Here is a 245,854-nt window from a genome sequence, read left to right as displayed (position 1 = left end):
AGGAGAATATTTTATTGGGGAAGATATGGCCAAGGGGGACACTGAGAGGGAGTTTGAGCACTCAGCAGATGAGGCACTTCATTGTCTCACTAGGAACATTTATTAAGGTAAGATTAAAAAAAAATTCCCTGCTTGAGCAAAAGCCTCTTCCCAAGTCTCCCCTCCTCCAAAGGAGTTGGAAAAAAAAAAAAATCAGCTCTCCTCCCTTTTGCAGCCAGCCTTCCTCACACATGAGCAATGCCTGGTTTCTGCTGGATATTCCCTCCTGACAGGATCTTCTGCTACCACAGGTATGATCTGTTGGTACAAATTACCTGAGTGGGTGGCAGATTCTTGACTAGACAAAAGGCCAGCCAAGGAATAAAAGGTTCCTTTCTTTCACAAGGAGCTGGGAGGATGCACGGGATACTTTGATATTGTGCTTCATGTAACAGCAAAAGCACAAGGAAATAATCCCTTGCCTTATCTGATAGTCTCATTTATTGATTCCAGGCAGGATTATTGAGGGGGAAAGGAAGGGGAAGAAGGAGACAGAAAAAGGAGGCTGGGAAACTGAGGAAGTGGAGTCACCTCTTTCCAAGAGCTTCCCAAGCTATGAGTTGTGTCCCTGCTCTGTAATCTTCTGTCCTCCTTCCCCCAGCCTGCACTAGTAATTATTTCAATACCCACACACTGTCATCAAATACAACTCCCAAGAGCACACTTCAGAACTTTGTTTGCCAAATGTTTGGCCACGTTAGGGTGGAAATTATTCCAGATAAATACATTCAGCACTTTATGAGCTAAAAATGGCACATTTGTTAGCACACAAATAACATATGGCATTAGCAAATGAAATTTAATACTGTAACAGCTGAAATCACAAGTGGGTCTTACCCACCTTAACCTGAAATGCTTAGTGGGAGGAGTAAAGCAAAAAATCCATGTACACTTCCCTCCATCACCTACTGGTTGGAGCACTGTCCAAAATTCCTTCTTGTACTCTAACACAAGACTTACTTGCTTTTCTCTAAAAGTAGAACACGTCAATGGCCACGCCAGGCTGGGTCAAATGTCCATATGGACAAGTCCTCTGTATCCCACAGTGGCCACAAGTGAAAGCTCAAGGAAGAAGAGCTCAAGCAGTGGCCAGTTCAATTTATCAATGTGTGTTTTACTCATCTCAAAATTAGAATCAGCATTACTGTATGAAGTTTTCAAATGGAACACTGAATTCTTGCATTGGACAGTGGGCTCAGGCAAGTGTTGGGATTTTTGGGGCTGTCCTGTGCAGGGCCAGGAGCTGGACTCAATGATCCTTGTGTGACTCACCCAGCTCAGGATATTCTATGGTTCTGTGATTCTGCATTTTTGGGCTAAATGTTATAAAGTGTCTGAATTTCTGTCAGCAGGGAGAGTCATTGCAAACAACTGACTGCAAATCAGTGAGTGAATGAGAGTGGATTTCCACAAAAGTGCACTTAATTAATCTGCTAATTACATCTTGTTTTCAACTATGAAAATACATTTTAGCACACGTGTAATATATACACCGTCTAAAAGAAAAGTAGTTCCAAGCAGTAGCAGACCTAACCTCAGGGAAATCTTTGCTGAGGGAAAGATTCCTTTCATTTTTTACTGCATTTCAGCATAATGGTTTTGCTGGAGTCTTATCCTGCAATCCTCCTACCTGTTCCTCAGAAACAATGTGTGTGATTAGGAGCTATTGGGACATGTAAAGAGCACTGCACTGCTTGTTTTTACCTCCTGTTACTTCATTAAACCCTGGTTCAAGCTGGGGGAAGGCCTCCTGTTTGGGGAGTTGGTTCTCTCTGCTATTTTGGCAGCATGTCTTGTTTTCCCAGAATGTGCTTAGCTGCAGTGGCACCGAGGGAAGGAGTGTGACACTGTCCCGAGCAAGACTGGTTTTCTCAGGTCACCAGCCAGCCTGAGCACTGTGCACTGTCCTGGTGTGAAGGACAGGTGTCTGTCAATAAAGGCAGAAGCTTCTCTTTGAAATGGAGAAACCCCCTCCCCCCTAATTACTATTATAATTTTGAAATTAAGGGTTTCTCAGGCAAAGAGATGGGAATTAGGAATAACAGTTCTTTACTAGGAAAATTAAAATAGCAATGCAATATTACACAGAACAATCCCAGCCCTGCCAGAGTCAGAATCCAAGCTGGCACAGTCAGTCAGTCAGGGTGGTGGCACAGTCCCATTCCATGGTGCTGCATCCTCCTGCAGGGGCAGATGTGGCTCAGCTGGAGCAGTGCTCCTGGAGAAGGGGCAGTTTCCTCTGAAGCTCCAGGGATGATGTGCAAGGGTCTGGTTTTCCTCTGGAATCCAGTGGAAAGAAGGTGCCTTGGTGTCCAAATCTCAGTTTTTCTCTGGGTGGGAAAGGCTTGGCTCCTGCCCTGGCTGGAGCATCTCCCAGTGGGATGATGGAATTTTATCAGCCATGCACTGGGACTCAGTGGCCATGAACAGGAGATATCTCCTGGAGGGAGGATGGGCTGTGGGAAGATAAAGATGATTGCCCAGCTGGTTTAAAGATGGCCCATGAGCAGAGAATGTGTGCCAGGAGATCAGGGGCACTGCCCACCCAGTTCAGCAGATGGGGACAGAATACACATTGCTGGGCACATCCTGTATTACAACCCATGACAAACACGGGCTGGAATATCACCCAGCAAGTGCCATTCACCTCATTGGTGCTGCAATAGGCACTCGGGGCTTCAGACCTTGGAACCAAACCGAGGAGATGCTCCAGGTCCCGAAGAGAAACCGAGTGGGAATAACAATAAATGGCTCCAGGAGCGGCTCTGCTCACCAAGGCCGGGGCTGCAGTCGTGGGATGGGGAATCAAAGCACGGGAATTTCCCGGAGGAGGAGGAGGAAAAGGAGCTCCTGCCAAGCGGAGCAAAGGCAACGAGGGATCTGGGAAAGCAAGCAGCGCGGAGCGGAGTTTGCTGGAGGCAATTTTTAAGTGCCCGTTCTGCTAAAGTGCCTCCAGCACAGCCCTGGGGAGCACGAAAATAACAAGGCAATTATGTCCTCAGATCCCTGCGATGCTGTTAGAGCTCAGCCCGGGATGTTTTGCCGTGCACTCCATCACAACAGTCACTCCCTTTGCTTTCTAAAAGGCTGTAGAGAGGAGTATTCCGACAAATTAATTAGGATGCCTTCGCCCCTGGTGGGGGGAAAGAGTTTACAGCGGGGATTTGGAATCTGTTTCTTCTCCTGGCCCCCGGGCAGGGAGAGCTGAGGTAAAGGATGATGCTCACTCACAGCCTGCAGCTGTAAGGCTCTGCTAAGGAAGAGCAGCCTGCCTGCTGGGAAGGCTCGGGATGAATTCTAGATGGAGGATTTCCATTTAAAAATAAAAAAATCCATTGCTGAGTTGACATTATTTTGCCCTGCTTCAACGACAGCTCCCCAGTGTAAGCCTGCACAAAGACAAACCTGCCACTCAAACTCAGCGGGGTTGAGACTTTCTTGTCTCAAACCTCATCCAAAAAGCCCTGAAATTAGTGAGGAAACTTGGAAATGTAGTTTGGATCAGGCTCACTCCCAGCCTTCCGTTATCTCACTTGTAATTTATCACCGAAATGGCTGTACTTCTCCCCAGGGAGAATTTCTAGTATTTAAACAGCTACTACCCTGCATAATTTCTTCCTGTTTTCATAAGAGCAAGAGGAACTGAGAACATTATGCTAAATGCCTCAAGAGTCCAAAGAATTGAGATTTTCATGGAATTTTCTGAATTTATTATCACTGTGAGAGATGTGGCTGGAAACAAGCCCAAGGTTAAAAAGTTCAAATTATTGTTTTCCTTTTTTCTTTTTTTAATGACTCTGGAAATGATCTTGACTTCAGTTGATTCCAGCTCTATTTGCACTTTAAAGCATCTCAGGAAGATATTAAAAATATATAAGTCTCACTTATTTATAGAACTCCTTCATAGCTGGGCGACTATTGACTTGACAAATCCATTCGACCTAAAATATGACTAAGAAGTGTATTTGTGGTTTGTTTATTAGTTGAGAAGTCCGTCCTGGGCTAATCTGTTTTCTGGCTGTACTCTCCCAGCAGGCTGATGGAAAAAAAAAAGACCCAAAGAAGGAAACGGATTCTTAACAGCGATCCTGAAAACTGCTTTATTCTCAGGGCAGTTTTGCATGGCATTAGCAACTAAAAGGCACCACTTCAGCCTGGCACTTAAGCTATTTGCTTAATCAGGGCCTGAAAGCTGAGAAGAAGGAGGAGGAATAGCATGGGTGTTATTCCCACAGAATTTCTTGGAGCATTAAATGGCTATTAGCTGATGGGACAAGATTTTTCTGTATGAAGTTGCAGTGGGTGAAATTCGGGGGTTTTTTTTAATGAGGTAATTCAAAACTGGCAAAGGAATTGCAGCCATCAAATCCCTGCCTGGAGCAGGGAGGGTAGAGGTAAGATACAAAACTCAGTTCTGAAATGGAATAAAGTTTCTTAGCTGGCATTTGGTAAATGTACACCTCAGCTTAGCAAAGAAAGTTTGGGGAAAAATTTTCCTACCCTGAAAGATTTCTAAAACTACTGAAATTTCCAGAAAAAAACATCAGGAAGGCAGAGAATGCAGCTCAGCCCACGCTGTGACACACCCCCGGATCAACTCTGGATGTAACACTTTGCACAGTGTTTTTAACTCAATACTCCTGTCGATAATTCATCACACGCACCTTTGTCACATCAATGACTTAGAGATCTTTCAAGAGCTCAAACGATCCTTCTGTGCCTCATTCCCTGCATTACTACAAGGCAATTGCCTGTAAATGTGTTCTCTGGCAGCCATCAGTGGATCATTGACCTTGCCAGGATGGCCACACCATCAATACACATCTGAACTAGAGACGAGAACAACTTGGTATCATTTCATGTCATGGACAAAATCCTAGAATCATTTAGGTTGGAAAACACCTCTAAGATCATCAAGTCAAATTATTGCCCCTCCAGTGCCATATTCACCACTAAACCAAGTCCCTGAGGCTCGTGTCAGTGCAAAATCAGAGACCTCAAAGATCCTCAGAGGTTTGCAAAGTGCCTGAGCACAGAAGCATCTCCCAGTGAGCATCTGGATCCCAACACAGAAAAATAAAAAACGAGGCACAGAGATGCAGCCACAAATGGTGTGACAGGAAGTGAGGAAAAATGGAGTGATTGAGATTTCAGCAATCCAGGCACATCCTTCCTGCTGGGAGCTGTTCACAGGAGAGCAGAGATCACCAGCAGCCATCCCATGGCACAAATGACACTGTCCCACAGCCCGGCCTTGGGTGAGTCTGCATGTTCATCTTGCTGCTGCAGATGTAACCCCAGAGTGACAATTACTGGAGTTTGGCAAGGGGAGGATCACTCCACATTCCTTGTCTTTCTCCTTTTCCTGAGGAGCTGCTGTTGCCCACAGTCATGAGGCCAGCTGGACCTCTGGCTTTTCCCACTGTGGCTGTTCTCAAATCTCTCCCCCAGGGATGTGTGAATGTGGCTGTGAGTTTCTATCTGTCACAGCATCTGGGCCACAGGGAAAATCAACTCTGCCCTCATTGCCAGGGCAAAGCCTCCACAGCCAGTTATTCCTCACCTCCTCCTTCTCCCTCTCAGAAAAAAAAAAAAAAAAAGAAAAGAACTTTGTTTACAATTGCAACATCAGAGTGAAATAAAATAAGGGGTCCTTTGACCTGCTTTTCAAGGTTTTGGATAAAGAAATTTTGAAGCTTTTCCTCCATAGCACTGAGCACTTGAAAACATGATCCTTCAGAGAACGAAGGGCCATAATTCTATATTATCATCTGCCTGCTGGAGCCATGGCTGTCAGCCAGACAGCAAATGTCACACAACTCATTGAGAGGCTGCAAGGATTACAACACCATGCTGGGAGCCACGCTCTGGGATGGGGCATGTGGAGCAAAGGGGAAGGGCAAGAAGGGGTCAGAAGGAGGAATCAGAAGGAATTTTGGACATCAGAAGGAATTGCTTCATGGAAAGGGTGGGTAAACATTGGAAAGGGCTGCCCAGGGAAATGAAGAAGTGACTGTCCCTCAAGGTGTTCAAAGAATGACTGGAGGTGGCATTCAGTGGTCTGGTTGACAGGGTGGTGACAGTCACAGGTTGGACTCAATGATCTTGGAGGTCTTTTTCAACATAAATGATTCTGTGATTCCATGGCAGAGAGCAGTGACAGAGGTTTGGGTCACTCCAGGAAACTGTGGTTCTCAATTTGGGGCTGAGGACAACGTGAGGAATTTCCTACTTCTTATTCACTAAAAAAAAAAAGAAGAAAGAAAGGTGAAGAGAGCTCTGTTTTCTGCTGCCAGACATAATCACTAACTCCAAAACCTGAAAACAAACTCACACAGTAACTTGACACATGATCAAGGCTTTACATCCTCCCCACTGTGGGAAGAAAATGTACCCAAAAAATTCACTCGTTGTCACAGAAAGCTCATGTGTTAGTACCAAAGTGACTGCCAGAGTGTCTTTAATGACAGTTCACCTGCTCATAATTTCACAACAAGCAGACAGCTATGCTTCCTTTCCAGTTCAATCCAGTTTATCTCCTCTCCTCAATAGGGTGAATTTGCCATCCCCATGCACTTTGAACCAGTTTTATGATTTTATCTTCATGGCAACAAGCCTCTGCTTTGAGGAAGAGCACTTATTAACTAGAGACAGCGTCGTTTTCAAAGTGATTTATTTTATGAGAGTTTTGAAATAAATGATCAGTCAGTGATTGGCCACAGGGGAAAAGCATATAAAAGCTTACCACATGCATTGAACATACCATCTGGTATCCTTTAAAATCTAGCTTCAGGGTGGCTCAGCTAATTCTTCAGAGCACTTGATGTTCACAGAGCATGAATTGAAAAGTGAGTGACATCGCCCTGTAAGAATCAACACTGGAACTGAAGATTAATATCTTATATCTCACTGTTCCAGCTCATCAGCAAGAGATTGGCATTTCCTTAATGAAAGCTGACGTTACATTCCAGAATTCTCAACTTTTATTTTCAGGTTGGATAGCAAAGTGAAGCCTCCACTGTGTGCTGTTCCTCCTGACTGGCTGATGTAAAAGGGAGGTACAACAAAGATATTGTTATTGTTCCTTTGAATTTACTGTTCATGGCATGAACAGCCCTCTGGGTGTGATAAAGTTCCCTGCCTCTGATGCCTGTCACAACTCAAGATCTGTGTTATTGTCCCTGAAAAGTACTGAATCAGACAATTTAAGTATTGTCTGTTGGTCTTTTACCCCAAAACAAAGGCTGAGGCAGGCAATTATGCCCAATTTTGTCACTGAAAGACAAGAGAGATGCTGAAACCGGAGGGAGTTCAGCAGGGGCCACTGGCACAGTTGGGGGGCCAGAGAATGAAGAAAGGCAGTGGAAATTGTATTTTGGAGCTGGGAGAGAGGGTAGGAAGGAGCTCACAGCAGCCTCCAGCCATCCAGGCGGGTGGTACTGAGTGGGCAGAGGTACCTGGCAGCAGGACAAGCCACAAGTACAGCAAGGGAAAGTCTGACAGGATGCAGGGAATAATGGCAGCACTCACAGGGGCTGTTTTTAGGGATGGAACATCCAGAGAGGTTGAGCAATCTCTGACTTTGGAGACACTCAGAACTCATGCAGGCAAAGTTCACAGCTATCCTTGTTTTGAGACAGAGGTTAGACCAGAGCTTCCTTCCAACCCAAATATTTACATGAAACTGAGCTAAAAACAGAGTGGCCAACACTTGAAGCACACGGAGCAATGCAGAACTACCCTCACATTATTACACCAAACAGCCTTTCTAAATAATTTAAATTCACAGTTTCATCCCAACATTTATTTCATTCCACAATTTAGTGTGCAAAGTAACATCTTCCAATAGGATGTGGCCAGGGGTTGGTTTTAGCCCCTCCCAAGACCTATTCCTGGTACTAAAATGAATTAATTGAATGTAAATTTGGGCACAGGCTGCCCAAAGAAGCTGTGGCTGCCTCATTCCTGGAAATGCTCCAGCCCAGGTTGGATGGGGTTTGGAGCAACCTGGGACAGTGAAAGGTGTCCTTGGACAAGATGGGCTTTAAGGTCTCTTCCAATCCAAACCATCCTGGGATTCATCTCACAGCCTTCAGCATATACACATACCCAGCTGAAGAACTGCATTTGCCCAAGGGAGGGGGAAAAAGTTCAAAAATTCATCATCCTTTTGTGCTTCTGCATATTGTGTGATTGGAGAGGTTGGTTGAGATTATTGATTAAAAGTGCTGTTGCAATCCCCATCTGACACTTAAAGTGAGACATCACCATCATTGTCAGCTGCATGTTTGCTCATTAATTAGGGTTTCTAACTACCAGGAAGAAAGCTCAGGCTCTGGGGACTCCTGCTGTCACCACTGGCAGCCCAGGACACGGCAGCAGCCGCCCACAGAGCTGCCCTTTCAAGCATGGAAAAGCAAAGGTGCCCTGAGCACAGCTGGAAGGAGGAGTGATTGCATTCTGATTTGCTCATTTCTCCCAAGGAGGCCCTGCCAAAAAGTGCTGCTCCTACAGAAATTCCCAGTGATCACTGAATTCAGAAAGGCAATTGTGAAAGAGCTGTGAAGTCAGCCTGAATTTTCCATGGCTTTTATTTAGATTCAGGGGGCAGGTTGTCACGTTCTTATGGGATGGGGTCTATAGCAAATGCCCATTTAGTTTTGGTAGTGATTATTTAAGAAAATTAGTCGGTAAAAACATTGTAGTTTCATGCCTGTTACAGCTACCATAGAATTTCAGAATGGTTTGGATTGGAAGGGACCTTACAGACCACCCTGTTCCATCCCCTGCCATGGGCAGGGACACCTTCCACTATCTCAGGGTTCTTCAAGCCCTGCCCAACCTGGCCTGGGACAGTTCAACAGATCCAGGGGCAGCCACAGCTTCTCTGTGCAACCTGTGCAGGGCCTCCCCACCCTCAGAATCAGGAATTCTTTCCCACTATCCCATCCATCCCTGTCCTCTGGCAGTGTCCCATTCCCTGTGTCCTGTCACCCTCGTCCCCAGTCCCTCTCCAGTTCTCTGGAGCCCCTTTTAGCACTGGAAGGGGCTCTGAGCTCTCCCTGGAGCATTTTCTCCTCCAGCTGAACACCCCCAGCTCTCCCAGTCTGGCTCCAGCCCTTGCAGCATCTCCTGGATTTCCTCTGAACTTCTGATTTTGGGGGCCCCAGAGCTGTACACAAGTGGGCTCCCAGTAAAATGGAGCAGAGGGGCAGACTCCCCCCTCTCCCTGCTGTTCACACTCCTGCTCCTGCCACTGAATGTTCCTCCTCACTTCAACAACGACCTTGAAAAGCACAAATAGATGCTCATTCCCCAGGGAAGGGTGCCAGCACCATGTGCTGGGCAGGGGCCGTGCCCACGATTCTGCTGAGCTGAACGGAATGATCCGGGCAGGGGAAGGCTGGGGATTAGTGCCATAGCTGGGAAGGGCAGGGCAGGGAACCCCCCTGGGGCTGGGGACACCCAGGGCAAAGGGAAAACGCACATTTCAACTTTGGGCTTTGTTACGTGTGTGATACGTGCTAATTAAATTGTAACGATAGTAGCAAAATTGTTGCTGTGTGAGCAATAGAGAAATTGCGTTTAATTGTTATAAAGGAAAAAGGGATAAAGGGAATGGTTAAACAGCAGATGGAATCATCCTCCAGATGTTTGTGAGGAAGGGTATAACTCTAAGAACAGCATCTTGAAATTGGTTTTCAACCTTGAACTGGGCCAAACTGGGATGATTCCAAAGCATTGGACACTGGACTGTTGTGGGAACATGTATTTAATTTTATAACTCTAAGCTCAGTGCAGCTCTGCTACCTGCAAGGTCACACAGTGAGCACTGAGGAAAACCCAAAGCCTTCATTGGAAACAAGACCCCAAAAGGAGGAGAGACCCCGACCACTGGTGAAACATGAAATACAACACAGTGACAGAGATTTTAGCCACAGAAACGAGGAGGAACTTTCTAGAAGATTCTTATTAATATGTATTAGTAAACAGGATATGAGTGAGATTTTTAGCTTGACTGATTTGGCACGTACAGGAGAATCCCTTGCTTATGCTTTATTCAACCAAACCATACCACTATCATACTTAAATTGCTGCTAAATTTTATATTTACTCACACTTATGTAACTCCTATATTTTGATTGCATTTATTTATATACGATTGCTGCTATTAATAAATCACTGCTAAATTTAACCTTGTTGTTTCAATTAGACAAATTGAACATGTCCAAATAGCCATTTATAACAGCTTGAAACGCGAAAATTGAATGGTTTGGGGTAACTTAAAATGAAATTGTGGTGGGTTTTGTGCAAGATGAGGTGATGGTGGGTGATGGCCCCAGGGCTGAGGGGGAGTTTGGACAAGGCTCAGATGGAATTGTTGGAGCTGTCAGGATTGACTTCAGACCTTCCTATTGCAAGAAAAGAAAATCAGAACTGGGTTTTCAGCAGCCATATAGATCCATGAGAAGCAGCTGTTGATATGATTATTAATTACACTGTTTATGTGAGTGTTAATTACACTGTTAAACACGACAGGATTTGTGCAGCTTCTGCTGAAGTGCCTGTGCAGGCAGCTGTAGGTCCAAACAAATCAATGTTCTTGTTTCATTTAACTGGAACCACCAGTGACAATTCACCTTGTACATAGAAATAACATTTTAATTTCTTAGTAGTTAAATTGGTTTTGTATTTTTTTTTTAATACACGGCGAATATGTCGACTTTTTCCCGTTGACTGGACAGAGATGAAAGCACTTTGCTGGTTCCAGCTGCTGGTGCAGATTTTGATTCACGGAAGAGGGGGGGCGATAAATCAAGGCAGCAGTTTGTGTTTTATTTAACGAAAGCGGTGAGAACGGCGGTGAAACGCTGTTTGACAGCAGCTCCGGGACATGGCGGGGCCGCTCCCCTCACGGGGGCGTCACGTGACCGCGGGAGCCGCGCCCGGCGTCACGTGACTCCAGCCAGCCAGCGCTGCTGGGATGGGCGGGGCTTGTGACGCACAATTATGGGCGGGGATACGAACAGGGCGTGGTCAGAAATGGGTGCGGCCTGTGACGCGCCGCGCGCCCGTAAAGAGGCGTGGCCACACCGCGGGTGGGCGGTACCGGTGACGCAGCGGCCGTGCAGGGGCGTGGCCCAGCGCGCGCCTCTCCGGTGTGGCGGGGTGGGCGTGGCCGCGGTGACGCCGTTCCGGTTCCGGTGCCCGTCGCGGTGGCGGTGCAGCTGCGGCCGCCGCGTCCCTCCGGGCCTGCGCCGCCTCCCCCCGCACAGGTACCGCCCGCGGCCCCGCCGCCAGCACGGGGAGCGCGGGAGGGCGGGGGGGCAGCGGCCGCGGAGCCGCGCCCGGCGCATCCCGGAGGTGCCGCCCCGCCTGCGGGGGGCGGGCGGTGCTGCTCCCTGCACAGCGCCGGGGGTCGCTCGTGGCGGGGCCTGGGGACTCCCTAGCGCTGTCTTGGCTGGGTTAAACATTTATTCGGCTTTTTTTTTTTTTTTTTTGGTGTTGTGTGGTGGTAGTTTATTAATGAGCGCATCAATGAGCGTGGATTGCATATAAGTGATTTTCATTTAAAGCTTCCTCGTTGAAGAAGGGCTCGGGAAAGCCAGTTTTTCAGAGTTGATGAGAAGTTGGTTTATCAATTTTTAACGTGTTTAAGGCAGCTGGCTTTGTGGTATCAGTGCTGCCCGCCTAGCAGGATTTGGTTTTGATGGAAAACTTGTTTCCAGGTGAATTCCACAGCAAATGCTCATCTCGTGGTACTCAGCGTTATCGCCAGTGAAGTAAGAACAAAAGTAGCTGCTTTGTCTTTTGGAATCCAAAATGACACGCCCTGAAACTGCCCTTCCCGGGACCTGTGGAGATCAGGGCTGAAGGAAAAAATTGTGGCGAATGTCAGGCCAGTCCTGAAAAGCATTTTGGATATTCTTGAGGCTTGAGTTCATTCAAATGCATTTTATCAGGGCCATGTGTGAATCCTGAAAAGCTTTTCCTGGGAAAGGTGTCTGGGTTGGTGTCAGAGGTGGGGTTTGATCTTTTATTTGGGGATGACACACCAAAAACCTGCGAAGCTGTTTGATGGTCACTCCTCGCAGTGGATGGTTTTTTTTTCATCCAAAACAATTGCAGTAATTAAGCTGATAATGCCTGAGAGGAGAGCAGAGGCTGCCCAGGAAAGCTGTGACTGCTCCATCCCTGGAAGTGTTCCAGGCCAGGCTGGATGGGCTTGGAGCAGCCTGGGATAGTGGAAAGTGTCCCTGCACATGGTAAGGGGTGAAATGAGATGGGCTTTAAGGTCCCTTTCTACCCAAACCATTCTGGGATTCTGTAGCTCTCAGGATAATTTAGAAGCATCTCTAAAAGATCAGTTTGAATCATTCCAAGCTGCTGGACTAATTGATCTTTTACAGGATTCCCAGGGCTGGCTGGTGTGGACAGGAGAGATCTGTGGCAGGGGAGATTGTGTTGTGCCCTGACTTTGTGTCACAGCTGGCACACAAACAAGGCACCTCCTTGTGCCCTGTGCCTGCTGGGGTGGGGACAGACGGGCTGGGTTTGGGGAGCAGGTGAAGGGATCAGCCCTGGCCCTGCTGGGGAGGCAGCTGTGGAACTCAATGGCCTGATGAGGGTGAAGAGCTGGCACAGAATCCAGATCCTTCTGCCTTTGTGTTTTACAGGTCTTGGAAACTGCCAGGACCTCTGTTTTTTTAGAAGAATTATTTTCTTTTGGTAGTTGACAATTTATGACAAATGCCACATTTGGGCATCCATCTTAATGACATCCTGAAAAATCTGAAAACTGACTTTGTCATTTTTTCATTTATAACAGACAGGGAAAGGGGCAGAAATATCCCCAAACCTCTGATAGCCACTGATGACAGAGCTGTTGGTTTCATTTGTCAATTGACTTTATTCTCCCAATGGATAGATACCCAGGGCACACCAAATTATTTTATGGTATCTGAGCACTGGGGAGGCTTTAAAGATGGGGAAAGGGCCAGAGGAGGTTTCCTGTGAGCAAAGGCTGAGAGTTTTGGGATGGTTCATCTTGGGGAAGAGAAGACTTTGGGGTGATCTCATTGTGGCCTTCCAGTACCTGAAGAGAGTCTGCAAGAAAATTGGAGAGGGGCTGCTTAAAAGAGCATGGAGTGACAGGACAAGGGGGAATGGCTTCCCACTGGATGGGATACTGGGGGGGATGGGATACTGGGAAGGAATTCTTCCCTGTGAAGTGCCTTGGGTGCTCAGAGAATCTGTGGCTGGAAGAGAATGGGGCTTGGAACAACCTGGTCTAGTGCAGGAACATGTCCCTGCCCATAGCAAGGAGTGGGACAAGATGAGCTTTAAAGTCCCTTCCAACCCAAACCATTCTGGGATTCTTTAAAGGCTCTGAAGTGTTGATATTTAACGCCCGAATCTGCAGAAATTTGCATATTTTAGAAAACATTTAGAAGCCGTCAAAGCCTTGGTGTCTCTTCCATTTTCTCCGTGTGCTATGTTGGGTAGTTACACTTATGTGGGCAGAAATCCTGTTGTGGATGAGGTTGTGCTGGTAGGAATTAGTCATGTTAGAGTGACAAAGGAACCTCTCTGCCGAGGCAGCCGTGCCACCCTGTGGAAATGCAGCACAGCCTGTTGCATAGCCAGAAAACCTTTTTCTGTGTCTGAAAAAATGATCTTGGAGACAGGAACTAAATCTGGCACATCAAGTGTTGGAAAAATGTCATACAACTCCAAAAAAAAAAAAAGAAGTAGGAAAGCAGTTGATGCTTCGTTTTGGGGTAAGGAAGAAAAAATGCTTTGGACAGCTCTTGCTAAAGAGGGTCTGTAAGGATTGCTGGTGGATAAAAGCCAGGAAAGGCCAAAGCATGGGGAAAATTGCTACTACATGATAGTTTCAGTGAGATGGATGGAATCCAGGAGGGTTTGGAGCTGGTTTGTTGTGGAAGCTGCTCAGTGGGATGGATTTAGCACGGCACACGCAGCACTGAGCTCTGAGTCTCCCCTTGGCTGTGAAGGCTGCTGGAAGCAAGGACTGTCCTGCCAGAGCTGTGCTGCAATCGTGCTTCCCAACCTTGCTCATCTCACCTGCCTGCTGGTGGATTTTGGGAGCAGCTCATGGATATCCAGGAGGCCTGAAGGTTTTGCAGGGTATCATTTCTGGGCAGGTGCAGTGAAGTCCTTCCTGCCTCTCATGGCTCTTCAGGATAAAGGGTGAGAGGGATGCAGATCCTCACAGCCTATTTTTTTTCTTTTTAGGCATTGATTATCTCTCTCCTCTGGCCCTTGGTGTGCTGCAGGGTGGCTGAGAGGTGATGCCCTGCCCAGCAGAGCTGGAGCTGGCAGCTCTGGGCTTCTGGAAAGGCAGAGATGTTTCCAGGGGCGTTGGCCTTGGGAAAACAAAGGCAATCTTATCTTACAGCACAGTGGATGCAAGCAGGACTTCACTTTGAGTGCTGCCAGCTCTCTTGTGTTTCTGCTCCCTGCCAAATGGCTTGAACTGAACCCTCCTTCCATTTGTTCTTTCTTCATCCCAACTGCAGGGAAGATAATTTGGGGTAGAGTTGAAAAGTGTCTGTGACATGGGTGGGTTTCTCTCTGCTGATATCAGTGCACCAGCACAAGAGATAATTGGTTAATTCAGGAGCCCATTGGTTAAATCTGGTGATTCTAAAAATCCCATCGAGCCACCATACAGTGTGGGGTTTTTTTCTAAAATCTTGAGCCCATGTGTCACCAGAAGGGACTTTAAAATTTAGTTACTTGGAGATCTTCTGTCTGACACTGTCTCTGAGTTTAATTAGTGAGCATGTGAACGCCTTGGGCAATAATTGTAATAATATAATTGATATTCCTGTAAGGTTTTGACTGGAATTCTTTAACTAGTGTTGAACAGCCTGAATGGAATATAGATTGCAGGTTTAAGTACAGATGAGTTCATATGTTGTCTGAGTGTTAAGGGTAATTTCAGTTTCTTTTTTATGAAATGAAGGTGGCAGTACCCAGATTAAATGTCTGTTTAAAAAACATCCCTGAAATAGGCCATCCTGTCTGCAAGAGGATCCTTGACATGCTTGGCATGGGCTCAGTTATCCCAAATGTTGCCAACAAATGTTACTCTTGTCTGCTTGCCAAAGTAAAAAAACCACTAAATCTCATTATAAGCTATGCTTAACTACTTTTTTTTTTTCTTTTTTTTTCATAAATCATGCAGCAGAATTGTTCCCTTCATTTTCATGGTACAGAAATATTTGGGAATTATCTGCTAACAAATATTGGGGATATTGATATTTGGGGAGCACTCCTGTTTTAACAGTGTTCACCCACTGCTTAACTTGAATTTACTCCTCTCTGTCACTTTTGTGACAGATCACAGGATTTTCTTCTGAGTTCTCTTTTAGTTTCATTTCTTCTCTTCCTTCTCTCCCTCGCAGCAAATGTTCCAACTTCTTCTGTGGACTTTTTTTCAATCTGTTATAGATCTGGTTTTCACTTGGTCCATCTGCTTAAAGAAATGAGGATTCTCTTTACCTGTTTTGGTGCTGTTTTTTTAATAACCTGATTATGATGAATATTATTACTATCTGTGCAGTTATGTATATTTTTTTTACTTGTCTGTATATTAATGATGGTTTTCCTTTTATTTTTTGGGTTATATTAAATAGCTTCTCTGCCCATGGAGGTGAATTGAACTACAGTACCACCAAAAAGCACCTGCCAACTTATTGAGTGTGGTTAATTGCAAAAATGAATGACTTCTTAGCAGAAGAGGTATTTCTTGAAGAGAAACTGAGTTTCTGGTAGATATGTCTCAGACAGCTGAGCTGTTAATAACAAGAGCAGAAACCACTTCCCTGATGTAGTTCAGTTGGTTTCTCAGTTTTAAACAAATAGTTCTTGGTCTGAACATGTGAGACAAAGAGTCCTTGCTTGAAAGAATTACTGCTGTTACAAATTAATGCTGGAGTTTTAACAAACCTTTGTATTCATGCAATTAGGCACTGAATTCCATCAACTTTGTTGATACATATTTCTTAAAAGGTTTGTTTAAACTATTAGGTGATTCTTGAAAGGTTTATTTAAATTACAGGCTATTTCTTGAAAGGTTTATTTAAATTACAAGTTATTTCTTGAATGGGTTATTTAAATTATTAGGTGTAACTTGAAAAGTTCACTGTGTTTCCACAGAGGTCTGGGTTGTTCCATGTGGTCATAAATAATTTGGGAAATGAGATGAGCAGTGTCTTGTTGATACAAAGCAATTCAGGAAAGTAAGGATTAGGTAATAAATTGGCAGAAATAATTCAATGGCAATAAATCTGCTGTGATTCAGAGTAGATAAATGTAGAGTGGTGCATATAATTTCACATATAAAATGCTGGGCTGATCCTTGACACTGAGGAGTGAATTATTGCCACAGAAGTGTCAGTTCCATAGGGATCTAAAAGCAGCTGAAAAATTAAGAAGTATTAGGAAGGAAATAGAAGACAAACCAGAGCATAATTATGATACTGTATAAATCAATGGTTATCCCACATCTTCAATCCTCTGTGGTTCTTTCTTGTCATTCATACCAGAAGATACAAAAGACTTGGAAAAGCCTTAAATTGAAGCAGGGAGAATAATCAAAGGTAGAAAGAGCTGCTGCACAAGGGTCAGGGGAGCTCAGCCTGGAGAAAGGAAAGCTGAAAGAAAATGGTACAAATCTGTAGGATCATGATCAGCACGGGCAGGGTGGATAAGAATAGACTTGCTGATTTCCTCAGCTGCAAGAATGGAGGTGCAACAAGTGAAACTAGTAAAATCCAGGTTTAGAACAAAAAAAGGAGGAGGCTTTTGTGCAACAAATAGCAGCCTGTGGAGTTCCTTGCCAGTGGGTGTTGTAGGAACAGCTCTGAAGTGGGCAAATGAGACATCCCCTCTTCTAAGTGAGGAAACTGGATATGTTTATAAAAAAGGAATTATTGGAGGGTTATTGCTCCATGGAAGTTGCCTACAGCTTAGGGAGTGTGTGAGCTGGGAATCATTGGAGTGTTGGGGTGAGTGTGGTTCCTGTTGTTGTTCTTCCCTACTGGTCATTGTTAAGATAAAATGGGATGCTGAGCTAAATGGCCCCTTGGCTGGTCCAGACCTGTCCTGACATCAGGAGATTGTGTAGACAGCAACAAACTTACAGTTTCAGAGAAGACATTATAAATAATATAATGTAAATAATGTGGATATATATTAATCTTGGGGAGTTTATAAACCTATTTGATCTGGGCTTTCTGTACAGACCTCCATCCCTGAGACCATTCTCTGTCTTGGAAATCAGTTCTTCACCATCAGCAAGGGAAATACAAGGATTGAGTATTGTGGGAACCAACTTTGCAGTTGTGTTTGTACTTCCTCTTACATTCCTTTCTGGCTCTTACATTCTCCCCTAAAACTTTCTGGCTGCTCTTGCTTATCTTTTTAACAGTTCCTCACTTCTGGTTATTTGTTAATATGGCTCATTGGTCACCATTTTTTAGTGTTTTTTTGGAAGTGTGGAGATGTTGGAAGTTGGATATGTATTAGTGGCACCTCTGTAGTCAATTGCTGCAGTTGGTGAATATAAATAAGAGCATCCTCTGCCCTTGGTGTTATTATTTATTCTGAAATAACTGGAGGATAAACCATCAGCAAGCTATAGTTCTTTTATTTTTGGCAATAAAATCTGTGTGGGGATTCCAGCTCTGAGATCCCAATATCAGAAGGACATGGACCTGTTGGGACAAGTCCAGAGGAGGCTGTGAAGATGCTCCAAGGGCTGGATTTCCTCTGCTCTGGAGCCAGACTGGGAGAGCTGGGAATGTTCACCTGGAGAGGAGAAGGATCCAGGGAGAGCTCAGAGCCCTGCAGAGCCTAAAGGGATCCAGGAGAGCTGGAGAGGGACTGGGGACAAGGGATGGAGGGACAGGACACAGGGAATGGGACACTGCCAGAGGGATGGATGGGATAGTGGGATGGAATTCTTCACTGTGAGGGTGGGGATGCCCTGGCACAGGGTGCCCAGAGCAGCTGTGGCTGCCCCTGGATCCCTGGCAGTGTCCAAGGCCAGGCTGGATGGGCTTGCAGCAGCCTGGAAGGTGTCCCTGTCCACATCAGGGGTTTGATCTTTAATGTCCCTTCCAACCCAAACCATTTCATGATTCCCTGATTTAATAGTGTTTTTGTTTAGAGGCATTGACTTCAACCACAAGAATCCTGCTATACCTTTTCCAAATCCAATTTCCAAGTTTAGAAAACACCTGGAATCATTCCCAGGCATCCCTGTCTGGGCAGGCTCCATATGCTCCATATGAATGCTTAAAATATTTTTTCCAATTGCAATGTGACCCATTTACATCCTGTGTCACACCTGTCTGAGAGGAGGCAGGTGGGGGCTCAGGACTTTCCTTTTCATGGGAACTTTCTCCAGAGAAAGATGTTTGGGTCTCTCTGTGAGCACAGGGAGGCAGCTGGGACAGCAATAAATCCAGGGCTAAAACACAAAGAGTAAATTTATTCCCATTATCTCACTAAGTGGGGATCCCCAAAGCAACACCTGGCTCAGGTGTCCCAGCAGCCACGGGCACTGATCACCCTGATCTGTGCTCCAGCACCTGCTGTGCTCCACGTGAGACAAATGTAGATGTCTCATGAAGTCTTGCTTAAAAATACCTTTATTATTTTCAACAAATTTCACTTTATCTTACCTTACTTTTCAGCACAATGTCTGGAACTGATGATTTTTCGGTAAGTAACAGTTTTTCTTTCCTGAAGATCAGCCAGTTGTGTTGATTATTCCAAAAGCTGACATAGTTTTTTGAAGGAAAAGAGGGAGCTGACAGCTGAGAGATTTCCTCTGTGTCGCAGTCGTGGTGTTTTCCTTCTGGGTAGATGTAGCAATCTCTGGACTAAACATCGGGTGCCTCGTGGGTTCTCTGCTGTGACTTTAACAAAGTTAAAGCTGTGCTTTGATGGCATCAGGACAGTTGTAATGGAAATGCAGGGAAATGTTTGCAGGTTGGTGCTGCAGTTGCCTGTTGTTCTGTGTGCCGGGTCGCCTTTTATCTCTGCGGCCTGTCACAATGCCTGTGCTGCCTTAATGATAGGAGCTGCACAAAAATGAATGTAATCATCTGTGCAGCCCCCCAGAGCTCTGCTCCTGCTGCTGGGATGTGCCCACGTGCTGGGGGAATGTCTGCAGCCGGGCGTGCTCCCTTCTCACCGCCCCTTTGTCTTTCAGTTGGCAGATGCTTTACCAGACCAATCGCCTGCTAAAACCTCCAAAGTGAGCAGCAGCAAGCCTGGCCAGCAGCCCGGGCAGCCTCCGCAGGGCTGGCCGGCTTCCAACCCTTGGAATAACCCCAGCGCCCCCCCTATGACTCCAACGGGACTGCCACCAAACACCTCGGCTTCCAGCGTGCCCTTCGGACCGCCTCCCACGGGAATGTATCCTTCAATGCCCCCGGGACCGCCTGCTCCATTTCCTCCTCCTCCTACTGGACCCTCCTGCCCTCCTCCTGGTGGTCCATATCCACCCCCAACTGTGCCGGGTCCTGTCCCTCCAGGGCAGTATCCTCCTCCAAATATGCCCTTTCCAGAGCTTCCACGACCTTACGGAGGTCCAACAGAGCCAGCTGCGCCTCCTGCTCCTGTTGGGCCATGGGGATCCATGCCCTCTGGAGCATGGGGACCAACAATGGGAGGGCAGTATCCTGCTCCCAGCATGCCATATCCACCCCCAGGGCCATATTCTGCTCCTACCCAGACTCCGGGGGCTGCGCCGACGGTGCCGTGGGGTTCGGTGCCGCCCGGAACGTGGGGACCGTCACCGCCCGGCCCATTCCCTCCACCCACAGGATCATACCCAGCTCCAGGACTATATCCTACACCCCCTAATCCTTTTCAAGTGCCATCTGGTCCTGCTGGTGCTCCATCAATGCCTGGTGGTCCCCATGTGAGTATTTCATTTTGGTCTCGAATGACTCTAAAGGGTTTGACTTTTAAAGTGGGGAAATTCAGTAGTAAAACCTGTTAGTGCAGGTGAGGAGTTTTAGCACACCTGGTTTATTCCTCTAGTCAGTGGGATAACAGCAACTTGTTAAATATTAAATATACTAGGAGAGAAAATAGAAATGGAAATATACACCAGGAAATATACACTGGAAATATACACTAGAAATATTTACTGGAAATATACACTATAAATATACACTGTTAAATATACACTAGAAAATATACACCAGAAATATACACTGGTAAATATACACTAGAAATATACACTGGTAAATATACTCTAGAAAATATACACTGGAAATATATACTAGAAAATATACAATGGTAAATATACACTAGAATGGCTAAATTATGTTAAATTGGTGCATGTTTCCTGTTACAGAGGTCTTCCACTCCTTGGAAAGACTCTAAAAGCCAAAAACAGGGGCAAGGCATTGTAATAATTCTGAAAAAGAAAATATTGTAATTTTTTTAATCTAGAGAGATTGCTGATAGAGCAATAGGGAGGGAATAACAAAATATAAGGGTGAATTTGTGATTAGTTAACAATATTTGTAACTGTGAATGAACTGTGTGAGAAGCCTGTACTGACCATAACTTCTTGTCTCTTGCAGCCTTACCGCTGAATACATTCTGGGCAACAAAATACTGTAGTTTTCCACCTTCATCCACTACTTACAGAGATTTTTACAGTTTTTGTTTCAGTAATGTATGGGGCTATGAAGAATATTGCCTCTTGTATGTGCATTTGAGGTATGAAGGAGCAGTTTACATCAATTTACCTTGCTCATGTGCTGGCATAATTATTTGGTTTAATCAAGTGAAATACAAAGAGAAGAAATCAACTAACACACCTGTGGTTCTTATGTTGGCAAGCATTCCTTGGAAAAACAGGAGTTGCCATGTAAGGATTATAAAGAATCAGGCCCATGGAATTAAAGCAAAGTTAATTCTTAAATTTCCATTAATGCTTTAAGTCTCGTTGCCAGACTCCTGCTGGTCATTGAACAGATGGATAGTCATATTTTGTCTATTTTCAGGTTATTCTAAAAAGTCAATAGAGAAAGTGTTTCAACATTTTAGTCAAGAAACCTAATTTTTGAACGTGCTACAGTAATTCAAACTAACAAGACAGAGCATGTGAACTGGAAGGTTTTCTCAGCATTTTGTACATACTCAAACCAATTGCTCGGTCTGGGACTACAGAGGAGAAGAGCCACGTTTGGAAGCCTTGGTGTGACTTGTCAGCACACTGTTGGTGTTCACAAACAGGCATTCCTGTGCAAGTGAAATAACCTGGATGTGCAGTTAACTTTGAATCAGCAAAATGTGAGTTTTATGCATGCCAATGAGGACATCCTGTTGCCAGTTCTCATTCTGTGGTGGTTGGAAGTTTGGCTTGGTCTGTGTAAAGAGAAACTGATCCCCACGTAGGTACTTCCCTATTTCTGACCTGGGTTCTAGTCATTTCAAATTTGACTTGGCTGCTGGGTTGTGTAAACCTGGCAGACTTTTTCAGAGTCCCTGGAAACTGAACTTGAGCTTAAACCCCACCCTGAGCATTCCCTTCCCAGCAGTTTTTGGCACAGCAGTGTCAGGACAGAGATCCTCTGCGCCGTTGGGTGCCAGGGGGTCTCATTTGCTGTCCCTGTGCCCAGCTGGGTGTCTGCATACCTCACAGAGCAGGTGGAATTTGGGAGAAATTGAATGTCAGGAAGCCTGTGCACTGCTGTGCAGCTGCCTCTCCCAGGGGCACTGCCCTGAGTTTTCGTGTTCTTGCCGTGATTGTGCCAAGCACATCGAGGGTTTGCCGAGGCACAGCCAATCTCTTGGTGGTACTTCATGGCCTGCACTTGGACCACAGACAGCTTGTTTCCTCCCCAGCTGGGGATCTCCTAGCTTAGTAGAATTAGGAACAGATTTTGCTTCACATGGTAGCTCATTAGGGAGTCTTTGTATCATGGAACTGTGAACACGAGTTAATTCTCTTCCAGTACCTTTGTGGCTTCCTGCATGCGTGTGATGGATGCTCCAAAAGCACATGGGGTGACCTGGTGGTGATGATCCTTGGTAGTCATGGCCTTTATGGCAAAGTCCTACAGCATTTTTGCAGGAGAAAGCCAGCTGAGCTGTGGCTGCTTTAATCCAACATCATGAAAGCTGATAGCAAAAGAATGTCTATTTTTTTGTTTTAGGAAGACAGTACTGGAGCTGAACAAAAATACTTTAACATTTCAACTTAAACCCCAGCAACTTAACCCTTGGAATAAGAACCAAAAGTGCAAGTCTTCACTAACCTTAAAAAAAAAAACCCCAGTTGCCCCCTAAGCAAACTTGGCAAGACTAATTAAAAATTAACATAAGCAACATTGACTGCATTTGTTCAAGTGCTTTTTTGATACCTGCAGCCTTAGACTGTAAATCATTGTAATGAAAAAACATTTATTCCAAATGAATGGATCATGCAGTAGCAGCACTCCAGTTGGAATTGCACTGGCCATATGTCTCTGCAGGGAATGGGAAGAGGTAGGAAAGGATAAAGCAAAAGTAGCAAGTAATGATTTTTGGAAAGGGGTTTTGTAAAAGTAACTAGACTTCTAGGTTCTTCCTGAAATAGGCAGGATTTATTACTGGAACATTTAGGCTAAAATTCAATATATATGGGATGTTTTTCAATGTATATTCGTATTTCTTGAGGTCATGAAAACTGTTTCATAACCCCTTTGTTTTTGTGAGCAGAGTTCTTTGCATAGCAGTGAAAAGGGTATTCCTGTTAATCTATTGTGTAAAAACTCAAGGTGTCACTATATACCGTGTAGTAACTTTATCACATGTTATGTCAAGTGTGAGCAACTTCTGGCCTGAAGCTTTTGCAATGGAATTTGTACATTTCTATGCATCATTTTGAGTTCAATTGCTGAGGAGTTCGTTTTGACTTGTGCTTTGAGGTTGACATACTGCATTTGTTTACAATACAAATTATAAGCAATCACATCTTTAAAGTATAGATTATCACCTGCTGCTGTATTTTCTTTAGATGAAACAAATATTGCTGTATGATAGTGAGAAGCTATAAATACAGGATTTGATATTTTTTTGAAAATGCTGTCACTTTTGTATAAGATTAGACATTAAACGTATTTTCAAGACTGTTGTGTTCACTGTTTTTCAATTCCTGCTTTTGACATGCCTGTGTAGACTTTTTGCCTTGAATGAATAGTAAAAATAGGACATCCTTGATTTGCAAAGCCTGAATATAAAATCAGAATTACTTGACTTCTGTGAGTGTTTTTCCTCTTCCTTTTGTGATATTTGCAGCCTGTACATAAGGGATATTAAATGTGGATGCAACCATGGCTCTGGTGTAGCATGTCAGCCCCAGGTGTTCACAAATTCCTTGGTATTTAGGAGAGAAAATATCTGGTCTTGCTTGCTCCAGAGGAGGGATGGGACTGATTTTTACCTGTGAAGAGTTGAGTTTTCCCTGCCTCTGAACAATTCCTGTGCTAGATTGACACACATGGATGTGGTAAGTGACCCCCAAACCACTCTTCTTACACACTTCCCAGGAGTTTGGTGGGATAAAGTGGATTACAGAAACTCCAGGGCTTGGCATCAATTTGAACTACTAAATTTGGGCATCACTTGTGGCTACATTTCCATGTATTGGCTTGCAGAGCAGTTCACACTGAGCTGGCCAATGCTGCTGCCTTGGTTCACACCTTCACCCTCCAGGGAAGGTAAAAACAGCAGCAGTGAACAGCAAAGACTAGAAACAAAAATATTTATCCACTTTAAGGCTTGAGAAAAGCTCTTTTTAGGCCATAGTCCAAAAATAATCCTACATCTGTTAATAGCACAGTGCAGTGTGTGGGCAGTGCTTTATCCTGGCTGCTCAGCTGTGACATTGTCCCTTCCTCTGGATTTCTCAAATGAATTCTGTCTGCAGCTCCTGTGCATCAGCAAAGACTCAGCCATACAGATCCAATTAGGTTAATTGCTGCCCTGCAGACCCAGAAAAACTTCAGTTGAATGTTTTTAAGGGACCAAGTCCTAGAGCTGGAAAGGGGCTCAGCCTGGAGAAAAGGAGGCTCAGGGGGAACCTTGGGCTCTGCACAACTCCCTGGGTGCAGCCAGGGGGGGCCAGGCTCTGCTCCCAGGGGACAAGAGACAGGATGAGAGGGAATTACTTTAAACTACACCAGGAGAGGTTTAGATTGGATGTTAATGAAAATTTCATCCTGCAAAGAATGGTCCAGCCCTGGCACAGCTGCCCAGAGCAGTGGTGGTGTCTCCATCCCTGGAGGGATTTAAAAGCCATGAGGATGTGGCACTTGGGGACAGGGACAGTGGTGGCCTTGGCAGGGCTGGGGAATGGTTGGACTTGATCTTGGAAGTTTTCTCCAACCTAAAGGCTTCAGTGGTTCTAAGTGATCTATGTAATTCTTATGGGAGGAGTAAAAGCAGTTCAGGGGTTGCAGAGGGGTCAGTGCACAGTTCATCCCCCTCTGGATGTGTCAGTTTGCTCCACTCCTGTGGAGGCAGGTGCCCAAACTCCTGTGGGTGAGTCCAGGTCCATTGCTGTGCCCAGACATGGATTCACTGCCCAGCCAGGCCAAACTGACCCAAAGGAGGGATGGTGATTCCAGAGTGTTGGGGTTGGAAGGAGCCTTAAAAACCATCTCATTCCACCCCCTGCTGTGGCAGGGACCCCTTCCACCTTGATGGGAAGGGTGTCCTGAGCCTCTGCAGTGAGAGCCCTTTGGAATCTGTGGCAGGATGAAACATCCCATGCATATTTTTATTAACACTGCCTGCCCTGTTTCTGAGTTTAAGCTCAGAATCCCAGTTGTTAGAGGGCAATTCCATACACACCAAACAGCCATAGTTCCCCAGGCAGAGTGTCACACAGGTACCAGCTTTCACACAAAGCTTCCAATCAACTCATCCACACAGCAGGAATCACTCCCAGTGTCTCCCTTGGGATCTGCTTATCCCAGAGACAGCAGGAGGATCCCCAGCAGTGCCCTGGGTGGGTGTTGGAGGTGTTTGTGCCGTGCAGGGGGTGAGCTCTGCACCTGCAGCCCATCCCTGGCACCCAAGGCTGTGCTCTGGGGAGGGATCCTGGCTCCACTCGTGGGATTCTCCCCTATTCCATTTACTGCTGGCCCTGGTTTCCCATTTCCAAGGTTGGTGTAGTGGGATGAGCTACTATTCACTTCTCTGCTCTCACAGGTCTGTGGAATGAGTTAACTAAAAGTGCCAGCTGATAACAGTGAGAGTGTTATTCTGGTCACTGTTGCCTGCAGAATCTCAGGTTTGTTGGAAGCAGGGTGCCCAGAGAAGCTGTGGCTGCCCCATCTCTGGAATTATCCAAGGCCAGGCTGGATGGGGCTTGGAGCACCCTGGTCTGGTGGAAGGTGTCCCTGCCCATGGCAGGAATGGAATTGGATCATCTTTAAGGTCTCTTCCACCCAAACCATTCTGGGGTGGTGTGATACTCTGTTTCAGACACCCCCAGGTTGGTCAGGTTGTCCTGTGTGGTGACAATGGGATTTTGTATCCCCCGAGCAGCAGATGAGGAGCTGTGATGAAGTTACAAGTTACACCCAGGTGAGTGACCAGGGGTTGTCAGTGCAGCAGCAGCAGCAGCTCTGCTCCCTGTCATCCCTTTCCAAAGTGAACCCTCCCTGTTAAATGAGGGACAGATAAAATCACAGTGCTGTGTTCCTGTCCTCTTCCCAACTTTCTCATGACAGGACAGGGAAGGGCTGTGTTGAGCAGCCCTTGGCACACCTCTGGTTTCATTCCAGGTCCTCCTGCTGTCTCTGCAAGATCTTACCTACTCTTTCACACTCATGTTCTTGTGATTAGAGGAGGGAATTCCTGTAGCAATTAACCCCTAAACTCCTGCATCAGCTCAGTTTTATTCCAGGTGAGAACTAAGAACCTGCCAGTGTCCCTTCCCACTGGAATCACACATCACTCTCAAGAAAGTAGTGCTGGTTTATGGCTGATCAAAAGCAAATATGGAATTTATCCCTTCTTGAAATAAATTCAGAAGATGACAAAAGTCTGGATTTCATTTGTGAATTCCTGGCTTGGCATGAATGGGGCATGAAGCTGTGCCAGGGGAGGTTTAGGTTGGATATAAGGAAAGGTTCTTCCCCCAGAGGGTGCTGGCACTGCCCAGGCTCCCCAGGGAATGGGCACAGCCCCAAACCTGCCAGGAGAGTTTGATAACACTCCCAGGGATGCTCAGGGTGGGATTTTGGGGTGTCTGGGCAGGAACAGGGGCTGGGCTCTGATCCTTGTGGGTCCCTTCCAGCTCAGGATGTTCTGTGGCACCTCTGGCTCATGAATGCAGTGTAGTTCTGGGGTAGATCCGTGGTGAGAGCCCCAGAAGTGTGTGCTGACCAGGATACTCCCCTTTTCTGAGCTGTTAAAGGGTAATGAAAAGTAACTGTGCTCTGCTGCCTTTTCAAATAAATGTGCTTAATTGGCATGATGTGAACATTTAACATCACTGTTCTTTGTGTGACAGAAATGGTTCAGAGGGGTGCTTCCCTCCAGGTACAGGCAACACCCTCCAGCAAAGAGAATGTGACAGAATATCTCAGTTTAAATTCATTTACAGTGGGGGAAATTAATGCTTTAATACCCTGGTGCTGCTCTCACTGCTCTGTAAAGCCAGGGTTTGCTGGCACTCCTCAAGGAGACAGAGTTGTTTATCTTGAAAGTTTTTAATTCAGGCACTTCAAAGTCTCATCAGCTTCCATGCCAGACTTTCATTTCTGCATTTCTGCCTGGATTCTGTCCTGTTTTCCCCTCAGAAAGCAACACCACATAAACCTGGGATGCTGGGGTGGTCACATTCGTGGCTCTGTGCTGCCACTGTCACCATCCTTGCCTTGATGCTGCTCTCCTGGGGTTCTGCCCTGGCTGTCAGAGTAGGGAGCTGCTAAGAGGAGAGTGGGAGTGCAGCGACATCAAGCAAAAACTGCTCTGAGTGGGTAAAAAAAGAATAAATAAAAATATCAGGTGTTGGAAAAATGAGTTTTTGAGTGCTGTGTAAAAGCCAAGCACGATGTGGTTGCTCTGGGCTCTGCTCTGGTGCTGGAGCTGCCCCTTCACCACCCTGCTCGTCAGCAGAGGGCTCTGCTGCTGCTCCCCTCGCCCTGAAAAGCCTCTGGCACAGGCAGCTGTGTCTGCTATTGATTATTTTAACACTGAACTTGATAAAAATCGGGGGAAACAGCATTTTAGTGGCATATGGTGCTGCTGGGGGAGGTTGTTATAGCCTGCACCTTAGCACTGCCTGAGCTGTGGCTGCTGCAGGAAAAACACAAACACAGATTTAAATCTGAGCCCTGCTCAGTGTAAGGATTCACAGCAGAATGAATTTCTGTGCTCTGCAAAAATCCAGTGCAGAAAGAAGGAAAGGGACTCCTCCAAAGCTCTTCCCTTTCCCTCCCCTCTGACTTCCTGAGATATGACAAAAACCACACATCGAAGTTGGATTTGATGATCCTAAAGGTGTTTCCCAACCTCAAAGATTCAATGATTGCTGTGTAGTAAAGTTGTTTTAAACTCTTCAGAGTGGTTGGTACTGAGGCTTTCTGCTGGGTGATACTGAGCAGTTCTGCCTTTCTTTGCCCTTCATGTTTTTCCAACCCCCTGTGCTGAGTGTGGTGTCACACAGGGATTTTATTCCAGAGACAAGGGGGGCTCTCCCTGCCCTCAGTGAGGGTTGCCATGAACGGATTCAATCCCTTCCTTCAGCACAGCACTGTTCCTCTCAGCTTTTTAGGTTGGAGCAGTTCCTGGAGGGGTTGGCTGGGCAAGCCAGAGGGTGGAAAAGCAAGAAAAACACCAAAGTGTTGGATTTTGATGGCAATGAGCCATGGGGGTCTTTGGCCCCATCTGCACCAGCATTTGGGGTCACTGCAGGCATTTCTCCTGCAGTTATTTAATAGTATTTGCATGAAGGATGCTCCTGGCACCAGGCTGCAGAGGAGGCTGGAATTTCTCTGAAGTTCAAAGCCAGGGGGAGTTTGAGGACTTTCATAAAATCTGCTACAAGACTCATTTAATGCTTGAAAAGCAACATGCTCAGATCTGAATGTCAGGCTCAGAGTGCTTCTCTTTTCCTCATCTTAAATAACATAAAAGCTCCAAACCTTAGCAGGGTTCTGCTCATCTACAGCCTCAGCAGGAGGGGACTGGGTGAGCTGCACATTTGTGTTTTCCAGGCGGAGAAGCTCCAAAGGCAAGAATTCTGCTTTGGTGCTTTATAAAAAGAATAAAAGGAAGATCAGGAGAGCAAGTCCTGACCTGCTGGTGCACGAGGGTTGATGTGAGCAGCAGGGGTGGTGCTCCTTACCACTGATTTTCCTTTCTTTGCTGGAGTTGCTGAAGTTCTCAACCTTCCTCTCGTGGAGTTTTTTACCCCCAGTGCTGGGGCAAAGTGATGTTGGGGAGGGGGAGATGGTGATGCAGCCAAGGAATGAACCAAGCCCCCAAAAGGGCTGCCTGAGGAGGAGGAGGAGGAGGAGGACAGGGGCTCTTCAGCCCCTGCTCTTACAGGAGATTGCTCAAGTCTGGCTGGTCACAGAGGAGATTCCTGCTCCCTGATTTTGCTGTCATGCCCTTTTCTATCGCTGAGGTGACTCAGCCCCTGGAATGTGGGGCTGGAATTGCTGTGACACCCCAGGGTGTCACCCCAGGGCTCCTCAATCCTCATCCCCAGCTCTGAGGAAGGAGGGGATGCTGTCCCAGCTCCCCAGGGAGGCTGCACAGGGAGGAAGGATTTCAGAGGTGGCTGAATTTAGCACTTTGGGATGGTGCCAAGCACGGCCCCCGTGGCAGATCTGCAGCCCAAACCCAAACATTGCACACTGTGGGTGCTGCCAGTCCCACACAGAAATCACAAGGCAGGGAAACATGTGGGTTGTTCTGCTCTGGGAAGGGGAGAGGATCTCTCCTGCCATGGATCTTCTTGCCCTCTGGATTGATTTCCTCCACATTAATTTACCATCAGGAAAAGAGGAGCAGTTTTCTGTTCATTATTTCCTATTGAGCAGTTTGAAATTACTGTTTTAAAGAGATTAATTATCTTTTGCAACGGGGTGTTTTTCCACAACCCTGTTCCAGCTGCAGTGCAGAACATCAACCTCCCCCAGCCAGACCCAGCCTCTGGTAGACATCACCTGGCTCTTGCCATTGGGAAAATGCTGGGAATTCTAAAATTGGGAAAATGAATCGTGCTTAGAATGTTTGGCTGCAATGAAGGGCAAGTTAAGAGCACATCCCCAAGAAAGGGGGGTGGTCTCATGGCTGATCCACCTCCCTGGATCCTCCATCTCCCATCCCCTGGCTTTGCAATTTGGGAATTTCAATCACCCATGGCACCCAGGAGGGTTTTGTTTGACATTGAGGGTTCTCTAAAGCAAACAAGATACTTGGGAGTGCTTAAAAAAAATTTCAAACCCACAGAAAACATTGATTTTTTTGGGGGCATGACCAATTCTTTACCCACTTTGGAAGAGCCAGGGTTGCACCACAAAGCTGTGAGTGAGGAGATCTGTGTCTTCCATCTCCCTCAAAGTCGGGGGCTCTGCTGGCTCCTGGCAATAAACCAACATTTCCCTTCCCTGCATCCCAGGAGGCAAAATTGTGAAGCTCAGTGGCCACACCTCGGTGTGCTGTGAGTCACCCTGGGCTGAGTCATGAGCAGCATCCCGGCTCTGTGTGCAAAGGGCTCCAGCAGCCACCCCGGGATGCTGAATCATGGAATCACAGAATGCTTTGGGCTGGAAGGGACCTTAAAGATCATTTCATGGCCAGGGACACCTTCCACCAGGTCATGTTGCTCCAAACCCGACCTCACTCATCGTCCTTGCTGCAGCTTGGTTTATTGAAATGCAGGAGTTAGTTAGAGATGGTTTTGATTTCTGTATTCACTGACTTTTGGTCAAATATTTTTATTTAACATCATGTGTCTGTTGCATAACTAGAAGTACAAACCTTGTGGCATTGGAACAGGAATAAAACAAATCAAAAACCAAAAAGCCATGCAAACCTTTCTGGTTATTTGAAACCTCTGAGTAAAAATTCCTGGAAATAGCAATACAGGTTTTCCATGGAAATCTTTCTTCCCAAAGGTTTGTTGAGGGAATCTTAGGGAAAAAGGGAAAAACCTGTGCACTAAGGGATTCCTACAGCCTTGTTTGTGTTACAGGCTCAGGAAGCTCCAGCTCCTCATGCCATGGATGAATCCTCTCCAGGTCCCTTTGCCCTAAAACACCTCCAAAGATATTTCAGTGTCTGTTTACCGTGGGTTGGGTGCTGTGAGAGGCAAGTGAAGCAGCACTCCCTAATTAAGTGCATTTCTGATGCACTAATATTATTTATATATATTGCTTAATACATATTAAGCATAATAAACATATTTCCCTGAAATACTTAATATCCACCCACTCCCATGGGCATCCCTGGCATTTTTACACGCTTGAGTTTGGTCTGAATCCCTGACAAGTATTTCATGAAGCTGGAGGGTGTTAAAATCCAGGCTGGAGCCCCAGTGGAGTGGAGACTGCCCTCTTTTAAGCCAGGTCTTTTAGATAAACAAAGTTGAACCAGAGGAATTTATACTAAAATTAATCAGAGTTAAAATCAACATATTTTTGCCTCTTTTTATTATTTTTATATCAGCTGCAGTATCAGCTGAGCCCTTGAGCTGGGCTGCTGCCTAAAAGAAGCAGTTTCTACATTCTATATTCTACATTCTACACTGGTGTAATGGCACCAGTTAGAGGGTGCATCCCTTCATAACATTTGCTCAGCCCTGAATTGGACAGGGAGGTGAATTAGGTGTTTTTTGTGGGTGGCTTCCAACTGAAATCTCCTCTTCTGTTTGATCCTAATCTATCCCAGCCTCTTCCATTCCATTCCATTCCATTCCATTCCATTCCATTCCATTCCATTCCATTCCATTCCATTCCATTCCATTCCATTCCATTCCATCCCAATTCCCATTCCAATTCCAATTCCCTTAATTTTTTTTCCTTCCCTTCCCCTTCTCCCAGCAGATCAGGATTTCAGCACAAATCCACCTTGTTCTTTTCCACTGCTTTGAGCCGTGGGGCCCATGGAGCAAACCAGAGATGATTCACCCTCAACCTCAAATAAAATCGGGTTTGTTGAAATCCCAGCTGCCTCCAGCAGCCTCCCAGAGCCCGTTCCCTGCCGGCCTCGCTGCACGGGGGGAAAAGCAAAGCTCCTTTTCGGCTTTTATTTTCTCCGTGGAGAAGGAGAAAATGTTCAGAATTTAAAACCCAATTGGGTGTTTCACCGAGCTGCACTAAAGCTGAGGGGATGGAGCCGTGAGACACGCGGGCAAATATCTGGCAAGGAGAACATCTGGCAAGGAGAACATCTGGCAAGGAGAACATCTGGCAAGGAGAACATCTGGCAGGGACTCCAGGTGGGCAGGGAAACGGGAACCTCCGTGCGAGGGAGTCACAAACAGCGAGAAAAACCAAATTATTGTCAGTTAACACCCCCCGCTGGTGATGTCAGCGCTGGAGAGGGGAAGCACAGCGCTGTTCAGGCTGTCCCGGGTGTCCCGGTGCCGCCCCGGTGCCGCCCCGGTGCCGCCCCGGTGCCGCCCCGGCCCGGGCGGGTCCCGCTGCGCAGCGCAGAGCCGGACCCGCTCGCAGGTGAGGGGATGCGGCTCCCGGGGGATCCCGGGGGATCCGGGGTAAAAAGGGACAAAAATCCTGGGGAAGGGAGGGTTTGGGGTGCCAGCGGGACAAGCGAGAGCTGCCGGGGCGCTGCGGTTTGGGGCGCACGGAAAATCCCCGCTGGTTTAGGGGTAATGGTGGGATGGGGGCTGTGAGGAGATCCAGGGTGTTTGCAGCCCCAAAATCCTTGTGGGGTGGGGATGGGAGTGGGAACACCCAGGGGGACACCCAGGAATAGCATCCAAGGAGAGAGAAATGGTGTTTCTTTCCCAAACAGAAGTTGGTAATTTTTTTTCCCCACTTGGTGTGAACATAGGGGATGTTTGGGGTCAGCTATGGGATGTTCCCTGCAGCTGATCCTCTGCCGGGGCAGGGGGAGCTGAAGCGAATTCGAGCTCAGCTGCTCAAATGCTGATGGAAATCAGAGCTCAAATGAGGATGAGGAGGGGCTGAAGGAGCTGGAAGGGGGCTCAGCCTGGAGAAAAGGGGCTCGGGAGAATCTTCTGGCTCTGCAGAACTCCCTGACAGGAGGGTGGATCTGGGAGGGATTCAGGTTCTCAGGAACAAGAGACAGGATGACAGGAACTGGCCTCGTGTTGCACTAGAGGAGCAATTAGAGGAGGTTTAACGGGATAACAGGGAAAATTTCTTGATGGAAAGGTTTGTCCAGCCCTGGCACAGTTGCTCAGGGCAGTGGTGGAGTCCCCATCCTTGGGTGGATGTGGCACTTGGGGACACAGTGCTGGGGGAATGGCTGGACTTGATGGTCTCAGAGAGCTTTTCCAGCCTCAGTGATGCTGTGATTCTCTGCAATTCATCACTGGGGCACTGCTGAGGAAGGTGGGAGAAACACCTTCCCTTTCCATGGCTGGGGAATAACCCAGAGGGGCATTTCCAGAGAGCTGCAGTGACAGAGAGAAGGTGACACTGGACTGCACCCTTTGGTGCCAGAGGATTAGTGGGATTGGGGGATTTTGGTTACAGACTCCAAAGTGTCCAGAGCTGTCCCCAGACCTGTCCCTGGGGAGACACAAGGCTCTGGCCAAAGGGAACAAAACTGCAGCTCCCTGAGGTATTCCAGGGGAACAGGGGGATCATGCAGGACCCCTCAGATGGAATAAACCTGACCAGGCTGCATCCAGCTCTGTGTGCACCCCTGGCTTCATCTGCCTGATGGCAAACCCAAGGGCTCTAGAAAGAACCCAGAGGGCAAATAAAAACTGTGGGAGGTATGGGCTGCTGGAAAGGCTCCTTAAAAACCCCATGGGCTCAGGAGAATTTTGCAGGGAGAGGAATGATTTGTGAATTGTGAAACTTGGGAGTTTGTCATTCCCGAGGCAGGGCAGCCACACCTCCTGCTTTGTGCATCCGAATGTTTCTTTCAAAGAGAATTTGCTTTCTCTGCTTTAAATTTGGAATTTTCCTTTTCTTTCCCTGGCTCTCCCTTTTTCCTTCTCTTATGAATGTCCCTTTGATGGGAGGAAGCCAGCTCGGGCTATTCCTGTGCACAGGCAGGTGTGTGTTCGGCCAGCCCGTGGTGTGGACTTGCAAACTTGCAAAGCAAAAACTTGCAAAGCAGCTTTTATCTGCTGGCCCGGGGCCGCTGTGTCCCTCCCACGCCGGAACGGGACAATTACGGAGGAGGAAGGGGACCTGCCACCCTCCTGTCCCCATCCCATGTTCCCGGTGTGCCGTGCTGGATTTGCAGCTCCCGCATCCCCCGGGCATCCCGTTTGGGGTTTTTTTATGGAAATGCTTTCCCGGATGGTGCCTCAGGGCTGGGGGAGGGAATAACACTGGAGTGTTGTGAGCTCAGTGCTGGATTTCGTGCGGAGGTGTCGGGCTGGATTCACCCCGAGCTCTCAGCAGTGACTCCCGTTTATCCCGCAGGTCTTGGACCAGGATTTGTTCTTTGGCACTGAGCTGTGGGCTCTGCTGGGCAGGTACGTGATGGGAGCTCAGCAATTCCCATCAATTGCCTCTCTAAACTGTAACTCCCCTCAAAAAAATCTCCTTTTTGCATGGTGCAGGTTAAATTGACACTTCCCTTTTTACTTTCTTAGGAAAAATGTCAGACGGTTTCTCTGTAAGTATGAATTTCTTTAAAAAACATGGGGGCTGTGACTGTGACCTTTGGCTGGGATGGGAGGGAGCACATCCTTGCAAACCTGTGTAAACCCCCAAACCCTCTCCAGTCAGGATTTCTGAGAGTTGAGCTCCTGCCCTCAGCCATGCTGCAGGCTGCCAGAGATGGACTTTGGAGAGCCCAGTGTGGCCCCAGGAGGAATCTCCCCCAGCTGACCCTTGTCCTCTCCTCTGTCCCCAGTTATCTGATGCCTTGGCCAACAGCAACAACCCAGCCCCTTGTGCCCCCCCAGCCCAGGGCTGGCCCTCCTGGGGCAACCAACCTGCAGCTCCTGGGGCATTCCCAGGGTATCCTGGAGCACCTGGAGCTTATCCAGGAGCACCTGGAGCCTATCCTGGAGCACCTGGAGCCTACCCTGGAGCACCTGGAGGATACCCTGGAGCACCTGGAGGATACCCTGGAGCACCTGGAGCTTATCCTGGAGGACCAGCAGGACCTGGAGCGTATCCAGGAGCACCTGGAGCATTCCCTGGAGCACCAGGAGCAACAGGGCCGTTTCCTGCCCCAGGACAACCATCCAACCATCCTGGATTTGGGCCTTCTGCTCCTCAGGGAGGACCAACTCCTCCTCAGGGAGGACCAACTGCTCCCCAGGGAGGACCAGGTGCTCCTCACGGAGGACCAGCTCCTCAAGGAGGACCAACTCCTCCAATGGTAATGGCTCTGTCATCATGGGGGTTTTGGCTGATTGTGCTTGGCCACGGGAGGAGCCTGGGCTGGCTGTCCCCAGGGGGTGGCACTGGGTTTTGACATGATTTTTTGCTGACACCAAGTCCCTGTTGTCCCCCAGAAAGTCCCCTTTGAGCTGCCCCTGCAGGCAGGACTCGTCCCTCGGCTGCTCATCACCATCACTGGGACTGTGAACCCCAACCCTGACAGGTACTGGGGTGTCCAGCTCTGAGGGTGGGGGGGCTTCCATGGGGCACTGCTGGGTGGAGCAGGGGGGCTGCAACTTGCTTTCCATTCCTGAATAACACCTGCTTGGTGTAACATCAAATATTACACTAAATAAAGGTGTAAACGTGCTGCTGTTGCCCAGCAGGGTCTGTGGGGTTTTCTTTCTGCTATTTTTAAGAAGCCCTGTAACAGAGTCCAGGGCTTTTATGGCAAAATCAAATCATTCCATTATTGTTTTTGCAGGTTTTCACTGGATTTCAAGCGAGGGAATGATGTTGCCTTTCACTTCAACCCCCGCTTCAAGGAAGACCACCACAAGAAAGTCATTGTCTGCAATTCCAAATTCCAAGAGAACTGGGGGAAGGAGGAGAGGACAGCTCCCAGGTTCCCATTTGAAGCTGGAAAACCCTTCAAGGTACCAGAAAAATCCCATCCCAGCTCAGTCTCAGTGCACCAAAAGCACTGAGAGGGTTTGGGCAACAACACCTGTGTAAGGACATGGATGTTTTTGCACAGGAATCAGCTCCCAGGGGAGTTTCTGGGGCAGCCACCCCATGTGCCACCCCCACAGCACCTTCCCAGCTCTTCTGACCCCCTCCTGCAGCTCCAGCTGCCCAGGGCATAACTTCCCCCTCCTGGTATCCCCAAGGATTATGAAACCCTCCTTATTTACACTGTTGTTCTGCACAGTGGTTGGGCAGGTTTCTGTAACGTGTTTTCCCTGCTGGCAGCTCTTCAGGAGGTGATTTTTCCTACACAGGAGGTTCACACTGTGGAGTCTTGCTTTGAGGGACTGGCACAGGGATGAGGAGGCAGAAACTGGGCTAGAATATGAAGGGAGAGCAGAGTTTTGGGAAGGCAAAGGTCACAGGTGTTGCAGCTGCTCCTCCTCATGTCCTGGCAGCAGTCTCCAGCCAGCACCAGCCTGCTCCAGTGTGTGGCTTAAAACTTCTTCTAGAACAAATCCAGCTGGGTTTTGGGTGTGATTTAGGGTTTTTATTTCAGCTCCAGATCCTTTGTGAGGCAGATCACTTCAAGGTGGCAGTGAATGATGCTCACCTGCTGCAGTACAACCACCGTGAGAAGAAGCTGAACGAGGTGACCAAGCTCTGCATTGGGGGGGACATCACCCTCACCAGTGTAGTGCCCACCATGATTTAACTGGGAACTCTGGGCAAACCCTCTGCTCTTTTATGGTATGACACAAGTGCCTTCTCACCACATCACTGTGAGGTAATAAAACATTTAATCTGTAAAATTTGGTTTTAGTTGTATCTTGAAAGACAACACCCTCTGGGCAAGCTGAGTTTTGATTTGGAAGGAGCTGGGTTTCTGCTGGATTCCTGATTCCCCAGCAACAAAGAGTTTGATTTCTGTGGGGAGGAACTTGGGAAAGCAGCCTGTGGTATTCTGTCCCTGTGAACAAGGGCAGCAATCCTCCAGGAAGCACAGGGAAAAGCTGACAGCCTCTGAGCCTGACCAGGATGAGGTATTTCAGGAGAGGGTTCAGAGCTGGGGAAGCCATCCCTGTCCTTCCTTTGTGCCTAGTGTATCCCAGGAACATTCCCCAGCCCAGGGAGATCCCATCCCTACTCCACAGGACAGGTCACAAGCCTTGTGCTGCTCTCCCCACTCAGCACCTCGTGTGAGTCAGGACTGGTTTCAAGGGTGGGGAGGTTTATTGGCAAGTTCACCCTGTGAGTCAGGCTGGTAAAAAAAGAAAACAGAAGTATGTTCCCTTTGCTGTGAGTCACTGCAGTCTTGTCTGGAAAACAAGAAGAGTGCAACAGCCACCACTGAAGTTTCCAAAGCTTTCTCTGACGTGGCTGATGCTGTTTTATAACAGTGACTCCTTTATACTTTGAGTGCCAAGTTAGAAGCAGAGTCCTTAAAATTTCCAGCAGATGCAGCAATTTAGAGCAGCACACTGCTACCAACAGCATGGAGAAGCTGTGGCTACCCCCTCCCTGAAGTGTTTCAAACCAGGGTGAATGGGGCTTGGAGCAATCTGGTCTGTGGAAAGTGTCCCTGCTTTGAGCTCCCTCCCAAGCCAAACCATTCCTCAGCAGGAAAGTCATTAAAAGATACCTGAAAGGGCCCCTAGAACTGGAGATCAGTAATGAAGAAAATGGATTCCAGCACACACCAGCTTCCTCTCTTTATTCAGTGTAATCAGTACACAGCTTCCAGTTTAAAACTTAACCCAGACAAGCTCCCCTGCAGTGGCAGCAACACTTTCTGCTGAGGGACTGAAATGTTTGCTTGGTTTGGGATCAAGGCTGGTGGAAGGATGTGTGTGTTACACTCAGGTCACCAGTACAGGAAGAAGCCCAGTAAAGTATTTGTTAAAAATATAACAACTGGTGGTACTGTAATGCTACTCCTCAATTCCAGAGTCTATAGAACTGGAATGTTCCTTATACACAAATATATTACAGTCTGGATGGGGAATGCACTAGGAACAAGATGAGAGAAGAGACTGAGTATAAACATGTCAAAAACCAGTAGAAAACATGGGTCCTTAAGATACTCAATAGAAAACTGCATCCTTAAAGGAAATAATATCAATGCTTATTTCAATATACCACAAAGAAAAGGTATTATCTGACTTAGCAATGCTTGTTCTGAGTTGATTTCTGGCATTACCAACCCAGTGGTTGTCAAATACCAGGAAAGCTTTCCCAGGAAAGAATTGCATGCATCCAGCACTGCCCTAGCTGGGGCTGAGGCAGGTGTTAACACAGCAGGCACTGCAGCCTGAGGTGCAGAGGTGCCCCCAGAGCATGGCAGTGTTCTGGGGAGGGAACAGGCTGGGGCTCACCCCAGAAGGTGCCCTCCCAGCAGAAACAGGGAACAGGCACAGCTGGTGGGGTGGCACCTTGGAACAACAATAAGCCATTAAGTCAGTCAGCTCAGGGTAGAAAAGTTTAAAGGTCAGCTTTACAACCTGGAGGAGACAGGAAATACATGAAATGATACCAACATAAAAATGCTTCAGGCTGTAGTCAGAACTAGTCAGGATTTACAGCCAGAGGATGCAGCAGAACACAGGCCACTACTGATGTACAGAAGAGCTTGGTGCATCACAACTGCACCATAAAATGATACAAACCCCATTATCAGATCCATTCCACAGGCACTCTTCCTCTCTCCACACAGTTCCAGGGTAGCAGGTTGTGTTCCAGATACCCTCTGTGGGCTTCCCATTCATAGAATTTACATGCTTTGCATTTAAAGTCACTTTTCATTGATCCCCAGAGGGGCCAACAGGAGAAAACACGATGAGGTCACTGAATACTTCAGCTGCTGCAAACTTCTGGGCTTTGGTCCTGACAGGAGTGAAGGGAAGCTCAGCATTCAGCATTGGCTGTGGGAGGAGCCAGGGTGCAGAGTCAGTGATTGAGGAACACTTAAACCACAGAGCACTGGAAGGACTCTGATGTCCCCAAGAGTAATTTTGCAAGCTTATTTCCCAGGCATAAAATAAAAAGTGATTACACATGGTCTATATTGAAGACAGACATTCCTTACTGAAGTCAGTAATCCATATTTTAAAGAGGATTTTTCACAAGAAATCATACACTCAAATTCTACTAATTCTATTAAGTATGAAAGCTTTTGCACACCAGCTTTTCTTTGCTGAATGTTACTTCCAGCCCTAAATACTAAGGTGATAAAAAAAGATAAAAAAATTTAGGAAGAAAAAAAAAGGCTGTTAGAGAATATCTACAAGGACATTTGTAAGAAACACAATTTAAAGGCTCAATCTGATAAGAATCAGACATTGTCCTGCTACAAATGTCTTGATTCATCCTACACTCATCATGTGCAATAAGGAACACCAGTGTGAGCCCAAGCAAGGAGACAGCTGGAATGTGGTTTGTATTTTAAAGTTATGTCAATTGGCTTGATAAAATCTTTCAGAGTTTAATTTTCTTTGTGCAATAACTGAGTCTGCAGCAAAGGTGAACAGTCCTGCAACATGCAGCTTGTCTTAGTCAAATAAACTTGAAGGTCAGCTTACCATATCAAGAGGATTTTGGTCACTGAGAGTCAAATCACTGCATGAAACATCTGAAAAATAAGTATATGATTAAAAAGAAAGTTAGTCTGGTGTTGCCAATTCTGAAAAAACAGTATTGTTTTCTGTCTTTATTAAAAGAGAAATCCAAACTCTAAACTGTATTTATTTCTTTATATTAGCTTTCCCCTTCACATATCACTCAGAAACTACAGAGAAATCCAGTTTGCTCAAGTGCAATGTGAATTTAAATCACACCAGCTACAGGAGGCTTTTCTGACAGCACACACAATCCAAGCTGACTTTGATTTCAAAGAGCAACATTTAGATTTTCATAAATCCTTACAATAACCAGAAAGCCCCAGCAATGCCACCCAAACTGCAGCATGCAGCTCTGAGATCAGCACCTGTCTGATGCATCTGTGGCTCTCCAAACTCAGCAAAGTTTGTCTCCTTCTCTGGGCTGCACATGATGATGTCTTGCTCTTGTTCTGCAGCAGACAGTTCCATCTCTTCCATGCCATCCATGGCTTTTGATTCACTGCTAGAATTTTCCAGAACCTGAAAAACAGGGATTTTCACTGTTCCCAGCCATTCCCTTGTTATGTCAGGCCAAGTCCAGACATCCAACCTACAGTTTTTATGGACAGTTCAGGAGAGATGGAATTTTAACTCCAAGCACTGTACAAGGCACAGGTTTAGGGTTTAAGGCTGTGACTCATATCCCAAACACCCTTCAAAACCTGGAAATAAATCCCTCTGGCAGTATAAAAGAAGTTCTTCCACAGGAAAGGAAGTTTTGAACTTCAAGTCTTATCTGTTGACTTTTCCTCAGAAAAACCTATCAGCAACACTGAAAGGTTTCCCCAGAGAGTGAAATCACCAAAAAGTGATTTCTCACTTTGATAGAGAAAGGATGAAGTAAAAGGCATAAGCAACCAGGATTTTTAAAATATATATGTAGAAGGATGGAAGAGAAAATGACCACTGCCATCATGCACACTTCCAAGCAGTAACACAAAATTTAAGGACTCCATTTCCAATTAAAATTCTAAAGTATGTTTGACTCAAAAAGCATAGACTTTCACTGATAGCACAGTGTCATCTAAATTAGAGGCCACATTCCTGCTTTTTAAAGGCTACTCAAACACAAGCAATGTCACCAAGTCTTCAGACATTTCAGGGCATGGATTTCTGACACTTGGATTAGTTCTTGCTGTTCCTTTAAGGAGATTAAGAGCCCACCCAATGCTCTGCTGTGGAGTTTGCTCTGAGGACTGAGTGCTGTTGTTTTTAGTCAGGGACCATCAATGCACAAGCATTTTAAAAATCCCCACCAGAAAACAGGAGGTGGTGAACTCCTAGGAACACTGCTTGTCCAAGTGACAAATATCCTCCTGGAGCAGCCAGAACCTCCAAAATGCAGCTCTAAAAGCAAGACAAGGCCCCACCTTTATCCACCCAGAGGTAAAAAAGCACTGCCCTGAGCAATACACAAGATTTCTAAGTGATCAGAAGTCCAAGTGTTTAGAGTAACCAAAAGAATTTTTCCTCTACTACTAAAACAGAGTATTTAAAGCACATCTAAGAACAATGCATGACTTACCTTATTTCCCTCTGCTGTGTCAGCAACCAGACACCTTTCTTCTTCAACCACAGAAATACTGCAAGAGAACACAAAACATTTTCATTCTTCTCAATCATCTTCATCAGTCACCTTCAAACATCTTCTGACTTGTCCAACTAATCTTACAATTTGTTCTGCAGTTTTGCTGCCTTGGCTGGCACAGGTGAGCTACATCAAACTTCCTGGGCAAAGCAACTTCTACCCCAGCAGCAAAATTACATTTGGGCAAAGCTCTTAATATTTGCTTAAGGGAAGGAAAAGTCACAAGTACTTTGCAAATTTTATCACTGCCAAATTGAAAGGCAACATTTAATAGGTTTTAAGATCATGTCTTTCAGTTCCAACTCTAAAATGATTTGTACAAGGTTAATTAAAGTTGATTAAACACACCTACCTCTGTTCAAGACCATCAGGGAGTTTATCCAATGGGGGAGATTTTTCAGTGGGAAGTTGGTCCATTTTCAAACTCTGTGCTGGGTGGAAGCCTTTGAGGCCTGATGGGGTTTGTTTTGCAGGTGCATCCTCAGGGTCACAGAGAGGAGAAGGAACATTCAAAGACAAAGATCTAACAGATGATCTGGGATTTGCCAGTTTTGAAGGGGTCCTTGGAAGAAAACCTGGAAAATGTGTTTAATGTTTCACTCCTACAGCAGTTTCCAGAAGCTGCAATGAACTGATCATTATGATTCTAAGCAGGCACACAATTGTTTTCTGCTTGCTGAATCATCTTATACAAATATTAGATGAAAATCTTATATACACTTGCAAAGAGAAATTGAAATTATTAACTTCCATCTTTCAAATTAGGCAATTTTAATAGAGTTTAAAAGACAGAGATTCAGAACTGATGCTTATAACATTCTATGCTGGAGTTGGCTTAAACCCAGTGTTGCTCAAAGCTTTTCAGGAGTTCCCCCCTCCTAACAAGAGGCACATGAAAAAAATTGTGAGTTTTGTGATGAGAAGAGAGATCTGGGCCCAAAAAAAGGGAATTTAAAATCAAATTATGAACTAGAGATGTGAGAGAAGCAGAAGTACTACAAATACTGACTGCACATAGATGTCAATAAGATAAGATACTGAAAATAAAATTATATTCTGAGCACCCATTAAAGAACCTGAACTATTAAACAGCTTTTATAGCAGACTGGATTATGTTACAATCTTGTTAACCATGAACACAGATCATGGGTAGACTTTATTTGCAGCTTTGAAGACAGCACTGAAAGAGGTTTAGTTAAAAAAAAAACCAAAAACAAAAAACAACAACTCCTGTCCTACAATTAGAGGATGTGAGCTGGCATTGACTTTGATGAAGAGGCTCATCAGCTGAATCTGGGAATGCTTGGATTAGAATTTCATTATTAAATTTATGCTGGAAAAACATGAAGCAGCTATTTCACCTCTAAGCAGGGATTTCATGCTGCCATAGCCACTCAAATCAGCACATTCATGTACAGCAGTTTACTGGGGAGCCCTGATGGAATCAGTCACTGGTTGAAACAGTACAAACAGCACAACTGAAACGGATTAAACTGTCTCCAGTGCTCTCAGGACACTGAAATCACCATTAAGCTTCACCTACCTGAAAAGTTTTTCACAGGGCTTTCAATCCTGAAAAACCCTGCATCAAACACCACTTTGTCAGCCTCTGGCAGGCTGTCCTGCAGTGTCCCCTCAGCAGCTTGGCCCTGTCTCAGCCTGTCCCTCATGGCTGCTTTCACTGAGGCCAGGCGGCTCCGGGCAGCACTTCTGGCAGCTGCCTCCAGCCTGGGCCTGGCCAATCCACTGGGAACTGCCTTCCTCTGCAATGGAAAAAGCTGGTCACACCTGGGAATTCTGCATTGGAGCACTTACACACAAAGCTCTGCACAGGTGCTGCTGCCACAGCCACAGCAAGAGCCAAAGGAGGCTCAGGGGGGACCCTGTGGCTCTGCACAAGTCCCTGGCAGGAAGGTGCAGCCAGGTGGGATTCAGGTTCTGCTCCCAGGGAACAGGATGAGAGAAACTGCACTTAATTGGCACCAGAGGAGGTTTGGAATGGATATCAGCAAGAATATCTTCACTGAGAAAGTTGTCCAGCCCTGGCAATCTTGGAGTCTCCATCACTGTAAGGATTTAAAAGCTGTGTGGATTTGGCACTTGGGGACAGTGGTGGCATTGCCAGTGCTGGGGGAGTTGGACTTCATGACTTTTCCAATTTCTACAATTTTCTGCATCAAGGCCTCTCCTCATCCCCAGCATCTCTGGGGGATGAGATCCAGGTGTTAAGGTAAGTCTGTGATGAGAAGATTTTTTCTCAAGTGAATTTGCAGTTCAAAAATCCTCAATACAACTTTTTTTTTTTTTTTTCCCTAATAAATTCAATAAGATTTTGGAAGCCCTGGGATGCAGGGACTCCTAGTGGCAGGGACAGTGTAAACACAGGAGAGACTCCTGGCTGCCAGTGAAGTTCTCTCTTAGCATTCAGTTTTCCAAGGAAGTTTTGGTTTGTACCACCTGTAGGGTTCTGGCATTTCTGGGCAGCTCCCACAGACCACATTCCCTGTTTTCCCATGCCTGGAGTTTCTTATCCACCCTCATCTCAATGTTGTGATTAGTTAAGCAGTCTCAAGGAACTGCACAGAGTTTAAGCAATGCAAATACAACTTGATACTCAGAAGCAATTATATATTTCAAACCAAAGAGAGATAAAACTCACATTACAGCTTATTTTGCAATAAGTACTAACTTATTTTGGAGAGTATCAGATCCATTTGTGCTTAGAGAAGCAGCAGTTTAAAGCCACCCATAGAGTTGGCTTAATAGGAGATCATTGTAATTGAGCACTCCCTGCCCAAAATTGGCAGTCATTCCCAAATTCCTGTGTGGTTCACTTTCCTGTTAAGGCAGTGGCCCAGATAAATTACATCTGAGGGGTAAGTTTATATCCTAAATTTAAGAGATTTGTCTCACTAGCACAGAATCCAATGACTCCAAAAAAGTTACTATTCATTCTTAGTTCTAATTTTACCAGTCAAGAGAGGCAACTAGGACTAAACTCACCAAATAATTCAAGTGCACATGGGAGAGGTGAGGGAGAAGGGTGCACCTTGAGAGGAATTTAACTTAATATTCAATATATCTAAAGAAGCCATACAAGATGTGCTTTAGGGGCTATTCATACCTTGACAACTGCTTTGCTTGGGACATCAAGAGGTTGCCACTCATTGTCTTGAAGCTTCTTTAGATTATCAAATTTTTTATTCACATCTTCAATCTGTTGGTCACATTTAAGGAAAGCAAAAGAATATATTGTAAAATAACCTTTATTGAAACAAGCAGAATCTTCCACCCTGCAGGAAGCCTCTCTCAAATACCTCTGAAGAAGCAAATCAAACTCTTATGCTCTCTGCAGAGAAGTGAAAACTTATGGCTAGGACCATAACAAATTCATCTTTGTATTTTATTTAACTACTTACAAACTCCTTTGTTGAGTGCTAATTTGCAAGTACTGTTGAAAGCCTAATAATTCAGATTATATTTCATTCTGAAACTAAATAAAGCATCAACAGAGGAAAAGACATGAAGGTTTTCTACCACCTAAGCTCAGCCCTAAATAGAATTATTGTAGTTTCTACATTATTCTCACACTGAAGCATGGAACTCCTACTTTTCAGGTGAGCTTCAGGAATCTTCAAAAAAATGAGAGGTAGACATTGTGACTATACCCTCACTCAAAAACAGAGTAAGGTTAGGCCAAATATATTCATTCCAGAAACAGACAAGATACACAGGCCACAAGAAGACACAACAGAAGAACTGGTCCATGAATTATAAATCACAGCATCCCAACTGCAACTATTCACTGTCACAAAGTGTTAAAACAAGGACCTGCCTTTTTTACATTAAAGATAAAAAATAGAACCTGAATATATTAAAAAAAAAAAAATTTGGTTCATAAATAACTCCACCAATTTTATCCTACTATATTAACATGCAAGTCCATACCTGGAAATTAACCATATCCCAAAATCCATCCAGGTCTGTACAGGTTGTTTCTTTTTCACCTCGTTGAAATTCACAGTTATCCACCAGTCCTTCAAACTGTTTGAACCTTTCTCCTATGAGCAGCCTTGTCTGACCAACTGTGCTGCGAATCAGGTCTTTAGCTGGTAGAAACAAGAAAAAAAATACAGGATATCTTGGATAAATAAGTGTTTGAGGAGTCTGGAATTTGTTGTCCCATCTACTGCAAACCTGCAGTTCAATCTAGATGAAGCTTTCCTGTCCACTGAAACACTCTGAAGTTGCTTCTTTCAAAAAAGATTAAAGATAAGCATTGCTGGAGTCATCTATATTTTCCCAGATAAGGGCACTTATTCCACATTAAAAACTAAAATTATTTCTAAGAATCAGCTAGGATAAAGCTCACACATTTAAATACACTCCAGACTGATGTCAGAACAGCTATTTCAATCTGCACTTTGTTCATTTTATCAATCACCATCACTGAAAGTGCTACAGAGATTTTAGGAATAGGAGACTTTTTGTATCTTGAGGCAGGATACACCTCTAAAATTCCTCTGCAGATTTTTTTTTTTTTTTGCTATTTTGCAAACAGCAGATACATGTCCTTCTCTCTGTCCCATTCAGTTCCTATAACCCCCCTCCTAGTGCCTATTGCAGCTCTTTCTTACCATCCTCTGGAATGTCCAGCTCAAGGTTTCCTTCCCACTGCAGGCACTGAGACAGCAGCCTCTCTGTCTCAGTCCGAAGAACATTTCTGAAAATACAGGGAGAGAGAATAAAACAAGGATTTGGAGAAGTTCCTGACTTGTGGCTTGTAATGGTTACTATCTTTTTGCTCTCAGAGAAGGCACAGTCTTTGAGCTGAAGATTAGATTGTTTTCTTTTTGCTGAGTGGCTCATGCTTTCAAGCTCATGATCCTTAGGACAAGGTGCTAGACTCTAGAATTTTACATTCTTTCCTTGCACTTAAGGTACAAAGAGGAAGAGAGGAATGTCTGCCTGCTCAGGTCACAGCTGACAGACACCAATCACCATAAAATCAGGCTGATCTTTAGAAGAAGTCTCATTATTCATATTAAGAGCCTTCAAATGGACATCAAGGCAGTGAAACAAGTGAATCCAAACCTGAAATAGGGCACATCATGCTCTTGCTCTCTTGTATCATCTGATTTCACTGCAAGTGCTGTTGAGACAGGACTTGTTTTGTTTAATCTCTGAGTGGAAGTTCTCTCATCTGATTCACTTGCTGAAAAACATGAAAGAAATTTGTTCAGAATCTAGTTATAATTAATTAAAAGCATTAGAATAAATAAAATGTCAACTTCCTACCTCCTCCTTTCAAACTTGTGGTCATTTGCTGTTCCTGAATGCCTTCAACACAAGGTGGAGTTTGAGTTTTTAAATTAGGCTTTTGTGCTTTAGTTTCACTGGATTTTTCAAATATTTTGCTGCAAACAAATCAAAGTACATTTAGTTAAGATACATTGAGAAAGTGACATCAAATATGGCAAATTTCAAAGAAATGCACAGTTTAGAAGGCAAACCTCCAGACAACACTACAGAGCTCAAATAAATAAATAAATCTGTGCAGACAGATACAGGGCAGAGTCCTTGACAGCTGCTCCTCAAGCATGGATAGAATTATGGATTCTATCCACATCTGCTGTTGTGTTAAATCCACATCTAAGCAATGATAGAAATCATGAGGATCAGGTGTTATAACACCACAACACTTTGTTACAAAGTGAATCTTTCTATAGAAAAACTGTTTTTTGTACCCCCACAGAGAGGTTCACTTGTATTCAAGGCCCCATCAGAAGGAAGAATCTTACACTGGAGATTTTGAAAAATTCCAGACAGCACTGGGTGTCAAAAAAGCATTTGCCCTTGAAGGAGACATGGGAGTCACAGTGTAGGTTGCCAATCCACTCAGAGGCTGAAACACAAAGTTTTGAGGTGCAAAGGAGCGTGTTCTGGGTCTTCTGGGAGAAAAATTGTTGTTTTCCACTGAGGTTTGCTCTTGCTGAAGTTCTACTGGCACTGAGTGTTTGGAATCAGTGACTTCAAAACTTTTCACCCCTGGAGCCTCTCCAGCATTTGTCTCCACTTCATGTTTAGAAGAAATAATCTGTAACAGCATGGATAGACAAATCAAATCATCACATCAATCATGTGTTTTACAATAGACAAGGGCTGAATTATGAATGTCTGAAAGCCACCAGGAAGGGAACAGTTTAAGGTAAATCAGCTCCTAAAACAGCACACCTGGACAGAAGTGATGAGTTACCAACAAATCCAACCATTTTTGACACCTGAAAATTATTTTAGAAACAGAAGTGACACTTCACTACAAAGAATGCAACAATCCACTCCAGGAGATAAAGCAGAACACCTCACCTACCAAAACAATAATCAAAATTGCCAAATGTTTGCTCCCATTTCTAGGAAACAAAACTTTAAGGTGATGAAGTGCTCAAGAGCAGAAGTACTGGCTGCAAATTCAACTAGGCCTGTTGAATAATCATGGTTTATGCACATAATCCAACCCAAAGACTGAAAACAAACTGGAATAAAAAGGCTGATAAGTGAGGAATGCAACCCAAGACAAGTGCAGTTAGCACTTACCACAGAATGCCATTAAAAGTGGAGAGAAAACCTATACAATAATTCACATTCTTCTGAGATGAGTGACCAGATAGTCACACAGAACACATTTCTGGGATACCCAATTGAGATTCTTAGCTCAAGCCAGCCAGAAAAACTCTGGGTGTTTTTCATCTTCAATCCACTGAAAGTCTTGTTATACTTCAGTCACCTCTGCTAGGAATGTAAACCTTGAATTTTGCTTTTAGCCAACCTTTTCAAATGAGCTGCCTGTGGTTACTGCAAGAGTTTACCTGGCAGGGACTCCTGCCTGTGAAGAGGTGCTTGTCCAAGGAAGATACAAGTGCTCTTACCTCCTGTTTGGCTATGATTGCACAATCTCAAACACACTAAAGCACAGCTGCAGTTACAAGAGCAAGGTGGAGATGGCAGGTGTGAGAGGGAAGAGTGGAGGAAAAGAAGGAAAAAAAAAAAATCACAGACAGCTCTTGCACAGAATTGTCTGCAGATGAATAAAAATTCTGGAAGTGATGACACCAAGAAGCACAATGACTGCCCTCAGCTGTAAATCATGCAGAGAATAGTATTCTATCTTGTAGAGAAAAGCATTTCCAGCTTTAATTTTTTGGTGGATCAAAACTTAACAATGTGTTTATTTCTTAGCTTCTAGAATCTCATATTGTTACCTGAGCAGGAAAAGGATCCATTCAGAATACACTTCAAAAAGGAATGAACTGCACAAAATTGATTAAACCAGCAAAACAATCTTTTTTCTTTTTGACTGAAGAAATTAGAAATTATGGGGCTGTCCTGTGAAGGGCCAGAAGCTGGATTGGGATAATCCCTGTGGGTCTCTTCCAAGTCACAGTATTCTGTGATTCTATATGAGCACTAAATTTAATCTGAATTTTTATAATATGGCAGTATAAATACATACAACTCCTTCCCAAATTCTGGCTTATTAGTGAAATTACTACTTTTATGCTTGAGCACTTCAGTTACAATGACAGTTATTGGCTCTTAAATCAGTTTTACTGCTTTTCCATTTCAACTGTGACATGACCTACCTCTATGGGATCAGGTTTGACAGCTTTCTTCTGCTTTCCTACGTTTGCTGTCTTTCTCTGTGACTGGTTACCTACAAAAAGAGACACTCCCAGAGGTCAAAAAGGCATCTGATTAATGTAATCTTTCACCAAAACACTGCCATAAAAATCCAGTTGCTAAAGACAGGGAGACTAAAGACTGTTTTTCTTGGGTGGGAGGTGGCTGGAGAGAAGAAACAGTATTGCAAAAGTTCATTCAAAAGAAAACCAGGCCTAGGATTTAACAGCCTAGTAAAAGATGTATCACAAAGAAAACAGATTCATTAAATCATCAATCTTTAGATGTCATTTAGTAAAAAAAAAAAAAAGAAAAAAGTCACCTTATTTCCTAAAAGGTTGGAGAGAGAGTGACAAGCCAATTTGAATTTAGATTTTTAATTTCTATATGGCACAGGAATTCTGTTGGTGCATTGAATTCTAGTAAACAGGCAAACAAAGAAATTCCTAACCTGAAGAACAAAGACATCCAGAGATGTTCCTGCTCACATATTTAATAATTATACAACCACTTTGAAATGCCAATCTTTACCAGTTGTGGCTTTGTTCTTTGAGTTTGCAATTACCATGTGGACATGGAAGCTCCACACAGATGGATTGTGTGGGAAACTGTCCAGTGTTGGTTTCAACATGCTGATGTAGATATTGCACCAGAGCTCCAGACAAAAGTCTGAGTGATCCATTTCTTTTCTTAGATGATAATTTGGCATGACTTAAATGCAGTCTAAGGTACAGCTGAGCTGCACAAGTCTGCCTCACTTACCAGCAGTGGCAGCAGTTGGTTTCAGCACCTGCCTGGCTGCAGAGGCAGCTGCTCTGGTGACTCTCATATTTGGGGCTGGTTGGGCTGCAGTTGGCAACACTGCAAAACAGATTAATCCCAGAGATTCCAAGTTCAAAAGGAGATGCACTCAGGTAATAACAAAGTTTACATTTTGTAGAAATCAGAAAAATACACCAGAATGAACAGGGTTGGGTGGTTTTGGTCAGTCCAGTGCACAGCTTGACCTTGGCATCCAGCAATGCACTCAGGGATCCTGACTGGAGGTGCTTTTACTGTCCAGGTCCATCAAGGTCCCAGTGTGCTTGATGCCATGCACAAAGCTTAAGGAATGCTTCCCACTGCTCCCTGCAGTCAGAATCAAGGCCCTCCCTGGTCTGCAGATCAAGTTTTTTTAGAGTAACATCTTTGCCATGGTTATTTGCACAGCTGGAAGCTTAAGCAAACCACTGATGTAACAAAGGGATGCCCTGGCCATTATATGAAAGATTCCCAAAGTCAGAAATTAATGCAATCTAACAAAGTACTCTTAAGACTAATTGGTTCTGAAATATTTTATCAAACATGACAAGTTCATGCACCATATTAATGTATCTTAATAATTTTCATCTCTGTATTTTAGCACTGCTTCTAATAGGTTTTTAAAATGACAGCATTTTCCTGCACAGACAAATTTCATGGGAGTTCTTTCACTCCCTGCCTGTCTGAAATCCCCACTTGGTTACTGTTAATGCTACTCCTGTCTTTAATGTCAAGCTGTGATTCTGTAGAAGCTAGAATGAAAAGCTGGGAAAAAATTACTATGTAAATAACTACAACACTGGATTTATCAGAGATTCACATCCCAAACATTTTTATATTGGTGTTTCACAGAATCACAATGGTTTGCATTAACATCAACATTCCACATGACTTTGTTGTATCTACTTAAGGATATCACTGAGCTATGAGGAAATTTCTGATCCAATATATTCTAACCCCTTAAAGATGGAAGAGGTTGTTTTTTATTTAATTGCTGTTTTCTTAAGAAATACCTGTAATTGTGGTACAGAAAGTGACAGACACTGGAGGCACTTGCTCCTTTCTAATAGAGCAGTCACTATCTGTGATGTTCTTCTTGAGGCAAACTGAAATCTCTGCACAGATCCAGGAGCTGAGGTATCTGGCACTTGTGCACTTTGCTTGCTGACCTGTTACTTTGCCCTCTCCCAGGGGGAATAATCAGTAACCAGGACTGTGAGGATCATGCATTCCATTTCCCCCAGAAATGTGACCCCTAGAGCCACACACTTGATCATCTCCCAGCTGCTGACCTTGGTAGGAATGGCCATCTTAAAAATCTCCTTTATTCTTACACACAAAAATGTACTTTGGATCTTTCCCCCAAAACCCCCCAACCTTCAGGTTCAGCTGTGTTTCCATACCTTTCTCTTTTTCAGCCACTTTGACTGTGCTCATCTGTTTACGTCCTGCCTGTGTAGAGCGCACACTCTGCACATGGGCACTGACCTACAAGAAAAAAAAAAACACATTATTTTCATAAAATATCAGATTTCCAGAAATCCAGCAGCCCAGTTTCTTTCCTCATCTATCTATCCTAGATTACAGTAAAGGAAAAAGTCAAGTAATTTGGCACAGGGGGCTTTAAAATAGGGAGATATTAAGAATACCTTAAAATAGATCAATTTAGGGATATGTTATTGCACATTATCCAAATAGCTAATAAATTGTCAGAAAAAGAAGGAAGAAAAATATTTAAAGAACAATTTAAGTATCTTGAAAAACTTGATTGAAAAACAGAACTGGAAAACCTGAGCTCTTTTCTGCTTGTAGTGATCTAATCAAATTTGTAAAGATACTACCCTGAGTATGAAATTGTATCCTTTTCTCTACATTTATTCACTCAAGTTAAAAAAAAAAAAATATATATATATATGAAAAATAAAAAAACAAACCGTAGAAGACTTAGATGCAGTTGGTATCAGAGTTGGTATCATGGATTTTCCCTCTTGGATCTTGGCTTTTGATCGAGTAATCCTTCCAGAGAAAGCAGGAGCTGCCTGGAAACATCCCCAAGGAAATGAGAGTTAATAAACTCCTTTTTCCCCTTGTCCCTGAGAGACTGAGCAAGAAGCATAAATGTGAAAAATAACATGTCTGTGCAAAATGGCTCAAGTGTGCAATATGGAAAACTTTCAAAGCTGAGTTGACTAAATATGAACAAGTTACTAGTTCTAAAATAACACAGCTCATTCATCTCTGGATGAATCATTCCAGTTTTTGAACTGAACATAGTCACAAATACAGAAATTCATGTCTGATTAGTACTATTTCCAGCTTTGTTTGAAAAAGAGAGCGAACCAAATTACTCCCTCATTGTTCCTTATCATAACAAAGATCAAGAAAGCATTTACAAAATAACACACCCACCTTGTACACAAACAGCAATTTAAATGGCACACACAGATGCAATTAATCCAGATATGAAATATTACCCTGCTTACCTTCTCTCTTGGCTTTGCTACTGCTGGTTCCTCAGCAGCAAGACCAAGAAAGCCAGGTGCAGCTGGTCTGTACAGCCCAACCTTGAAGACTCCTTTCTTGGCTTTCTCCCTCTGCTCCTGCAGCTTACGAAGCTCCTTTTCCTCCTTGTAGCGCTGCAGCATCTGCCTGCGCTCCTCCATCCTCTGGGTGGCTGCACTGGGGGCTTGTTCTGCAGCACACAGGGAAGACAGACATGTCACAAAATCATGAGGATGTTTTTGAGTCAAGGAGAAGTCAGAAATTTCCAAGAAACTTTCCCAAGCTGGAAGAGGAATGTAAGTCAAACAGCGGAACTGATTGGAATCTCTAAATTGTTTTCATCCTTCCCATTAAAAGGGAATTCTGTGTTAAATTTCAACATACAAATAGATTTCCCCAAATATCCACCTGAGGATTACTATAAATTCACTCCCATTTCACAGGCTTGCAAGGTTACTGGTATGAAAATTAACATTTCATCTTCTGATTTGGTTTATTTGCAACAGTTTCTCAAACACTTGCAGAGTCATTGAAAACTGAGCTTTAGGTCAGGTTTAGATATCAAAGTCTGACTTAGGCTGAGAATAAATGAGGCAGAAGTTGTATGAAAGAACTAAACCTTAAGATGATGCCAAACTTGAATTATGTCTACCTGAAAAATTAATATCCACTTCTAGTTGAAATTTAAGATAAAAAATTAAATTTCATATTTGATATTATTTCATAGACTGCACTCCAATAATCTTTAAAAAATTACTATCCTCCAATAAACTTCTGCTATCAAAATACTAAAGGTGAAAGTATTTCTAAAAATACTGTTAACATTTTCAAATATTAACTTAATTTCTTAGACCACAGGCATCCAGGAGAGCCAGGGAGCAGAATTCAGCATATATGCAGGCCCCATTTTCTGAGAGGAAAATGAGCTGCCAAAAACTAGCCATTTTCCAAATAAAATCCTACAATGCATTTTCCCATTAATTATTTTATATGTAACATAAAATTACCCATTGCTAAGCAGATTTTAAGCACATGACAGGCATCAGATGATATTTTAGATTGGAGTTTTTAACAAAGGACAATGCAACCATAAAGGCACTTCTTATTGAATATTAATAACAAAAAGTATTCTTCCTTTAGCTGCTGCACACAAAGACCAAAGCTTCATTCATACCACTGGAGCAGTGAGGAGGGTATAGCTACATTAAGATTTTATTGTCTTAATTGTAACACCTGGAAAAGCTGATAGGCTTTTAAATCTTTTTTTGTCAAATTAGAATGTTGACTACTATGTGGTTTCTGTGACAATGCTACTTAACCTACTTAAAAATTTCGGCATCGAAAAAAAATTTCGACATTGAAAAAAACAGCAAGTTTTTACTTACTCTGTTTCACACTGCTGTTCCCTTGAGAGCACAATTCCTTGTGCTCAGGGATTCCCCTCTCCTTGGAGAGCTGAACATTGACATCTGCCAGGCCAAACTGGCGGCCCTTTTCAAAGAGCTTGTGCCTGTTCTCCTTCTGAAGGATGGATTTCCTGCGGGCAACCTTGGTCCTGAGGGCTTCTGTACTCAACTGCTTCTTGTACCGACTGGCAAACTGGGAGGTTGCAGCCATCCTGATCACCTTGGACAACAAGCACAGTGATCAGGAAAACTCTCATGGTTTGGTTTTCATCTTTGTTAATGTTATGAGTAAAGCTTTGAAGTCTTTTTGTATGTGACCAGAGAAAACTCCAATGACAATTTCAGCAATGACTTTTTCAGCAATTTCTCGTTATTATTATTCATACCGGGGACCAGTTTGGTTGTTGAGTGGTTCCAAAATCTGACACAGAATTAGGATCCCATGCCTGGGATTGGCTGGACTGCTTTGTCCACAGCTGCTTTCCACATTAAGGAGATGAGCAAGTAAATGACAAGGCTGCAGGACAATACTTGGAAGCAACATTCCATTTAGATTAGACCTTCTGATAGCAAGGAATTTTGTCATGCAGCAGAGTAGTTGGAACCAGGATGTTTCCAGGATGCAACTGCAATACAATAGTGTTTATTTCAAGCAGCATTTTTCCCACCTTTTTTAACCTGAGGAAGCCTTAAACCAATTGTCAATTATTTTGCACTTGCTGTGCTAACTGCACCTAAAGGGGCTCCAGGAGAGGTGGAGAGGGACATTTTACAAGGGATGGAAGAAAAGGACAAGGAGGAAGGGATGTAAATAGACAGAGGGCAGGATTAGATGGAATATTGGGAAGAAATTCTTCTCTGTGAGGGTGGGGATGCACTGGCACAGGTTGGCCCATCCCTGGCAGTGTTCCAGGCCAGGCTGGACAGGGCTTGGAGCACCCTGGGATAGTGGAAGGTGTCCCTGCCCATGGCAGGGGGTGGAATGAAATGAGCTTTAAGGTCCCTTCCAGCCCAAACCATTCTGGGATTCTGTTATCCCCTGCATCCCCTGAAACTTGTCTTGTCCAGGGTTTTTCACATATCTCATCTTCCACCACTAACAGGATACAGCTTTACAGTAAGCAGGGTGACAGAGCTAAACTAAACACCCAACAGTTATTAATTCATTGGTAATTTAGTAATTTATTGAGGTTCTTAATTCAGGACAGCATGCTCTGATCAAACTGAAGGAACCATCAGTGAGCTGAACTGAAAAGCCTTAATAATAGATGCACAGGATTTCTTAAAGTCCATCCCCTTCCCATCTATGTGTTACCAAAAGCCAAAAACTCAACCAGCACCCTAGCTGGAAAACCCAAATGTTAGAAGGAAAAAAAGCAGTGAAATAGAAATAAATTAAATATACTTATGGGAAAAGCAGTCCAGGAGAGCTGTTGGAAGAAGGAATACAGCCCAAGCCTGTTCAGATGCCAGCAGTGCTGGCAGTGGCAGCTCCCTGTTTCCCACTCCATGGAAGTGTTCATGGAGGGAGGAACTTGCACAGCACCAACAGCACCTGCACAACCTCCTGGAATTGCTTAGAACAGATACTGGAAAGAAAATGAAATTGGTGCATTTATCCCCCCCCCGCCTTTTTTTTTTTTTCCTGATATGTTCAGTGCTGCAGGAAAGAAAAAATGGTCAGTGGAATTTAGAAAGCAAAAGGGAATAAAAATCAAAACTCAATTCAGGGACTGGATCTGCTCCACACAATCCTGAAGAAAGTGTTTCATGCTAGCACCACCTGATGTGTGAGTATCTTGAGCTTCACACTGCATCTTGCATTCCAAGCTTTCAGAAATTGATTAAAAATGTCAGATAATGATGAGTGCAAACAACTCCACTGCAGCTCATAGGTCATATTTGCCCTGGCTTACATTTAAGTGATTAAGGGAGGTTAATTCATGAGCATCTCCATATTTGAACTGATCCTGCTAGTAATTACAGAATTAGTCATTACAGACCTGTTAGTAATTACATGGCATTACAGAAAGCTATAAAGAAAACAGTGGGAATACATCTCTACTATCTGTGCCCTAAAAGCAGCAGGCTTTTGAGCACAGTGGATGAGAAATATTCCTCAATGCAGCAGTTTAGTTTCTACAGCCACTATTTTTTAGGACAAGGTTCCTAAATTTACCTTTAGACATGTTCTTTAAGTTCAGCAAGGTTACCAGCGATATTTATGGGCTCATTAAAAATGAATATCATGCTCAATATCCCAAAGATGTGTTTAGAAGAAAAATACCTGTCTCTTCTTCCTCCCAATTTATTGTTCCCGTGGAGTATCTTGCCCAAACAGGAGCCTAGAAGATTAATTGATATTTAAATTGGCATAAACTATTAGCAAGAAAAAGACAGAATTGCTTACACAAAAGATTTGTGACTGGCTAACATATAGTACCAAAAATTAAAGCTGAACATTTATTTTGATGCATAACAGTGAGGGAAAAGAGACATTTTTGACCAGCAACACCCTAAGAACAAAAGGGCAATGAGAGCATGAAAACTTCTAGCCTGAATAGTGAGAAAACAGAGCAGGAAGAGCAAATATCGCTGCGTTTAAAGCGAGTACAGGCTGAGCCAAACCTGGACTCAGCGGTTCCCAGAGGCCCCTCAGCCCCTTCCCCGCCAGCGCCTCCTGCTGCTCCCATCCCAACTCACAGAAGCACCGCTGTCAGCCCACCGCCAGCGAGACCCGCCCGCCAGGCCCCCTCACGGAGCACACTGCCGGGGAGCCAAGGTCCCTCCGACCCCTCAAACGCCGCCCGGGGCCCCCGATCCCCCCGGGCCCGCCATTACCGGCCCCGGCTCCGCGCGCCCGCAGTGCCCTCCGCGCGCCGCCCCGCCTCGCTTTCAAATCTCACCCGCCAACGCTCATTGGCCAAGCCCGCAGCGCCGGCTCCCATTGGCCTCACCCGCGGCCGGTGATTGGCAGCGCAGGAAACGCACAGCGGGTTGCTGATTGGTAGCCCGATGGCCATCCTTAATTTCTATTGGCTGTTCGATGCATTTCCCCGCCCATGCGTGCCGCTCATTGGCTGGTGGGGTGAGGGAGGTGGAGCCGCTGAGGGCGCGGGGGCGAGGCCTGCACGGGGGGTCCCGCGCGGTGTGGGGGCGCTAAGATGGCGGCGGGGGTCTCCTGGTGCTGGTTTGGTGTTGCAAAGCCCTCACTCCCAACGGGAGTCAGGGACAGTAGTGAGTTCTCGCACCACCCACAGAATCCCAGAACGGACAAGGCTGGAAGGGACGCCAGTGGTTCATCTGGTCCAACCTTCCGGCTGAGGCAGGGACGTCCCAGAGCACAGGGCACAGGATTATGTCCAAACAGCTCTGGAATATCCCGAGTGAGGGAGACTCTACACCTTCTCCGGGCAATCTGCCTCCCCTGCACCACTCCAGGAGCTCCGTGTCCCTCCTGAACCGAGGAGCACACAAGGTGTGTGTGTCCACACTTTAATACCGGCATTGTGCCATTCGTGAGGAGCCTCACCCGGGTCTCCACAGGTCTGAAAGGGCCATAAACACATTATTAAAGTGTTTTTTATTTACGACCCTTTTTTTCCTGCCATACCCGCATCGCACCAGCCCCGCGGTTTGCACGCGGTTTTTTAACACCATTCTCAGCTACTGGAGAGCTCTGTATTTCTTTATCAGTAGTAACCTGGGAAATTCAAATGCTAATGGGGAAATCATCCGCTTGGTGGCACTGCAAAAATGGGGACGGAGTTTAGAGGAAAAAAAAAAAAAAGTGGAAACGAGAAACTGCTGAGCAGCAGGAGCGGTGGTCAGCGGCAGGACAGCCCTGCCCTTCCAGCAGCCTGAAAATGCGGGATCCCCTCTGGCGTTACACAAATATATCAGTTATTTAGTATATAAATACGATTTTAAGACAGTAATAAATGGATTAAGCACCACAGTAAGAGCACAGAGCTGTTCTCCACGGCAAAGATCAGAGTGAGTTCCCAGAGCAGTCCGAGAAGAGTCACCCCCTGTTTCTGCACAAAGGTTACAGCAAAGGTCACAAATATTGACCATCCAGCCTAATCCTACGGTCATTTATTTGCTAGAGGTAATAAAAGACCAGCATGGAGGTTATTGAGTGCTGCCAAAGTGGTGGTTTGAAAAAGATCCAATTAAACAGAACCACAGGAGCTCAGATCTGTGGAGTGTAGAGTCCGATCCGATGCAGTCCTCGGTGCTTGCTGATTTTTCTTTCTCCACTTTTTCTCTTTTGACAGTGGAATTTGAGGACATTCAGCAATTCTACCTTGTATAGTCCAATGATGTCAGCCATGCTGAAACACAAGTTTTAGGGAGAAAGTGAGTATAGGACTGTCATCATTTCAACCAAAAATCGGGTTTTTTTCTTACTGCATACCTGAATATGCTGAAACAATATTTATTTGCTCCTTGGAGCATCTGGACTGGCACCTTTGCTCATTTCCACCCTTGTGGGTGTCGATACAGAATTTAGGAAGTTTTGCTACAGCCTGTGTTTAATCTCAGGAGCTCAAGTAACAGCAGGAGTGATAACACAGCCATGAGTCCTTGAGGAAGCCTAGTACCTGCCCTGGGTGTGCTGTGCACCTACAGGTGTCACCTGAGCCAGGTAGGTTACAGCCAGAATGGGTTTCCTTAACGTGCTGCAGAGACACCTTCCACTGACAATATTTAGGTCACCACAAGGGCCTCAGTGTGTTTGAATAATGCCAGGATTTTAAAGTGTTGCAATGTCACTTCAGATAAAACACACTGATCAGGTGTTTTCCAGCCACATTCCTGATTGCTACTGGTTTTATTGTGCTAAGAGAAATATTGTGTTAAGAGGAATAAACATATTGCCATTTAATTAAAATAAACAAGGGATATGAATTTCTAAATTCATTATCCTGTGCAGATATTAGCCAAGCCTGAAAAGGTAAACTCCTTATTCTTATACAGACCTGATGATTTTATGATAATATCCCATTTTAGCCATAGAGCTTTGAGAACCAATTTGAATTTCTTTATTTCTTGGCAATATAAATGTCATTACCCTGTACATTTTGTACTGAGGAGCTCATTATGTGGCAATCTGCTAACTTGCTCTTTCTGCTCTTCATTCCTTCACATGGAATGCTGTTCTTTGTGAAGGTGATTCTCCCCACCCCTGCACAAATGAAGAACAATATGGAGTATAGGGAAATTCATCCTCAAATTTAGCCCTGAATAATTTTCTGATCATGCTTTTGGTGAAAGTACAGGTAAATAGAATTATAGAGCTGTACTCCACAGCCACTTGCATGCAGTCACAGAAAATCTTCTGTAGGCAAAATATGACACTGCAGAGGGCACAGGTTGCCAAATGCAATTGATAACCTCACAATCAAGTATTGAACAGCAAATTCATTATGATGCATTGGCTGCTGTTCCCACTTCTGCTCAGGCTTTTCATCTGAAGTGGTTGCTAGTTTAAAAACCAGAACAAGTTCTAGGAGCTGAAAATAGAAGTGAAATTCCTGTCTTTGAGCAGCTAGGGAACACAGTTAAGCCTCTTGCTCTGTTCTGTGAGGTTTATTTTGCTCTGCAGCCCATTTTTTTACCAGGAATGGGTGGAAGCCACCCCCCAGTGGCTCAGCCTCTGACCTGGGAGGAGGGCCTGGTCCAAGCAGGTAGAGAGAGATGTTTGAGCTCTCACCTGGGAGAGCCTGGACAGTGTCTTCCCTTTCCTGGGTGTTTAACCACCACTCAGATCAGCACATACAACAAATAACATCAAATGCAACCTTGACACCCACGGTGCTAAACAGAAATTGTTATTGCTCCAATCCTTCAAAGAGCACAGATTCCTAAACCCCAATGTGTGGGCCTGGGATCCTGAGCTGATGGAAACACCTGCACTGGCTGTACAAAGGGACTTTAATCCAGCCTTTATTTGATGTTTCCTTCTCCCTGGTCTCTGCTCCCAGGTGGGAGTTTCCACTTGCCCTTGGGAAGTCTCTCTCTGGGCTATAAATAGAAGGATGAGGTACCTGACTCTGGAGATTCTGTTGCACTCTGGCAGCTGATACCCAAAAGCTGGATGTTGTAGCACATTTATAAGCTCCTGGCTTTCACAAAAATGCAAACTAGCAATGTCAGCATGCAAAGTGCAGTTGGGAACACAGCCTGAGTGGTTTTATCTCAGCATATCTGTACATCCTCTGTTATTTTGGGGTGTTTACACCTAATGTTCCCTGCTGCTACAGATTTCACTCACAAATCTGCTCCAGCACTGCAGGTGAAATCGTCCTCAGCTGGCTTCTTTCTTCAAAGCCCAAGGCCACATTCTTAAGGATATCACACTTCCTTCCAGACTCAACCCTTCTTACTTTTCTTCCATGGAAAAGAGGGGAGTGGGAATTAACCCCAGAAGAAATGCTGGATTCAACCATAAGCCAACCATAAGCTGAGTTGAGACCAGACCTTTTCTTGTTTGCAGAGACTTTGAGTGGGTTGCTTTGGGGAAATTGTGTTTTTATCCCCTTGAGCAAAAGCAGATGAAGAAACCACTCAATGGGGTGGGATTAAATGAAGTCTCAGCAGCTGGTAGTAGGTTTCTGAGTTAGCCAAGACCATTACATTTTCCTCTGGAATGAGCATCCTTGCACCTACTTGCACAATATTTTCAGATTTTTTTGTTTGGTTGGTTGTTGGTTTTTTTTTTTTTTTTTTTTAATTTTGGCCGAAAACCTGTATCTTTTTTTGGCATGTGCCTCCGTTGTGTCTCCATTGCCCAAGAGCAGAACACCTCCTGTGGAAACTGCATGGAACTGCTGGAGTTGTGTTTCTTGGTTAAAATTAATACAGCCAGTAAGGGACAGTTTCTTCTCTTGGTTTAGGGAGTAGGACACAAAGCTGTGAGGAATATGACTACTAATTAAGATGGAAACAATAATAGAGCTGTAAGGATTTGGTAATCCTCTTTGCTCTGACAGAGTTAAACTTCTCCAGGTCTCTGATAAGATAGGACTGGTTTTCTTTATCTATTGTTTTTCTAATGTTCAAGGCTACTGAAATGCAGAAAGGGCCAGATGGCCATTTAAGCTAAACAATGTGCAAAATCTTTCTTATATTATCACTAAATGCCCCGAGGGTGTGGGAGGAGAAAGGTTGTTTAATCATTAGAAGTCACTTAGCAGCAAATGGCAGTTCATTGTCTTTATCAATTTACAACAAGAGATTGGGGCCATATCTTTGTGGGGCCTTTTTCTAATATGACAGGGCACATATTTCATTCCCCTTTAGGTCAGCTGGGCATATCTTGCATCTCACTGCATGTCACTAAACTGTGGGGCTGTGCTAGTAAACAGGGTTTTTTCCATATGCATTTGGTCCTATACCAAAATACAGGTTTTTTTTCCCCCTGGAACACAGGAAACTACTGTGTCAGCAGCAGCAGCTAAATCCCGTTGTTGTTCTGTGGTTTGTTACAGCTCAGAGGAGAAAGTACTGGAGGGGTGAGAACAGTGTAGGGTGTTTCTGTCCTGATCTAATATTTGACCTTCAGCAATTCAACTTACCTCTATCTTCCCTCCCTACCATCGATTTGTATATAGCAGCCATAATCAACAGGGATTTTCAAGGACTTTGGGAGGTTCATCTCAGCTATCTGAGCCACCGTGTAAATGTGATGTGGGTAATTGGCTAACTGGCTGTGCCCCCCGCCAGCACTGTCATGGTGTGTGTGCTGACACACTCACGCTGCTTTTGGCATTGACAACAGTCTCCAGGGTCTCCTCTCAGTAGTGTACAGAGTTAAGTAGTGCTGCCTCCCGGTCAGGGAATTACAGAGTCAGAGAATATCCTGAGTGGAAAGGAACCTGCAAGGTTCACCCAGTCCAGCTCCTGGCCCTGCACGGACACCCCAGCGATCCCCCCGTGCCTGAGAGCGCTTCCAAACGCTTCTCGAGCTCTGGCACCCTGGGAGCTGTGACCATTCCCTGGGGAGCCTGGGCAGTGCCCAGCACCCTCTGGGGGAAGAACATTTCCTGATACCCAACCTAAACAACCTCGGAACAGCTTCCTGCTGTTCCTGGGTGGGAAGAAACCAGGCCTTTTCAGTTTGCTGCCTGCTTCCTTCTAAGTGCAAACGATTTGCCAAAATCTTTTAAGGGGAAGGGAAGCTCCTTCTTGTAGAAACCCTTTTGTGTTCAAACTGCCATCTGATGCCACCACTTAATTCCCCTTTTCCCAATGCCTTCCCTTTGTGTTTCTCTCTTGTTCTCAATACCTTTGGTTTCGGGGGATTTCTCCAGTGCCCTTCTCTTTCTCCCTGCAGGCTGAGACTTCCTGAGCACTAGCACAGAGAAGATGGCTGGGGTGACACTTGTGTGACAAACCACTGCTGTGGATACATCTGCAGCAGGAACAGCAGCTCATGTTTTCCTCTGCCAAGGACAGATGACAGCAAAGGGTATTTAGTGATTGTGCTGGCGAGGAAACGTTGGCACAACAAGCTGGCAAGGTTCCAGCAGGTAGGACACTCCCAGTGACCTCCCTGCAGCTCTTTTGGAATGGACTGCCCAGGGAGATGGTGGAGTCACCATCCCTGCAGGTATTTAAGGAAAAATTAGACGTGGCACTCAGTGCCATAATCTGGTTGACAAGGTGATGTTCAGTCATGGGTTGGACTCGATGATCTCAGAGGTGGTTTCCAGCCTAATTGATTCTGTGATTCTTCTGGCTCTGCAGTCGGGAGTTCGGTAGGTTTCAAAGCCGGGAGGTTTATCGAACGACTTCTTGGCCTCCCCTAGAGGACCTTACAGATTTTAAGCCCGTTATCACCAGACTAAATCCACCGATAAGATGCCTGTGCCCCGCAGCGGGCTGGGAACTGGCACCCCCGTGGCTTCCAGTGCCACGTTGGTCGCTAACCCTCGTCGGTGAGCTGCAAGCCCGGCACACCGAGGAGAGCGGGGTCGCCAGCGCCGGGGGCTGCCTCGCAACTCGCTGGCCTCCAACAGGCACTTGCGAGGAGCCCGGGAAGCGCCCCGAGCCGAGCCCCCGGTGCCTGGCGCGGCGGGGCGGCCGGTGCCTGGCGCGGCGCGGGGGCGGCTCCGCGTCCCGCCCCGCTCCGCCCCGGATTGGCGCGGCCGCCCGGCTCCTCCCGCCGCCGCCGGGCGCAGGGGGGATCCGGCCGAGCCGAGCCGAGCCGAGCCTGGCGGCTCCGCCACGGCCCGTCCTCCGGCCCCGCTCCAGGTAGGTCCCGCGGGCGCGGCAGGGCCGGGTGGGCGCTGGGTTCGGCGCGGTGCGGGCAGGTGGGCGGCGAGCGGCCAGCGGGGCCCGCCCGCAGCGCCCGCGCTCCGCCGGCCATGGCGGCTGCGGGGCCGCCGAGGGGCCGCTGCCTCCCGCAGGACGGGGCCGCGCCGAGGGCACCGCGCTCCGCTTGCCTTTATTTTATCCTCTCGCTTTATTCAGTCCTCGCTGCCCCCCCCCCAGCGCCCGCTCCCGGCCTCCCGGGCCAGGTTTGCGGTGCTCCCTCCCCGGCTGCGCTGCCGCCGCTCTCCCTGCCGGCGGTTCGGGCAGCGGCAGCCCGGGAGCGGTGCCGTGCCCCCCGCGCCGTGCGGGGCGCGGAGCATCCCCGCTCCCGCGGTTGCGTAACGCGCCCGTCCCACGCGTGCCTGGAGATACCGACCCCCCCTGCTTTCTGCGGGTCAGCCTTTTCGCCGACCTTCTTTGAAAAGCAAACCCCCTCCCAAACCGCGTGTTTTTTTCCCCCAAAATTTTGGTCTCCTGAGTTGCGGTCACTTCCTGGTCATGTTTTTTTTCTGCACGGCTTTCCCCGTGGTTCATACATCGATCTGCCGCCCTTCAGAACGGAGGGGTTGTGAACTCGCTAAACATAAACAGTGATCCGAAAAGAGCTTTAATGGTTATTAGATATAGCGATAATTCTTGAATAACGCCTTCACATGGGGATGGCGTAAGAACCTAAGGAAAGGTTAAGAGTACAATTACAGTGGAAGTGATTTCTTCTCGGAATTACTTCCTCCAAGGCCTTACTCGAAACAATAAGCGTAGCTTTTAATTTCTTCAGTAAACCGAGATTATTGAATTGTGCCATGCGGCTCCCAGTTGGAAAAAATCTGCTTGGATCAGCCGGACAAGTGGGTCTAATACTGGTCCTGCGATGTGCTTCGTACAACGCCCATCAGCCGCGTGTGTCTCTGCTGTGTTTTTAAATACCCGGCTTGGATGGGGCTGTGAAGCTCAGCCCCAGCAGCCCGGAGCTGTTGTGGGCTGTAAAAACCCGTGTAGAACTCCAGGGCTGGCCCTGCCCTGCTGGGCGCTGTCCTGGCCGTGCCACCAGGTTTGGTGGCTGGAGATATCCAGGGGAGCCGTGAACAGGCGAACGTGCGGCGCAGGCTCCAGCCGAGAGTCTTAATGAGTGTTTGCGTAGTGCTTCGTGTTTTCTCGGATGAAAGGTTTTACATAATTGGCCATTATAATTGTCTGTCACCCCTAGAGAGGAGCCAAAAAAACCTCCTAAAAAACAAGCGTGGATGTAGGTAGTTGTCTTAAAAATCTACAGAGCCTGTGGGTTGTGAATGCTGATACTGCTCGATGTGGAGACAGCAAAATGACTGAGTGAAAAAAAAGAATTAATGTAATTCTGTCCTCCTTTCGAGCCATTTGATCAGCATCATTGGGACAAACGACATCCTGCTTGTTCTTTGCTACCCAGAAGAATTCTTAGTGTGACTCTGGTTCTACCGGTGTTAATGTTGGGTTTTTATTTTTTTTTCCCCCCTTGAAATCTTAACTGGAAGCCTTTTACAGTGTTTTGATTCCTTTTTAATAAATGGCTAATCCCTTGCTGCAGGGGATGGGAGTGTTTTGAACGCAGCATTTTTGGGTCCTGAGGGGAGGGGGAAGGGAGCGCCTTGTGCTGCTTTCCAGCCGCCTTCCCCCAGCCGGAGTGAAAGGGCCTTATTGACTGATTTTGAAGGTAACCTGCCCAATTCTCCTCTTACATGCTGAAACCCATAAATTTGCTGTAGCACAGAGCCTTTGAGGGGAAGAAATGGAATGTCAAGGAGCCTGGGCTTCATCACGAGCAGCCTGGTAACAAAGGCACTGTCTGTTAATTGCATCGTGCTTATCAAAATCTCCCCTCCTAATGACAAAGTAACAATTTAATAGGTGTGAAAAAGTTGTGGGATTTGATTTAATACTACTGTCTTAAAATCATCCTGCATGCTCAGTATGACTAAGTTGTCGCTTTCATATTTAATTGGGGAGCAAGCAGAGGCTGAGGAGAAAGCTGGGGTTGTTTCACTTGCACTAAATGCTCCTTAAAATCTTTTCTCCATTTGGAGAAGGATTGTGAGTGGCTTGTTAAGTGCTAAGCAGCAGCTGAGTGACTTAAAGGTTATAAAACATCTTCCTGTGTCTCTTAAATTTGGAAGTTCATTTTGAAGCTTGTGCTGCGGGTGTTTATCACAGCGTTCCAGGCTGGTCTGCAGCTCCTATGGCAGGCAGGACTGTGGTTTTGGGCTGTGGAGGTGCCAGGTTAGGTTTGGGTGATGTGAAGGTGGGCACTGTGTGATGGATTCAGGGGAATAACACTCCCTGAGGTTCCAGGTGTCAACTCCATCACGATGTGCTATTTTCACTTCTCGGTGCCCTGTAGCATAACCAAACCAGCATTTTGGTACAATCCTCACACAGAGGTTGTTGTATTCCCAGCAGACAGGGCATATTTCAATATTCCTGTTGCAGGTTTGATACCAGGTCTCAGAGAAGAGAGCAGCTTTTCTTGGACCTGATGGTTGAGCCTATAAAGAAAACTCAGGACTGATCCTAAACCTATCATGGAAGATAATATAGACTTGGAAGCATCTTTCTTGCCTTTGTCTGCTGGGATTTTTTTGTCTCTTGTGGATTATTTGGTCATTGGATTTATCACTGAATGTTCCTATCCATAGATTTGAGCTTTTGAAGGAAATACTGGTTTAGGGCAAGTTATGGGTTAGTGATCCTCTTCCCAGCTCTGTAAGCTCTGCAGGAAGGAGGGCACAGGAATGCTGCTTTGGTATGTCTGGCTGCTCCATTTTTATTTGTACCATATTTTACTGACTTTGTTTTCTAAGCTATTTTGATTCTATTAACTTATTAAACTTAGAGTCTATTAAAGTCAGTGTGACAGTCTTTCTTTAATGTAGGAATGTTGTCCTTTTTTCACCCCTAGAATATGAAACAGTAATTGTCCATAGTTCAGATTCTGCCTGCAATTGTGGGATTTGTGTTTGGAATTCACACTGTAGTTGTGGATTTAGTGTTTACTCCCCAAATAACTATTTTTTTTTTCCTTGTTGTGGAAGGGAATATCTGCTGTATCACTTGCTAATCCTGCTGTTGCAGTTTTATGCCCAGAGCATAACTGGAGCTGTATTTACCACTACAGGCATGGTGGTTGGTTTATTTAACTATTTTGAGTATCAAACACAAAGAAGTTGCTGCAGGATGAGCATCAATGGTACCATGACCTGGCTCTCCAAATTTGGGTGTCTGCAGCGTCATTGCAATGGGTGTCAGGGAGAGATGGATTAAATTTAGCTCGGGTGTGCCCCAACATGTTGCAGCTGCTCCTCCTGTTGCAGTACAGGGCTAATAGGAATGTTTACATAGATCACCTTCCTACACATCCCAGGTTCAACCACCTCTTTGGTAGCAAGTTGCTGCTGGGCAGCCACATGACTGCTTAAAGCTGTTTGGAGAGTAGAAATACACTACAGAGGGACGCATAAGTGGCTGTTAATGAAGTGCCATCTTTAAAATTAAAAAAAAAAAAATAGAAATGGCTGACTGGTATCTTGGGGTGCAGAAAATAGTGCTGGGTGGTTTTTTTCTGTATGATTAAAAAATAATCCTGCTTTAGAAGCTGCTCTGTCTGCAGTTCTCAGTGAAGTGATGGCATTTGGGTAGCAGGGAGGCAGAAATCCTGCCAGTTAAAATCTTGCTGTCCTAAAGTGCCATTCTGTGCAGTGCTTGGAAGCTGATATACAGTGTTCTTCTGCCTTGCAGCAAAACAACTAGTGATTAAAAATTCAGTAGATGCTGTGGTTCACTTAACTACTTGTTCTTGCATCATTCAGGTCATATCACACAATTAATGTTGCTAATGTTCAATCTAGGTTTTTTTTTTTGCTCTAAGAATGGAAATTATCTGAACTACCATGGGATTTACAGAACTGTTTTGGCAGGAATTGGGCTATGCAAAGTAAGTTATTCAGGACTGTTTTTGCCCTTCCCCTAACTTGGAGAATCTTCTTTTGATTTCAGAAATATTATTTGTTCATGCCAGACAGGGCTGTAATTTCTGCAGCTTTTCTGACTTTAAAAATCAAAGTGTTTTCTTTTGATTGCTTTGAGATAAATGAGACTCCCTAGATGAGAAGGAAGAGGGGGAGAGCACCATAGGTGTAAGTGCTTGCTTTCTTACTTAAACTCTGTGTTTCATTTGGCCACAGAAGTATTTTTGTAAGAGAATTCTCATTTTGTTGCGGGCAGGATTTCTACTGCTTTCAGTACATCCACTTTTAACTTGCACAGTTTTGGTTAATAGTATTCAATCCAGGGTGTCACTTACTTGACTTTGAAATTAGCAATAAACTTCACCTTCCCCTCCCTATGTTTGTTTAATTATGTAAGTTTTGGGTTCTAGAAATCCTTTCTGGGCTGCCTGAAAGTAATATTCATGTAGGAAGAGACTTGGAGTTTGTTTTTACTTCTTTTACCAGTTTTCTGCTTGGAAGCTGATGTTTAGGAAGAGGCTTATCCACTCTCTGTGGTCAGTGCAGTAACTTGGTTTTGGTTGCCCTCCCTGCACCTTCTCTGCTGCACTGGGAGATGCCCCTGGGTGGTGCCCCCTAAACTGGATGGGTGTGTTGATATGAGCCTTCATGGCTTGTGCTGTGCTAAGATAAAAATGCAGCTTGAAAACAGAAAAATTGCTGGGTCTTTCAGTGTCTTTGAGAGGAACTTGCAGTGGTGGGGCAGCTCTGGGCTGCAGAGCTTGAGAAATTAAATTGGGGATATGAAACACAGGTGGAGTATTTTGGTCAAGGGCACACACAGGGTTCAGCCCTTGCTGGAGAGCTGCAGGCTGAGGGGGAGGTTGTGTCTTTTTAAGTGTGAAGTAAGGGGCAAATCCATACTAAGGATAGAAAAGGTGAATTTGTATCACACAGTGTATGATGGGTATAACTATGAGCCAGGTTTTGGAGATGCAGTGAGCAAACCCAGGAGCCTTTGCTGACACATGTTGTTTGGACTTGCAGTTTGGGTGACTTTTTGTGATCTGTCAATTAGCACATCAAGAGGATGTATTTTTAGTCAAGGCAGACATTTTTATTTGGAAAAACCTGTTTGGACTATTAACTCTAAATGTACTTTGAGAGAACTTGTCTCAAGCAAGTTGTCAGCAATCAGTTTGAAAAATGAAGTCTTAAATATGTAAACCCTCCCCCAGCCTCTTCAGTGTCCTGTTCAGAATGATGGAAGAGAAGGATTCAGGCTGGTTTTTGCATATTCCTGCTTCCATGAATGCACATATCCAATGTGCTGTACTTGCAGAATTGATATGCAGGATAATATGTTTAATCTTCAAATTGCAAAAAAATAGCTTCACACATAGCTAATTCCATCTGCTGGAGAAATAAGAGTGAGGCTAACTTCATCACTTATTTGGGACCTGCTTTATGCTGTGCTAATTACTATGTATGAACTTTGCAAATTTGCATAATATTTTGGCAAACCTAAGTGGCAGCCATTTAATTTAGAATTTTTATTAACTTTAAACATCCCTAGCAACTCCTAAGCTACTTGTGGTTCATTTTGTGGTTTTGGTGTTTTACAGGGTTTGATTTTGAAAGCTTCAGTAGCTTCTTTTTTCTTTTCCTTGCAATGACTTTATATAAGCAACAGCAGCTTGCTGTCGTTTCCAGTAACTTTCAACCTGCAGTGTGACACAGAATTCCTTCTGTCATTCAGATAAGAAAAGTGTTGAAGCTAAGTTCTTGTAAAAAAAAATTCTAAAAAAGTAAAATTAGAAGGTAGGTTTGGTTGCTCTTCTACAGTGTGAGAAGAACACTTGAAATATTTTAAGAGTAGATGCATTTCCAAAAGTAACCTTGGGGAAACTGGGGCATGTCAAGTCTGGTCCTAATTCTGGTAAAAGCTGGTCTTATGATGTGAATTTTTAAGCTCCAAACAGTTTGGATGTAAATTAATCGTTGCAGATAGCTACTAAATGTTCTTTCTTACTCAAAGGCTGTATTTTGACACATTTTCAGCTTCCCAAGGTGTCTAGCCATACCTTTTCCACTTGGTTTGCTTTTGTTTTTGTGTCCTGCACCTTTCACTGATTTTGCTGGTTGGTAGTCAGTGGAGGCAGATAATCTGTAAAATACTGAAGCAGTTGGAATTTTATAGCAAAAAATACTGTCTGCTTTATTGGAATGCTGTCATTTGGAGTCAGCTGTTACATGCTGATTTTCTTTTGGAGGCAATAGACTGGATTAATTTTAAAATTTGAGTTATTCATGCCCACTTTCTGTCTCAGTACCATCAGAAACTTCCTGTGTTGCTTTATGCAGTTGCACTCCTGAGTCTTTGTCCCTCTTTTCTCATCCCTCTTGCTCCATTGGCCACTTAAAAATGCAGTTTTTTCCTTGAGATGAACAGGGTTATATTGCCAGACTCTAATTCCTCTCTAATTGGCAGAAAGCCAAGCATAAAATCTTCTTCATAAGTCACCCTAGAGGTTTCTTTGTATGTACTATTATTTTCTTTGCGTGCTAACATTACTGAAAATACTTTTTCTTTTTTTCTTTTTTCCCTCCCCCCAAGTCTAGACCAGGCATAATTATGTTCGTGTGTATGTGTAGGCTTGGGTGTTGCCCAGCGAGCAATTTGAACTCCTTGGGCAGTTTAAGACCAAAATTTTTTGTAGCATCAAAGGCAGCACTATCCCTTCTGCATCTAGGGAGGTGAAGTAATTTTCTGGTGTATCTGAACTTCAAAGACAAGCTCGTGGCTTGTGCCTGTGGTCTGGCTTTCTGAGATGTGTCATACTGCAGGCTATATTTTAAAAAAAAAGAGTTTGGACCCTGGGTTCAAGCAGGACTTGTACATCAGTGATAGTGGCTCCTGTTGGATTGTGGATTATGTTCATGTGCTTCCAGTTCTTTTTTCATTTATGGAACTCTTCATTGAGGTTTTTGTTCTGAGCCTCACCTTTATTACAAAGTCTAAAAATCCTTTCCATCATGAAGCCTTTGCTCTTATGTTGGGCCTCTTAATGTTTTTATGTCTTCAGAGCTCTTGTGCTTCTTCCCACCCTGACTCTTGAAGTTGAGACAAGCTCCCTATAAATGTACATGCAAAACTGACTCTTTTTTTCTCCTGCTAAAAGGCAGCTCTTGCTTTGCCATGACTTTTGCTGTGTGATTTTTTTCCTATTAATTTCCCTTCCTGACCTCCTGTCCTGGTGCTGGGGAGAGCAATGAGGGCATGCAAGGCATGGAACCTTGAGACAAATCTCAGACACCTGGTAAGGAAATTCTAAAAAAAACCCCCACCCTTAAGGAAATCTCATTGCCTGAAAATGGGTTTATACACCTCAATTTAACCATGAGGGCACCTGCCAGCAGGTGTGGCACAGACTGCTTTTTTTTTTGTATTTTTTCCACTTAATTTCCTCTCTTAAAAAAGGATGACAATCTACCATTTTTTAAAAATGAGGTAACTTTATCTTAATAAAACAGATGAATGAAGTGATGCAAAGAGTGCTTGTTTTTGTGGCTAAAATCTCTGTGTATCTGCTGCTGCTTCTGAAACTGGGGCTGTGGGAGGATTACTGATACCAACGAATCCATCTTCCATGGTGTTAAGAAAAAAAAAAAAATCCCTGTACTTCTCTTAAAATGGTTTTTTTTAGATGCAGTAGGACTGCAGATGTAGTCATATTAAAATATGAATCAACTCACTTCGAGTTGGTCTCGCAGCAGAAGGAGTTGGAGACGTGACTTTGGTACAAGTTCCTGGGAATTCTCTTTTTAGTGCAGCTTTGGAGCCTGTGCTGTGGATGGGAGCCCAGAGCAGTCTGAGTCATGCTTCCTCCATGGAGAGGACATGGGATGCCACCAGCAGTGGACTAAACCAGTTTTCCTAATGATTGCTTTGTTCAGCTTTAGCTACTTATGGGGTTGTTAAGATGGTGTCAGCTGATGTGTCAGCTGGAGGCCATGGGGTAAATTGTAGGATAAAGAGCAGTAGTTTACATGCCTTTGTAGCAAATGTCTCTGCACCCTCTTCTTGCCTTAAAAGGCTTTTTTGTTGTTGTTTTTTAGGCCTTTTTCCTTGTTTGGATCAGTAGATGTATGGAGCAAGGAAAGGGTTTTGTATGGATTTTGTGAGGTTCACACTGCTTCATCCCTGACCTGAGTCCAACAAAGTGAAGGCACCAATGCAGGGATGGCACAGGCAGAACTTAGGAAAATGTCGAGAAACAATTAGAATGAAAATTCACTCAATTGAGTGAATTCACTGAGTGAAAATTGTTGCATCTCTAGTGGACCTATACAGAACAAGTTTGTTGATGTTGCTTTAATGTTGTCTGTAAGGTTATTTTAATTGAATATTTATATTTTTACTTTATTTTAAGGTTTTGGGGGATTATCCCCTAGGTCTCCCCTGTGCTCCTTGGGTCACAGATAGTGATTTTACTGGGATACATGTAAGGCAAAGGCTGCTGAGAGAAGCCTTGTCTTTAATTAGACCAACGGGTATCACTGGGGTGGAGGGGAAGAGATGAGTGAGCTTTTGAGCCTGAATAAATGTCAGATTGTATTTTCTCAGAGTTGCAGTTTGGAATCAGGGATTCACTGAGTTTCATTTAGCTGTGGGCTGTCTGGGGCCTTTTTGCATCTTCCATCTCTTAGCTGCAGTTATGGCAAAGCTGCATATACCACTTTACAGACACAGCTCTTTAGGGGAAGGAAGAGTAAATGACCCAGGTAAAATGAGCCAGGCTGGAGTCAGTAAAACTACCCAGAGTGCCAGTAAGTGATACCTGTGTCCTGAGTTTAATACATTCCCTTCCCAGTGGTCATTCCCAGGAGGATCACTGAGGGATGCTTTAACCTAAAGCTACTAGGAACAGCAGTGCTTTTTTTTTTTTTTTTTTTATCTCCCCTCTCAAAAGTGGTTTGCTTTTACTAAAATAACTAAATGCAGGCATGTTAAGCTTAATATATATGTGTGTGGGTACCTGAGAAAGCATCCCATTAGGTAACCCTGTAACTTTCTCCTGGGGAGATGCTGAGAATATCACCTTTGCTGCCAGTCAGGGCCAAGCCAGGCTTGTTAGCAGCTTGTAAGTGACAGCCCTACTTTGCTTTGTGGGTATTTTAAGTGATGAGGGTAGCAGAGCTCTAGGGAGAGGTGATAACGTCTGTGCTGGTTTTCTTCTTGATAGGGGGGTGGCGGAGGAGGAGGAGATAGGACTAATTGCATACCTTCCAATTCCAGTTACTTCATTACAGAATAATCATCGGAGCAGCCCTGCAATCTGCTCTGATAGCAGATAAGTGGCGTGGCTCACAGCACTTCAATCTAAACAAAACTTAAGTGCTTTTTCCTTTTTCCCTGGAGTGAAACTGTAATTTCGTTATGTGAATGTTAGCCAGGACAAAGTTGTTTTTGCAGCTGTCATGATGATTCTCTGGGCTTTGTGTTAGAGGTATGTCCCCAGTGTATGTAGCAAAAATATCCTAAAATACTGCATTCCCTTACCTGGAAGCTTCAGTTGAAGGCTCTCCAAATGTTTGCCAGGTGAAGATCTGTTTAGCTTTGACGTTAGATGTCTCAGAGGATTTAGATATAAACCAGTGAAGGTTTGGATTATATTCCTTTCCATAGCAATACATGTTAATTAGCTTTTCTGTCTGCATTAGGCCCTGAAATAGTCAAGTGAAAGAGCCTGAGCACATCTCTGCTGCTTCAGAATACAAGTCCCTGTGGTGAGGGTGGTCACGTTGAAGCATTGCCTTATTTTGGTTTTCTGGTGTAGAAATGGTGTTAAATGCAACCCCTGTGATGCAAAAGAGAGTTATCAGGCAGAGCTTGGGAGGGAGATTTTGCCTTTCTTTGAGATGGGGTAAAAGTGAATTTGTACTCCAGGCTGAACCTTGGGAAATCATAAGATCCCAGAATGTTTAGGTTGGGAGGGACCTTCAATCCCCATCTCGTTCCAGCCCCCTCCCATGGGCAGGGTCACCTTTCACTATCCCAAGTTGCTCCATATCTCTTCCAAGCTGTCTTTGGGCACTTCCAGGGATCTGGGGGCAGCCACAGCTTCTCTGGACACCCTAAAATACCTGGAACTGCTGCTGATGACTTTAAGGTACCAATTTAAGGTCACAAGAGCACCCCAGACAAGTGCCTGGACTTTGCACAGTGCAGTACTGGCCAAACCTTAAACTCTTTTCAGGCTCATTTTTTCTGGACTGCCACAGAACCATTAAATCTGATCCATTCCTAAAAAGACAGCTGACTGTGCAATCTGAGCCACATAAAATTCTTTGTCTCTGCTTTGGACTTGAATGGAAAAGTAGTTTGTTTTGCCATTAAATTGACCTCAACTGTCGCTGCCCCAGAGGGGGTCTGTTCTTGCAGGCTCTGCTTGGCTGGGAGGCAGAGTGTGCTTGGCTCTCCCTGTGTTTTGCTGCAAGCCTGCTAACTCACTCCAGGACAAGGGGAGGATGGTAATGCTGTAAGGCAGGTATTTGTTAGCAGGTTAAATGTTTTGGGAAAGAAGATGTAATATGCTTTGTAAAAATTAATAGTATTGTAAGTTCAGGCTTGGTTGTGTTGGTTGTAGCTTGGTTAATAGGGTTGGTGGGAATAAACAAGGTGAACTGATGTGAATTTCAAATGAACAAAGAGTACAAGGCCCCCTTAACTGAGGCTTACATTTTTAGGGGGAAAAGCCCAAACACTTTGCAAACCAACCTGTGCATTGTGTACTGGATTGAATCCATGCTTTGATAACAGCAGTGTGACTTATTTAATGAGATCAACTGCATCACGTTCTATTTTAAGAAAGGGATATCTTCTTTTTTAAAAAGAGATATTTATTTATTCATATTGGGGAAAAATACATTTTTCCTGAGTCTGTAGTTGATCAGACTCCTACATCCCTTTCCAGCCAGTGATGTTGCAGGGACAGGAGGCTGGAAGGTTGGATTGGGTATTGCCTAGATAAAAATGAGGAGTGTTTGAGGTGTCCAAACTTCAAGCCTGGAGTGTTACCTGGCAGGGCTGCTGACCCCCACCTGCTGGGGATGTTGACTCAGTGCTCTTTGCTCATGGTTTGTTCAGGAGAAGGTTTTAGGATGTGAATCTCATGTGGGAGCACAGGTGCCACGTTGCCTTTTTAAGAGGTTGGGCGGCTTGACTTTGTAGGGAAAAGAAGCCAAAAAATGGGCTGTGATATTTTTCATGCTGGCCAAGCTGCTCCAAAGATAATCCAGGTGGAAAGGGACACACCTATCACAGGAGGTTCAGCTGGGTAGTCAGGAAGCATCAGCAAAGCACAGCTCCTTCCTTTGGGTGGCCAAAGTTCCTCCACCTGTAAACACCATCACATACACCCACCCTTGGCTCTTCTCTGGCTTCTGTTTGCCTTTTAATGGTCACAGAATGCCTTGGTGCTTCCTTCCTGTCTTCCTGGTGTTTGGCTCTGGGGTTTGATGGTCCCTCTGATGTTGGAATCAGTGCATGGGAGCAGGTGGGTGCTTGGTGAATGTCCATGGGATTACACTGGTGTGTTTATGACCTGGGATGGCTGCACTGGGACTTCTCACATGCTTCCATACCCAGTACTTATTTACCATCCATCTTCACTGCAGAAAATGAATTGAAGGCAAATTGTTACTGGAGACTTTTCTAGGGAAATAGTTTTTAACGAGTACCTGAAGGGCCACAATTCTATGGATTTTGTGTAGTGTCATGTAGCTGTGAGCAGGTTTTTCTTATTGCAGAAGCTGGATTGATTCCTTGGGCTGGATAGCATCTGATTTTTATATGAGGGAGGGGAAAAAGCTGTCTGACTTTAATCTGAATTTACTAGGTACTTAATAAGAAAGACCTCTGCCCTGAGTGGCTTGCTCAGCCTATGTTATGTTGCAGCAGCTCCATGGAGATGAAGCCTGCTGGCTTTATTTTGCTCTGAAATCCATTTGGCTCAAAGTTACTTCCAGAATCTCATCATCCTCCCTGGTACTTCAGACTTGTGGCTGGATAACCTGCTGAGTGTTAAGGGTTGTGGCAAAGCCTGGATGCTTTGGTGGCTGGGAGGTGACACCGGCATGTGGAACTTGTCCTTCAGGTGACAGGCAGAGGCACATTTTTGAGAGCTGTATGCTTCTGCCTGTCTCATCCCTTTATAATCTGCAATTAATATTTAAAGGTAGAGGGATTGAAGCTGTTTTCTGTGTAGTTGTGGTCCAGGGGAGCAGTTGGTTGTCCTGGTGTTTGGCCCTGGAGCTGCCTTGGTGGCCGATTGCGTAAGCGAGCGAGTGAAGGTATTTGCAGCAGTCACTTGGAAACTGGAGTAATTCAAATCTCAATCAAGCTCAGGCTCAAACAGGTTGTGGAATTTATTTATACAACACCGGTGGGGTGTGTGACGCTGCAGAGCCAAACAAACAGTGGCTCTCAGCCCCGAGGCTTGTGCTGGGTATTAGATAAGGGATGGGGTAATTACAGCCAGGGACATGGGTGGAGGGATTAGAAATGGGTGAGGGCTACATCCGTGTGGAGAACGCAAATTGTGCCTCGTTAATGGCACTGTTAAGAAACTCTGGGTGCGTCTGGGGTTGTGGGAAGGCTGGAGGTCAGCTCTGCAGAAGGAAGTGTTGACTGAGCTGTTGGAGACGCGTGGATGAATAAGGGAAAGCGGAAGGAGGCAAAATGAAACCGGGGAGGGGCTGGGTTACACTGAGTGCAGCAGCACTGGCACTCCAGGGGCTTGAGGAGTCTGGGTGTAGAGCAGCCACTGAGAATCCACACCCAGATCCCAAAACATGTGTGCCTGATGGAAGCAGAGGAGCAGGTAAAGAAAGGGGCCCACTGTGGTTTCTGGGCGCTTTGCGGTCCCTCCTCTCTGCTATCTCTGCTCCCTGGGCTGCTCTCGTGGTGCCAAATTGGCTTCTGCCCAGCCACCTGTAGTTTTGCTGGGCTGTTTTTGGGGTGTATTCCATCAGTCAGCAATGAAGACCTTGAATTGGTGGTTCTCCATGTCAGCAATGCATGGGCTGTTTCCATGTGCCCTTTGCTCTGGCCAAACGGGATCTTTCAGGTTTTAGAGCTGAGTAGTGGGTTGTTAACACCGTTACTGTGTCACTAATTTCCTTTTTCCTTCCCTTTTGCTCTTCAGAAATGCCATTCTCGTGAGTGTGCAAGGAACCTACAGAACTGTAATGTCTAACCCTACATGGAATAGCAACTCTTGGCAGGTACCAGCCTTTTTTAAACTACATGGCTTTGTTACAGTTTGGGTTAATGCTGTGCTGATCTTTGCTTCAAAGCTTGAAATTGAAGAACTGTGTCTTATGTAATGCTGTCCCATAGAAAGGGCTGACAGTGCAGTGATCCTCCAGTCTCTGATTTCCAGAAAAACTGGGTGCAACCCAACACTTGGTTTGGGGTGCTGAAGGGCCATCCCTGTTTCTGTGTGGATGGTGTCTTTAGGTAGCTCTGGTGTTGCCTTAGGAACAGATGGTGGTTTCTATTCAGAGACCTGAACTAAGCTTTCTTCATACTTGGTGGCCATCCTTAAAAACATATTGTCCTTCTTTTTAGTGATGCATGATGGTTTGTCTGTTTCTTCAATTCATTGACCTTCTGGATTGTCTTTCTTGAGGCTTCTAGGCATATTTATGAAGAATATTATGATGAAGTGCAGTTACACTTTAACATTTAGATGGAAATGTCTTGGCTGTTCATGCTGCATTAACCAGCTCTCAGGCGTTGGCTTGTTCCGCTGTCTGATCCCGCAGTGATGCCATAATACTGAATTTTGGACTGCCCTGTGCATTGCCATGGCAACAGACTGATGTCACACGCTCAAGGACATGACTTCAGTGCACGATCATGCAGAGGCACAATCAGATTTTGTGGAGGAGAAAGCTGACTAATGCACATCTCAAAAGCAAACAAGGGGAATGCAGGTTACAGCTGACCAACCAAGGTGCCTCACTGAGAAAATTCCCCATTTAGAGGAGGGGCTGATCCTGTCTCTAAGACAGGAACAATTGTCCTGATGAGCTTCTCTTCACCATGGAGAAGCAGATGAATTGCAGGTCTCCTTTATCTTTAAAACAGGTGGTGGAACAGATCATTGTTGCTGTGGTGGGGAAATGATTTCTGCTTTCAGAGTTTTGAGCGGACGCTGCTTTGTTTTAATTTTAAAGAACCTCTCAGTGGTCTTGTAAGCACCCTGAGAACACTTTAACTTGCTTAATGTTGTTCAAACAGTTTAATTGGTTTTCCAAAGCTTTTATTTTATCCGTACCATTGGAAGGTGAAAGGGGAACTCTGCATCTGCATTATGATCACATTTTCCTATATCCTATTAGCAGATTCCAAGATTGTTTAATGTGATCTCCACCCATTTCATTTGGCTGCAACCTTTGCTCCCATGAAAACAAGGCTGATTGTTCTGAATTGCTGTGTGTATGTGCTTTGGCACGGCATGAAGGTACCTATAATAACACAACCATTGTCTGGAAAAAAAGGCAGTTTGCAGTAATAACTACAAATAAAAGGGTGCAGTCCAGGGGCAAGACAGATAATGGTCATTTTCCCACCCATTGCACAGGGCAGATTCTCAAACATGGTCACCCCTCAGCATGACAGGGCTGTGGGCTTTAGCCTGGGATGTGAATATTGGGAATAAGGGGCTGAAATATTTGCACGTTGTTCCAAGTTTCTCTTTCCTGGCCGTGGTTCCACTGCTCATATCTACGGATGGGGAGACTGAATGACTTTTGCACAATGCAGTGTTTTATTTGCATGCTGTGAGCAGTTTAACAAGTGTGTGTGTGTGCTAAATGAAGCATTCCCACTTTCAGTGAGCAGCTGACGCACCCTTAAAAAAAAAAAAAATTAAAAAAAGTTCCTTTAGGTTGAACAGTGGGGTTTTGAGGGGTGACATTGTGCTGTGTGCTCGAGCGGATGGTGGGTTGTGCCAAGCCTGAATGTTAACTAGAAATGCTGTGAGATGCAGCAAATAACCAAGTCACACTCCTTGGTGCTAAAGTAATTTTTGCTCATCTCTGCACTTCATGGCATAAAAGCTGTTACAGTGCAAGATTTGAAAGTAACATAATTGTTTTAAATGCACAGTGTCACAGGAATTGAGGATATTTAACAGAAACTGGCATTTCTTGCAGCAGTTTGGTTGCCTCCCAGGACAGGAAACTGTAGAGTGTTAAAAAAGAGTCAGGGAAGGAGTTTAACAACCCTCTCTGTAAATCATGATGCTTGAATTCAGACCCTGGCCTTGAGCTGAAAGGACTGGAAGCTCTGCAAGACCCAGTGATTCAAGCTGCTCTGCAGAGAACAAGAAGACAATGGGGATGGACTATCAAGAAGGCAGGCTTGCTGAAAAGAGAGGCTTTGTGATATAGTCAAGGGGAAGGAAGTCTGGAGAACTCAGAAAAGGAACAGATGTTTTTGGTGGTGGGGAAAAACTTAACTATCCCTTTAGTTTGCTCTTGCAGCAGAGCCAGCAGGAGGAACTTGATACCAAACAAAAGTAGGCACACCCAGGATTTAGCAGAGGGATCCTGGAAAGCTGAAAATCTGTGCTTTGGTGCTTTTCTGTTTGACAAATACTTTATACAGTGGCATCTGGCAGATATAATGGGATATGTGTGTGCAGAGGTGTGTGTAAAACAGCTCCAAGGTGTCGATGCTTCTCTTTATCAGCAATAAAAGAATTATTGATATATGAAGTGATACTCAAAGTGGGGAGCCAAGAGAGATGCTGTTCCCTGAGAAGGAAATAATGACAGAAGATACATTAAAAAAGAGGGTGAGGTTTTTTTTATAGGGTGTGTTTATGGATGGTGATGACTTGAAGTGTGATAGAACAGTTTGTTGATCCTGTATATCAAAGTACTGGTGGCAATGATTTTTCAAGCTGTTGAAACTTGCATCCACAAAAAAAAAATATATATATCTATTTTGTTCTTTCTAATAGGTTAATCCACTTAATTGCCTGTGAAATCAACCTGGGGGAATTTTCCCATCTGTAGGTGATGCACAACCTCTTTGCTGTCTACTTGGCAACTGTACCTTCAGATAATTAAAAGCTGTTTTTTAAATCCACTTTTCTTTCAACTCTTGTTTTTCTGCATCTTGCTACTTCTCTGAGAGCTGTCAGTCACTCTTCTGGCCAAGGTGTAAAAACCAAGATAATGTGTTTTTAGGAAAGGAAAACTGCAGATGATCTTTTGAGTTTAATTTAAAAAACAAGCATAAAACCAACAAAACTAGGTGAATGTGAGGAGCTTTTTAGCATGCATGTCACTGCTGCATTTCTAAAAATGCAGTCCAGTGTGGAAAACTTTGACTTTCAGAGCTCTGGTGCCACTTGCCTCTCTAAAATCAATAACCAAGGCTCCATGGTTGGCTTGGGAAGCAGTTGCAGTTACCCAGAAATGGCAGGAGTTGTTCAGCACAGGGATCCTCTGGTTTCAGCACATACTTTCATTGCTCTGTAGTGTTTTGAGAGGCAGAAGGGTGGGATGGAGCTCCAGTGAATTTCCAGATTCCTAACAGTGTGAGGGACTGTTTTTAATAGTGATGATAAAAACAGCTATTCCCAGTTGGAGATTTAGTCAGTGGTATAATTATCAGAGCTATGAAATAGTGCAGGGATGGAAAAAACTAAGGCTTGAAACTTCTTTTCTTGAGGGAGCTGTTTGAAATTATTTCCTGCAAGCTCATAGAGAATTGGTGAGAGATATCAAATGGTGAGGGCTCAAGATTGGTGATTGCTTTGGAAATTCAGTATTTGGGCTGGCAAGCTGCAGCTGGCTTTTGGGAGAGAATTGGTTGTTGAAAGCCAGGGTGGTGAGTGGGAGCTCTGCAGTGGCACATTTGGTTGGTAAAGTGAGATTTCCACAACAGGGTCACAGTCCCCAGCTCCAAAGCTGCCTCACTTAAACCATCCCTCCCAAACCACAATTGTGGGCTCCTTATTTTCTGCTTCACTTCTTAGTGATTTGGTGGGGTTTATTCATATTTTCTCCATTTTGTCCAAGAGGGGGAAACTCTAAGAAGAAAATATTGTTTGTGCTAGAGGGAGCAGTGGGAATATTGGGTTAGAGAGCAATGCAGGTATTTTTTCCTTTTCTCTCTTGATTATTAAACTATTTTTTGGACCTGTTAGAGCGGGTCTAGAGGAGTGCAGACCACAAAGATGCTCTGGGAACTGGAGCACCTCTGCCCTGGGGCCAGGCTGGGAGAGCTGGGAGAGTTCACCTGGAGAAGAGAAGGCTCTGGGGAGACCTTGGAGCCCCTCCAGTGCTTAAAGGGACTTGGGAAAAAGTGGGAGTGTGACTTTTTACATGAGCAGGTAAGGATGGGACAAAGGAGAACAGTTTTAAAATAAAAGAGGAGTGATTTGGATTAGATATTGGGAAGCAATTCTTCCTTGTGGGGATGATGAGGCCCTGGCACAGAGAAGCTGTGGCTGCCCCATCTCTGAAAGTGTCCCAGGCCAGGTTGGATGGGGCTTGGAGCACCCTGGGATAGTGGAAGGTGGCTCTGCCCATGGCAGGGCATTAGAGCAGAGTGATCTTTAAGGTCCCTTCCAACCCAAACCATTCTATGATTTTATATTTTCTATGTTTTTTCATAAAAAAAAAGTTTTAAGTCCTGTTAAACAAACCTGAATCTCATGTTTTTAGTGGACTTTAGAGAAGTTCATCCTTTCACAATGGTTATTAATAGAAATAATTGCACCAGAATTATTTCTGGTGTCCTCTTATAGGTCTGTGCCACTGATATTTGAAGAGGAAATGTGAAAAGGGAAAGACAGAAGCAGAAGTTGTCACAGTTCATAAGTGTGCAAAAGTTGTCTTTTACTGAAATTTCAGTTCTATTTTGGGGCCTTTCTTTTTTTCCCTAAGAATGAATTACAGTGGAATTTGTGCTATGCTTAGGATTTCTGAAATTTTAATTGTGTCAGTTGCTAGGTGTATTGACTACAAAGCTCTGAAAATATCAAACTATTTTTTACTCCAGTAATTTTTGAGTTATAAATGGCAAAGAAATCCTTTAAAATAGAGCTAAAAAAAGATTAAAGATCTGTGGAATTGGTAGGTTTCCAGATTAGTTTAGATTTTAAACAGTCCTTTGAAACAATCATGCAATAAGATACTGTATTTAATATTGGTCTCTTCTGGAGTTTACCAGTCCAAACCCCTGAGTTTCTCTGAAGCTGGGTTGGTTCAGCAGATGTTTTGTGTATAACATTCTCTTGAGGATTTCTATAAACCCAGGTGCTACTTTGTCTGGGAAGGATTTGTAATGTGTCCTCTTGGCTGCCTTGTGTCTTGTGAGCCCTTTGGCCATGACGTGTCACAAGTCTGTGCTTTGGCTGTTCAAAGTCCTTTCTGGTCCCTTGAAATGGGTTCTGTGCTTTTTTACAAGCTGCAAAGCAGTTTAGGGTAGGAAATACCCAGATGCTGCTTTTTCATCTGTGTTTGTGTGAGCCCAGCCCTGCTCACCAGTGCCCTGCTGTGTCTGTGCTTGGGTGAGCTCTGCAGGTGCCTGTTTCTGCCTGATGGATATCAGGGGTCCATTGGATCACAGCTCTTGTGAGTCTTGTCTGCCTTGCTGTGCTGTTCCTCTGTCCCTGGTGAGGATTCCAGCTTTGTGTTGCTGGCTGTGGCACCCTGGTGTCCTGTTTCTTTCCCTTTCCTTGCATGACTTCATGCTGCTGGAGCTGTAGGAGTGAAGCTCATTCCTGGCAGCCCCAACCATGTCAGAGAGTCCCTCCCAAAGAGACCTGGTGGCAACAGAGCTCAGGAAGCCTCTGGTTGTAAAGAGTGGCTGCTCTCTGTCCAGGAAACTGGGGCTGGGTCATCTCTCCAGAAGGTGTGTCCCCATCCAGGAGCTGTGTCACCAGGTCCAGGAGTTGTATGAGAACACAGGTGCAGGTGCAAGGAGCTGCTGCTGGGTCAGGGCAGTCCCAGGTGTGAGTCCAGACTGGGACAAGGAGTGATTGAGGACAGCCCAGGACTTGGATGGGTGAAGAGAAGAGTGTGAGCCTGCCATGTGTGCTCCCAGTCCAGAGGGATCACTGAGTCCAGGGCTGCTTCCAGGCAGGAATGGGCAGCAGGTCAGGGGGTGTCATTCTCTCCCCACAGGGTGCCCAGAGAAGCTTCCCCATCCTTGGAAGTGTCCCAGACCAGGTTGGATGGGGCTTGGAGCAACCTGGGATAGTAGAAGGTGTTCCTGCCCATGACTGGGGGTTGAAACTTGATGGATTTTGAAGTTTCTTCCAACCTGAACTTTCAAGGGCCCTATGAAATAGGGTTCTATTAAATAGGATGTTTTCAGAGAGCTCAGAAGTCTGAATTCCCCCCTCCATCAGGGGTCCCAGTGAGATCTGCACCACGTCTCACAAGAAGTCAGAAGTGAATAAAAGAGAGATTGGGAAGTGATCACTCTCCATACAAGGAGGAATATTCCTGTCCCTCCTGAAGACTTGACATTAATAATAAGCTGTGAGTGATTGTGGTGGGTGACTCCCTGCTGCAGGGGACAGACACATCCATCTGCCCACCTCACAGACTGTCCAGAGGAGGTTGTTGCCTGCCAGGACCTGGACTTGGAGATGTCACATAAGGACTGCCAAGAGAACTTAAAGGTCAAGATAAAGTTCATGTGATTACTGATTACTGCTGTGACAAAACAAAAAAAGCATCATTTATTGATGGCTAGAGTAGTAAAATAATAGTAAGAAACAAGCATAAAAACAATCTTCTCTCTCTATTTTTATTGTGGGGTGTGACCTGCCCTGCCATGGAGCTCCCCTTATCCTTCCCTGGCCTTTGTGGGGTTTTTCCTCAGCATCTCTCTGTCATGTGTTCTTCCCCTTTCATAAATGTTTCTTCAGTGGTGCCAACTGCTTCAGTGCTGGGCTCAGCCACATCCTGTGGTGGGACAGGAGGAGCTGGCTGGAAAGGGCCTGGAGTAGCCCTGACCTCCAGTAGAAGCTCTGTTAGAACCTGACACTAATTAGTGATTTATATATATTTTTTTTGTCTTAGATTGTAACCTGTTCTTTAGGAGCTTTGTGCTTTATTTTATAAGACACAGCTGGAAAGCCCAGTGAATCCAAAGCTTGTTCAGAGGGTGTGGGTTCTGGTGTGTCTTGTTTGTGGGTGGGTGGGTTGTTTTTAGATATTCTTAGGGAATCTGCTCTGGTGGAAGTTTGCAGATGCAATGAAGCACTTTGTTCCAAAATGTGCTGTGAAAAATAGTTTGAACATCTTTCTGCATGAAATCTGTCCTGAAGTTGGGTATACTTGGATAGCTCTTTCCCTAAGTGCAGAGCACTTATTTTTTAGTAAACTGCTGACCTATAAATTTGAGATTTGAGTTCAGCATTTTTGCATTGTCCTTGTCAGGTGGAAGATAGTTCTCTGTGAAAGTGTGACATTGAGGCACCAGCAGTGGCCTACTTTAAACAAAAGTTTGAAAAGATTTAAGGTTTTGTGACAATTCATGGGACATACTAAAAATAGTTGGAAAATGCTCTTATGTGACAACAGAGTGGGTTCAGGAATATGATAGAAAAAACTTGAACATTTTGAATGACAGAAATCATGGAATCTTAGGAAGGGACCTTAAAGATCATCTCATCCCAACCTCCTGCTGTGTGCAAGAACTTCTCCCACTAGACCAGGTTGCTTGAGGCCTTATCCAGCCTATCCAAATATTTGCAAATAGTGGCACAGTTACTTCTAAAACTCTTTTTTTGGTAGTTTTACTTAACCTAGTGTTCGTACTGCTGAGCAAGGCTTGCTGAATTTGCATTTGGAGACTATTAGGAGCAATCTGGACACTTTAGAGATGCCCAATGGATATTGGAACCTCTCAGCCCTACAGTGGACTGGCAGAATAAATCCATGTGGATGAAACTGTGTTGTTTTGCTTGGAGTCTTTTTTTATGCCTGTGTGGGTTTGGTTTGCTTTGGGTTTTTGGGGATTCTTTTGTTCCTCTGTCTCTGCTGAAAAGGTATCCACAGTGGTATAGGGCAGAGAAATGCACAAAATAACCTTTTGATTAAAGGGTAGGATTCCACAGAAGTAAATAAAAATGAATTACCCCTTGTTCTGCTAAACTGTGTAGATCTGGACATGTGATCAGGGAATATGGGGTGGTCTCAGAAAGGAGAATTGGCAACCCAAGGGCTGGTCCAAACCAGTTAGAGCCCTAGAAACCTGTTAAGGCCATATTTCATTCAGTGAATTGAGTTTTAAAGCTGATGAGATTAGTGCTTCAGGTTGGGTCACCTGCTGTGGGGGTTTCCTCATTAGCAGAGTTCTAAAGAAGGAACTGTGTTTATTTATTTGCTGGATATTTAGAAGTCTGCTGTAGGTTTGTTCTGCTGCTTTAGAAGCCATTTCATACCCCATGGAGAGATGTGCAGGAGCAATTATATCTGTGCATTTTGTGCCATGGTGCAGGGGGGCTTCTTCCCTCTCTAGTGTCTTGCATGAGATTTTTGATTTTCTGGTGACTTTTTACTTTGCTGTTATTTACCAATCAAAAGGCCAGAGCCTTGCTGGAGTACACAGATGCAGAGATACCCAAAGATACACTTGCAGTCAGAGTTTTGCAACTGAGTTTATTTCTGTTGTGTTACAAGATCTGCCAGGAAACAGGAGAATCAAACTTCTAGAATTAAAATGGATCCTTATCTCCTGCTGCTGGATTGCTAACAAACTGTTCCTGGTGAACTGGTGAGGAATTTCTGTCAGGCAGGGCATGTGATGGTCACTTTATGAGCTGTCACAGCAAAAACAGATCCACCCTCTGTGTGCCAAAGTGAGTCAAGGGCACCAGGATCCCTGCTACCACAGGCAAAACAGGGTGATGAAATGAGTGTTGGCAATCCTAATCTGCCATGTCAGGGTTGTAATAATACTAGTAATGATGAGAATAATAATCAGGATCTTTTTTAGTAAGCTTATCAAAAAAGATGGGATTCTTCTTGCTGGCTTCTCTAAAGTGGGGCAGGTTGGCTCTCCTGGTGCTCAGGCTGATCTTTCATAGAGGCAGTCTGGGTTTCTGCCTCTGGTGGTTGTCCTGAAACTCCCTTTCCACGTCAGTTCTGCATCTTGCAGTCCTTTGTAGCCATCTCTGCATCCAGCAAGACCTCATCCTCACAAAACCAGGGCACGACGTCTCCAGAGCTCTGGGAGTGCTGCTCTACTATATTTGGAACCAGCTCTATTGCTTCTATAATAGGAAGGCTTCTGGAAGCTTTCTCCTTCCTCTCTCCCCAAGAAAGTAGCCTTTCAGCTGAGCTTTCATTAATTCCCAATCTGCATGGCAAAACAGATGTAGTTTTATAGGCTAAATAATTCAGATGTGGCTCGTGGGTCATGTGGCCTCAAGTGTGGTGTGTTCAGGGAGGATTTTTGCCTGTGCCCTGTGAGCTGGCACAGCCCCACTCACAGGGGCTCTGCTACTCCCAGTTTGTCATTCAGGGCATGTGGCAGTGCCAAGGGGTGCCAAGGCAGCTTTCTAGAAATCAGAGTGATGTGTGAGCCCCGTGTGTTTGTCACCAGAGCTGCAGCAGCACTGCCCACTGAGGGATTTACTGGTTTTGTTTTCCTCTTGGATCAAGCAGAACAAATTTAATGAGCCAGTTCTTAACTTCTTCCCAGCTGAGCAGCAAGTGATGTCCTTGCCCAAATTGTGCAAGGCAGCTGAAACCTTTCAGGAATAGTTGAACAAGGGAAACACTTGTAATATTATTTTTCCCAATACTCATGCAGGGCTAAGAGGGTGCAGCAGAGCTTGTCTTTTATTTTCTTTTTTCCTTCTGAGATTTTCCTTTTGAGGGGACAACTTAGTCCTTCCAACACTTACCCCACCTAGAGAGATAGCATGTAAACCACAAATGTGGAGCCTTTCATTCTTTATTGACATGAGCTTGGAAAGAAAACAGGTTCTCCCTGTAGTGCTTCATTGGAATAAGCATTTCACATGCTTATCAGTACAGCAAGTAGTGCTGTTTGACAGCAGTGAGGAGTCAAATGTTGCCTTGGAGCCCTACATGCTCATTTCCCTGCTTCTGAAACACTCTGCATTTTGCCCACTGTGCATTCAGGAGTGTTTCTTTCCACTGAAAGGAGCTAAAATCCATTTTCCAGCATGATTCCAGGTGTGGATTGGAGATGGCTGGGTCTAGTCTGAGTTTTGGAGAACCTTGTCCTGCTGGGCTTTGTGAGTTCCTGCCAAGTTAGGGGTGAGTGGGTTCAGGGAGCTGACCACTTTGGGTTAATTCTGTCCTTGTCCAGCTCCTTGAGCAGCTTCAGGTGACAAATCAGACAGGGAGGCAGTGCTGATAAAGGGCAAGGTGTGAAGGACTAAACAGACCCAGCTCCTGGAATCTTGCCTCATAAGAGAGATGCTCCAGACCCCTCTTCATCTTTGTGGCCTCTGCTGAGTCTGCTTACATGGGAATCTTCAGTTTTCATGTAAATTGCTCAGTCTGGTGTGATCCAGGGATGGGAGCTTGGAGGAGCTTTGAGAAGGAAGGGCTGGAGTGAATTTGGTGGGGAAATGGGCAGAGGGTGATGGTAACCAGGTCCTGCTGCTTTGCCATCTCTAGTTCCTGGTGCCTAGCAGAAGTTCCATCAGCTGGTTTGGTGTGGGAGTAAACACATTAATTCACATTAATTCCAGCTGGAGGCCCTGGGGCAGTTTCATTGCCTTTAGATCAGATAATACCAGATCTGATTGACCATCAGACAGAGGGCAAGCTGAGCACACAAGGTTTCACAAGGCAAATGATGCCTGTGATGGCTCCTTTAGGGTTAAAAGGCAGTTCTTTAGGTGTTTTAAACACTGAAGGACAGTTAAAAAGAAATGGTTGTGTTCCTGTAGGTGTCTGAGGGCCTGGTGTGTCAATTACTTCATGTCAGACCTAGCCTGGGAGCTGCTGTGGATCATTCCCAGTAGGAGTGTTGGGATGAGGAAAGATTTTGTGCCAAAGCCTCTTGCTTAGGAGAATCTGGTGCTGTTAAAGGTGTCCTGAGGGGTGTTTGGGGAAGGAAGGAGAGGTGGCTTGGCTGGAGGATGGCAGAATTGTGTGTCTGATGAATTACTCTTTTGGAGACAAGGATCATTTAACAACCTAAACTTGAGCTCCATGGTGGCAGAATGGACATGGAACCTGGTTCTTGCAAGAAAAAAAATACTTGGACTAATGGACTTTTTCTGCCTTAATGACTGTTCTTGGTATTAACTCCTCTTGAGTTTTGCTCTGAAACATTTGCTGCTGCTTCTTTCTGCATCCTGAGTGTGCTGATGCTCTTTGCCCAGCTGATCCAGAGTGACATCCCTGTGGAGCATCCCAAAGCTTCCCCTGCATGGAGGTGGGGTGGTCAAATGTGTTTTTACACATGTTTTTCACCAACAGGGTGATTGTTGCTCAGTCCCAAGGCCGTGGCCTCTTTTCAAGAAAGTAAATTTTCTGGGAGGATGTGCCCACCCTTTGAACTGGTTTGTTGATCAGTTACTGTTGCTACAGCTAAAACACACTTGCACTTATCAAAATATCAAAAGCTGTAGTGAATTGCTACATGGGGAGACCTTGACTGCAGCCTGGTTGAGTTGATACTTTGTTTTCCTAAGCTGCAGCAGTTTCAAACCTGGTGATAAGACGGGGAATTTTGTGGGACGGTTCCCTGAGCTGCTGTCCGCGGCTGAGAGGATGTGATGCTTTCTGCTGCCAAAACCCGAGTCCTTCCCACGTCTTGTGCAGAAAGGCATATGTTTGGGGGTGGTTTCAGAGAGGGAGAAGAGCACGATTAGGGTTTTAACTTCCTCTTCTGTTTTGTTTCTCTGTGCATCTGTATTTCAGTTTTTCGGGCTGTACCCGACTCTGTGCAAAACTTAAATCGGCTGCAGCTCCTTCTGCTAAGGATCAGCCTTGGTACAGAAACAGTGGTAGTTAAAAGGCAGTAAGTATATCTGCTAGCTTAAATGCTGTTCTTTTTTTTTTTTTTTTTTTCCCTTTTCCTTTTTTTTTAATCCACAAGCACAGCTTTTTACTCCTCACACAGTAGGAATTTGTCAGGAGCTTGCTGGCATTAATAGTCTATTTCAGCTCTTTTCTATAGCCCAGCAGCTACAGAGGGGGGAAAAAGCATGCTTTGTATGGAGCTGTGGTTGGGTCTGTGCTGCAGTGCCCATCAGAACTTGGCTGTGTCTATTTTGTCAGCTTTTGCTTCCCTCTAGTAGTTGCTGGTCTCTTCCTAAACTCCTGAAATCCCACCATACAATGCCTATGCTTGGATCAGGGTTCTGGCTGCTCCTGACCTGAACCACTTCTCTTGATGGATTTGCTTCTCAAGCTCTTTACTGCAAACAAGATATCTTTGGGTTTTAATTCTTTGTCTGGCTTTTTATCTTTTAATTCTTAATTGGTCTCCAGAGAAATGGGACTAGGATAAAACATGTGGTATTCTTGACCAGGGATCCATGGAGAGGATTTAAGCTATTGGAAAAGTGAGTGGCATTCTTGAAATGGTGTGGTTGAGTTTATTTGGGTGTGGATATAATCATGTTTCTGTGATACAGTTCCTGCTGAGTTTGAAATGCTAGTGTTAGTAAAGCCAGAAGGAGAGCCAGACAAAAGCTTGGAGAAAAGTCAGAATTTCAGTGCCTCTTAGTGATGGTTCATGGGAAAGTTATGATTTTTGTGTTTGATTTTCCTAAAGCACCCGGTGTATTCTTTTTCTTCTCTGTGAATTACTGTTTGTGAATATATATCTTTACAGCATGAGAACATCAGAAACAGCTGGGTTTGTGCCTAGGTTTCACTCATAGAGGTAGGTCCTTGTTAGAGATTCTGGATAGTCTTATGAAAATGGTGTTTAACTACAAAGCTCCAATTTCTACTGTTGCTGATCATGGCAGCCTAATTCCTGGTCATCCTGAATCCCTGGAGCAGAGGACATGCTCTCCTCCTGCTCTGCCACTGCCACACCTCCATCTCCTCCACCCCACACATTTCTTAGCCTTGTGTAGAGCTCAGTAGAGATTTCTTCATGAAGACTGGAATTGGAATGTGTTTATATAATATTTTATATATTATTTTAGGCTCCTGCTACTCAAATGTAGGCAAATGCTTAACCTCTTATTTGCCATCATTAGGCAAACCATGGAATTGCTGTAGCAGACATCAAGTCAGGTGGATCTATACCAGCTTCTGGTTTTTTTCCTGTCTGGAAGGTTCATCCTTCATCATTTTCCTGGCAAGTGTGGCTACCCAAGAGCAGGTTTTCCAGGCCAGGAGTGTTCAGTGGGAGCACTGATTGTGAACCACACTGGTCAAACAGTGCTGAGCTAGGCATAGAGGGGATTCTTGTGTTGGGAAGGGAGTAATGTGAGAGGGTCAATCCCTGCAGAAGCAGGGATAGGGCAGCAGTAGGAGCACTGGGCAGAGCTGCTGAAAAGGAGAGTAACCTGCTGCAGTAAATCACAGCTCCCTGGGGACAAGGTTCCATAGTTAGCATCCTCAAATGGCATTCCTTTATTACGGCATCATTGTGCACAGTCCTCTAGAGAGGAAGCAAATGGTCTCTAAAACAATCTGCTGGCAGCTCAGGCTGGAGTATTTGAGGTTTTCCAGGGCTCTTTTGCTGTGTCACTCTTCCCTTTAATGTTCCAGCTTGAAGGTTGTTGTTATTTCTCCATCAAAGTGCGTTAAAGCGCCGGTAAGAGTGTCTGCTCCAAGGACAAGGTGGAGAAGGCAGCAGCCCAGGGAGAGAGAACAAGAGATACTGCAGAACAGCTTTGTTTTGGTGTAATCTGTCTTATCTGCATGTAATGCAAAAACAGGGCAGTTTTCACAAGACCTGGAGGCTGTGTGGTGACATGTTTTCTGTCCTTTTATAAAATCCACCACGTTATTTTGATTAGAGCGCTAACGTAACTCCTGGCAGCCTCAAATCTCACTGCTAGCAGCTACTTCCCTCCAAATCCTGATGTGGTGCTAACAAGCAGAGAGATCTTGGGCGTCCTGTTTACATGGAGCTGGGAAGACAGCGTGTTCCGTGGGAGGTGCCAAGGTAGCACTGCAGTTGGATATAAGGTGAAAAACCTCTCTGTGTGCAGACAGGCCATGGTGGGTCTGTTCATTTGTGTTTGGTGGTGTTCAGGAACTCCAGCTGCAATATTGGCATGATGATGTTAAGTTCTTTTATATCCGAGTATCTTTTATATCTATGCATGCATAGCATGTTTGGGTTTGTTTATATTTATATATTTAGCTATTCTCTTTCATGGGAAGGTCCATGTCCTGATCACCTGTGCTGGTGATCTTCTCACGTAGCTCTCTGTTTGTTTTTTTAGGTGGCAGAGACACGGTGAAGCTGAGTGTGGGGCAGGCAGAGCTGATGGGGGAGCCTGGGGTGTAGCCCAGGATGGACTGGCTGTGACGACGTGCCTTAGCTGGAGAGAGGGTGTTACCATGAAGAGTTCCTGCAGAGCTGGCCTCCACAGGGAACCACTCAATTCCACATCCTCCACCTTCCATCAAGTCAAACGGTATGAACACACTGCTCTGCCTGCAGTGGGGATTCAGCACTGATTTCAGCCTTCTCCTTGTCCTCTCCTATTGTCTTGTGCTGTCACTCAAGTGTTTGCTCTAAATTCTGACTTTTGGGTAGCGTTTAAGCGAAACATTGTAATGGCTTAAGGGCAGAAATGTTCTCTGACGTTTTTATTTGATAATGACAACTACAGACTCACTGCAGCTGGTAGTGTGCTTGCAGAAGTCCTTGGGTTTTCTAGCAACAGCTGTAAATCAGTTTGGGAAACATGACTTTGAAGTAAAGCTTAATTGGCGAAAGGCTCATCAGAGTAGGCTTTAAAACATGCAGGCAGCTTAAAGCAAGTGGAAATGCTGGCAGTCATTATTGTGGTTTGTCTTACTATGGACTAAGTAATTAGATTAGTTTAAGCTCAGATTTTGCATTGCTCACTCTCTTATTAAGGAGAAATGCACGATTGATTTCAAACACTTGTGCTTATGTGACAATTAAGTGAATGCCTCTCACTGTGTCTCCTTATAGGAACACGGTGCAGAACAGTTTGTCCTCATGCAAATGCAAGGACATGCCAGTTTGCTGGAGTTCAAACTACTTCAAAATATATGTGTATTCTTTTTTTAAAAATTCTTATTCTGAAACCAAGGCTCTTAAACTTCCTCAGTCTGGAGGAAGAGTGCCAGCTTTTTGGTTTCCAAAGGCTGTGTGGGTTTAAAGCAAACTTTTAACCTTTGTTCCTTGTGGTTGTGCAGACAGCATATACTTGCTATGTTAGTCTCATGGTAATTTAGTGCTGGAAAAGACTTCCTGGGTCACCCAGCTCCTTGCTTTCCCAAGCAGGATCTCACAATCCCTTCTGTGAACTTAGTCCAGCCTAAAAACATTTACATCTTTTCTTACATCTTGTCTTCTCTCCTCCTGTAGATTGAGCCATTACTGAGGATGACAGATCTTGCTGTGCAATTAGGAACCTTCTTTTCATTCCCAGGCTGAACATTCATGACAGTTTATAGACTCATTTGAGTTTCTGTTCCTTTATTTTCCTTCTGCCTAAGGACTGCTGCTTATTTTCAGTGGTTTACCTCTTCTTCTGCATTCTGTAAAATGGAGTTTTAACCTTTATGTGTGGTTTTGCCAAGTGACCCAAGTGTTCTCTAGTAGCATTCTTCAACTGCTGCTGTTCTCCTTGTGATGCCCCTCACAGAATATTCTCACTCCTGGCTAGAAGTGTGTGCTGTGCTCTGGAGCTGCTCTGGCTGAAGCATCACCTCCACCTCTGTCACAGCATCACCTCCACTTCCCTATTTCATGGATATTTCTATGGTGGCCAGTTCTCCTCAGTTACTTTCATAATTTATTGGTGTTCCTCTTGCTGGTGCATCACTGCCTGCATTTCAAAATCTTCCTCAGTTTCTGTTACTTGGAGCTTTGTGCCTCTGCTGTTTTGGAACTGCCACTATTTCTGTGGGTGCAGAATTAGTGCTGAGGTCATTCCTAACAAAATCAGATGTTCCCAGGGCTGATTCTTGAGGCATGTCTTTGGTTTCCAGGCTGGTATTTTCTTATTCAGCATCACCTGGGGCTGTCTGCTGCTAAGCCAGCTTCTTTGTCTGTTTTTCCATTTCTCTGCCAATCTGTCTTAACCAGTAAATCTCTTTGTGCTCTCTGAAGTCCATGTGAGGAAGATATAGTAGATTGGTCTAAAAAGATGGCTTTTTTTTGAGAACCTTGAGGTTAGTCTGGCATATTGAACTATTCCCTCTTCCCCCTTTTTCTCTGTGTCACATTAATCCTCTTTGCTTGCAAAGCACCTTTATATTGGAGTCAGAATATGAGCCCTGTAGAGGCTGCAATCATTCTCCTTCTCTTTCTCCCCTGCAGTGCCCCCTCCAATGTGCCACATGTTTATTATCTCCTATTGTTGCCTTTCAAGAGGTTTATAAATCCTGTTTCTTGGCCTGCAGTGCATGAGCCTATCTGGTTTGGATTCTCAAACTGGGATGAGCCAATCCTCACAATTTTTATGAAGCTCTCTAATCCTCTTCCTGCCAATGCTCTTGTTCACATTAATGCCTGGGCTTTTGCCCTCATCATCACCCTTACCTCCCCTTTTTAAAAATGGTGCAAAGTCAAATTTGGGTATTTTGTGTTGTGCTCTTGATATCTGCCCTGCCCTTGCTTGCAGCCCTGTTTCTCTTTTCTCTCACAAATTTAAAAAACCTTTCACATTTTCTTTGTTGTTAAATATCTCTGCAGTGACTTAACATTGTACCAGTTCTCATGTTTATTCCTGGACTTTTTGATCTCTAAGATAGAAGTTTCCAAGTGATGTGACCTGAAACTTGTGTCTGCTTCTGGTATCCTTCACAAAGAAGGATCACATCCAGTTGGAGTTGCTTTAGATCTTGTTTGGGATGTGTTCTTAATAATGAAAACACCACCTGACTCCTGGAGAATGCTGTGTGCAGTGAAATCCTCCCCAGCACAGCTGACTTCAGGACCCAGTTTCTTTCAGTCTTGATTTTCAAAAGGGCAACCTGATAACTTGCCTTCAGCTCTACTTTTTGCTTGGTTTTTCTTTTGGATGCTGAGTCTGTTGCTGATCTTGTGGTCCAAGGTTAATTTCTGCAACCTTTCATGTGTTCTCATTATGTATGCACAAAAATGAAGTTTATAAATAGCATCACTCTGTGTTGGTTCATTAACACAGGAAATTTGTTGCACTCTGATATGAAGAAAGGTCTTGCTCCTCTTTCACTTTATAAATCAGGAAACAAATTAATAAAAAGAAAACATTTCCAGAAGGACATTTGTCACTTACCTGTGCTGCTCTGGGCACCTTTCAGCAGGAGCCCTCTGAAACCAGCAGTTTTTGTATTGTTCCTCTGTGATTTCTCCTCATCCTATGTCCCCTCACGTGTGCCATCCCATCATTTCTGAGCTACACATTTCTGGAGCAGCTGATAATTTGAATTCCAGTTGATTTTGTTCCCTTCTGCTTTGTCATCCCTGTGTCATGTCTGGATGGTTGGGAAGCAGGGTTGTGAGTTTCCTGAGCTCAGCACAGAATTGCTGCTGCAGCTCCCCCCATCCATGGTGAGTGCTTTTATACAAAAGCCTGACAAATCAGTGGCACTTATTTTATACAAGATTTAGGAAGTGGCCAAGGCAGCTGTGCTTTACTGAAGGGTGTGTGTGTGTTTAGTGTAAAACATGTTCAAAACATTGATGGGTGGGAGCCCTCAAAGTGGAGTGGTCTGTGTTGGGTTTGGGGGTGCATTCTGTCACCAAAACCTCTGTGTGCTGCAGATGATGAGCTTGGTGGGATGGATTTTCTGGCTGTGCTGTGTGCAGCTGTATTTGGGTGTTGTCTCCCCCAGAGTCAGGTTATCTGAGCACCTGACACAGGTGAACAAGCTGGGGAGGGACCCAGCATTAGGAGTTGGGTTCTCACATAGCTTTGAGCTCCTCAGCTCTGCTGGGCCAGCTCTGCCCCCTGGTTTTGGCATTCTGCCACTTGCCCCAGGCTGGCCAGTGGAGCAGAGAGTTCTCCTTCAGCAGCCACATGCCTTCTGTTTGCCTTCAAACCCCACTCTAATCCTTGCTGGCTCTCCCTTTGCTGCAAGAGGCATTTTGGAGGTGTTGGGAGGTGGGTCAGGAGCAGTTGCTGCTCCAAGGGGAATGGGTTTTCAGGAAATCAGATGCTTCCACAGCTGCCAGAGTCAAACCCACCCCTGCTCTGGAGCTTCCCAGCCCTCCTTTCTCTGAGCTTGGACCCTTGCCATGCTCCAGAACAAACTCCATGAGCAGCAGAGCTCCTTCCATCCTGGGACTTTCCCTCCCAGGCAGAATCCATGGAATGCCTTTGAAGCAGCTCTCTGTCTGCTTTGCCTTGCCCTGGCAGTGCAGAGGGGATGGAAATGGTACTGCAGATGGAGCCCAAAGGACCCACCAAGCCCTTCCAGAAATAACAAGTGGTTGACTGTGGTTAACTCCCACTCAGTGCTCAGTCCTTGCTAATTGTCAGTGTCCTTTATGGAGGAAAACTATGGACAGAGAAATGGGATTCCAGGGAAGAGGAATGCTTTGCCAGAGGTGTGGGGTTTTTATTGATTTTGTTTTTGTTGATTTTTTTTCCCTTCCTTTTTTTTTTTTTTTTTTTTCTTTCTTTTTGGCTTCTGCCTTGTATTAGTATGTCCTGAGGGGTTTTTCAGAGTTGTAGTTGGCACTGGGTGTGCAGTCAGCAACGTGAGGAGCTTTTGTTGACTGGAGTTGGTGTTTACAAGGAGAAATCCATAGGAAACTTGGGGGTTTTGATGGAAATTTTCACCCTCATAAAACCTACCAGTGCTTTGCCCAGAAAACTTGCAGTGTGAATATGCTATTTGTGAAGATCAGGCTTTTTTGTTATTATTGTTCTTGCTGGCCAGAGGAAATCTTTTGGCTTCACAGGGCATCATCAGAATCCCTGAGCTGGGAGCTGCAAGGGGAATTAAGGCTGGCTGTGGACCTTACAAAGGAATTGTGAAAACTGAGTCTTTTCTAACAGTTCTTCCTCCAACTCTGGAGTTTCCACTAAAGCAGATATATTATTGTTTTAGGCTGCTGTGATTTAGAACATACATAAATACAAAAGGATGCTGGAAGATTCTGGCCAGCTTGGCAAGTAGAATCATGGAATGATTTGGGTTGGAAAAGACCTCAAAGACCATTTCATTCCAACCCATTGCCATGGGCAGGGACATCTCCCACTAGACCAGGTTGCTCCAAGCCCCATCCAGCCTGGATTTGGACATTTTCAGGGATGAGGAGTCCACCAATGGGTTATGGGTCTTCCCTTGGGTGGGGAGAGGAGATGTGTGGGTGTCTGAGCTCATAAAAAGGAATATATTTCTGTATCAACAATGTGTAGTAACCAACTTGATAAAACTGCAGTGGAAACAAGCTGTAGTTAGGACTTGTAAAAACAGCAGTGTCATTCCAGCAGTGCAAGTATCCTGTTTTTCAGACATGGCTGATTAGAAATAGAAAAACTGGCCCCTTTATTTCATCAGCTTAAGGATGGAATAACAGTATAAAGGCAGCACTGCTCGTTGTGCTGATCACTCCTGGCAGAATTCTCTCTTATCAGCAATTTAAAACTGCACATTTGGGATTGAAAACCTTTTATGTTTGCTCCTGTGGACTTCTGAAGAGTCGTTGTCTCTAAAGATAAAATTAGAGAGCTTGATAACTTAAAGGGTGGAGGAAAGCAAACAGAGTTATTCTGGAATGAAGTGTCATAGGGAATATGTGACTTCACCTTTTAACAACTATTTTTGGTGGTTTTAAATATTTAAAAGCTTACCTGCAGCTGCCACAGCTCTCTGCTTGCCAGCACTGAGAAACAGGGGAGTCTGTGGGTGGGCACTGGGCTCTGGTTCATCTTCAAAGCAATTTTTGCTGGGAAGCCTTGTTCTAATTGTAGGAGCTGGAGATGAAATGTGCTGCTGATGTGCAGGGGAGAAGCTGTGATTGCCTGAAAGTTCATTCTCCATGTCCACAGCAAAGGGCTTGTGAGGTGGGGGCTGTTTTTTTCCAAGTGACACTTTCAGGTGAGGCACATTGCTAAGGTGGCTTTTAAAATGAAAGTTCTCTTCCCTGCTGCTGGAAAACTCTGAGGCAGGTGGCAGCTGGTCTTGTGGAGTTTGCAGTGCTCTTTAGAGCTGTCTGAAGTTATTAGATGAAGGTTTTCTTTAAATCCAGATCCATTAAAACATGTGCAATGAACTGAATGCTGAATTCAAATGAGGCAATTACTCTGGCAGTAAAACTTCTGACTAAGGCATAATTTAGTTATGTAAATTATAACTTTTCAACCTTAAATGGTATTGTTGGCTTAGCCAGGGACTAACTGAAACATAGGAAATATAACCTTAAACAAGAAATGTGTAATAGGTGAGGCAGAACTTTACCCTTTGTCTTTCTCCATAGACCAGATATAGCTGGGAGCAGCTGAACCACCTGTGCTGGCTGAACATGTCCCCTGAGTCTGTTGGGGAAACCAGTTTAGTTCTGTTTTTATTCATATAATACCTGGTCTCACCTCCCTTTGCAGCTTCTCTTAATGAAGGGTGTTGAGCTGATTGTCCTGCTGGATTCCTGAAAACTGCTTGAAGAAAGGCTTTTAAAAACAAGCTCAGCTCATCTTTCAAACACCTTGGCATGAAAACTCATGAATGAAATTTGATCTTCTGCTCCTGGCTCAGGAGATTTCAGCATGCAAAGTCGTGTTTTAATTGTATTCACCTCTTCTCCCCAGGGCACAGTGGTGAGCAGCCACCAGAGCTTTTTGTCTCTAGTCTGGGAAATGTCCTTCTGGAAGGGAAGGGAGGGGAAGGCTGCAGGCACTGTTCTCTGCAGCAGTTTGCTGCAGTGCTTCACCTGCTGCTCTTCTGGGCTGGGCTTTGGCCAGGTCACATCAGTGGCCTGACCCTGCTTCACTGTGAAGCACAACCAGAATGAGGCAGCCCCTGGGAAAAATGAGGCCAAAGCAAATTCCAGCAGCTTAAATTTCCCATTCTTCTCTCCATGCATCTATTTCAACGCCCCAAAGTTCTATTTTTATGAGATTATTTTAGTTTTTAGCATCCTGAGGAGGCAAACAAAGTAGCTCAGTTGCATTTTGCAGAGGAGACTAAACTGGGAGGTGACCCAATTCCAACGAGCTGGAATTAGCACAGGAGGGGAGAGAATGAACCCAGGGGCTGGGTAGGTGTGTCTGCAGCACTGGGATCTCTTACCCCACAGGCTCTAGGTGAGATGCAGGTGGTTTGGGCATTGTTTTGGGCCAGGTGATGGTCTCCCTAAAAAATCCAGAGAGAAGGAACATGGCATCTGCATTTCCAGCAGCTGCTTTCTGGCCTTCAAAGCCCTGCTTGGACCAAAGAGGTGTAGAAAGGTGAACTAAGCCCTTCTTCTTGATGTACCTCCCCAAAATCTCTGTGCCTGCCTCCCTTCTTGTCACTAGGGCCAGAAGGAGGAACCAAACCTCAGGGAAAGCAGTGGCTGGGCAGCACAGCTGCTTCTAATCCTGGAGGCTTCCTCTGCTTGGACAACATCACTTATAAATTTGTTGGACTTTATAGACCAATGAATTTTAGTTAAAAGCTGGTTTTAGGCTAGAAACCTACAAAGTTGCCATACTTAACTCTTGGTGTTGGCTCTCAAGGGAAACATTCAGTGCCTGGATGTGTCTGTGTCAGCTCATGATGAACCTGCTGCTCTTCAACTTTCAAGCACAGATCATCCCTGAAGAGGAGGCCTTTGAGTGCAACAACTCAAAAGATCACCATGGAAACATAATCTATAGTTAGTTCTGTAATGTGCTTGTGTGCTACTGCTGGGAGAAGAGCCTGGAGTCTCCTGGTGGTTGCATCCTGTGTGGCAGTGCCTGGGCTCTGGCATTCCTGAGCTTTGAGTGGAAGGTGGCTGTGGAGGTGTGACAGGACCAGACAGGAGTCTGGAGCTGCTGCTGCAGTGTCACCAGCATCCAAGGGGTCCTTCACAGCCCTGGAGTTCCTGACTGTAAAATCCCATCCTTGAGAGTGAGTGTCCTCAGCTGGATGTCATGCTGCTGTCACTGTGGGGGGAGCATCTGATGTATAACATCAGGACCCTTATGGAAAAGTCACCAAATTTGCCATTATCAATGTGCTAAAGGAAAAGTTGACTTGCCCAGAGAAGCTGTGGCTGCTTCATCCCTGGAAGTGTCCAAGGATGGCTTGGATGGGGCTTGGAGCAACCTGAGGTAGTGGAATGTGTCATGCCCATGGAAGGGAGTGGAGCAAAATGAGCTTTAAGGTCCCTTCCAGCCTGAACCACTGTGTGATTGTGGGTGATACTAGGAGATGAGATATCCCCTGGGATCTCTGATGTAATTACTCTTGCTAATTTCCCTTTTGAGCTTTAACCACATTTTATCTACTGAAAAGAGTGTGTGTGGTAGCTGATGTGCAGATAAAGGTGTGACCCATGTGTGCCTTACAGCTGGATTAAGGAATGAACAGGCACAAGGATGGCTCTAGCTCAAGAATGAGCCACCAGCTATGTTTTCACAACTGACACAACTTAAACTGCAGGATTTCTCCTTGCAGCTGCTGAGAACAGATTTCTCTAATGTGAAGTTCTCTCCTACTGCAGGAAGTTCTTCAGGGGGGTGGATGTTGCAGCCTTGGTGGCTCTTTTCCTTTCTCATGTGGTTCCTCTTGAGGTGTGGGCTGGTGCCTGCTCTGGGCCACCTTCTCTAATTGCAGACTTTTGCAACTATAACTTCTTCCCTCTCTGTTTTCCCAGGGTTTCTGGTATGCACTTAAAGCCATATCTCAAGTTACAGAAGAAAGAGCGATCCCCAGAACTAAGCCAGGATTCCCTGCGAGGCCACCAGGGACCAGCACAAGGAGAAAAATACACCAACTGCACCAAACTGAGCGTTTTCCCAAAACCCTCCCTCGTGACTCCATCTCAGAAGCTGCTGGGGATTATTTATCCAAATACTATGTGCAATATGAACGGGAAGGGCCCAGCGGACTCTCCAAGTGCAAGGGAAAAGAAGAACTCCCTGTCTGCCACCATCCACCAGGGAGAGGAAGGAGAGGGGCCGCTGGATGTCTGGGCTGTGGTGAAACCTGGCAACACCAAGGAGAAAATCGCCTTCTTCGCAGCCCAGCAGTGCGGCAGCACCGCCCGCACGGGCTCCATGAAAATCAAGAGCACGTGGGACATCGACGGGAGAACGGCCAAGCGCAGGAAAAAATCGGTGGATCTTAAAAAAGCCAAGATTCAGCTGGAGAGGATGAGGGAGGCGAGCGGCAGGTGCCCGCAGCCGGAGCCGTTCGCCTGCGGCGTCGAGCACTGCTCGGTGCACCTGGGCGACGGCGACGGCGCCTTCCCGGGCCGCTCGCTGTCCGTCATCCAGATGGTGGCTTTCCTGGAGCAGCGGGCCAGCGCCCTGCTGGTGGACTGTGCCAAGCCCTGCACGGGCTCCGGCGCCGGCAGGCTGAGCGGCCAGGCCCAGCCCAGGGCGGGCTGCGAGCCCTGCGAGGGCGAGGCGCCGGCAGAGCCGGTGCGCGTGCTGGACATGGTGGCCAGGCTGGAGTCGGAGTGCCTGCGGCGGCAGGGCGAGCCCCAGGGCGGCCTGTCCCGCAGCAACAGCTTCCGCAGGAACGTGGGCAGGGTGCTCCTGGCCAGCGGCACCCAGCCCGAGGCGCGGCTGGGGAAGGGGGGCCCGCCCCGGGGGGACGGCCTGGGGGAGGCGGGGGCGGCGGGGGCCGGGTTCGGAGGCCGCTGTGCCCCTCTGGGGGACTCCGAGCTCTGGGATGGCGGCGCCTCTGCCCCGCAGCCCTTTCCCTCGGGGCTGGACGCCCGGGTGGGGAATGTGAATTCGGGACTTGCCCACGCGGTGTTGGCCATGACAGCTGGCAGGAATGACACCGAAACGAGGATTGAGCCTCCCAGGGCTCTGCTGTCCCCGTGTCCTGCCGCTGCCACGCTGCCACCTGATCCCTTGCAGAGCAAGAACGCGACTGTTGATTGTACGTCGAAAGAGCCTGTGATTTTCCCAAAGCATCCTGCTAGGAAAGAGCCCTTATGCATCAGTATATCAGTGACCAAGACAGAGGAGGGGTGCAGGAAGGAGAAGCTCTCCAGTTCAGGTGAGGATTCTCTCCCTGGGAGGCTGTTTTTCCTCCAGGGCGAGCAGGCTGCTGCTCACGAGCAACAGCCACGGCAGGAGAGCACCCAGGAGAAGGCAGGGGCAGTAGCCCAAAACGAGGATGAGGATGCTCTGGCATCTGGTAGATTGTGTGTCAGAAGCAGTGTCCCTACAGAGCCATCGGCCCCTTCTGTCCCTCCCACAGAAGGGGCTTTGCAAGTACTTGATCCCTCCTGCCTAAAGCGGCAGGTTTCGCATGACTTTCTGGAGACCAGGTTTAAAATCCAGCAGCTTTTGGAGCCTCAGCAGTACATGGCCTTCCTGCCTCACCACATCATCGTGAAGATCTTCGGTTTGCTTCCCACCAGGAGCCTGGTGGCCCTAAAATGCACTTGCTACTACTTCAAGTTCATCATTGAGTACTACAACATCAGGCCGGCGGATTCGCGCTGGGTGCGCGACCCTCGCTACCGGGAGGATCCCTGCAAGCAGTGCAAGAAGAAATACGTGAAAGGGGACGTGTCCCTGTGCAGGTGGCACCCCAAGCCCTACTGCCAGGCTCTGCCCTACGGGCCTGGCTACTGGATGTGCTGCCACCGCTCCCAGAAGGGCATCCCTGGCTGTAAGCTGGGTCTCCACGACAATCACTGGGTCCCTGCCTGCCACAGCTTTAACCGTGCGATCCACAAGAAAACCCGAGGAGCAGGAGCAGAGGTGGAAGAGGAATATTAGTGCACAAACACTTTCCTGCAAGATTGTTTGGGGGTAGGAGGAGGAGGAGGAGATTCTCATGCCTTGTGCTGTTTACAGTGTACATAATGATCGTGATTTTTTTTTTTTTTCCCCCCCACAGGGCTATGAAACTGCACATACTCAAACACAAGAGCCTTTACCTTTTAGATGAAAAGAGAGCTTTTAGTCCATCTCTGTAAATAACACTATAAAAACTAATTGTACATACAGAGTCTACAGCTGGCTGAACAAGGTAACCCCTACAATGCAGCTCTCCCAGTGTTGCGGCTATAGGTGTGTGTGTTTTTAAGTGTCTTGTTTCAAAATCTGTATATCCTGTATAATATATGAATGTTTCTGAGAAGAAACTCTAAATAGGTAAAGGTAAACTTGTTTAAAGCTGCAGACGACTTAACTGGACAACCTGAAACTTTAGGCTATAGAACAAATCCATTATAGTAGTGTGGCAGTGGATTAAAAAAAAAAAAAAAAAAGAGAGAGAAGAATATTATTGTATAGTCAGAATATAAAAAAAAGTTCTTGTCTACCTTACCCATGTTGTCTGGTTGGGTTTTTTTTTTTTACATAAATAAAATGTGCATTCTAGATCTGCCTTACCAGACTTTCTCTTGTAAGACTTTTGCCCCAAAATAAAAATGCTGTAAAACACGTGGCAGAAACTTGGTGCTGTGCTGTAGTTCAGATGTGCAATGTGCTTTCTCTAGCAAACCTGTCCTGCTACTAACAAAGAAACAAAACCCCCCCCAAATCTTTAGTGCTTTGGGAACTCCCTGCTGTAACATTCACAGATTGCAGCTTTTCCTTCCTGTCAGCCCTTTGATCAGGAATTCTGGTGCTAGGTGTGTAAAGCTTGCAAGAACCAGGCACTTTCTGCTCCTCCTGCTTCTTGGCTCTTGTTCCCTGGATGCTCCTGGAGGACAGAGTGTGGCTCCAGCAGGATCTCTGTGGAGTTGCTTTGGATCTGTGATGTGCTGCAAGCTTTTCTATCTGCTCTCTATGGAATTTTTCCCTTGCAAGAAGAATCCTTGCAGTGCTCTGCTGCCTCTCCTCCCAGTGCTGTGGCTCTGTGCTTCCCAGGGGACTTGCAGAGGTTTGTGTTGGATGAACAGTGACTGCTCACACTCAGAACAGGAGCAGAGCATCCTTGGAGCCAGATCTCAGCCTCCTGTTAGATCCCTTGGAAGGTGGATGGTTTGGAAGCCAGGGAATGGACCCTGGCCAGCAGAGAGTGCCAGCTGTGCCTTTGCCCTGGCCATGTCCCTCCTCTCCTCATTTGCTGCTGTTGCTGTTCCTGCTCAGGACATGGATGGACTCCTGGCTCTCACCATTCCAGCTGGAGCATCCAAAATCTCTGACCTGGTGCAAGAAGAGCTGGTGCCACCTTCCCCTGGGGCTCAGCTCAGGCTCTCCCCTGCCCTGCAGACCCCAAGGAGCTGCTGGAAAGGGCAGGGATGGGGTGGATCTGCACCTGGCTCATCCTGTTCTCTATCCTTTGGTGCTGGAGCAGCAAGGTGTGGAAAACTGCTGGCTCTGGGGACCAGGCTGAGCCACCCACCTCCACCTGCCCTGGGCTCACGGTGACTCACCTGCTTTTGGAGCATCAGGAGGAGAAAAGAGGATTTGAAGGTGGATACTTTTGTTCTGTAACAGTGGGAGAAGGAAAATCGAGCCCTTGCAGCCTGGAATGTGGGTTTGGTGAGCTCAGGCTTTTCAGGGAGGTTTAAAGGATGTGCTGGTTTTATATTTTGCCTTCACCTGCTCCTGCCACCCCTCCCAGAGCTGCTCAGCCTCCCTGCACTGCAGACATGATGACAACCTGGAGGAATGAAATTAGGAATCTAAAAAAAAGGGTGTGGCCACCTTGTAATCAGCTGGGAAGAGGGAGAGGAAAAGCAGGATCCCTCCTTCATCCCTGATTTCATCCTCTAAGGGGTGCAGGCTTCACCCAAACTTCCATCTGCTCCCTGGGCCAGCAGCAGAACAACCTCCAGGTTGTTGTTTTGCCACAACCATCAGCATCAAAGGCCTTCAGCTTATTTTTGATTAGGGGAAAAGGGAAAGAAGCTGCTTTCCTGCCCCCCCCCCCACCCAAGACTCTGGAAAACTTGAGGCTGAGAGCAGCAAGGAAAGTCCCTGCAAGGAATGGAGTGGAAGAGGAAAATATTTTGTAATTAGATAAGAGGCCAGTGAGGTCATTTTATTTGGAACAGGGTGTGAGATCTTGGTCACTTTGTTGAACAAGAAGAAAAATGAGGATAAAACAATATCATGAGGCTGTTTTGTTCTTGGAGCAGGTAAACCCAAAGGACAACTTGCTGTCTCCCTTACCCCATCCCTGCCCTCCCCTCAGGCTGCCTGGGGAGCATGGGCTGTTTATACATCATTTATTACCTTGTCTGCCAGAACTGTCCCTCCTGCACAGCATTGCTGTTAAAAATCGTTTCACAGAGCAAGCTTTTGCATCCAGAAGTGGGTTGGTTCTGAGCTGCCTGCAGGCTTTTTTTTCCACTGTAACATTGTAAAATGCAGATTTCTGTTTCCTTAAGGGATGATTCAGGGAGAAGCCAAGGTCTGATGAATGTTAGGGTTTTTGGGGTTTTTTCCTAAGAAGCAATTAAAAAAAAAAATAAATCCAGTGTTAGATTTACAAAGTTCAGTGTTTAGAACTGAGGATGAAGGACTGCACCATGTGCTTGACTTCCTTGCCTGGGAGCATTTGGAGTGTCTGGACTGAATTTCCAGATAGGCCTGTGAAGAAGTTGTAATAACATTTCCATTGTCCATAAGCTTCCAGTTTTCATCAATCTCTGGGGCTCTCCTGGTATGGACAGCACTGAGAAAGCTGCCTGTGGCTGAGCCTTGTGGTTGGGCTCTTGCTCCATCCTGGCTCTTCCTGCAGCAGCTTTTCCCTTTGCTGGGCCCTGTTCCCTGTGGAAAAATCCTGGGATGCTGCAGCAGAGTTCAGTTCCTTGTGTTGGACCCAGGTCCTTCCCTGCAGCATCTGCCCCGTGCCAGCCCCTGGAGCTGTCAGTAGGGCCATGGAAAAGCTCCAAGGGCTGGAATTCCTCTGCTCTGGAGCCAGGCTGGGAGAGCTGGGGGTGCTCACCTGGAGAGGAGAAGGATCCAGGCAGAGCTCAGAGCCCTGCAGAGCCTAAAGGGATCCAGGAGAGCTGGAGAGGGACTGGGGACAAGGGATGGAGGGACAGACACAGGGAATGGCTTCCCACTGATAGGGTTAGATGGGATATTGGGAAAACATCCTTCCCTGGGAGGGTGTGAGGCCCTGGCACAGGGTGCCCAGAGAAGCTGTGGCTGTCCCTGGATCCCTGGAAGTGCCCAAGGCCAGGCTGGACAGGGCTTGGAGCAGCCTGGGACAGTGGAAGGTGTCCCTGCCATGGCAGGGGTGGAATGAAATGATCTTTAAGGTCTCTCCCAACCCAAACCATTCTGGGATCTCACACCTGCACAAAACTCTGCTGACAGATCCAGGCTGTCTCGACTCCCCCTTCTTGCAGGGTGGAAATGGTGCTGAAGCCTCACCTGAGGCAGTTTCTCCTCCCCACCTGCCTTTGGCTGGTCAGGCAGTGCTGCTGCAGGGACAGCTGAGGGCATGACCAGGCTGCTCTCCTGCCACAGAGCAGAATGGGCACAGGACAGAAGCTGCTGCTGCTGGTCCTGCTCTAGCAGAGGTGGCCTGAGTGTTCTGAGTGCAGGAGCTGAGCTCAGCCCAGACTTGGCTTTGCCCCTGGCCATGAACTGCCCCAGCTGCTGCTGCTGCTCCACTCCTGGGTGCCCAACAGCCAGGAATTGCAGGGCCAACACTCCTCCCCATCCAGTGTCACAAAAAATGGAGGGGAAGGGATTGTTTCTCCTCCCTCATCCAGCAGAGCCTGCTCAGCCCTTTCCCATCCCTGCCACTCTGACATGCTTCACTTTAATAACTCCATCCTTCAACAAACACCTTCTTGCACCCTGAGCTTGCACCAAGGAGCCTTTGCATGCAGAAGGAATTCAGCCCCTGCAGAAACTTCCCCCAGCACAGGCTCAGCCAAGAGGTTTACATGTACAGAGGGATGTGTGTGTGTGTGTGTGTGCTGTGCAGGACTCCACCCCCTGCTCCCATGGAGATACAGTTATTTTTTGTAAGAGTATTTTTTTAGAATGGGTATTGCTTATTCCACCGCTGTACAACTGATTGCACTGTAACAGCTCTGGTCCCTGTGATGCTTTGAAGGCTGGAAATTCTTGTGTACTTTGCCCAGCACGGTGAAAAACAAACCACACAGAAGTAACAGTCATAAATATACAACTTTAAAAAAATTACTGTTAAAGATTTATTGCAATAATACAATAAAATTTAGAAGAAAAAAAAAAAAAAAACAAAAGGAAAAAACAAAACAAAACAAAACCATTTGTGTTTAGTTACATCTTAAGTCTGGAAGTTGCAAGAGAGGGGCCACGAGTTTCCCCAGGTGAAAAATCCACCCTGGGTGTCCCACCTGAGACCCTGCACTGGCACCTGATTTTCAGCACAGGGCTGGGCCCCCGAAATCAGGCTCTTCCTTGGCAGCCCAAATTGGCCACCCCAGGTCACTGGTCATGACCAGAACCCAAACTGAACTTCCTGTGTTCATGCTACACAAAATGTTCTGTAAACTCTCAGCTGGCTGCCTTCAAATATCTATAATTACAGATATTCCTGCCCTCCCTCCCTCCCCCACCCCCCCAAAACAACCTGGGAAACAAATCCTGCTGATTGCACTCAAGGTTTGGACACAAACAATTCTCCCTCAGCTACACATGTGCAAAACACTTAAAAAAACCACCACAACCTTGTGTTCTGTTATAAAAAAAAAGGTTCCATGAAAAGCCCCACCCCAACACATTTGAACACCCTCAGGGTGCCCTTGTGCACTCTCAGAGTATGACAGGGCTGCAAATAAATTATTTTGGAAAACATGGATAGGAAGTATATGGCTTAGAAAAGTTATTGTGTTGGATTTTCTTTCCCTAAGTTCAGTGACAGTGCACGAAGCTGAGTCATGGCCTGACCTTCTGGGGCTCAAAGCACAAAGGCAGCAATGAAGAAGGGACTGAAATGCCTATTAAAAAACAACCAAAAAAAGGTATTTAGATGGTGGGGTCCAGTGCAAAATCCACAGGGAAGCAGAAGGGCTGGGCTGGGAGCCCAGTTTCCAATACTGGCGTGTGCTGGTTGCTCAGAGCTGTGAGTGCTAAAGTGCTGTGAGCCAGCAGAGCCCAAAGCCCCAGGCTGGGCTGAGCCTGGCAGCAGGGCTGGGGACACTGACACTGCTGCCAGCCCCCACCAGCTCAGCAGCCAGGGCCTGGGCTGTTCTAAAACAAACCCAACTCTCAGAGCAGAGGAGCGAGGGAGCTGTTGTCTGACAACGTGCACAATTGGGGTCTTTGGTTTAAAAAAAAAAAAGAAAAAAAATAATTAGAAGAAACTACTGACAAGAGGTGCCCAAGCTCAGGGCTAAAGAGAAGCAGCTGCCGTGGAGGGGTGGGTGGCACAATGCTCAGCCAGGCCCTGGGCATGGGGCACACGGGTGACACTGCCACACCTGGCTTCCCACCCCTCTGGGTGGGGACAGCCTGGAGAGGAACAGAGAAATCCACCACAAAACACCCCCTGAGGTGGCTGGGAAAGCCAGGCCTGGGGCTGGGGTGGGGCAGGGATGTGGCCTCTGTCACCACATCCTCCTTAGGAGCTGTGTCCCCACAAGCTGCAGGGCAGGGGCAGAAATCCTCCCTCCTGGAGGGAGGGCAGGAGGCTCCTGCCTTGGCTGCCCTGTGCAGGAACTGCCCCAGCTCTCAGTGTAAACGTTGGAAGCTCTCTGAGCAAACCACCCATGGGTGCCCCATCCTGCAAGGCAGAGGAAGAGGAGGAGCTCTTGCTCACCAGGTCACTCACACCCACCTCCTGGGGTTCCACCAGCCAGCTGTGCCAGGGAAACCAAACCAACTTCTTGGCAGTCAGTAAACAACAAACCCCACCATGAACATACAAGAAAATAGGGTTAAAAACACATGTAGTGTGGAGAGCATGTGACTTCACCAGACTGGCTTGAAATGAGGTTTTTCTAATGCTAAAATGTGGCAACATGGTGTGGTAACCGATGGATATTATTGCAACAATGCAATTCTGTATCAGCATCGAATGTGGGCCTAGCAAGAGAACTTCCAGTGTTTCTTTGGTGTATGGTATTAAGAGTACAGAGCCTGTGTGCCTCAGCACAACACAAAACTTCTACACCTACCAGTGGAAACAGCATGAAACAAGCCAGTTTTCTATGGCAAAACTGGGTAAAGGTTCACAACCAAATCTAAACCGAGAGCAATTTGCTGTGTGAATTCCCTGTCCATGCTGATCATTTGTATTAAAAATATGGCAACAGAGATTAGAAAACATGTTAAAAATGCATAATTTTCATGTCCTGAATGAAAAAAATTTAGAAATACGCATTTTTGCATTATGCAAGACAGATTTAAAACACACACGCACACACACAAAAGAAAACCCTGTAAGGAGTTAAGAAAGTGGGAACTGCATTTGCACCACTGTCCAGACCGTGCCCTGAGCAGCCTTCCCTGCGCTCTCCCAGATCCAAAGATTCCAAAATCTGCTCCTGCAGAAAGCAGAGCTGGAGGTTGCTGGGTCCTTCAGCAATCCTGGATGCAGACAGAGCCAAGACACGAAGCGCCCTCGCGGGATCCGTCGGAGCGCGGAGCTCATTTACAAAACGGGGCCGTCGCTGTCAGCTGGGGGAAATAAAAAGGTTTTCTCTGGTTTACAAAACACAAGTCTGACCTTTCCTTTGTTCCAGGCACTACTTAACTGGACAGGTGAGGGTTGGCTAGAGCGGGGCCGGGCGGCGCTAGCGGTGCCCGGTGTAGGCTTTGAGCCACGAGGTGACGGAGGCGGCGGCCGACGAGATCATCCCGCCCGCGCTGCTGCTGCTGGCGATGGGCTGGGACACCTGGCTGCTCTGGCTCTGCAGCATCTCCACCTGCTGCGAGGGGATGTCACAGAACCTGGGGCTGGGCAGGTTCTCCCAGTCCGTGCCCAGGTCCGTCTCCTCGTCGCTGACGCGCTCGTCGCCGCTCTCGTCCGTCTCGCCTGCCGCGCTGGGCTCCACGAACTCCATGGAATCCTCCAGGTCGGCGCTGATCTCGAAGGGACCCGACCTGTGCGTGGGGACACGGTGCCATTGTCACCCCCTGTGCCCTCCCAGCCCTGCCCTCGTCATTGTGGAGCCCTGTCCGTGCAGAATTGGTAACATCTGAGGCTGAGTTATAGCAGGTTTTAGGGCCAATGCATCCAACAGATCCACTTCGTATCACACGGGGCTTTGCAATTCATGGATTATCAATGGATATGTGGCAATGGGGACCTGGGGGCCCAACCTGCCCTGTCAGGGGTTTATTTGCACAGCTCTAAAAACTTTATTCAGTTTGGTAGAAGTGCCTCTGTGGCTAGTCTAGCTCTACAGGGAGCTGAAAAAGTCACATGGCAGAGGGAGCTTTGTGTCACCACAGATGTAACACAAACACTTGGCAGAGGGAGGGACAGTGTTCCAGACCATGGAGCAGGAACAGTGGGATAGAGAAACACACACAACAGGGAAAGCTACTGGTGATAACTCAGGGCTCCACTGGTGGGAATCTTGGCTTGATGTGGAGCAGCTTTAATTAACACCAGGCCAGGAGAGCTCAGCTCTGTCAGGCTGTACCCTGCAACTCACAGGTCTGGCACAACTCACCAGTGGAGACTCCCCACTCTGCCCTGAGCCACACCTCAACCTCCTTCTCACTCTGAGGTTGGCCAGACACTGGAACAGGCTGCTCAGAGAGGCTGAGGGGTCTCCCCTGGGGACACTCCAAACCCAGCCACACAGAATCATGGAGTGGGTCAGACTGGAGCTCATCTGTTCCAATCTCCCTGCTCCAGCTGGGTCAGCACATGGCACAGGATTGTGTCCAGATGGCTCTGGAATATCCCAGTGAGGGAGACTCCACACCCTCTCTGCTCTCAGGGCTCAGTCACTGCACAGGGAAGTTCTTCCTCATGTTCAGGTGGGCATCAGTTCCTGCTCATTCCTTTGGTGCCATTGCTGGGCCCCAGAGCAGAGCCTGGTCAATCTCTGAGCCCTCCCTGCAGACAGGGGCACACAGGGCTGGGGGCTCCTCTCAGCTGAGCAGCCCCAGCTCCCTCAGCCCTTCCTGGGCAGGGAGATGCTGCAGCTGTGGGCACTGGCTCTGCTCTGATCCATGGGCTGGATCTCCATGCAGGGTCCCACTTGTGCTGTGACTCAGAGTTCCCTGCTGCCACTGCCTGGTGGGAGAAGTGATTGCATCCTGCCCAGTCCCACTGCTCTGGGCTGCCTGGATTCCATGGAAAAAGGCAGATTCCCCACAGCAAGCAGCACCCCTGACACAGTTCACTCCCAGCCACAAAACTGCCCCATGAACATGAGCAAGAATTTGATGGAATCTTTTAGGCTGGAAAAAACCCCCAAAATCACTGAGTCCAACCATTAAACACAGTAACCAGTTAACACAGGCAAGAGTTTATCCAGCCTTAGTGGGAGAAGGAGTTTAAAGCAATGATTTGTCATGGGAAATATTAATCCAGATAATTAAAGGTTGGTAAAATCATAAGCACATGAAGACAGCAGCATATAAAGGAGATTGTCAGGCAACCACAGGCTTAGGTATCTAAAGGAAAACAAAGAGAGCTGCTTGCTGCAAACTTTGCAGCCAGCTGAGAAATTAAAGGCAAACACTCCTCTTTCATAATCTGAAAAGAAATGGGAGTGCTGCCTCCTGGCAAAGCCTTTTGCTTAACAAGGGAACACAAGGAGGAGTCATCAGGGTTGAGGCCAGAAGGGACCATTAGATCATCCCCAGTGACCTCCTCTCTAACAAAGGCCACTGCTCCCACCCCTGCTCCCTGTCCTGAGCCAGCAGCTCCTGCCTGATGACAGCATCCATTCCACAAACTCAGCCAGCCTGCAGAGGATGACAGGAGGAAACAGAATCCCCACCTTCATTCCTGTGGGTAATTAATGCCTCTGCTAAGTGCATGTGCCTCATTTCAACCAGCTCAGACTCTCTGCTCCCAGTGGTGTCTGTAAAGCTGTTCAGCAGCCTGGTGGGTATTTTATCCAACTCTCCTGTAACTTTCTTTTACTCTCTGGATCCAGCAGATGCATGTGGAGCTCTGTGATACCTGCACAGTGCCCACTGCAGCCCCTGGACCTTTTAGAGCAGCTGCTTTTCTTTGAGGACACAGCTCTCCATCCTCTGGGTTATTTCCAGCACTTTATTTTCAGGCAGGCAGCAAGCATAGATTTTTTTTTCCTAAATGTTTTACAAAGATATGGCTCCCCATGTCTCTGGGCTGAATCAGTAGGGATATATGCAGAGAACACAAGGAAGTGGGAACAGGCAGCTCCTCTTAGTGGCACTGCAGGTTTTTGAATAAAACCAGATCCATACAAGAGAACAAAGCAGAAAAGTAGATTTCAGAACATTACTGTGTTTAAGGGGGGAATAAAACACCAGGCACATCAAACAAATATTTGCAGACTGTCTTGGGCACAAGTGACTTGTGTGTGGATTATCCCAATGGGGAAATCAGTGTCATTTGCTTTCTTATATTTAACTTGTAAAAAAACAAATAAATTATTAAAGCTGGTACATACAAGCCAGAACTGATGTTCTTTTCATCATGTTCTAAGCTAAGAGAACATTTGTCTTTAATCTTAATTTACATATAAATGAGTATTATTTAAAGGGTCAACTTTGGTCTAGGCAGTTCATTGACTGGAAGTATTTTGGGAAAGGTTTGCCTGGGATTCTTTTCAGGGTTTGTGTTACTGGATGCTCTGAGGTATTTGCATGTTGGCAAAGTGTGGGCAGGTTCACACTTGGAGCATGGCAAAGCTGCCTGGCATTTGTGCTGCTGCTCCCTGCAGGGAAGGAGTTCCTGCTCCTGGGTGTAGGGGAAATAAGTCCATCATCAGCTGCAAAGCCTCCAGCTGAGCCTGTCACAGGCACAAAGCACAGCAAACACACGTCTGTGAAATTTAATTCCCTGCTCAGGAGCCCCTTTTTCTGTCCAGTCTTTCCTCCTCCTGAAATTACCCTGATTTCTGTGCTGAGGACTGATCTATAGGCACAACAGAAGGGAATTTCCCCCATAAGTAACAAGGCAAAGGCATAAATTCCAAAGGGATTCAGCCACAGGAGAGTTCATATTTTGCTTTTCTTACCTGCCCAAGTTCTCAGTGTCTGGGCTGACCAGGTACATGAGGTTCCTGAGGGTATGCAGGGGGTGCAACAGATCTAAATTTACATGCTGACATGGGGAAGGGAAAAGAAAAACAAACATGATCAGGTCCTGAAGGAAACCAGCAGGCACAGCTGATATTTAAAAATCTATTTAAAGATATCAAATGTGCATCCCCCCCTACCTGAGAGAAGCAGAGGTGAAGGATATTAGCATTCAGCTTCTTCACTGCCCGTGTGAACCTGTGTCTGCTGAGATTCTCTCCACAGAATTCACTGTTCAAACACCACACACACAAAAATACACAAAAAGCAAAATGCTGTGAAAATACACTCACTGGAAGCATCAGCATTCCATGCCCTGGCTTCCTAACAAATCCTAGAGTAAAAAATCCTCGCAGTGAGCACTTGTTCAAAGTCTACAGACAGTTTTAGAGCACTCAGGAGATTAATTTTAAACCTAGCAGGGCTGTGAGCATTTTATCAACAAGCTCTGCTTGCCCTGGCCTCACCAGTTTCCACAGGACAGGTGGTGTGAACTGTAGGGAACTCAGATCCACCAGAGCCAAACTGTTTCAGATTTCCTTTAAAATCTTGCATCCCTGTTCCCAACCTTTTCTTCTTGGAGGGTTGAACACCCAAACAAAATCAAAAAACCACAAAATGGTTTGGGTTGGAAGGGACCTTCAAGATCATCTGGTTCCAACCCCCCAGCCATGGGGTGGGAAAAAGCTGAAACCCTACACAACTTTTGTGCCCTCACTTTGACAACCACTATTCTAAAACACTTTAAAGAATCTCAGCAGCATATTTGGGACCCTTTAGAGCCTGACCAGGCCTGCAGCTCCTTCTGTCTGCTCCACACAGACACCAAAATCCTAACAGTGCTCTTCATCCCAAATGGGGTTCATGCAGTGCACTCCTAGGTGTGTTCCATCCCACTGGGAATTCCTCTGCTGCCATGCCACATTACAGCACTTTTCCTACAGCACAGCAGGCAGCAGAGCTGTTCAAGAGCTGCTGGGATCTTGTGGAGCACAGTGGGTTCCAGTAAAATGAAGAGTGCCATCCATGCACTGCCATATTTCATCTCACAGTTAAGAATGTTGAATATCTCAATTGAGAGCTGTTATTTTCAACTGTGATGGTTGAAACTTTTACTTTCTCACAGGAAGTAAAAAAGGAGGGAGGGACTGTGGTCCCTGTTAACTGTGGTCTAAAATCCTGCTAGCCCTCCCCTCAAAAATCCATGAGCCACCTATGTTATCAAAAGCTGTTCCAGGTCATGACTTTGTTCCTCAAACCAAACTGATCTAAGGTCACTGATTCCCCTGCTGTGTTTTTTTGACTTGCCTGTTGCAGAGCTTCTTGGGAAGATTTACATCAAGTATGAGAGACAAAGTGTTAACAAGCTGAGTTGCATAGCACAATGCAGCACTGATGGTATGAGCAGGGTTATTATGTTCCATATCTGAAAGAAATAAAAACAACATGAAATCTTTGTTTTAAATGAAGCCTTGGTGGGTGTGTTAATATGTTCCTGGAATATGTCATTTCTAAATATGAAGAACAGCCTGAATCTAGCAATCATTTCCAGTGAAATCTGTCAGAAGTTGGAAGAAAATAGTAATTCTTGGAATTCCTGTTAAGATGATGACATGTGAACTGTGTCAAAACTGTGAATAATTAACATTGTCTACTTCACTGTGCTGTGTATCCCAGTGAGCATTTCATGCAAAGGAAGATTTCAGCAGACTAATCATAAAATCACAGAATAGTTTGGGTTGGAAGGGACCTTAAAGACTACCTAGTTCCAACTGGGCAAGGAATCTTCTTGTGAAATCCCTATTTTGGTATTTATTTCTGGCATGGAGTGAGAATAAATGGCCCAGGTCTGCTGGCACTGTGTTGGGTTGATGTGGCCATTAGTGTGTATTCTGTCCCCATCTGCTGACCTGGCTGGGGCAGTGCCCCTGATCTCCTGGCACATATTCTCTGCTCATGGGCCATCTTTAAACCAGCTGGGCAATCATCTTTATCTTCCCACAGCCCATCCTCCCTCCAGGAGATATCTCCTGTTCATGGCCACTGAGTCCCAGGGCATGGCTGATAAAATTCCATCATCCCACTGGGAGATGCTCCAGCCAGGGCAGGAGCCAAGCCTTTCCTACCCAGAGAAAAACTGAGATTTGGACACCAAGGCACCTTCTTTCCACTGGATTCCAGAGGAAAACCAGAGCCTTGCACATCATCCCTGGAGCTTCAGAGGAAACTGCACCTTCTCCAGGAGCACTGCTCCAGCTGAGCCACATCTGCCCCTGCAGGAGGATGCAGCACCATGGAATGGGACTGTGCCACCACCCTGACTGACTGACTGTGCCAGCTTGGATTCTGACTCTGGCAGGGCTGGGATTGTTCTGTGTAATACTGCATTGCTATTTTAATTTTCCTAGTAAAGACCTGTTATTCCTAGATCCCATATCCTTGCATGAAAGTCCTTTAATTTCAAAATTATAATAATTTGGAGGGAGAGGGTTTACATTCTCCATTTCAAAGACAAGCTCCTGCCTTTATTGACAGACACCTGTCCTTCAAACCAGAACAGGCACCCAAAGCTCCTGGAGTGTCCCAACTGCCTAAAACCAGACCTTGGCCCTTACCAGGTCCCTGTGTAGTCTTCTTCTCCTCCACCCAGCTGTAGTAAGCAGAGTAGTCCCCATTGTTGGGCAGGATGATCCAGGGCCCTGTGATGCTGATGCTGGTGTCCCCGTTGTGGTCGTCGCACACCCACCTCCCGGACAGGTACGTGGTTCTCCGTGCTTCTGCCAGCTTGCTCACAGTGCTGGAGGTCATGGCATTGTCACTCTCTGAGGACACATCTGCAGGGTCCCTGCAGGGACCACAAGGGGTTGAAAAGAAGTGGTTGAAAAGAGAATCTAACAAGCACTTGGCAGGTACCGAGCCAGATTTCACTCAGGGCAAGGTGGTTGTAGGAACGCTCCTGCAAAAGTCCTCAGTGCCAAAAGTACTTTCATTTGTTCTGGGGTTTTTGATTGGCTATTTTTGTAGAATCCAGGAGTGGTTTGGGTTAGAAAGGACCTTAGAGACCATTTCTGCAGAACTCCTTATTCCCACAACTACTTCCATTTTCTCTGGGATTGTAAATTACCTGTTTTTATAGAATCCTAGGTTGGAAGGGGCCTTACAGACCATCTCACTCCACCCCTGCCATGGGCAGGGACACCTTAACTAGACCAGGCTGCTCCAATCCCTGTCAAGCCTGGCATTGAGCACTTCCAAGGATGGGGAATCCATATTTTAAGGAAGTTTAACACTGGACATGCAGCTCAGATCTCTCAGAGGAGATTCAAGCACTTCCAGATTCAGATTCTTCTGTCCTGGACCTCTATCTGTGGGGAGAACACAACTCCTCCTCCTCCTCCTCTCCAGAGACCCTAAGGGAGCCAGACTGTTGGATCCCAGAAACCTGGGATTTTTGAGCTTTCTGTGCTTTCTGACACTGAACCCCTGGAGAACACTGCTTTTGACCTGAGGCCTTGGAGAAGCTTCCAAATTTGAGTGATGGAGTTAAAATCACGGGTGTAGTTAAATAGAAGTGTGTGATTTCACATGGTTTAAATTTGGGGGTTTTGTAACATAGTAATAGCTATAGGACAAGATGGAGGGTTTTGGATGCTGCCCTTTTGGTATTCATCTTCCTTCTTCATGGTTTCAGGCAGTAATTTCTGGTTGGACAGTCAGTGCTGCACTGAGAGTCAGGAGTTTGGTTATTGGGTCAAAAGTATAAATAATATAGGTGTTAATTCTCTATTGCACTTTTTAAAAAACCTTGTAGCTAGCTGGGTTCACCTCCATTTTGCTCACTTTTAGCTGGTGGCTAGAAGTCTTGCTGAACTTTCTGTACTTTAGATAAGATTTAATAAACAACCAAGCCTGAACACGAGAAAATTCATTTCCTTCACGTTTTTCAATCCTAGCTCTGATTGAAGACAGAAGAAACTTCAGACAAGCCACTAATAAAGTACAAAACACCACCCACCTTAGACACAAGTCCCTCCTGGGTTCCCCAAGCCAAGCAAACAGAAGGACAAGGCTGCCATACCTCATGCTTGTCTTCACCTCCTCCATGGGGAAGATGACGGAGGTGAGCTCCAGGATGTGCGCCCGCCGCAGCTTCGCCAGCTGCTCGTACTGAGCTCTCAGCTCGTAGCTTTTCTTCTCCACCAGGTCTCCCAGCTTCCTGTTGTGCCTCTGGATCTTCTCCTTCTTCTCCTGGTGCCTCTGAGCCCTGCGATAATGCTTCTGGTTCTCCTCTTTAATCCTCAGCAGCCCCTCTGTGTCTGTGAGAAAACAGCAGCAGATGTTATCCCTTGGCAAAGGAGCTGGGAGGTGCTTGCAGGAAAAGCTTGAGAAAAGCTTTATTAATATTTATGGAAAACAAGATCTGTGGTGGTTTAAAACAGAAAACCCTGCTAAACTATTAACATCTTCCAGCTGCTCAGTGGTACAACTTTTTAATCTCTTCTGAAGATCTCCAAAGAGACTGCAACTGGGATTATTATTTCCCTATCTTTCACCCAGCTATTTTTGGATTTGGAGCACAAAAGCCAAGATTTCCCAGTTTAATTAAACTCCTGAGGTAATCATCCTGACAGAAATAGCCTGACTGTACATGTCTGCATCGTGCTGGCCAAAAAAGCCCTGCCCTGCTTACAGCCAAAATCAAGTGCAGATAGCATCTTCATTCACCATTTTTGGCACCTCTGCTGCTGTTAGTGTGGGTTATTTGGGCTTCACTCATGGATGTGCTCTCACAGCACTTGGATCCCAACATTGCAGGCTCCTTTTTCCCCACAGGGAAGGTTGGATATCTCCCTTTCCACTCACAAAATGGGAATTGTGCTCATGTGCTGAGGTGCTGCAACTGCCTGGATTCACTCCACATGTCAGGCACGCTGGGGCTTGGAAAAATACCCTGCAAGAGAATCTTGAAGCATCCAAGGTAGGGCCTGATGATCTTAGAGGTCTTTTGCAACCTTGATGATCCTATTATCTGCTAATTCAGGTATAAAATAAGTGGCTGCAGTCATGCTCCCACAGAGAGTCAGCAACCTCTGTCTTTTAGAAGATTTCTTGTGCTCTCCCCAAATACATGTTTAAAACTCTCCCTGTGCCCTAGTTTGAAGTGTGCCTGCCCCTGCAGACACAGAGGCTGCTCTCTCTGAACATCAGGAATGATTTCCAGTCATCTGATCCACTGCAATCCATGGTGTGTCTGGTAGGAAGGAAGATCTGGTATGTGGGAGATGCAAAGTCCCAAATTAAAGGAGGTGAGAAAAGCTTCTCCATGCAGATAAGAACCAATAATCCTCAGGTTTATATAATATAAACAAGAGAGTAGAGAAATCCACTTTTCTCTGAGCAATACCAGAATCCCTATGTGTCAGCTGTAATTCCCTTTCCTTTAAGCAGTCCTGTAACATCAACAGAAAATCAATTAACACTCACATTCATATTCCCAAACTCTCCCTTTGCAAAAAGATCAGGAGACAGGAGGAGGAGGAAAAGATCCATCTGTTCAATTTTCACATTCCTATTTGACTTGAAAGGTTATTTTTTCAGAGTGAACTCCCTTCCCTGCAGGTCCAGCAGCAATTATTTGAGAGTAGGGGAGACACTCACATTTCCTCTTTAGCAGTCCCAGTGCACAAACAACTGTCCTGCTCCCTGCACAGCACCTCTGCTTCATGACCCAGTTTATCAGGTGATTAAAAATCTGTCCCCAGCAGCATTTCAGGACACCACTGTGTCCCACACACCTGCACTGCCTGATAAATGCAAGCCCAGGCACACTGATCTCTGCCAGGTATTTGCAAGCCTGTCTCCTTGAACTGTTCTGCACAGAAAGAAGGCAAACACACAGATTTTAAAATCTTATTTTAAGCACCACCAATTATTGAGGTCTCCAGGAGAGTCAACTCTAAAAGCAGGAACCCAGTGTTCTAGAAATGGTTTTTATTTCAGAAAATTAAACTATGCCACATCCAAGAGCAGAGAAACAACCTTTTCACATTTTTTAACATGGCCCAAAAGTGACCAAGTTGGATCCTGATCTGTTGGCTACTCACAGCTAGAATTCATTTCTGGTCTCTCTCCAAAAGCAACTGAGCTAACAATAGGTTAGTTGGGCAACAGTCAGCTCAGTTTTTAGGCTGAATCTAATCAAATTCACTGTGAATCAAGATGAGTTGCAAAAGCTGCAGATAAATTCCACAGAAGAGTGGGAAAATGGAGAACTTCACTCCCTGGTTGGTCCTAACACTCTGCCACCTTCTGAGCACAGCATTTTGAGAAAAGGTGACTAATTTCTTGAAGTCACATTGATTTCCTCTTCTTCTTTCTTCACAGACAAAAGACAAAAAGTCATAATCTAATCTCCATAACAATCACCTCCTACCTACTGAAAAGCTTGTTTTTCTTCAACTTCCTCTTCTCTAAACCAAACATGAATTTTCTTAGCTGTTCTGTTTCATTTCCAATACTCAGACTTTCCCCAGCTGATTTTTATCTTTCTTAAATTGTTTAAATTGGACATCAGACTTGCACTGAAGTAACAGCAACACTTGGCACAGCAGGATAACTGCTTCCATCTTAAATACAACACTTACATTAGTTAACCCAGAAAGAGGTCTGAACCTTTCTGGAGCAGCATGAGATTGATAATTTTTATTTAATTTGCAATTCCCCAGATCCCTTCCTGCCAAATCTCACCCCCATCCTTCATTCTGGGTTTATTTTTCTCTTTATAACAACGTGTACCTTGATTTTGTCCCATTCAAATGATGTCATTTCACCATCCAGCCTGGCTTCCTCCATTCCATCCTCTATTCTACTGAGCTATTATGGGAAATACTGAAGAGAACTGGGCCAGGAACTGGCTCCTGCTGAGCTCCACCTGTCTCACCTCCTCAGCTTGACCACTGCCACCACTCTGGGAATGCAGCTTTTCTAACCTTTTGTGGTGACCTTGCAAGAGTTACACCCAGAACAAATTTTGTTTGCTCACAAGACAGTCTCAGGCAGTGCCCAAATCCAAGTTTTGTGCAGCTTCTGCTTCATCCTGCACTGCACCACTTCATCTCCTGATGAGGAGTTGATTTAACATGAATATCATGACATAAATAACAAAAGAGGGATTTTACATGAATACCACAACCAAGTGATGCCTATTTTTAACCACCTTATCTGTCAGTTACCAGCAGAGCCCCCAGGTCTGTAACAGGATGCCTGTGTCATCACTTTGAGGTTCTCCCTTCCTGCACCCTATGAAAGCAGGTACAGTTTTCATTTCCTCAGACACCCTCACTCCCTCATGTGCTCCACAGACCACCTCAGTTTGTTCTTTGGGTTCCATAAAGCAACCTCATGTGTAGCTGCCTATTTCCTTTCCTTAGCCTGCAGACCTCTCATGATGTAAAATCTAACCTAAGCAGCTGATCCCATTTTCTGTGCAGGAAAACAAAGCAAAGGCAGCATTGAATGCAATGCTTCAGACTTCCCTGCCCTGTTATTTGCTCTCTTTCCTGTTAACTAACACACTTGTCTGCTCCTTCACCTTTTCTTTATAATCTATTTATTATTGTTACTATCTATCCTCCTTATTCATTGAAAATAATTTTGCATCTCAGCCTTTTTGATTTTTCATTCCAAGCCCATGCTAATCCTTTATGACTCTTCTCAGGTTATGCCTCTGCTTCCACTCTCTGTATAGTTCCTCTTGAATTTCAAGCCATAAAAATATCCCAGATTCAATCAATATGCTTCTGAATATGCTTCCTCTACTTCTCTTGCAAGTAGGTTGTAAGGAGAGCTACATATTCTCTTCTGAAAAATGACCCTGCAAATTCAGTGTAAAACAATCTAATGGGTTTCAAAAACTGAAATTTCTGAATGAAGCCTACACTGTATTTCAGTGACTCATGCTCAAGTAAAATTTTCAGACAGGTGTGGGTTAAAATTCAGCAGTTTCAGGAAATCTGTGACAGCTGCAGAGCTGTTTGCTCCTCTTTATCAAGAGGAAGTGATCAGAAACACTACACTGAATAAAGCCATCTCTAGGGACACAGAGTCACAGGCTGCTAAGCATTTGCTCTTAAAGCTGTTGCAAAACCATCTCCATCCAGCTGAATAATGTCTGCTGTTTGCTAATTAAAACCCAAGCAATAAAAAAGCAAAAAAATCTCCACTCAGAGATTTGCCTTCAGGTTGATTTAGGAAGCCACAGTTTGGAAATTCACCATTTTTTAAAAAAAAACTGACACTCAAATTCACCTCAATTGATTTTTCACTCTAAGGCACAGGGAGTTTTTCTCATCACAAAAGCACAGGCATTACTCACGTCTTGTCATTTCATCATTTTCTTTGCAAATGGTCTGTTTCAGCTGCTCAATCCTCATCTTGCAAGACATTATTTTCCATCTCTGAAAGAGAACATTCAGCAACTCTAGGGCACAAATGACTTCAAACATGCTGAACTAATGATTAACAACAAAGCCAGCAGCTTTAGTGCAAAAGTAGCAGGATGCTCTTGAATGGATCAAACAACTAAATATTTCATACAGTGTTCTGTGCACAGAAGAATGCCACAAACAAAATGAATGCTTAGTATAAAGTCAATCAGTAAAATAAGTTAGTGAATAAATATCTAGTGAGAAATGAAAAATTCAGACAGCTCAGAACACTCTGCTGGCAGAGCCCATTTCAGTTTTGCTTACAACAGGCTCTTTGGGAAAGCAACACAATGCCCTCAGGGTAAACTTGTAACTTTAAACTATGAGATCTAGGAATTCAGAGAGTTTAAAAACCATGGGACACTTGGAGCAACTCACCAGCTGATCAGTTATTTCTTTCCCTTCCATGGCCTTCAAAACACTAGAGGAAAAAACATGATTGAAAGTTTTATGACTTTCTGGACTCTGTCTGTCTCCAGCAACAGTGTGTTAAAAGAGACTGTTTCTTTTTATGAGATCTCTCAGCTTTTATATCAATTTAATAAGTACAACTTACTGTTTTTGGAATTCTCTCTGTTTGGTTTTAAGATGCATCAGCCTTTCTTTCTTTTCTGAAAACCTGGAAGAGATTAAATTCTTTTATTGATATTTTGCACAATTACAGCACTGTAAGTTGTCTGAGAAAGATAATAAAACTGAAGCTTGGGGATTCTCCAAACCTCAGCTATCTGTCTTCATCTTGGGAAGTTAATAGCAAAATGTGTAAAACTCTTGCAGAATTCTAGAGCATATGTCTCATTGGAATTGCAACAGAACTTCTAAGCTGGAGAAACATCAGAGTGTTGAGCTATCAAACAAATAGCAAATTACTGCTATTTCTAGATTTATAGCTTAGCAAGATCAGTATTTTGTGTGTTACAAAAAACATTGAGTACTTTAAAAACCTCCAGTCACTGGAGAAATTAATAGTACTATATCACATAGCCCATGACCCAAATCTGCTTCAGCTGGATTCTTGGGTATGGGAACTGATCAAAAAGGAATTTTTTCAGGATTCCTTCTCTTGTGTTTTCACCCTTGGAATATAGAGAAGTCATGTTCTATCCCCCTTACTTTCCCACAATACATTCTACTTCCTCTGCAACACATAGAATTGACAATTTCATCCTAACAGAGCTGTGATATTTGCAGATGTCCCATCCTTGGAAGTGTTCAAGGCCAGGCAGGAAGGTGCCCCTGCCCATGGCAGGGATTGGAACTAGATGGTCCTTAAGGTCCCTTCTAACCCAAACCATGTGGTTTTATGATTTTACCTTTATTTCATGATATTTAAGCTTTATTTAGAAAGAATAATACACTAAGCCTTGGCAGGATGACATCTTGGATTTCCCTCTCTGTTACTCTGTGAATTTGATTTCAGGTAAAACTTCAAAATGCTTCACTTTTTCCCTTAAAGTGCTGAAATCTGAAAACATGGTGACTACCTTTGGATTCAGAGCATGTGTAACCACCTCCCAGATGACATTAGCATTAGAACAACAAAACCACTGGCTGCTGCTTCTGTAGCCAAGCAAAAGAATCTGTTTTCCTTCCAAAACAAACCAAAACTAAATGCAGGTGCTTGGCACAAAAGCCAGAGGCCACACGTGAGCTGGAGGAATGTGGTGCAACTGGAGCCCAGCTGCTCAGCCCAGCACGTCCCCTCTTCCTGTGTGTCCTCACCCCAGGAGTCACCCTGGAAATGACAAAAGGTCCTGCATGAGCCTCCAGGGCACTGCACACCTACTGCACCCCGACCTTTGGCTGCCACCAAAAATCCCCTGGCCCAGAAACACAAAGCTCAGCAGCCACACAGGGAGAAAGCAATTTGGCAATTCTAGATTTCAGAGCTGACTGAACAGAATTACCCAATTCCAGTCCATCACATCAGCAAAAAGCTGAATGACCTGTCAAAGAATACAGGAATAAATTAAGTTCTGACTGAGGAGGGAAGACAGAAATATTTGTGGAAGCCTGTAGAAACTCCAGCTCACCACGTGCTTCAGCAGCGATGTCAAACAGCTCCTACCAACTTCTCCAGCAGTTTTCTCCTAAGCAAACATTTCCATTTCTTTATATAGCTCTGGTTTCAATTGCATTGCATCCTGCAACTCATTCTGCTTTATATATCTTTAGCCTTTCAATTTGGCAAAGAAACAAAACTTGAGATGAATTATTATAGGAACTCCCATAAAATGTAAACTGAGAGGAGAGAACATCTTGAATTATCCCTGAAATGTTTCTCTCTCCTCAAGTCTTATCACATTAAGGTGAGATTTTCTGTGGTTGCCTGGCTTATTTCCACACGTTCATGATTAGAGAGAAGCAATCAGAGAGAGGGGCTTCCTAATCTACTGGAGTTGATTAATGCTGAAGGAGTTGAGGGCACTATAATTCCCTTGTTGAAAAAAGTCACTATTCCTAATCAAAACTCATAGCTTGGAGAGATTAGCCAGGCTCAGATGTCACAACTACATTGTCTTTGGCTTTTGCCATCTGCAGACACACAGAGCAAAGTAATTCAGTAGTCTGGGAAACACACTCTGAGAATTTATGCACATGACAGTCTGGAGGACACTCCCAGGAGGAAGAAGAACCTCTGAGCTGAGACCAACATCAAGATGCCAGCTTGGCTTTTGAATATCCAACACATTACTCATGAAAAGAAGGATGTCAGTGACTGTTTTACTGGAGGACTTCTGGACTACTCATCCTTAATTGTAGCTCTCCTTAAGTAATTAATCTTAACAGCTCCTCAGTCTCTCCCCCTCAAAGATACGGGGTGTGATTTTTGCTAGACAGACAAAAAACTTCTAATTTTACTGCAGCTCTTCTAAAAATTAGCACACAAAATGGTCCCATGAAATCTGAAATAATTAGAACATGAAATTATCTTCAAATAAGGAAAATACACAAGAAAATTCTAAAAATAAACCACTGTTGGATACAAGGAGTAATGCTTGGTTTCTTTATATTTAACCAAGAAGATAATGATCCTTTTCCCCTATCTGTAACATTTCCAAAAGACAAAGGAGAGGCCCAAGTGCCCCCAAACATTTCCACATTCTGAATTTCTCACACTGAGCCACTCAGCAAAGCCCTTGTCATGATACTCCTCCAGCAGTGATCTAAAATTAACCCAGGTAGTACTAGAAGGCATAAAATAAACAAATAAATAAGATAGCTGTAAACAGCAGCTGAAAGGCAGCCAGGGCACTGCACCTGTCCCTGGTCACCACTTCAAACATCTCCCCCTCTCCCAGGGCTGACATCACAAGAAATTCAGAGACACCCACAAAGAGCAAACAAAGAAAACTGACCTCTTTCCCACTCTTACATCAGTCATTCTAAGTATTAATTAGAGAATGCAAACAAAATATCTCAGGCACAGTTTAAACATAATCCCATTACCCTCAAAAGCCAAGCTTTTGTCCCTATACAGTGTTCCTGTAGCCACTGAGGATATTTGGGCTGTCAACATTGTGTTATTCATAGAGGTGTGCTGTTACTTTAATTCATTAAAATAAAGTTACCATTTTTTTAATGAATTGCACTACTGTAATTCATTCATGGAGAAGTTCTGAGCAGCAGGAGAAACAAAGCCTGGGGAAATGGAATGTGCAGGGAGGCCCCAGGTTAATACAACAGAGATGGAACTGTGATGTGCAAGCAGAGGAGGGGAAAAAGCCCAAGGGAAAAAAAATAAATAAATAAAAAATAAAAAGGAGATTTAATCCTTGCAGTTAAAATACACAATATAAATATACAGGAGCTTTTCCAGCCACAGACAAATGGGGCAGTGAAAGCTTCTCAGGAGGAGGCAGTGACAACTGTCAGACAGAAAAGCTGATCCTGTCTCATGTGAGAAGATAAAGAGGGTTTTCTCTTACACTGCTGCTTCTGGTACTTTGGCTAAAGCTGCTTCTTTATGACTTCATTTTTCTGATGGGCAGAGACTTCTTAAGCCTTGGTTAATATAGAACAACAGTACTTCAACTCTAACAAAGGCTACAATTGAACTTCTATTATAAAATCTGATCTTTAGCCAACTTAAAGCTATAAAAGAGAGAGGAAAAAACCCAAACTTGGTTTATGTTTCAAGCTCCATATCCAAATTTTTAACAGAATCTGCAGTAACTCCCAAGCCGTCTCACACAACTACACATTTTCCACCTATCTTAGAAAGGCTAAATCCAGTTTGTGGTCCCACAACAGAGTTTTTTTATATCAAAAACAGGAAAACCATCCAGTAGCAGACTAAGGTCTCAGTTCTGCAAGCTGACTCACACTGGCTGACAGCCTCTCCCCACTCCTGTGGATGTTGATGGGTGAATGCCACCACTGTCCCCTCGTTTCTGGGGACACAAGGAGCATTTAGAGCCAGGACACCATCGCCCCGCAGGCTGCTCGCCACTTCCCAAAATAGCTGCAGGCACCGCTCCCAACAGCTGCTAAGGAAGGCACCAGCCAAGGATCAGAGCATTCCAGACACGGCACCGGAGACTTTTAAAGAATCTGGGATGGATGAGGAGCCGCCTGAGTCATGGAATGAGTAAATTTGTTTATGGGCACAGCACTCGGCGAGAGGCAGCGCTCCGAAAGGAGCGGGTGGCACACGAGGAACGCGTGGGGTTTTTGTAATGTTAAAGGAAAAGGTGCCCACGGTTACGGTATACGCACAATAAAGTGTTCAGTTTCTTTTTTATACACCTTCATAATGTTGCTTAACGATTTAGAAAAGTACTATTTCAGAGTGTTGACGAAAATAGGTAACCCATCTGAAACAACACCTCACGGAGCTCTGTGCCCCGAACTGCCCGGAGCTTCTGTGGCTACATCGACACGGACACATCTGCACACGACTGAGTGAAAGTCGCCGTGATTCCTTAATTATCATTATTAAAACTCTTACAATTTCAAGGCTCGCAGCCCCGGTGCCGCTGCGGGCCCGGCAGCCCCCGGAGCGCCCCCCGCCCACACGCTGAGCCCCCCGAGCCGGGACAGCGGGAAGGGCACAACCCGGCCGCCAGCCGCTGCCCCCCGGCTCAGCGACCGCGGCAGGGCGGCGAGAGCCCGGCCCCTTCCCCTCAGCGCCGCCGCTACCTCTCCGAGTCGCGCCCGTCGAAGAAGACGAAGTCGCCGCTCTGCACGCACTTGGCGCAGGTGAGGCGGCGGCGCGTGGTGTTGCAGAGCGGGCACCGCTCCACCGCCACATAGAGACCCTCGGCGTCCTCCTCGGCGCCCCGCAGAGCCCCGGGCCCGGCGCCGCTGCCCCCGCCCGGCCCCGCGGGCTGCGGCCGGCGGCCGCTGGGAGCCGCCATGTTGGGCGCCGCGGGTCACGTGGGACGCTGTTGCCGGGCAGGGCATTGTGGGAAGGGGCGCTGAGGCGGCGGGCGGGAGCGGGGGAGGGCGCAGGACGGGCCGCGCTCCGCAGCGAAAATCCGGATTTTTAATGGAAACTGCGCCCCTTTTCCTTCTGCAGAAGGAATGGAATCATCCCTGCCCTGCTCCCAGAGCGATGGGGGTGTTATATTCCGGTTCGTAGGGCTTCACAGTTCGTAGCCGTAGCATAACCAGGCAGTAGCGCTGCTGTGGGGAGTACCAATGAAAGCAGGGCTGTGTATTTCCAATAATACCCGAATCGCTTTGTCCAAGTAGCAAATAATGATGCGCATCCTTAAAACCGACGCAGGGGCAAGATTGCCACAACCCAGCCTCCATCCATGGTGGAGCGACAAGGAGTTAAACACAGATGGTGAAGTAGGGCTGAGGAGAAAGGAGCAACACCTCAGACCTTAAAAATCTTCCAGTTCCTGACCAAGAAAGGGACACCTTCCCCTAGAGCAGGGTGCTCCAAGCCTTGGACATTTCCAGGGATGGGGCAGCCACAGTTCTCCGGGCACCCTCAGGGCCTCACCAACCCCTTCTGAGTCAAGAATTTTTTCCTGATAACGAATATGAACCTGCTCTGTTTGAAGCTATTCCCTCTTCTGTCTGTAGTGGGAAACACCAAGCAATTAGAGGAGACAGAGTCCACGGAAACCAGAATAATTTAAGCAATATCCCCATATTCCCTTTCCCAATAGAAATGCAACTGCAACAAAAATATTGCCCTACTTTTTTTTTTTTTTTTTTAAACCAATTCCCAGCCTACATTTTCCCCCCTTCCCAGTGTTATCAAACACTTAGCAGGAACAACACGGTGGAGTTAGAACCAAGATTGTTGTTTTTAAGACAAGAGTTACCATAACAAACATTAACTTAATCAGTAGCTCAGTGAAAAGGCACAGAGCCCATTTCTTATCTCTAAGGCTTTATCCTTCCTTCTAAAGAGCACTAATTTTACCACTGAAATCATGGGGCAAGCTCTTAAGGAAAACGTGACTTCTTGAAGAGGGCTCATCTTAGATAAACTTTTTTTTCCCCCCAAACACCTCAATAAAACCAGAGTGCTTTCACTCTCAAAAGATTATTTTAACTAAAGCTCGTCAGCTGTCACTACAGCTGCAGTGCAAATAAAAGTCCAGCCCATGGCTGTGGAAAGTCTCCAGCATTAGAAAGCAAACAGAAAAGTCAGCCTGTGTTTAAAATAGATTTGAGTGTGGAAATCCACAGTTTGACAGAGAAACTGATAACAGCTAAGACCAGCTTATCATAAGGAAGTGCACAAAGTTTTTCAAACTCTTTTCCAGAGAAGCAGGGAGATAGATATAAAAACACGTGTGAGAGACACATAACAGATACAGAAAAATGAAATCACACCCTCACCAAGTCAGAAATAAAACTTTTGTGACAGCAAAATTCAATCCAGCAAGATCCTGTTCTGAGTTGAGCCATAGCTCATCCCGAGTTTTTCCAGCAAGGACAGAGGAGGATTTTGACCTGGGTTACACTTAAGTCATCTAAGAGCAACCTCTAGTGGTGTTTCCAGCCAGGTACCTCCAGGAGGGAAGGACACAGCACAAACTGTTCTGGATTGCTTCCAGGGGCTTTCCAGAGCAGCTGGGATGGGCTTTGCACTGTTCCTGCTCCCAGCACCACTCTGAGCAGGGACCTTCTGAAAAGAGAGAACTGGAAACCCTGTTTTGCTCCAAAATTACCAAATGTTGTGCCATCAGCTGAACTCTGGTTAAATAATATAGATGATTAAGTCATAAGCATCCAGGATTTTCTGTATTTTCCTCAAATCCATTTTTAACAAAGCTCCAAACCAACATGTTTTTGTCTGCACTGAACCCCCATTATCTGAGGGAAGTTCAGTAGCACAAGTGGGTAGCATTTAGTTAAAATCTAACTTGTTCCATGTCATTTAGATAATTTAATTAGTTACCCCTCCACCCATAGATTTTCTAGGTATATCCCAGCAGTCAGGACCTGCAGTGTCTTCTCTGGGAAAGGAAATCCTGCACCTCCACACACAGCAGTTTACCCAGCCAGTGGGATCAGAGTGATTTCAGTACATATCTTCTAAACACCAAAATCAACCATGGTACAGACAATAATATATGTGGAGCTTAAACATGAAACTACAACACTGTAGGACACTTCAAGGTGAGGATTTTGATTAAGCCAGTTTGAAGTGCAGTGTGGATTCACCTGTTCAACAGAGAAAGAGACACATACCTTCTACCACAAAATAATTAAGTGTCACCTTAATATGCATTCTATTAAAAATGCATTCATTTATCAAGTGTTTTAACTTGACAAAAGTTGTCAGAACTCCTGTGGATTACAGACAGACAAGAACATTTCACAAGCTATAGAAAAAGGCATCAGCATATGTGGCTTTCAGAAATTAATAATTTGCTTAATAATCCCCAGCTCCACAACTGGGTGCAGGAATCCCCTTGGTTTCTGCTCCATGCAACAGCAACACAAACCCAGCAGTTATTCTGGATTGCTTTGTCAGCTGTGTCACGATGGTTTCTTGAAACCTCTTAAAATGGGGTAGATGTTCTCAAATGCCTCATAGATCTCAGAACGGTTTTTTGCTCCTGAATGGACATTTAAGAAAAAAAAGACAACAACCCCATGAATTAAAAGAATGTTGAGAGTAACTGGATGGAGTTAAAACCCACTGAGATTACAAACCATGAAGAAACCCAGGAGATTGAGAGCACCTTACTATTAAAGGAAGAATTTCTATCTGCCACCTCAAAGAGCAATTTCTAGCTTGCTTAGCTTTAAGACTAGTTTTGTTTAATCTGTGGGACCTAAACAGCAATTTTCTGCTCTTGACAGGTGCAAAATTATGGCTTTGAAGAAGGAAAAAAAGCAACTGAGCAGCACCATGGTGTTATCTGCTTAAGAATAACAGCTCTGCCCGTTCATAAGGTGAGTGGAAAGGTAGAAATAAGAAGTGAAAGGCCTTTATTTCATACTGGGAGCTGTTCTGTGGTCTGAGACCTCTCCTTCTCCAGCTCTGAGAACCAATTTTAATTTTAAGCTGTGTGTTAAGACACCTTTGATTTCAAATCCCTTTCTGTGGCACTGTAAACAAATCTTTACCAAGACTTTCACACAAACTGCATTGCAGTAGGCAGGAACATTCCCTGCCAGCAACACTAATCATGCTGGTCCAGCAAAGAAAACTTCATTTAAATGAACCAAAAATGGAATTAAGCCCTCCTCAGGTTGGATGTGTAAACCTTTCCTCATGTCCTCACTTGGACGTGAATAATTCATCTGCCTTACCACAACTTTTGCTTTCAAAATTAAAGTTGCTTTCTTGATTAGGGAAAAAAAAACCTCTCCTCACAGCTCAGCAAATTCAGTTTTTTCATTACAGCTGGGCCTATTACTCACAGAAAAGTGTGTACAGCAGGCCCTGAAGCAAGGGTGTTACAATTAGTATACCCCAGAAAATGCAAGCATCAGTGGAATGGAACTGACCAGTATGGTTTTACTGACCAGTATAATTTTACTGGACCTAAGAAAATTATGGACATTGCAGGGGGAAGCATTTAGGCTTTGTCCTGTGTGCCCCATCCTTCAGTTCACTGAGATCATTCCTGATTTATGGCTGTGAGAATCTCTGGCTCAGGCAGGCACTTCTCTTGCTTTCCACATGTCTCAGAACTGTGTTGTCAATATGATGTTGTCAATATTCAGAGCTTCTGGGAACAAGCACCATTTACCTTTCAGTACATGTGAATAGAAGCATTTTTATCAGCTTCACAAAAAGGATGTGCCAGGTACTCAGGAAATCACATTTTTGGACCTGGGATGTGAGGTACAGGTATCTGCTGAGCACACTGACTCACAGCAAAGCTTTTGCCACACAATTATTTTGCCAATCAGTCTGGAACAAGCTCTTAGATCTCCACCCTTTCCTCTGATAATCCCTACTAAATGTTGTCAGTGAAGTGTTTTAAGAAGTTTGTTTCCTGTCCAAGCAATTTTAAATTGCTTATTGTGAGGTTCCTATTTAAGTGCTTGAGTAGTTGCTGGCATGTCAGCATCCTGTTTGCATCCTCTGCATTGGCACGTGGCATCAGTCTTTGAATAAAAAAATTACTTAACATGGAAATCTGAGACTCTGTATATGAAACAATACAAGATTCTAGTGCAACAATACTGATGTTATCTGCAGAACACAGATAAGCTGCAGCAGCCATTGAAACAATCCCTGAGTGGCAAGATACTGATTTTTAGTTAATGTTTAATTGAAATGCTCTCTCAGAAAGTGGAGTAGCAGTGGGCTACAGATATAGAGAGGCTCCACTTACCAGTCAGCACAACTTTTCCAGACACAAAGATAAGCAGCACTATCCTTGGTTTGACCATCCTATAAACCAGGCCAGGGAATAGTTCAGGTTCATAGCTGTTCAAAGCAAGCAGGTAAGATTAGTAAAAGGCAAATGTTGTTTCAGTATTGTATGAATAAAATGCTCTTTAATTACAGTAACAATGGGGTAATTAACCATCTGACCTGAGAAAGGCAGGTCAGGCTTTGGAGAGAAAACCTGTTCTGTTAAACCCAGCTGGAGCTGGTGGGGGGATCTTCATGCTGACTTGGAAAGACTTGTGAGCCACTTTTGATTTATCACAGCAGTGGAACCTTTACTGTAATCCTCAAACAGCCCTCAAATCAAGGAATGGCCTGGGTTGGAAGGGACCTTAAAAATCACCCAGTTCCACCCCCTGCCATGAGCAGGGACACCTGCCACTATCCCAGGCTGCTCCAAGCTCCATCCAACCCAGCCTGGGACACTTCCAGGGATCCAGGGGCAGCCACAGCTTCTCTGTGCCAGGGCCTCACCACCAGCCCAGTAAATCTTTCCCAGCCTACAAAGAGCCCTTATCTTGTGCAACTAAGACAACATTAACAGCCAACATAAATATTTAATGTATGTCTAATTCCTAAATGAAATGCAAACTATTAGCTGCAGTGCTAATGAAAGACAACTGAATTTTGTTTTTGTCAGTGCTGAAATCATCCTTTCCTGATAGCAATATCTAGTTTTGAACAAGCTGATCTCACAGGCACAACATGCCCATCACTCAGCTACAGCTTTACTTCCAATTCCTGGCTAAAAACCATCCAAACAGAACCAAAACAACGTACCAGAAAAACACAATATAGCTGCAATTCTGTATTTTGAAAATGAGTTTTAGCTTCATGTGTGAAGGTTAAGAACCTCATCCCTGCAGACAGGAGTCTGCTCTGCTGGGAGTTAATGCCACCTTGGCATTAGAATTCCGCAGTGGAGCACAGGCATGGAGCTCAAGTGGCTGCAGACCCTGCTGTGAGCTGCACAGGGCTGTAGCTGCTTTCCTCCTACCTGCTGAACTGCTGGTGGGTGAGAACCAAACCTTCCAGGCGGATGGGGAACCTCACATCACAGCTGCCCACCATGTTCTGGATCTTGAAGTCCAGGAACTTGGCAGGGAAGCCGAGCTTCTGCACCACCCGCGCGTATTTCCTGGCTGCCAGCCTCGACTGCTCCTCACTAAGGGAAAAAAGCTTTATTGAAATATCCAAACAGCCCTCAAAGCACAGAATCCCAGAATGGCTGATGCTGGAAGGAGCTTTAAAACCCATCTTGTTCCACCCCCATGGGCAGGGACACCTTCCACTATCCCAGGTTGCTCCAAGTCCCATCCAGCCTGGCCTTGGACACTTTCAGGGATGGGGCTTTTCACTGAAGGAAGAGCAAAATGGGGAAAAGATATTAAAAAAAAAAAAAACCAAAACAACTTTCATTAGTGCTTTCCTCTGCTCTTGAGGTAAAATTCAATTTATAGTCACCACTGTGCTAATCTGTACGCCAGAAATAAAGAGATCCTGCCACTGAAAATAGCAAGGCTCCATCCCCAGAACTGCTGCACGGAGCTAAAAGGAGTAAAGGACTTGTTTATTCACCTTCCTGTGGTCTGGTTGAACCCACTGGATGTGTTTCATCACTCAGAGGTTCCCCTTTTGTGAGGTTTTTCAGTTCCCCAAACAGCTTCTCAGTGCTGATGCAGGAGTAAGAGTGCAGGCACCAGTACAATCACCTACCTGGGGTGGTGGTGGGGCTGGAGAAGAGGTCTCTAAGCATCAGTTAACAGTCAATTAATTCTAATTTATTGTTTTGGGATATAAAAACCAAGGCAGTCTCTGCTGGACTACAGGGGTAAAAAGCTTCAGAGTACAGAAATAAACTTTTGCTTTCCCCAATTCCCTTTTCCACTAGAGGCAGATGTGTTGAATGGTGAACACAGACACTGAAGAGAGACTTGACAGACACAAGTTGTTCTAAACATTTAGAAATCAGTGAGAAATGCAAATAATCCCTTAACTATTTCTGGGAATGTTAGCAGCTTTTCTCCTGATGTCTGCTCAGCTCAATCTAAATTCAGGGACAGAAGTACACAGTTCAGAAATTCCTAAGGTGCCATCATGAAGAAAGCAAGATTTTCAGTATCAGTGCTTCACTTTTTTTTTGCAATTAGTCCTTTACTAGTTCAGACATTCTCCATCAGAATATGTGCATAACTGCAAGACCCAGACCTTTAGAGGAAGGGAAAAAACAGAAAAATACCTTTTTGCTCCTGTGCAGACCATTTTTCCTGAACTGAAGATGAGGGCTGTTGTTCGTGGTTCCCTGATTCTCATGATCACAGCAGCAAACCTCTACAAATTCAAAGGAGGATCTGACAGGAATTTAGCTGTATTTCTGTTTAGTCTTATAACAATTAACTCTTTCAAAGCTTGTCACAACACATATTTGCTTTTTAAGTGTTTTTTTACCACTCTAAAGTTATTTTCCACCCACCTAGGAGGAGGAGAGTTAACACCACACAGGACCATTGGGTTCCTTCAGCACTGAGAAAGGGAAGTGAGGGTAAAGCTTTGAGTCCAAGATTTACCTTTGGGTTATACTCTGCATTTCTGGCATGCAGAGCAATGTTCTTCAGATCCAGTTTACAAGCCAAGTTTACAGTTGACACGATATTCCTGAGGAATGAGGGAGGAATTTTCTCATTGCAAAACCCAGCCACTGCAGAGCCACCCCCCTGCAGTATGTGGAGTCACATTCCAATTAATAATTGCCATCAACTGATCTCCTGCTCTCTTCCCCACTCTAGCATTAAGCTACTTCTGGCAAAACTTAAGTAATTCAATCCCAGAACTGCACTTTGAGATAGAACAAGGTATGAAATTAATAATCTGTGAATTACAAGTTTGTGTGTGTTCCAAAAACTGCACCACTGAATCCTTTCACAGCTTTGGACTGAACCATTATTTAGAGTTACTATAGCACCTAAGGTAAAGGTGGACTATTTTCTACAGGTATAAACTATTCCAGAGTTGCTCTGTCCTAGACAGGACAGCATCTTTTAATGAGGCCAAAGTTTCTCACACTCAGTTCTGTTTCTGCTTTTGAAAAAACAGTGTGACTTCTTTAAACTCCTGGTCTGCTGTCATCTTTCACATACTCCTTCCTGGAAGAAATCCTTCTTTTCAAGGATCTTCATATTTTTGCCCAATATTGTCAGTTAATTTTCCCCACCTCTCACCTTCAAGAAGAGCAACTACTCCTGTAATTTTTTGACTTAAGACCAAGCCACACTTGCTACATTCTCCAAGTGAAAAGTCAGAGCAACACCTTGCAATTTAAGCCAAACTCTGACTATGATGTGTGCTGTATAAATAATATAGAACTTACTGCAGCTGAGGGACTATTCCAGAGCTTTCTGAAGCAGATGTTGCTGGGGTCAGTGGAGTCATTGGAGTCAGGGGAGGACAGATGTCAGATGCTTCAGGAGATGGCTGAGCTGCACCTGGATGTGACAAGCTGCTTTCATCCATGAGAACACCACTGTCCTCATCACTTGGTAGTGATCTAATGAGTTCTTTTTGTGTTTCATGGCCATCCTCAGAGAGGTTTTGTTCTTTGTTATCTTGGGTGACATCTGGGAGAAAGCTGAGATCCACAGAGGAGAAGTCTGTAAGGAGCTCCTTGGACTGACTTAACTGGGAAGCTGTTTGAGTTGGAAGTTCTAAATCATAAGGACTCATAGGAGTGAACAGATGAGGACTAGTGGAGAAGTCATCCTTGAATTAAGAAAAAGTGCCATTAAGGGTCTTGTATTAAAACAGTGTAACTGGGAGAGTGAATTAAGATTAATCTTAGCTAGGAAGTTTCAATAATTTTTGCCCAATATATATTTTAGCAAAGGCTGGTTTTAAGATGGAAAGTGTGTCCTTTGCTTCTTTGTGTATAAAAATCCAGACAGCTTGTATAATGCATTTTCTCACCACAGTCTGTGGGCACTCTAGAGAACTCCTAGGATAGCACAAATTGAGAAATACAGGTACAACACTGATACTTCACCCTTCACAGCCACATTATCACACTCATGAGTTGTTCTAAGGATGACAGACAGCATTTTCTGGCTGTCTTTGTCTCCCATCCTGTATATCATCCCATTTTCTCTCCCTGATGGCAGGGGACAGTGTCAGTGTTGCTTTGTGCAACAGAGGGCAGCAGCTCACAGAACCAGCAGCAGTTCATTCCTCAGCTCCTGGAGGCCACCAGCCCGATTGAAGCTATAGATGAGAAGATGGGACTAAAAAAACCTCACCACAGTCAGCAGAACCAGCATCCTGCCCTGCACCAAGCACACAACACACCTGCAAGCAAGTTATTTCAGACTAATGCCCTCCTTTATCAATTATTTATTATTAAAAGCTGTTTAAAGCTCATCATCATGTCAATGAGGCAAGAGTTTCAGGACAGGATTTATTCCCTCTCCATTGGTACTTAAGCCTCTTTCTGAAGGTAGTTTCTGCCAACATCCACAGCAGGTGACAGCTTGGACTAAAGAATCTATACAAGAGGTTTTGTGTTTAATCAGGCATTGTAAAGTTCAAGAGCCAGAAGGACTTGAAAAGTCCAAGCACAAATCAGAACAGGGAATGGTGCATAAGACTGAGGCCTTTGAGTTGGCAGGAGCTGCCTGACCTCCAGCAGGAGCAGGATTTCCAGATCAATGCTTCCCAGCCCTCAGCTAGTGCTGCTCTCTTCTAGTCAGCTCACTTGGCAAGCCAGCCATGCACATCTAGGAGATCTCTGCTCCTACTTTGCAGTATATTTGCCTGCAGACACTTGGAAAACTCTGACCAAGTGACAGATCCTCCCAGAGAGCCCTCACTAGGCTGAATACAGATGTAATCAGGGAAGCATTGCCAACACTTGCATTTAAAACTGCTTCTAAAACTGACTTTAAGTACAGAGCCCCACAGAAGATCTGGTAAGGCAGGGTGCTGTTGAGTTAGCCTAGGTACTCCTTCACCCTTTAGAAAAAAAGGAGTCAAATACATAATTAACAGTTATAAATAAAATATTATGGAATCACAAAAATGTATTTATTTTTAATAGGTATTTTTCAAGTCAGCAGCAAGGGAAGGAAGTCACAGTCCCTGCAAGAATTCCTGTGAACTAAGGATTAGCTGTACTGGAGCTCATTAGGAAGGTTTTGTATGCACCACAATGAAGAAAAAATGGTACAAAAAGCTCCCTGTGAGACTACTCACATCCTACTAATGGGCATCAAAGAATGATCATAACAGTAAAAAAACCACCCACAAACAAACAATCAAAGCCAGTTGTGACATATATTAAAGAAGCTGGTGGAGAAATGAGTGGTACATGAGACTGGAAGAATCACACAGCTGGTAAAGTTTTCAAAAAGCTTCAAAAGTTACATAGAGTAGGTAGAAACAGAAAGCAAATTTTCATTTCTGAGCAGGTTTACACCTGAGAGGTGTGAGGAAAAGCCATGATAGGGTTAAATGCTGGGGAATGTTTCCTTCATGTCAGACAGATGCTCAGAGGCTGTGCAGGGGCCACAAGACCATGTTTGCATTGGGCTGGCTGCCAAGGGTTATTGCTATAGACTCTGGGTTAATTAACCTCACCAAGGCCCCACCAACTGCATCCCTTTGGAAATCTCCCAGCAGCTCCAGGGAGGAGATTTCACACACAGATCCTGTCTGAGATCCCTCGGTTTGGGGCAGCTTGAGGGGAAACAGCCTTTTTCACTTCCACTGCAAAATCCCTGCCACTCAGGTAGACACAAATCAAACCTAGCTGCCTTAAGCAACAGACTTGGATTATTTTTTTTTCCTCCCTACATTGGTATCATACATCTGCTCTTATCAAGTGTCCCAGCAAATCTGAAATATGAAAAGCTCACTGGCATTTGCAAAAGCTGTATTGTACCTGAACACATTCTATACTTTGTGAGGGCACATTCAAAGAGTCTTACCCACTGCCACAGGACAGTCTCTAGATTTAAACAGCTTGTGCTAAGCTTGTTTTCTGAGCTGAAAAGTGGTTACAACATGAATGTGAAGAAGTTTTGTCCTTTGAGTAATGATGATGTTCAGCTGAGGAGTAAAACCCTCTCCTCATCACTCACCCAGTTGTTCCTGACATCAGGACGACAGTCCCAAATACCAAAATCATGAATTTTTGCAGACGTTTACTAACCACAACAAGGAGCTGCGAGCCTCCCACCCTCTCTGCCCACCCACACGAGCACCCGGCTGACCCTGACAAACAGCATCCCAGCACAAGAATCAAAACCCAGCCGCATCATCCCTGTCACAGGCAGCAAGAACACCTCCCGCTGCCGAGAGCTCCCGCACACTCCGGGACAGGGAGGGACGCGCGGGATTTCGGGCTCAGCCGCAGGATGCGGCAATGACGCGCTTGGGGCGCGGCTGCGGAGCTGAGCTCAGCGGAGCGTTGGTGGTATAGTGGTGAGCATAGCTGCCTTCCAAGCAGTTGACCCGGGTTCGATTCCCGGCCAACGCAGTTCTATTTTGCTCCGGTTTGTTTGCTTTTTCTTCGTCTCGCTTTATTTTCCGCTTCCTCCCTTACCTGCCCGCTGCAGCTCTCCAGGTACCGCTCCAGCGGCGACGCGCCCTCCATGTGCACAGCCAGCCACACAAATTCCCCAGCTCTGCTCCTGGTCCGTTTTTATTCCCCAGGAACAGCCCCGGGGCCACCTGCGGCTTGTCAGGGAGCAGAGCCCATCACAGCTGGGAGTTTTACCCTCCCCAAGCTGCCTTAGAGCCTCTCGCCTGCCTGCACGGCTGTCTAAGAGGGTTTGCTCCGTCCTGCAGGACTAGAGAGATATCGGGGTGCTCTTCTCTTTACGGGAACCTAAAAATACAACTTGTCTCCGAGCTCCTCTGAGCCTGCTTTCCTCTGCAGGGTTGAAGAGAAATGGAGTTGGACCTGTAGCTTAGACCTTGCACAGATGATGCTTTTCAGCAAGTGTCATGTGCCCCTTAATTTCTCCCACCTGCCTCATCGGGAGCAATAAGGCACATCTGGTCCTTCGAGAGGAGTCCCCCCACAGCCAGGAGTGTAAACTTCAAACTGAAGGTATTGTGACGAATTGGTTTATTCTCAGTCGGGCTAACACTGCTTAGGCAGGGCGGGGAGAAGCCTTTACTCTTTACATCCACTGTCCCCCCCGTGCAGGCATTTCCCCTCCGGAGTGCACTGCTGCGGTCTGTAAGTGATGATTTAGGGCCACTCCCTTTCCCCATGTCCCGGTGCGAGGCAGCACGTTCCCGGGGAGGAGCTCACGTTGTGCCTGGCTGATGGATGCTGTGGGAGTCCCACACTGCTGGCACAGTTTGGCTTGGCATTGCTTGAGTCAACGCCAGCAGTTGCTGTCTGACTTGTTCCTTCTCTCCTGTGCTGTTGCTGTGTGGGATGGATGGATGGATGGATGGATGGATGGATGGATGGATGGATGGATGGATTTCTGTGGAGGCACAGTTGGGAACACACCCCTGTGCCTGCCTGGGCTGCTGGATGTGCTGACTGTCGTGATCACTGCACCTGTTGCTCTGCCAGACAGGACTTTGCTGTGAGATTTGCTTACAAATAGCAAGTTGAGCTGAAGAAACCCTTTGGAAGAAGATGTCAAAGCTCAGACATGCAGCAGGGCCTTGGGAGGTGCTGCCAGGCTCTTCTCACTGCCCCAGAGGTGCAAAGGCTTAGATTAGTGCCCTTTATCCAAGGAACAGAGCATTCCCTGGCTGATGAGCATCCTTCCCTCCTCAGCCAGCCTGCTGGGCTTGTTTGTGGTATTTCAGGGACTCACCTTACAAGTGGATAATAAAAGCTGCCAAATCCTCCCAGCCCCAGAAAAATCCAGCCTCCAGCAGGATGATTTACATCACACAGCCAGTCCTGCAGCACCCAGGAGGCAAATCAGGCAGTAAAGCAAGGAGAGGACTCAGAGTGGTTGTGCTTTGAATTAGGGAGGCTGGTGGAGCTAGTTTGGGTCAGTTTGGGATGGTTAAATCTAAAATGTCCCATTTAGGGCTGGCAGGTGATTGGGGTGCTTGCAGACAGCTCCATGGTCTCAGCTGCCTTTGTGGGCACAGCAGGATGGGGTCCTGGGGCTCTGCTCCCACCAGCAGTGCAAGCCCAGCCCTCACAGCTGCTTCCTGCCATGGGCCTGCCCTGCCCACAGAAATCGTGGAATTGAGGGATTGTGCTGAGTGCTGCCCTTGCAGTGACATCTCAGGGAGCCAGGAGGTTGGTGCCTCCCCCAGTGTGTGACACTATTTGCTGTACTTAAACTGGGCAGCCTGAGGTGCTCTTGGGGCTCCCCTGGTGTGGCCCTGCCTGCAGCATTGCAGCTGTAGTGCTGTGAATTTCCTCAGCTAATTAATCCTTCATTGCAGAACCCCCATGTTCATCCTGCAGCTCCTGGGAATTGATTTGTCTGCAATTTGTGAACCTGAGATACAGAAGGTCAAATTATGGTGTTCAAGTGAGTGTGGCTACATCAGAGAGGAATATAAAATACAAATCTCTTGATACTAGTGTTTCTTGCCTTGAATAAGGACAAATGGCAAGGGCAGAAGGAAGTGTTGAGAACTTGGGTGAGTCATGGAGTTTGGTTTCTCAGGTTAAATGGGTGAAAGATTGTTTAGCCATTTGAAGAAGGAGAGATGTTTAGAAAGTTGAGAGAGCATCTGAGGATCCAAGAGTCACACTGTGTGTGCAATTCAAGCTTTCAGGGTTGCTTTGCTGTAGGGGAAGGGTCTTTTGGCACTGCCCAAAGAAAAGGCAACAATTTTCCCATGCCAATTTAAGAAAAAAATATTATTTCTCTCTCAAAGTGCCTGGCGTTTCACTCACCCCCTTTTTTCCCCCTCTTTTTTCCCCCCACCTTTTAAATTCCTTTGGAAAGCAGCAGCCACCCAGATCCCGACCCGAGTGAGTCATGGCAGGAGCGCTCAGAGCCCTTCCCCATGTCTGGTGACCAGGTGATGAATCACTCAGTGCAGTTACTGTAATGATCAATTGTCATGAGCCTTAATTAGCAAATTGGTTAATTTTACTTAGAAAGTTGATGATTAGCGCAACAATAAGTGCTTTGTTTATCCTTTGCAAGAGTCATTCAGTATCACTCTTCCTTGGGTAACTAATTGGGAAAGATTGTCCCACAGAGTTCCTGCTAGCACAGCTCGATGAGCCTCTTAAACATTTCTGTAGCAAGCACTGCTGCACCACCTGGATGCTGTAATCTCGTCAGGGGATGGGACTAATCACAGGAGACTTCCAAAAACCTGCAAGGGACAAGGAGCAAGTCATTAAGGAACCTCTACCTGTTTAATTCATCAGTGCTCTGCACAGCTGCATTCTATTCTAGCATGCCCTAAATGCCTCGCTGCTTGCTTTGAAGTTGGTTAATCTGGTTTGGCTTTATCTTATCTTTTCTAGGAGCCAGTTTTAGAATTAAAAGCTTGTGACTGACAGTGTTCTGCTTTCTGCTCTCCCGAGCTTTATGCTAAACCTTTATAGGTGTAATTGTCTCAGAGGAGTGCAGCTTGCCTCAGGTGTAGCTTCCATCTCCTGCCTGCAGCGTTAAAGCTCTGCCTTTGGAGCATGTAGGAGAGCAACTGAGAGCTGGACCGTGTTCCAAGGAAAAAAAAAATGTTATGCACAAGATGCCTCCAAATTCAGCACTTTCTAATTAGCCCAAGAGCCAGCACTCCTCTATCCACAGCAGAATCCAAGTCTTGTTGTGGAGGTTGTTCCTTCTGTGTGATTTAGCCTTGATTTGGTCCCTGTGCCTTGATTCCCATCGTGTCAGGGATGTAAACAGAGTGAGGTGCTGAGGGGGAGCCTGGAGAGGGTCAGGGAGAGGAGCAGGTGAGCTGCTGTCAAGTCAGTAGGAGTGAAGGAACAGCATGGAGCTGGAAAAGCTCTCGAGAAATGCCTGCAGCCCTAAAGGCAACTGAGAATGACACTGGAGTGCCTTTGGTCTGACAAGTGTGCCCAGCACCCTCATACTTATCTGTCCCATAATATTCCATTCCAGACCTGATCAATGCCTGGCATATCAGCAGATACTGGATTTATTGCTAGGGAAGGAAAGAAGTTGCCATGACTACTCAGAGAGTAATAGTGAGTAATTTGACTTTTAATTGTGAATTATTTAGTGTCATCATCAGGTTATGCTGGTGTAAACATGAACAGAATCAGGTCCATTAGAGTTGATATCTGGGTCTAACTTGCTTTGTGTATATCAGGAATAACCCTCTGGCAGAAGTGAGGTTACAATGGTTGGAAGCTGAGCCAGGATCCAGTGTAATTTCCCAGGTTTGCTGGGTGATGGGAAGGGCTGTAACTTCCCATTTACTCCCTAGTGCTGTGTGCTCCTTCCAAATCACACAGTGGTAAAGCTGCCTCTTTGCCCTGGCTAAACTGGGGCTCTCTTATTCCTTGAGAAAGGCCGTAATGGGGGAATTTGATACTTTTTGCAAACATTAGTGGACTCTAGAATTTGTGTGCTAATGTCTGTGCCTGCCCTGCTCACTGGCAGAGACCAGGCTGTGTTGGCTTTTGGATCAGGAAAGAAAATCACTTCTGTCAGATGGGAAAGGGGTACACTGGCTAGGAAAGAGCCATTTTTTTCTGGCTTCTACAGCTCTATTATGTGCAATGGAGACACCAACTGCCCCCTTGTCAGAGAGTTGCTGAGAACCAGACCCAGAGAGGATTGCCAAATTCTCCACTGAATGCCAGAGGAAGAAGCACTGTAAGTAGAAGTCATCTGTCTCAACTGAAAGACTGAATGGTGACTTGAAAACTGTACAGTTGACTTCATTTAATTTTCCTATCTGTGTCAGGCAACAAAGTGATTAAAGGAAGGCATTCTGTGTGCTGTTTGCATAGAAACATCCACTCATCCTGGCCCAGCCTCCTGTGGGGCAGGGCACAGCAGTCTATTTTTATTTTACATTCTGTGCTGTATTTAAAATGTGGCCAGGAAAGGGGGGAAATGGGATGAGGAGAGTTTTAAACACTGGCTGCCACCTTAATTGCAGCCTAGCAATGAATGGCTGCAATTCTTAGACAGCTCCCCTGTGAATGTCACACACAAATCCATCTGACACCTGGGGTCAGAAGTATTCTGCTGTGCTTTTTGTTAAGTCATCTTTCCCACTTTTGTGCCAAAGGGTCTGGCTAAATTGAATTGCATTTAAATGAGGTGAGTGTGTGATGGATCATCCAAGTGCTGCTGTTTCCTTCCAAGTTTTGTGACAAATCTCTCTAATGCAAACACTGCATCTCATACCTTGAACTCACTGCTGCAATTAAATACTGATCCTTTAAGCCTTGTCTGGAAAAACAATATAGTAAAGCAGTCCTGTGTGTTTGCACAGCAAAGGAGAGGTGTGCAGGCAGCAGATGCTGGCAGAGCTCTGGTAATTCAGTTTGCAGGGGTCACAGTCACATTGGAGACACCAGCAGTGACATTAGCACGTCCAGACCTCCAGTGCAAGCTCTCCAGGAATTAGAGCATGTACTGTGATGCCTTCACTGCTGTGTCAGCTGAGCTGTGACACCACCACGGTTTTTATCAGCTTATTGTACAACTAAATGCAAATACAATGAGTCAAAGAAGGATGCTGACCAATCACTGAATTCCCCCTAAAACGGAGTTTTGTCTGAGTGATCAGCAAGATACAATGACTGACACTGGAATGAGTCTGCAGGGCACACAGCTCGGTGATTAGTCAGTTCTCATTACCTCTTCCTCCAATTAACGTCAGCAAATCACTGTTCCTGAATCAACAAGGACCTCAGGAGAAACGAAGCTTCCCCAAAACGCTTCCAGATGTCAGCAGATGCTCCAATCCCCTCGCCTTGGTGGTTCTGTACTTTTAACACACATAATTAACTGTTAACACCGTCCTGTTTCTGTCACCGCAGCCCTTCACCCGTGCTCTGCTGATAAATGCTGTTAGTTTAGCTGTGATGGAGGAGTCTGTGCCCAGCTCTGCTGCCTCATGCTCCTGCACTTCATCTCATTCCCATGCTCATCCCAGCCTGAGATCCCTTTTGTTACAGCTTCATCACTCCATTTGGATCTTTCTCCCTCCTCCTCCTCGCTGGCTTTGCAGTTTCCCCTCCAACAGGTTATGGCATTTGGCTTTTATGGTCAGTCTCTGGAAGTGGAATATGGGTTAATTTTCCCTATACTATCCAAGATACTATAGAAAATATTTTAATATATTTTGGGTATCTGCAGGCTGTGAAGGAAGCTCACTTGTCACAGTGCCCTTCACTGAAAAGGTGTTACTTTTTTCCTCTTTTTTTCCCCTGTGACTTGTCAGGGATAATTAAATGCTGTGATTGCTTTGGCCTCCCTTCAATGGGCATTTACCCAACTCATAAATACAAGAGTAGCTCCCCATAACTTCGTTTCCACTCAGGTAGAGTTGTGAAGGTTTGCTCAGTGATGCTCTGAGGAAAACCAGGAATCCAGATGGGCTTGTGTCCTGAGCTGGTTGTTCTCTAAAACCCAAATAGTGTTGCTCAGTTCAATTAAGATTTGCTTATTAACATTAAAAATACATTCATCCCCAGGTATTCTCACATTCCCCTTTGCTCCCAAATTGGTATGGGCAGTGCTGCTGTCCAAAATAAATGAAGTGTGTGAAGACAGACAGTTTAAAGGCAATGAGGAATTTCAGACCTTTTACATCTCACTTGGCTTTCACCTAATTTGTTAATGGGTATGTTTTTCCCTGTGGGAAAATAAAGCTTTTCTCTCTGACATTTCATGAAGGATCTACTAAACCTTCTTTTGCCCCTTTGGGAAAAATCAGTTGAATTGGTTTTTCTGGTGCCTTTTTCTGTTTTTCCTGGAGAATGTGAGTTGGTTCTTAACCCTTTCTGCCCCCCAGGCCTTATGAACAATATGACAAACACTTAGATACCTTAGAATCCTAGGCACAATGTGGGCAGCTATAGGATGTAAAAAAAAAAAATTGGATATATAGGTGAAGAATATTTGCTCATTTTGCTCATTAGGTGTGAGCTGAAATAGAAACTTGCAGAGGGACACATGGTGAATTTGTGGCATTGCTGAGAAATTCTGGATCTCCTGGGGCACCAGAGAACAGGATGTCTCCTCAGACCAAAGGATTTGTGAATGTTTCCAAGTCTCCAGCCACCTTTGGGACACAGGTGTGTGTCACCACCAGCAGGGATGGCAAAATGGGGACCTTGGTGTGAGACTCATTGTTCCAGGCAGGTAGACACATCCCTTATAAAGCCTCAAAGCACTTTCATATGAATCTACTCTGCAGTGGCAAGAGCAGCTGGGATGGCTCCTGTGCTCTTTGATTTATCCAGACAGGCTACCAGGGTGTTTGCTGCATGTTTCCTTAGGAGTTTGTCACAGCCTGACACACACATGCCATTCCCATGGTGCCTCCCAGAGCTCAATCAATGTCCTTCCCTGCTGCAGGAGGGAAACGTGCTGAGCCAGCCTTGCAAGCTGCTCCAGCCATGGGATACCTGATCCTCAGGCTGAAAGAGCCTTCAGAGCATGAGGTCTGTCTGACTCTCCATTTCTTTTTTCTCCCCATCTCTCACTTCATATTCTGTTTGCTGTCCATCCTGCTGTGTTTCAGGTGAATGAAAGGTGGGATATGTTGTGCTGGTTCCCTTTTTCTTAGCAAAGGGAAACATCTTCATTCCACAGGTATTGATGAAGCAGAGTATTAATTTAAAACTTGCCCTAGATTAATGTAGAACAGCATAAATAACAAGCAGGTGCTGTGAATGATGAATGGGAGTAAAGGATTTGGACTGTCACTGTTCCACCACACAGGGAGCGTTTTACAGGAGACAAGGTGTTTTCTATGTCATTTCTGCATTTGCTTTACTTAACAGTAACCATTAACCATCCACTCTTTAAAAATCATCTTCTGCTAGGATACTACCAAGAAAGAAGAAGGCAATTTGGATCTTGCTTTGAAATAGCACTCTCATGGGAATTCAAGCGTGGTTATTATTGTGCTGCTTGGAAAGCTGCTTTTCTGTCCAGCTTCCCTGTGATCCCTTTAGCTCTATCTGATACCAAAGGCTTGAGATCTCCAGATTAGAAATTAAATTCCACCTCTGTGGCCCAGACCTGATGACCTGCTGGAGTCACAGCAAATAGGTTTTCCTTTACAATGAGTGCTTCCAGTTAAAGCTGCTTTTTGGTCAAAACCAAACTTTTTTTGGGGAAAAAAGTATAATTAAAGCCATGTGATGTGGGTGTAGGAATAATAATTGACTTGAAATTGAGCAGGGATTATTCAGATGATGGCAGGCCCTGATCTTAAAGGGATTTAGGTGCTTGCTTTGTTCTGCTGGTGTGTGAGTACACAGGACAGTTGGGAGGGCTCTGTCCTGGGGGATTTAGGGGAGGCTGTGGCATGGCCAGCAGCTGTGCAGATGGGATGGGATGGGATGGGATGGGATGGGATGGGATGGGATGGGATGGGATGGGATGGGTGGGATGCAGCACTTAGAGCACCAGGCAGCAATTCCTGCTGCTGAGTTGGGTGTAAATCTCAGCATTTCAGGGGTGGACAGGTGTGATTTGGGTGTGTGGTACAAGAAGAGCAGCCTGGGGAGGGCAGGAGAGGGATTTTCCCATTGTGATTTCTGTTGTACTTTGCAAATGTAAAAACTGGGAGTGGCTGGTGCCAGGCCTGGGCTGGGAGGTGGGGACTGAAGAGCCTCAAGGGAATCTGGCAGGAATCAAGATTTAAATGTGATCACTGAAGATGTCAGTCACTGAGATGGGCACTGAACTGTCTGGGGGCCTCTAATTGTGCTGTGCACTATTGAGTGTGATAAAATGGAACATTATTGTTTTAAACCAAATTTAGGGCTTTTCAGTGCTCTGTTACAATGATGGAATCCAGAAATGGAAGGTGAATGTAGTTTATAGATAAATATTTTTTTCCAGTGAGCTCTGGAACAGTTTTGAGCAATTCACTTAATTAGTTGGATTTCCAGCAGTACAAAATGTGACCATGTCAATTTAATTAACAGCATATCTACATTCTGGTAGTGTGGGGATTATTTGGAGAGTGGTAGTAGCCTGATGGATTTTCATCCTGCTCACATACAATGTCATGGTTTAGATTTTTTCTTTTCTTATTATGAGCTTTTACTCTTCTTGCAAGAGTTTCCAGTGTCATTTCTGCTGACAGATGCTGCTTAGGACAGATTTATTTTTATTCCCTTACAGTTGAATTGGATCAAACATCTTTTTCCATATAGCTCAAGTTTCCACAATGGAGTTACTCCTAGCTGACTACTCTGAGAAGAAAATTGTAGTAATTTTTGTGACCTTCTTTACCAGCAGTTGAAATGTATTGTGGCATGTGTCCATATAATCTATTAATTTCCACTTCCTGTCAATTGCAGGGATTCATGATTATAAATAGGATGAAAAATTTTAATGCAAATAAAGAGAGAGAGAGAGAGAGAGAAAATCCAGCATTTGGTCTTTTTTTTTTTTCCTGGTTGGATTCAGTGAGGTGTTGAAACATGCAGGGCATTTTTTCAGGCTTTGATAAGGATCTCTCGCATTCTCATATAAAATGCTAAATTAACAATAATCAGCCCCCATGACTTACAGCCCTGCTCAGTGCATAGCTTGCCTTTCTCTCAGGCTTCCTCTGTATCCACAGATCTGAGGGCTTTTTCCCTGTGATCTGAGAAAGCAAAATTCCTGACAAAACTAATGACTTGGGGCTCCTGTGGCATTTTAAAACCTTTCCTTTTTCCCCATGAGTGGCTGCCTAATGTGAGTGGGATTTCAGTGGCTTTTTAAAAATTTGCATTATTTCCTCCCTGCAGTCGGGGCATTCAGCACCATTAGCCAGCCTGGCACAGCAGTTGCTCTCTGGTGAGGTTTTCTACCAGGTTTCCTAATCCACACAACTGAGAGAGTTTATTGCCTTATATTTTGGGTAATGGTATCTGACATGGGATTTTAAAGCATTTTCAGAACCTTTATGCTGTGATGTTGTGGAAAATTTGTAAGATGTGAAGGACCAGAGACTTCTGAGCTGGTAGGAAGTAGAATATTCTCAGCTGAAATCCTTCAGAGCAAGCACTGAATACCCAGGAAAGAAATCAACTCCAAGTCCTGGAAGCAGGAAGAGGGGAAAGTTCTGAATCATAGAATCAGAGAATATCCAGAGTTGGAAGGGACACATGAGGATCATGAAACTGACTGCTGGCCCTGCACAGACACCCCAACAATCCCACCCTGCCCCTGAGAGCACTGTCCAAACATTCCTGGAGCTCTGGCAGCTTTTGGGGCTGTGCCCATTCCCTGGGGAGCCTGGGCAGTGCCAGCACCCTTGGGGGAAGAACCTTTCCTGATACTCAACCTAAACCTGTCCTGGCACAGCTTGAGCTGTTCTCTCAGATCCTGTCACTGGTCACAGAGCACAGAGATCAGTCCTGTCCCTTCTGTAGCTGTTGCAGCTGGATTTGCACTCTCTGCTCTTCCATTGCAGCTCCACTCCTGGCAGCTCTGTCTCTCCAATGCCCTTGGTTCCAATGCTCGTGGTTCCAATCTTTCTCTTTCTGTTGGCAGGACCCTCACCCACTGTCTGTGAGGCAGCAAATCCCATTGCTGGGAAGCCATAATTTGCTTCTGCTGCCAGCTGGAAAACCCTACTGTGCACAAAAGCAATGAAACATCTGCAGAATCTGCTGCTGCCAAGCCCTGCCACCACCACTCCTGGAATAGTTAATATTAGGAAGATTTGGCCTTAAATTTTCACCTCGGAATCACAGGGTTGGGATGCTGCTTTTGGCTGGATCATGTGCTGCTCTCAGCAGGGGAGTGACCAGCCAGGATGTGCTGAGCCAGGGAAGCTCCAGCATGAAGCAGCAAAGCCCTGCCACACATTCCAAGTGTCTGGCCACCTCCACAGCCCCGGGGCCACCCCTCCGGGCTCACTTCACCTCCCAGGCAAAGGCACAGCTTCCATCAATCAGCATCCACGCTGCTGCCTTTGTTTGCTCCGGAGAGTTTGGGAATGCGGCGGGATTGCAGCTCATGGCTGGCCAGGAGGGGAGTGCCGAGCTGTCCCCGCAGCTCCGCGCAAATCCTGCTTTGGTACCCAGTGCTGCGGAGAGGGTGATTTCTCAGAGATCTGTGGGACAAATTAACAAATGGCTGGCTCTGAGCAGCATGGCCTGGAGGTCAAACCGGGCTCCTCATTGCCAGAGGTCAGAAAATATGATGGGAGGGTTGGTGCAAAGCCCTGGGGTGATGCTGTGCTGGGGTAACTCCCTTTTGCTGGCTGCAACCGGACCCTGTGGATACCTGACCAGCACCAGACCTTCCCCACAGCCACCCCTGGCTTGGCCATCCAGCTGAGCCCAAAATTGTGCATTTTCTTGTGTTTTCCCTAACATGTTTAGGATTCTGGGAAGCTGAGAGTTAATGTCAGTTCCCCAGCGATGGAACTGGACGGGTGCCCTCGGTGGCTTCTTGGGCTGATTTGCTGTCCCCAAGTAACTGACAGAGCATCAGTTTCCATCCCTGTGGGTACCCACAGATCCGTGGTCAGTCTCCGAGCTCAGGCAGGAGAAAGCAATGTGCTCTGTGAGCATTTGGGAAGGATCCACATCAGAGAGAAGAAGAACTTGAGGCTCTAAGAAGTCAGAGCTGAAAAAATCCAGTTAATCTCCCTCCCTGCAGACTCCCCAGCCTGCTGGGATGTCACTGAATCAGCCCCTGTTATGTCTGTGCTGCAGGCAGGGCTGCCGGGCAGTTTTAAAGACATTTAAGGGAAATTGAAGGACAAGCCCTATTCCTGGTCATGAGGAGGTGTCTGGTCTCTTTCATGTCCTGGAGGAGGCCTTGGGGTGTGCTTGTCTGCTTAGCTGGGATGCCACACCTGCCCATCGTGCCAACCCCAGGAAAGAGGTGTAGAGGGATATAGACCTGGGGGTCTGGATGGGCGATCCCTGTGCCCGGTGAGTCTGGGCAGTGGGATCCCTGCATCTGGGGAGAATGGTCCCCACACATGGGTGGGGAGACGTACCTGTGGGAGGCGATTCCCGCGCCTGGCTGGGGTTTGTGTGGATTTTGTTGCCTGCACGTGGGAAACCTGGATGGGAGGATCCCTATTTCTGGGAGGTCTGCGTGGGGGATCCCTGTCCATGATGGGGTGTGCCCGGGAGATCCCTGGGCACCCCGGTCTGGGGGAACTGGGGCTGGGTGATCCCTGGGGATCCCTCCCTGGTGGAAGTCTAGGTGGGTGATCCTCAGGAACAGGTCAGGGAGGGGAGAGTCTGGGTAGGTGAGATCCCTGCGTGGGGGGAGTCCGGGTGGGTGATCCCTGAGAGTGGGGAAAGTCTGGGTGGGTGATCCCTGGGATCCCGGTGTTGGGGGAGTCCGTGTGGGTGATCCCTGGGATCCCCACCTGAGGTAAGTCTGTGTGGGCGATCTCGGTGTGGGAGGAGTCTCCGTGGGTGATTCCTGAGGATCCCCGCGTGGGGAGAGTCAGCGTGGTGATCCCCGGCTATCCCCGGCTGAGGGAGTCTCGGTGGGCGCACCTCAGCAGCGGGTGAGGGATCCCCCGCGGGGCGCTCGGGGGGCGATCCCGCAGCGCTCGGCCGGCTCGGGGCGATGCACCCACACCCGCGGCAGAGCCGGGCGGGCGCTCCCCGCTGCCGGGGCTCCCCGCGGGTGGGCTGAGTGCCGGGCGGCGCCGGGGTCTCCCGGCCGGGGCGGTGCCGGTGCCTTTAACGCGCGGGGGGGGGCGGCCGCAGGCGCGGCGGACGTGCGGGGCCGCCTCCTCCCCTTCCTGCCGCCCGCGCCGCGCAGCACCGGCCGCTCCCGCTCCGTCCCCGCAGCCCCGGCCCGGCACGGCCCTGCCCTGCCCGCCGCCGTCTCGGTGAGTGCCGCCCGCGGAGCGCCGCGGCTCGCAGCGGGGCCGGGCCCTCCCGGCGAGGGGCGGCGGGCGCAGGCCGCGGCGGGCCCGGGGCTGCGGCCCGGCCGGGGGGGTCCGGGCGCGGCCCCGCGCCGGGGAGAGGCCGCTGCCCTGGGGCTCGGGGGGCTGCGGTGGGGCTGCGGTGCCTCCCGAGCGCATCTCCCCGCTGCGGGGCGAACGCGGCGTTCCCGAAACCCGCTGCGGCGAGCTGCCCGCCGAGGGGCGGCTGGGCAGCGCGGACGCCCGAACTGTGGCTCGGGAGCGTTCCCCGCCGCTGCCGAGCCCCGGAGAGGTTTGGCCGGCGGCGGCTGCTGCAGCGCCCGGGTGGCCGTAGGAGCTTTAATGAGCTCTGCGCTTCATTACCGCGGTCTGGGCCGCCCTGGGTGCCCGTGCTGGTGTCGAATGCTCGCCAGCGCTGCTCCCCACCCTCGGTTGGCCGTGGTGTTTGGTTTCTGAGGTGCCCGTGCCCTTTGGTACAGCCCCGGTACGGGCTGTGTGTGCAGCTCTGTTAAGCCTGGAGGTGTTGGTGCCCCCATCACCTCTCTCTACTCACAGCTGCCTCCCTTCTTCCAGTCTGCGAGTTATGGAGAAGGAAAGAGGAGTTAAGGTGGCAAAGCTGCACCTTTTGTACCCGGCTGCCTTCAGTTGATGGAGTATTTTAATTGAGTAGGTGGTTATTAAGAATAACGTAACTTAGCATCTTTTCTGCATTAGACAGTGACAAGTTCTGCTCTCTAGTGATGTGCATCCACCCGTGTGCTTTAGCTTTTGCATTTTATAACCTTTTTTCCCCCCACCCCAAGGCTATGCTGTGTATTTTGAAGTCACTGTTGGAAAACCTCAAAGATAATTTCTTGCTTTGTGGAAGAGGAGCTGAGCTGATACCCTGCTTGTAGCTCTCTTCTGTTTAAAATTCTCCCTTTTTTCTCCCCCCTGTTCCTTTAGTGTTTCCGTTGCTGCCTCTGACCACCAACAAAATGATATTTAGTTGACATAACTATTTTATTTGACATCTCTTTACCTATGACAAGGCAAAAATCTCTGCTGGGCAGTCCGAACTGGTTGCTGCAAAAGTTGAGAGGGGAGTCAATTTCTGTGTTCCACCTCCTTTCAGATGTTTTTCCTTGCCTTTTCTCTCGGTGGATCGCTATCATCCTCCTGCTTGGCTTGGGCTGGAAGTGTTTCTCTGCCTCGTGGACCTCTTGCCTGTGACTGCACTGTAATTTCTGCCCGCGAACAGGCCATGCAACTCGCTTTACCACATATTTTTTCTCTTGCCTCATATGCTGATGCTGCTTTCTGCATACTGTGATTAAAATAACTTTTTGTGTCTAACTGCAGCAGTGAAAGGTTGGGGATTGGAGAGAAACATTAATTCTCTGGTAGAGATATTACCAAATACCTTTTTTGGTAGATTTTTCTTACCACCCCCCTTTTCTAGCTGCTCTCAGCTAGATGCTTGCTGCTCTCAGAAATAGCAGCAGTAGGATCTGAAGGACACAATGAGATTTTAATTTTGTTCTTTATCCCCCCATCACAGACCTGATGACTACTTTGTTTTTAAAACCCCTTGAAGAAAAGGGAAACACTTGCTCAAGCCTGTGGTGTTGCTTGGTTAGCTCTGTAACAGCTTTGGTTTGCGTCATCTGCTCTTGCTGTTGGAGATTTGGTGGTTATGGCTCAAAATGTCTAATCATTTTTGACCCTTGGTGCTGTAAACCTAGGGCTAAAAAACCCCCTTAGGAGCTGGAATTCCCTGTGAATTTCAGAGGTGATGGCCAGGTCTGTGTTTAAGCTGTACCCAAGACCCTAAAGCATGAGGACACAGGGGACAGGACCTGTTTTATTTTAAGCATCAAACTTGGTTGCTCCTAATCCCTTCCCCTGCTGCTGCCAAGGCACCCTCCTCTCACCATTGACTCTGTGAGGCTTCAGCTCCCAAGTTTAGCTCCCTGGTCATACCCCAGGGATGTGCCTGAGTAAATAGTGTGAATGCCTCCTGTGCTGTCCAGGAGGGACGGGGAGGAAGCAGAAGGTAATTCTTCATCCCGCTCCTCACTCCAAAAGCTGTGGCAGCAACCCAAATCAAGTTCAGTTTCCCTGTTTTTAGCACCCATCCGTGCTGTGGATGCCTTTCATAACACAGCTACTTCCGAGGTGAAACTTGATCAGTTTATTCTTTCCCCATCTCCGCGGGAGAAATGTTGGAGAACCTCCTTTAAGTCTCGATCACTTGCTGAATTTCCATCCTCACGGTGTTCATTTGTATAATTTGTTTTTGGTTCTAATATTTCCATTTGGTCTAAATGATTGTTTTCCCTCTCTGTTGTAATTAGAGCAATTGGATCCCCTCTTGACCCCTTGTTTTTGTAGGTTAAACAAGTTGAAGTCTTTAAGTCTCCTTGAGTTGTTCTCTTATCGATATTCTCAGGATTTCCTTGTCAGTGACAACCTTTTGCCTTTGCCCATCTGAACCTTTTTAATATAAAGGGAATTTTATGCATCTGTGTTTAGCTCTTAAACTTCCTGCTCTGCATTGGCAAAGCAGCAGGATTGGGCTATTTTTAAAAGTAGGAATTTTTGGGAGGGGGCTGATTGCTGCACTAAGCTCACAAACTTTTTGACATTCCTCGGGTGATTGTTTCAGGCTAACGAGACAGGGAGTTGCTGGGCTAAATCTGTCCCAGACAAATCACTTTTTGTTAATGACTGTGCATAAGCTATGGAGATGATAAATTGGAGAATTACCAGCCCATGACTCCTAGGAATCTGCTTCTCCTCTCATCGTTATACAAGATGTCCAAGCAAGTAAAACACATGGGGACCTTTAAAAAAAAAAAAAAAAAGTATTTATTTATCTTTTTAGAAATGTAAAAGCTTCTTCCTGTTCGCATGCCTGAACTACAGCTGGTGGCAGGAGAGAGGGTACTTGGGAGCTTTGAAAACTTCCCATTTCTTGCCAGAATGGAGCCTTTAAAGTATTTTCTTACAATGGGGACTCTTTGGCACTTTTTCCAGGCTGATGCCTGTGGTCTGCAGTTGGGAATGCATCTGTGCCTGCTGGCATGGACTCTGCCTTAGAGACTGATTGCTGCTTTTTTTTTTGCCCCTGTTTCCAGTGATTTCAGAGCAGGAGCAGCAGCCTTTTCATGGATAAGCACCATGCATTGATCTGGACTCTGCTGCTGCTTTTAGGAATTGTTTTTTACCTGGTTGAGGGAAGAAGCAGAGTGAATCCAGGTGCTGCTCAGAGATAGTGCACAGGCATCTACAATTCCTGCCATTGCTCTGCAAGGGGTTTTATTCCCCTCTGTGTGAGAACTAAGCAGCACCTGGGCTGCATTCCCTGCATTTGAACAGATCCTCTCCTGGTCACTGCCATGCCTTTGTACAGCACTGCTGCATCTAATTAGATTATATTAGAATGAGTAAGTGAATCTCGATAAATGAGCTTACAGGGGCACTGTTGGGTCAGCTCAGTCCCTAAATATAGGTCCTGGGCAGAGGTCAGGCTTGGTGCAGGATCTCTCCATAGAGCAGAATAAAACAGATCTCCTGGGAGTGCATGAATTCCACTGCCTTGGCCATCTTGTCAGCATGGATGCTCCAGTGTCTTGGTACAAGAAATACCAAGGTCCACCCAAATGTGAAGATTCTTTAATTGAAGCTTGGTGCAAAGTTGGAAGGGGAAGTCATGGCAGTGGAAACTCTAATCTGAGGTGCTAAAGAATGCAAATCTCATGATCCTTTTTAATGCTTCCAATTTAACTGGAGGTGAGATTTTTTTTTTTTTGAATACTTAATACTGTAGAAAACAGGGAAAAAGAGGAATGGTACCTGTTGTATGAAAACTCTGGAAACAACCTCTAACTGTACTAACACAAATAAAGAACATTATCTCCTTGTCACTATGTTGTGCAGAGAAGTAATCTGGGTCTTCAAGCCTTGAGTTTTGCTGTGGAATGAGTGGGGGGTGGGAGGGAGAAGAGAGGGGCAGGAGCTGTAAGGTTTGTAGGTAATCAGGAGAGTTACTTCTTTGCAGTTCTCCTTTTCTGCTATGTTCTGTTTTTGTTAGTGTTTTGTGGCCACCCTGCTTACGAAAATCTGCAACTCTAAATTGTTGTTACTGAAGAGAAGTAAAAGTAGTTTCTTCCCCTTTTCTTCCCATGGAGATTTATTTGGAGGAATAGCATTTCTTCTGTTTCAAATGAAAGCCTCATGTTTGCTTGTGCATCACTGGGGCTGCATTGTAACTTGGAGAAAGTGTCTGTAAATCAGTCATGTGCACAAGCTACTCATTTTGTTGCATTAATAATCCCTGTTATAAGTAGTGTTGTCCTCTGCTTGCATTCACAGCTCTTTGCTGTGGTTGCTGTCAGGTTGTTGCAGGACTCTCAGTGGTGGTGAAACACGGGGAACAGCTCTTCTTGCAGAGTTTTCTTTTTTTTCATTGCACACCCTTCTGGCTGATCCCTCTGCCTGGCTTTCCTGTCTGGATCTGCTTGCAGCCAGGCAATCCTGCAAATCACTGCTCTGCTGGAGCTGCTGCATCACAGCTCCCCTGCTGCAGGAAGCATCTTTAAGCCCTTTTATGCTGTGAAGTTGAGGAAATAGAGCAAAACTCCTGTTTTCCTTCAGGTTGCAGTTGAATGACTAATGGAGCATCCGGGAAGGCTCTTTTTCTCTCAGAAGAGGTGTGTTGATGTTATCCAGCAAAACACAAGTTCTGATTTTGGGATTACACCTCTTGATTGAATATTTGACCTTTTCAGCCTGCCTGTCTGGTGTCCAGCTAGCAGAGCATGTGTTGAATGACCCAGGGAAAATCAAGCTGGAGTTCAGAATTACGTGGGTGTCAAAGGCTCTTAAAGCCTGGTATATTTATGCCCGTGATTCATGGTGCTTCCAAAAACAATCCAGCTCTCATCCTGCAGAGGGGAAGTACCTCAGTCCAGTGTTACCAACTTTTGCTTAGCTGCCAGAGCAATATAAACTCAACCCGAGTTATTTTGGGCTCCTTATTCTTTTGCTTCCAAATCCCACCCTGCAAGTTTCTTGTAGAAGAAATACTGCCTTAATTCTGTTTTACACTCTCCTGTATGGACTGAAAACAGTGAGCAGGGTATTTTATTTCAGGGCTGTGACAAATTTTAGTACATCTCGTTCCTGTCTGTGGTGTGAAAAGGTGTCTTTTGTCCGCCTGCTGCCACAGAGGAAGGAAGTTGTTGAGTCTGGGAGATAAAGTTTTTATCTCCTCCCCTGCAAGGGACAAGCTGCCCACTTGTAGGCTGGCACCACTCTGCTCTGTCCTGCCTGTAGTAGGGCAGAGGGGAAAGTTTTCATGGGAAAATGTGAGTGGACTCAAAATCTGTTTGCAAGTGCGTAGCTGTCAAGGAAGATGATGACTAAGCCATTGCACAAGGTGCAGCTCTTCAGGGAGCTCACCAGGATTGGACTGGAGCATGACTGACTCATAACAGAGCCTGTAGTATCAGGCAGCTCCTAATTTCATTATTACTGGCTTGATCTGACCACTGGCCATGACTACTTCTCTTTCCCAGCCAGTTTGCTGTGGGGTTTTAAGTTGGAAAATCTACACTTGATGACAACAAATTAAAAAGTCCAGTTTGTTGGAGGAAGTGAATGGTTCCCAGGCCTTGGGTGGGAAGTGCTGCGTGGCAGGAGTGTTTAAGCTGATGTCTGCATGTAGCTCACATGGGTGTTTCTCCATCAGGCACCTGGCCTGGCACTTACCTGCCCATTTTACAGAAGGGGAGGCAGAGGCCAAGCTCCTGCAGGTGAGGATGCAGCAGAGCAGCTGATGGTGCCTTGCTCACATCTGTGACCTGAACCCTGGCAGTCAGCTGATGCTTGAGCTGCACTGTCAGATAGTGACAGGACAAGGGGAATTGATTTAAACAAAGGGAGAAGAGATTTAGATTAGATATTAGGAGGGAATTCTTCCCTGTGGGGATGGTGAGGGCCTGGCACAGGGTGCCCAGAGAAGCTGTGGCTGCCCCTGGATCCCTGAGGTGTCCAAGGCCAGGTTGGACAGGGCTTGAAGCAACCTGGAATAGTTACTCTGTAGCATGGGGCTGGAATGTGATGATCTTTAAGGTCCCTTCCAGCCCAAACCATTCTGTGATGTGACATGGAGCTGCTTTCCTGCAGCACCCAGGACTGTTCCCACGTGCCCCTTTCTCTGCTCTGGTGTGGGTGGGAGGCCAAGCCTGGCCCCAGAAAGAGATTTTGCTTCTTGCCTCTCTAACTGGTTTGAAAGGCTGCCTTGGTGTTTGGTGCTGCTTTGCCCTCTAAGTCATCACTGAATGTTACAGGTGGACATCCCAGCTTGGCTTTCATGTAGGCATTGCCTTTAATTCTGTGTGAGGACCTAAAAACAAGTACATGGAACCAGTTGCAGGATCTCTGCTGCTCCTCTCTGCTTCAGCTCCAGGTGTACCTGCAAGCATCACCATGGCTACAGCAGCTCTTAGCCACTGGAGCTTTTACAGGGCATTTTCAGAGCTGGGAAGTGATTGGGGTTTAGGGTGCTGTGCCAGGCCTTTCCCCCAGGACTAGGTGGGAACTCTTGTCTCCTTTAGCTTGCTGTTCTCCAGGAGACTCTGTCCTGTCCTTGGAGCAGGCAGTGTCTGCAATTCTTAGTGGGTGTGGTGCTGGGAACTGGCAGAAAATGGAGTTTACAGGTCAATGCTGTATCTCCTGTCACACCTACTGACCTTTGCTTGGTTCAACAGCTGTAGGCAGCACGTGTGGCCCCAGCTGTGATGGAAGGACAAAGGACAGCTGCTTTTTCCCTTCAGGCTGCCTGGCTTTGTGTTTGCAGCAGTGGTGGTGGAGGTCCATCAAGCTTTACTTCTCCAAGCTCATGGAGAATTGTGCTAGGAAGGTTCCTCCCAACCCTGTTCCCCAGTGTGGACAATGAGCAGCATTGTCCAGAAGAGAGGCAGAGGTGGCATCTCAAAGCCTTGGAAACCACCAAGCTGCCCAGAGGATTTATGGAGGTTTTGTTAGGATTTTATTGGGTTCTCTGGGCTTTCCCACAGCAGCTCAATGGGAGCACTGGCAGTTTTTCCTTGTTACCTTCACCTAAGGTCACTTCCATGTCTTCAGCCTGTGCTACACTACCACTAGGATTGGGTTGCATGCTAAATTTAGTGAACTCTTCTACAGCTTGGTTTGTGTCAAATCAGAGGGGGTTTTAGCAGCTTTTAAGGGGTCAGAGGCTGGTTCAAGATGCCCAACATGCTTTCTTTGCACAGGTGGCAGCACCCCAGGCCAGGTGTGGGAGGGTTCTGCTCTGCCCCTGTGTCCTTCCACACAGGGATTTGCAGGGGTGCAGAGCCTGTGGGTGGCAGAGAGGGCTCTGGAGGTAGAATTAGAACTTGCATAACATGGTCTGCAGTCTGAGGCATGTGAGAAGTGCTGGAGAAGGGGTTGGGTTTCAGAAGTTTTAAAGGCTTGTGAAAATTCTTGATCAGATGTTTCCATTACAGTCCTGCCTTTTTTGGCCCCCCTACCCTCCATCTCCCAAATTTCTACCTCTTTTCCTATGCTGTTTGTGTACCAAAAGATTTTTTTTTTTTTTTTTTTTTGGTTCAGGTCTGGTGCACCTATTTCTAAGTAGATCTTTTAATCCCTGCTTGGCATTATAGGCTGCTGGAGTAATAGTTTGAGATATAACTTTAGATCTGTGTGGTTGCAATGAGATGTTTGTTCAATTTCTGCACACCAAAGGAGGAGCAGATTGTAGGACAGCAAAGCAAAGGGAGTGAGAACCCAGAGAAGCGTGAGAGAAATGACCTCAATTACTCTGCATTTCTATTGCTGAGCATTTTTAGGCCTTTTTAACAACCTGGCATGTTCTTGAGTTCAGATCAGTGCTGAGCACGCTGGGGCGGGTGTGTGTGCTTGTGTTAGGAGGCTGTTTTGGGGGCAGAACTCTGGGGTGTTGGGTTCTTGACTTGAACTCAAAACTCTTCAAATATGAATTTCACAATTTCTGGTTTCTTTAGGAGACTCCTGCAGTCTTGGTCCTTGTGGTCACAAGTGGAGAAGAACCAGGAAACCTTTAGAGATGTGCTTTGTAAACACCTTTTGCAAGGTTCTCGTGTGGTGTTGCCCAGCTCTCAAAATTGTATGTGGGGTTATGCAGTGAGCTGGGTTGTGGAACTGGGACCAGTAAGGAGGGTTGCAGCATCTCCTGGGCAGCTGCTGCTCAGAGGAACATCAGTAACCCTCAGCATCACTCACCTGGGGCATCAACAGCTGCATGAGGAAGGTGGTAAAAGAAACCTCCTTCACCATGTGGCTCAGGTGGGATTCAAGCATTAAGAAAGTCTGTGGAAGAGCTGCACCCTTTTCCCTGCTGCTGCAGGGGAGTCTGCTCCCCTCCTCTGGGTGTTTTAAGAGGCAGATATTGCCTCAGGGTCTGCAGGAACACTGTCCTGATTGCTGGGAACATGTGACCTTCTTAAACTGCCTGCCAGAGCCTAAAGGATGTGGGTGATGACACTGTGAGATGACACCGGCTGTGTATCATTTCTTCAGCTGGGAGTGCCTTCAGCAGACTGGTCACTGAAGCACAGAGAGGTTAACAAGGTGAAAAGAAGCCTTGTGGGGAGGGATGAGTGGTGCTGCTGTTCAGGAGCACATCTTGTGGAAGCTGAAAGGATGGCATCTCAGTGGAGCTGTAGCAGTGAAATTCTTGCTGCAGTGCAGGAGGTGTTTTGGATGGATGATGAGGTGAGCTCTTAGTGCTGCCCTCCATAAATGAGATACGTGCAGTGTCTCAAAGGAGAGCAGAGAAAGGCCTTAACACTTCACCTGCCTCAGCAGGGAAACCACCACAGTTCAGCAGCAACTTCTAAAACTCCATATTGTGCTGTTAAATAGAGTTAGAAGTTCCAGCTCATGATGCAATTTATACTTTGAAATGCACCATACATAACTTGTATGGTGCTAGTCTGCAGGGATTGCTTCTAAAGCCCCTTTTGTTCCTAAACCATTTTGAAACTTTATTTCTAACAGTATTAACAGCACCATATTCTACAACATGAGGGATCTGGCTTGGATATAGAAGTGCTGTCTTTATGCCTGCATGGTAACATGCTTTAGGATAAATGTTGAAGGACAGTTTTTGCTATTGAGCTGTCAAGCTAACTTAAATCTGCTGTGGAAGTTTTCATGATGGAAGTTTGTCCAACCTTCAGCTGGTGCAAATTTCTGCTGAAGCAGAAAGTCAAAATATCAGTGCTGTAGGAAGCCCCATCACCAGCAGTGATGTAGTCCAAATGCAGTCCTGAGCATACCTCTAAACATTCCCTGTGTTCACAGAGCTTGTGAGTAGAGTGTTAAAAGTGCTTTAATCTGGCAAATGATTTTAAATTTAATGCACAGTTGAAATAAAATCCAGCCCTCTTTGGAGGTGTCGTTCCTAATGTGACTATGGATTAAAACTCATTGATTGCTACCAGCAAAACAACGAAATAAAACACAGTTCCCCTGCTCCATGCAGAGGCTGCAGATTGACCATTACAGCACTGAGCACCTTGTTGGATTGAGAATTGAGTGTTTTCCCAACTTGCAGCCAAAATGCAGCCATGGCCCATTGCTGCCCATTTGTTCCCACGCCAGCATTGTCCTCTGGCTCAGCCCCTCCCTGCAAGGTGGGAGCAGAGGAAGCTGGGCAGGGTCCTGTTCCTTGGGTGCAGTTCAGGGCAGCAGAGCTGTTTGTGCACAGGGGGAGGGAGGGTGATGCCTGCTCAAGCCTGGCTGTTTGGGTTTTCCAGTGTTTTTGTGTCTTTCTGACCCACGACTCTGGTGTAGAGTATTAAAAGTAAAAATAGACCTGCTGATGCAGTGCTCACCAGGCTGTGTAGGCTGAAGAGGAGGCAATTCCAGCCTTGTAGTACTCCCTAAATTCTAGTTTGGTAGCTGTCGTGTCGGTGATAGTTTCATTTATGATGCCTTTGTCATTTTACAGGAACTTTGACTTCTCTGTGTTTAGTCTCTGTTCCTCCAGTCATCCAGCTAAGCTGAAGCTGCCCTTTTGAGGCTTGAGAAACTAACTGCATACCCCTGAGTTTTAAACTCTTGGCACATTTGAAAATTTATTATCACTCTGTGAACTTTGGTTGTTTAACTGATTGATACTTTTTTTCCCCTGTTCTTTTATTGTACTGTGTGTGGTGACAAAGAAGAAAGATCTTCCCTGTTGATTCCTCTCTGTTTACAGCTGAAGAATTATCAAGACTCAGTCTGATGATGGGGTACAGCAATCTTGTTTCACTTGCTGCCTTCTGATGCTCTCATTTAGCTACATCTGTGCCACACTGACAGTAATTTTGAACCAGCAATCACAGGTTTTCTCTTTAGAGACTACTGAAATCACTCAATTGCTTAGACATAATGTGTGCAATGAATAACGTCTTGAAACTCAGGTAGTTAGGAGAAACCACATGAAAGCATCTAGATCTGATAGGATTCACAATCACTGAAGTTTTGATTTCCCTCTGAGCTAACAACTCTCCTCTGCCTTGCAGCCTGTTCCCAGCACAGCTCAATTTCATTTTCCTCTAGGAATTTGGATAGATGAGAGCATCTGTCTGCTGCTGCCTTCTCCTTTTGTCCACTGCTGTTCAACAATAGGATTGTCGAGTCACTGAGAGGTTAATGAAGCTTTTTTTTTATTTTGTCAGTGGTCCAACCTCTTTGTATAGCTGTGTAGAACAGCACACTGAACAGAAATAATGGGAAAATCTTGTTGCTGGAATGACTGGGGTTGTCATTTTGTGATACCAGGGTAAAGACCTGCTTAAGCTTCAGGCTTCTGGCTGTGTTACAGGGTGGCTGAGCACAAATCCCTCTGCAAGTACATTAAATATTAGTTTCTCTGTGTCTCCTTGCATCCAGCAGTGTTGGAGCAAGGAGAGGCAATCTGAACCATTCCAGTCAGTTCAGCAGTAGCTCCCATTTAGTATTTAGAGTGGTTTTGTTATGAGCCTTTTGGGGTTTGGCATTGGAAAAAGGGTGAATTGTAGCCCTTAATTATGAAGTGTGGGAACAATTGGAGCTGGACAGACAGGCAGCAGTCCAGCTCCTCTTCCTGAGCGAGCAAAGCTTTTGTGCTGTGCCATCCCACTGCACAAATGACTGTGCTGGGCTGTTGCTGGATTGATTGGTTTTGATCCCTTTTAGGAAGGGGTTTGAAAGCTCTAATTTTGGGTTTATCACAGTAGTCAGGCTCCTGCCCTGTTGCTCTTAGCAAGCTTGTTACCAAAGAACATCCCATGGAGGAGAGGGAGTGTGGCATTAAATACCAGTTGTTAAATCCATTTGATTTGGGACATCAGTGGCTTGGCTTGTATGGGTTCAGTGACAAAAGTAACTGCAAGGAAAGATGTGAAGATGCTTGTGCAGGGAATGGAGAGCTCTGAGGGGGAATTAACCTCGAGATGGTGTGGGATGGATGGCACGTGGGTGAGCTGTGACTTGCTGGGTGTCACCTGGGACACTTGCCCTATCTCTTATCAGCTTGTGGATGAGGGCACCCAGCAGAGCAGGGTGGCAATGGGATTTACAGGAGTGTTTGCTGGTGGCAGTGCTCCAAGAAACTCTCACCTTTTCCCTGCTGAGCATCTCTCCAGGCTGGGTTTTCCCTGCAGTTCAGGCAAAGTGCACCTGTTATCACCCAGGCCTTGCTGCTGGCCCCAGCTGTACCTCCTTTCCAGGCTCTCATTCCAGCAGAGCTCATGCTGAAAAATGGAAAATACAGAACTCCTCTTTGGGAAAAACTTCACCTTTTTTTCTCTTTTTTTTTTTTTTTTTTTTTTTTTTTTAATATTATTTTTCCCTCCCCTCCTGGGAGCTGCTGAGCTTCTGTGGCAGCTGGTATATGCATGGCCCTGCATTCTCCTGTTGGGAATGTTAAAAATACCAGCTACAATTTTCCCTTTCCACATACCAAAATATATTAATGTGCTGCTGCTTTGATTAGTCATTTCCTCTTCTTTTGTTCCTTTAGCAACAGGGTGAAGGACAGCGTGTGCACACTTGAGTAAAATCTTGTCTGCTTAAAAGTCTGAAGCTAAATGGATTCTCTTGGTTGATACCTGTCTTTGTTGGCACTGAATTCTGTTCTCATCCCTTCAACATACATTCAAAAATAAAGTCTGGATAAAGTCACTTTTATGGTGTCCAGACTAAGAATATCTTTGTGTGATTTATTTTTGTAGTGGAAAGAAATTCTAATGTGAACAAGATTAATATTCTTACCATGAGTTTAATATATTCTTGCAGGAGGACCTTTGGTGATACATTGCTGTAAGAAATTTTCCAAATTAATTTATTTTGTGGTTTCTTGTCTTCCTCCAGTGCCATCACCTCCATGCACACATTCCTCCTTCCCTGATCTCCTGTGAGACCTCATTCAGTGTGGGTGCAGCCTTGGTGAAAGCAGCAGTGTGACACTGTTGGGCTGTTCATGGCTCAGTTTGGGTAGTTCTGGCAGCCTCTGCACCCTTGGGGTGTGGGGGTACAAAGGTTAATAAATCCAACTTACAGGGACCTGCTAAAATTGCTCTGAGTGACTTGCTTGCCCTTGAAGGCTGAATATTTTTTACTTCTCTGTTGCTGTGGCTGCCTTAGTGAGAAATTTGGAAGAAAAGTTTTACCACCAGGCAGTCTGGAGAGCTGCAGAACAAGTGGTAGGTTTAAAACATTGTGTGTGTGGAGGAATCCAAGTGAACAAGCTAAAAAGTTGCCTGGTGAGTATAGTTAAGGGCAAAGCTGAGTAGAAATCTGGAGAAGCAAGCAATAAATTAAGACTGATCTCAGTTATGTCCAAACTTTAGAAACACAGCCCATAAACAACATGCCATCCTCTTTAGCAATCTGTCGTGGTTTTCCTGTCTGCTCTGCCCTGGATTCAGATGGAGGACAGCTTGTGCTGCCTAGGGAGGTGAGGCTTGGGCAGCAGGGCTGCTGCTGCCACACAGCCTGGGGGAAAACTGGTGATGGGGATGTGCAAAGCTGGCAGGAAAGGAATTTTACCTCTCCTGGGATGCACAGGCAGGTAACACACTCAAGTGTTCTCCTTGATTCTTTGCACCTCTTGTATATAAAAACCTGGGTTGTTTTTTTGAATGACCATTAGCCTCCCAGTACTGAGATGCCATTCATACTTTACAGAATCTAAAAGGCAAAAGAAAAAAAAAAAAAAGCTGGACCAAAGGCCTTTGCTTCTTTTGTTTCTGTCTCTACTTATTTTACATTTGTTTTTTAAAATATTAACAAGAAGTCATAATAAAGAATGTATATTTATATAATTGTATTTGCTATATACACTGGGAAGGGGAAAATGTTTCATTCCAGCAGTTTTCTCTTTGCAGATTGCTGCAAAAGTATGAGAGGAATTTGAGTACTGAGAAGCTACTGCTCATACCTGCTTTCCTCTGTTATGGAATCATGGAATGAATTGGGTTTGGAAGGGACCTTAAAAACCTTATTTCTACCTCATGCCATAGGCAGGGACACCTTCCACGAGACCAGGCTGCTCTAAGCCCCTTCCAAACTATTTGAACAGGAATGGGGCAGCCTCTGCCAGAGCTTCACCACCCTCACAACCAAGAATTTCCTTACACACTTGGAACTGGATGTAAGGAGATGAAAGGGATGTAGTAGCCCTACATTTCTCAGGAGATGATAATAATTTTTTTTTTTGTTGTTTTACCTAGAAGTTGGGGCTTTGCCTCATTTGTGAGCAGAGGGTGGTCAACTGCATCAGTCTCATGAGTGCAGACCTTGTTTTAATTGAGTTGAAGTAATAGAGCCTGGCAGGGGTAGGTGCAGAATGAGCATACTTACACTAATGCAACTCCTTCCTGCGTCAGAGAAGGATTAAACTGTATTAGAGTGAGCAAACCCAGCTGGGCTCAGACCTGTATTGTACCTGCCCAGGCTTTTTAGGGACTGGTAGCTGCTCCCTGAGGCTTTCTGTGGGTCCAAGGTGAAGTTTATACTGTGAATATCTATTTATACACTCGACCACAACAGCTGTCTTCAGGCCTTTGTTGAGGTGCACAGTGGCTTTAAAGCTGTGTAAATGGCTTTTGTGTGTGGTAAAGCTGAGCTGCTGTGGAGTGTCACAGCAGGCTGGATTGTACAAACCCCTGTGAACTTCCCAGACAGTTAATTAGAATAAAACCAGGTGTGGCTTGGTCCCTCCCTCCTGTCCAGGTGCTGGGCATAAGCAGATTTCAGCTGTGGTTGTGTGTGTTTGGTGCTTTTGCTAGTCTGACCCAAGAGTTTTGGCTCAGATCTGTAACTGGCTTGTGCTTTTGGATTGGCTCATGTTGCAGGAGATCCCTTGATGCTCAAAAACTACACGACATATGGAACTGCTGCTCAGACTGGGAACCTAAACTCAGCTTTGGCCATAAGTCTGCTAGATTTGGCTCTTATTTGTGGTATTATTTTGAGAAAATTCTGTGATTTTTTTTTTTTTTTTATGCCTTCCTATTTTGAGAAGTATCACTTCCCAGTTCCCTGTGCACGGAAGCGGGTGGTGATTGAAGAGCAATTGTCTGATCTGGTCCCTGCCTGTGTGGAGAGCAGGGAAAGGGGAAATGCTTACCCCAAAGCCTGAGCTGGCTGCTCAGGAGTTTAAATGCCTCTCAAATAGTTCATGGTGGTGTGGGCAGAGCGTGTTTGTACATGAATGCATGAAGGAAAGAGCTGGGGAAGCCTCAGGGACTCCTTGGAAGTAGCAATGGGAAGATGCAGACTTGCTGAGTAATTCCTGCTGGAAGAAAGAAACCTTTGATTCTTTACTGGCACTTTGGAAAAAGGTAGGGTAAAGATAATTTGTTATCTTCTGACTCTGGAGGTAATAGGGGTGTGTGTGTGTGTGTTAGCTGGTAGTGATTTAAAGGTAAAATTTGCAGTTTCTGGAGTCTGGTGGAGCCAGGGACATTTTTCTCTGGTCCTGACTCAGACTGGCTTTTATTCCAAGTGACATCCCCTCACAAATACTGCAAGAAATGTTTTGGTTTCCTAAGACTTTCCTGTGCTGAACAATACAGATTCATTTAGGTTGGAAGAGCCTCTTAAGGTCAAATCTAACCATCCCCCCAACACTGCCAAAGGCCACCACTAACCCACGCCCCCAAGTGCCACATCCACACAACTTTTAAATCCCTTCAGGGATGGGGACTCCACCACTGCCCTTGGCAGTCTGTGCCAGTGCATGGTCACCCTTTCAATGAAGAAGTTTTCCCTAATATCCAAACTAAACCTTTTATGGTGCAGCTTGAAGCTGTTTCCTCTTCTGTGGGAGCAGAGCCTGAGCCCCCTGGCTGCCCCCTCCTATCAGTGAGTTGTGCAGAGCCAGAAGGACCCCCTGAGTCTCCTTTTTCTCCAGGCTGAGCCCCCTCAGCTGACTCTGGTGTTCCAAACCCTTCCCCAGTTCTGCTCCCTTTTCTAGAAAGCTCCAGCTCCTCAACATCTTTATTGTTGTGAGGGACCCAAAACTGGCCCTAGGACTGGAGGTGCCCCAGCACAGGGGACAATCCCTGCCCTGGTCCTGCTGCCACAGTATTCCTGATATCACTGCATTTGTACCCATGCTTTGGTGAACCCAATGGGATTCTGCTTTGGGATATTTGTGGTATTTTGTGAGCTGCCAGGCAGGGATGCTGAGCGTGGTTTTCCTTGCTCTGTTCCAGCAGCAGGTGTGTGCGTGCATTTATCCCTGGCTTAATGCTCACTCCACTTTCACTGGTGCTAATTCCAGTTCTGGGCTTTATCCTACAGCCCAGGTGGTTTCAGGGCGTCAGCTGCTGCCTGGTGAATCCCTGCCCTGCCTTATCTTGTAGGAACTTGCCTGAGCAGCTGGGCTGTGGTGGAAACCTCTTGGGGGAGGTACCTGGGTGCTCCCTGCTGCAGGCACTGGGACAAGATCAAGGACATCAGCTGGGTGCTGGTGTAGCCCTATTGCACTCCTGGCTTCATTTTGTCAGGTCTTGGCTCTGAAGCTGTATTTTAAAAAAAAACCCTCTGAAAGTAAAGGCTTTTGTTGGAGCAAAGCTACTCTTTCTGGAATTTAATAAAGAGCTTGTCTGTGTTAACTAACATCAAGCTACTGAGAGCAGACAGAGCCCAACAGATGGTACAAACAGCGGCATGTTTGGAATGGAAAATATTTACCTAGAGGGGTTTTGAAGCACTGAGCTTGTGCTCTGCAAATGGCTTAATTGTATCAGTGAAATAAAGTGGAGAGCAAGATTTATTGACAAGTTTTACTCTGCTCTTGCTGTCAGCACCTTGGAGGGGGTGTCAAGCACCGTTGAGCTTCCCTTGAACAGGTCTCCTTCCTGGGAAGAGTAGTTTTAACACCTGAATGGCTCAGTTGGTGTTTTTGAGTGTCTACAGCTTTCTCCTGTGACTGCACAAATCATGCTGTCAGGGCAAGTATTGAAATGAAAAATTCAGAGCTTGAAATGCTGTTTGTTATGCTTACCCCCCAGTCTTGGGCTTGGGAGGATTGGTGTAAACAGAGCATGGAAATACAGATATAAAACTAAGACCTGGTTCTTTAAAAAGAATACAAATCTGTAAATTTTACCCTGAGTAATGTGCGCAGTTTGAATTCCACAATATAAAAAGGTTATAAAGGTATTGGAGAGTACCCAAGGGCCATGGAGGTGGTGAAGGGTCGAGAGGGGAAACCTTGAGAGAAGTGGCTGAAGTCACCTGGTTTGTTCAGCCTGGAGGGGATGAGACAGGACAGACTTCATCCTGGTCTGTAGCTGCCTCACAAGGGGGAGATGGTGGTCTTTTCTCCCTGGTAACCAGCAATAGGACCTGATGGAATGGCTGGAGTTGTATCAGGGGAGGTCTAGGTTGGATATAAGAGAAGGTTCTTGCCCCAGAGGGTGCTGGCACTGCCCAGGCTCCCCAGGGAATGGGCACAGCCCCAAGGCTGCCAGAGCTCCAGGAGAGTTTGGACAGCACTGCCAGGGATGCCCATGGTGGGATTGTTGGGATCTGTGCAGCACCAGTGGCTGGACTCTGATCCTTGTGGGTCCCTTCCAACTCAGAATATTCTATGACTCTCCTCTGTAACTTTCTGATTTGCCACTGGGATCAAAACTCACATGCCCATTTAGACCTTCAGCTTTTCTGGCTGCTGGGTGCCTCATGCATGACTTTGAACTGTGCCATTTTAAAAGTGACCCTTGAGAAGATAGTGTGTGATTTACTGGAAGCTGTGCCTTTCCTTTACGTAGGTGTCAGGTGAGGTTTGTGTGCAGTATCTTGATTCTCCTGTGAAAAAGCTGTTCAGGTGCAGTCAGCTCCTGGCTGGTGTTCTCTGGACTGGGTGTTTTTGGGAAGGCTGAGCACTGCAGGGACTCCTTCCTTCCCAGTGTGTCTCACTGCTGAAGTTAGCCAGGTGTTAATGGATTCAAGCAATTTTGATGGGCTAAAATCCCTGCCTGCTCTGACAGCTCTTTTGTGTCATGTAGCAGCAGCTCTGCTGCCTTTTGTGTCTTGTCTGGGGCATGAAAATCTCATCTTGTTTTTTCAATAACACACAACACTGCTTAAAAATCCCAAAACTAAACCAACCTAAGCTGTAATTCTGCAATTTTCCCATACATTGTACCAACATGTTAAATGAACTAGCCTGAGGTTTTTCTGGCAGCCCCCCTTCCTAGAGCTTGAGCCCAGCAGTGCTTTAGTCAGGTCATACTCAAGAACAAGTCACAGAGAGCTGCTGCTCTTGCTCTGTGAATGTGGGATAGGCATGGAGTGGCTGAACTTCTTGTATAATTTCATACCTTGCCTGTGGCACATGTGGATTTAGTTGCCCAAGCTGCTGGGCATCATCTCTGGAAAAGCTCTGGGGGAGGATGAGCTTGGGAGTGAAGCTGTTTTCAAGAGGATCCTCTTTGCAGCTGGCTGATATGGAGTGTGTTCCAAACTGTGTGCAGATTAGGGAGAACAAAAATAGTGTTATCTGTTTGAGGAATTTATTGAATCCAGATATGCTGCTCTGAGACTTCTTGCTATGTTCCCAGTGATTGTTGGATGTGAGTCTGCTTGCCAGCTTGAGAAAATCCCAGGAAAATATCCCAATTAAAGGAGCTGTTGCCTTGGCTAAATCAGATGTGGTATCTCTTAAACTGCTTAGTATTTAAAAAACGGCACCTTGGTACCTGTATTCCCCCCCTTTAATGTTAGTTTTTCAAAGAGGCACAAATCCCTGAAGATTATGTGCATTTTGGGACCTGAGCATTTATAGAAGCTGTGCTTCTCATGTGCTGGGGCTAAGCTGTGAGTGACTCATTAGCCAGATGGAGCTATAATTTATTTCTATCTTCTTGAGTAAGTTAATCCCCTGGACCTAAACTGAATGAATATTCTGTGAAATGTGGTATCTGCACAGAGTGAAACTTGAGATTTTTAACTTCAGAAAGGCAGAGGGTGGGTTAGAAAATCCAGGGCAGTGTGAACTGGCAGGGCAAGTCAGGTGCAGGCAGTAATAGCTCACTGGAGTTCAGAAATAGTTATTTTTTTCTGTGGCACGGGCTCTGTTCAGGGAACAAAAGTGCAATTCTTTTGTTAAAGGCGGGATGGGAACAGTAACTGGGTCTGTGCACGGCCTGGGACAGATGCAGCTTGTTCCCCTTTTTCAGAATGACTGAAGGGATGTTGTGAGGTCTGGAGTTTACGGGTGAGACGGGAGCATGTCTGCAAGGGGGGAGCCTGGCACGGGGGCTGGGCTCTAAAAAACGTGACCAAGAGCAGGTTGAATATCAAATACGAATGAAATGTGAGTATTTAACCAAATACATTGAAATTTAAATGTAGCTGAAGTCGCTGTGCCTCTGTAGGCAGTAGGGAAGGGGAGTGCAGGGAGTTGCTGTTGGGAGTGCCTTGCCTGGGATTTTGGGTTTGGGTGGGTGGGGAACTGGTGCAGCTGCCCTGGAGAGTTTTCTGAAGGAGCTGCAAGTGATAAAAGTCCCATTGCAGGAGAAATGCTTTTTTTTTAATTTTTTTTTTTTTTTTTTTTTTTTTTTTTTTTTTTTTTTTTGTGAGAGTGTCCCCTAACCAGGATGATAAAACTAAACGAGCAGTTAAGCTGGTGGGTGAAGGTGTGTCAATGTAGCATTTGCTTTTTTCTGCTTTAATAGAATGAGTTTTTTCATCCTGTTTCTTTCTGAATGGCATAAAATTCCCCCCCCCCCCAATAGATTGGTTCTGGTTTTTCCTGTGTGGCTTTTCAGTGTAATACAGAAATATACATGGAAATGATGGAACTGTTTTAGTAATTGTAGATTGTTAGAGGACAACTGGAAACTGTGTGTGAGCCAAAACACTGCCAATTTACCCCATGGCAGGGATTCCACTTTATAAAGACATTTTGACGGGGGGTGGTGTGATGGATGTTGTTTTGTCATTTTGCACAGAGCCAGCAGCAGTGGGACCCTCCTATAGTGAATTTTAAATACCCTTGCTGGGCTGAGATGAGAAATTAGTGTGTGGCCATCAGAGCAGAGCTTTTGCTTGCTGTTCCTGTGTGCTAAATCAATTCTAGTTATACCCTGAGACTTTTATTTAGACTTAGGGTTGCTTTTTTTGAACTCTGCTTCCGTGTGAAAAGCTGGATTTGTGTATGGAGCTCAGGGATCAGATCTGCCTTCCTGTGATCCGTGTTTGGGGTGGAAGGGTCCGTGTGGCTCGTGTTTGGCTTTGCCCTGGGGAGCTCTGGAGCTCATCACTGCAGTGTCACACTCCAGACCTGGGAGCTGATCCTGTTCTTGGTGAAGTGAGGGAGGGGGATGGAGGCTCAGCTGAGCTTGTCCAGCTCTGAGATCAGACCTCAGCTAGTCCAGCACACATTCCCCACCCGGACTAGCTGCTGTAATTATGTATTTATGGCTCCTGTGGTAGCAGCTGTAGCTTTTAAGTGTGTGTCTCCTCTAGTCCAGGAGCAACAATCACTTTGTGCAGCATGTCCTGCCTGGATGGCCATGCTGCCCTCCTGACCCTGGAGCCTTGAACCTCTTCACAGCACATGTTAAAACACATGTTAAAGCCCAAACCCTGAGCCTGTGGTTTGCCCTGAGCATGGTGTCAGATGCTGGGAATGTGCAGGGACAGTCAGGGTGTGACTGTCCATGCCATGAGTTCATGGCTGGCTGTGTGCTGCTGTCATCAGCTGGGCTGTGCTGGGCTCCTTGTGCTCTGTTACAGTAATGGATTGTAATGATCAACTTAATTACACTTGTGAAAAATCTGCTTAATTACATATTTACTTTGGGGATTAGCTTTTCCCTGTAAGCATTCAATATTGACTTTGGCTGAGACAAATTTTCAAGATGTGCTTCCTTCAAGAGATGACTAATATTAGATCACTTAGTGCAGGGAGCTGGGTTTATCAAGTAGCTGTAATTAATCATTTTGAAAGCTCCAGCTTAGTTTTGAGCATCTGTTCTTTTTTTCCCCCCAAAAGACAAGCTTTTCTTCCCATCCCTCTCAGCCCTTCCAAAACTTTCTGTGCTGGATGTAATTTTAGACCCTGTAATTTTCAGTGAGCTGTGTGCATGCAGAAAATAAATACAAACTGGGAGGAGACTTAATGTTAAGACAACTGATGAATAATTAGTGTATTGAAGTGTTAGTCTTTTATTTGGATAACTTAATAGCCAAATTAGAGTTCCCAAGCCTTGCTTTCTGTGCTGCTCAATGCACTGTACAAATATATTATCACAGTAACTCTTCTCTGTCCAGAAATTATTCTGTATAACAACTATTCCCTTTTGAGCCAGACTCCACACTGAGCTCTCTGCAGTGTGACAGGATGGCACAAACCAGTTTGTAATAGGAGGTTCCAAAACACTCAGGAATTGAGGGAAAACAACTTTAAATGAGTAAATTTTCTGCCCAGAGACAAGGAGAGCCTGTCCTCTCTCTGCACCATGCAGCTTCTCCATGGACTTTATTCCCTGTGCCCTCAGTAGACACATTTGTTTTTATTTTTCAAGCAGCAGTGGAAATATTTTGAGCAACTGGGTTAAATCCCTTTCCTTTCATTCCCAAGAGGATGGGTGTCCCTTGGGACACTTGAGTGGAAGAGTCAATTTTTTCTTGTGTAGAGGAAAATGTAGTTGTGGCATGTGCTTCTTCCCATGATGGGTTTTAAACTGAATTGTGGATTGGGAATTGTGCTTGCCTAATTAGTTTGGATTATGTCTGGATTTTATTTTTTTCACTGTTGTGGTGATTGGTTTTTTTTTGGGTTTGTTTTCCTTCCTGAAACAAACAGTCTAGGAAAGTTTGGATTCTTCCTGCAAAAATCCAGGTCTGTTCATAGCAGTCAGTTGTGAAATGGGAAAATCTGGTTTGTTTTGACCTCAGAGTCAGGGTTTTTAACATAATTTTGACTTTTTTTTTTTTTTTTTTTTTAAACTCTGTGGTTCCTGCTTTTTAAAAAAGAAAATAAATATAATGTTTGGGACAAAAATATTGTTTTCAGCAAATTATGGAATCATCTGGTCTGTATAAGTGCCCTGGAAGTTTTATGCCCTCACATGTTCAAAATAAGTAACAGATCTTCCTGTTTCCTCATAAATGTATGGAATTTTCCTGAGTGTAAAGTTGAGTTTCAGACTTCAAAAAGCAGTTTTGGAAATACCTGATTCTTTATGGCTGACTAAAATTCAGGGCTCTCTCCTGTCTTCTCCTCATTTTCCTTCTGAAGCTGTCATAAATCTGGGAACAAAAAGAAGGTGAAATTTAACTCTCACTTGCCAGGATAAGGATCTTAATTCATTATGTTTGATTTATGAAAAAAAAAAAAAAAAGATTAAAAAAGTGCACTTATTTCACAGCCTCTGGAAATCCATATCTTTAGCTTGATGAAAGTCATTTGCGAAGGAAGAATGAGGAAGATGAAGAAAAGCAAGGGAAGGGAATTATTCTGGCAAATTGCATTTCTTCCTATCCAGGGCAGCAACTTTAGAACAAATTGTAAATGATTCCAGAAGCTATTCCATGGCTGATGTAGTTTGGTAATTTTATTAAAGCTATTTTGAGGCTACTCTATAACAATGAGAAATCTTTCATTATTATAATTGGTGGAGGAAATAACACTGAGGGCAAACCTGTTCAAAACCTAATTTTTCTTTGTTTTTTTTTTCCCCCCCCCTTTCTCCTATAGTTTTTTTTACAGAAATCATAGCTAAGAAAAAAGCACAATGGAGTTTTACGAGTCCACCTACTTCATCATCCTCATTCCTTCTGTGGTTATTACAGTCATCTTCCTCTTCTTCTGGCTTTTCATGAAAGAGACTTTATACGATGAAGTCCTCGCCAAGCAGAGACGGGACCTAAAGCTGGCGCCTAGCAAAGCGGACAAGAAAAAAACAGAGAAAAAGAAGAACAAGAAGAAAGAGGCTCAGAATGGCAACATCCACGAGTCTGACTCAGAGAGTGCCCCTCGGGAATTGAAGCTGTCGGATGCCCTGAGCACGGATGAGGAGCATGTCACTGCTGTCCCCTCGGAGCCCAGCGCCGGCCTCCGGGAGCGCAGGAAGAAGGAGAAGAGGCACAGGGATGAGCACCTAACTAAGGACTCGGAAGGATCCAAGGCTTCAGGCAAGAAAGTAGATGCAGTCCCTGTTACAAAACAGCCCACTCCACCATCTGAACCAACAGCAGCTAAGAAGAAGCCTGGGCAGAAGAAGCAGAAAAATGGAATGGGTATCTGATGTTGCATATGCTTCTTGAACAGAACGCCAAAACCGTGTTCTGCTTTTTGCAAGGCCACAGATTGTCTCTCACAGACTGTTCTGTCTGATCTCTGTGGGGCAAAGCTCTCTTCTAACCTTCTCCTTTTTTACCAGCTAGTGCTTTTTTCCCCCCTGTTTTTCATCTGGCAGCAGTGCTCTGGTTTTCCTCCTCCCGTGCTTGCTTTCTTCTACTAAAGATAAAGTAAAACAGAGTAGCTTGTTCCTCTGCTTTGCTCTGTGATTTGGCTGCTTTGCTCTCAATCAAAATTTTGATTACCTGAGAGAAGTCAGTAGATAGTTTTTGCTGTGTGCCTTCTGAGCCAGGCTGGGAAAAAGTGGAGTCCTAAGAGTGGTTGCTCTGATAAGGGAGAGCATCTCAAAAAACCTCATAGCAGTCTGCAGAATAAATCACTATTTAAGTGCAGGCTTAATGCACAGAGAGGTGTTTGGTGGTTGATTCATTGCTGCCCACCTGCTACACATCTTTAACTGAATGGAACTGATGTTAAAACTGGTCTGGCTGTTGTGACTGAAATATGCAACCTAGAACAGACCAAAAGCTTCTCAGAATCACTGCTGACTGTCTTGACCATATCCTCAGCAGCTGACATGTCTTAGTGTGGTTGTCTTGACTAGGAATAGAACTGAAAAAAGAATAAAAATGTCCATTTCTAGAAATAAATAAAACCCAAGATATTTGCAGATCCCCTTGTGAGATGCAGGCACAGCAGGTCTGCACAGGGAGTGAGGAAAAAGAATGACATTGCTGCTTGATGTAGTAGATATTTTTCTTTTTCTGAAAAAAAAAAAAAAAAAAAAAAGGAGGAAAAAGACCCACCCACTACCAACAGAGAAAGTATCCAATCTTGTTTGTGGGTGTTCTCTGAAAATCTCTGTGGCACAGTTAAAATGTGGTCTGCAAGCACAGTTCTGGGGACAGCCACAACGAGCTCTTATCCTTGATTACAGGATCTGACACCAGAGCCCTGTGCTGAGCGTGTCAGCTCTGACAAGAATCTTAATATAGCACAGGCTGTCCAAAATGATAAAAAAAAAACCACCTCACTAGAAACTGCTTTTAAAAAGAACAGTTCCCTAATGGGAAACACTTATTTTCTGCTTCTCACAGTCCCAGTAGCTATTGGGGGTGTGTGTTTCAAGTGCCCAAGTGGGTTCATGGAGGGGAAGATACAATAAGAAAATAAGAAACTAATATGGGTAATATGTGCTGTCTGCTCTGTCACAGTGAAATCTGGATTGGAGTTGTTAAACTGTTCTTGCACTGCTGTGTGTTCTGACTGCACATGAGATTCCTGTCTTAAAAATCACTGGGTACTGTGGCTCTTGACTCTGCTAAACCTTCCTGTTGCTTTAAAGTCTCACCTGATCTGGGAATTGTGTGTGTCTCTGTATGTGTATGTGGATAAATTTGTGTTCTGTTTTAAAATATGTGACTTTGTTTTCCTGGGAGTGGAAAATTTGATTATTACAGATCTGCTGATTGAAAAGTAATGCTGAGAATATACAGAAGTGCCTATATTGTCTGAATTGTCTGTTGCAGATGATCAAGATAGTAAGACTGATTCTGTTGTGTCTCCTGCCAAAAAGCAAGAACCAGTGCTGCTCCACCAGGAGATAAAGCAAGAAAATGTGTCAGGGAAGAAGAAGGTCTCTGCAAAGAAGCAAAAAGTTGATAATGGTAAGAATTCAGTCTGTGACATTGCTCAGATAAACCTGACTGTTAAACCTTTTTGCCATCCATGCTTTAATTTCTCTTCCTTTGGAAAAGGAACTCACAGAATAGTAACTTTTTATTTGAAAAAACAGGAATTCCAGGTAGGAAAGATTGCTGAACCTGAGATCCTGTTAAATTTTATGAAATCTGGTACCACTGGGCACAGGATAATGAATGTTGTGAATCTTTCTGAGCTCTCTTGGATCCACACATCCACCCTTGAATGAGGAATATGTGCAGACCCAGAGTATAAACTGAGCAGGCTCCAAGTTGCTCTGAGCAAGGCATGTCTGGAACTGCTGCAGTCATCTGCCCCAAACAGGATTGCAGTTTTTTCAGCCAATTGCTTTGACCACATTCCTCTCTTATTGTCCTTTTGTTGGCTGGCTCTTGCTCCAACATAAACTGTTCATCTTTGCTGTCAAGGCCTTCACTGTTTGTCATCCCTTGTTCTCTGCCAAGATGCTGCTTCTTGTGTCCTCTTGGCTCACTGAGCCTCTGTGTGTGTTTTTCTCCTTTTTTTTTTAGGTTTTTTTTTTTAGTTTTTTTTACAATGAGTGCTGTTGTGTCTGGCTTTTGAACACAGTGTGACCATGAAGTTCTCTGAGGCCACCTTGTTGGCTTCTCAAGACTCTCCTCTGCTGGGGCAGCTATGAGGTTGGAAGCTGATGGGCTGCTACTGGAGGAGGGAGACACTGTTGCCCACTGTTCCCTTCATACTTTGGTCAGGTTTTCAGATTGAAACCTGTCCTGTGCCCTGTTCAGTCCAGGATGGAGTTCCAAGCACTGTAGGGTTCCTGTATAATTGAAAAACTCCTAAATGACTCCTGGAAGAAGCCTACTGATGGAGAGCTCAGGATGTGATCACCTTTTATGGATGTTCTTGTGCTTTTGCTGATGGAAATGGGTGCATTGTACATTTTTAGGGGCCACAAACCTGTCAGTACCAGCTCAGCCAGTAGCAAAGCTGAGCTGTCAGTGCTACAGGGCAACAGCTCATGCATTGGTTGAATGTAAACTGTTTTCTTTTCAAGCCACCAAAATGAGAGAGTGAAAATGAGCTGTGGTGGACACCAGGATTAGCCAAGACATGACTGTGGGGATTTTGTACTGCAGAATGTGTCATTGATGTTAAAAGGGTTTTGAAAGGAGGGGAAGTTAATAAGGACAGGAAAGGAAAATATGAGGAGAGCAACAGGAGTAGCTGGTGATTGTTTCTGCTCTCCTCTCTTCTGAGCTTGCAGTGTACCTGCAGGTGTTAAGTGGAGAGACACCAGGTGACACAAAAAGGTCCATCTGGCCTATTCTCTTTTACAGCAGCCAGAATTTAGGAGTGTTTTATAACTAACTGGTTCTCTGGCAGCCAGGAGTGCATGCTTGTTTTGCACTGATGCCCAAAACCCTGCATCCCACCCAGTTCTGCTCTCTCTGTGCTGCTGCCTGGCATCTGTTGTCCATCAGCCCTGCAGCCTGGGCTGGCTGGGGCAGTGGTTTGCCTGCTGCACAGCCTCTGGCATCCTGCAGGCAGTGTGGAGCAGGAGCTGGGCAAGCAGCAGCTGCAGCTCTGTCTCTGGCCCCAGGTCTGTCACTCCTGCTCTCTCCTCACCTGCTTTTGTCTCTGTGTGGACAGAGGCTGCTCCTCACCACCATGGTCCAGGGGTGTGGGAATAGAGACCTGGGGTTGGGCAGGACCTCTTGGTACCTCTCTGCATGTTAGTGATGCCCAAAGCTGTCCTGACAGATGAGAGATCTTCATTAAGTGCAGTGGAGTCTGCATGCAAAATAAACTGGATTGCTGCCCCTGCTGCATGTTCTGCCTGAGTGGTTGGGTTCACAGGTGATGTAATCCATGAAAATGCTGGCAGTGAAGTACCAGCTTTTAACAGAACAAGGACAAAAGGCTTTACTCATATTTTAGGGATGCTGAATTTCCTGCACAGCCACAAGTAGAAAAAACCATCTCAGTGATGCCATGTGCAACTTTCTTACTAAAGTGAAATGAAAGTCAAATGGAAAGGTTGTTCTTTTTGTTAAAATGCTAAAAGACAGTTCTGGAAGTAGAAATTTAATTGAAGCTATTAAATTGCTATACATTAGAGACCTTTATTTAATGGACTTACCTGAAGAGCTGTAATGAGTTAAAATGTGAAGGGTAATAGAAATGGGGAATATAACTAACTATTGAGGTCAGAGATGCTTTACTTCAACTCTGAATATGTTAGGCACCTTTTCTAAAAATGTTGTTGTCAATTATTACAAAGCTTTAACCCATCCTATGGACTTATGGTTACAGTTTTGGTGGATGAACCTCTTATTCAAGCAACTACTTATATTCCTTTGATGGATAATTCTGGCTCAGGCACTTTGGAGAAGCGTGAGCCGGTTGAAGTTGTAAAACACAACGTGAATGAGGGCATCCAGAAGAGCAGTGGCAAGAAACTGAAGAATGAAACTGATAAAGGTAAGAAACTGATAATTCAGTCTGTTTCTGGCATAGCCTGCTTGCAAACTTCAGCAGGGAAGGTGTGTGGGGAAGGGGGTTCTCTCTGATGTCATGTGAAGAAGGGATTTGAGGAAAACATTTGTGGCTGCAGGATGCTCTTCTTGTGTGTGTGCTCATTTCTGCCTTGTCTTTGGCACTGTGGAAAGGGCTCTGTGCCATCTGAATCCTTTCAGCTCTGACTGGGCTTTTGTGTCCCCAGTGAGCAAAGGGGTGATCACAGACCACACAGATGCAGCGAGGGAGTTCACAGTGGAGAGTTCAGGCATTGCTCACAGGGATGGACTCTAAACCCAGGGCATTCAGCACGAGCTCTGGGAGTCTGCTGGAGGCTGGAAGGGCAGCCTGCATGCTCTAGGGCTGTTCATGGAGCTATCTGAGGCTGACCCAGTGCAGTAGAGTGACCTGAAACAGATTGGCACTGGAGAGAGTCTGGCAATTTCCAGGGACACTCTGAATTTTCCCTTCAGTGTGGTTGGAATTGATTGGAACAGGGGAACTTCCTTCATACTCTCCCACAAATGCCTGAAGTGATTAATGAGCATTGTGTTCCACTCTGAAGCTTTAAATAGGTCTCTGACCATCTCAAAGCCTGACAGACTTACTGAACCATGAGGTGAGACCTCAAATTTGTGAGCAGCCAGAGAGAAACCAGGCAGCTGAGCAGTGACACCCAGCTCAGGTTTGGGCAGAAGGCTGATTCTTCAGCATTGTCTGGACACTCACTTCATTCTTTAGAATCTCTCTTTTTAGTCTTGTTTTCCAAAATATCCCCTCCAAAGCTTCCTGGCAGCCCTTTAACTGGATTCCCACATTCCTGAGGCTCCTCTTGTGCTTGTGGCTCAGTGGCTGCACTGTCCTGCAGCATCCAAGCCCCTCACGTGCACCCATCCCTTCTCATTTCCCTGGCACACTGTGACCTTCTCCATGAACTCCTAATTCTCCTGTGTCAGCTGGGATTTGCCCTCCCAATATAGAACTCTTGCCCTGCTCTAATTGTAAGCTCCTTGCATGCAAGGGCAAGGTCTCTGTGCCTTCAGGGAGCACAGGGCTGGTCCTGGCCCAGCTGTGATCAGTTCCTGGCTCACCAGGCTGTGGTCTCAGGATTTTGGCATATTCCTGGTAACAGCATCACTGGTGATGTCAGTGCAGCACTGATGTGAGCTGAAGTGAAGACTAAGTTGGATTTGGAACTGGAAGAGAGTGTGCTAGAATTCCTCAGCAGTCCCTGCCCATGCTCTGTCATTCACTGATTTTATGCTTGATAATTTCATTTAGGGCACAGTGTCACTGCTGCTTCTTTGTTCTTCATTTGTTTCTCAGACAGATCTTTGGGTTTGATGTGTAACTTGATTTCAGGGGCATGTTCAGCACCTGTGGTGAGAAATCCAGACCTGTCTCCATGATCTAGGGACAGATTCTGACCAAGCATCACTTCTAAGCTCATGCTTTTTCTAATTCTTCCCATCCCTTCACATACTTTTGAGCACTGGTGAATGTTTGACAGGGATATGGGATACCTTGGTCTTGTGCTCCTGTTTCCTGGAGTCAGAGGGCCACCTAATGACCTATATGTGAGCAGCCTGTTTGTGAGCAGTGTTTTTTATCAGAGAGTAGTTCAGTTGAATTGTCTTTCCTTGTGTGTGTCTTTTTAAACACTTGGTCAGCCATTAAGAGGAATCTTACTGATTTATCTTCCTACTGCTGAACTCCTCTTGCAGCAGTTCCCTCAATCTAAATTTGGAAGTTAATATTTTTGTCTTCCATATATTGTAATCAAAAATGTGCCAGTTTTTAAATTAATTAACTTGTCATGTGCATATTGCTTGTGCAGCCAGGCTGTCCTCCAAATTGAGAGCTCAGTTTAAATTACTGTCATGATGCCCTGGAAAGGACTCTTCAATTTTTCACATTTATGCTATTTTTCTCCTTCAAAATCTGTGTTATGCTTTGTCTTCTTGCTAGCAGCACTATAAATGTTACCAACTGTGCAAACAAAGTGGTGGGATTTTCTCTTTTCCCAAAACTATCAGCTGGCAGATTGTTATCAGGTTTAAATTGGAGAGATGTTGTTTTTGCTGAATGTTCATGACCTTTTGCTTCTTGGCATTTCAGACTGGAATTAAATATAATGCATAATGATACCCCATCACATGTTGTTTCAAGGCAAAATAAATAATTCTGTATGGAGTCCAAAGTAAATAAATCCTCCCTTCTGTGTTGCAGAGAATGCTGAAGTGAAATTCAAGGATTTTGTAACATCCATGAAGAATATGATCTTCTCTGAAGATGAGGCCCGTTGTGTAGTGGAGGTGTTAAAGGAAAAATCTGGTGCAATTCATGATTTCTTGCAAAAGGTGAATGACTGTGGAGTGTGGGGGGAACACAAAACTCATTAAACAAACAGAAATGGGAGGAGGTGCTGTCAGATGAGCTCTGTCAGCATTCTGCTGTGATCTGTCTCTCTCCAGCTGCTCTGTGCTTGCCTTGCATGCAGGAAGGAGCTGTCAGATGCCTTTGTGCTGCCATCTGCCATGCCAGGGGTGGCTCTGGCCACTTGGAAAGAGCAGGCATGGCCATGGAGAAACAAGGAATAAAGCAGGAGTGCTGCTGCTGACTCGTGTGCTGGCTCAGGGAAGGATGGCTGGTGACTTTTGGGATTCATCTTTCCCAAATGTGTAAATAGGATAAGCTATGGGAGGAATTCAGAACAAGCTGCTCTGGCTGTGGCACTTGATCAGCTAATTCTGTGTTTTGCAAGTCTGTACAATGTGGATATTTTTCATAGGATTGTAGGGCAGTTCAGCATTGGAAGGGACCTCAAGGGGTTTGGAGTCCAGCCTCCTATTGAAGCAGGAGCAGCTCTGAGATCAGCCCACACTACTCAGGGCTTTATCCAGTCTGGATGGGACTGCAAAACCTCTCTGGGCAGCCTGGGCCAGTGCTTGGCAGTTCTTTTTAATTATTGTTGTCAAAACAGAAGAGCATGGTGTCCACCAATATCTTACCAGTACAGAATCACACAGTCCTTGGGGTTGGAGGGAGCTCTGGAGGCATCCAGTCCAAGCCAAGGCAGGGTCACCTGGAGAGATGACACAGGAATGTGTCCAGGTGGATTTGGAATATCCCAGAAAGGGAAACTCCACCTCTTCCCTGGGCAGCTGTTGCAGGTCTCTGCCATCCAGAGAAAGCAGCTCTTCCTCATGTTGAGGTGAAACTTGTGTTTTGGTTTGTGGCCATTGCTCCTTGTCCTGTTGCTGGGCACACACCTACTCCTCCCTGCCATGACTCACTGTGGGTGTCACTCTGTGCTTGTCACATCCTGTGTGTCACTCTTGAGCTCCTGCAATCCTGTGCTGCTCTGTACCAGAGCAGAAATGCAGAACTGGCTGTGTGTCAGTCCCCTTAATGCAATATATCAGCATAACCACACAGTTTGGGCTGGCAGGGGCTTCAGGAGGCTGTGCAGCCCAGCTGCCAGCTCAGAACAGATCCAACACTGAATTCTCAGCAAATTGCTCAGGGATTTTGTCCAGTTGCATCTTGAAAACCTCCAAGGACAGAACCCAGTAGTGCTACCCTTGGAATGGAATTGTCTGGTTCAAGCAACCACCCTGCTTACTGTGTTTTCTTTTTTTTTTTTTTTTCTTTCAAAGGAATGTTTTTAAAGGTGTTAAAGCTGAATCTTTAGGATGGAAATGAGTTCTTGGGCTTGTATACAACAAGCAAATGTAGGTTTCTGTAGGTGGAAGTGTGAGTTGTGTTCTCTCTGTAGCTCATGCAAGTCACTGACAGTGTGTTTGTACTGCAGGCATGCACATCATCACTAAAGGAGAATTTCCAAGCAAATTCAGGGTCCATTTATGGGACTGACACTTCTTTCCTTCTTCAATTATCAGACTTCAGTGAGTGAAGTCCAAGTAGTCCAATCTCCTCCTCAAAGCAACACAAATTCTGAGGTCAGCACAGGCTGCTCAGGGCTTTATTCAGTCTGGGCTTGACACCTTCAGTGCCTGAGACTGTACAACCACTCTGGGCATCCCTCACACTTCACTGAGTCAAATCTGAGCACAAACACAGGGAATCTGTGCTCTTTGATACATTTATTCATTTGTAGGACCAGTATGCAAGTATCAGGACCCTGGGGATTGTTCCTCTAGGTTTATTCCCTGGGGTATCTCTGAAATCTTGTGTCAGTGTGCCAGCAGAAATATAATTACATCAGCTAGAGGCTCTCCTGGGAAGTGAAAGGAGACACCAGGTCAGTGTTTTCCTTTTTCCTTTGTGGTGAAATATTTCAAGCAATTACAGTTTTTGGATTATACCTGCTCTGAGCATGGGCTGGACCTGCTGATCTTGGGAGTCCTTCCAACCACAGATATTGACTGATTCAGCATCCCTGCATCTTTTCCCATTATTTCTCCTAATGGCTGTTCTTTATTTTCCCCAGCTCTCTTTCAGTGGGAAGCACCTTAAGAGCCCATTTACCCTCTTAATTGGTTTCCATGCTTTGAAAATGCATTTCTTTTCCTGGTGAAATGGGATCCATTAGCAGCAGAACTGGGTACCAGTGGTGCCACATGCACTGTGCAGATGGAAAATTTGGGGGCAGGAGGGGGTGTTTCCTCCTCTCAGGTTTGCTCTGCTGCCTTTTTAGTGTGCTGTGCTACTACTTGTTCTTTTTATGTCATCCTGCTGCAGGCCAGCAAGGCTGAGACAGCTGCAGCTCTGCACCAGCTCCAGGACAAGGAGAAGATGCTCTCAGCAATGAAGGAGGAGGCAGCTGTTGCAAAGGAGCAGTGCAAGCAGCTCTCCCAGGTAAATACTGAGGTGTTCATGTGTGTAGAGAGGGGCAGGGGTTTGTAGGACTAGCAGCCAGCAAATGCTGATTTACTGAGCTTAATATAAGCCAAAAGGTAGAATTTCTTTTTCTGAAAAAGCTACATTTGGGTTTACAGTGTATTTATGCAGTTACTTTCCAGTAGTTTTTCCAGGGAGTTCATTTGCTGATACTTGCAAGCTGAGCCTGTTTTTCTTTTCAAATGGCTACTTGAAAAGCACTTCCTTCAGCACTATGAGACTTCTCTATGGATGCCAATATTAAATGTCTTTCCTGCATCACAGTTTTAATTTAGTCCATATTGTAGCATTCACATGCCTTTGTGCTTCTTGGCACAACAATCATTGGTTTTCTTCAAGAAGGAAGATACAGAAAGTGCAGAGTGCCTGCTTAGCCCCTGGAGGTGCAACTCTGATTGCTTTGGACTTAGAGGGATGCTAATGCATCACTGTCAAAACTAGCTGATGAAAATTCACTTTTTTATGAATGTTTCAGAGGGAAACAGTTACAGTAGACCAGCTAATGAGGCAGATAGGGGCTGAATTTTGGAGCCTTGGGAGACAGATTTGTGTGTTTTGGCTGGTCTGGAAACACATGAGCATTAGACTTGGGAAAGCCACATTGCAGGACATAATTTGGGCACAGATTTGGGTGGCCAAAGGTGGGAGCAGAGTGGCCAGAGGATGCAGGAGTTGAGAGCCTTGGGAGATGAGAAGGGAAGAAGGGAGTGGGTGTTGTGTGAGCTCCTGGCAGGGCACAGGTGTTTACAAGTGGGATCAAGAGGTTTGGGATAGTCAGTGTGTGGTATAGGGAGAAGGGGCTTGTGGTGTGTTTGGAGGCAAAAAAGCAACTGGCTCAGGGCTGCAGAATCAAATTGGTGAGGGGAATCTGCTGCTGAAGAAGTAGGGGGAATGGATGAAGGAATCAGAGTGTGGGAAATGCAGATATGGTTGGGAAAAAACATCTGCAAAGTGGTGCTTGTAAAGGAGAGGCTGTAATGAGGTAGGAGTCATCAGGGGGTTTTTCCCATCTGAATTGGGGAAGGGAAAAGCTGGGAGAAAATGGATAAAAGCAAAGTTGCTGCAATGCTGAAAAGAATCAGGATAAACAAGGGATAAAGCTTAGCTTGACTGATAAAAGCTCTTATCTTCCAGTTAATGTGTTTCTCTGAAAGCACTGTCAAATCTAAAGGTGCTTTAAGGTGCAGAAGGATTCCTGCAGGGATCTTGATAAAGATAATACCTGGAGAGGGTAAATGAGAACAAGAGCTGAGTACCTCAGGACTCAGAGGTATTTGGCAAAACACAAACCAGGCAATGTTCATCTTCCCAGGATCTCTGGTTCTGCCCAGAATAGGGGTAGTTGGGTTACTGAGAACTACAGATGAAAGGTGGGTTTGGTGTAGGGACAGAGAAAGCTGCAGTGTGTCCTGGTGTCCTTCTTTTAATTGTATCTTAGTTAAATAAAGCATGGAGAAAGATTTGTTTCAAGCTGTCTGTATTGTATTTGCAAAAGTAGCTTAAAACGTGGAGTTTGATCTGCAAGACAGAATAGCTTTTATTTAAACTGAAAGGTGAAAAAGACTGTAATTACTCCAAAGAGATTGAGAGTATTCAGGCTAATAATTTAGAGCACTTAAATTGTGTCAGGGCTCCCTGGCAGTGTTGGGAGCTGTGTGGCTGGAAACACCTGAAGCTCGGGTGGTACAAATTCCTATTTGTGTGATGGGAGCTGCTGAAAGCTGCACTTAATGGTTTTGCTTACTACAGCAAGTGCATTTATATTGCAGAGGAGCAGCTCTGTGGATTTCTCAGGTGTCTGGGTTGAATTACTGGCTAATAAAAGATTAAAAAGCAATGTGTATTTTCATCTGAAAGCTATAATGTGGCATCATGCTGGTGGGATTCAGGGGTTCTCTGGCCTTTGTAGTGCACTAATAGCCCATCTCCTGTGGCAAAGCTGTTGGCTTTGCAACCTGCTACAAAGCAATTATTTTGCTCTAAAATACTCTATTTTGCCATGGTGCTTTACCTGTGTTCTTCAATTTTGCTAAACTTGGGATGAAAAATCTAATCTTTGTCCTCTATGATATCTGTGGTTTTAGTTGTTAGGACTCTCTGATTTGGCCAGATTTGATAGAAATGAACTCCCATCTGTTCTGAGACAATGTAAGATCAGTGATTAAATTTGCAAACTTCTTAATAAACATGAGATTTATGATGATACAGGATCAGGTTTTGAAAGTTTGGTCTGATTCTGTAAACTTGCCGACCGAAGCTTTGATACTGACTTCATTTTGATGCACACTTGCTATATTTTTAATCATCTTGGAGACTCTTACCCTTTAGAAAGCAGCAGTGGGTGACTTGTTTGCCTCTTGCTGTCATTCCCTCCCCAGGAGCTGGTTGCAGAGAAGGAGAGGAATGGTTTGCTCACGGCCAAGATGCGCGAGCGCATCAACGCGCTGGAGAAGGAGCACGGCGCCTTCCAGAGCAAAATACACGTCAGCTACCAAGAGTCCCAGCAGATGAAAATCAAGGTAAGTGCTTTGCCTAAACTGCTGGAGTTGATGCTCATGCATAAGCAGATGGGTGCTGAGGAATCACTGTAGAACTTTGAGCAGCTGCCTGATTTTAAAGAAGCTCCCACAGGTGACTTTTGTGGTGTGAAGAGCCCAGTGCTGCCTGCAGCTGGTCTCTGATCTAGTTGCTTTTCCTTCCTGGTGTTCTGCTGAAATGTTATTCAATTAAAGGGTAAAGTCTAATTGAAATACTCAGCTTAAGGGAGCCACTAATGCTGATGATCATTTACCAGCAGATAAATGTCTCTAAGATTATAGTGCAGAGTGACAACATTGCATAATACACATGAAATATCTTTGCCTCAGGGAGTGCTTTGCTGGAAATATTTGAAGAGCAGCCACTTGTATTTTTTTAAGATCTTCTTACTTTTTATTTTAGTTGCTTTATGGAGTGACCTTAGAAGGGTTTGTTTTATCAGATTAAAAAGTTTAACTTAAATTTTTCTGAGGAAAATGGCCCATCTCATGCTTAGATTTCATTCTAGTCATTCTTTCCTGTATGGACAGCACAGCATCAAGCCCAACACATGAACTTCCCAATTCAAAAATTGTATCTTCTGTCTTGGCCTTTTGCAGAGTAGCATCTCTGCAGTTTTGGAGCAAAGTTCCTTGAAACCTGTGTAAATAACTGGACAAGAGAGGCACTTTCTGCTGTCTGGGGAAGGTGAGGGGCACCTGGGCAAACCCAGGAGATTTTAGCAAGTGCAGCAGTCCCAGGCTGAGCTGGAGAAAGGAAATGCAAAAGATCCAGGTCCTGCTCCCTCTGCTGATGTGCTGCAGCATGGCAGAGGAGCTGGAAATGGTCACAGCTTCCAGTTGGGTGGGGTTTGTGCTCCTGCTTCTCTTGGGATCTTGTTGGCATTAAAAACAAAACAGGCAATGAAAAGAGCTCCCCAATAAATGTCCAAGACCCAGCTTGTTATGTTTGTTGGGGCAGAACTGGAGGTGGCTGCCCTACAGCTCCCTGCTGCTGAGTTGTTACACAAACATTTATTTGGATCTTCTAATGTAGAAATGCTCACTGATGAATCATCCACTTGATGAAACTGGGTTTTGGAGTGGTGTCAGCCAGATCTACACAATGGCACTGATAAAGAAACAGTGTTGTGTGTGCTTGAGGATTTTCAGAGCAGACTTTTGGGCTCCAAGACCAGCTCTGCTGTGTCTGCATATGCAGAGTCCATTTTTTTCCTCTTTGAATCCTGTTTTTTGATTTTGTTCACACTGTTCTGAACAGTTTTCAGGGCTTTTTTCTGCCTCAGCTTTGGAACCTTGCTGAAAATCAGAATATTCAATGAGGACTAGCCTTTTGCAGTTTTCATGCTGTAGTCTGTGTATTATTAGTTATTTGTTACTTTCCCTGGTTTGTTGAAAGGAACAGCAAACAAGGGTTATGTGATGATAATTCACATCATGTTTATTTCCCTTTGGAAAAGTCATATATTGGTATCCAGTTATTGATAGATATCTCAGGTTATGTAGCTGAGCAATTGGTATTCTGAGTAACACTTATGTAGCCTTTTAAACAATAAAAGGGTTGCCTTGATAAATAGATTTATGCATTGATATAAAATGATATAAAAGGAAACCTTTTTGCTTTGATTTGAGCACGAGGATCTCGGTAGCACAGTTTAATTTAAGAACTGGTGTGTGAGGAAGGAACAAAGCTCCCCCTCTCCCAAAAAATCCACTTAGTTTTATTTACCGAAACTATTGTGATACCTTACTTACTTCTACAAGCTGGTTTTTCTGTTTTTATTGCTCCTTAGCTTAATCTTTGATGGAATTGATCTTTCTTTGCCCATCAGTTCCAGCAGCTCCGTGAGCAGATGGAGGCAGAAATAAGCCACCTGAAGCAGGAAAATGGTATCCTGAGAGATGCTGTCAGCACTTCCACCAATCAAATGGAGAGCAAGTATGTTGGCAGCTATTTGGAGCTCTGTGTGGTTTTGAACCTCCCCTGAAGAGTTGTTCTGGCTTCTGCTTCTTTTGTTTCCAAGTCCTTGGCTATCTCTAAATTAGTGGTTAAGCTTGGAACACAAATATTTTGGGCTGGACAGGTAGCTGGTGGTGTTTGCATTGAGTCAGGGCTTTCAGAACAAATAATTACCTTTTTTCAACTGGCAGCTTGAGCTTTAAGAGGAAGAAGTGCAGCAGTGCTCAGGCTCCTCTGGTGTTTTTGGCAGGGTGTGTGTCCTTCCCCTGGGGCTTTAGGAGAAGTGCTGCTTGTGGCCTCTTGGGAGAACAGCAGCTCTAAACTTACAATATCAATACCCTGCAGTTACTGATACTGCTGGGGAGGCACTTGGATTTATCTGCTGGTGGTGCAGATGTTTGGAGAAACAAAAATTGTCTTTTGTGAGTTATGATTTGGTCTGCCCCTGGGCTGTCAGGGAGGCTTTTGTGCATTGTGCAGGTAAAAGCTGAGCACCCTGGTTAAGGTGTGTAGAGGACTAAACTGACACAATATCCTCTCTCACATATTTGTTACTGAATGTCAAGTGCTCAGAGAAGGGTGTGGAACCCTCATTTTAGGTGTCCTGTTCATTTAAATGAAGCATCATTCTCTTTTAGACAGTTATCCTGAAAAAGCCTTAATTCAAGCAAACTTGAGGTAAAAATGAAATGCTTTTTACTTGCTTAGGCACAAAGAGGAGCCTCTTAAAATTCTTCCCTTGGGCTGAACAAATGCATCAGATACCTCCATAAGTTAATAGTCAGGTCAAGGCAACAAATAGTCTGAAGAAATGTGTGCAGTTAGTAGTCCAGGAGGAATTGTCCTCAGCAAGCCTGAGATCAATAATCCTTCATGGGAAGAGGAAAAAAATGAGAATTTCCTTATGCTGAGCCTCTTTAGTTTACATCAGCCTGCCCAGATCTTGCCAGTCAGCTTCAGAGCTCTTCAAGGAGCTGGTGCTTGTGGCTTATTGCTGACCTTTTGTTCCTGACCCTGCCTTGCAGCTCCTGAGTTGTGCTGAAAACCACGAGCGATGATTTTACTGCTGTGGAATACCCAACCCTCATCCCTTTCCTAGGATAAAACAGTTTTAGAGGGGGGAAAACACCCCAAACCCACCCTGTAGATCCTTTTGCTTGCAAATACAGGATTTTCTGTTGACATTTGAGTGGCAAACCCCCCCCCTGTGGCAATGTTTTATTTCCAGGCAGTCGGCAGAGCTGAACAAACTGCGCCAGGACTACGCGAGGCTGATGAACGAGCTGGGGGAGAAGAGCAGCAAACTGCAGCAAGAGGAGCTGCAGAAGAAAAATGCAGAGCAGGCAGTGGCTCAGCTCAAGGTGCCTGGGGTTTTCTCTGCCTGTCAGTTTGTGCTCAGGGTTTTATCTGAGCCAGGACGTGAGGCGTGTGGGAATTGCTTTAGCTGCTTGCTTCAGATGGGCTCAGGCAGCCTTGGGGTTTGTTTCATGTTTTCATTCAGTGCACTGGGGTTTGAGTGATTACAGACCTCCCTGAGAAGTGAAACTTACCTTCCAGGTAAATATCTTTTCAACATCACCAGTTAAGCTTTTTACTTTGCTTTCTGGAAGAGTGCAATTCCAACAGGAGTTGATACTTCAAAGCCATTTGTACAGATGGCATTGTCCTTGTGTGGCTTTTATTTGAAGCTACATGCTTTTGCTTAAATGTAGGTTTAATTTTTAAGATAAATATACTTTTAAAAGAGTTACAATGTAAGTGGACAGGCTTCTGGATGAATCTCTTTTTTTGTTTCTTTGGAAGAAAAATTGTTTTGCTTTTTTTTTTTTTTTAAATTTAAGAAGAGAAAGTGTTTTCAGGTGAAAATGTCAATCCAGAGCTCATGATTTCTTCAATATTTGCAATTAAATATTGCACAGCAGAAGTTCTCCCTGCCCTTTGCCCTGGCAGGTGGAGAATTGCTATCTGGAGTTGAGATGTTTTAATTACTGAATGCAGATTTATGTGATGCTTGGCTGGTCTGGCTTCTGGTGTTAATTCTGAACTATCAGGGCAAAGATGCTGCATTTTCATATTATAGAAACCATTCTGTTAAGAGTCTATAATGAAATCCTGTTCACAATTTGCCTTTCAAATTAATAGGCTAAACAAGTCTAGGAGGAGGATTACAGAGCACTCTGTCTCTCTGATGTGCCCTAATGAAAGCAAGAAACAATTTCACTTTATTGCCATATGTTTTGGGAATAGCACAGAGGAGATGCACTCTGAATGCTTCAAAAATAAATTAAAGGTTAGACTTCTCATCAACTCTTTACTCAATGTGAAGGTCCAGCAGCAGGAAGCAGAGAGAAGATGGGAAGAAATCCAGGCTTATCTCAGGAAAAGAACAGCAGAACATGAAGCAGCACAACAAGGCATGTATCACAAAATTCCCAAATTATCCTTACTGCAGTCAACTGGCTGTTGCTATTTGTGAAAAAAGGGCATTATTGAGTAAAAGTCTTAAATAAAAATCAGGTGAAGTCAACCCTGCTTCAGCACCCTGGGGGAAATGTTTTGGGATCCCAGGTAGTCTGGATGCTGATGGGGGAGCTGAACCTTGTTGGAGTGAAGCTCCAAATCAGCCTCACCTTTTACAGTAAAAATGATTTCCCCCAAAGTTAAATATTGACTTCTGAATTAAAATCCTGACATTTCTGCTGCAGATGTGCAGAATAAGCTTGTGGCCAAAGACAATGAAATCCAGAGCTTGCACAGTAAACTTACTGATACAATGGTGTCAAAACAGCAGCTGGAGCAGAGGATGCTGCAGTTATTGGAGGCTGAGCAAAAGAGAGCTACTGAGGAGGACTCCATGCAAATGCAAGTGCAGGTAGTATTCCTCTAGTGTTTTAAGGGTTTGGGGTTTTTCCTTTCACTTTGTGTCTGTGGAAACACAGAAATATCCTTGAAATGCTGCTTTAGTAAAGCTTTCCCACTGAATAAAGGATGGAAAAACCTTGTTTATGAAGTGAGACCTTGTGTGTGGTGCTTTGAGGAGGTGTGGGGCCACCTCCCAGCTGAGAAGCACTTGGGGCAGGTCAGGAAAAGGTGCTGACCCCATTTCCCAAGCTGTGAAATGCTCCATGGTCTGGGGAACACCCTGGGAGAGCATCCATGAACCTTTGGTGTTTGTGTGATCTCCCTTCTCCTGGCATCAGGGGGTGAGAGGCAGCATGGACACAACTCTTGAGGACTTCAGGGAAACCAAATGGATTGTGGTGGAGCAGGGAATGTTTTTCCTTGATATAGAACAGGTTCTGGTGCTTCCACTCCAGCTGGTTGGTTGTAAACCAGCATCTTTTGTAAAGTGTCTGACATGTAAATGCTGAACTGTTCTTACTAACATAATCATGGCTAAAAGCTAATCCTAGCAAAAGTGGACTAGCTGCAGATCTCAGCCTGCTTTTCTTTCTGTGCTCTCTTACAAGGAGCTGATAGAGCAGAATGATGCTTTGAATGCTCAGCTTCAGAAGTTTCATTCACAAATGGCAGCCCAGGTACAGCATGTTCTCAGACTTCCTTTTGTAGTCATGACTTGTGAACTTTCATTAAAAGTTAGACTTTCTGTAGCTGGGTATGAGATTTAATGCTGAAAGCAGAGACTTGTTAGCATCTTCTTTTCTAATGTTCCTTAAACTGTTTTAAAACTTCAAGCTGCTTTTCTTTTTTTTTTTTTTTTTTTTTTTTTTTTTTTTTTTTTTTTTTTTGAGGGGGAGAAATCCACTTATTTCCTCCCATAATGGCTTTCATTTGTAACTAAAGGATTTAGTACCTTTTTCAATGTTTTTTTTTTTTTTTCCTGTAGCTTTGCATGTCTGCAATTCTGTCTTGTGGTTCTTTTGGTCTTTCTGCAGTCCTGCTGTGAGCCACCTGATTGTGCTTTTTCCCTTGTGGTAACTCCTGTATCAAGCTGTCTGTTCATTTTAGTGCTGATTTCTGTGCAGAAGCAAAAGCAAAAAAAAAAAAAATCGTACCAAAACCCCACCAAACATGAAAAATGCCTTTCTCAGTTATTTAACCTTTAAAATTTTGGCTTGACTAGTTTTTTTGAGACATTATTTTTGTTGTAAACACTGTGTAAAGCCTCAAGATCACTGGTGTTGCCTCCATGTAGAGGAAGGTCACAGAAATCAGCTCAGAAAGGCTTTGGGGACACAAGTGGAGCCTGTTCCTATTCAGTTGGGTTCTGCCTTCTTTTAATCATGGATGTGCTTGATGGAATTTGATTAAATTCAACATCAGGCTGAAAATCTGGCTTTGCTTGAAGAGCTTTAACCCACTGGGTGGGGAGAGTAGTGAGGGAAGAGCCACTCTAGATTTGAAGCATCTTCATGGCTTGCTCCTCTCATCCCTTTAAGGGCTTCAGGAATAAATTCCTAAGGAAATTTTACTTTTTAGCTCTGAGTTACCCAGGGAGGGTGCTGGAGGTGTGTAGCTTCAATTGGCCATGAAAACTCAGGGATGTTTTTCAACCATGGACAGTGGGTGTGAAAATGACACTTTGGAGAAGTGAGTAGGGGCTGTGGTTTGCTCTGAATATCAGGGTTGATGAAACTCTTTTAATGATTAGGAGGGACTGGAATTATGAACATGGAATTTCTGCCACAGTCAGATGTCCCTTGAGGCCTTCAAAACCAGTGTGGTGGGTCTCTCTTGCCCTGTTGTGTGTGACAGCTTAAGGACAGGCTTTTTCCAGAGGGGAAAAAGTGCCACTTGTTGATTTTGGAGTGTTGTTACTGTACAGGTGATATGGTTGTTTTGTTTCTTTTACTTTTTATTTTATTTTTTTAATGTGTTTGTCAGCAGAGTGTCCCATAAAGCTCTTAGTTCCTGGGAGGGAGGTGCTGTTTGAGCCTCATGGCTTGTTTGAATCTAGTGAAGGGCAAATAATAGGGGTCTTTTTTCCCTTCATGTTGCATCAGGCCAGTGGGGAAGGAACATTGGTATGTGCTGGTATTCCTTCAATGTTCTTTAGCCAGGAAATAGTTGTGAGCATCCTGTGCCAGTTTAAAATAACCAGACAAATGCTATTCCTGGCTCTGTGCAGATGAGGATTCTTTGACTTGCTTTAACTTCCAGTTATTTGTTTGTTGTTTTTTTTCCCTCCTGCAGACCTCAGCTTCAGTCCTGGCAGAAGAACTTCACAAAGTGTGAGCATCCATTTCCTCTGGGGTTTGGGAGGTGTTGCTGCCTTTCAGTGCCTGCCACCTTCCCTCCACTCACGTGCAGAGCACATGGCAGGGACTGGTGAAGGAAATGTTGCTGTCTGTGCTTTTAACCTCTCATGAGATCAACTTGGGAGCTGGGAAACTGCTTCCTACGGATTTCCCTTCCGTGCCTGGCCTCAGGTTTGGAGTCTGCAGCACTCTGAGCTCCAGAGAAAGCAGCTTCTCCTCTCTTGTTGATCCCTGCCTGTACAGGGTCAGTGCAGCCTGCAGGAATGTGTGTGACTGTGAGAATTGCCATTATTTGGGCTGTGAGGCTGTGCCAGGAGGTTTCTTCCTCTGGGACATGGGGTGGTAGTTGTGTTTCAGAGCTAGGGAATGTCTCATAAAATTGTTGGCAAGCAGACAGCATTTAAAATGGAAAAGCTTTTGGACCCAAAGTGTGCGGTCAGCAGGATTTGGAGCAGGAGCTGGGCTAAAGGGCCAGGGTGTATTTTGGGTTTAGCCTGATGCTTCCATCCACATCTTCTGTACTGATCTGTCACTGTTCCTCCCTTGTGCAGGATTGCAGAGAAGGACAAACAGATAAAGCAGATGGAGGACTCATTAGGCAATGAACGTGCCAACTTAACCAGCAAGGAGGAAGAGCTCAAGGTACAATAAAACCTGTGCAATTGCCAGCTGATCCAGGGAGAGGCTCACTGGCTGCATGTACAGAATGAGGCCCCCAAGGCTGCAGTCTTTGGGTCTAGAAACAGCATTTTCAGCTACAGGTCTGTTCTTCTGGGCAAGGCCAGTGCTAGATGCTGGGAAGGCTGTTGATAAGAAAACTTGAGGATTTTCCTTCAAAAAATCCCCTGAAATTCCACCCTGGAGAGTGAAAGACTATCTGTGTACGACCTGCAAATACATTTCTTTTTTTCCTTCCTTCAGGTCTTACAGAACATGAACCTCTCCCTGAAATCAGAAGTACAGAAGTTACAGGCTCTAACAAATGAACAGGTAAAGCAGTTGTTTTGATTTTCCTCCCTTCCCAGTACCTATTCTGTCATAAATGCAAATGCAGATCTGTTGGCTTTAAGCAAGCTCAGCTTAAGCACATTAATGGTGTGAGGCTTCCGGATTGGGCTAATATCTGATTCCCTGGAGTTCTTAGAGTCCTAATTCTTCCCCCTCCTTCACCAGCAGAGTCTTGTACTTGGATATCCAAGTTACTGAAGCATTTTGCTTGCTTGGTTTAGATTTTCAGGTGCAGAGTGCTGGACACTTCACAGGAGTGAACACAGCTGTCTGTGTATGGATTTGCATACAAAATTCATAAACATCCCCCCAAAAAACCCCCAAAGCCCACAGCTCCCCCTGCCTCACCACAGAGATGTTTTCAGAGCCAAACAAACTGCTGTCCCTGTTATGGGGCCTGTTCATTGCAGAAGTGGAAATGTTTAATTAGAGATAACTCCAGCTGTCAAATGAATCTCTTAGAGATGGTCTTCCCTTTGTATAATTACATGTTGTAGATTGGTGGTGTAAAAGTGCATGAAGATGAGCTTACCCCTTTCACTCTTGATTTCAGTCATGTGATGGGAGGCCAAATGACTTGTTGTAGCTTTTTAATATTGTGGAATGAAAGGTTGATTGAATCATGTGATGTGTCCTAAGTCTGTGTTAATCCTCTTTATATCCAGGCTGCTGCTGCACATGAGCTGGAAAGGATGCAGAAAAGGTAAATAGCTCTGGGATTTGATAAACAATGTTTATCAGTCTTTTATGTTCTTTTTTTAATGATGTTTTTTTGTAAGTCTTGGATGGGGAAACATGTTTAACTGTTGTGCTGTGTCTCAGCATTCACATGAAAGATGACAAAATAAGAACTCTGGAAGATCAGCTTAGAGAAGAACTCACTCAGATTTCGAACACAAAAGAAGAATTCAAGGTAAGATACAGAACAGGTGGTTTTGTGCTTTTCTTCAGTAAGTTGTGGAGCAACTGTAGAACAGTGAAATAAAACTGAGCTTTGGGTATTTAGGTAAATTACAGTATTGTGCTTGTAAGGCAGGAGCAATGTGGGATATCACAGTAGTAGCAGCAGAACACAAGTTAAATGCAGTTTTGCAGTTGTGGAGAGAGAGGGCTTGGAATTCTGCTAGAGGAGGTTGTACAGTAAAAACTGTTGTGACTTTCCTGCATTCCACCTGCAGATGTGCCTTTCAAGGCCTTGGTGCTTTTGTTTGGAGCTTTTGTTGCTCAGATCATGCCAAGCCTCTGTTTTCTACCAGGCAAATGTAAAAATGCTTATTTTAACTGCCTCTTTCTACATTTTCTCATAAGGCTGCAGCTAAACTGCTGAAGCTTTTGTTCTGACATCTGGGGTCTGCACAGCAAAGCTGCTGCTTGTTTCTGGATGATGTGTGCAGACAGCAGCTTAATTCCTCCTTGCCCTCTGCCACCTTGGCCTTTTTCTTCTGAGCTTGAGCTGTTAGAAACAGCCCTGCTTCCCAAGAGAGGTGCTGACTCCATCCCCTGAACTCCTTTCAAGCCCATGGTGGGTGCTGCAGCTCCTCTGATGTTTCTGGTGTGAGGTCAGTCCCTCTGAACCTCCCACTGTCACCTTGGTGATTTTGCTAGTGGGGAACAGAGTGAGTGGGCAGTGGCAGAGGCAGGATGCTTTTGTAGGAGAAGCCTCTGGAGTCTCCTGGAGCCCTTTGAAGCAGGTAGTAAACTTGGTTCTTGTATTAAAGTGACTTTTTCAAAGAGATTTTGATGAGAGTCCCTTGCCAAGGCTCTGTAGTTTCTCTAAACTGTCAGAGGATAAGAGGGAAGAAGTTTGTTCAGTTAATGAAATAGGAAACAAAGTACAGTTTCAGTTGATTTTTGGGATAAAGCTGTTGACTGAATTTTCAGTGAAGTGTGTGCTGGGTCACAGGTGCATCAACAGTGTGGGAGGAGGTGGCAGGCTGGGGTAAGGGGGCAAGTCTCAAGTTAGTGACATTCACAGGGCTTTCAGGGTGGTGGAACATTATCAAATGGTAGGTGAGGTGAAAATGGATGTGAGAAGGAATGTGAGCATCCTGTTAGTGTGATGGTTTCTGTAGTAACTGTTTCCCAGGAAAAAGGCCTTGGAGGTGTTGTGAATGGTTATGTGCTGTAATCAGTTCAGTGCTAAGTAATGCCAAAAATCACCTGCAGGCAGTTCCAGCAGTTCTTGGGAAGTGAATAGAGAACTGAATGTAGATGATCATCATCATGATGATGGTGCAGAAACCCACAGTGTACTCTCAGCATGAATATTATGTGCACTGCTGCTCTCTCCTTCCTGCTCTCTTTGATCCCAAACAGAAACCAGACCAGTGCTGGTCTAAATGCTTCCACCTAAGGAAGTGCTGCTTTTTTTCCCAGGCACATGAGAGAGGGAAAAGCCAGGTTCAAAACAGAGCAATGCATTTAATTCTCACTGTTGCTGTCCCTTCCTGCTTGTGTTTTCCCTGTAAGGCTTTGGAGCTGGGGCACAGGGCATGTGTCCTGTTTTTCACTTTTGTAAAGCACCAAGCAAGTCTTTAAAAAGACTAAAAAATCAGTAATAAAGGAGGATTTTAAAATATTGTCTGTAAGGGCTGCTGTGACCATTGTATGGAGCAGGAATGCAGGAGGAAAGGCAAAGTCTGTTTGTCCTCCCCATCCACCTCTTCCCAGCCTTGAGTGGGACCAAGTGTGGGACCTGTGCAAACAATTCCTTGCTGTGCATTGAGGCAGCTGAAGGGAGCTCAGAAAAGGAGATCTTGGACCATTTGCTTTGCCAGATGAGTGTTTTATAAGAGGCAGTTATCAAATCTGAAAATAATGCTGATGCTTCTTTAGGAGGAAAATGTGATTTTTTTTTTTTTTTTTCTGAGCTGCTCACATTTGGTACTGTCTGATTCTCTGCCAGGGAATAAAGATGGTAACAGCTGAATTCCTCATGGGAACATAAGGACAATACTTTTGTCCTTTATAATACAGAAAAGCAAGACAGAGAAGGAGAGGACTCTTTGTAGTCTTGAAGCTTCCAAAGAACTCTCTGTAATGACTTCTGTGCTATTTAATTGCCTCTTTGCCATTATGGAAAAGCTGTATTTAGGCTCTGCAGTTCTGAACTGATAAAATGCCTCAATTTTCTTCCAGATTCTGAAGGATCAAAACTCTGCTCTGCAAGCTGAAGTTCAGAAGCTGCAGACTCTCCTGTCTGAGCAGGTACAGCCAGTGTTTGCTGAGCTTTTATCAAATATCTTCAGTGCTTTTAATTTCTGCAGTATTTTTTCTTAACCTGGATGTAGGCTGAGCTGGTTAATGTCAAAACCTGATGCTTTTTTAGGTATTTTCCCTTTCATGGAGGGTCAAGTAAGGCAGTTGTGACTGTCTTGTAGACCTAGTCAGGAGTGTCCAAACAAAATCTAGTTGTTGTTTTGTTTTTTTTTTTTTTCCTCACTCCTGAAGACTCATATAGTTAAAAGAAGCAAGAACTTATTTCTGCAGCCACTCTGACCTTTGGAAATAGGAAACTCTTTCTACTGTGCTGTCTTTTGCCTCCTGTTCTGTGTTTTTGCCCTTGGCTCACCTGCTGCAGCCAGGCTGGTGCTCACAGGATGTTCAAAGCTGTTGTGTTGTTCAGCTCCATCTCCTTTGGGATGTTTGCTGGGAGAGCCCATATGAACATCCCTGACTTTGCACCATTGTGGAATGAGAAAACTTCCTGAAACACTGGAAAGAAGACTGGCAGGACACTTTTGCTGTACTTGTGCTAGGCAGGAGCTCCCTGTGTGGAGCTGCTCCCTTTCCTCTGGTGCAGAAGCAGATCTGCAGCCCTTGCTCCCCTGGGCCTGCCTGATCTGCTCTCCTGTCTCTAAGACTGGAGGTGATTTTTCTTGGAAGCTGGTTTATGTTTCCCATCTGGTCTCTCACAATGTGGTAATGTTGAGAAATCATAATAATTGTGCTGAGTGAGCCTCAGGTGGAGCTTGTGGCTCTGAGAAATGCTCAAAAGAGACAAATTTTTAAGGTACTGAGCTGGCTGCAAGTTCATCAGTGTAAAACCATCAAGGTATTTGGGCTGGATCTGTCCCTGCCCTGCAAGACTGAATTCTTTCCAGCATCAGTTTTACACACATATGCCATGAGGGCTTTCTCCCCTACTTTGTTTTCTTTTCTGGATTAGTGTTGTAACCAAGCTTCTGGTTATGTTAGTGCTTTCCAGTTATTTGTTTTTTAAATCCCAAAACATTATTGATCCAATTAATGATGGCCTTTTTTTTTTTCTACTTAGACAAACAAAGACTTGATAGAGCAGATGGAAAAAAGGTAAGAAACTTGGTTTGTTTTAAATCAGAGGCTAAAATAAAGATTTTGGTGGCTAACTGTTGATAGTTAACTGCCTTAAAAGTTAAACTTTGTTTTCTTAATTTTCACTCTTGCTTTTTCAGCATGAGAGAAAGGGATGATAAAATCAAGACAGTTGAAGAGCTGCTTGAGGCAGGACTCATCCAGGTGGCTACTAAAGAGGAGGAGCTGAAGGTAAAATCCCTCATATTGTCTTTTAATGGGGAAATAGAGATTAAGTGCTCTTGTGCAAAGTGAATGTTGGAGTGCTCATAGTTCAGTCTGAATTCCTTCTGAATAGGGAAAGCACCTGGTGGAGATCAGGTTAAAACCTTTTCTGTAAGATAGACTAAGCATGAGCATCAGTGGGGTGGAATAAGTGCTTCTCCCTGCTTAGTCTAGGGCAGATTTTGTTAGGATGTCCTTTGGAATAATGGGAATGTATTTTTAGAGTTGTACATTTGGTTTAATCTCCAACAAACCTCCCTTTAGGAAAGGGTGTTTTGTAAAAACTTGGTGTTATAAAACTCCTGGGTTTTTTTGCTTAGTTGATTATCTGAAGGATTAAATGGATTATAAACTAGTGGCATTTCTGAGATGGTAATAAAGTTATTTCCTTCCTGTTCATTTATAAAGAAGGTAGTGATGAGAAACCTGGAGAGCCAGTACAGAAATCCCTGTTTTGAGCTGGCTCTTGCTGGAAAGCTCTGTCCACCTGGGCATAGCCAAGACAATGCTCCCTTTAAGGTGCCTAAATTCCAGGGGCACTGCTGACACCCCTGTGCTGGGGAGGGACTGTGAGCCCTGATGTTACTGAGCAGCCAAAGCTGTGAGCTCATCACAGACTCCTTTAGGCTGAAAAACCCTCTGAGGTCATGGAGTCCAGCCATTCCCCAGCACTGCCAAGCCCATCACTGAACCCCATCCCCAAGTGGCTTTTAAATCCCTCCAGGGATGGTGGTATTTTGCAAGTTATTTGTTTGAAATAATATTTTACAATTTTTTTAATAATGCTGACAGTGATGTTTAGATGGTGTGATTTTTATTCTTGTAGTGCCTTTCTGTACAAAGGCATCTTTGAATTCTTATATATTTTGAATGTTGTTATTGACTCTAGAGTAGGATCTAGACTGTTAAAGCCCATGGTGTTATATAAATTTTCTTTGTGTTCCCAGAATGGTGAAAAGTCTGTCTGTGGGAGAATCCCACTATTATGTAATATATAAATAAGTGAGCTGTCCAAAAGATGATCTATAACATGATTTGTTACCTTTGTTTTTCTGACCTCTCTGCTCAGTTACAGCAGTCCCACCTTGCTCTATAGTTGGGCTCTAATTTCCTGTAAATTAGTGCCCACTCCAAGTCATCCATGGTGAATAATTAGCCTGTAAAATACTTTGGCTCCAACAGCTGCAGACTTGGGGGGGAGGGTCTTTTTCAGACTTTCAAAGTCTTTCACTTTTTCTAAAAGAAATTACTTTTCTGTCAAGCTTAACCCTCTTTTCCCCCACAAATGAGGCTTTCATTATCTGTGTGTCTGCTTTCAAAGGCCCTGCGAACGGAAAATTCATCTCTGAGAAAAGAACTTCAAAGCCTGCAGATTCAGCAATCAGAGCAGGTAGTACTTTTCATCTAAAACTTTTATTACACCTAAACTCAATCTGAAAGAATCTTGCTGTGCTTGCAGAAGTCAAGGGAAGAAGGTGGAGATGCCTTTGAAGCCTGTTGGCAAAGCATCCTGTTTTCTTTCAGCATTGGTCTGGGAGCTGATGCTTCTGTCAAATATTTCCTTTGCAGGAGTGTCAGAAGCAGGGCAGATGTGCAGGATCCAGTCAGTGCTGGCTGGTTTTTGAGTTTACCATGCCCTGAAGTGGCTGTGGATCTCCTTTTGCAGCAGGCATGGCTGGCAGGCAGCTTGGACTGCCCCAGCTTGGTGGTGGATGTTGGAGCTTCCCAGTGTCAATCCACACTCTGCAGGTGTCACTTGTCCCCCTTCTCCTTGTCTCTGATCAGTGGCACTGTCGCAGTGTTGTCACTTTTGATGTGCTGATCAGGAAGTGCCTTTCCTTGACATCCAGCTCTGCTTGGGCACCTCAGGAGGGCAATTAATTCCTAGAAAAATCATTTATGGGAGAGGGGAGGCACAGTGACCCTGAAGAGTTGTACAGTAGTGTCAGTATTAATGGGTAGCTAATGAAATGCTGGTCCTGCACCTCACCCTCTCCTGCTAATGATGATGTAGGGTTTGCTTTTGTTTTCCTGGAACTTGCAGCAAGCTTAGTATTTTTGGTTTGCCAGAAACTGGAGACTGATAGCTAATTTTCTCAGGAGCAGCCAGATAAATAAAATCATTAGGCTGCTACATAGTTCATCAGTGCCAGAGAGCTCCAGCTCTCTTTCCTCACCCCTCAACATTCACAGATTGTTTTGCTCTGTTCTGGTTTTCCTGAGATGAAGCTCTCTTTTTAACAGGTTTCCTTCCAATCACTGGTGGAGGAACTGCAGAAAGTGTAAGTTACTGCACAGATTTAATTTCTGATTGTTAATTCTCTGTCCTTATTCCATGAGTTCAAGTGTATTACTTCCCTGAAATGATTGACTTTTAACTGGGTGAAGTATGTGTGTGTGGCAGGAAGCATTTTCATTTTTGAAATGTGTCACACCAGATCAATACCTGCTGAAAATCCAGTTGCTTCTCTACTGAGCAGTTAATTTCATAAACCTGGCTTTGACTAGATGAGAAATTGCTCTGATTTGTCAGATAATCATTTCTGTTCAGTAGGCACTTAAAAAGGAGTGGGGTTGTCCCCTGTGTGTGTGTTATAAGTTGATAAATACTTTGCTGGAATGTCCAGTGAAGGCTCATTTTAAGTGTGTGTCATTCCAGGCACTCCTGATCTCTTAATTTGAATTGTTTGTAATAGTATTGATTTAGCTTGTAAACTATTGGTTATATAAAGCCAGGTGGTTCTGCACTAGTCCCAGTCTTCCTATTTGTTCCTTCTTCCTGGTCCCACTGTGGATCCCTGAGGCTGGTGATAGGATGGGATGTGATAGCAGAACCAAATGTTGTGTATTTGCTTGAGTAGCACATGTTTTTCAGCCAGCTAATGCTGTTTCTCTGCTCTTTTTAAGGATCCACGAGAAGGATGGAAAAATAAAATCAGTGGAAGAACTCCTACAAGCTGAAATCCTAAAAGTAACAAGCAAGGAGAAGACTGTTCAGGTATCTCTGTGCAGTCCCTGCCTTCCTTTCTGTGTTGATGCCACAACCACATTTGTTTGTTACTGCATGGCATTCTACAGTGATCAATTTGTAGCATCCATTTTTGTGGTGTTTTTGTGTTTCCATTGTCCAACCCTGTCTTGTTTTGTCATTGAAAAGGCTTTGACACAGGAAATAGAGGCTCTGAAAGAAGAAGTAGGAAATTCCCAGCTTGAGATGGAAAAACAGGTAAAATACTTTAGTGCCAGCAGTGTGAACCAGCCTTGCCTTAGATGTACTGCTCACTTGTTTCTGTTCTAGTGTGTTCTGTTTCACTGGTGAATGTCATAGGGCAAGGAACTTTTTAATGCTGGAGCTTGGATATTAAGCCATAAAAATGTAGGATAAGTAGTACTGTCCTTCAGAAACCACACACCTCTAGAAGCCTGAGCTTTTTGGACCATTAATATGAAATTTGGCAAAAATTGCTGTAGCTTAATGCATTGCAACATTAGCTCTGCCTCAGCACACTGTCCCTGCAGTAAACATGAAATCCTGGGACATCCCTGGGAGCTGGCAACTTGGAAATTTCAAGTTGTTGCTGCTGTTTTTGGCCTTTCTATACTGCTGGAGCAATGCTATAGACCCAGATATTATCTGGTTTCCAGGTAAACCAAGGATTGTTTTTTTTTCCCAGTGCCCAAAAAGAGTTCAGTCTGGGCACAGTCAGTTTTACTTTAGCTCTCAGGAATGCAGGGATGGAGGAGTATGGGCTTCTTTGGCATGGTTGCTGTCTGGCATCCAAAACAAGGGAAGCCCACGTTTCCTTAGGGAGCCCATTGTGCAGGCAGCTTAATCCATGGTGCTGTCAGGAAGTTTGCTTGTTTGTGTGGGTTGTGTTTTTGCTCTGCACTCTTTTTCAGTCCCTTTAGCTACATTCCAACATGTCACCCCTTTCTCAGTGTTAGAGTTTTGTCCTTTTTTAGGCAAAGCTTCACAGAATGTGTTTCCGTCTTGGGCTTTTCCTCCAAAGCAAATTTCCAGGACCTGAGGGAGTTATTTGTGTGTATTTCCTTCCCTGGAACTACCAGAGTCCAGGAAAAAAAAAATCAGCTTAGATTTGCTGTTTCTGGAATGCTCTGTGAGGAATGTTTGCTCCCAAGGTGATGTTTGGTACCTTTTGGTCTCCTGCAAGCAGAAGAGAGATTTTTGGGAATCTCAAACTCCTGCCATGTTGTGGGAGAGGATTGACAGATAACCAGTGTCAGGCTTTCACACACCCACTAAATTCCCACTTAATCTTATGTCTTCTATCCATATTCAGCCTTAGAATGGGAATTTAAGGGAGTGCTGAGTTTTCAGAGAGCACCCAAAAAGCACTTCCTTATGCAAAGGTCTCAATGGCCAGGGATGATCTCTGTGGTTGGAGCTGCAGCTGCCAGTGAGATGTTGGTCACAGTCACTCTCTGCTTCTTCCTCTGTGTCTCCTGTGGGCCTGCTTGTTGTTCCCATTGGCACTGTTTCCTCTGCTGCTCTGGAAGTCACATTTGAAATGTGGGGAATGTAAATAGCTGGAGACACTTGGTGCCTTGTAATTTTAAAAAGTGTGTTTATGCTTACTGCAATAAATGGTGCCTATTTTGATAATGCCTGATAGCTTTTCCCTGTTTCTTCATAGAGCAATTTTTAGCATTTATTTGCCTTTTTCATGTGCATTGAACTGAAGTGCTGATTATTTTCTTTAGGTGACAATAACATCACAAGTCAAAGAACTTCAGACTCTGTAAGTGCAGTTGGTAATGTCTGATCTGCCCTGTGCACCCCTTAAATCCAAGTCAGGATGGAGGGATGTAGGCAAGGCATAGTAGAAAACCTACTTTAGTAATATTTGAGCTGTGAGGGTGGGGAAATGATCAGTCAGTCCCTTTATCCCCAGCTGGGGAGGGGCAAGGAAGTATTTTTGGGTGAGGAGAGCACACATTTGTGAAACCCCTGCAATGTGTCAGCACAGAGTTTGCTTTCACTTAATGAGCAATGCCATTGATGAAGGGCATCTCTTGCTAACCCAGGCTGAAGTGGAAGTGTTCACACACTGATTTTTAGTAGGTGAACTGTGAACACTGATGCTGCTTTTGTTGGGTGCTGCAAAGCATGGGATGTTTTATTTTCAGATGGATGAAAGAGCAGGGGGTTTATGCTGTGTGTTTGTTCCATGGTACAGGTTGAAGGGGAAGGAAAAGCAGTTGAAAACCATGGAGACCTTATTGGAAGAGAAGGAAAAAGAGATTGTTAAGAAAGGAGAATGTCTGCAGGTAAGCTGCTTTAATATTCTGAAGGGAATTAAGTTCTGTTGCAGCATTTCTGGCTGGGAAAAATAAATTCACACTTCTAACCTTGCTTTTTATCTTTCCAAAGGGTCAGAAGGACACAATTGCACAATTAACCAGTAAAGTTCAGGAGCTGGAACAACAGAACCTGCAACAACTCCAACAGGTACAGCTTGCAGAGTGGATGTGGTTTGGGAGTGCTGCTTGGCTGAACAGGAAGCTGTTCTTTCTCCTCTACCTCACACAGAGGATTTGCATTGGCTTCAACTTAGAGATGTTTTAAATCCTACTTGACTAAGCTGTTTACAGTGCAGAGAGCCCACTGGTTCAGCTGTGTTCATCCCAAACAGGTTTTACATGGGTAGCAAGTTCTGGGAGGTTTTAACTGGGATGATATTGTGTATAAAGAGGAGCTTTGGTGATCTTGGAGCTCACAGACAGTCCCAGCTGTGTCCCAGCCACCTCCTTGCCAGGCTGAAGCAGCATCTCTGCAGGGCTTTGGCCATGCAGGAACTTTGGCTGTAACTGAATGTAACAGCATCTCTTGAAGTGGTCAGGCTGTGCTGTGATTCCCTCCTGCCTTTCCCTGGGGCTGGAATATTTTGGCTTTTGATTTCCTGAATGGGACTTGAGAACAGACAACTGGACAACCTTGAAGCCAGGTGTTACCCAATGGAAGAATTTTTCCAATAAGGTTGGATTTTTGTTGATGGTGAAAGGAGGGAAACTGAGTTGAACTTTTAATTTGGTTGTATGTCTGGACACAGGCATTTATCCCAAAGGAAAGATGGAATGGAGAGCAATTGGCTGGTATGAAGTTTGGGATGCTTGGTGTAAGCTCTGTTTCTGAAATCCATTAAGTGTTTAGATATTCTTGGAGCAATGCCTGATGCAAAATTCCTGGTATTTCTTTGGCAAGTGTCTTGCAAGCTGTGTTTTGCTCAGTCTCATGCAAAAAGCTGCTGTTAATTTGAAAACTGTGCCATCAAAATGAGACCAGGAATTACTTTTTCAGGTACCTGCTGCATCCCAAGTCCAGGACGTGGAGAACCTGTGAGTATGCAGAGTAGCAATTCCTCAAGTGCCTGCTGGGAATATGCATTGAGTTTATCTTCAATTGGAATGTTTGAATTGGTGTCAGGAATTCCATGGGCTTTGCTAAAATAAGCTGTTAGTGCTGGTGGCTGCTGCTGTGCCTGGCATCCCTGCCCTGGGCTGTGCTGCTCACACACTGGGAATGTGCACCCAGGGCTCTATTAACCAGTGCAACTGCTGCTGCTTCTTGTGTCTAGTGCTAATTTCTCCTTCTGTTCAGCATGTTTAAGGGTTGCAGTGCCTGTGGCTCAGTTGGTAGCAGCAGAGAACAGATCTGGTTTGTGCCATTTTCAGGCTGAGATGCAGCAGCCAATTCTGCAGCTCCTGTTTTATGGAGAAATGCTGCCAGGCTTTCCTCTGTTTTGACTCTGTGCTTTGTCTGGCTGCTCCAAGTCAGAGGAAGGTTGTATGAGACTGTGCCAGACTGTGCTCTGTCTTCAAAGCAGCTCCTGGGATGTGCTGCTGTCTCAGCAGAGCTCTGGTACAGCTGTGTGTGGTACCTGAGGCAGCCTCAGCACACAGAATGTGTTTATCTTCTGTCCCAGTTGGAGTGTCTGTCCCTTTTTAGCATAAATTCTTACTTTAACATTTTTTCCCCTACTTTAACCCATTCTCCTTACTTTCTAAACCATCTCTGCAGGTTGAAAGGGGAAGAACAAATGAAGAAGTTGAAAGCTATGGTGGAAGAGAAAGAGAGAGAAATTGCAAACCAAGTAAAACAGTTACAGGTAGAGTTTGACAGAAACTTGTCTTGAGTAGTGTGTGTGTTGTGAGTGTGTATCTCCATTTATACATGAGTATATATTGGCTTTTTTTTTCTTTCAACAGGATATGCAAAAAGAAAATGAATCTTTCAAAGCTCAAATACAGGAATTAAAGCAGGAGAACTGCAAACAGGTACAGCTTCCAATTGCACTGTTGCTGAGTGAAGTCAGAGCTGGGTGGTGTTTGCCTGCATGGATGGCATGGAAAACCAGGAACTGTACTGCCCATGAAAATCCAGGGACACCTTTGGGGTTGGGTTGCACTGAGCCAGCTTTTCTGGCTGTTGCATATCTATTCCTGCTTGCTTTTATCACGTGGATTTTCAGCCTTGTGCCCTTTCTTATGCCTCCTGTGTTCTCCCAAAGGCCCAGAGTGAGTGCAGCAGTGCCTGGTGAACAAGGCAGATCCTGCCTTTGCTGCTGCTCTGCTCCTGACACATCTCTGATCTCTTTGTAGGCATCTCTGGCTGTCCAAAGTGAGGAGCTGCTGCAAGTGTGAGTACTGCCAGGAGTTGAATGCATTAGAGAATTGATGCAGTTCACTTAATTGCTCAGGAAATTTAGAAATAAATGCCAAATGTGCAATACCACAGTATGTGAAGTGGCCAGTAAAAAAACGAAAAAAATTGAATTACTGTCTAATAAAAGTTGAGCATGGGAGATTCTGCTCACACTGCTAATCCTCAGGTGTAATCTCCTGCAGACAGACAGTGCTGGCAATATGTTGTGCCCACCACAGAAATAAGCCTTGATTGATGTTGTTTTGAATGCATGCCAGCTCAGCTGTATGGCTGAAGAGTTAAATGTTCGTGTTTCAAGCAAAAGTGACACGTTTTTTTCTTGGAACTTCAGCTTAGCAGAGGGTTGTTCCTATTATAAAATCATCTGAAAATCTCTTCCAGGGAAAATCTCAGGGGTAAAAGTGTGTTATAATGTGGGGCTGAAGCACATTAAATGACTGTGTGGAAGCTAATGCTATATTGTGCTAAGCAAATTGCCACTGTCATGCATTTTTGGCTGGCAGAATTATTTGTCTTTCAAGTTAAATGACTTACAAATTGTGGATTAGGTGCTTGAAAGGGAATACTCTCATCCAGCAGGCAGTGCCTGTTCTGTGGTGCTGTACTGGCGTGGGCTGGCTGACTCTACCCTCAGCTAATGTGTTGCCTTTCCATGGCCCTGATAAATGTGTGCAGATGCCTGTTGTAGGCAAACAACAGCTTTACAATGGGCTTGCTCAGGCAGAGTGGTTCAGGGAGCAGTGGGAAGCAGGCAATGCTGCCAAATCAGTGAAAACAGCTTTTCAGAGAGAGCTGGAAGGGAAGGCAAGGTAGTGTGTGGGAAAGGGTGTCAGTGCTTCATTGGGAATTTCTTCAATGTCTCCTGACTTGTTTGTGGTTGCCTTTTGTTAATTCAGGGTTGCAGGCAAGGAGAAGGAAATTGCCAGTCTCCAGAGTGAGCTCGCCTCTCAGAGAAATGCTTTTGAGCAGCAGAGGAAAAAGAACAACGTAAGGAAATTCTTCCCCCACCACCCCAGAAAAATCCCCCAAAACAACCAAACCTGTGTTCCCAGCACTCTTTGAGGCCTGGGGTATTTTGCAGAGAGTGTTTCTGACAGCTGTGTGCTGTCCTGTGTCCCTGGGCACTCCTTTGCTCTTGGGAGTGACTCAGCACACCTGACTTCACTGCTCAGAGTTGTGTCAGCTCCTGCACAATTTGTTGTTTGGATGAGAGGAAGGAGACTTGCTAGGGGACACATCCCACAGCAGGTTCTTGGATTTGGATTCAAACCTTGTTGACCCTGTTCAGAAATGTCCTTTGCCAAGGGCAGGGAGGGTGGGAGGAGGAAAGGTGCTGTGCTCTGACAGAGTTGTGTGGACATGGGGGAGGCATTACCTTCAGGGTGCTCAGATCTGGCTCTTCCCATTCCTAAGAGTGACTAATCCTGATGTTCCAAAGGAATGAAGGACTGAGCTTTCCTTCACAACAGCTGCTGATGGTGCAGTCTGGGTTGTTTGTACGTGGAATTAAAGATTGTATCTTCCATCACAGAGCTGTGGAGTTACTTCCTTGTAATGCATTACCTGTGCAGGGCAGGGGAGTGTTATCTTTTAAGTTACATGGAAGAAAGTTAAAATACAGGGGTTTTATCTCACCTGTCTCTCCTTGATACCCTGTAAAATCCAATGAATTCCAGGCAATAAGCTTGATTTCTTAATAGACAATCTAAGGAAAGTGCACAAGGAAAATATTGAGAACTTTGAGCAAGAAGTGCTGTTTAAGAGCTGAAATAAAGTAGAGAGAGAGAGGCTGAGTAGTGTCAGAAGAGAGATGAGCTGGAAGGGTAGAACAGAAGGTCTGTTCCTGTGGATTCTGAATATCCCTTGTGCTGCAGGCAGAAGCCTGGCTGCTGCTGAAGGCACTCCAGGCCTGTAGGTCCCAGCTTTTTCTCACTTTTATCCAATGTTGTGTTGATATCCTGTGAACAGCCCTTAGGATTGTGGGCAAATAAAGTGGTACAGTAAAACTAGTGTAGATGCTTGCTAGGCTTTAGATGAATTTAAAATGCAACCTTTCCAAAACAGCCCTTTGCTAAAGGAGATTTATCTCTACCAGTTGGAAAAAACTAAATCTAAATCCCAAACACTGTAATCTCCTCTCTGCAAGGCCCCACCATCCTTCCTAGAGAGGAGCTGTGAGGCTGCTCTTAGAAGAGCTCAGCCTCTCACTGTTGTGTTGACATCTTGTGGAGTACACGTTTGATGACCTCGCCAAGAAAGACACAGGAGCACAGGTCTGGGATGTGCTCAGCACTGCTGAGATCCCAGAGCCTCCCAGGAGGGCTGCTGAGCACCAGCCCAGCTTTCTGTGCAGTGGAGAGAGAGCTGCAAACCCTGAGCTGTGTGTTCCCAAAATCAGGGTATGGGCTGAGGTCTGGTTGCAGGATCAGTGTGCACACCTCTGTGTCTGCTGGGTCCATGCTGGGTTCTGCACTGCAACATGCCTAACACTCTGTTGTGTAATCTGTGGTTTGGTGTCTGTGTTCCTCACTACCTTTGAAAACTTCCCTCTTTCTTCTTACAAGTGCAGTCAAAGTGTGGGGTCGCTGTAGTGATGATGCTCTGCAGTAATATTTGCATCAGTTTTGGAAATTGGGGCAGGTTGGGCAGAAATTGGCTTTCCCCCCCCCCCCCCCCCTCACTTTTCATTCAGACTTTTTGAACATGACACTTGTTTTTGCTAGTGTATGTCATACTCCCCAGCAAAATCACCTTGCAGTAACCAGCATTTAAATGCAAATGGTGGAATGTAATGCAAAATATTTCTCTGAAGTAAAAGCGAAAACAGTTTGAATATTGGCTGAACTGAAATCATTCTTTCTAAAAATGATTAGGACCTTCGGGAGAAAAACTGGGAAGCAATGGAAGCATTGGCATCAACTGAAAAATTGCTGCAGGACAAAGTGAACAAGACTGCCAAGGTTGTAATGTTGACTGCTAGAAATGATGCATTGAGCTAGAAGCAAATCTGCAGCTGGTTTTTTAAGTGAAATGGAGACATTTAACTTTTACTGCAGTTTAAGTATAATCTCTTCTGAGTGATCATTCATATACTTTCACCTCTGCTTCTTCCTGTTGTCTTTAGGTTGTTTGTTTTTTTTTTTAATGGTTAGTTTGTGGCATGCTGACTTTTGATTTCTGTTTGCATAATTAATTGTTAGAGCTGTTGTGATTTGTTTTTGATTAAAAGCTGTGCTGGTGAGCAACTTGTGTTCTTCTTCTGGGCTTTGGCTGTGCTTGAAGAAATCTGTTGGACCTGGGAAGAACCAGGACTAAATTATTATTATTAAAAAAACCTGGGAGTTTCTCAGAAAAATGATGTGCCCACAACTGTGAATTTTCTGCTTGAAGGCATGTGAAGCTTGACTATTGGACCAGTGTTCAAACTGATCCTTGGTGTGAATTTCTGTGAAAGGAGCTTGTGTTTGCTGTGGGCCTGATTCAGTGTTCATTGCCACTGTGCAGAACTCAAAAAAAAAAAGCATCCAGCTAACTCTGAGTCAGGCAGGAGCAGAGGAGCTCTGGTGTGGGGTGTGTGTCTGTGTTTTGGAGCCATCTCTGTGAGGAGCCTGTCCCTGCTCTCACTGTGTGCTAACATCTGCCTGCTTTCTCTTGCAGCTGCAAAACTTCAGCAAACAGCCTTTGCTACTCCATGGTGGCTCCTAAATTGCTGCCAACTAACACACTTAGCACAGCCTCACCACCTAATGTCTCCTGTGTGTTTCTGTCTCAATCTCAACCTGCCCACACCACCAATCCCTTGCAGCAGAAAAACTCAGAGCAGCCAGGCAGTAGCTCTGATGTCAACAATCCCAAATATCAGTGGAGGGTTTTGCCTGTGCAGTGTTTCAGGCGTTCTACATTTAATTTTAAATGGGAGCCTGAGTGTTGTAGGGCTTAACTAACCCAATCTGCCATGAGCACAGCAAGAATGAGTCCTGTGGCTGCTCTGCTTTTAATGTTAAATACAGGGAAGGACAGATCTGTGGTGCCTGTGGCTCTGGGTATTTATAATTGCAGAGCACTAACAAAAAACCCTGGAGATTGTCACACAGCTCTAATGATTATTTCCCATTGCATCCAGGGTTGGGAAAAGAGGATGTAAGTGGCTTCCTCTTCCTACTTTCTTGGCCTGGTTCAAATGTGCATTAACACAAAATTTCCTTTTGACTTTAATTGTCTGCTTTCAATGTGATGAGATTACCTTACAGAGATTTTTTTTTCCCATCTGAAATTATTTTAAAACTATGGATCAAGTAAAATAAAAATAGTTGATTGATCAAACTATTTGATTTGGAGCTCACTTAACTTGAGTGGCAGGGCTGGTGTGATCTGTGGATGCAGTTACTCAGCACAGTGCAGTTTGTGTTGTGGACAAGTGAACAGTGGTGCAATTTCTGTACAAACAGGTTAGATTGGAGGAGAACTTCAACAAATAAAAGCTTAAGCAAGAACAAGTATGAATTCTGAAGCAATCCAATACCCTTTTCTGAAGCAATTTACTGGCAATTTTAGAGACTCTAGCACCTTTCTGACTTAGAAAAAAAGAGTTCCTGGGTTAAGTGAAGGGCTGTAGGCAGAGGAGAGGCTCTTGCCAGGTGGGTGAGTGTGGTGCCAGTCTCACCTGTGCCCTGCTCTTGCTTTAGGAGAAGCAGCAGCACTTGGAAGCTGCCGAGGTGGAGACACGCCAGCTCCTCCAGAAGCTCTTCCCAAAAGTCTCTCTTCCTGCCAACATGGTAAGAGAAGTGGCTCTTCTTAACCTCCTGCTGTGCTGGGCAGTCCTGGAGTGTTCCCTCTATCCCAAGGTTTTCTGCAGTGGGATGAGAGTGTCTCTTGCTGGTGATGCCTGTACTTGCACAGGGAGGCAAAGCTGCAGATAGGTTGCTGCAAGAAGTGTTAAAAGAGCAAAATAAAAGTTATTATCTTATGGTTTTTATGCTCCAATATGTGATTTACCTGTCTGTGCTATCTTGTTCTCAGGGTAATAGTAAATTCTCAGGGGTGGATAATGCCTGCTGTTTGCTCACTGTCTGGCACAGTGGGGATCTGTGCATTCCCAGCCTTTCCAGAGGAGCTGCAGTACCTCAGTGACAGTCCATACAATTTAAGGGGGTTTTATTTTGTTCCCAAGCATGGATTTCCGATTTTGTATTTTTGGTGGCTTTCAGGGAAAATGCCCTGGGTTCATGGGAAATCAGATGGGGTGAATAACATCAATTGAGTCTGGAAAAAATGGGTATATTTAATTTGTAACCTCCAGAAGTTTTGAATGCTCATATTTAAAATTGCTCCCAAATGTGCTAAAGTAAGTGTCCTGATGAACCAGTCTTTAAAAAGACTTTCTGTAAGGTTGTAAAACAACCTTCCTAGAGTTACAGAGCATCTGCTTGAAGTGCTCAGGAGTTTTGGGAAAGATTCCTTTGAATCTTCAAGTGCTTATGCAGAGCCCTGACACTTGCAGGGAGTCCTGTGTCACCCAGCTGTATTTCAGCTCATCCAGCCCCCCTGAACTGTGTGTGTGTCTCATCACCTCCTGCTCCTGGGTTGCTGCCAGCTGTGTGTGGCACTGGCTGAACAACAACCATGGGGCTGTGTGTGAGCTCCAGGGACTTGGGGACACTGCTCCCTCAGCCTGCAAATAAATGTCCTGAGGAGAGTTCTCCTGAGGTTACTCAGCCTTTGCTGAATGATTTCCCAACAGAGCCACAGTGAATGGATATGTGGGTTTGAAAAGATGGCTAAAGAATACTTGAGAGAGGCTTCAGGATCTGAAGATGTCAAGGTAGGCACAAAAGATGGGACAGCTGGTGTGTGGCATAATGTGTTTGTCCAGTATAAATCTTACAAATTGTGCTGTGGGTTGGGAAGTTCAGATTTTCAGACAAGACACAAGAAAATTGTTTTTTATTAATTCTAGAATGGTTTGGGTTAAAGATCATCCAGTTCCATCCCCCCTGCCTTGCTCAGAGATCCCACTCACTGGACCAGGTTGTTCCAAGCCTCATCCAGCCTGGCCTTGAGCACTTGCAGAGATGAGCCAGCCACACCTTCTCTGAGCAACCTGCTGTTTAGATATTTACAGAAATGTATTTGTATCTTTGATAAGTGCCTTGTGGAATTGTGAGTTTGTGAAATTGAAAATCCCCACTCTCTTTTTTGAAATAACAGGGTTTTTTTTCAGTAACTCAAAGTTTGTGATTGGGTATTGAGAGTTGCAGATGAGCACTGCACTTGCTGTTGTCTTTTCATGGGTTGGAAAGACAGACCTGCCCAGGAGTGATACCAGCTTGTTGAAATAAGATGAACAGAACTGAAATCCATTCACTGAGATGTGACTCTTGTGGTCCCTTTCCTCCTTTGCCAGGCTATGGAGCAGAAGTTGAAGGAGGCTGAGGAAATGCACATCCTGCTGCAGCTGGAGTGTGAAAAATACAAATCTGTTCTGGCAGAGACAGTAAGTGGGATGCCTGGTCACCTCTGTGATGTTCCAGCTGCCTTTCTTCTGCTCTGAGCTTTCAAATCCCTCTCTCTTCTTAGGAGGGCATTTTACAAAGGCTACAGAGGAGTGTGGAAGAGGAAGAAAGCAAATGGAAGATAAAAGTTGAAGAATCACAGAAGGAACTTAAACAGGTATTTCTGAAGTTGTTCTTTTTTTTCCTCAGCAGCCAGGCAGGTTCTGCTTGAAGTCACAGAGGGTGTCTGAGCTCTGTGAAGGCAGGTGTGGAACAGTCCTGGCTGCCTGGTTTGATGTGTGCATGATCAGGGGATGAAAAAGGTGAAGCCTGCAACAAGTATAATAGGAATAATTCCTCATATCAATGTATTTTGGTGCTCTGATACTTAGCTTCACATAAAGGCTGGGCTTTCATTTTTGAAGGAATGTATTTCCACTAAAGAGACTGGAAAATGGAGGCTTTGTTGATACCTTTAGATTTGTGTCCCTGTTTCTGTTGCCATTTTTACAAAAGCAAGAAAAGTAAACAGCACAGGTATAAAGTCTTTGACCATTATGATAAATCTGTGTCACAGTCACAGAATCAAAGTGGTTTGGGTTGGAAGGACCTTAAAGCTCATCCAGTTCCAATTCCTGCCATAGGTAGGGACACCTTCCACTGTCCCAGGCTGCTCCAAGCCTGGCCTTGGACAATTCCAGGGGTGGAGAGTTCTTTGCAGATGCACAAGTATCCCATTAATGTGCCCATGAATATACATTTTTCTGATCATGGTAACTTGGACTCTATTTTTATTGTTTTTTTCCCAAGTATATTTGTGAGCAGATATGGACTCTTTGTGCTAAAATTGAAGTATCATAGAGTCATAACAGTTTTTTGAAAGCTGTTAAAGTAATGCTCAATCCATTATGGTCAACTAATTACACTTGAAATTGCCTGCAAAGCTTTCCTTTTAGGAAGGCTCTGTTGATAGCAAAAATGGGAAGAAAAAAGGCTTTTATGTTTTTTTTCTAATCTGGAATTAAAGTAGGTCCAACTGCTTTTTTTGAAAAGTAATTTCTAAAGTATCTCAGCTTAATAAATATGAGTGCCACTGTGTGTGCCTGGCAGCAAACAGATGATTCATAAACATCTTGTTTGAGGAGCTTAGGCTGTCAGATCTTCAGCTATAGATGTGCTGCCATCTGCTGCACTTCCACAGCCCCAAATAAGGCTAAAATTGCTGAGTTTGGGTACATGGATGGTAACTGTTCCCAGTCTGGGGAAGGATCTATTGCTCAACAACTGGACTGGTGCTTATATTCCAAATCTTTCAGGCTTGTGGGCTCTAAATATGTCATTATTGGGCTGGGAATAGTTAGGAATGGTATAGGCTTGATATATTGAATTATTTGAGTGAGCATCTTATTTTATTCAGCCATTCTGATTTCATCCTTAACATTCTTAGCTCTACAAGATCTAATCTTGTTAATTTATGCAGAGTTTGTCTTAGACCAGCCCAAATAAATATCTTTATTTTCCCCCCAAACTGCAGGTGCGTTCTGTGGTCACTTCTTTGCAGCACGAGCTGGAGAGGTTAAAGGAAGAAAACAAAGAAGTTGAAACTGTACGTGCAGGTGGTTTTTTCTTCTTGCCTTTCAAGCTTTCTGTTGTTGAAACACAATTTAGGCTTGTGCTGGAAATCTGAGCTTCCCTCCTGCCAGTGGCACAGCCTGTGCTGCTGTTTAACCTGAGCCTTTGGGGCAGTGTTGTTAAAAGGGAGGGAAGCTGGAAAATTGTTCTGGTTTTTACTTCTGTACTCACCCACTGGGGCTCTTTCTTGTGAGACTGAGCAGTTCACTGCTTGTTGACAATCATGGGCTTGATTCTTTCTCTTTTTATCTTATTTTTGATGTTTAAATCTGCACTGTGCAACTGGGCTTCAAATGCTCTCTAAATGTCATGGAATATTTGATAGAAATTTGCAGCCAGTTATAAATCAAGCAAATGATACTGCAAGAAAGCACTGAAAACATCTGTTTTAACTCTGTTTTTCTGTTTCTAGCTTAAAAAAGAGAGAGAACATTTGGAAAGTGAACTAGAAAAGGCAGAAATAGAACGATCTACTTATGTTTCAGAAGTCAGAGAGGTAAACATAATTGTCCAAGCTGTGTACCCATTTTTTTTTTTCCTTTTGTTTACCAGTTGGCTGGCAAACTAACCTAGTGCTTAGCCCCTGTGGCTGAGGAGTTTGTATGCTTGTGACCTTAGGCTAGAGCAGCACACTAATAACTGAGCAGAAGAGAACAGGCATACTAAGGAGACAAATCCTAAAACTCTAAACTTCATTTCAGCTCAAAGATCTCTTGACTGAATTGCAGAAAAAACTTGATGATTCATATTCTGAAGCAGTAAGACAGAATGAAGAGTTAAATTTGGTAAGAAGCTTGTTCTCCGTTGGGCACAAACCAGGCTCCCAGCGAATGAACGGAGACTTATTTCAAATCCTGTCTGTTCTGCTAACCTCTTCAGCTTGATATTTTTGTCCATTGAAATCATTTATGTAGTCTTGACTTTTACAATTTGTCTCTTTTCTCTGCTCCTAACAATAGCATGTCTGGTTCTTAAGACTTTTTTTTTCCCCCCAAAGTCTGTAAGACTTTCATTCCTGAAACTTCTTGAGAAGATTTGCAGTGTAGGAAGATGCAGCAGCAAATGTGATGTCCTTGGAGCAACAAAAGTGATGCTCTCATTGGTTTAACTGGAGGATAATTCACTGGTGGGGATTGTTTTTTTTCCCCCAAAGCTTTTAAGGATGCAGCAGTGCTGTCTGTGCTCTGACTGTGCAGAGCCTTTCCCATCCTGCTCTGTATGAACAGAAATTGGCCAGGCCCAAAGTTGGATTAATTCAGAGTATTCAGCCATTCAGCTGCTGACACCCTGCTGTGGCTGAATGGCTGTGCTGGCTTGGTGCTTGCATGTGTTACAATGTGTTTGGCTGGAAATGTTCCCAGCCAATAATGCTCCTATAGCAGCTTTCTCAAGAAGGACTTGGATTAACAGGGTAGACCTGAGGATGCATGGTTTTCCATTTTGAGCCCTTTCCCTTCTCACTTCTTTCAGTGACCTGTTTTTTAAGGCTGCAGGAGCTGTCAGAGCCTTCCTCTGCTTGTGTTTGGCCAGTGCTTTCCTGCTTTTGAGCTAGAATTTGGGAGGGTTGTCACTGTCACCATGTCTGTGGGATGATGAGACACCCAGGCTACAGCCACTGATGTAACTGGGTTGAAGTAGTTGGTTTAGAAAAATCACCACCACCACCACAGTAACAATCTGCTTAAGTTAATAGTACACTAGGCTCAGCAAGCAAAGCCTCTGATTCTGAAAGCAAGGGGAATGGGAATTGAACACATATCTTGGACTTAATCAGTAAACACTAACCTCTTTGAGGCAACAATTTATTATGTCTGTGCACAACAAAATCTTAAAAAGCTGAGCTCCCTGCTAGGGCAGCTTGAGTGCAGTTTGATGGTGCTGTGCTGGTGGGAGTGTGAGGATGTGTTAAACAACCACCTCCATGCAGCTGGCTCAGGAATGCTGTCCTGACTCTGTGTGAGGAGGCTGAGGAATAGAAATGATGGAATTTCAGAATGGGTCCCCCCTATTTAAAAGGTAAACAAGAAGCTGAAACTGCAGAGGAGCTTCCCCCAAATGTATAAGCCCAGCATTCACCAGCCCAGGTGCTCCAAATGGGGGAAGCCTTCCAAGGTTGAGACAAATATAATGTGTAGGTTTGGATCAGTGAGAATTCAGGGCTCTGAGTAGCCCATTGTTCCCTCCTTTAATCTCCTGCTGGCTTCCAGGAAAGATTGACAGCAGGAATAGTGAACATTAGCACAGCACACTTCAGAGGCACAAATCCAACAAAATTGGCACTCGAGCTCCTTGTTAGCACTTCTGTTTGAGGCTCAAGCCTCAAGTGCTGTGGCTGGTTCTGTGTGCTGTGTTGAAGAGCAATCAAAATATCCTTTAAAAACCTGTGTGTCCTTTGGAAAGCTGCAGTTTAAGTACTGACTGCAGCCAGTATGAAGTATTCATCCCTCTTGACTGAAATAGTTTCACTTTTTTGGATTGAATCTAAACACAATCGACAACTTAATATCCCCCTGTCAGTGACTCATGCCTTGATGTGCCATTAACAGACTGGTTAAGTCAACATAGTTGTAGTAAGAGGTGCTTTATTAAGATGACAAGTAGAGCTTTTTAGTTTGCTCAGCAGTAGAGAGACTGTTTAGCCTGCTCTAGGAAGATGACAATCTTCATTTTTGCATATTTGCCCTGAATTCAGTTGGAGTCTGGGTGACTCCTGTGATAAGGATGCTGGAGAGGCTGATGCTGCTCCTGGAATGGAGTTGCAAAGTTGAAACCACTCGTGAGGAAGCCAATGCCAACCACATTTTTGTCTTCTGTAGTTTCCATTCTTTATCCTTACAGATGGAGTCTCTCTTCCTTGACTGTCCTTGTAAACCTCATCATACATGTCCACTAATCCAGTGTGTGCAGTAATTGTTAGTAAATCTTCCTCCCTTTGCAGTCCATGTGCACTGGGTTAATCCCTGGGACAGACAGATGAGATCTGTGTGTGTGAGGGAAACTGATTTGCTTTGTTACTGTTTTGCAGCTGAAAACGCAGCTAAATGAAACACTATCAAAACTTAAAGTTGATCAAAACGAGAGAGAAAAGGTGGCTGGTGACTTGCCCAAGGTAAGCAGAGACCCTTAGCAGCTGCACATACAAATGTTAGCAAAACCCCTCAATGTCTGTAGTTCTGCAGTGCTGGAAATGATGATTTGAAGAAGAATGGTTTGAGCTGCCTGCCTGGTGGGGTGTCTTGCTCCACTGGCTGGGACTGTAAGGGCTTTACCTGCAGAAGTCATGAAACTGCAACTAAAAGCTCTCTTTAATCATCCTTCTTGAAAGACTCCTCTGTTCATGATAATCTTATGCCAATAGGAACAAATGGTGATTTGGGGCTGACAAATAATTCTTTCTTTAAAATAAACCCCAGCCTAGCAAAAAGCCCATCCCACAGCCCTCCACCCACACTACAGCCTGAGGTTTTTAAATCCAGCCTCAAATGGCAGAGGGTTACAAGCTGGTTTACAATGCATCTGCCCTTTTGCACCTGGTGACATATCCAGTATTACTGAGGAGTCTGCAAATCCTAAAAGTTATATCTGTGGGACAAACAGGTGGGTTTCCTGTGCTTTTTCCTCAATGATGGGTTGGAGTAGAAACTCTTGAGGCATGAGAGGTCTCAGTGCTGTCACTCCAGAAACAAAGCTGTCATGGGAGAATTGATCAATGGAGACAGGAATAGCCTGGGCTCTGGCTCCAGACTCTGCAACACCTTTTTCCTTCAGCATAGTGAGCAAATGGGGCTGAGTTCTTCCAGGATTGGAGTGGGAAATGCTGTTGGGGTAGCATACCTTGTCCTGGACAGGGATAGATGATCACAGAAGTTCTGGAGGAGGTGAGAAGATAAAGGAAACCTGCTATAATAAAGAATTTAAAACATTTTGCTCTGGACAATCATGTTGGGTGTTGACATGTAAAGCCAGCTCTGATGTCCATGGTTCATGGTTTATTCTACATAAATACAGAACTGGGGTTAGGGTTTTGGAGAACTACACCTGTGAAATTTATTGCATGATTTTTTTTACCTTTACAACTTGATGTGAGACTATTAAAGCTTCCCTGTAGGGTTCTCTCAGATGCAGACAGGCTGACATGCAACATGCTGATTGTGAGGAGACATGTCAGTCTTGGCAAAGGGGTTGGTCCCTGGAGCAAATCTGGCATAAAACAGATTTCCTCCTGAGCAGTGATTTCCTGTGTCTCTGGTGCTCTCAGGGAGATGGGGATTTGCTAATTGTTGTGCTTCCCCTGTTTCTTCCTTTCTTGTTTTTTAATAATATCATTCCTTCCCTTCCAGGCCCAGGAGTCTTTGGCAGCTCTGGAGAGAGAAATTGGGAAGGTTTTTGGGGATGCCAATGTTATTGAAAACAGCGACGTTTGCACAGACTCGGTGAGTTGTGCTCAGGGGCCACACAAATCAGGCACAGTGGCAGCTTTGGGAACTGAGCTCCAGCAGAGGAACAGGATGCTTGCTGCTGGTGGGTGACTGGGGCTTTGTGAAGATTCCAGTGCTTGCCAGGCTGTCCAGGATTCACTGGAAATTTTGCTGCTGTCTGGATCATGACTTCCTTCCTGTGGCTCAGATTTGCAAGGAGGGAAGGGAGAAATTCTGGGCTTTTGATGGGTTTGGTTTGGTTTGGGCAAAAGTGGGGAGATCCCCAGAATTGTCCCTTCAGGAAAGGAAAAGGGAAGCTAAATATAGCTCTGCTGATGATTAAGTTGAGTTGGCCCTTCTGACATCAGTAATGCCAAAAAAGGCAGTCTTGCACAACCTGTAACACTCAGGCAGAGATTCTGTTGCCAGAATGTGGTTCCTTCTGCTCCTCTGCAGCTGTGGCCAAGTGCCAGAACTTGATTTCAGCTGGTCCTGGCAATTTGTGTTGACCTTGATGTGGCCCAGCAGCAAAATCTAGCCAAGATGAGCTTCAGTAGTGACCACCCTGAGTGCTGTGGGTGGGTTCCTGTATCCTCCAGTAATGGCATTCCAGCTTTAGGGTCTGGAATTGCAGGTGACTCACCTGAGCCTGTGGGTGGTTGTGGAGCTGGTGCTCAGTGGTGCCCTGCACAGAGGGTTGGGTGGGGCTTTGTCTCTGGCTTTTTCCATCTCTGGAAAAAGGAGCTTTGACAGCAGCCCTGGAATGGCTTTCCAGAAGGCATTTGGAAAGGGGAAGGCAAAGGAGATTCTCCCCCAGCTCAGTGGTGTCAATGGAACTCATCACCCATTTTCTTCTGAGGGACAGAGTGGGTGGACCTGTTGTCATTTGAGGGGGAGAGGAGCACTTGCTGATGGGACAAATAATTTATATCAACTCCTTTTAGCTGCTGAACCTGAGTGGCTTCATCAGCTGCCAGAGGAAGCTTGGGGTCCTGTAGGGATGAAATGGCTTTTCCAGCTAATCAGTCATGGATGCTGATGGACCCCTGCACTGGGCTCCCTGTGTCTGAGCCAGGAATTCAGCTGGGCCTGTGAGAATTGAGATGTGGCAGCCCTGGGAGCTGATTCCTGGAGGATGAGAGGGCTGCTGAGCCCCCCCTGTGTTCCTGGGGGAGGGCAGGGGTTTCTGCTGCCAGCCAGGTGCTGTGTCCCTGTCTGCAGACAAAAACCCCCTCAAGCCAATGCCCAGCTCTGTGTGCTGTGCCCTGTGCCTTGTCCATGTGCTGCCTGGGGACAGTGATGCCACCAGCCCTGGCATTTGTGGCTGCTGGCTCTGGGCTGTCAGTAGATGTGCCCTGTGGTTGCCCAAACCAGCTCATTTGGCTTAATTGCCTTAACTCACAAAACCCCTCTGGCTCTTGCATTGCTCTGCTCTTGCTGCACATTGTGGAGCCCAGGTTTCTGCCAGAATATCCATGGCTTTATTCTAAAGAGGAGTGTGGAAAAACAGTCCTAATAAACCTACAATTAAGCCTTCATTAGTAAAAATACATTAATTGTCTAAGCAGCACTCTTGACAGGTAGCCATTGGCAGAGGCTGGAATTAGAACATTATCTTTTCTCCAAGCCTTTCCTGCTGCCTTTTTTTTTTTTCACTTTTTGAGGGGAGAAAAGGAAACTGTCTCCCCAGAAGCCTAAAAACCCAGCAGAAAATAGCTCTGAGATCAAAAAAGAAAGTCTTCCAGCCACTTCCACCTAGCAACAGTGCCTCATTTTTAATTTTTTTTTTTTTTTTTTTTTTTTTTACGAAGGACCTGAAAACACATGCTGGAAAATGAACATATTTGTTCCTTCTGGGTGTTGGAACCAGCCCACAAAATTGAGAAATGATACTTGCATAAACCCTCAAACACACTCAGAGTGTTTCCTTTAGACTCCTTTTCTTCCTATTTAAAAATAGACCATTTGGGGTTTCTAATCAGCTGCTTTGTCACTTATGGGACCAGCTGATGACTAAAGGGGGCTTTTTAGTGTGCTTTAAGGAAGTCATTTATATTCAGCAGCTTGCTTAGGCACTGAGCTTATTTTGAGGCTTATGTGAAATCTAATGTTCTTTTTCCCCCAAATCTCAGTGCAGAGCACTCCATCACTGGAAACTGGGAATGCCATATGTGTGAAACAGCAGACAGGAATCTGTCCAGACTGTTCAGCTCCTGTTTTAGCTGCTGGATCTGAAATCACAGGGGCTTCCCCACTACCATCCTCTTCCTCCCTTCATCCTCATGCCCCAAAGAAGTGGAGTCACAGAATGGTTTGGGTTAGAAAGGACCTTAAAGATTGCAATGAGCAGGGACACCTTCCACTATCCCAGCTTCCTCCAAGCCCCATCCAGCCTGGCCTGGAACACTTCCAGGGATCCAGGGGCAGCCACAGCTTCTCTGAGCACCCTGTGCCTCCTCATCCTCACAGAAAGGATTTCTTCTGAGTGTCTGACCTAAATTTCCCCTCTCTCCCCTGAGTCATGGAGAGCACAGGGCTGGGGCTCAGCAGTGGCTGTGTAAGGCAGCTGTGCACTCTGGGTTAGCAGGAGCTGCTGGAGGACTCTGTGAGCCCAAATCCATTGGGATCTAGTCAGGATTGGCCCCAGGAGGATTGGGGATGTGTCTGTAATTCATGAGTGAACACTACTTGAGATTAGTGAGGTCACAAAACAGAAGAGATGCAGTGAATGAAGGAGGAGCTGTTCCCTTAGAGGGGGCTGGGAATGGACTGGAGAGCTCCTTCCTTGCTCCTGCTGGTTCTGTGCTGCTGCTCCTGCTGGTCAGTGCTGGATTAATTCATCTACTGGGCTGCTAATTGCCTTGCCACTTCCATCAGTCTGTGTGAGACTGCTAGGCCTTGACAGACCTGATTTTCTGCTTTAATAATGGTAAAACAGGTTAAGGCTGCCCTAATACAGATCCAAATGATTGCTTTACAGTAGAAAAGTGTTTGCCAGTTGCACAGGAGTAAGAGCTTTGCTGTAGATTGTTTTGTTCTCTTTTCTGAGCTTGGAGTCCTTTCTGTAATGGTGCAGGTGCTTGAGTTTGATTTACTGCTTATTCTGCATCTCCAGCCAAATGGGAACAGGGAAAATGGCCCTCCCTGAACTCCCTCTAATTTCCCTGGAGCTCTGGGGAGAGATTTGCACCCTCATTATGCATCAGTCTCATTCTGTGAGTAACACCAGAGTGGGCCTGCAAACACCTCTGTGCTCCTGTGGAGGACTGGATACTTCTGCATTGCTGACACCATGGCAGAGTTGCTTATTTTTAGCTGTTAAATTTCAAGGAAAAGCTCTCCTGCAGGTGATCTGCATGCCTGTGTTGTGAGCTGAGTAAGGAGCAGTGTGGTGTGTGTTAGATGTGGAGTGCTCTGTGCACCTCTGGGGGAAGTAATCAATAAAACTAATAAAACAGGGATTACACAGCACTGTTAGCCCAGCAAGGCTGACAGGCAGGGAGGCAGGAGGGGGAGTCCATCTTCAGCTGTGACACTTCCCCATTAATAAACTGTTGAATTCCTAAGAAAAAAAAAGAAAAGGCATTTATTTTTGTTTCAAAACACAAGCTCAGCATTTTCATTTCAGCACAGGAAACATTCTAGCTCGTGGTAGTTTTCATTTTTCCTTTTCTCTGTTTTCTGGTGCTTGGACTGCTTTGTGAAACCCTCCTCCAAGTGTTGCTGGCAAGTGGGAGTTTCCCAGGGTTTTGGGACAGAGGGTGAATCCATGGGAATCTGTGGGTGGGGAAGGGTGTGGATCTTCAGGAAGCTGTTCCAAATGCTGTTCCACAGCTGGAGCTGCCTTGGGTACTGCTGAGGACACATCCCACAGATCCTGAGTCACACCCAGTCCTTGGTGTCCAGGAGTTTTTCTGTGTTATAAACCATGTCTGGGGGAAAATAACCTTTGAGGCTGCATCAGCTGGGAATTCTAGCACAATTCCTGGAAGCAGGGAGTGCTGGAGTCCCAGGCAGGGAGGGTAGGAGCTGGATGTGCAGGTGATTCCCTGGAACAGCAAAGAGCTCCTTGACTTTGATCCATGTTCTCCTTAAAGGTGGCCATAACCCTCTGACTGACAAGAATTGTTCCCATCTGCACCACGAGTTGTAGTTTTATACAGAGGATCTAAATCTAGGCTTTCCTGGTAATTAGGTTGTAAATGAGTTTTTAATGATTTCCTTTTTTTTCCTCCTTGCAGGAACTGAGTGATAAGAGGTGGAATGTGGGGGTGAACCTGACCCAGGACGTGGGTCACCTCAAGAAGCTGCTGGTGTCAGTAAGCCAAATGCTGTCCAAGGGATGAGGACACTACAGCCAGGTGGGTGTGGGCAGTGCCCCCCCAGTTCAGCTCTTGGGAAGGCCACTGCTGTGCTATGGTGGGACTTTGTTCAAATTAACAGTTCTCCTGTCAGAATATGAGACTTTAGGATCAGTTCACAGAATCAATGAATTATTAAGGTTGGAAAAGCCCTCTCAGGCTGTGACTCCAGCCATTCCCCCAGCTCTGCCAAGGCCAGCACTGACCATGTCCCCAAGTGCCACATCCACAGGGCTTTTAAATCCAGGGATGGGGATTCCATCACTGCCCTGTTCTAATGCCTCACCCTGATAACACTTTCAGTGAAGAATCTTTTCCTAATACTCATCCAAATTCCACATGCAAATCATAAAACCTTCTGGTAGGCACTGCATTTGTTCCTCTCTGGGTGCAGGTGTCAATAAGCTGAGACTAAAGATATTTTGAGTCCCTGTGTCCCTCTGTAGGGATGTAATTCCACCCCTCCCTTCCACTCCCTGCTACTTTCAATTTTTGTTCTCCCAGAGCCTCTACCTTTTTCCCTCTTTGTTTGCTCCACCAGCAAACTGTCTGAACTTCCATGCTCTGATTGCTTTGGGATGGAGGGTATAAAATAACCACTGGGCTTTCACTGAGCTGCCAGCACTGGCTGGCTCTGGGTGTCTGAAGCATCAGCCTGGCATGAGCCCTTCACCCAGTGACAGACATGTGGACAAGACTTTAATCTTACAATTAAATTACAATTTAATTTTGAATACACAGCTAGCTTGGAAACCTGGACCTTTGTGCTGATAAAGTTAAATGTCCCAGAGTTAGCTGAAGGTTGGATAAGCTCAAGGCACTGAACTTTTTAAGGAAACTGATGCAGATTTGGGTCTGAACTGGGAACTGTTTGTCTTGGAAGGCACCACTGAACAAGGAATGTCAGAGCTCTTTCATCTGCTGAGGATGGGGACTTGTAGTTCTGATTCAGGTGTTTTTTCTGCCCCTACCTTTGTAATTCAGGGGCAGCAGAGCTGGTGTAGAGGGTTCCTGGGTGTTGAGGTAGGAGGGAGGTGCTGCTGCACCTTGGCCTCTGCTCTGGGAGGCTGTTCCTGCTCAGCCTCCACCCCCAGGCTCATTCCCCTGGGATTCCTCCTGAGCTGGCACCAAGAAATGCAAGCAGGATGCTGGAATTTCCCTTGGGAGCTGCTCCTCTGACCTGTGATTTGTGTTTCTCTTGCAGGGTGAAGTCACAGGGGAATCATTCATTTGAGGATAGCAGAAGGCATTGTATTATATTTTGCCAAATTAAAGCCTTATTTATGTTTTCACCCTTTCTACTTTGTCAGAAACACTGAACAGAGTTTTGTCTTTTCTAATCCTTGTTAGACTACTGATTTAAAGAAAAACCCAACTCTGTAGACACCTCCAGAGTTTAGTTTTATAATAAAAACAAACCTGTTTGGATAATTAGACCTTTACATTCCTGGAGAGACAGTAAACACATAATCTTTTATCTTATTTTGCTCAATAAAACTTGTTCAGAAAACTCCAACGTGGTAAAGTCACCAATGGGAAATGACATTTTAATACTGATGTTGTACACTGTTTTACTTAATTACATTTTTGGGATTAGCTGCCTCTGACTTCAACCTCAAGTAAACACTCCTATTTTTTTTCTTTTTTTTTTTCTTTTTTTTTTTTTTTGGTTGCTAATGTAATCAGTTTTTGTAATGGTGTCAGCAAATAAAGGGATGCTATTATTTAAGGTGTTCCTGCTCTCTTCTTTCAAGTGAATTTGGGTGACTCAGGTGAGGTTTCCACCTCTCTCCTCCCCAAAATGAGCATCAGGCTGCACCCACTGTGCTTTGTTTTTGGGCAGAGGAGGAGGCACCAGCTTGAGAAGAGGAAAACTGGGGAGATCTGTCAACTCCAGAGTGAGATTTTATTCTAAAAAAAAGTATTGAGGTTTTAAAAAACACAAGAAATCCCCATAAAAGTGCCATGTGGATTGTGGTTCTGTGTCTGTGGGGAAGATCAGGGAGTGCCAGGGGAGGAACAGCTGGGAGCCCTGGGTGTGCAAAGCCAGTGGTGAGCAGAGCTGGGTCTGTTTCCCCAAATCCACCCCCTGGATGGGAGTCTGGGTGAAGGAGTTCTGGGAGAGGGTTTGGATGCTCTGTTACCTTGAGCTTTGTTGGGAACCAGTGTGGGGAGATCTGATGGGACAGGGATTCTCCTGGGGATTCTCTCTGTGTGTCCTAGAGGAAGCTCTCAGTCCTGTGGGATTTGCAGTGGGCAAGGTGAGGGGTGGTTTGGTTTATTAGAGCTCTGAAGGAAGGCAATAAAGCAGAGATCAGTCATTAATTGGGGGTTAATGGGAGAGGTGAAACATCTAACTGCTCACCCTGAGCTGTTCACACTCCTCTCTGTGCTGTTTTTTAAGTTAATAATTGGCCTTCACCAGGCAGGAGGCAAAGAAGCCTCTTCCTTACATGGTTCCAGTGATCTGGATCATGCCAAGTCCTGCTGAGAGCTGTGAAATAGCTCAGAAAAGGGAGAAAAAACTGGAAAATGTGGTTTCCTCACAGCAGGAGCGACTCGTGGGCTCCAGCTGTGTTCTGTTCCATGGAGATGTTATTCCATGGAGTTAAAACCCAAATACCACTGGCCTGACTTGTGTAGGAGTTTGATGCAGAAAGTAGAAAAACCCCTGCAGCTGCAGATCCAAGGCAAACCTGAACCCTGGGGGATCTCCACACTCACCCAGGTTGAGGTCAGAGGTTTTAGCAGGTGTCTGTACACCTGTTTCAGGGTGTAGGTGGCAGTCAAATGGATCCATGCAGGTTTGGCTGGTTTAAAATTGTTTTGCAACATAACCCAGGAGCTTCAGTGCTGATGGTCTGGGCTGGGGGTGTCCCTGTGCCTCTGATTTTTCCTGCCCCTCAGGGAGTCCCCTTGGCCACCCATGCTGGGAAACTCCTCTGAAGCATCATCCCAATGGGAGCTGGGCTCTGCAGCTAAAGTGATGTCCTTTTTTTCCTTAAAAAGGTGGGTTTGGAAGTGCTGGAGGTGCCTCATTGAAGGAATAAATGCTTTTGGAGCAGTCAGCAGTGCCTGGATGCAGCCCTTGGAGCCTGGCTGTGTCTCCAGGCTCTTGACTGCAGAGCAGGGGTTGAAGGTGCTGCTCAGTTGGAAAGGGGAGAGATCTGCAGCATCATTCCCTTTCATGGCAGGAATTCAGCCTGGAGAGGAGCAGATCTTTGGTTTTGGAATTTGGGGCAGGTTTTGGTTTTGCTTTGGGGGATGTACAGAGGTGTTAAAGGCAGCTGTGCAAAGATCCCCTGGAGAGCTCAGCTGGGCACAGCCTGATCCCCTCTCTGAAGGGTGGGGGGAGGTCAGGCCGGTTCCCCAGGAGCCCTGGGAAGAGGGGAGGATGCTGTTTCATCTCTCTCTCCTCTCCAGCCCTGGATAAAACACCTCTCACCTCCCATTTGGAAAGCTTTGCCTTGCTGGTTTGGTCACTGAGAAATCCCTCCTGCTCTGAGCATCTGCCAGGACAAAATGGGATGAGAGAAAAAAAAAATTTAAGTGTGGGAAGCTGATTCATCAGTGCACAGGCAGAGCTGGTGCTGGGTGTGCTCCCAGGGCTGGGAGGGAGGCAGGACAGTGTCTGCCTGCACTAGAGGGAGACAATAGCTAATGCATGCAGGGATGCTTTCCTTGGAAAATCCCAAAGGGGGATGCTCACATGCTGGCAAATGGATTTTTTTTTTTTTTTGGTATTTATTTATTTTTTCAGAGGTGATTTGCACTGGCAGAACCCACTCCCTGGTGCTGCCTGTCCAGCCTGGCTCCTGTTCCAACCTGGCCCCTGTTCATTCCAGCTCATCTTCACCCTGGAAATGGGAATGCAGGTGCAAGGGGAGGCTCTGAGCTGTGTCCCTGAAGCTGTTCTGCCTCTCCTGATCCCCCAGCAGGGCTCTCCCACCCTTTCCCAGCTCTAGCTGGCATTTGGGAGCAGCAGGTTGTTTACCCAGGAGCTGCTGCTGGGTTTTCTCAGGCAGTGACTCACTCAGCTATTTATTTCTGCCATTAAAAAAGGAAAGCTCATGCAGCTTTAATTCAACCCCAAATAATTCAGCTGATTTTGCCATAAAAGCCCTCTGCAATGCCACAGCTGTGTGTTGTCCTGGGGGTCCCTGTGTCCCCCTTGGCTTTCTCCTGCAGCTCTCAGGGATGTTTGCAGTTTGGTTTGCACCAAGGATCTTGCCAGGTTTTGTACTGGGGGCTCATTTTTGGGTCTTGGTGGAAGCTGAGTGGGAGTAGTTTCTGCTGGCTGTGTGGGGATTCCTAAAGGAGCATCCAGAAGGTGAAAACCACCAGATTTCTGCCACGCTTCAAGATTAAAATAATCTTCCAGCAAAAACTCTCCTCCATGGGCCCAGACTGTGCTTGTGCCCTGGCTGGAGAGGAAAGATTTTGGGGAGGAAGCCTCTGGTGATTCTATGGGTTTTCAAGCCTCCAAAAGCTTTAAAACAAATTTGAGATGATTGCTCCTTTCCCAGCATCCAGGCTTTTCTCACATCCTGCTCTCCCAAATCCCTGTGGAACCACTGTGGGGGGAGCAATGGGTGCTCCTTGGAGAGAGATTTAACCAAATATCTTCATGGAAGGGTGTCTTCTCTCCAAGACTTGCCTAAAATAAGGCTGGACTAATTCCCAAAGGCACAGGTTTGGGAGCTCTGCCTGTCACAGGGGCAGGGTTAGAGCCCAACCTTCCCTGGAGCTTCATCTGGATGTTTTGCTGAGTGGGACTGCCAAATTAAACTGGTCAGCAACAGCCCTGAGGAATTCCCTAGGTCTGTGTGAATGACCAGAAGCCCAGGAGAGCCCAGGGGAATGCCAGGAATTGCTCAGGTGCTCCCTGTCCCCTTGCAAACCCCAGCTCTCCTCCTGCTGGGGATGTACAAAATATTGGATTTCTGCTGGAATTTCTGTGTTTCTGTTTTTCCAAGGGCATGTCTGGGAGGCTGCTGGGGTGGCTGTTGTGATCTCCCCTGTGCTCAGGGTTTGCTCTCAGCTCCTGCATCCACAGCTCAACCTGCACGTGGCTCCTTGGTGCCTGTTTGCAGCTTCCTCTGGGGATGCTTCTATTTTTGGAGTGGTTGCACCTAAAAATACATTTTCATGCTCCTGGGGAAGCTGGCTCTGCATCATTGAGGAGCTAATTAAACTGGGGGAAATGCAGGCACTGAGCAGGGCTCATTCCATGTTGCTGAAAATGTTGGGTTTGTTTTTTCCCTGTTTTTGCAGCAATCCATGTTCCTCTTGCACCACATGGGCAAAGTGCAGAGTTTATCCTTCCTGTATAAGAAGGGCAGGTTTGTACCTGGGTGTTTGGGCATTAATGCTTTTTTTCTGTGCAGCTGTGACCCCCCAGACCCTGAATTTCAGCCCCACTGTGACCATGGCAGGAACCCTGAGCTCCCAGTGGAGAAGGGATGGGAGTCTGGCAAACAGCTTTAAATCTCACCCTGCACATTTCTGGAGGTCTGGGGTTCATATCCAGCTCAGATGTGCTGAGGGGTCCCAGTGGCCTTTGGGTCTCCAGTTTGGCCATCAGCAATTCTTTATATTAACAAAACCACAGTGGGTTTTTTGTTTTTTGTTGTTTTTTTTCCAAATGTGGCTTTGGGTCCTGTTTGTGTCACTGTGGGACCCAAAGCCACGAGAGGATGGAGTCTCTGAAGGTTCGTGGCCTTTGGGATGTTCTCACAGGACTTATTTGGGTAAAACACCCCTCACCACCTCAACCAGGCTTAAAGCAGAGAAAAGAAAGACCCCAAGAGCATTTCAAAACTCATATTCAGAGCCAGGGAGCTCCTGCAGCACATCACTGCTGCCCAGGGTCATCCTGGAAGAACCTGATCTCTTGCTTTAGCAAATGGGCTCATCCTAATCCAACCCTATTGAAAACAACCTGAGCTGCACCAGGCTTGGGATAGAATTCTTTAAATCAATAAATATTTCAGGAGCAGAGGGAGCTGGTCTGTATCAGCAATGCTGGTCCTGCCTGGTCATTATTAATTCAATGGATGCAGTTGTAAATTGGCTGAGGAAGCACAGCAGCTGAAATTTTAAGTGCTGCTTCCCCCCATATGGCTGAGATGATTTGCTGGATCTTCAGTGACTCAGAATGGAGCCTCAGCCTTCACCCAGGTGTCAAATACAGCAAAAATAGTTGTTTTGCCCATGCCTGAGTGTGTGTCCTTGGTCCCTTGGTGTATGAAGCTGTGACAGCAGGACTTGGGCTCCCAAAAAGTCAGCTGAGCTGTCTAGGGTGTCTGTCCTAAATCTCCTGCTCTTGGAGCCCTGTGATGGAGGGAAAATGTTGGATTTAGGAGATGCTGGCTGCCCTGGCAGGGTGGGATCAGTCCCTGTTCCCAGCCCAACAGGCATTTTGTTACCCAGCTGAAACAGAGAGAAACTGATACTCTGTCCTCTCTCCAAGGGCTTCTGAAACCTGATGAGCAAACCAGCCTGTTTGTTTTTGTGTTTGAGAACACAATTGCTCTCTTGAGAATAAGTGCTTGTAGGGAAACAGCCTGAAAATGGGACACAGGGAGCAGGAGCTTCTGAATATCATGGGATCCCAGAATGGGTTAGAAAGGACCTTAAAGATTGTCCAGTTCCACTCCCTGCCATGGCAAGGACACCTTCCACTGTCCCAGGCTGCTCCAAGCCCTGTCCAGCCTGACCTGGACACTTCCAGGGATCCAGGGGCAGCCCCAGCTGCTCTGTGTACCCTGTGCCAGGGTCTCACCATCATCACAGAGAATAATTCCTTCCCAACATCTGATCTTTATATATTTTTATAGGTATAATAGAATGTAAATGTAACCTCCCCTCTCTCCTCACCTGGAGGGGGTGGCAGCTGGGCTCTGGGCTGGTTTTGGGGGGTTTGGGGTTGCTCTGTGGCTCTGCAGCTGTGTCCCCATGTGTCCTCTCTGTGTCCCCTTGGGAGGTGTCACTTCAAGAGCTGTGCAGCACTGAGTGTATTTATTTTAAATACACATGCTCCTGCTGGGCTGGGGGGCTGTGCAGGCAGAAACTCAAACTCTCCCTGAGTTTTCTTTGCCCTGCCATTCCTGTTTCTTGCTGGTCAGGGTGAGTTTTTTGCAAATCTGGTGGTGTTTGTCAGGTGAATCTCTGTTTGGAAGCTGAGGCAATTTCAGCCCCTGTAGCTGGGTAAAGGGTGAATCCTGTGGGACTGGAGCAGGAGAGGATCCCCCAGCACTGCAGCTGAAGTGTGTCTTGTGCCAGCAAAGGGGCTCTGATCCCACACAAACATCATGTCCACATGGTGCATGTGTATCTCTATTTGTGGGTGAGGGTTTCACCAGCAAGGGGAGGAGTTGTATAGTTCAGGGTCAGCTTGGACAGGGCTTGGAGCAATCTGGGATAGAGAAAGGTGTCCCTGCCCATGGCTGGGGGCTGGAAGGAGATGATCTTTAACCAACCCAAACCATTCTGGGACCTTCTAAGTCCTAATTTGCAGTTAAATCTTGCCTGAGGATGGCTAAATCCAAGCACCTTTTGCTTAAAATCCATGTTCCAGGCTCATCTTTTACTAACTAAATCCACCTTTCAGCATTAGCCTTTGCCATCAAACAGGTTCCCCAGGCCCTGCAGCTGACAATAAGCTGCTGTAACAGCAACCAGCATTAACACAAGGGCTACTCTTAATTACAGGAGCTGCTGTTTATCTCCCCAGCTCTGTTTGCTGCTGACAAAAGCCCACTCAGGAGGGGGGTCTCTTGTTAATAAGCTGCCTGTGCACCCCAGCAGCGATATATTGATGCATTTTTAATAAATATTCTCCTTTAAAGGGCCACATATGTATTCTGGGCTAATCCTCTCATTACAAGATCGGGGGGGTGGCTCTGAGGTCGGTGAGAGTGTGCCTGGCAAAGCTGGATTCCCTATTCATGGCTGGTGCCTTAGATCTTGTACTTGCTGAAGGGGAGAGATGATGAGAGTAATAACAACTCACTGTGCTAATTATTGTCATCCTTGAAGTTTAGAGGATGGAGGTGCATCGCCTCAATTAAGAGAAACGGGGAGCAATAACCCGATAATAGGGAAGCCTTTCATTAATCAGTCCCCCTGGAAATGGGAGGCTCTGCTGAGGCTTCTCCCTGTCCACCATCACCAAATGCCTTCGTTGGGATGGGATAATAGGGAGGGAAATGGGGATTAAGTGTAGGGATGGTGACAAAGGCTTGTCCTTGGCAGGACCCTTCCAGCGAGGGTTTTGCTCTGTGCCGGGTGGGTGCAGGGCTCACATCATTTTGGTCCCTAAGCTGGAGCAAGCCTTGGGTTAGTGGGATGGAAAGGCACATTTAAACCTTCCTCTCTGCTGTTTACCTTGCTCTCCCACTCGGGTTGCAGGGGCTTTAATTTTGTGAAAATCCGATTAAAATATTGTGCTCCTGTTTGCTCAGCGGCTGCGTCTGTGTACACTGGACATCTCAGGAAAGGGAGAAAGGCTCAGAGTAAAGCAGCTGAGCCTGCACAGGCCAGCAACCACACAGCCTTTGAGCTGCTGCATCCTCATTTCAGTCTGTGTTTTCCATTCACTTGTGTTTTCCTTACTTTCATCCTTTTTCTCCCATGAAAAAACCTCCTTTTATGTGAGACCTCTGAGTCTTTTTTTCTGCTGGGAGAATGAGGAATCCTGGAGGCAGAGACACTTAAATCAGGCTGGTACTTTGCAGGATAAAACATTCCTGGCTCTGTCACAGTGGTTTTCCATTCCATGGTGGATCCCATGTGCAGGTTGATAAAACAGCACCACAAATCCACAATCCGGGGTGCAGACACTCAGTGAAGAGCATTTTATTTAATTTCCTGAATTATTTACACATTGCATGGAACAATGGTAGGGCTGGTAGGAGTCCCCTGACAGTTTTAAGAGGGTTTGGATTGTTCACATCTCTTCCTACTTGGGTTCAAACTCCTTGGCTACCAGACCTGGGAGCAAGTGATGAAGGCAGACTTGGCTTTGCAGGAGCTTTCTGCCTGCAGGGAGTTGCAAGATGGGACAAGAATCAGCCTGGAAAGGAATTTAGGGAGCTGTCTCCCACCACTCTCCCAAGGCAGAAGTGAGGAGTAGCACCCCTGGGTGAAGTGTGATGCTCCCTTTGGCCTTTTCCCAGTTGTTTTAGTAATGAGACAGAAGTTTCCTCATCATCAGCTGGAGATGCTCAGAGGAGCATCATGCTGGGGGATGCTGCAGCATCCACAGGAGCTCATTTTGGGGATGGGCACAGGCTGCCACTCATGAGCAGGGTTGTCCCCACCATCCTTTTGGCTTGGGATGTTGTTGAGGGGGAAAGCCTGGGCAGGGAAATCACATCAGTGCTGCTGCTGGGTGTCAGTGGTGCTCTGAGAGCATTTGCTCCATCACTGCTGGGTCTGGGGGCACACACATCCTGCAGGGATGGGGTTTTGGCAGCACTCCGGGGTTTTTTTTCCTTCCCCTACCGGTAGTCAGGGAGCCTGGAGGGGAAGGATTGCCTCCTGTTCCCTGCTGAGGATGCTCAGCACTGGGGGAGGAGGTGGCGATGGAAATGACTCATCCGTCTGGCGGGTCCCTTCTCCTCTGCGCTGCTCCCACGCCAGAAGGGGATGGTTCTCCTCCTTCCTCCCTCCTCCTTCCTCTCAGGAGAACAATGAAGCTGTCGGAGCTGTTCCCTCTGCAGCCCGGTGTTTTCAGGGATGCCTTCAGGGCAAGCAGGGCTGGAGCTCTGGGGTGGCATCGTGCCCCTCCAGTGCCATCTCACACCTCCCAGCCCCGGGGGTTTGTGGTTTTGTGCATCACCTAAGGGAAAATAGAAGGGTTTTTGGGCAGGGTAAGGACAAAAGCTCTCCAAGCTCCCTCCAGCAGCCACCAGCCCAGGGGCTGGCAGGGGTTAGTGATGCTCTCCCAGCTGCTGGTGGCCTGCAGCATGGGATGTCCTGAGCCACGAGAGCTTTCCATGTGTTTCAGAACCATCCATGATCTTATTCTGTCCCTACTGGAGCTCCCTTAACTGTGGTGTCCCGAAGCAAGGGGATCCACTGGTTAAACACCCACACTCCTAAGGATCCACTGTTAAATCCTGAAACCCCAAACGTGGACAAAGCTCTTAAAGCCTGCAGGATTTGTCCCAGAAATTCCTGGTGCGTTTCAGCAGCTCCTGGGAACTGATTTCATATTTTGTACAAATGTTTCCCTGGCTCCTGTGAGCAGAAGGTGAGCGAGCAGCTCGTGCAGCAGCTGTTGATGTCACAGCTGATTTTAGCCCAAATTTGGCAGCTCCAAGCTCAGAGCCTGCCCAAAGGCTTCAGCTTCTCCATCCCTCCCAGCAGCAGCATTTGATTTCTCCATGGGTTCAGACACCAGAATGAGTCCCAGGAATTTGGAGCAAGTTGTCACAAGCAAGGACAGAGAAATCAGCTCCAGCCTCTCCTCAGGGCTCCTGTGTACTGCTCCAGTCAGCTGTCCCAGAGGTGTTGGGGGAAGCAGCAAAGCCTGAATGCTTTGTATAAGATGTGGGAGAGCCCCTCAAAGGTGAGGGTGTGGGGAGAGATGCAATGGGATGGACTATCACAGATGAGCCAGTGGTGATGGCTTTTGGAGAATCTATTTCTCCAGGTTTCTCCATATTTGAATTCCCAACCAGTGCCAGCAGTGCCTCCTGCCCTCCTCCAGTGCCTTGGCAGCACACAGGCAGCTCTTTAGCTTTGGGACTTTGGCAGTGACATTTTGGGATTAGAGGGAAACTCCTGCCTGTGAACACGTGGCTGAAGCACATCAACACTGTGAGAGCACAGGCCACAGTGATCTGCTTCCCACATCCATCCATCATCCATCCATCATCCATCCATCCATCATCCATCCATCTATCCATCCATCCATCATCCATCCATCAGCCATCCATCCATCCATCCATCCATCCATCCATCCATCCATCCATCATCCATCCATCCATCCATCCATCATCCATCATCCATCCATCATTGATCATCCATCCATCCATCCATCCATCATCCATCCATCCGTCCATCCATCATCCATCCATCCATCCATCATCCATCATCCATCCATCATCCATCCATCATCCATCCATCCATCCATCCATCCATCCATCCATCCATCCATCCATCCATCCATCATCCATCATCCATCATCCATCCATCCATCCATCCATCCATCCATCCATCATCCATCCATCCATCCATCATCCATCCATCCATCCATCCATCCATCCATCCATCCATCCATCCATCCATCATCCATCCATCCATCCATCCATCCATCCATCCATCCATCCATCCATCCATCCATCCATCCATCCATCCATCCATCCATCCATCCATCATCCATCCATCCATCCATCCATGAGCTCTCAGCTCTTTCCACAGCCCTTAGACTCTCTGGTCTTTTTCCTGTCCTGTTTTAGGTATGTTGAGCACCAATATTATTTTCCAGATAATTTTTTTTTTTGGGGGGGTGTTATTTATAAACCATGGCTCAATCTCAAAGGCCTATTATGAGCAATAGTAGCTGCTTGTGTGGCATCCCTGAATAGGAGGGGTGTTATCCTGTCCCCATGACAACGAGCATTTGAATTAAGAGCCCTCTGCATGGAACAATTTGCTGTCACATGGTTCGGAGGAAACACTTTGAAACCCTTGTTATTCTTTTCAATAGGCTTGATTGTTAGAGTCTCCCAAACTTAATCATTAACAGGGCTCTGCAACAGATAATTACTGTGTTTTGCATTTTTCTGCCCAGCACAGCCCCGGACTCCCCTCACCCTGAGCTCCTTCTCCTCCTGGAGGAGGTTGGATCAGGGAAGTGGGTGATGGATTTTTGGCTCTCCTGAAAAATTTGGGCAGTTTGGGGCAGCAGTGCTCAGGGATGGATGGTTTGGAGGGGGAGAGGCTGAGCCCTGCTCCATGTCCATGGAGGGACCATGGGATGTTTAGGACTTTCTCTCCTTCCCTGGCAATACCCAACTCCCTGCCACCTTTCCTTGACCATGCAGAGACGTGAAAAAGGGGTTTAACACAGATCCTGGCTCTTCATCTAATTTTTGGGTTTGGTGAAGAACAGCTGTGTGCTGACTGTGCTACTCAGTGCCTGGAGGAGCCAGCCCTGGCTGCTCCAACATCAGCAAGAGAAATAGAAATTGAATATATAAAACATAAACATGTCCTTTTGGGGGTTTTGTTTTAATTTTGGGGTGCCTTTGTTTTTTTGGGTTTTTTTGCTACTCAGTTTTTATTATCCACGTGAGGGGGAGACTCATTTTGCATCCCATGGCAGGACCACCTGTGGGATGCTCTTGGCAGGACCCAGCATCCCTGAGTGCACACTCTTCCCCCAGCCATGGTGGTGAACTGGGAGCACTGGTGAGCCTCTTTTGGCAGCAGCTCTTTGTCCCAAAAGAATGGGATTTGCACTGTGCAGAAGCAGGTGGCAATAGCCTCATTTGCAATTTCTATGCCTGCCACATGTCCCTGCAGCAGGGTAAAAGAGATGGGGCCTGGCTGGCAGGACAAAAAGAAACAGGTTTGAAAGGGCCTCCTACACCTCCAAAATCTGCCTGGGGTGGATACAACATCCCCTTCCCTGCCTGGACTCAGCAGGGCAGTAAAGAAATTTGCACCCTGCTCCAGGGCCATCCATCAAGTGACACAATTACATGTCCACTGGTTGCAGGCTGTAATGTAAATAATGTCACAGTGATAGAAGGGTCTGGGGATTCATTTCTTCTGCCTCTGGAACCACCTTGCCCCTCCCTGCATTCATGGGCAGTCAAGGGTGGCATTATCCCATGCCAATAGTATTTCTGTTTAATGGTATTGTTTGATTAAGGAATTTTTTGTGGCTTGTTTTGCCTTCAGGAGGGAAACCCTGATGGTTTTTTGGCTGGATGAGTGATGTGTGGAGGCAGAGCTGGGCTGTGTGTCAGCAGGGTGAGCATCCTGTCCTGTGCCAAAGCTGCCACATCCTGTCCTGTGCCAAAGCTGCCACATCCTGTCCCTGCCTCAAACTGCTGTGAGATTTCCCTGGGTTATCACAGAATCAGAGAATGGGTTGGGTTGGGAGGGACCAATAAAGTCCAAACCCCATGACAAGAACAGCTCTAGATCAAATCTGTGTCCAGCAGAGGAGCTGGCAGGGAATTTGGTCTCCACTAATTCATAGTTTTGTCCTTGCTAAAAAGATGTTGGTGTCTCCTCTGTCCTCTGTTTCTTGATCTCAATTTCAAGAAAATCTGCTCCTGGGTTATATCCCACCCACACATCTGGGTCACTCACCCTGACAGGATCAAGGAATCTACAGGAATTCCCTTCCAGAAAGGTCCTGATGCTCTGACAGGTCTGTGTGCTGGGTATTAGTGGGGTGATTCTTTACTTCCATCAGGTCTGGAGAAATCTCAAGGTTTTTTTTTTTTTTTTTCCTCTTTTTGTAGAATTGTTGGATCCAGGCAGCAGGAGCAGGGGAAGCCTCCCTGCAGCCTCTGGCCAGGCAGCTGCTATGCAATTAAAAGATTTTGCCAGTGAGAGGCTTAATTAACTCTGGATTTCTAGGGCTGCACCCACTGCATTGTTCTGCAGCCTTTCTGTTGGGTGAGCTGGAGTTTTGCCCTGGCTGCAGGAAATTCCTCATGGGAGTTGTTTGGGTCATGGCACCTGGGGGTGGTTCTGGGCTGGCTGGGGAGATACAAACCCTGTGAATTAAAATTCAGTGGGGAGAAGGTGAATGCAGTGGAAGTGCAGTATTTTAGGGGCTTGGAAGCCTCAAACCAGCAGTGATGGTGACCCCACCACCCCCTGGACAACCTGAACCAGGGTCTGTCATAAAGGATTGAGCCCTGCTCAGGATCCAGATCCTGTCAAGCCTTTACTAAATATTTCCTTTACTCTTGGTCCTTTGTGATTTTAGGCAGCCCTGCACTTTTCAGGGTGTTTGAAGGTCAGTGCTGGGTTGAAGAGAATGGATGTTGGGTTGGCTGTGTCAGCCTAACAGGAAAAAAGAGTGGGAAGACTTGTGGTGATTAAATAATTTTTCTCATTTTCACTTAAAAGGCACTGAAAGGGGCTTTCCCTTGCCCATCCTGCTCCCCAGGCTGGTTAGGAGACCACCTGCAGGAAGACTTGAGCCTCTTCAACCTGAGCCAATTTTGAGTTATTAGGGCCACAAAGCTGCTCTTGGGAACATGAGGCTCTGACTTTCATGGCACACAATATTTTTAACAGGCTCAGCTGAAAACAGCTTTTCCCTTTCAGTATTGTTTTGTGGCATTTAAAAAATAATTTTTTATTTTTATTTTTATTTTTATTTTTATTTTTATTTTTATTTTTATTTTTATTTTTATTTTTATTTTTATTTTACAGATATCCTTGGTAAGAGCTGTAACCCACTGGCCTGGAGGGGATGCAGTAACATCCATGGAGCACCCTGCTGTGGGAAGGAGTTAATTGGTGTCAGCAGCCTGTTATTCCCCCCAGCCCTGCAGCTGATAAGGAAGAGGAAGCTGATATTTGTGTCCCTGGGACAGCCTCGTTAAATAGGAAAATAACAAATGGAAAAATAACATGTTACCCCACTTTCCTGAAGCTACAAAACACCAGCTTGGGCTGCCTCTCCTGCCATTCAAGAGCCAGGGGTGCTCATCTGTTTTGCAGGAATGTGGGTTTTTCCTGGTGAACAGGCTCACCATGTGCTCTGGGAACACCCCAATTCATGAGCTAAATGCACTTAAATCTCTTTTTTTGTTGGCTTTTTGGGGTAGCAGGTATAAGCTCTAATGAGATTCATGGGGTTCCCAGCCCATTGTTCTCCATTCCCTCCATCTCCAAGCTTGGGCAGCTCCTCCAGCTCCTCCTGCATCAGTGATGCCAAAGTGCCATCACCTGCCAGAGTGCTGCTCATGAGGGGTGGGGTGTGCTTCAACCACCCTGGATTTACCCTACAGTGACTGAAAACCTGCTCTAAACTCTGGCCCCTGCAGCTGAAGAAACTTCCTCTGCTCTTCAAATGGCAGAATTCCAGAATGGTTTGGCTTGGAAGGGACCTTAAATTCATCAAATTCCACCTCCTGCCATGGCAGGGACACCTTCTACTGTCCCAGGCTGCTCCAAGCCCTGTCCTGGAACACTTCCAGGGATCCAGGGGCAGCCACAGCTTCTCTGGGCACCCTGTGACAGGGCTCCCCACCCTCACAGTGAAGAATTCCATCCCACTATCCCATCCATCCCTCTGGCAGTGTCCCATTCCCTGTGTCCTGTCCCTCCATCCCTTGTCACCAGTCCCTCCCCAGCTCTCCTGGAGCCCCTTTAGGCTCTGCAGGGCTCTGAGCTCTCCCTTCAGCAGTGCCTGGGAGGATGCTTGGATGAGGGTCTTTGGCTCTGGGTGCCCAAATTCCCCTAAAACAAACCCTGGAAGCTGCTTTGCCTCCTGCCCCCGTGTGCTCTGGCGAGCCATGGCTCGTGTTTTCCCCTCCCCAGGCAGCACAAGCCACCAGGGCTCTGTGTCTAAAATCTGCAGAGACAAGAGCTGCTGCTGACACCAGCAGGGGAGGGGGTGTTCACATCCCCCAGGGTTTATTCCAGCCACCCCCACACTCTCATTATTACCTGCACGTAGCAGATGAATGAGCATTTCCCCCTAGTCAAAGCAGGTATTGATCAGGGGCTGATCAATGGGATGCTGTTTTCCCTGGGGACTTGGCCCATCGTTAGCAGTCATGCACCCAGGCAACAAGGGGCTGCTCTATTATCCTAATGCCAGGCCAGCCTGGGAATTAATCGGGATATCTGGAAGCACCTCAACTGCCTGTGCTGATACCCAACCCTCAATTTCCCTCTCCTAATCTCCCCCAGGCAGCCAGGGTCTCCCCCAGGTCCAGCCCTGGATAATGTGCCTAAGCTGGTTACAGTGAATTTGCATGAATAAACAGGCAATTCTGCCTGAAAGCAACTTCATTAAGGCCCAGCTATAATTTGAGCTTGCTTATTGCCTGTCCTTTGAACTCTAAAAAGGGAAGATTTTGAGCAACAATTGACTTTGTGTTTGGGGTCACAGGACTGCTCCAGCTCCCAGGCAGATTTGCCTCTCTAGAAATGTCTTTTCCTCTTTGCTTTCCTCCACAGTCGCCCTGCCAAGGTGAATAATTGTCCTGGAATGCTTCGTTTGTGGAAAAAGGTTAACTGTGCTCAGGATAGCAAAGTGCTGGCTGGCTGAAAGGGGCACACAATGATTTACTGGGGGTTCTCAGCATGAAGGATCTGCCCAGACCTGGAAACCCAAATGGAGCTGGGATGGGGAGGTTGCTGTAAGGAAAATGGTCAGATTGGGGTGCTGGTGGTGAGGATGGGGATGCAGGAGGGGGAATGGGGCAGGGAATACTGAGAGGGAGGGGTTGAACAGGTGAAAGGGATCAAGCAGGACAGGGATGTGTCTGGGGAAGCTTTCCTTGCATGGTGCAGCCATGGAAATGGGCTGTGCAAGCACAGAGGATGAGAGGCATTTTGGGGAGTGAAAGAGGGGCAGGGGACCCTGGAAGGATGGAGGGCACAATGGGCAGGGTGACCCTGGGGACAAATTCAGCTCCCTCTGGACTTTCCCTGGATTAATTAACTCTCATGGATGTGTGGGCTCTGCTCCACTCCTGTTTCTCAGCTGTGCCAATGTCTTGGGTTACAATACAGGATGTGTCCAGCAGTGTGCATACTCTGTCCCCATCTGTTGAACTGGCTGGGGCAGTGCCCCTGATCTCCTGGCACATATTCTCTGCTCATTGGCCATCTTTAAACCAGCTGGGCAATCATCTTTATCTTCCCACAGCCCATCCTCCCTCCAGGAGATTTCTCCTGTTCATGGCCACTGAGTCCCAGGGCATGGCTAATAAAATTCCATCATCCCACTGGGAGATGCTCCAGCCAGGGCAGGAGCCAAGCCTTTCCCACCCAGAGAAAAACTGAGATTTGGGACACCAAGGCACCTTCTTTCCACTGGATTCCAGAGGAAAACCAGACCCTTCCACATCATCCCTGGAGCTTCAGAGGAAACTGCCCCTTCTCCAGGAGCACTGCTCCAGCTGAGCCACATCTGCCCCTGCAGGAGGATGCAGCACCATGGAATGGGACTGTGCCACCACCCTGACTGACTGACTGTGCCAGCTTGGATTCTGACTCTGGCAGGGTTGGGATTGTTCTGTGTAATACTGTATTTCTATTTTAATTTTCCTAGTAAAGAACTGTTATTCCTAATTCCCATCTCTTTGCCTGAGAGTCCCTTAATTTCAAAATTATAATAATAATTTGGAGGGAGGGGGTTTATATTCTCCATTTCAAAGAGAAGCTCCTGCCTTTACTGGCAGACACCTGTCCTTCACACCAGGACAGCCAGGGCTGCCAGCTCAGGCTGGGGCTGCCCAGAGCCCTTGTGCACCCACCCTGTGCTCAAACAGAGCATCCACCTGGGCTGGGCCAGCACTGGCACTGGAGAGACTTCAGTGCTTTACCTGGCTCCAAGCAGCATTAGGTGAATAAAGCAGCAAATGCTGCCTGCTTTGGGAATTTTAACATCCCTTCAGCAGGAAATTTATTACCCTGTGAACAAAGTGGCCTGGCATTGGTGGCTTTCTGCCCTCCAAAGCTCCATCCAAGGAGCATCCACGCAGTGTCTGGGCAGTGTCCTGGCAGGAGCAAGGGCAGAAACACCCATGGAATTCCCAGGTGAAGCTCACCTAAGGAAAAGGTTGTTTTTTTAAACTCCCAGGCTCTTGTGTGTGTGTTCTTACACCTATTGTGTGTATCAGTAGCACTTTTGGGTGAGTTCCTGCATTTAAGAGCAGGCACTGAGCCTTGTTTTAGGGCTTTGGGGGTGACTCAGACCCCAACACATTCTGGTTTTGACAAGGTGTTGGCAAAATGCCCATGAGCCCTTCCCAGGAATGCCTGCCTGCGCTTTCCCAGGTGTCAAACAGGTGCCAAAGAGTCCTGGGAGCCATGGTGATTTCTTAAGTTTGAAGTTTCTCTGTTCTGCTTGGGTGTGAAGCTTTTAGTTTTATATTAAGGGTTCCTAGGATCTTTTCACAGGATAGTGAAGACAAAAAAAAATCCTATTCCAATTGTGGACTCAGGACAATCTCTTCAAACTTCTGGCCCTAAGCATAAACAACATGAAAAGAGGAGGGCAGGGAGGCAAGCAGGGAGGATGAAACTTCATGACTTGAAGCTACAAAATGAGAGTTTACTTCTGTATGCAAATGGACTAAAACCTATAAAAATGTGAGATCTTGTGACCAATTCCTCTTTTGCTTCCATCTTGGAGCCATTTGGGCAGGGCCACGACTGTGGCAGTGGCACTGCCCCTCAAAAAATAGGTAAATATCCTCTTTATTCTTTATTCTTTATTACTATTTATATCCACTTTATTAACTCTGTTCCAGCTCCTCTAGGCATCAGTGGAAGAACCCTGAGCTCTGAGATAAGCTCAGGTTTCTGGCTGAAGCACCACACAGAGATGCTGTGCAGTGTGACAGTGAGGACACAACAATCCTGCTTCCCTTGGCTCCAGCCCAGCAATTCACCAAAATCTGGGGCTGGGGCAAGGCCAGCACTGCCAGCAGGAGGATCAGATCAGGGAAAAGCCAGAGGGATTGTTCAGTGGGAAGCCAGGATCTGGTGAGGCTCTGCCCTTGCAGTGGGAGTGCTGAACCAGCTGTTTTGCACATCTGTACGGCTCCATGAGCAAAGAAGACAGGCTGGAGTCTGTCCTCAATCACCCTGGGCTGGCACAGGAGGTGTTCCCGTGTTTTCAAACATTTCAGTGGCTGCACAGGGTGTCCCCTGCCAGCAGAAGCATCCAGGGGGGAGTAAACCAGGTTTGGGGTGGAGGTGGCTGCGTGTCTTTGTTCGGGAGGAGGAGGAGGAGGAGGGTGAAGGCTGGGCTCTGCCGGGAGCCCAGCTCCCATCTGGCTCCCTTATCACGCCCGGCACAGCCTCGCGTGTCACATTGGGATGTAAATCGCATTAATTGAATTCACTTTGGCTGCGCTTTTGGGAGCAGACAATGACTGAGTCAAAATCTCATTTACATACTGATAAGGCACAGTTGAAAAACGATGCCTTCTAATGAATAAAATGTGTGTAACTGGTCCAGCTTGATATTAGCATTAAAGTGTTAATCACTTTGGCATACAAGTTTATAGTGCTGAGTAAATTTGTCTTCAAAGGGTCCTGAAAGTGAAATCTATGTTTCTGGACTGCCATAGCAACATATAGACGTCTTCATTGTATTTCTTGGTCAGGAAAGCAGGTGCCAGCTTCTAATTAAAGCCTAATTTGCAATTTGTGTCCTATTCAGTGTTTTCATGGGAACTTTGATGGCTGATACAGTGGTAAGCAATAACCAGCAGCACGGTTTGAAAGCAGAGAGGGAAATTCATCCTCCCCCGGGGCTGCAGGGCTGAGCCAGCCCAGGAGCAGGTTGTGATGTGTGTCCCTGGTCCAGGAGGCTGCTTGTAGAGAGGGAAGATGGAACTCACTCTGATGCCTTGGGTTTCAGCTTTTGTATTTTTCAGACTCTCTGCTGCTTGGTGTGTAACTCTGAAACTTCATATTAGGTGTTGGTAATTTCATTTCACAGGGTAGTGACAAAACAATCCCTTCCCAGCTGGAAAATCAAGGACACCCAGCACCCAAAAAGCAGAAACAGCAGTGAGGGAAAGGGGGCAAGGCAGGGGCTGAGACCTCATAGCCTGGGGCTGTGCTTGGATAATTGACCCCAATGTGCAAATGAACCAAAACTTATAAAAGGGCAAAACTCATGACCAGGATCCACCTTGAATTTGATCTGGGTGCAGCCCCAGCCAGGCTCTTGCACTGCCCAAGGTGAATCCTTTCAATAAATTCCTATTTTATCCCCTTTGCTCTGCCCAGCCTCTGTTCCAGGCAGCAGTTCCACGAGCCAGCCTGGCAGGGGCTGGTGGTCACCCTGCCCCAGCCTCCTCCAGGCAGCTCTGGCCCTTCTTCTTTGAAGACAGATGGAAAAGGATCTGTCCAAACTCCCAATTAGAGGCTCCAGATTAATGATGCTCATGTAGGTCTCTTGTTGCACACCTTCTCCAGCCTGCCTGCTGACCAGGAGCAGCTCCTGCTTCCCAGTCCTGCCCTGCCACATATCCATCTCCTCCTTTTGCTTCTAATTACAGGTTTAGGAGCTCCTGGCAGCATTATTATCGAGGGTAATTAGCAGCAGCAGGTCTGTGGGTGCCTGGCCCGGGTGGAAGGGTGTCCTTGGAGCTGGCTGCCCTGGGAGCAGCAGTGTCAGGTTATCAGGTGCCAGCCCCATCTGAGGTGCTGCTCCTGATAAATGCTGTGTTTGCTTCTGCTGGCCCTGAGGGCAGTGGGGCTCAGATCCCACTGAAATTCAATCCTCCTTCACGTTCCTTTCCCTATTGCAGCCTCGGGCTGAGGAGCTGAGCCTCCCAAAAACCTTCAGAGCCATGGAGTGCCTGCAGACCCTGCCTGTGCTGGGCTCTTCACTGCCCAGACCATGCACCCCAGTCACCTTGTTGCACCCCTGGGAGTGGGGTGAAAGTCCTTTGGTGTGTTTTGGCCACCCCTCAGCTCCTTGCAGGGATTGTTACTGATAATAATTGGTGTGGCAGCAGATTGAGGGGTCAGTGGTCACAGCTGGAGGACCACAGGGGTCTCTGCCTTGGCAAGGGCACAGCTGGCATGGTCTGGGTGTGCTGGGTGTCCCCCTACCATCCTGGGACAGCTGGGGACAAGCCAAGAGGGAAAAGTGACACTTGTGTCCTTGAAGAGCAAAGCACACAGCCTGGATCAGGAGCCACAGCAGTGCTGGAGGGGAGCATGTCTGTGATCCCCTGCTCCATGAAATGGGATTTTCCTGGCTCCAGGTCACTAAATGAGCCCTGGAAACCCCTGGGGACAGAGATGCCAAGCTGGGCTCATGCCCCAAAGCTGCAGCAGCCTCCAGCAGGGAAGGCTGTCCATGCTCCTTCCACCTCTGCTCAGTTTTTCAGCTGCAATAAATCAGCACAGCTCCACCAAAGCCAATTCCATGTCAGTCAGTGCTCTGACTCCTGGTACTCAACCTTCCCACTGAATTTATTCCCTCCATAGGCTCCATGTGCTTAAGTCCTATAATCCATCATGGAATGTTCCTGTGTTTATAGCAGGGAAAAAAAAAAAGGAAAAAGAGAAAAGGAGGCAGTGGCTTAGCCCAGGCTGCTGTGTGTGCTGCTCCTGGAGAGGCTGAGCCAAGTGCACCACACATGTGGAACAGGACAGCAAATATTGAAATATTGCATCCTGCTATCCTCAGCTCTGTAATTCCCCCCTGAATCCCCTCCTGGCTCAGGCACTCCTTGGGTTGTTCAGCCTGAAGAACAGAAGGATCCAGGGAGAGCTCAGAGCCCCTTCCAGAGCCTGAAGGGGCTCCAGGAGAGCTGGAGAGGGACTGGGGACAAGGAATGGAGGGACAGACACAGGGAATGGCTCCACTGCCAGAGGGCAGGGATGGGTGGGATAGTGGGAATTGGGAATTCCTTGCTCTGAGGGTGGTGATGCCCTGGCACAGGTTTCCCAAAAAATCTGTGGCTGCCCCTGGATCCCTGGGAGTGTCCAAGGCCAGGCTGGACAGGGCTTGGAGCAGCCTGGGACAGTGGAAGGTGTCCCTGCCCATGGCAGGGAGTTGGAATGAGATGAGCTTTGAGGTCCATTCCAACCATTTTATGATTCTGTGATTCTACAAAATGAAAACTTAAATCACTGCTGGACTATTTTATCAGCTGTCAATCTCCTTCCTGAGGGACTTGACTCCCCCAGCTTTGGCTTCCAACCACTGAATCCTGGTGATGCCTGGAAAGGCTGACCTGGAACAGAGCAAAGGGGATAAAATAGGAATTTATTGAAAGGATTCACCTTGGGCAGTGCAAGAGCCTGTCTGGGGCTGCACCCAAATCAAATTCAAGGTGGATCCTGGTCATGAGTTTTACCCTTTTACAAGTTTTGGTTCATTTGCACATTGGGGTCAATTATCCAAGCACAGCCCCAGGCTATGAAGTCTCAGCCCCTGCCTTGCCCCCTTTCCCTCACTGCTGTTTCTGCTTTTTGGGTGCTGGGTGTCCTTGATTTTCCAGCTGGGAAGGGATTGTTTTGTCACTACCCTGTGAAATGAAATTACCAACACCTAATATGAAGTTTCAGAGTTACACACCAAGCAGCAGAGATTCTGGAAAATAGAAAAGCTGTAATCCTAGACATCACAAGGAGAGTGATGAGAGAAGAACCTTTTCCCATGGCCTTCACTGTCCCTGAACATTGCTGGGTGCTTCAAGTGCTCCAACCTCTCTGTTATTTCCTCCACCACATGAACCTGCTCTGATACTTTTGATGGAAATTCTTCCCAACCATTTTTTCACTTTTCAAGTAGTGTAAACTCACCCTGGGCTGATGCACGTGTGCAAGCAGACATAACAGCATCACACATCCTGAAGCCAGGGTGAAAACCCCAATAAATTGGTGTGGCACAGTCACATGTTCAACTGAATCAACAAAATAAAGCCAGAATGTCCGAGATAAATGGAAAAAGAAAAAAAAAAAAAAAAGAGTGACCTGCCTAAAGCTTTGCTCACATAACAGGAAAAGCAAAAGCACAGCCTGGGGCTCTGTCCACCTATTTCTACCAGTGAGTGGAAAATACCCTGCTCCAGGAATCCACCTCTTTCCTGCTTGCTGGGGGATTTCCCTGCAGGGAATATCCTGTTTACCTAAAGCCCTGTTTCCCACCATTCCAACAGGCACCACACTGGAGTGACACCCCCTAGGGAGCTCAAATCATTCTCCCCATAAGGAAATTATTAATTTTTTTTTTTTTTTTTTTTGCAAGGTGCTGGCAGGGTAAGAGCTCCTCAGGGTCTGGACCAGGGGCTTGGTGAGTGGGCTGGTGGAACCCAGGGCTGTGATGGCTTCTCTGAGCTCAACATCTCCTCTCCATCCCCCTCAGTCCCTCCTCCAGGGAGCTGCTGCACCTTTCTCTGCTGTGCAATTCCCTGGGGCTCTGCTTAAACCCTGATGGGAACATGAGCTGGAATTGCTGTGGAACATCTGGCCCTAAGCCTCCTTGGCTTTGTGTGGCATTATGTGCCTAAGTCACTGAGGCCATTAAAAATATTTCCCCCCAGGGCTTTGTGCTGCCTCCCATGCCTGGTGCCAGCCTGGGGAGGGTGTGAGTCAGGGACATCAGCCCAGAGACAGGAGCTGTTTGGTTCCTGGGGTTCCTGCCAGCTGAGTTATGGCTTATTCCAGCCCAAGCACCCCTAACCACATGATAAACATTATCAGGGTTATTAAAATGTTTTACCAGAGCCAGAAATGTTTGAAAAACCTGTTGCAACACTAAGCTAAGCGTTTTAATGCAGTGAGGAACAGGCTTTGTCTGTTCTTTGCACAGACTGGGGGATTTTTGTTATTCCTGAAGCACTTTGCCATGGATGGGGGACCTGGGCCAACCCTGCCAGAGGGTCTGTGATGGCAGCAGATCCCATCTGGGTCTTATCCCAGCTTCTTGTTGTTATTTTAGATTGAGGGCACTCTGCAGAACATTCCCTGGAAGGAAAGGGCAGCTCTGGCTCCTCAGGTGTGGAGGGGTAGGGCTGTTTGTGAAGGCACCTTGGCAGGAAGCACAGCATGCAGCCTTTCCCAGGGAGCCAGGAGCTGATCCAGCCAGGAACTGTGGCTTCAGCTCATCCTCCTGGCAGCTCACAGGGCTGGAACTTGCAGGCTGGCAGCTCGTGGTTTCACAGAGCTGCTGCTGTCCTGAGTGCCTACACCAGAGATCTCAGAGTGGTTTGGGTTAAAAGGCACCTTAGGGATCATCTGGGCAGGGAATCTCAGGATTCTTGGGGGGCTTGGGTTCTGACATCTTGGGGTCCATGTCTGGAATAAGCTGGGGGCTCATGACACCAATCCACAAGTGGATCTGATGCAGGTGGAGTCCCCCTCTCCTCCCTCCTGCTGCCAGAGCAGAGCTGATGAGACACCAGTGATTAACCCACCTGATTAACACTGGGCTAATTGAGGGTCTCCAGAGGGACTCTCGGGAGTTTTGCTTGTTGTGCCAGGATTCAGAGCCTGATTTGTGAGCTGGAGCAGCACATCCTGCACCATTTCACCTGTGCACTCCTCTGCTTCCCCCACTGAACATCAGCTCCTTGCACACACACAGACACTGCTCTGAAGGCATGGCAGAAATTCTGCTATTGCCCCACAGCAAATATTTGCAAAATAGAGGAAAAAAAGACTCTGTGGCAGAGCTGTGAATAATTTCTATGTAGTGCTGAGTGTGCAGCAGCAGATGTTTTGGGTTTTGCTGAAGACAGAAGATTTGGGAGTGAGTGTATTGATACCTTTTTAGCTCATATAGGAATTTTTTTGCCTGTTTTCCCTACTGTGTGGTTATAGAAATAAATATAATATCTCCTTCTGTCTGCTAAAGCAATAGTGGGGCATTTCCCACTGCCTGGGAACTGTCTTAATCCTGCTGTGGAGCAAGGACCCTTAAGCACCAGTTATCACAGGCAGCATCTTTAAACAGAGTGAGTGGCCATCTCTGACAACTTTATCTGTGTCAGATCAAGGATGATTTTCACCCAGGATCTGCAATACCAGCTCCAGGACCAGCTCCTGCCACTGCAGCCACAACCAGCTCTGTTTTCTTTCCCTGGGTCCAGGGATTGCTCCTGTTTGCTCCACTGTACCACACACTGTATATGTCCATTCAATGGCCACTTATCACATTTTCCCCCATCAGGGCTGACCCCTGCCTTGGTCATTCCCAAGCTTTCCAAACTTTGCTGCCCCAAATCTCCTTTAATGAGAACCCCCAGGTGTGCAAGGCCAGACCTAAACACAGCCTGAGGTGAGGATGGAGCCTGCTGAACTCAGAGCACAAAGTGTGGCCATGCAGGGAGAGAAAACTGGGGGGGATTATGGCAGAAATCAGTAAAGGTGGGAGCCTGAACATCTGGGTTTGTCAAACACCAGCAGCCAGGGATGTGCCAGTTCCTCCCCTGGGTCTGTGTGGAAGGGAATCTCAGTCTGGTTTTGCTTTTAGTTTGGGTATTTATCAATATCTGGTCTGTTGGAGAGGGATGGAGAGGAGCAATGCAGGGAAATGGAATTAATTGTCCCCCTGCAAAAGCCAGGTGAGGATGGTTTGACTTTTGCTTTTATCTAACAGAGGTGGGCTTAGTTTGTGTGTACAATCTGTCCTAAAATCCAGGTGAGTTTGCTCCAGAGTTTATACTCAGGTCTGTCTCTGCTTTAACTAACTTCAGGTTTTAGTAACTGGGTTCAGCCTGAGCTTATTCTAAAATTTGGGCAAATATCTCTGTGTTTGGCTTTTTTCCAGCTCTAATGCTGGTTTTAGTTGGATAACAATTAAAGGTCTGACCCAATGCCCACTGAAATCTGATGGAGGTTTAAATTCCCTCAACACCAGCCTGGCCTGTGGATGGAGAGTTTTCCAGCAGATCCAAGCTCAGCTCTGTTCTCCTTTCCCCCTCTGTGAAGCCAAAATTGAGCCAAGGGAAGAGCAGAGCCTTCCCCAGGGGCAGGATTTGGCAAGCTGTGAATGAGCAGCACTTCCAAACCCCTCCTGGGGGAGTGACTGATGATCCAGCCACACTCAATGGACTCCAGCTGCAGCCACAGTCACTTTACACCTTTTAGACACTCGTGCCATCATCTTGGTGTCCTACTCAGCATTGACAAACAAAATTCCAGCTTTCCAAGCCATCAGGGAGGCTTAAACTGAAGGGCTACTTGAGTCCATTGCAGAAAGACACTTTAATGGCACATTTTCCTTGTTATAAAACCAGTCTGAAATAATGAGGCTCGTGAAAGGATACGACCTGAGCTATAAAATGCACTTATTAAAGTTGTATGATAAATCAGAGAGGGACATTTTTGCCACTTCCTAAGGAACTGGGTGCAGTCAGACAAGGAATGGAGGAAAGGCAGATTGATT

The 245,854-nt window shown here is 45.7% G+C and overlaps 7 protein-coding genes across 31 annotated transcripts; 4 read left to right on the top strand and 3 right to left on the bottom strand.

Annotated features, from left to right (window-relative positions):
* Positions 1-11,208: 11,208 nt before the first annotated feature.
* On the top strand, positions 11,209-23,214 carry MAPK1IP1L (mitogen-activated protein kinase 1 interacting protein 1 like). Of its 2 annotated transcripts, none has more exons than XM_079307877.1 (4): positions 11,209-11,315; positions 18,771-18,798; positions 19,292-20,005; positions 20,679-23,214. In XM_079307877.1, the coding sequence occupies exons 2-4, from the start codon at positions 18,775-18,777 to the stop codon at positions 20,688-20,690; spliced, it is 750 nt and encodes a 249-aa protein (XP_079164003.1). In that variant the 5' UTR covers positions 11,209-11,315; positions 18,771-18,774; the 3' UTR covers positions 20,691-23,214. The 2 variants fall into 2 exon arrangements, with proteins under 2 accessions (XP_079164003.1, XP_079164004.1); XM_079307878.1 differs by lacking the exon at positions 11,209-11,315 and adding an exon at positions 11,580-11,594.
* Positions 23,215-33,654: 10,440 nt separating this feature from the next.
* On the top strand, positions 33,655-36,103 carry LGALS3 (galectin 3). The gene is made up of 6 exons (XM_079308362.1): positions 33,655-33,751; positions 33,872-33,894; positions 34,135-34,608; positions 34,745-34,833; positions 35,095-35,266; positions 35,857-36,103. The coding sequence occupies exons 2-6, from the start codon at positions 33,877-33,879 to the stop codon at positions 36,010-36,012; spliced, it is 909 nt and encodes a 302-aa protein (XP_079164488.1). The 5' UTR covers positions 33,655-33,751; positions 33,872-33,876; the 3' UTR covers positions 36,013-36,103.
* Positions 36,104-36,984: 881 nt separating this feature from the next.
* Positions 36,985-55,901, bottom strand: DLGAP5 (DLG associated protein 5). 2 transcript variants are annotated; one of them, XM_079308361.1, is made up of 20 exons: positions 55,769-55,901; positions 55,215-55,272; positions 52,907-53,147; positions 51,503-51,711; positions 50,954-51,058; positions 50,423-50,507; positions 48,981-49,079; positions 48,182-48,252; positions 46,343-46,638; positions 45,840-45,958; positions 45,636-45,756; positions 45,179-45,264; positions 44,490-44,650; positions 43,666-43,758; positions 42,085-42,304; positions 40,894-41,116; positions 40,479-40,536; positions 39,280-39,433; positions 38,876-38,925; positions 36,985-38,218 (listed from the first exon to the last, which is right to left on the bottom strand). In XM_079308361.1, the coding sequence occupies exons 3-20, from the start codon at positions 53,136-53,138 to the stop codon at positions 38,096-38,098; spliced, it is 2,505 nt and encodes an 834-aa protein (XP_079164487.1). In that variant the 5' UTR covers positions 53,139-53,147; positions 55,215-55,272; positions 55,769-55,901; the 3' UTR covers positions 36,985-38,095. The 2 variants fall into 2 exon arrangements, with proteins under 2 accessions (XP_079164487.1, XP_079164486.1); XM_079308360.1 differs by having other exon boundaries at positions 50,954-51,071; positions 51,504-51,711; positions 55,769-55,834.
* A 6,134-nt stretch (positions 55,902-62,035) lies between these two features.
* FBXO34 (F-box protein 34) lies at positions 62,036-100,975 on the top strand. Of its 7 annotated transcripts, XM_079307719.1 has the most exons (5): positions 62,048-62,188; positions 75,435-75,513; positions 87,181-87,280; positions 89,676-89,870; positions 98,207-100,975. In XM_079307719.1, the coding sequence occupies exons 4-5, from the start codon at positions 89,794-89,796 to the stop codon at positions 100,293-100,295; spliced, it is 2,166 nt and encodes a 721-aa protein (XP_079163845.1). In that variant the 5' UTR covers positions 62,048-62,188; positions 75,435-75,513; positions 87,181-87,280; positions 89,676-89,793; the 3' UTR covers positions 100,296-100,975. The 7 variants fall into 7 exon arrangements, with proteins under 7 accessions (XP_079163843.1, XP_079163845.1, XP_079163844.1 ...); XM_079307718.1 differs by lacking the exon at positions 87,181-87,280; XM_079307720.1 differs by lacking the exon at positions 75,435-75,513 and having other exon boundaries at positions 62,094-62,188.
* A 4,702-nt stretch (positions 100,976-105,677) lies between these two features.
* On the bottom strand, positions 105,678-124,936 carry ATG14 (autophagy related 14). Its single transcript, XM_079309953.1, has 10 exons — positions 124,304-124,936; positions 119,718-119,780; positions 119,540-119,582; positions 119,050-119,131; positions 114,754-114,991; positions 113,291-113,520; positions 111,984-112,101; positions 110,816-110,906; positions 110,615-110,700; positions 105,678-107,525 (listed from the first exon to the last, which is right to left on the bottom strand). Exons 1-10 carry the CDS (start codon positions 124,519-124,521, stop codon positions 107,216-107,218), a joined length of 1,479 nt encoding a protein of 492 aa, XP_079166079.1. The 5' UTR covers positions 124,522-124,936; the 3' UTR covers positions 105,678-107,215.
* Positions 124,937-125,629: 693 nt separating this feature from the next.
* On the bottom strand, positions 125,630-135,958 carry TBPL2 (TATA-box binding protein like 2). 3 transcript variants are annotated; one of them, XM_079309956.1, is made up of 7 exons: positions 135,577-135,958; positions 132,355-132,743; positions 131,555-131,642; positions 131,227-131,318; positions 129,985-130,152; positions 128,929-129,023; positions 125,630-127,194 (listed from the first exon to the last, which is right to left on the bottom strand). In XM_079309956.1, exons 1-7 carry the CDS (start codon positions 135,625-135,627, stop codon positions 127,115-127,117), a joined length of 963 nt encoding a protein of 320 aa, XP_079166082.1. In that variant the 5' UTR covers positions 135,628-135,958; the 3' UTR covers positions 125,630-127,114. The 3 variants fall into 3 exon arrangements, with proteins under 3 accessions (XP_079166082.1, XP_079166084.1, XP_079166083.1); XM_079309957.1 differs by having other exon boundaries at positions 126,759-127,191; positions 128,925-129,023; positions 135,577-135,815; XM_079309958.1 differs by lacking the exon at positions 129,985-130,152 and having other exon boundaries at positions 135,577-135,815.
* An 11,873-nt stretch (positions 135,959-147,831) lies between these two features.
* Positions 147,832-221,489, top strand: KTN1 (kinectin 1). 15 transcript variants are annotated; one of them, XM_079309930.1, is made up of 45 exons: positions 147,838-147,953; positions 166,706-166,842; positions 170,233-170,774; positions 172,365-172,502; positions 174,898-174,999; positions 177,265-177,395; positions 179,740-179,856; positions 182,277-182,417; positions 184,268-184,374; positions 185,624-185,756; positions 186,722-186,809; positions 187,101-187,267; positions 187,866-187,934; positions 189,550-189,587; positions 190,166-190,256; positions 190,536-190,604; positions 191,288-191,325; positions 191,445-191,535; positions 193,761-193,829; positions 194,899-194,933; positions 195,056-195,146; positions 196,501-196,569; positions 197,424-197,461; positions 198,087-198,177; positions 198,337-198,405; positions 199,902-199,939; positions 200,378-200,468; positions 200,572-200,649; positions 201,499-201,536; positions 202,219-202,306; positions 202,407-202,475; positions 202,800-202,837; positions 203,760-203,850; positions 205,737-205,823; positions 207,549-207,638; positions 208,604-208,684; positions 209,267-209,356; positions 209,440-209,532; positions 210,889-210,960; positions 211,399-211,482; positions 211,688-211,771; positions 214,012-214,095; positions 215,327-215,419; positions 219,646-219,765; positions 220,970-221,489. In XM_079309930.1, the coding sequence occupies exons 3-44, from the start codon at positions 170,270-170,272 to the stop codon at positions 219,748-219,750; spliced, it is 3,981 nt and encodes a 1,326-aa protein (XP_079166056.1). In that variant the 5' UTR covers positions 147,838-147,953; positions 166,706-166,842; positions 170,233-170,269; the 3' UTR covers positions 219,751-219,765; positions 220,970-221,489. The 15 variants fall into 15 exon arrangements, with proteins under 15 accessions (XP_079166055.1, XP_079166048.1, XP_079166057.1 ...); XM_079309929.1 differs by lacking the exon at positions 166,706-166,842 and having other exon boundaries at positions 147,832-147,953; XM_079309922.1 differs by lacking the exon at positions 166,706-166,842 and having other exon boundaries at positions 147,832-147,953; positions 174,832-174,999.
* Positions 221,490-245,854: the final 24,365 nt, after the last annotated feature.

Source organism: Erithacus rubecula, assembly GCF_903797595.1.
Source record: "Erithacus rubecula genome assembly, chromosome: 6".
In the NCBI taxonomy this organism is placed as follows: Eukaryota; Metazoa; Chordata; class Aves; order Passeriformes; family Muscicapidae; genus Erithacus; species Erithacus rubecula.
The sequence above is the reverse complement of the archived record's forward strand: the minus strand, read 5'-3'. Positions and strand labels throughout refer to the sequence as shown.

Coding starts and splice junctions, on each gene's coding strand:
- TBPL2 (XM_079309956.1), bottom strand. CDS start 135,627: ATGGAGGGCGCGTCGCCGCTGGAGCGGTACCTGGAGAGCTGCAGCGGG. Junction 131,319..131,554: donor ATGCAGAGTATAACCCAAAG/GTAAATCTTGGA, acceptor TTGAATTTGTAG/AGGTTTGCTGCTGTGATCAT. Junction 130,153..131,226: donor GTCTGCACAGGAGCAAAAAG/GTATTTTTCTGT, acceptor TTTTTCCCTTAG/TGAGGAGCAGTCGAGGCTGG.
- LGALS3 (XM_079308362.1), top strand. Junction 34,609..34,744: donor GAGGACCAACTCCTCCAATG/GTAATGGCTCTG, acceptor GTTGTCCCCCAG/AAAGTCCCCTTTGAGCTGCC. Junction 35,267..35,856: donor AAGCTGGAAAACCCTTCAAG/GTACCAGAAAAA, acceptor TTTTTATTTCAG/CTCCAGATCCTTTGTGAGGC.
- FBXO34 (XM_079307715.1), top strand. CDS start 89,352: ATGGAGCTGGGAAGACAGCGTGTTCCGTGGGAGGTGCCAAG. Junction 89,393..89,675: donor GTTCCGTGGGAGGTGCCAAG/GTAGCACTGCAG, acceptor TTGTTTTTTTAG/GTGGCAGAGACACGGTGAAG. Junction 89,871..98,206: donor ACCTTCCATCAAGTCAAACG/GTATGAACACAC, acceptor CTGTTTTCCCAG/GGTTTCTGGTATGCACTTAA.
- DLGAP5 (XM_079308360.1), bottom strand. CDS start 53,138: ATGGCTGCAACCTCCCAGTTTGCCAGTCGGTACAAGAAGCAGTTGAGT. Junction 50,508..50,953: donor CTGCATCTAAGTCTTCTACG/GTTTGTTTTTTT, acceptor TTTTTCTTGTAG/GTCAGTGCCCATGTGCAGAG. Junction 41,117..42,084: donor CCCTGTGAAAAACTTTTCAG/GTAGGTGAAGCT, acceptor CACATTTTCCAG/GTTTTCTTCCAAGGACCCCT.
- KTN1 (XM_079309922.1), top strand. CDS start 170,270: ATGGAGTTTTACGAGTCCACCTACTTCATCATCCTCATTCCTTCTGTG. Junction 200,650..201,498: donor ACCTGCAACAACTCCAACAG/GTACAGCTTGCA, acceptor TTACTTTTTCAG/GTACCTGCTGCATCCCAAGT. Junction 211,483..211,687: donor ATGTTTCAGAAGTCAGAGAG/GTAAACATAATT, acceptor ACTTCATTTCAG/CTCAAAGATCTCTTGACTGA.
- ATG14 (XM_079309953.1), bottom strand. CDS start 124,521: ATGGCGGCTCCCAGCGGCCGCCGGCCGCAGCCCGCGGGGCCGGGCGGG. Junction 113,521..114,753: donor GAGGTGAAGACAAGCATGAG/GTATGGCAGCCT, acceptor TGGTCCCTGCAG/GGACCCTGCAGATGTGTCCT. Junction 110,907..111,983: donor CCCAAGAAGCTCTGCAACAG/GCAAGTCAAAAA, acceptor GTGTTTGAACAG/TGAATTCTGTGGAGAGAATC.
- MAPK1IP1L (XM_079307877.1), top strand. CDS start 18,775: ATGTCTGGAACTGATGATTTTTCG. Junction 18,799..19,291: donor CTGGAACTGATGATTTTTCG/GTAAGTAACAGT, acceptor TTTGTCTTTCAG/TTGGCAGATGCTTTACCAGA.